Here is a 288,358-nt window from a genome sequence, read left to right on the forward strand (position 1 = left end):
GGAAGTGACGTAATGGGGAACGGGGAGGGGAGCAAACTGAAGCAAAAGGTGCCACAGTTATGGATTTTATTGAAAATCTGTATAAATATATAAATATATACATATATACAATATATGCATATAAATAATTCTTTTTTAAGGCTTCATTTTTGAACCACTACACCGAAGAAGTTTTCTGAAGGGTACTGAGGACAATTGGAGCGGCGGTGAGGCATGCAAATCAACACAGACAGACTGGCCGCCACTTATAGTTGTAAAAGATTAGTTCTGCATAATTGGGGGGCTAATATGACCGTTAGCAGGCACATTGTAGCTGTTTGACTTTTTCCTGGTTAAAAGTTTAAGGCAGCATTTTTAATATGGATTGACCTCAGAAGTCCCCTTCAGTAACCAAAAGGCTGACGTCACTCAGGCTTCATCCAATACTTTCTCTAGTCACTGGTATTTTGGCTTCAGTTCTGTACAATGGAAGGAGAAAAAGAAGCTCTATTCTAAACTACAGTCGGTGGTCTGTTTCTTTCTTTTTCCTGACCTTTAAATGTTCATTATCTCGATTTTTGTCAGTGGAAAAGCAGTTTAATACATGAGCTGATGAGTCATTGGGATTCAAACAAAAACATGGTAGAAAATAATCACAATTTTCACTTTGAGTTGTGTTTTGTCTTCTCCACTCAGGGACTATCGTGTCCATTTAAAAAAATGAATAAATTAAAGTTATACTTGCTTTTTAATGTAGGACTTACACATAAATCATTGATGCTCATTTAAGGGTAAATTAGATTTTTGTTGATCTTTAATTCAGCAGGTCAACCTCAGCATAAACACCCCCGTCTGATCTTTTTCTGCCGGCTGGATGCTCGGGGGGATTATGTTTTTTAACGAGCTTCTCCTCACAGGAGGTAGATCATCCCTAATCAATATTTCAACGCATATATTAACATTATCCAAATTGATTTAGTGCCTCTGCATCCTTAAAAGTTGTTTATCAAAGGAAAGGTCACCTGATGTATTTGGGCTGTCCTACAGGGTATCTTCCTGAGGACTCCATAGGAAGACATGGTGTAATATTGATCAATGGTTTAGCTTAGCTTAGATTTATCATGGCTGATGAATTGTAAGTAAATGTTTACACATCCCATCAGGAGGGAAAAAAGAGAAACATCAGTGTGTGTTTGACAAATAAGAAATCTTAGTAGCAATAACACAGAAATGACATGAAATTTAATCTGATATGATTTGTGGTTCACCTGTGCAGATTTGTTTTTATGGCTAAAGACTTAAACCAAATGCTTTAAAAGGCTCCCCTTGATTACCACAGGTCCATTTCTGTTGATTTTTGCTACAGGGGCACCCACAGCCTCAGTTTCAGAGCTCTTCTCACCACTGCTTACTGTTGCAAGGTTACTAAAGATGTCTTGTATCACTTGATTTTAACCAAAACAAATAACGACCGCAGACCTGTCGCCAAATTTAGGCGAAAAATTAACTACTTTTGAAACGACTCAAACTTGACTAAAAAGTCATGACTGCTGACATGTCACCAAATTTGGGGGAAAAAACTAGAATTTTTGAAACAACTTAAATTTGTCCAAAAAGTCATGACTGCAGACCTGTTGCCAAATTTGAGTAAATAATCCACCTTTTTAGTTTTAAGATTTATTTTTGCGCTTTTTATGCCTTTGGTGATAGCAGAGGACAGTGGATAGAACCGGAAACAGGGACAGGACAACTGGGGAGGGACAGGCCGGATTCGAACCCGGGCCAACAGCGTACATGGGCAAGCTTTAAACCACGAGGCCACCTGCATGCACCCCAAAATCGTCATTGTTCCATTTTTTAACTTTAAATAAATCAAATTTAAACAGTCATTCTAGTTTTTTCTCATCAGGCGAGTGCAGAATGTCAGGGTATTGACTAGCCACTCCATGACGCAGTACTTCTCTTATATCAAAGTTATCTCTCTTTCCACATAACTCACAAAGTATTTTTGAATCAACTGATCTCAGAGGCCAGAGGAAGAATACCAGAGCTTTACTGTGCGATCGAGGATATTTGGCTTCTAGATAATCAAGACGTAACTTATAATTCAGGGATAGATTTCTGTTCACGTCCCTTTGTGTGTGCTCTGTAACCTGACATGCCAGATGGACTTGTTTTACACATCCATCTGGAAAACCTCCAATAGACACTGTTGGGAAAGGGTAGAGCCTTTGAAAAAAAAACTCGGAAGGTGATTGGATGAACGTTCTGTCTGTCATATCTTTACAGGCCAATCAGAGCAACAAAACACATGACATAGTCGCTACGGAGGAGTTGTCCATAGAGAATTGCGTAACTCGAACCATGGCAACTGTAGACATCTCAGTACATGACTTTTGGTGTTTTTGAAAAGAAAACAGCTCAGTGCTGTTGTTTGTTCTTCTTTTAATGAAGAAATGTTGTCAAGTTCTGATCAAACTTACGCTTTAGCAGCATCCACACTAATGTCTTCGGCCATAATTGCACAGGTCTCTTTTTACTGCTTGCTTTCATCACAACTCCGCCATGCCCGAAAGTACTGCCCCTCATCGCTGATTGGTCCTGTCACTTTCTAACCAGGCCCAAACGGTTCAGACGGGAGCTTTGCAAGATGGATTCGCCAGTGAGAAACACGGAAACGGGCATATCCACCTGCTTTGCAAGGTTATGTGCTCTGTGGATCAGACGCAATCACTTTTTGCCATTTTAACAACTAAAAACACACAAAAAGCTGTGCTATTTATTGCTCTCATGCCGCCATGTTTAAACTGCTCTTGCCTGGCTACGCTCTGCCGCTCTCTCTGCAACCCACTTTTGCAAACCTCCTCCACCCCAGCTCCTCCTTCATTCTGCTTCTGACTTAATCAGTGTCATTCTGCTGTCACTAATGCCCACTCTGCTCTGGGTTTTTGACGCTTCTCTCCCTAACTTATACCTCCTTATTGTTATAGGAAGAGAAGGAACGTGTGCTGCTCCTGCGTAATGCTTTCCACATAGGCTAGTAGAAGGCCTGGGGGATCCCAGAACAGCGACACTGCCAAACATAAGCAAGAGTGCTAATTAATAATCTCAAAGAAATTTTTGTAGCTGTAGATCATGTGTGTTCTTGAGAAAGTGGTCCTGACTGAAACCTAATTTTTTGATGCACTGAATATACAAATATGCCAATTTGATGAAGGGAGCAGAGAAGAAGAGTTTTATCCTACAATAAATACAAACACTCATATTTTCCTGCACGTCTTTTACTCTAAGACTCCTGGCTGATGTGAGTTCTTTCGGTGAGACTGACTGACTCCAGCTGATATAACATTTGATTCAATTTAAGAACAGAGCACTAAATTATTAATGCTGGCAGGCAGAGCATTTTTTAATGAACACAGTGGTGCATGATGCCTGTCTAATGCTCCATTTGGCACGTAGGAGGAGGTAAGATGATGTTACAAGGTGAAATACAGGCATTAAAGATTTCTTATTCTTTTATAAAGCAGGGGAGAACAGAGGATTCACTTTGAGCTCATCCTTAGTCTTTCTGTCTCTCTGTCAATATCGAATCTAAGAGCCAAAGGTAGACCTTTCTTCTCTGACAGCTTATGTGAGACAATACAACTAAAATATTGTTTTGGGTTGCATAACATGCATGAATCAGCATGATGAGGTGCAATGATTTTGTAGCTAATCTGATGTGCTTCAATGCTGCTTTAGCTTCTTTATCCTTAAATCAAAATCATGGCCTTGGTGCACTATTTTCTGGAAATTCCCATCCTCAGATTCATCTGAGCTTCAAGCCAAGTGAATGAGCACATTTTTGAGAGTTCCCACAAGCTAGAAAAAGAAAAACCATCCAGCAGTATGGTTTACCAAGGACTTTGACTCTTACAATGACTTTTAAAGTGTGATTGAAGTATCATCAGAGCACTGAAACACTCTGCTCCATCTGCGTAGGCTGTGTCAGCTGGTATGTGTTGATAAATACTTCTCTTGTTTTGATATCCTGTAGCATTGAAGCATTCAGTTTCATCACCTACTGTTCTCTGCAGTAAGATAGAAATAATGCATCCACCTCTCAGCCTCAAGACCAAATTAGCATTAGCATTACCTGATCAATAAGAAGTGCATGGACTAAACCTTTCATGGCCCTTTAAAGGAACCCTGCATGATCAGACAAGTTCATCTTGTTTGAGGGATTTTTGTATTTCTTGTTTGTATATTGAACTAAAAAACTCACTAGATATCTATTTGACTAATTTGAGTTTATAAACTCACCAGAAGGCCGCCATGATGGCGGTGTGACGCCACAGTTCCACAGCGCTCCTCACATTCCTATGCAGTAACCCTGTTTCAGATTTGCAGCCAGTGTTAGGGCTGCATCTCAGAGAGGCTGCATGTCTCACACATGGAGGATTTTAAAATTTGAGGTCTCTTCTATTTTTTATTTTCACCATGAGTGGTTATCTGTCCATCTAGACAGGAAAATGATAAGTACAGAGCCATTTTTACCTTCTTGTAGCAAATATTAATGTCCACATCGGTGGAATATGTTTGAAATCTGTTGCATGATGAACCTGATGAAGGCCACAAGCTAAAATGCGTCTGTTTAATAAAGTTGTTCCCCAAACATCTACTCTTTACGAAGCTTTCTGTTTCCACACGGTTCAGGAAAAGGTAAACAGTATGAAAGCACTTCCACTTTAATTTCGAAAATCTCCCGGCAAGCTTCCATTGTACACTGAATCCAGTCACTTGTAGGGAGTTTTATTGAGGTAAAATGCTGGAGGATTGACAGAGCTTTGACAGAAGGGAGACAAAACCAACACGCAGCAAACTCGTGTCTGGTATGAAAGCTGTCATGGCAGCAACCACTGCAAGCAGCAAAGCCGTCTGAGAAACTGTTACTGCATAGGAACAGCCAGGAGCGCTCATAGGGAGCGCTGCGGCACTGTGACTAACACTACAAGCGCAGACCAAAATATAGCGGCCTCCTGGTGAGTTTATAAGCTCAAATTGCAGATATCTAGTGAGTTTTTTAGTTCAATATACATTTGAGAGGTACAAATATCTATCCAACAAGATGAACTTGTCTGATCATGCAGCGTTCCTTTTAAATAAACTCAGTTATGCCCACTGATACTTTAGGGAACTAAACGCACAAAAGCAGGGTGCCAGTTTAGTTCAGTGGGTAGAGCAGGTGTTCATATGCTGAGGCTGTAGTCCTGGTCGTGGGACTAATTCCATGGATTCCATATATTTCCTGTCTCTCCTAGACTGTCCTATCCACTATGCAAAATGTTAATGTATTGTACTGTTTTAAACTTTACCATAATACACCACACTGTTCTATACCCACTAAAGGGAGCGGTAAACACTCCACTGTACTTTTGCATAAGCTATATTTTACTGTGCTGTACTGTATAACAGAATACCGATCTATATTATACATTAAAAACCTTGATTTAACAAGAAAAGCACTCGGAGAGCACAGACCTCCACCATTAGCCCTATCTCACAATAGTAAAGAGTCCTTTAAAAAATTCCTGGATCCAGACGATGATCCAGATCACTCCCAAAATTCAATAAGTTCTTCCTTATGCCATTTCTTACATTTCCTAAAAAGTTAATCCAAATCCGTCCAAACCTTTATGAGTTATGTTGCTAGCAAACAAACTAACTAAGTAACAAATCCGGGCAATCACATAACCTCCTTGGTGGAGGTAAAAATATCTTCCTAAATGGCAAATTATACTGTACCACGTCATCTTTTATAATCCACTACATTGTGCTATACTAAACTAAACTATGATATAGAATACTATTCTATACTATAATGCACTACATAGCATTGTCCTATATATTATACCATACTACACCATACCGTGCTATGCTATGCTATGCTATACTATACTATACTATAGCATGTAAACCTATTCTATGCTATACTATACCATGTTAAACTATACTAAACTATACTATACTATACTATACTATACTATACTATGCTACGCTATTCTATACCATGTCAAACTATACCATACTATACCAAACTAAACTATACTATACTATACTATACTATACTATACTATACTATACTATACTTCACTTCACTATACTATACTATGCTATACTATACTATACTATACTATACTATACTGTACTATACTATACCAATGTCAACTATACTATACGATACTATGTTAAACTAGACTATACTATACTATACCATGTTAACCTATACCATTCTATACTATACTATACTATACTCTACTATACTAAACTATACTTTTCTTTACTATACTATACTATATTATACCATGTTAAACTAGACTATACTATACTATACTGTACTATACCATACTTTACTATACTATACGATACTATACTATACTATACTGTACTATACTATGCTATACTATACTATACTGTACTATACTATGCTATACTATACTATACTATACTATACTGTACTGTACTGTACTATACTATACTGTACTATACTATACTATACCATACTATACCATACCATGTTAAACTACACAATAATATACTATGCTATACTATACTTTACTATACTATACTATGTTAAACTAGACTATACTATACAATACCATACTATACTATTCTATGCTATACTATACTATACTATACTTCACTTCACTATACTATACTATGCTATACTATACTATACTATACTATACTGTACTATACTATACCAATGTCAACTATACTATACGATACTATGTTAAACTAGACTATACTATACTATACCATGTTAACCTATACCATTCTATACTATACTATACTATACTCTACTATACTAAACTATACTTTTCTTTACTATACTATACTATATTATACCATGTTAAACTAGACTATACTATACTATACTATACTGTACTATACCATACTTTACTATACTATACGATACTATACTATACTATACTGTACTATACTATGCTATACTATGCTATACTATACTATACTGTACTATACTATGCTATACTATACTATACTATACTATACTATACTGTACTGTACTGTACTATACTATACTGTACTATACTATACTATACCATACTATACTATACCATGTTAAACTACACAATAATATACTATGCTATACTATACTTTACTATACTATACTATGTTAAACTAGACTATACTATACAATACCATACTATACTATTCTATACTATACTATACTATACTATACTATACTATACTATGTTAAACTATACTTTACTATACTATGCTATACTATGCTATACTATACTATACTATGTTAAACTATACTTTACTATACTATGCTATACTATGCTATACTATGCTATACCTGATGCTGCTTTACAATTAACAACTCTGGAAGATCAAGCAGAAAACTTTGGAACTGTATGACATACTTTACTTATTAAAGTAACATTTAGACAAGAACAAAAGTATTTCCTGTATCAAACATTTCACTTGGATATATTTATAGTAATGCTCAAAGGAATTGAATAATTTTTTCAAAATATACGAAGTTGTAATTATAAACAAAAACAAAAAACATCTGAGCTCATTATCAGATTCATAGCCAGTGGAGAAAAAAACTGTGTCACAGTCCCATTCATCTTAAAATCCTACACTCCCTGTGTTCACTGACATAAACAAGCCTTTGGTTTTCAGCTCATTCATGAATCTACGTCTTTGGAGTTCCTGCTAGAAAGTGTAAGTCTACCAGCTCTGACTCAAAGCCAAGGGGACGCCCTTTTTTTTTCTCTTTTCTCTTTCCCAGCTTTGCAACCATTCATGCCCTGTGGAGTGTACGCTCCACCCAAACACTATCTCCATGGTGACACACATACTGTATATAGACCAACCTTAAAGGTGTGCGTCTCTGTCTCTTTTTTTCTTTTACGTCCAACCCTAAGCGGCCTTTGAACCGTGACAACGGTTGAATGACAACGTCAGCAGATAAGGGGTTTCCCTCTGTAGGGCTGGTTGCCTAGGCAACATTCCTGACAAACATCGGCCCAGACTTCAGCCTGCATACCAGAGGATCTCCCAGGAAGTCCAAAAGGCTTTCCTGCCGCGTTGTTATTGTTGTTGCTATAGTAGTGGCTGGCAGCCAGCGAGTATGCAGGTGGAAACAGGTACACCTACTGTAGCGTCTTCTACCTGTTGGCTTCTATTAAAACTTTGGATAGAAATAGAACAAAGTCAGAGGAGGACACACCTGAAAGACGTCACAACTGTTTAACTACCAGGGCTCTCCTAGACTTTAAATATTACAACTTGGCATGTTTGTATTGGAAATATTTACTTTGCAACAACTTTTTTATGCATTGTTTTGTAGTTAATTCAAAAAAGACAACAGAAAAATACATTAATATTTCCAACAGCTTAGGGCTATAAGAGAAAATTTTGCAGCATTGAAGCAGAACGTATGAAAGTTAAGGAGGATTTTTCTGACCTGACCCTTGTAAAGTCAGCGTATGTGGTCTTGAATGTGTTTGTGTGTGTGCACATGGTTTGTCATGGTCACCAGGGAGGTGAGAGGCTTGCAGCCGTTTAGTGCAAACACAAACCAGGGCCATCTGCAAGCCTGGATCCCCTCCAACAGCAACACTAGAAAACACACTCACACACACACATGCATGCACTCATGCACAAACTCATCCCGAACACTTTACATGATATCATGCAGTGGGTGTCAGCGGCTGTAGCACCTCATCTTTCGACGTATATGTATACGGTGTGGGGCCAAGGCAGATGTTCTGCATGTTGTGATGACCTAAAGGAGACTCTTGCGTTTCAAAACTTGAACAATTAACTTTGCAAATTAGAAGTTCCAATTAATGATGAGCTTCTTGAGTGTTTAAAATCACACATGTTGCATGTAATATGATTTGCCGTAGGTCCTGGTTTCACTGTTGCTGGGTAATGTTAAGAAAACAAGTGAAGCATGCTGTTATGAAACAGTGACTGATGCTGTGTAGCAGCAGGCCAAAGTGAAAATGCCTCCTTCCCTGCCAGAGATTTGTATTGGAAACCACAGATTCATGGCGCTCGACCATGCAGGCCTTCCTCGAGCACTACACACATCCAACTACACAGGAAAATATGCGTTCTTGTGTCTGTGTGGGAGTGCTGGTCAGCCCAACATGCATTTTAAAAGGTTTCATTTGGTTTCCATCCTAACTGTAACCGAGTGTCTTGTCAATTTCACAGCAAGAAATCAAAGACGGATCAACGATGTGCAACAGGTTGCTGCGGTGGTTGGCGAGCATCTGATGAATGCACTGTCATGTTGAAGTTTGAGCGCTGGCCTCGTGCAGCGCTTGGCAGCCAATCAAAAACTCCAGGTGAGGGTAATTCAATTGGTCAACCTCTGGTAAAAGTTGGCAGCTCACTCCATCTTCACATGCTTCACAAATTTCAAGACATTTTCTAGGAATCTGTAACTTGAACTTGATATCTCCTTTCACAATCTTCCTCTTCTCTTTCTATGTCCTCTTAATGTAAATGTTTTGAAGAAGACATCCTTAACTAATTAAGTCCTTGAGGCTCTCCTCTTGATCCAAGTCGCCGGGCTGCGCTGAACAACAGCAGCTGTATATACTGTACAGTCAACCATCCATCAAGCTGGTCCCCTTCCCTCTGAAACTCCAAGACTTCCCTTTGAACATATCCTGGTGGCAGAGAAAAGAAAAACATATTTGATAGCCATGGAGTGCGAGTGAATTATCGTCACAGCTCAGGACAGTCTGTGTCCTGTTATCAGCAGGCAGACGGCTAATACACGTGGATTATTCATCAGTGAGTGCCCAGATTGTGCCGGAGTCTCTTGAGCTTAAGCACAGACTGTTATTAAGAGGAGGATTATATTTCCCAAAGACTTAGTGAGGAAAAGTTGGATTTTAATTTAGGAGTATTGGCAAATAGAAACATTTGTTGATCACTAAAACCAAAAGCATTTCATGAGTGAAATTGTGAGTATTTTGTTCTAATTCCAATTCAGTGGTCTCATTTAAGTACGGCCTTGCAATTAGTTTAAATGCAATGGTGGTATCAGCTACATTCTTAATATTTGTTCCAACTAGAAATGCACCGATTGTTAAAATCAGGGCAGATGCAGATACCAGTGTTAAACCTCATATCATCACTTCTGACAGTTTTATTTTTTTCGTAAATCAGTGCTATTGGTAACCTTTTATATCTGTCCATGAGAATTTCACAAGTTTCAAACCAATAAAAAGTTCCAAAAAGATGCTGACTGTGACCAGTCAGTGTTTCATTATTTGCAAAAATATAGCTTGACTTTTTATTCCCTAAAAATTGGTAGTTTTGGAGATAGGAGATTTTGGCCCAACACCAGGGATATTTGCTATTTTGATGTATGCAGTTGCACTATCATTGACAGAATAAATAGAGTGACAATGATGGCAAAAACTTGCCAATTATACACGTCTAGCTTTCATGACACACCCAATGTTGTCATGATATCACTTAAAAGGTTGATACAGCTAACACCCTAGCACAAGCCTGCTAATTTACATGTCTAGTTTACATAACACATTCTCATTATTTTAAATGATCAGTGCAGCTGTCATGTTGGCAAAACTTGCCATTTATGTAACTAAAGTGATCACTTAAGAAGTTGACATGGCTAGTATGTTAGCAATATTTGCTAATTACATATGTAGCTAGCACAGTAGACTGACACTTTATCACTTAAAATGTTCATGTGAGTATTTTATAGGCAAAAAAACTCCCAAAGTTACACAACTATCTAACCTGACGCATCTAATATTGTCATATTATCCCTAAAAGTTTAAGACAGCTAACAAGTTAGCAAAAACCTGCACACTCTCAATTAAGCTAACATGACACATATTAGCACTTAAGAGGTTAATATGGTTGATTTGCAAGTAGGCTATAACTTGACTATTACCAGGGGTGGACAAAGTACTAAACTTCACTGTTTAGTCAAAGTATAGATACTCCTTCAGTGTATTGATTACCTGAGTTAAAGTACTGGCGTATTTGCTTTAAAAATTCTTAAGTGTTCGAATACACTTTGAAAAAATCTCCAGATGTATTTTGAGATTGCCTAAGTGCAGTCAGAGATCACATTACAGTAAATTTTCATATATTAAGGTTTATTTCTTGTAGAAAACATTAACAATTTTTAAACCAATGCTGGTTTAGCAATGAAGTGGACCTCATACAGGTGGCAGCATAACCTGATAAAAGAAGTACAAAATCATCCTCATTAAGTCAACATGTCTTCACTAAAACTGTTCAGCGGAAAAGTACAAAATCCTTTCATCCCATGAATAGTGCAACTTCAACTTAATTATCTAATTATTTAAAAGGCTGAAAGATAAAAACATTCTAAATAGTGCCAATAATGCAAAAGAGGACACTGTTGCATAAATCGAACGACTGATGGCGAATTTTTGTAAGCTCTGCTAAGGTTTGTGCGTGACAAACAGAGAGAACATTTAAAATATTATGAATCATTTTTTGATATCAAAAACCTCAAACATGGGCTTGAGATAAAGTCCAAATTTACATATTGTTCTAATCTGGGACATCTAACATTGTCATATAAACACTGAAAGGTTAATATAGCTAACATGTTAGCATAAACCTGCCAACTTACTCACTAAGCTACCATGGCACATGGTCATAGTGTCACTTAAGAGGTGAATATGGCTAATGTGTATACATTAGCCTACATGTAGCTTGCATTTCCCATCGTCATTTTGTCACTTAAAAATTAATGTAAGTAATTATTATTTTTATATAATTATTATTAATAATTATTATTACTATTATAATCATTGAAGATTAATGCAGCTAACATGTTAGCAAAAACATGCAAATTTGCTCTTCTATACCTGACATTGTCATTTTATCCCTTACAAGGTTATTTGGCTTTCATGCCAAAAATGTGCTAGTTTACACATGTCAGTGGGACATATCTCCTTTTTTCGGTAGCTGTGATTCTTTACAGTGATTAATGTTATCTCAGTTTTGATAGCCCTGTTTTTTGGTGTTCTTTGAGGAAAATAACTGGCACTTTAACCACTAAAAGCTACGTTATTTTGACAAGCTACTTATCCTCTTTGTCAATGGGCCTGTATCTGTTAGTGCTGAGAGATGTACGGTAATTATCAGAGCTTCTTTTTCTGCTGATAAAACTTAGTGTTTCAGCTTTTACTGACATGGATTCGATGAAAGTCATACCATGCAGGTCGCCTAACCAAAGGTAGTGTTGTTAAAGGAATTTAAGACTCCAGTAAGACCAGAGTTATTGCCAAAGTCAGTAGCTTGCAACACAACTGGCTGCTTATGTCTGACATCAGTAATCTAACAGGGTTTTTTTTTTTTAAGTATATTTCAGTTTGGGCCAAAGAGGTGGATAACCAGCTAATACTATATCAAGCACATGTCCTAAGCACTGCTGTTGATCAGTGCAGCCTTTACATAAAAGGTAAGATCACATCAGAGGAGAAAAATGCAGAATTACAGACCATCAGATATTTCACCCTTTCATGTTGAGAATGACAGAACGCAGATTAGATTAAAATTGACCGAGAGTTAGAGATATCATTTCAATCTGACCTTCAGCAGTCTCTGTTTTTCCAGGTGGGTTTTCAGATGAGTCATCCAGACATTTTGCAGGTTTCTCTAGTTTCTGTTTGCATTTCAACAGATGCACTAAATTGCTACCAGCATGTGGCATATATCTGATACAACCCCTGAAAGAGAAATATCAGATGAACAGTGACAGTCCTTATTGAGAAAGGATGAAAACAAAGTCGGTTATGGGCCAAAGCTTGATCATAAAATCATAATCTCACTTTTTACACTTATATAACCATCGCCTCAGCTGACATGATTATGCTGATAAAAGTAGAGTAAGTAACAAACAAGTAGCATCAATAGCAGTTCACACTTAGTTATTCAGACATAGACATTTGTACTTACAGATTTGCACAACAAAGGGCTGGTCTTTGCTATACCAGTGCCTTCTCTGGTGTCAAACTACAGGTAAAGAAGAGCTGGAGGAATTTATTTGATTTGATAATTTGTTAATCATATCTGGTACTGTTTTCATGACTTTCTGTGAAAATGGTGGTATTGCCACTACCACCTGGTAGGAATATCTGGTAACATTGTCGTTTCTGCTTTCATACAGTCATGTGCATACGTTTTAAGCATGTAAGGCTGTTAAGGATTCATCACAGGACCTGATGTGCCACAAGCCAAGGAAGAGGGAAGAGCAGCCAGAGTGAAGCTCGACACATGTCGACACATGTACGTGTTTCTCGGCTACCAAGGTCAAACTCGACAGCATCTCTCTTGTCATCCCTGGTAATATGCCCACAGAAAGCTGGCAGTTTTCAGGCCTTTGGGACATCCTCAGAACTACCAGGGGCTCGTGGCAACCGTACTACCCAGCAGGATAGTACCCTAGGCCGTGCTTACTCACCACATCCACCCCTTACTCCACCCTAAAGGTGTGCACTTTATTTTTTCAACAATGTATTACTTAAAATTCAAAGGTTAACAAGGTTGCAAATTTACAAGAAAATATATAGATTTTTTTTTTCATTCAGTCATAAATGTGAGCCAAAGCGTTAGATTTTAGAGATTATGAAGTTGAAAATCCAACCACAGTTTTCAGTTTGGTTTCCAATAAATGTAAAAACTTTATAATAACAACATTTGCAACTAGTTGAACTCTGGAATTCTGAGTTGTTGATTTTTATTTATTTATTTATTTATTTTTGTAAAAACTAGACTTTATAATCTCAAGTATTTTGACTTTTTTCTCAAAAATTAAAAGCCTGTTTTTTTTTTTTTGTTTTTTTTTTTTAGTCTTTTAGGTGGCCCTTGTACAGTGTTGTGTTTCTAATTGAGATTTTTGATAAAAAAAAATACATGTGCACTTCTGATTTTTACAACATCAGAGCAGACAGGACCCAGCAGACAGACCTAGGGATGCCTGGACCCCAGCATTGGAGCCAATGAGATGGACCACAGTCGGTGATTACAGCACCTGATTATGTGTGCCGTATTTATAACTCAGCTTTTAGGTTCTCCAGTGAGGTCTTTAAATAGTACATTCAAATTAATCATAGGTTTATCTGTGCTGAGACTGAATCGTATCACTACATAATTACGACTATTTTACTGAATCATATCACTACATATTTATCACTATCATTTACAGAAAACACTTAAGGCAAATCAATATCTTTAGGAATTTGCAGTAAGAATGTAACATTGTTCTGTAGTTGGATCTGTAGATGATTCTGTCCATGTCTGCTCTTCATAGTAAGTGCCAGATCATTTCAGTGAGCGCACATGAAACTGTCTGCAGTTCTGGTGTCTTATGACGCCATCTAGTGGCAGTTTCTCAGTGTCAACTGATAAATGTAATGAATGTCAAACATCTATGAGAGGCTTGCATGCTTCATTTTGATCTTAAAGTGGAAAGTGGGTCAAAGTCATAAAAAACAGAATCCTTGAAGTCTAGATTAGTGGTTTTCAATAGGTGGGTCGGGACCCAAAAGTGGGTCGCTGAGCTGAGAACCACAGGTCCAGCAAACAACCAACGATGTAACTGGTAGAGACATTTTATTCTGAATTAACAAGGTAAAATTTTCACCACTGAAACCAGCACATGTAAAACTTCTGTTGGGTGGGAGTGGAAAAATATGATTTGAAGAAACATTGTGTAAGTGAAGGGTTGACCTGTGAAGTGTCATCAGCATAATTAACTTAGTCATAGTCTCCAGCATCACTCCCTAAAAACAATCAAATAATGGGTCTGTTTCACAGTGTGTGACTCACAGGAAATGTAAACAATGACGCTTAAGTTCGTTAACCCAGTTTAAAGATTCAAGTCAAGGCAGGTTCACTTTACCGATTCATTGTGTAAAAGTTATAGCATTATCAATGCAAGTATTTATTACATATACATACCAACAAAAGACATGCTTATCAAGATTAAACATATTGCTTCCAAACTCATTCATTGCCATAGAGAAACCAAACTCCTTGGAAAAATGAAAACCTGGCTCTTACACATTTATATTGCCTTTGAAAGTATTCACCCCCTTGCATGTTTTACCATTTTATTGATTTCATAAATCAGTCATGGTCGATATAATTGAGCTTTTATGATAACAAATGTGTCTTCAGTAATTGTAGTATAAAGACACCTGTGTCTGGAAGGTCCAGTCATTGGTTAATCAGTATTCATGGCTACCATTACACCATGAAGACAAAAGAACACTCCAAGCAACTCAGAGAAAATCTTGACAAGAGTTGGCCAAAGGGCATGTGGGAGACTCCATGGTCAAGGAGGTCATTTACGGCAGACACCAAGCACTTCACATCATCACAAACACGCCATCCCCACTGTGAAGCACGGGGGTGGCAGCATCATGATGTGGGGATTCTTCTTAGCAGCCAGCCCTGGAAGGATTGTAAAGGTGGAGGGTAAAACAGCAAAATTTAGGAAAATCCTGAAGGATAACCTTATTCAGTCTGTAAGAGAACTACAGCTTGGGAGAAGATGTATTTTCCTGAAGCATACAGCCAAAAATACACAATTGACATTACAGTTTTATATAGTTGGCATTACTTTTGTAGAAACCGGTTTTCTCTTTGACATTGAAGATGTTTCTTTTTTTTTTTTTTAAAGCCAAATTATGTTGACTGATTTCTAAAAATCAATTAAAGGGTAAACATCCAATACTTTCTATAGGCACTTTTCAACAATAAAGGATACCGACTATCTTTTTGGCACTTTCTATTTAAAAACCCTTAATTCTTATGAAGAATGCCTCAAACTCAACATAATCCTGCTCATATTTTAGATCAAAATTTGACTCCTGAGCTTTGTTGTGACTTTGAAATAAAATAACTGAATATGATATCTGTAAAAATGTCAAATATTCAAGAAAAGAAGCTTTCAGGCTGTAGAATCAATAAACTGATAACACATTCAAGTGCGACAGAGGGAGCTACAGGAATGTGGCTGTCCTTTAGTATTCTTGTCAGAAGTCAGTGTTTGCATTTTTCTCTGCCATGCATTTAAACATGAATGACATAAAGCAATAAAGGATAAGAGCACAGAGGCAATGCAGACGATCACCTCTTCACCTCTTACAGCTGCACCCATTTTTACACCCACTAATGATGCCAAAGGAGTGACTGTGATGAACAGTCATGCCTTCCTTTTTGGTCTGCACAATGTCTGATGATTCAAAGTGTGGATGGCGTCCAGACACATGCAGTGAGAGCAAGAGTCTGCAAGGCATTATTTGAAAGATGGGCCACAACAAGGAATATGTGTTGAGATCTTAAAAAACAAAGGAAGCAAGCCTAAAATGTTTTCAGTTAAATTAATGTTAAATTAAATTAATTCAGTTAAACCCATGAAATGAAGCTTAATATTTGATTAATATAAATAGAAATATGCATGTTTTAATAGTGTGCAAATCTTTTAGTGCTTAGTTTGTAACTTATAAACTGGAAGCCTTAACTGAAACTCTGATGGTTGTTGGGTTTTGCAGGAGGTAAGAAGTTGCAGATTCGACTGACAACTTGACAATGACAACAACATACTTGAAAAAACACGAAGGGGGTCTGAGCACTCTCTGAATATGCGGAATATCAAATCTTTTATCTTCTGGTATGTGGCCCTCAGTGAAAAGTTTGGACACCCCTGCCTCATGTCCTTCTACTTACCTAAACCAGCACCTCCTTGAACACAGCTTTCTTTGTCCAACACCCTGCAGCAGTCGTCTTTTAACAATGTAAAGGCTTCTTTAATCTCTCTGAGACCATCATAAATCAGATAAAGAGATAATGATAATGTGATTTCTCAGGTAATTCAAACACAGATCATTATGTGTCTGAGTGATTGATACCCTCTCTGTTGTCCAGGTCAGTGGGTTCAGTCGGCTATAGCATAAATCTTCCAGTAGGTGGCACAACAGAAACACTTTTCAATGCTTGAACATGCACATGTAAAAACGTTATTAATAATCATGTTATTTTTGTTATTCATGACTTAGAATGTGCAGTTATCACTGGTATTATAAGGGTAGCAGCCTAGAGTGGTTTCATTATTCTCCTTTTATTTTAAAGTAATATTTTTATGTTTTTATTCTATTAAATGTATAATATCTCAACTTTGCTCCCTTAGTTTCTTTGAAACATTAGATCTCAGTTGGTCCATCTTTAATGAGGCCGGACTGGAGAGAAAAATCAAAGTTTTGCTGTGAACTCTTTTTGGATTTCCATGCACACTCTTACACGCATAGATCCATGCACACATAAACACGAATAAGAAAAAGAAAAAAGAAGATGAGCTGGCACACCAGATATGTGGTCGGTGGAGACAGTAGGGCAAAGGTGTACAATTATAATAAGGTTCTGGTGTGTCCCTATCCATAGAAGCTTCACTGGGCTCTGTGCAGCTCCACACGGTGTCTCACTCTCATCATACACACCTTAAAATGTCCTGATTGAAGTATCCCGAGTTCAGCGGTGATGGGAAATATTAAGACTATCTTCATCTGAAAGTCTTCAGATGACAGCAGTGCTTTTCTAGAGACAAGAAGTCAATTTCTGGAGAAAACTGTAAAAAAAAAAAAAAAAAAGTAAATCACTATCATTAAAAAGCAACCTGTGAGTACATTAACATACACACCTAAAACCTGTCATTATCTGACTTCTAGAGTCATAGATCAGACAAACACAGCTTTTCCATTAATCCACTTAGCAAATGCATGTTCATTTTGGTTTTCATTATGCTACCATGTCTGTGCATGAAGTAAGTTCACCAGTACAAGTGAAAGAAGAAGAAAGAAAACATGGCAAGTAGCAACAGGAGCATCGGGAGGCAGCACGGTCTTATCAGACCAAAGAACTCTCTTCCACTTGACCACTTGAGTCTCCTACATGCCTTTTGGTGAACTCTAGTCGAGATTTAATGAGTTTTCTTCAACAGTGGCCTTCTCTGTGCCACTCTCCCATAAAGCTTTGACTTGTGAAGAACTAACGCAACAGTTTTTGTAAGCAGGGTCTCTCCCATCTCAGCTGCTGAAGCTTGCAACTCCTTCAGAGTAGTCATAGGTGTCTTGGTGTCCTCTCTCACTCGTCTCCTTCTTGCATGGTGACTCGGTTTGTGAGGACGACCTGACGTAGCCAGATTTACACATGTGCCATATTCCTTCCATTTCTTGATGATGGATTTAATTTAACTCTGGGGGATGTTCAGTGTCTTGTAATTATTTTTGTATCCATCCCCTGACTTATACTTTTCATTAACCTTTTCTCTGAGTTGCTTGGAGTGTTCTGTTGTCTTCATGGTGTAATGGTAGCTAGGAATACTGATTAACCAGTGACTGGGCCTTCTGGACACAGGTGTCTTTTTACTACAATTACTGAAGACACATTTGTTATCATAAAAGCCAAATCATATTGACTATGACTGTTTATGAAATCAGGAAAATGGTAAAACATGCAAGGGCATGAATACTTTTTACAGGCACTGTATGTGTTCATAACGTATAAGAAATTCTGACCGATCAGAGGGCATTTTTCTCACACATAACACATTTCCACTTGTACATATCCCTGTGTGAAGACAGGCAAAAGCTGGCATCAGGATGCCACAATGTAATAAATTGGTTTGTACTTCAAACTTGATCAACTGCACTAGAAGTATGAAACACTCATATACTATCTTACAAAGTTAAGAGACAAAATGAGTGGGTCTGATCCAGAGACACGCATACTTTGATGCTCTGTGGGGTCGCAGATTTTTGTCAACCACCAATTACAGTGGCATAGATGTAGGCTTTAATGATAAGCTCATTCCTAGATGAGTGATCGATGACGTTACCTTGTCCCTGTCATCACCAGCCTGAGGAATCCAACTATCGACTGAACCATGCAACCAAATCAGATTATTACCATGACCTGATGATTCATCCTTAATGGATATACGATCATGTGCACTGACTTTTTGTTATTCCAAGATAATAAGACTATCTTGAGAAAACATTACCCAGAACAGCGGTGAAATAAAATGCATGGATGCATGTCCTCTTAGGGCTTCTGTAGAAAGCTGTGTGACAATTGGAAACAATACCATCAGCCTGCAATTACTGGTTGTCATTTAGGGGAAAATTTTAACAAAATAAATTTACATTGAAAATGATGAAAATTGTTATACGAAACTTCAAGTATTTTCTTTTGAATTATCAGCATGCTATTGCAGATAGCACAGAATTGACTGATTTTGTCTGTTAAGACAACCTTTCTGTCCCAGTAAGATCTACTACTTTTGGCGATCTTCATCCACTTTCTAAAGATGACAGTGCCAAATCAATCATTTTTCATCATCAAGATGATTTATGGCGTTGGAGCATGTTGGAGAAAATGATCCTAACATAATGATCTGTAGGAATCCAGCTGACAGATAAATGAGATTTATGATACTGCTATATACTGGCATCCATGCCCTTTCTCAGCTATAAATGGAAAAAACATGCCAGAATGAGCAAGAAATGCACCTGATTATTGTTTGTGAGCCAATCTAAGGTCTTTATAAAAGAACGTAGGGTTAGATGGTTAATGTTTTGTGAGTTCATCTGCAGAAATCATTTTTGCCAACAGCTGGCCCAGTATGGGATCTATGGAGTCTGTCAGAAATAATCTATATCCCAGAGTTTAAGACACAAAGCAGTGTGAGGGCAGAGTGAGTGAGTTATTAGAGTATAACCCGTCATTATAAATACACTTTATAATCCTAGCTCTGTGGTATGCATAAATTTACCCTTAAGTTAAAATCTGAAGGTCTTTACCTTGAATGCAAATAGCAGAAATGACTGGCTCAAAGTAATTGTTTTATGATTTAAACTGTGGATAAAAAAAGACCATTTAGAGAGGTCTGGTTGCAGCCTGTTTATATCTGATGCCCACTCTCACAGACCGTTCATCTGAGACATCGTATATGTCAGAAAGGTAATGGGGTTATTTCCCAGTAAAAAGTAGTTCCAGTTATAGATTTAAAAAAATTTTCAACTTCATTCATGAACAAAGTCTAGAAGTTACATTCACAAAAAAAACACTTTGCAAACATCAAAGACAGAGAAACATTTCTTAAATAAAACAGAATAAAGGTCAAAGGTCTAATCTGGGATTAAATTATGCATAGATTAAGCAGTTACTGGAACGGTGGCTCGCTCTCGCTCCGATAGCTTTTGCTAAAGCTAACATAGCTATGTAGTTAACTTTATTACATAAGCCAATGTAGCTAAGTTAGCTTTAGCAACACAAGCTGTAAAAACATAGCTGGCGTTCACTACGTTAGCTACATAGCTGTGTCAGCTACGTTAGCTGCATAGCTATGTTAGCTACATAGCTACATTATCTACAGAGGAGTTAGCTCTAGCAACGTGAGCTTTAGCAACATGAGCTTTAGGAAACGTAGCTGAAGCTAATGTAGCTATGTTGATAACATGCTTATGTAACTTACATAGCTGTTTTGTGAGCTTAGCTTTAGCTACATTAGCTATGTAGCAATGTTAGTTCCATAGCCTGACATCTATAGATGAGTTAGTTTTAGCAATGTGAGCTTTAGCATTTTAAGCTTTAGCAAATGTCGCTAAAGTTAACTTAGCTACACAGACAATATAGATACATATCTTCTTGGTGAGCTTAGCTTTAGCACCGGTTTCTGTGTAGCTTGTGTAAATCATTAGCTTAAAGTAATTCATATTGTTTAATTTTTAGCTCAAACAACATAAAAATGGTTTGACTTCTTAGCAAAACGAACAGATGATTACTTTTGATGCTAGCTTAAAGTTATGGACATAACTAAGGTTTCAAATTTAACTTTAAAGTTAACTGTTACAAGTTGCAGCTTACTGGATAAAAGGTTACAAAAATAAGTTTAGCTAAAATAGATATTCTAAACTTAGAATTTATTGTAATTAAAGGATGGCTTAATTAACCAAAATGCCTTTCTGTTGCTGTACCTCATTCATGTTGCTTAATTGTGATGGACCATAATTAATCTGTTCTCATTGGCTGTGCAGTCTGTCAGCCAAAGTGGTCCCTGTAACATGTTAGTCCATCCCTCTGACCCTGTAATGTTGCTTTAGGCATTTCTTAGTCAAGCAGAAATGCATGGTGAGCAATCCCAGAATGCTTTGTGAGTAGCTGGCACCACAAATCAGGAGGGAAACTTTTATCAGCGTTTCTCTCTTATTATATCAAAGTAAAGTCCTGAATGCAGCGGATGTTTGCTGAGCTGAGCCACCTCTACTTGCCATCTTTTGCTACTGTTTTGTCTTAGAGCCCCCTGGTGGTGATTTTGCATGCTGTGTATTTAAAGACAGGCAGAAAACAGGAACGATTAAATTTTCTCTGAGTCTCTTCTGCACCACTTTAAACAAGATCAGCAACAGACTGAATTGTATCCTCTAGTACTGGAAATAACAACAGGATTAAACACAAGAAAAGAGGTCATTAATCTGAGGAGAAGACACTGTTATATCGCTATTAGTGTGGTATCCATCAGGTCCTTTAATAGAGCCTGTGGGCTGCTGTTCTGTGCTGCATCTCACCGTGCCTGCGGCCAGCACAGACAGTAATGAGCCCGCCCTGTCCCCTGTAGCTGCTGAAAAATGACATGAGGCTGTAATGGCTCAGCTCTGTAGCTACTGACTGACAGCAAGGCGAAGCACGACTCTGCACTGTGATACTGTGTGTGTACAAGTCAGATACGTTGCTCAGACAACTGTAGGAGGGTATTTAAAGGCAGGGAGGCTGTGAAGCATCCCTCTGCTCTTGTTCTCCTTGTAATGTAGTCTACTGTCCATGTACTGTAACTGATTAGGGATTATCCCTCTAAGGATAAATTATTATTGACTCGATTTTTAACACTGTGGGTGATTTGTACAAGTCAGTATTTGAATATTTTCTGAGTTGATATCCAACACATTTGAACTGTAGCATGTAAAAAACACAGCAATACTCTGAGCTACTGATGATAAATCAATAAACGCTCTGCATACTTAAACTTGCCCTACTTATAAGTGAATCATGGCTCATGTACAGTACTCCTACAATCTAGAGTGTGGCGACTTTTTGAACTTTTAATTTAACCTCTGCATTCAGGATTATATAACTAAAACTTTCTTATTCCTCTCCAATCTTGAACTTCTCTTTAAAAAAGTGACCATGTTGTCATGTTAAAAGTACAAAAACTAGATAATCACCTCTATATTGTGCATTATAAATCAGATTTTACTGCAGTGTTGTAGTTAAGGCTGGCATAAATTGCCACATTTATATTTTAAGAACATAAAATCGAGCGTTAGTTCAAGCAGGCAACAAAGTCTATTTGAGTTCAGCTTATCTCATGCAAGCCCTCATCAGCTGACGGCCAGCTGATTCCCTCTGTGCATGCTATTGGTTAACGGCACAGATTTACACAGCTCCAGCCTGGATATGCTTTGCAGCTCCCTCTGCAAGCAGCATTTTGTAACCCTCCTCCATCCCAGCTCCTCCTCTATGCTATATCTTAATTAATCAATGCCATTCTGTTGTCACTGATACCTACTCTGCTCTGGGGTCATTACTGCTTCTCTCCCTGACTGAGGCTTCCCTTATAGGCATGGACAGGAATGTGTGCTGTTCCTGCTTGATGCTTTCCACATTGGCTTGCAGAATGGCAGGGGGATCCAAGAACAGTCACATCACCAAATATAACTAAGAGCAATGAGACCAACTTAATAACCGCTAATAAAGAGGAAAACTGTAAATCATGTGTGCTTCTTTACAAAGTGGTCCTGGCTGAACTGTGTATAAATATGAACGGCACACCCTAGCCTCCTCCTATTGAACAATGATGAGGCCAAAATACCCCTGCAATGTGTGCTGATATATTGGGACTTTGGAGCCAAATTTAGGCTTGTTTAAAAAGCAATTGTATAAATGTCACAACACTTCCTCTATAAAAATACAGATTTTGACACAACCTTCAAATAAAATATTAAAGATCCCTCAGGTCAGTATAGCCCACAGAAGAACATTCTTTTGTCAGTGTGAAAACATTCACGGTAAGGAAAATTCAGTAATCCTTAAAGGGATATTTTGGTGTTTTTGAAGTTAGGTCATGTGAGGTACTTGGAAACAGTAGTGGCATTAGCCTCCAGGGATTTCAGGGAGTGTTTCCCCTTTAAGAAGACATTGGTTGTTCCAGTAGGGAAGATGGCTATACAGCTTAGTAGATGGGTTCACTTTCCCTTTGAATTTTAGCAAGTTTTAGGTAAAAATAGGCCAAAAAACTATGTTGGCTCAAATGTACACACGCTCAAAAATTTAGCAATGCAAGCTCCAGCTACATGCTCTTTCGCCTCAGCATATCATCATCTCCTGGTCAGCTGTTTTTGTCTGCGCCATTGCCATAGACAACAGCCAACTAAGCCAAAACAAAACTAAAAATTAGCTATTTAGACTTGAGTAACGATGATGTTGTGTTTACAGTAGATATGAGGGAATTCTTTTATGAATCAGAGTACACAGAGGAACAACTTCTACATATGGATACTCAGAGGAAAGAAAGAGGAGAGAAACAGAGAGCAAGCTGCCTGGTGGTGTAGATTTGGGAACTGAGTCCATGCCAAGGATCATCGAGAGCTATTGCTGTCAAAAGTAGGCTTTTACAAAACTTCTTCAGGACATTTCTGTTCAGAGGATAGCAGTTCACATTGCCTGCAGCCTGCATCACTCCCCATCAAGAGTTCCCTGCCTTACTAAACTCTGGTGTTTTACCAACCTTCCTCAATTTTCCAACGATAACTTGGAGAAAAGGGCTGAATGAACATTTGTCATCCAGATAAGTTCACTTGAATGGCTGTCACTTTATTCTTCTAATTGCTGATAATTAAACAAGCTACAGTTGGCACAGTATGTTTACTTTATGATAATGTGTCAGCTGTTGAAGTGGAAAACTGAGCTAAAATAACTAGTTTTAGTTTATTTTGTTGTTGTTTTCTCTGTTGAAGCCACAGACCAAAACAACTGATCAGATATGCTGAGGTGGAAGAGTACACAGCTGAAGCTTTCATCGCAACCATGGCATCTCAGTTTCCTACAAATACATAACAAAGCAGAATTGCTATGAAGATTTCAGTGGATACTCCATGTGGGATGATGATTAGGACTGGATGATAGGGACTGGGGCTCTGTGTGGGGAGACGACATAGAAACTTACAGAACAGAGTGGAGGGGAAGTGTTGAGGCCATCTGGTTTCTGTAGAGAAAGATGCCAGCTCTGGCTCTTAGTTCAATGTGTAAAATGCAATAAGTATCCATTGATTTAATTTAGAATCTCCACTGACATATACTATAAAAGAGTTGAACATTATTTTCTGTTTCAGATATACAGTATTTTGTTCCAGCATTTTTGAGCATTCTGTGGGCAGTATTTGGTTCCCCCTCCCTAACATTTAAAATTAATTTTGGATTGGTTACAATCTGCGTGTCTCAGCATCTTTCAGCACACCTACTTGGTTTCACAATAATGATGTTTGTTACAAAAATATACTGTCAGGATTTAACAGTGTTAAATCAAGCCATATCAATGACTCCAGCATTAACCAGAGTAATGGATCATCACAGAGTATTTCACCTACAAAATACAAGGAGGAGGAGCCCCAGTAACCCTCCTAATAATTAATACAGGCTGTGTCTCAATTCAGGGGTAGCAGCCTTTGAATGATTCAGCCTACAATAGACCCAACCTTTTTAGCCTGTACAGACTGCTCAGACCAATCTGCTGTTCTCACCCTTAACCTTTTCAATATCAATTGTTGCCCCTGTTGATTAGCAACCTTGAAAGATGCACTAAAAATGACACATGACTGTTTTACTTGAAGTGAAATGAATTTTTAAGGCCTTTTTCATTTTTTTAAATTAAAAGCTGCTACTTGATTGAGTTGACAAGCTAAAATATTCAAAATGGGACAGCATAACAAACGTAATCAATCTTAAAATTGCAGCCCCTGAAGTATGGAACCTCTGAATTGGGACACAACTGCTAAAGCGCTGCTTCTTGTTTATTCCAAGTCCACAAATAATTCAACAAATTTACAAATCAGTCATTTTCGAGTTGGCAAGCTCAACTTTCTAAACGGGACAGCATAGTCGACACAACACTTGAAATGTGCCCTCTGAGGTTTTCAGCTCCTGATTTGGGACATAACTGTATAATGCAAAATCTCTGCTTTTTGTTCATTCCCAGTGTCCAAATACTTCCCCAAAATTACAAATCAGTCATTTTTGAGTTGTCAAGATTGAGCTTTCAAATTGGGATATCATAACTGACAGAATCTTGAAATGCACCCTCTGAAGTATGCAGCTTCTGACTTGGGGCACAGCTCCTGCAAAATCTGTTTTTTGTTCATTCCCAGGCCCAAATAAGTCACCAGATTTACACAGCAGTCATTTTCCTTTGGGACCCCTCAGAAGATGGAAAGCTACCCCACTATTTCATCAAATGCAGGCCCTGAGGTATGGAACTCCTGAATTGGGACACAACTGCTAAAGCTCTGCTTCTTGTTCATTCCTATCCCCAAATAATTCAACAAATTTACAAAGCAATCATTTTTAAGTTGTCAAGCTTGAACTGTCAAAATGGAACAAAATAAGCCACATAATCAGTCTTAAATGCATACTCTGAAGCATGCAGCTCGTGAATAGAGACATAACTGTATATTGCAAAAGCTCTGCTCCTTGTTCATTCCCAGTGAGAAAATAGTTCACCATATTTAAACAGCAGTCATTTTTAATTTGTCAAGCTTGAACTTTCAAAATGGGAAAAAATAAGCCACAAAATCAGTCTTAAAATACACACTCTGCAGTGTGCAGCTCCTGAATTGGGACACAACTGTATAATGCAAAATCTCTGCTTTTTGTTCATTCCCAGTGCTCAAACTCAAGCTCAACTTTCAAAACAGGACAGCATAATCGACACAAATCTTGAAATGCACCCTCTGAAGTTTTCAGCTCCTGAATTGGGACACAACTGTATAATGCAAAAATCTCTCATAAATTAAATTTCTTTCTCACTTTTTTCTGATTCATTTTCAGCAACAGCAGTGAGGTTGAGACTGCTCTATGCTTTTGAAAACTGTGAATTGGCAACAGTGAAACAGCGAAACTGACACCTGTGGCACCACCCAGAATTTGAATGAAGTGACACACCACCCAAGCAGGTTAAGGTATGAATGAACCTTGAAAATCATGAATGTCTAGTGCCTGCTGTACTACGCACCACGTGTTGGGAATCACTTTTATTTTGGAGAATTTACTGCCTCATGATTTCCAAAATGGGCCATGCTAAATGCCAGTACACTGAGTGATGTACCTTTTGGCTAGACCTGTATATGCAGCTTAAGTTGGCCTTGTTACCTGATCTGAAGAATTATTTTACCAGCTATGAACAATCTGAGGTATTGTGGGACTAATTGGACAAAAAATCAGTGAAAAGATGTTCCCATTTGACAGCCCCAGTAATATCCTGGATTTTACTGCCCACCGCTCTACATAGTTGGGTTGGGTAACATCGACATTTTCACTACCAGGAGCTTGCATCTCATGTATCTTTCAAATGAAAGCAACCTTGCAGACCTCAGTATAAGTGTTGCAGTCTTTCTTGATGGCAGTGAGGCCAAGGTTGTGATTATGTTACATACAGCCTGTGTTATATACACTCAAGCACTTTGTACTGTTTTTCTAATTGTATTTGGTGTATCTGTATCCCAGTAAAGCATGTGTCTGTTTTCTTCTGTTTCACATCTCTCCTAGCTTTCTGTTGGAAATCTTATCTTTTGTTTTCTGTGCAATCATGTGGGGTTTTCATGATGTCCTTGCATGTTCTTCATATTATAAGATTCAGAGCCATGTATTCAAGAAGTGATCTTTATGGTTGACTTTTGTAGAGGTAATTAACATTTGAAGAAAGATTTTTTTTCTCTCAGGGAATGTTTCTTTTTCTTGGAAGTAATGTCTGTGTTACAGTACACTAATGTTGAAAATGCATGTTTTCTCAGCTGCATGCTTTATATAAATCATGCAAAGCATGCTGAATGAGTATTTAAATCTTTATACAAAAACATTTAAATTGCCCGTGTGTTCCCTCATCAACTGTTTGTAGATTGTCACAAATGTGTTCCAAACAGCTGACAACCAAATAATCTCAAATAGGCCGTTATGATATGAAATAGAAGTTTATCATGAGTAATACTCTAAAAAGACACCCAAAATTCTGTTTTCACCTTGTCCCTACGGGGTACTGAGTGTAGACGAATGAGAATAAAAATGAATTTAAATGACTTAAAGAGTGTTATTATAAGTACATATATATACAATGTTATAATGCATTATAGAGTATTGCTTCATAGAAAGTGTTATGAAAGGTTTTTTTAAATCACATCACCCCTTATTGGTGAAAAAAGTTCCCTTTGTTGTTTTTCTGCCTACAATTCCAATTTCAGTTGATCAAATCTCACTCATTTAGTCAGATACATCCCAAGACTTTCATTATGCACCACTATAGAAGACATGACATCATCCAGTGTTTCTGCCATGACAATTTTTTTTCGCCACTAAACAGGAAGTAGCTTTGTTAAAGACTCGGAACGCTCTTACAGCCACAGAACTTTGCAAAAAAATGCCCACTGGCAAAAAAGAAATGATTCAAACTGGTTTTGTAGGTGGGTTTGGCCAAATGGCTACATAGCCCCCTACAATATTTTAAATAATCAGCCCCTGCAGCACGTGTAACCCAAGGTTTTGTAATTTGGCAAGCTTATTCAGGATGCAAGGACCTACAAAAAAGCCGCTTGGACCGATATTGACAAATCAACAGGAAGCCCGCCACATTCATTTAAAAAATGGGATAAAGTAGCAATTCAAAGGCATCTGTCTGGGATTTTCTGTGCTGAAGGCATCCATCAAGTTAATGTACTTTTTGGTGGAAAGTTAGAATAGCCCTTTATGATGGAAAGTTCCCCAAATGTTGTACAAAACTTCAAGGGTGTGGCCATGCCGGCTCCTCAAAATTTGGTGTCTCAAAATGGCACGCATTGACATTTCAAATAAAACAAATAAAAGACCCTGAAAAGTTACCCAAATTCAAGGCTCACTTAAAAAAAACTGGTGCACAAACTATGAAAACATGGATAGTGTCATCAGAACTGCACAACAGCAGACTGTAAGACAAGCTACAATTTATGGTTCAAAAATTATTTAACTTTTTGTAACATATCACTCTCAGAGGGTTAAAAATTGAAATCATCTATGTATAGTATGAACTGTTAAATAAATAAGCTATAGAGACTAAATTTATTTTTGGAACCAGACTGTAAACATTCCAATTTCTGCTTTAAATTGGGCATTTTAACATGGGCGCTGTGGGGGATTTCTTACTTTTGGAGCGAGTCCCAAGTGGACACTCCAGGAACTGCAGTTTTTTTCTTACTCTGTGGTACGCTTTCTGGTCTGTCATTTAAAATATCCTATCAAGTCTAACAACAAGACTTTGAATTATAAAATCTACAATTGTAATAAGTTGTCAAATAGATTAATTTTATCTGCATCTATCTGGAGCCTTTTTCAAGAAATTAGTGATTACTAGAGAGGACTTTTAAATGTATGACAACTCAAAAGGGCTTCTAATTGCTGTCTTAAAACTTACTATATGTTTTGTGAGCATTTTTGCATCCAGTGTGGATTAAGTGGTGCACCAAACTCTCTGTAGGTCATAAAGAGTCCTAAATATTGATTTAAATTTGAGTCATAACAAGTAAGAAAGTCTTCATAGGACCTTTAGAAGCACAGTATCTAAATTACCACCTCAGGGGAAACCAATGACAAAAGGTGACAAATAGGGGTGTGGTGCTCAGCTCCACCCACCTCTAATGCTTTCTACTTGTTTTGAATTGAGGGGTCTTTTCAAAACTAAACTGCACTCAGTATGGTGTATTTACTAAACTAAAGACCACCATTTTCCTTACATGGATGAATTTCACAGATTGAGATAGAAAAGCCATGAAAAGTGGCTTCACATAAAGCATTTTAGGGTCCCTCACAGTGTCAACCAGGAGAGACACTTTTGACAGCTTTTCTACCTCTTGTGAAAATCTATTCACGAAACAAAAACAATAGTTTACTGCATTGTAAATGAACCTCATGGAGAGCAGTTTTTGATGAAAAGACTTCTCAGTTCAGAACGATAATAAGTCGTCATAGGTGTCTTGGTGGCCTCTCACACTAGTCTCTTTCTTGCACGGGCTCTCAGTTTATAAGGATGGCATCATATAAGCAGATTTATACATGTGCCTTCGCCCTTCCAGAGTGTTCTTTTGACTTCATGGTGTAATGGTAGCCATGAATACTGATTAGCCAGTGACTGGACCTTTCAGACACAGGTGTCTTTATACAATCACTCAAGACTTAAGAATTACTCTGGCCTTGAAACCTTTATATAACCTATATATAACATATGAGTTATTATTTATTAATATAGGCATTTCAGTGCAAAAGTCAACACTGACCCCTTGACTTGTCCTGCATTTTTTCAATAAAATGAAGTCACTTTGGATTCTTTCTGGCCTTTCATTTAAGCAGAAAAAAGCATGGAGTAGTCACACACAGCTTTGGTTAACATCTTACTCACATGTGTGGACATTGCATGGAACAGTAGTGTTATTTTGCATGATTATAAAGGCGCTAATTGGCAGCTTGACAGATGATGCATTCACTGACTGATGGTTTTTTAAAAGCCTGCTGCACCTACACGCTGTGGACTCACCACGTCCGCAGAAAGAGCTACGTAATCTGTGTGTATGCGTGATTTTGCGCGTATATGTGTGTCACAGACGGACAGACAGCAGAGCTTCTCCTCTCTTCTCGCATCAGCATCAGGAAGGTTTAATCTCTCTCTCTCTCTCTCCATCACCGAAACGTAGGCGGCGACTGGCAAACCTGTGGAGCCTGTCCGTCCTTTCAGCTCCCTCTCTCCCTGTCTGTCTGGTCTTAAGATCACCACACACCCCGCTTGTGGAGTAGTTGTAGTTTGGAAACAATAAAACCGGTTTTGCGTGCTCTTATTTGTAAGGAAATCTCAGCTGTCATCCCGGAAGACTCATCTTATTGTCGCCTTGAGGAGAGTTGAAGCGAACAGGTGGGGACACATTATTTCATTTCTTCTTCTTCTGCTCTTTTTATTAAGTATTTCAGATTATATGATGTTGAATTACTCTATTTTTCCAACGTGTTACAATATATTCCATGCGCTCACGTTTTATTTGATAGTAAATCCATTCATGATTTTTCTGTGGGGTTGAACCCAAAAATCCTACAGGTGGGATTTTCAGCAGCTTTAAGACCAGCTTTGATTGAAGAAACAACCCAAATTGGTTGTTTTAGTCACCGTTATTAGCTTGTCCAACATGCCAGAGAGAAAAGTAGGGCGGTGGCATGTTTTTTTGGTCTGTAATGTCCAAACACCGAGCGCCTCTCATAGATTTATATTGACGTCCCCACAGCTGTGCGCGCGTGTCATTTGGGAGCCAATCAAGCAGCCATGGAGTCGATACGAAAGGGTTTCTCAATGGCCAAGGAAGGGGTCGCGGCAGCGGCGGAGAAAACCAAGCAGGGAGTGACTGGAGCTGCTGAGAAGACGAAAGATGGGGTTATGTTTGTCGGTGGGTGCTGGGAATTCAATTTGTTTACACCATAACATTACAAACAGAGAAATAAAATCTTTCAAACGCGTAAAATTGGTATAAAAATGATTTTTCTTTAGTTTTTCACTCATATTAGCCTGAATGAGATAAGCATATTTATGCTAGCTTGACTAATTGAGCTTTACCTGCGTTTCCTTTCAGGTACTAAAACAAAGGATGGAGTCACAACAGGTAATACATTCGACCTATCTGACCTGAAGTTAGACCACGGAAGCCCTGAAAGGACATTTTACTTAGTGTTCCTTGGAGTAGCCTAAATTTTGGTTGTTTTCTCTAGAGTGAAATATGAGCTAGCACTTAGCAGAGCTGGGCAAACGTTGTGCTATATACATACATACATACATATATTTATATGTATATATATAGTTTTTTTTGTTGTTGTTGTTTTTACAAGAATGTTAATTTAAAAAACATTAAAAATCTTGTTAGCACTTTATTTTAGTGGACCCTAAATACCTTGTAGTTTTTTTCGTAATAAGTCGTAATTTCCTAGTAATTTCTCAACAATAAGGTACTAGTACTTGGTAAGGAAGTATTTACCTAGTAATAAGATCATAATTAAGCAATTCCTCATAATACCTTTAAACTTTGACCCTAACTCCTTATTTTGTGGCAGTTCTCTGGTCAGTAAGTGGTATTTTACCCTAACCTTTTAACCCCAGCCCACATTATACTGTGGCAATTCTGGGTTAATAAGGTGGTGTTTGACCCTAACCCTAACCCTCGAACTCTGACCCAAAAAATTACTTGAAAACTAGGACAGTCAAGAATGATCCCTGAAACAGGACAAAAACACCTAATTTTGGGCAAATTTATTCAAAATGGCGGATTTCTTGTTGTAGTGAGGTTTGCTCAAGGAGACTTTTTTTTGTAGAGCTCCCTGAGCCGAAGCTACACACCAAAATTCATAACCCTAGGTCAAAGTCCCTTTTGGGACTGTTCCATAGAAGCACGAGGGGTGGCACTATTGAGGCCATTCCTGAGAATCATCTGTGAAACCAATATATGTATGCCGATTTTCTTTTGTTTTTGAGGATGATAAGGGGCCCAAAAAGGCTCGGAGCGCATAAAAATAAAAAAAAAGAATGACAGACCCTTTCAGCTTCAATAGGGCTCTGGCACCCTCGGTGCTCGGGCCCTAATTATCCAGGAAGGGCTTACTTTAATTCAGTGGGTGGGAATTAAATAATTACTTGGGAATTATCAAGCAACTTCTATAGAAAATTATCATCTTATTTCTAAGAAATGATTTGGTAAAATACCACCTAATCAACAAAGAATTGCCACATTATTACAAAGGTAAGGGTTAGAGTTGGGATCAAATAACACCCAATTACCATAGAATTTCCATATTATTACTGGGGTTAGGATCAGAGTGAGAGGGATAAGGTAGAATACCATCCAGTTACCAGAGAACTGCCACAGTATTATGAGAGTTAGGATTAGGGTTAGGGTCTAATACCACCTTATTATTAGAGAATTACCACAATATTACGAGGGTTTGGATCAGAGTAAGAGGGATAAGGTAGAATACCATCCAGTTACCAGAGAATTGCCACAATATTACAAGGGTTAGGGTTATTTGGTTAGAATTAGGGGTTAGGGTAGAGCTGGGATTAGGGTAAAATATTACCTAACTACCAGAGAATTGCCACAGTATTACAAGGAATAACTTAAAGACTTTCTTAAAATTAACATGCATCTGTTTGTTACTTGATAAAATGCAAACTTATTACAAGGTAATTGCACCTTTTTCTTGGGAAATAACTAAATAATTTCTACTTATTAGCCTAAAATGACTAGGTTACTAGGATCCACGAAAATAAAGTGTTACCAAATTCTGTTATTTCAGAAAATACAGTTGTTATTCATGTCATTTTTGTTACTTGAACACACTAGATATAGTGTGTGTAATGTATAGTACTAGTCAACGAGGGGAGAGAAAGAAAGTCTGTAAAGGATGTTAAAACTTCTTGCCCCTATGTGGCGCCAGTGTGCCACTGATGAGCAGTAGGTGAAACAACAATCCTCACATACTGAGTGTACCTGAAGTCCATTTATCTGAGAAAGAAGAAGGATCTCATCCCTGTTCATACATGGTTAAATGGTTTTCTAACTAGCTGAGCAAGAGCATACCACCTCATGTATGCTTGAGAGGTTATTGAGTAATGAGCCAAACACCTATTGCTGCCCTGGACGCTTTTATTGTGAAATGCTGCTCCACCTGAAGTTATGTACTTCCTGCGCACCACTAGAGTGAAGACAGCAACTATATACCAAAAAAGCTTTCATTAATTTCAGATTTTCAAGAAAGACGTGTTTAATGCGTTCCCCATGGCTTCTTAAGAAATCATTTAATTACCCAAGTTACATGTGTTTTGTACATTTACAGCCCTTTGTTACAGAGGCCCAAAGATGATATTAGCTCACTATTTAGGAAAACCAGTGCTGTTATCACAGGTTTTACAGATAAACAAGACAAGAGCGAGAGAAAACAACCAAAAGTGCTAGCACATAAAAACTGGGTGAAATAATACGTATGGATCTATGTCTGCTTATGATCTTTGTGTTTAATTCTGTCCCCCCAAAACTGTAAAGTGTATATTTACAGCCCGTCATACCAGCAGTAGAGGAATATTTTTAGAGGAATATATATGACATAAAAAAGGGGTTATCTCACTGCATCCTCAGGTGATCAATAAAAGGGAATAATGTATTTTCCTCCAGGTGAGCAAGTCTCATATTTCACAGCCGTACCCAACACAACCTGCCCTGGTCCCCACAGACCTGGTCTTGGCATTTCTCGTACATAACAAGCAAAGAAGCCAAGGGAGACTTCCTGTTATAGGCACCAAGGGAAATGTCTATATTGTTGTAGATTCAGCTCCAAGTAGAGTCAGTGTTTGGTTGTGGTGTGGGATTACAACAGAAATATATGACGATATGATGTTTTTATTAAAATCTGACAAGACACATTTTCTCTGCAGGACAAAGCAGCCAATAGCAATAAATATAATTCACTTCCTTTAAGTCCAAATATGCAGGAGTAGAAACCTTAAGGCAGCTTAATTGTGATTAATTAAGGTAAAGCAATTAGTTTACAAATGTTTTGCTTTTTTTCCTTTGAACATGTGCATGCTGATCCTGCAGGAATTGAAGCACTATAGAGTGACACACCCTCCTCAAATGCCCTCCTTCACTCTTCTTCTTCTTTTGTCCCTATAGTTGCTGGTAAAACTGTCACTGGAGTAGCTCAGGTGGGCGAAGCTATGGTTACCAGTGTAACCAGTGTGGCCCAGAAAACAGTGGAGAGTGCAGGCAACATTGCTGCTGCAACTGGATTGGTCAAGAAGGATCCGGCTAAACAAGTAAGAAAGACTACACATTTATAGATGAAAGGATTTTTATTTTCAAGGTTTTATTTGGGAGAACTGTAGGTAATGCAATGAAGGAATCTAGTTTTTAGCAATTAATTTTCCAACTAAAGCAGCACACACCCCTTCCAGTATCACCATAATGAAGAATTTGAGTTACACCAGAAATGTTATTTTACATACATTTGATATATACATTTGCACAAGTTCCAAAAATGCTTTAGATTTACACAGCTTTGGGTTTGAGTGTAAGGTAAAGTAAAATACACAGCTAAATTGCCATTGTTAAATTCATACAGAGTTAAAATTTACTATTTAGAAGTGTCTATTAGTCCACACTACATCAAGTTTAACCACACTCTTGAAAGAAATAATACGATACAACAGTGCTTCAGTTTCTCTTGAAAATCTGCTGCAAGCCGGAGATCCCCTGGCAGGACTAAAGCAGTCAGCCTCATAGTAAGCATAGCATGCATACTGTAAAGAAAAGTCACTATGCATTCCTTAGTGACACCCAAAGTCACAGGTGGAAACTCGAACTCTGTGGATAACTTCATTCATGGCACAAATGTGTCTGGCATCACAAATAATAACAATCTACCAGTAACATGACCAACAAAATCCCAGCAGTCTCCAACTGCTTTGGGATTCCTGACTAGGGATCATTTTCATCACTAATATTATAGTAAAGACTATACCCTATTATAATAAAGACTAGTGTTAATCACCATGAGCACAGCACTAACTGTACTTAGCCCCGTTACGGTGACGTAAAACCTTCCCTAGAGGAGAGGGACATGAGAAACAACAATGCAAGATGAATGAAAGACAAATTTATGGCAGTCTTGGTCATTAACTTATCCCTATTTTGTAGGAAATTGCTATAACTTTATTGATGATGGTTACAGTATGTGAAGAATTAGCAGTAACAGCTATGATTGACAAAAACAGACGTGATAGAGAACAGAAATATAGAATTAGCATAAGCAGCTAGGATGGTAATGAAATAGAGAGAACTATTAATGGTACGGTATTATATTAGTCATTACAATAACATATAATATGGTACTGTATAACATGAACGATACATTACAGTCATACATTACAGCAATGGGTTATGATACGATCAGTACGATATGATACAGTATGATATAGTACAGTATGGTTTGGTGCAGTACAGAACATTGTAATATGATAAGATATAATACAATATTCTTTGATATATCATACAATTAGATTTATATTTTACCATAGGATTATACAATTCAATAGAGTGTTGTACAAGATTGCAGTAAGATATGAAATGGTACAACATGAAACAATACAGATGTACAGTACAGGGTAAAAATGAATGATATGACATGATAAAATTAGATACACAATGATATGATCAATACCGTACAATAAAATGTGATACAATACAGTACAACAGGATATGTTAAGATACAACACAATGAAATACAATACAATGTGATAAAATACAATATATTACAAGACAATACTGAAAATGTGTTTGACCCAACATAACAATACATCATTATGTATCTCCATAAAATGATAAAAATAACAATTAAAAATCAACATTTTTAATTGTCCATGTGGGGATTGATCATGTGGGGGTCTTTGTTATTTCTAATAAAAATATTGATCTGGTAATTCACTGATTCATATTAATGGGCTTTTGTGTAATAAAGATTTTAACCACTGTTTAAATTCAGTTGTTTTAGTATATATTAGACTGAAGTAATGGGCACTTCCTTGTGTGCTGTGAGCACTACAAATGTGTGTTATTGACTCAGTACTTTTCTCCGTCTTGTGACTCAAATCACAGAATAACTGAAGGGTAAGAGAAGTACCCCTTAGTCATTTGTCATCAGTACAAACAGACCTACAAAAAGAGACAGATATTATTGGTGTCTCATTGATGGATATTCCCTTCTACAAAAAGGAGAATAATTTAGGATGTCAGACCACCCTCGCTGAACGGGTCTATACATTTACACTGATATAACAGTGTTTAACACACCTGTAGAGATTGCAGCGAAGCAGATCCCTCCATTTCATGTCAGTGGCTTCCAGCTAGAACTCGTCATTGTGTCAAAATGGCCTTCCGACCTTGAGTCATCCATCTTCACTTCTCGTGTCTGCCGTATTGTTCTGGGCTGAAAATGAAAGACGTTACACGTTGTTAGCTCTCCTGTGTTGTTCATCAGTCAGTCTGGCCATGGATTGTCAGAGGGAGGAGGTAGTTTACTGGAGTATTGCTGCAGCACCAATCTGATGTGAAAAATGTATTCTTTATTTCAACAGATTTTTTTAATCCATCTATCTTTTCCAATAATTTAACCTCCTCCTTTTACCTCTTTTAGAATTTAATTCTCAACCAACAAAAGGTGCTGTATCATGACGGGAGGATGGGACAAGGCCAAATTTAGAAAAGAAAATGCACATCATAGTACACTTCAGTCAAAGAAGGGATGTTGATAGGCATATGATTTTCCATCCTATTATGGAATGCATTTAGCTGACCATTCTAGTTAGAAGATTACCTTCTGTAAACCAACTTCACACTACAACGGAAACACAATGTCACATCGTAAAGATGCAACGCTGGTTTTGCAGAATGTGGCTAACGTTAGCAGGGCTAGCGCTGCTGGCCTTCTATCCTTTCTACAGGTTAACGTCCGCATATCTGAGCTGAATCTCATCACTCAGGGCTTCAGTTTAACCTTAGACAGCCTACTGACAACTTAATGCCCTTTTTCTAGCTCAAAATAGTGCTAAACCACGCTGTTCCTACAAGATGCTATTAGTGCTAAAGCAGTTAGCAGTTGTGTGTATTACACTGTAAAACAGAACAAGTTGAAACTGCTCCAAATTTTTGCTGAAACTGATTACTTGGTGGTCGTAGTGGAAATAGATTTTTGAATGATCATTACTCATTTATGTTAGGGTAACTTGGCTTTTTTAAGTTAAACACTCTTGTAAATTACCTATACTTAACCATTCTGTTTAAATCAATCTAAAAAAACATATTTAAGTTTTTTTCATATACTTCAATCTTGAGCATTAATGCTACCCAAGGTGGTCAAATTTAAGTGACCATGAAAAGTGCACAAAGAACTAGGAAGTCCTCCTCTAACTGAGTCAGTAACTTCACTCATGGAGCAAAAGTGTCTAATTGTGGGTCTGAACTGATCCAAAAAAAGCTTAATAGTTCATTTAACCAACTTGTAATTCAGATTCAGATTGAACAGGTTTGCCAGCTATTTGTGCACATCCCCAGAGCAAAGCATGGGCAAATGATGTCCAGAAAAACGTTAGGCTAATGCGTCTACGACAGACAATATATCAACATGCATTCGCCATGGCTTTGGGGGGGATTAGAGTTCTGAGTTCCTGGGTTGAGCTTAGGAAACTGAACTTGCAACTAATGGCAGGGAAAAATTATGGTCCACCACAAGTAAGCAGCACAAAACTTGAATGTGATGTGGCTACATAATGGCAGCCTCCAGTTGCAGTCCTCTCTGCATTATGCAGCAGTCTTTTTCAGTCATTTCACGGCAATAATAAACAAGTCATGTCTGTGACATGACAGCCAACTTAACAAGACGTTCTGTAACAATTACTTAAACAAAGAGTTCATATTTTATGTGATTTAAGGACTCAACTAAGAGTATAATTAACACAGGAGTAGTCATTTTGATGACAATTGACATTTCATTGCTAAATCTCTACATGTTTCATCTTTAAATGTTGCTTTTATGAGTGTTTTGTGACAAAAAAAACTCATCAAATTCAAATATTGCTTTTTAATAAATTTTAACATAGACTGTCGGTCACAGCATCATAATTAGGAAACAGCGTGCGAAATCTCACATTACATTTTCAATTATTTACACCAGCTTCTATTAGCACAGAAACTGTTTGTTGAAACAGCCCAATCTTTACCAGAAGAACAGATGGTCCTCTTGTTTACACTGAGACACAATGCTCTCACTGTTCTTTTGTTGTCAAAGCAGTTACACTTCCCTGTGGTTGATATCTGGATTAATAAGTGTTAAAATTCAAGTCTGGAGGGAGGACTCCATATTCCTTCAATAACTCTTCCTTCCCGTAACATCGCCGTGAGTGTCACAGTTATAAGTCATTGAAATATTTCCTTGCCAGGCTTGTTGAATGTTTGTTGTGCAGCGTGAGCTCCCTTCCTGTTAATTAGTGGGGTAACACAGGGGAATCGATAGCATTAATTAAGACACGAAGATGTAACAGTACACATATATGCACGCGCCTTTCCTCAGCTCAGAGGAATTGAGGATATAGAGAAGTAGGAAATGCCCTGCAAACTTCCAGTCAAATTCTTGCGTCCTTCTTCAGTTATGATATTAAAGCAGCTCGACAGCTAATAGTGACATCCACCCCAAGGGATAAGACACGGATGGAGCTCCACCTGGAATGCGATCAGGCTCATTATGACGAAACCCCGACGAGCCAAACTGGCAGAAGGCAGCTTAGACAAACAGATGGATACACAGACACAGAGTGGACCGAGTGATGGAGGGAAAAAAAAAATTATAAACCTTAATATTCTGAGCCTGAGATTGACATGCAGACAGTGGCGGATCATCCTCATTTATCCCTCATTCCCAGGCGGCACCGCCATTAAATGTCATTAATATTGATTTCATCTAAAAAATTGATGCCAGGTTGAGAGAAGCCCCTTCAAAGAAGGTCTCCTGCGTCATGCTGTCAAACAGAGGGTGGTGGGAGTCTGATTAATCTCCTCATCTACTTGTTTCACCAATTCATCAGCAAGTGGTGACTCATATGGTGAGACACAAAAGCCAGAAAGGTAAAAGGAGAGGGAAATGACAATGAAGATGAGTGGTTTGGGGGGGGGGGGGGGGTGTGAAGAAGAGGCAGAGGGATGACAGGACATAGAGAATGGTCTGAAAAATCGCATCTTACTTCTCAGATCAGATGATGGAAGCTGCTGAAGTTTTAGCAAAGTGATTTTTGCCAACAAAACCTTGACTGAAACAACGATTATAGGCTTCAATTTATATCTGAAGACAATGTTTAAATTCCAGGTTTTACTTGTCTCTAAAAGTAATAAATCTTTGACTTGTTTAGAGTTTAATCCATCAAGGCTTTGTCTTTTTGCTCTGTATGTGTTTGTGTAGTATGTGTTTAGATTAGAGCGCGTCTCTGGCTCAGCTGGGTAAACAGATGGCGCCTTGATGGGTGGTGTTAATGCAACAGCAGGAGGAGATGGAGCAATAACTAGTTTAAGGTTATGTCAGCCGCTGGTTAGGACGTCACACCTACACATCCTACAAGTGTGTTTGTGTATGCGTGTTAGCACATCAGCCCATTGTGACCGCTCCTCATTAAGGAAGGTCGGCTCAATGACACAGTGTAATCAAGGCCCCCCTTTCTTTTTCTCAGCTGGAAAGGAGACACGTCACCACCCACCACCTTCGTCAGTATCATTTTATGACTCATTTAAATACTAAATTTACTTTTAAAATCTTCTGTTAAAAACTGTAATGATTCAAAGAATAGATTTAGACTATTCTGTGATTCAAGGATTTGTTTAGTTTAGCCTCAAAATAACTGTAGTTAAGGAGAGGTAACTATTTTACCTGAGTCTGTAGTTAAGATTATAAACATGAGGTTATTAAAGGTTATGCTCAAGATTTTAGGAAACCAACACAACCTGTTTTGTTAGGAGAAAGGGAACTTTCAATACATTATTTAATACTGCATGTTCTTTGTGTGGATAATAATTCAGTTCAGTGTACCTCTGTTGTTAAAGACAGTGACTTCATTCCCATTTTGCCTCCCATTAAATGTTTTTCTCTCATATGATACAATGTGATATGATACAATAGGATCAATAGAATGCAATAAAGTACGGTAAAATAGGACACATTACAATACCTCAAGACACCCTGTATTAAAATACATACAATAGAATACAAAATGGTGATATACCTCTAAATACTTTAAGCTCTTTGCAGATGACGGCACACAGCAGTGGAGAATCCCCTGATAGGGGGCAAGTAGTGACTTCTGCAGAGAGCAACGCTACCAAAAGGTCATGTTTTGAGCTGTTTATAACTATGCAGTGTTCAAAGTTTAGAAATATAAACATTCTTAATTCTTCAGCTACTTTTGTGTCCTGAAAGTATTGAAATATCCAGGCCAAATTAAGGTTAAAAAAAAAATCACAGAAAAACGGCAGCAGACAGGAATTTTAAAAAGTCTCTGTCTAAAGGCTGGATGAGCAGTGTCAACAATGCCGGAGTATAGTCTGTTTCCACAACGTGGTCTGGTTTGGTTTAGTGCAGTTTTTCACGTTTAAGAACAATAATCTCTGATCTTACCCGTGTTTCCTCTGCTGACTTCTTCTCAGTCTCGCACATTTTGAAGGGAAGTCCATCTCTTTAAAGAGATCCGGATTATTTGGGTCAGCTCAGTAGAGCTGGTTGTTTGGCTCTTCATTTGGTTTCAGTTTGGCTTTTTGTGGATTAAATGACGACAAGTGATGGAGGAAAGGATACTGGCACTCTAACTGGAGCTAGCTACTGCTACAAAAAAAAGAGCCATTTCGTAGCACAAGCTCATTTGTTAAAGGCACATTATCTCTTGGTTGCTCATTCCTCACTGGTCATAGCTATGGCGAACGTAAGAGATAGACTGTCTTTATTTAGAGCCGGCTGTTATCATCGGGCAGTCACACAAAGCTGTTTGACTAAACATACATCAACATTCCTCAGCAGCATCCCAGTCATCAAAGTTGTCGTATTCACCAAATACACTTCATGAAACTCTGAATTTGCTCATTATTGTATTTAATTTGCCATTTTATGTCCTCAGAGTGTAAGACTGCTTTACGTTGCTATGGTTACTCAAATCATTTAACAGCTGAGGCGCATTAATTTGGAACAGTGTAAAGATTTTTCAACTGGAATGACTCGACTTTCGACTTGGAAAATATGGTATGATATGAAGCAATACAATACCTGACAATATGATACAATGATGTTACAGGGCAGTATTTTACAATATGATACGATATATTATGAAAACATATGATATGGCATGGCTTAATCTAGTAATTTAGTAATATACACAATGATACAAATAAAGAGAACAGATGGTCATGGTCAGAAAAGGCTCTTATGTTGTGGAGCTGCTCTTGAGGAATTAAAAATTCTACATTTGGAAAACAAGTTTTAACAAAGAAAAAATTAAACATCAAATAAATCAAGCAGCAGTTGAATCAGGATACTGTTTGCCTATCAAATCATGTTCGAATGGGAAGTCCTTTCAGAACAGCTCCTCAGATGGGGAGACTTAAGAATTTAATAAGCTCAATATTTGCACAGTAGCTGAGCAGAGAAGCTGACAGCCCATGTTAGTATTTGTTTTCTTTGTTCCATTTAGAACAGGCATCTGTGCACAAATTTTGCATATTGAAATTTCTTGTCTTCTGAATCAAATGTCTGTCCTCTCTTCGTTTACTGGAGAGTTTAATAAAATGTGGTTTTAAGTAAAGTTTTGTCCCTTTTCCAGGGCGAGGACCCAGCCGCAGCACAGAACCTGGCAGAGTCACCTGTTTGCACCGATCCTGCTGAGAGTGCAGAGGTGAGAGACCGTTCAACATAAAAGCCTTTGAACCTTTGCTCTATTATATCATATTATGATAATATTTAAAGGTGATGCTTGGTGGAAGCTTATTCACCTTAAGAATCAAAAAATATGCTATTGAGGTGGACGAAAAAGGCAAGGTGTATGCATAAATGGATTTCTTTGTTCTCTGAACAGCATGGAACTATTTAGTTCAATATTGAAAGAGGCTAAGGGGCAACATCCATTCTTTAAAATATAAAAATGCATTAATTCAAGGTTTGTTTAACATTTACATTTGGCAAAATTGTTTCATACTAATAGGGCCCATTGAAGTCTAAGCAGATAAAATGCAGCATCAAATATTGGCAAATATCACAGCTCATTGAACTAATTTAACATAATTTGTCCCAAAAATATCAGCTTTTCTTTTGTTTTATATAATCAGCCTGTACAGCAAAAAATATACAGTAATTTGGCTTTTTTTTTTCAAAAAAACAAAACCCAAAAAACAAAAACAGTCTTTAATATCGAAGTTAAAACATATTTCTACAAAGTAATGTCAATTAAATAAAAGTATGTTATGTAAGTTAAGTGACTGCATAAATATTCACCCCTTTCAGGTCAGTATTTAGTAAAAGCACCTTTGGCTGCAATCACAGCACTGAGTTGTATGGACAGGTCTCAATCCAGCTTGCACAACTGGAATTTTACTCCATTCCTCTTTGCAGAACTGCTCAAGCTTTGCCGATTGTACTGGAAGTGGGCATGAAGAGTCCTTTTCAAGTCCAGCCACAAATTCTTTATTGGATTGAGGTTGGGCTTTGACTCTGCCACTCATTTCTGTGTAGCTTTCGCTGTATGCTTCAAGTCATCGTGTTGCTGGAAAATAAAATTTTCACAAGCTGTAGTTCTCTTGTAGACTGAATAAGATTGTCCTCCAGGATTTTCTAATATTTTGCCGCATTCATTTTACCCTCTACCTTTACAAGCCTTCCAGAGCTGGCTGCTGAGAAGCATCCCCACAGTATGATTCTGCCACCAGCGTGAAGTCTCTCCCATCTCAGCCACTGAAGCTTGTAACTCCCTCAGAGTAGTCATAGGTGTCTTGGTGGGCTCTCTTACTAGTCTCCCTATTGCATGGTCACTCAGTTTGAGAGGACGGCCTGATCTTGGTAGATATTACTTTCATTTCTTAATGGCAGATTTTACTGAACTCTGGGGGATGTTCGGTGCCTTGGAAATACTTTTGTACCCATCCCCTGACTTATACTTTTCAATAACCTTTTCTGAGTTGCTTGGGGTGTTCTTTTGTCTTTGTGGTGTAATGGTAGCAAGGAATACTGATTAACCAGTGACTGGACCTTCCAGACACAGGTGTCTTTATACTATAATCAGTCGAGACACATTCACTGCATTCAGGTGGTACTCATTTCACTAATTTTGGGGCTACAAGCACCAACTGGCTGGACCTCTGTTGACTTATATCAGTCACTTTAAAGGTGGTGAATATTTATGAAATCACTTATTATCATTACATTTTTCTGTTTAATTGACATTAGATAGTTTTCTGCTATTTTATCCTCAAAAAAGACAGATTATATTGACCATGAATGATTTATAAAATCAATAAAAGGGTAAAACATCCAAGGGGTGAATACTTTTTATAGGCACTGTATAATGCATTGCTACCACTGTTCTCTAATCTACCAACATTCATTCTTAGGTGTTTGATCACTTCACAGAGCAAGAAGTGACACTGAACTAACCTTATTAATATCACCCAGGCAGGCTTGATGCCTTTCTGAATATCATCACAGCCTGATTTTCAGGTGATATTCGGTACATCTCAACATGCAGTGTGGAAACCATGGATCAGCTACCACAGACTTTGCAGAATGAACATTTAGGCTACCTAGACATTGTTTTTATAAAGAAAACAGTAAAATTAGAGTGTTGTGTTTAATTCTGAGGAATGGGATTGATAAATTAAGAAAAACAGTCATACGTAAATGTGAATAAAAGGTATTTAGAGCTCCTGGCTGTGAAACTTTTAGAGAAAAGTTGCTCCTCTATATTGCCAGTCATGGATCTGTCTTCAGAATTCAGGGTGGAGTCTATTATATAAAATGAAATGTCGCTGAGTTATTTAAGGCTGTTTGTAAACACAGGATGGTAAACTCACAGCCCATCTCTCATCCCTCTTCTTCTCAGGACTCTGATAACGGCCTGAACTGAACGGACCGAGGGCTTCACAATCACCAACAGACACATTCCACGTTGCCCTGCCAAGTCCCGTTGTGCCTCGTTATCGTCCTTTTATGGAGTCCGTGCCCCACATATGTGTGTGTGTATTGTTATGTAAGTTCAGCAGTGTGTGTAAATGTAAATAAAGATGACTCTCTCTAGTGTGTTTGTGTGTGTGTGACTCATCGACATCAGCCCTAAAGGGGATGTCAGGTGTGTGTCATCTGTGACCAGCTGTCATTTACAGTGTTTCCCTTCCACTGAGAATGCCTCCTGGTCACTGTGAGGATGTGTGTGAGTGTTTCTCAGTCTAAACGTGTGGCTATGTCAAAAACTCAAACATGGAAATACACTTTACCACTTCAAACACCTAAGTGTCTCTATATCAATGAACAGTGATGTCTGAAATGGAAGCATAATGATAGTCTCTATTTTTGTCTGTACAGTGTCACTGTTTTTGCGATGGATTTTAAAGTTGCTGAGCTTTTTGTGCATTCATATTGTATTTTTTAGGTTGTCGATGCTATTAAAGATATAAAACATACTGAATGGACTTTTAATCCAAGAGCATGTAAAGCAATGCAGGTTCCCTGCTGTGATATGGATTTATTTGGAGTTACGTGTTCAATAAAGTGTACTGAAGGTGTCTTATTGCTTGAGTTCTGTTATCATTTGGGATGGATGATGTTTGAATCCTAATAAAAACAAGAAGTCTAAAGCACAAAGCAGAAATAAAGCAGAAATTGGGTGTGATATTGTACATTTTGGGTGAGTTACATAGTTTCAGGATGTGCCAAGAAAAGGCAGGATGAATTTGCCTCAACAGCTCATTTCTGAAAATACAGTAGGCTCTCAAAAGTCTACACACCCTGGATAAGGATTTACAACAGGATTCAGAACTAGACTCTGACTGGGCCAGTTCAAAACTTTTATCTCCCTCAGGTGAAGTCATTGTTTTTTAGATTTGCACAGCAAAATGAAATTGACCATGGCTGAGTTATAATATCAATAAAAGCCTAAAACATCTAAGGGTTTGAATACTTTTATAGGCACTGCACCTGAGGGTTTTATATCAGTATTACCAGGTATTTGGAACTTTTTATAATTCCTGCCACTGCAACTAAAAACCCAGTTCCAGTTGAAGAAAAAGTGCTCCAAAGCATGATGTATAATCCACCATGCTTTGTTGAGTATACAGGTACATTTAAAAAAATTTGAATATCGTGAAAAAGTTCATTTTTTGTCACTCATTTCAGAAAGTGAAACGTATTATATGGACTCATTACATATAGTGAAATATTCAAGTCTTTATTTCTTGAAATGTTGATTATGGCCTACAGATAATGAAAACCCAAAATCCAGTGTCTCAGAAAATTAGAATATTGTGAAAAAGTTCAATATTGGAAAGTCATGGCGTCACACCCCAATCAGCTAATGAACTCCAAACACCTGTAAAGGTTTCCTGAGCCTTTAAATGGTCTCTCAGTCTGGGTCAGTGGGCTACACAATCTTGGGGAAGACTGCAGACTCCACAGATGTCCAGAAGACAGACACCAAAAAAGGTCATTACTAAAGACGGTTGTTCACAGAGTGCTGTATCCAAGCACATTCATAGAAAGTTGAGTGGTAGGAAAAGATGCACCAGCATAAGGGAGAACAGCAGCCTTGAGAGGATTGTCAAGCAAAATCCATTCAAGAATTTGAGGGAGCTTTACAAGGAGCGGACTGAGGCTGGAGTCAGCGCATCAGAGCCACTACGCACAGATCAATCCTAGACATGGGCTACAAATGTGGCATTCCTCATGTCAATCCACTCCTGAACCAGAGACAACGTCAGAAGCATCTTACCTGGGCTGTGTAGGAAAAGAACTGGACCGTTGCTCAGTGGTCCAAAGCCCTTTTTTCAGATGACAGTAAATATTGCATGTTGCTTGAAGTCCAGTGTGAAGTTTCCACAGTCAGTGATGATGTGGGCTGCCATGACATCTGCTGGTGTTGGTCCACTGTGTTTCCTTAAGTCCACAGTCAACGCAGCCATCTACCAGGACATTTTAGAGCACTTCATGCTTGCTTCTGCTGACAAGCTTTATGGAGATGCTGATTTCATTTTCCAGCAGGACTTAGCACCTACTCACACTGCCAAAGGTACCAAAAGCTGGTTCAATGATCATGGTGTTACTGTGCTTGACTGGTCAGCAAACTGGCCTGACCTGAACCCCACAGAGAATCTATGGGGTATTGTCAAGAGGAAAATGAGAGACACCAGACCCAACAATGCAGATGACCTGAAGGCCGCTATCAAAGCAACCTGAGCAGTGCCACAGGCTGATCGCCTCCATGCTACACCGCATTGATGCAGTAATTCATGCAAAAGGAGGCCCAACCAGGTGTTGAGTGCACAGAAATCAACATACCTTCCAGAAGCCTGACATTTCTGTTTAAAAAATCCTTTTTTTTAATTGATCTTATGTAATATTCTAATTTTCTGAGACATTGAATTTTGGGTTTTCATTATCTGGAAGCTGTAATCATCAACATTTCAAGAAATAAAGGCTTGAAATATTTCACTTTATGTGTAATGAGTCTAGATAATATGGGTTTCACTTTCTGAAATGAGTGACAAAACATGTTGAATTTTTTCATGATATTCACATTTTTTGATATGTACCTGCATGAGGCTCTTTTCCTATTTCCAGTGCTGTTTTCATGTTAAACATACCTTTAAAAGGAAAGTCAAAATGTTCAACTTTGGGTCCATCAGACCATAAAACCTTTTCCCACATGCTTTTGGGAGACTTCATGTATGTTTTTGCTAAATTTATCTGACTTCAATGTTTTTCTTCACAGGAAAAGGCTTCCATCTTATCACCTAACTTCATATGAGAATACAAGAAAATTTTGAAATTTTGAATTGGGAGTCAAAGTAAACTTCGTTTTGGATTTTCTGATGTACTTTCTTTAAAGAGAAATGTCTTTTATGATTGTGTTAACAGGCAGACTGACCCTGGCTGTAGCCACTGAACCACTTTTTGTTATAACGATAAAGCAACTCGTCCTTGTGCTGTGCCTGGCCATCCAGCAGCATTCTTTATTGACTGTGTTCAGAGAGAATTAAGAAACTCAAGGAAACCCTAACTTTGATTTGTCCTTGCAGAAACTCCTCCAAAGTCATCCTCTGACACACAGTTCTGCTCCATTAACAGCGAGACCACTGCCTGCATCAACGGCTTTTTGCTCAGAAAGGTTACATTTTGTAATATGGCGTGCTCCAACCTGTTCTGTGGTCTATTTTTCTCACCACACGTGTATACAACTATAAGAAAAATCTTTGTATACTATTAAGTTAACTAAGAATCTGGGATATTGACATTTATTTTGTCATTTGTAATGTGCAACACTTTTCTAGAGTAGGCCTGAGAGTACATGCACCTCTCTGTTTCTGGGAAATGTTAGGGAGCATGTGAACATTCTAAGTTGGTATGTAAGGACCAACATCCAATACAAACCAATCATGAACAATACCAGGATCAGAGCAGCAGACCCCTGAAGAGCATCAGATTTGGACCAAGGAGAAATGGAAGAAATTGTCTGGGAGAACCACAGTATAGTAAAGGAAAATGAAAGACAAGGAGCATTTCTTATTGATGTTTAAAGCACACTTTAGTGGTGGATTCTGGTGGAAAAGGAAACCAAATATTCACTGCAGTGTTGACGGACACTTTGAATAACAGCATCCAATCTTCACATCAAACGCCTACATCAGAGTATTTGGCTGCTTGGTTAAAATTCCTGACAGCTATTCCTCAAACAGCATCAGTGGGTTTGAGGGATAGAGAAGTTCAACAAATCCTTGTTTGCAATATAGAGTAAAAAAACAGTTCTGGGTTTCACTGATTGCAGCCTTGTAAAGGTTGTGATCAGGAGGGGAGGTGTCCATCTGAGGACTAAGATTCGGTTTTCACATCTTCTTCTTCTTCCTCTTCAGCGCTTTCCACTCGCCCTCCTGTGTCGCCAAACTGCCAAAGAGTTCTTTCACTTTCCTCTTTCTCTCGGCATCTCTGAAACACAAAATGTAAAAAGTTAGAGGCTTTTACCAACTAAAGCATCTCTAAGATATACTGGTGTATATCCACACCTGTTCATGACCTCGTTGAGTTTCTCTCTGGCCAGGAAGCGTGAGTCCTTCCTGATCTCCCTCAGAGCGCCCTTGAACTCCTTCTTGTACTTGTGTTTGAGCCGCTCCTTCTCCCTCTCCTCTCTGGTGCTGCCACGCTTCTTTCCATAATCCAACCTGACAAATGTTTAGAAGAAAAACATTTAAAACTCAGAAACTGTCACAGGCCACATTAAAAAATGGGCATCAACATATCTTATGTCGATTATCTGGTGCTGTAACACCAGTTTTTGAGTTTGGGATCAGTTCAGTGAGCTTTAACGTCTGCTCTTTGATTCATTCTAACGTCACTGAAACACCTTTTGTATAATTATGTTTAAAACTTACACTTCAACAATCTTGGGTGTGAGCAGCTTCAGAGGAATGGGCTTCTTCTTGTCTAAAACCAGCGGGTTGTGAGTCACAGGAGCACTGCTGATGATCTCCAGGATCTCACCGTGAAGTCCCTGAAACACAACAACAAACTTCACATCAAAGAAAACATCATATGTAAGACACGAAAAAAAGGGAAACCTTGGGACCTTTTGTACCGACCTGTAGGAGCTCTGGTAATGTCTGTGCTGAAAGATGTTTACACAGCAGCGTTCTGATTGGCTGGAAGATGTGGCTGAAGCACAGAAGGTCTTTGTAGAGCAGGCAGCAGCGTTTTACCAGGTCAAGGCAAGTCGACAGACACGTCAGCCTGACAGAAAATATTGATAAATGTCAGCCTAACTAGACCAGACTGAATCAGGAAGACAAGGCTCGGGTATTTCAGAATGACAAGCAGATTGGCTACCAGGGCTGTGGAAAGCCTTAGCCTGAGTCATAATGTTAGGCTGACGATTTTAGCATCAGCCAATGAACTTCAGCATGAACGGCATATGATGAGAGATTAAGGAAGTTCTGTCCGGTACGTGTAAAAACTGAGCTGAGAACAACAAACCCGGGAAGAGTCTGTCTTCACTTTCTTTTTAGGAAGGCATTAGCCTACAGTTCATGCACACATTATAATTGATTTTGCAATACAACTAATTTATTAAAAATAAATAGGTATCACACTGACATTCAGTCCCTTTACTCAGTACTTAGTTGAAGCACCTTCTGCTGCAATTGCAACCTCCAGTCTTTCTGAATATAAAGCATCAATCTTTACACACTTGGATAGTTGGATTTTCTGCCATTTTTTTGTAAATCATCTGAAGCTCAAGATCACATTGGAAGAGAAACATTGGTGGGCAGCCATTTTAAGGTCTCTCCAGAGACATTCAATAGGGTTCAAGTCATGTCTCTGTCTAGGATATTAACAGAGTTGACCCTAAACCACTCCTGTGTTGTCTTGGCTGTGTGTTCAGAGTCACTGACATGTTGAAAGGTGAACCTTCGGCCCAGTCTGAGGTCCTGCTCCATCTAGCTTTCCCTCAACCCTGGCCAGTCTACCTGCCCCTGCTGCTAAGACCACCCCCACAAAATGATACTGCCACCACCATGCTTCAGTTTGGATGGTATTAGGCAGGTGATGAGCTGTGCCTGGTTTCCTCCGGACATGGCGTTTTGAATAGAAGTCAAACAGTTCAATCTTGGTTTCATCAGACCAGACAATCTTGTTTTTTTTTCACATTTCAGAGTCCTTCAGGTGCTTTTTGGAAACTCCAAGTGGGCTTTCGTGTGTTTTTCACTGAGGTGAGGCTTCTGTTTAGTCATTCTGACATAAACCCAGACCAGTAGAAGGCTGTAGTGATGGTTGTCCTTCTGGAACTTTATCTCACCTCCACACAGGATCTCTGGAGCTCAGTCAGACTGACCATCAGATGCTTGGTCATCTCTCCTAATAAGGCCCTTCACCAATCGCTCAGTTTGTCTGGACAACCAGCTCTTGGAAGAGTCCTTGAGCCAAACTTCTTCCATTGAGAATTATGGAGGCCACTGTGCTTTTGAGAACCTTCAATGCAACAGAAAATTTTTGTAGGCTTCCCCAGATCTGTGCCTTGCAACAATCCTGTCTCTGAGCTCTGCAGGCACTTTCTTTACATTGCCAGCTGTGTGGCCTTCTATAGCAAGGTGTGCGCCTTTCCAAATCATGTCCAATTAATTTAATTTACTACAGGTGAACTCCAATCAAGGTGTAGAAACATCTCTGTGGAAATTGAGAAAAATGGGAGCAACCTGAGCTAAATTTCAAGTGTTGATGCAAAGGGTCTGAATACCTACAACCAGAACTCTGCAGCATGCCTCCTCCCCTGCACCTTTATTGCTGTAAACCCCTTTGCCTGACACCTACCCCATGAAGTGATTCCAAATATTATAACTTACAATGCAGTCAATCCTTAATTCTGTTACTGATGACCTTGCTGGCTTCTGCAGTTAAAAAAGAGGCATCAGTGTTAATTTAAGTCTGACTCATTATCAGCTAGGATTGCTCACAAGAGCTTAAAATAAACTGTAAAATGAGGTTTCTCTAATATTCTTGACTCACAGGTTTACTAACTTTTCTTTCATAGATAAAAACCAAATAAAATAGAAATGGTTTTCTCAGATGACAACATTTCATACAATTCATGGCATGTAATGACTATTCATTTTCTTTGAGATAAAAATGTATATTCTCTCAAAGTGTCCATGATCACGGTCGGCTGAAGCCTGCTTGCAAGCTTTGCTGCATGCCCACACACCAGCTGCTGTGTGAAACCACACTGAGACTATTCACAACCACACGAGAACATGTATTAGCTCTGAGCCATACAGTCTGGACAGGTAAATACAGTATGATGGCTAAGATTACATCTTTATGTACATGCTGTGGTGGCTATTATAGCAAAGACTGCCTCTATATTAGTGCAACCCTCCTTAGCTTCTATGATAACACTTAAAATATTGAAAAGTCACTACTGGAAGGACTGGTTTCTATCAGTGCATGCTCTCTTGCTTCAACTTTGTACATATTTGTACATTAAACTTTTTTAAAGATGATAATAAGGAGTCTGATTTCATCTTTTCATATTTGGTGGTCTTGTCCACACTAATCACAAGAGGCAGCGTGAAAAGGTTTTCTCACACTTTATCTCCCTCCTTCTCTTCCTACTGTCTCTATATTTATCTCCAGGCCTGTGTTCTCTGCTGTAATTGTGTTGCATTGTCACAGACTTGACTTTAAATGGCCAATTAAGGTTTTGTGAGATCTGTGGTTCTGAATGCCACATCTCTGGAGGTCGGCTGTATAAAGAGCGGGGTATAAACAAGACGTCTGCTGATACTAGTGGATTGTTTTGGCTTGGCATATAAAACTACTCTGAAACAGTGGAAAGGTAAATGAGGGGAAGTTATTACAGGGAAAAATTATGACAATATAATTAGCTGTTTTCCAGTTGAAGGGAACAGAGCAAAGTTTAATTTTAGCTAAAATCAAGCTTGTCTGAACTTCATCAGATTCTAAGTAACAAAATTATCCCTATTTGTGCCACCTCACTGTCATTCTCTCTGAGCTTCAGTGGAGATTTAATACATACTTAAATATAAGAATTTATTTACAAAACGGGAGTCTCTTGTGCTTCAGCCCCTGCACAGGTGGAGGTCAGTGCTTGCAGAAAACACAATCACTGACCTTTTAAAAACTAAGGCAAAGGATCCTTTCATTCATGTAAAATCCAAAGAAAAACCCAAGCACAAGGTAAAGTAATTTACACACGTGGACACAATTGTTGGTACCCCTCTGTTAATGAAAGAAAAACCCACAATGGTCACCAAGACAATAAAAATCAATTTTCAATCACCATAACAAAGTTGAACAGTTAAAGAACATTCTCTCATTAATTTCAGTTTTCTTTTTCACAAATTTGACAGATAAAAACAAGGTGTCTGAAACTCAAAATGCAAAAATCTCAAATCTTAAATTTTTTCAGGTAACTTCTTATAGAAAATAAGTCCTATTTATTAAAAAGCAACTGGCAAGTCCTGAACTATTCTAAATATCTGAAAATTAGATGATTATCTAGACTTGCCAGGTGAAAGAGGCCTAAAATAATTGTTCAGAGGTATTTCTGACTAGAAATAAGATGGATTGATGTCCTTGTTGTTTCAGCAAGCACTTATCCTTATTATCACACTGATGAAGTCTAAGAATAGCAGATCAGTGCTGGTCTCAACCGGTCTTGATGGAGAATCCCGAGTCCAGCCAGTCTGAGACCGAGACAAAACAGAGTAAAAAAGCTCTCGAGTCCAAGACAAGACAAAGACATTTAAAATGTGTTCTTGAGACCGGTCTCAAGACCAAGACCATTCTTGAGTACTTCAACACCAGTTCAAGGACTAACGTTTTGATGGTCACTGCATCTTCATCAGAGTCAAACTTGACTCAAGGACTAGACTTGTCAGGGATTGCTCTGTTGAAGCTGCATTACAAGCCAAAATGTTAGTCCTTTGTATCTTAATAATTGCATAAAATGACTCGTGTGCAAATTTTTCTTTGATTTTTATCTAGAAAGGAAGGGATGCATTGCAACAAGGATAAGATTTTATTTATAACTCTTTGGCATAATAAAATTAAAACTGACGAGTTTCTTGTAAGAGGAGGAAAATTCAATCCCACATAATTGGAGCCAATAAAAGAACGGGAATAAAAATGTTTATCTTAGCTGTAAAAAAGGTCATTTTAATATGAGGCTTCATGTGGATGCCTTGATTTTTGTAGTCAGCCTCTTGTGGACATTTAAAGAACTGCAGTTTTTTGCATTTAGCACTCCACATTTTGAGCATAGGAGTTTGCCGCCTGGATAAAGCATGCAAATTTTTAAGATTTGCAGATCCTCTCTGGTTTTATTTGTAAATATATAATTGTTACTTGCTTTCTCTTATTATCTAGCATGATGCAAAGACCAAAGTCAACACTGTCGGTACTTTATGGCTTCCTCAGTCTGTCTGTGGCAGCAAAAATATGAAACTATAAATCAAAAAGGGTATTTAAACATGCTACAATTATGTAGAAATCTTTTTCCTTTAACACCTGAGTGATCATGTTTTTTATAGCAAAGTTAGCTGAAGATTTGACTTTGTTGTTGACTTTTAGTAGTTTATTTTCAGTTATGTTAAGTTAAACATCTGTTATTTTAGCTGCATATTTAAGAGATGGATATGAGACATCATCTTGTCAAAGAGCAAGACTGCAAATTAAAATCTTTTAAAGAATGTTAAATATTTTCCATTAAACTCATGTTAGGAACTTCTGGTTTGTGCTGATTTACTCTACATGAAGCATTACTAAGATTTCAGTCAGTCTCATAAACAGCTAAAAACCCATGCAGGCTTTAAATAAATCACATCCCACCAAGGGGAAAAAAATCTAAATCTTTGCACCTCTTTTCGAACCTAAAACCAACTTATCTTCTTCAGGTGCACCTCCCTCCTCTCTCCTACCTGTGGTGATCTCTGTCCAAGTCTGTTTTCAGATCCAGGTACTGGGTTGCAGATAATGGAAGGCTCTTCTTGCTCCAGCTCTTGTTCGACTCTGAATCTGACAGAACCAGCAGATCACTGGACTTCCCCGAAGGCCTAAAAGGCGGCACCACAGTGTAACCTGCAACACAAAGTCCAACACTGTCGGCTCTGTTTCATCTTATGAAATGTTGTGCATCAAAGACTTGTAGAAATAAATTTTCATTTGCAGCTACCTAAAGACGTCTTGTCCTGTACAGCCAGGTGTAGCGTTCCTGCCAGGAAGTTAATGAGCTCTGGAAAGAAGCGCTTTGAAAAAGAGACGTACTCCACAGCCAGGCAGCACAGCACCAAACCCGTAGTTACATCCTGTAATGACCTCACAGGACACTAACGACGGAGAAAAAGAGGGAAAAGGCCAACAGGTATGACTTAAGGGATAGGACAATACTTCAGATCGAAGCAACATTTATGTATTCCAGCTGCACCTCTGTAGGGAAACATCATTATACTGCTGTTGTTTCTGAAGTTTCAGAAAAGTTTCTGAAGTTAACTTGGAATTGCTAATCTACAGAAAATACACAAAAACTAAATGACTAAGTGAAGCTGTGAGGCACATTAAAACAAAATGTGGGCTGGTGAAGACCAACTTAAGATCACAATAATGCACCAACAGACTAACATATTCACAAAAACACTCATAACAAACAGAGAAGACAAAAAAAATCCTCAAGGGCTATGGGTACCTTTGTGAGAGCCTGGCTGATGTAGAGCAGGGCTGGAGTGGTTACAGGATGTCGAAAGTCTGAGGTGGGAAACAGCAGGGCTGTCACCTTCAGGTAAACAAGCTTCAGAGACATAAACAATCTGTTAAAAACAATCTGTGCAACTAATTAACATGTAGTGCATTAATGTAAATAATCAGACATGCAGAGGAGGGAGAAAAATGACAAATATTCTTAAGTCTTAAATATTGTGACTTTTTTGTCGTGCATTTTGCCTTTCAGGCTACATACAGGTTACCCTCTTGTGCAAGCAGAGGTTTTTGGGTTCAGTGCACGCATAAGAGGACTAAAAAGCCATTTGCAGGTAAATATTAAGGGCATGTTATTAATAGCTGGGACCAGAATGAATATTATGATGTGAACTGACTGATAAACTGACAGTAAACACTGTCCAACCCTCACAATGTCTTACAGCAGGAAACTCATACCATGTCTAGCGTTGGGGAACCAGCATGTCCTTTAACTTCAAGCATCTCCTCCATGCTATGGGCAGCGTCTCCCAGGATGCTCTGCATGGCCTTACAGGCTGCATCCGGAAACATCTGACACAAAGCATACAGCTCTCTATAAAGGGAAGGAAAGAGAGGGAATGAACATGTCACTTTAACTAAACACTAAGAGATCATCTGCTGGATGTTTTTAACTCACGGTATAAGCTTGTCTATGGTGGTGAGTTCAGGTGGACTCCTGGTGGCCACTTCTCCAATGTACTCCAACAGAAAGCCAAACAGTTTCTGCAACAAAGGGATATCTATAAGTTCACAAAGCAATGAAATTAACCTAAAAAAGGCAAATATACAATGATAGAACACCTTATCCATATTGTACCTGCAGTTTGAGCTTATTGCCAACAGCCAGACTGGGATGGTTGCATTTCTGAGTCCTGGCCAAAATGATGCGCTGGTTGTCAGGGGTGTGACCATGGAGCAAGTCTTTCAGGTCGCTGTAGCTCTCTGGAGCTGCAACGTTGAGAAACAAACAATTTAAGTAAAAACAGAAAGTATAAGGGTCAAATTTAAACTGAAATAATCATGTTAAAGTGGGGCATCGGGACCCACCACCTCCTTATTAGAACTTGCAACCCAAGTTTTATGACACTTTCAACTGCTCAAATATATTTAATGATAAAGGTTAGTTTGGACCTTAGATGGAACAAAACATGACTGAACAACAACATGGAAGAACAAACAAACATATTTTAAAAGCACATTGTTACTGAGTTAGAAATTCTGTTAATTTCTCAAGAAATTTCCTTGTTATCTGTAGAAAACCAGCTTTGTTATCCAGAGAATTATGGCAAATTATGCTCAATTATGGCAAAACTGACTATTAAACATGACTACTCATTGAAAAACAAGCAATAAATGTATATCAATGACTGAAAAACAACAGAAACAGTCATGTGTATAAGTTTTAGGCATATAGGGCACTAAGGATTCACCATGGAGCCCAATGTGCCACAATCAGGGGCTGGAGAGACGGCAGCTAGAGTCAAGCTTGATATATATTGACGTGTGTCACTGCAGCCAAGGTCAAGCTCGACAGCATCTCTTCTGCCAGGCCTTTTCATCCCTGGTAATATGCCTGGAGACAACCAGTGGTTTTCCAGCCTTTCTCAACATCCACAGCAAAACTAGGGACCCCTAGTTCAGCAGATTATTTTCCCAAGCTTCTGGAAGTATGCAAGGACAACCAGTGTCAATCCTCTTTCAAGCCTGATGGTGACCTCAGACATGTTACTCGCCACATCTACATCTCACACTTGCTTTAATTTTTGGCCAAAACATGCCTTAAAGTTCTGCACAGTACTGTATGTAAAACAATGGCCAAAATACCAAACCAAACACTGACATATTTACCAAATGACAAAGCAACCTACTATCAAAACAAGTGCAATATGGCATGTGGCACGGTAAATGCTTAAATCACAATTGTAATGTTTTCATGATCATGGGAAGCCAAAATTTAAACAGAAATTTAAACTTGGTTAATTGCCCAGCAATCGTCCACAGATGCCTTTTTTGCACTGACAGAGCTCATTTGCAAAACAAAAACAATGTAGTTCAGCGCAAAAGCACCCTTGGTGTCAGCAGTTCTTTATCATCCAAATCATAGCATTCTCAGTTGGAACAGCATCAGCAAGCATCAGAAGCGTTATTCACACATAACCTGAAAATTTCAGGAAATATTCTGGGTAACCTTCCCTGACAATCTACCAACTTGCTTGTTTAGTCTTGTCTCAGCTAAAAGTCTTCCTGCTGTTTGCATAGACCAACTCATACTTACACAAAACTGCACAAAAATTCCTGACTGTACTTCGGTTAGCTGCATGTGTGAAAGCAAACAGCTACCCTGAAATTTGTGCAAGTGTGAATAAGGATAATGCCAAGTCTCCCTCTCTGACCAATCAAACTTAAGAAGGGGCGGGACTTCTGTAGTCAGCTTTGTTTACAACAATGGCAGAGGACATACTAGTCTGTCTCATCTTATCTAGGCTGTAATTTCCAGGTCTACAGCTGCTGTAAATGCCAGGGCATGATTCTTTTATGTTGTTTTCACAGTTTCCTAGTTTTCCTTGTGAAAAGAAAAAAAGACTCACAGATACTACCATGGAAAGCAGAGGCCAATTTTGTATATTAGCAACAATGAACACTGGTAAGAAGATAAAGAAAATGAGGTTACGGTCTTTGGACACAGGCCCTGACTTGGCTTTGTTTTTAATGGACATGGGGCTTTGAGTTGACTTGTAAGTTTCCTATCTGTATGATTACCTGTAAACGTGTATGGCAGCTCTGCTTTAGCTGCCTCCTGCTGGGCCTTCAGCTCCTCCTTGCTCAGAGCTGGTTTGGTGCTAGTGTCTTCATCCTTCTTTCCCTCCTCGTCCTCACTTTCTTGCTCAGATTCCAGGTCAGAATGGCCATCTTCTTCTTCTTCTTCTTCTTCACCACTGCCCTCCTCATCTGCATCCTCTTCTTCATCATCATCTTCCTCCTCCTCCTCTTCCCCTGATTCCCCCTCCTCTTCCTCTCCATTTTCTTCTTCTGACTCCTCTCCAATGTTCCACTTTCCATCCTGGACACACAAAACACATGATAAAAGTCTACATTGGTATGTGCATAAACCTGAGGAATATTCCAGAAATAAACGATCTTTCTTACCTGATAAGTCAGAGTCTTTTTATCTTCTTTATCCAGGATGAATCCGTCGTTCAGGTCATCAGCAGAGATGTGGGTCTGATTCTGAGTGCTGCTGCTAACATCCTCTCCCATCATCCTTCTCAGACGGTCAGCCTAGAAACAAGACATTTATCTCAAAGGGTCTTACAATTTAAAAAACTGTTGAAAAGATGCTCTTTGCATTGAAATACACATGTACACAAGCCTCTCTGCTTTCTTTAAACACACCTCTAGTTTCTGCAGCTTCTCCCTCTCCTCCCGGGCGAGCTCCTCAGGAGTTTTCATCTTCTCCGAGGGCTGAGCCTTCATCTCAAAGCCGAGCTCTCTCACCATCATGTCGTACTCCTCTGGCTGGAAAACACAAAGGAAACAGAGACGGTCAACAAAGGCATTTGTTGCGGCAGAATAATATTTGCTGACATATTTCCATTGACCTACCTTTGGCTTCTCCTCTGGTTTGTCTGCACTTTCACCTTTGGGTGTCTTTTTCACCATCAGAGCCTGGATGCTTTTCCACTCTTTGTCCAGCTTCTCCGTCAGCTCCTGCGCCTCCTCTTTCTGCACCTGTCGTTCACGCTTAAAAGACAGAGCAGAGGCAGGCTGTCAAAATCTGCAATACTTACACTTTACACGGAACAATAGGTGTTTTTTCAGCAGAAAGATAAAAACAAAAGCGTGCATGAAAACTGTAGCTCAAATAGCATACATATAGCATAAATGCAGGGCTTGAAAGTACCCCACAAAAATCAGATCTTCAGTCATATTTTTAACTAAAAGCAGCAACAAGCAAAAGAAACAGATGACTCGGAATTGCACAAATAAGTTGGAATGTTTCTGTATGTTGTTCTCTTGCAGACTGAATAAGATTGACCTCCAGGATTTTCCTATGCTTTGCCACATTCATTTTACCTTCTACCTTTACAAGCCTCCAGGGCTGAGAAGTATCCCCACAGCATGATGCTGCCACCCAGAGGTTGCGCTGGACTTTTTTGTTATCTCTTTGACATCATGGAGGTTTATTTTATTTTGTTGTCCAAAAAGCCTTATCATATTGACCATAAATTATTTATAAAATCAATCAATCGACTGAAGTGTAAAAACATCATTTTACAGACACTGTAATTATTATCTTTGCAACTATGTAAAAATAAATAAATAAATAAATAAATAAATAATAACGTGAAAATGAAGAAGCTTCATGAAAGTAAAACTACTGATGGATTTTAAGAGATTTCACAGGTGGCCCTAATATGATGGCTGATGGATGTATGCAATAAAGAGTACACCGACGGTTCAAACTAAGAGATTGCATTGTTTTTTTTTCTTAAATCACCTTCTCCTGCTTGGATTTCTGGATGAGCTCCTCGATGAGCTCCTGTCTGGTTTTTGCTCTCTGGCTTCCTTCCTCCTCCTTCTGATCTCCTGGTGTCTTCTTTCTGAGGAGGCCTCCTCCTCCTCCAAAGTGTGAGGCAGTCAGCTCAGCTAGATGAGGAATAAAAGAACCATTACTACAAGTTCAGTCACCTATAACATGACTCATCAAATCTAGCTGATGGTTGAACGCCTGGGTTTGCTTTTTGGTATCATGAATTTGTAAAATCAAGAATTTTCATGTCTTTCTTTTTTGTGAAATTTCAGATTTTTTGAAAAAGATTATTTCTAAATCATTCTAAGTCTTAATGAGGGAAGACGAATTGCATGGTAACATCTGAATATTCAGAAGCTGAATCAAAGACTTCAGAAGTTCAAGGATTAGAATTAAATCAGGAATGTAAAAAACAGATGTTTCCCCCACCTGACAAAAGACCCTTCTCCTCTGATTCATCATCGCTGTTCACAATGTCATTGAATTTCTCCATTTCTGCCAGGGACTGTCCGTAGTGAGTCAGCTCTTCCTCCTCGTTCAGGTTGTACACATCCTTCTTATCATGGACACGCTGAAAGATGAAGCAATATTTGACAGGAGTTTACTTGACATTAAGAAGGTGTTATGCTGTAGAAAAAAGAGAGTGTAAGCTGCACCCAACTCTTGTTAAGGCTATTATTGCGTTCTTATGAGTAAAGATGCCTGGATAAGTTGCACCATGGAGGATAATGCTTACAAAACAAAATATAGACCTGATGAACTTCAGCCTCATTAAAGTTCTGTGTTGCAAATCATTTAAGTAAAAAAAAAAATGCAGGCCAAAGATACAGTCAAATGTATCATTTAGACCTGCATGAAGTCCAGATTTGCCTTTAAGGTGATGATTTCTTCACTGACCTGTCTCTCCATTGCAAACCTCTTCAGGATTTTCTCCTCTGGTGCCATCTTGGTGTCGTACTCTCCAAAGCGTCTATCAATCAGCTTGTTGGACTTGTTCTTCAGTTTGTATTCCTTCAAGAGGGTTTCCTTTCTCTGAAGGTCAAAAAATCACGTTATTTCTTTTTTCTTCTTTTCACCAAACTCTAGCATGACAGAGGAAAGCTGATTCTTTGTTAGAGAGTCATACACATGTACATACAAAATCATAAAGTCAGGAGAACTGCAGACTATAATTCTGTCCTCAGTTTAACTTTCAGTTTTTTGTCCTTAACAATCCTCCAGAGAAAATCCCTCCTGCAGTGTGATACTGCGGACACCAAGCTTCACAGCACAGACAGTGTTATATGGATGATGAGCTGTGACCCATTACTGCCAGATATGCTGCTATAGTAGACTTTATCTCGCTCCAGGAGGCGGCCCATTCTTTTGTATTATTCCGTTACTTTAATTCATTCTACTGTTTTACATTAATGCTACACTGACATCTACACTTTTAAGTCTTTTAGAGTTGTTAAGAGCTCTCCTTTTGGCTTACAATGCTTCAACAATTCAAGCCAAGAAAATTCTCAGCAGCTGCTGCTGCTAATGAACTGCAGCTTCAGCCTCATTAAGAACAGGCAGCTGATTGAAAGCCTAAACCAAAAGTCCATCAGCTCATCAACAGATCCAAACAACACAGCAACACTGGAGATAACGGTGAGTTCAGCATTTTTTTGCAGATGCAGTTTTTCTTTTTAAGCACTGATTAAATTCATGCATAAACATTTTCACAAGCTTCAAAGGGCAGCTTTACCTTTCCTTTTCTTGTAATATTTCATATTTTTTAGGGAGCAAATGTAACATCAGGCAAAGGACTCCTGATGGAAACCAGCTTCTTTGCCAATTCTGGCAAATTTACAGAAATATTGATTAATATGCACTGTCCCTGCAAATAAGTCAAATAAAATAAAATAAAATACACAAATAGACAAGATCTGTAGTCTGCATGTGGGCTGTAAATCACAGATTTATTACATTTTAGGATGTTTTCATGTTTTAGATAAAAGATTCAAATCTTATTCTGGCTTACGCTGACTTTGTAACAACTTACAAGGATGACATATTTAAAGGCTCGGGGTAACATCATGGTTTTACTTCTTACTTTATTAATTGCTTTGGATCGAGACACACCAGGCAGGCCCACATCGTGCTTTGACCTTCTCCCAAGGATGTCAAACTTCTTCCTGTTGATTTTGACTTCAAAAGGGTTGTTTTTGATTTCTGCTGAGGTCTTGGTTTTGCGGACCTTGTCAGCAACGCTCCTCTTCTTTGGTGCCTTCCCCATCTGGAACAGAGAAGTAGACACATGAGTATAGCTGTCACAACAGAAGGATTTGATAGTAAAAATCAAGCAATATTACCTGTTCAAATACTATGAGAAATACAACAACAAAAAACAAGTCCTAAGCATACTCAATTTAGTAATTTCTTGATTGCAATAATCAACATTGCAGGCAAACTCCTGCACAAATTTGCACAGATACTTAGACAACGAAATATGTGTGTAATTTAGTAATGACTGATTAACATCACATTTTTCTATACTTGCCTTTGTTTACTTTAATGTATTGTGTATTCATTTTTTATTTCACCGTCGTACATTTTGAGACAGGAATATGCTAGAGGTACCGGTGTTATCGTTTAAGCAGTGACCGTGCTAACAGGTGACTTGTAACCTTTCGTGGTTTTCGATCAACAACAGAACTTTAAGAGTAGTCTGTATGCCTTTTATGGCGTGTTTACATCTTCGTTAAAATGCATAACCATAATCATACTTTGAAATTATGGTTAAAAAAAAAAAAAAAAAACTCCCCAAATAGGCACTCACGAGGACTCCTAAATCATTAGGGTATCCACTCGGCTAATAGTCACCAGTTAACATGGTCGCTAGTTGAACCATCACACCTCCTCTTCTTACCACAATTTCCTATCACTTACATCAGTTATGATACTCTTGAATGCGTGTCTAGCAAAGTTTCCACTCATAATAACTACTCATAACAACAAAAGAAAAACTATATTATGAAATAAGACACATATCAGGGCTACCTTTTGGAAAGCACAGCTAGCTTCAGCATTAGCCGTGAGCAGACTGTAAACAAACAAACATTATGCGAACAAAAACAGCGTTTACCTTTTAGCCGCGTTGAGGCGTCGAGTTATTAAACCCACACAGTACGAGACATGGGGTACAAACACCCTGACGACAAAGAATTAAAGAAATAAAACGTTATTTTTTTAGTATCCACGTTGCTTCAGTGAGATGCCATATCCAGCGTGTTGAAACCTGGGGTCAAAGTTGAGGAAAGAAACGTCATTACTTTCCCTACAGCGCCTCTAGCGACGGGAACTTGAAGTATATCCTTTATAGATGGCACCAAAATAACTTATCTTAATGTTTTACTATATATATATATATATATATATATATATATATTTATATCAGTGTGTGGAGTCATTGGGAAATATCTGGTGTGCTGTGTTTGACTTGTTGTCTTCATATGGATCAACAGAATCCATGAGAGTCCGTTAGGTGTTATTTAATAAATCTGCTCCTCTTTTGGGTTAACAATTAAGGGTCAGGCAGGTTTGGATGGCTTTTTCCCCTTGATAAATGAAATTTAAAACTACATTTTGAATTAACTTTGGTTATCTTTCTCTAACATTAAAATTTGTTTGATGGTCTGAAACATTTAGGAGTGATGAATATTCAAAAAATATGAAACCAGGAAGGGTCAAATTCTATTCATGGCATGATAAACTAATTTTATCAATTAAAATTAACCCCACCACCCTTTGCCACTTTATAGATTAAATTCATACATGCAGAAAATGACATGCATTATCTGCTATAGTAAATACCTTTGTCACCATGACTTATAGTATATTCCAACATTTTTATCACAAATATGATATATAAATGACTACAATGACACAACAGTGACTTTCATGGTAGTGTTTGTTTATTCATGGTTGTAAAAGAGGCAGAACCATGAGAAAAGAGGTGGGAGTATTAAGTCTGTAGATGGTATAATAATGATGAGACACATTAAACTGGAATTAGTTCAGACAGATCGTACAAATCAGCATAGAGAGATGTGAGATTGTGAAACAACCTATGGCTGAATGAAAAGAAACCATGACTACAAGGACTGTAGTATTGTTATCTACACGCTTAGGCTAGAACAAAACAAAAGGGGTGATTACAGTTATTGAAAGGGAGATTACACGCTCTAAGCTCTCGACACATGCAGTCCTTCATCAGGCTGACATTCTGTGCATGTATGTAGCCTTCACATATGGGAAGAAAGGCCAGATAAAGAGTTTTCTGTAACATTTGCCTTAAATGTGTTCTTATAGCAAACAGAATGTATAAACACAAGCTGGAAAGCAACATATGGATATGGCCTTTGTATTAATGCCCTGCAGCCTTTAGCACAGCTTATTTCATACCATTGATTACACATCAGTGCCATAAAAAAAAGCTTCTCCAGTGTACATCGTTATTTTTTCTGCAACTGGAAACACAGATACTCAGTAATAGAGTCCATTTGGTCAGATTAGGGTTAAACAGGATGATTCTGAAATATGAGTGATCATGCAGCTCCATGATAGTGATAGTCAGTACGTTTACATGCACTATGGTTATAGCTCAATAAGGTCAATTAACTGGATCACCACCTTTGTATCAATATATTGATGGTATTATGTTCAACTCCTTAAGAATAGGTGGCGATATGCCCTATTCTTCCTTCCATTATCTCTAAAGCTTATCATGTTCAGGGTTAAAGGGGGTTGGAACTTATTTCAGCTGTCGCTGCAGCTCACAATCACACCTACGGGCAATTTAGAGTCACCAATTAACCTAATGAGCATGTCTGTGGACTATGGGAGGAAGCCAGAAGACCCAGAGGGAACTCATGCATGCTTGGGGAGAACATGCAAACACAAAAAGGCCCTGTCAACCGGGATTCAAACCAGGAACCTTCTTCCTATGAGGATGCAGCAACCTATTGTGGGACATTCTATGGCTGACCTTTGCTAAGAAGTAAGCAGGTAATTAAATGGCTGTATGTCAAAAACATGGACAGCTTTACAGCTAGTACATACTCCATGGCTTATTTTGGTACAGATGTGATATATGCTATCCTAGCTTGTGACATCTGAAGGCACAAGGCAGACAACGTAGGGTCTGCATTTATGCTGTTGGACTTCCGGGTCAAAGCAAATATGCAGGAGTAAACTGATCCCTAATTGCATCACATAGGACTTTGAGTCAAGGTGTGCAATGGGAATTTGCACAGACATACAATATTACTACAGCTATACATCGACTCAAGATACCCTAACATACTAAAGAGGCGATTTTGCATGGATATGAATGTGGCGTGCCTCGAGGTTGTGGCTTGATCTTAGGTGCAACTTGAAGAAAAAAAAAAAACATTTGAAAACCACTGATCAAGGTGCTAAACCCATCTAGACCTGATGCAATGTCAGTGGATTTTCTTTTCATCTGACCACAGAACAGTTTTCCATTTTGCTTCAGTTCATTTTATACTATTAAGACCAAAACCCGCATAAAACACCTTCTAAAATCTAAGTATCATTTAAAAACGACCCCCACAAACCCTCAGGTTTTTGAAAAACTGCAATCTTTACTTTTTAGCCTCAATTGCAGATAGACAAAAATCTAAACATTTGGAGGCTTAGACCCTTGGTTTAACTGATAATAACTGCTTTTACCCTAAAGTTTGTTGAGTCAATCATTACAATTCTACTCTTACAAACTTGTCCTGCATTGACTGAGCTTTGGCTATCGTTCCCACATTCACATCATGATCTGGGTCTTCACTATTTCAGCCCTCTAAAATACCACTGTAGCTATTGTCTTTGTCTCAACTTAACTATAAAAACCTTATCATCCAGCCTTTCTTCATGGTGGATAAAGAGGCTAAGACCAAAATATTTTTTAACCCCTTCCAGCATGCATTTTACTGAACTGTGTTGCAGTTCATCAGTCACGTCTTAAAAACAAAAAGATAATCCAAAATGTAAAAAGACTGCAATACATCAGGTATAAATGAGTTAGGTCAAACTTTGAAATTTAACATGGTATGATTTCATCCAGACTAAAATGTTTACATGCATTTTAAAAGACGTATTTTAGTCAGACTAACAATAAATCAACCTTCTCCAACTGCATGTAAACATACTGAGTAGCATTCTGTACCTAGATTCATAATGATAGACTGTAAAAGTTCGAGTTCACAGACAGTGGTTTGAAAAGTAGAATTCACAGTGCTCTCTCACAGCAGACGATCTACATTGTGAGGAAAAGCTAGGGTAAAAAAAAATAAAGAAAAACAGCACACGTTAGAGACAAAATTAAACACACAATATGTAGCATATTTGCTCGTTTCTGACTTTCACAGGGACAGAGGGAAATCAAGGGGCAAATACAAAACAAAGCCAGGCTCATATATTTTATATAAATGAGTAAAACACAAACCAAGAACTTGTTTTTACACATTCCTTCATAATAAAGTCTGTAATAATCAGAGGCAGAGATTTTTGCCCTTTGGAATAACAATGCAGACAAACGGTGAAACCTCTCAGGATGACTCAGATTTTGTTGTGAAAGACTCATCAGTGCATCCTAACAATGCAGGCTGGATCTATCTAAAAAGGAAAATATAATGAGCTGTGAAGCACTTGAACCTTTTGTTAAAGGCTGTGCCAAATGCTTGTTGGTGGTGTATTCTAGTAAAAAAAACAAACAAAAATACAACCAGATTTGATTTAGCTGGTATGATTTAATCAGAAATTATGAGACATTTCTTGAGACATTTATATGACTGCATTTCCCAGCTTTTCGACTGCTTGCTTACAGGATTAAATAGTTGTAATTTGTAGTTTTCATGGTAAGAATTTCCCACCAGTTCAAAGACTAGCTTCTGCTCCTGCATTCACTGTTTTTAAAAGACACTTGGACATATTTTTGATACAATCCCAATACATTCTAGTGGTTACAACAGTTTAGTAATACTCATCTTTAAAAAAAACAAGGGCAATAAAACCCAAAAACCCCCACAATAAAACCCTAAAACCCCACATCAGCCATGTAGGCCTAGTATTAGACATGCAAGAAAGGCCAGATGGAGTGGACAAGACCGAATGCGTCACCCTCTCACAACTAAAAGCCTCTAATAATTAAAAACCTTTATGCAATCAATCATTTTTACACTGTATACAAAATTGGCACACACTAAACGAGGAAAATCAGGTTAATAAGCCAGCAACAAATGATATCAAAATGACAAGAAGCATATCTGAGTGAAGCAGTGGTTCGCTTGAAGGGTGCAATGAAAGCAGACAAAAATGAGAAGAGGCAGAGGCGAGCCGTGAGGACCGATCAAACATTCTCCATCTAGGGCTCAGTCTTTTTTTTGTTCTTCTTTAGGAACGAGGGAGTGCGGAACTTCTTTTTCTTTTTGGAGGGGGATTTGCTGGGAGACTCTTCGCCCTCCTGGTCGCCGGCGTCGGCAGCATCCTCCCCCTCGGCTGCTCCTTCAGCTGCTGCTGTTTCAACCGCTGTTTCTTCAGCCACTGCTGCAGCTGCAGCTGCAGCTGCGTCTGCGTTTGCATCTGCGTCCGCAACTGCAGTGGCGAGTGGAGAGGCGGAGTCTTCGGCAGGGAGCGCTGGAGCATCAGAGGGGTCGTCGGGGGTTAAATCTGGAAGGGTCTGTCTCAGGGTGGCTGCATCACTCTCATCCTTAAAGGTCTGTTCGGGTAAGGACTCTGTAGGAGGAGAAAGGAGAGAGTTATTGATCACAGAGGACAAATTGATGGATCTGCGGTGGAGTTCGCAGACAACAAATCAAACAGTGGATAAACTTCTAAAGCTGCACGATTTTCTACTCAAACAAGCATCTACTTGTCACCTCAAGGGATCAAACACCTTGGCGTCTGTGGTCCAGTCTTCATCTAGGTCTAAAAGCCTTACAGCTGATATTTCCACTAGGAGAATTTCACAAACACACTCATATAAATAAGACACATCACACTTAAAACCAAAGCAAAAACACAACGCACTTGAATCTTACATTCCCTAACAAAAAATATCTTCCAAGAACTCACCATCTTCTCTTTAGGAAGGATAACTGACTAAAAACAGCCACAAAGCTCCTTTAAATCTTGCTTACTAAAATATATTAAGTGTCTTTTAAGTATATTATTTTGGCAGGTCCATGCTGACACACAGCCTTTTGTTTTACCTTCATTTAAAGAGGGAAAACTTAACGATCGCAGTTCTCTTGCTCATTTGCAGCCTGTGTAAAACAAACAAAAATGCAGGTCTACAACACAAAAAATACTTTGTTTCCATATGCTTTAACCACATAACCACACAAGTGAGGTTATGGAAGAGGTGAGGAAAATATCCGGTGCATTAATTAAATAGTGGTGCAGCTTCAAAGGTAAGCAAGTTGCCTTGAGTTAACAACCTGACCTAAAGGTTAGTGCAGTATTACATTTGATACCAATTTAAACCACTTGCTGGGAGTTTAGTAAATACAGAGATTTTACTTCTGGCCCTAATAAGATGCATTTGAAAAGCATCTCCATCACTTTTTTTCCTGATTCAATTTTACAAAATACAATAAAGTGCCTTGGGAGAAAAAAACAACCTTCTACTGCTGCTCTAGTTTTAAAATGTTTGAGGTTTTCTAGGAATACAAGCACTGAAAACTTGATCAGATATCTAGTCCCTTTTTAGATAATATGCCAGCCATATTCCTTATTCAACATAAGCTACAATTTGGCAACCAGAGTGGCTGATTCAGTCACTGGAAATAGTACGTACAGAGCCTATAAAAAGTGTTCTCCCCCTTTTATTCATTTTATAAATCAATCATTATTAAGATATTTTATTCAGAAAAAAATTACAAAAATAACTCTTAAATGACAAGGGGTAAATTAGATTTCTACATTTCTGTATTTGTTACATTATGACTAAAATATGGAACTTATTTTTAGACAAAAAATCAGGTTGAAAGGATTGTTTTCACTAATTCACAATAGCAAGCTGGCTAGCCAGCTGAACATTTCAATTAGCAGAAGACAACAGCTGCCAGCTGAAAATGAGACTACTGTTTTCTCAGTCTAAATAAACACTTATTTTAATTTTCTGAAACTAAAATGATTATTTTTAAATTTTGCCAGTCAAACTACAGCGCAAACAGTACTGAATGGGAGAGCTTAAAAGGTGTGGTTTAGCAAACTGGAAACTTAAGCTGGATTTACATCAGAAAATAAGTATCTTTCAAATGTTTCCAGACTAGAGACACTGGTGACATGTTTTGGTGTATTATACAAAGGTATTAAATTGCCTTTAAGGATGTTTAAAAATACTCCCAGCAATACAGTTAGGAAGCAGCAAGTGCTGGAGCTCACAGTGGCTCAGGTAATGCTCACACACAGTGCAGTCAGGTGCAAAACAAATAAAGCTTCTTACGGTTCTAAAGTGGCTAACACGCCAATGACTAGCATGAAAACCAAGACCTGAAAACAACACTACACATCAGTCTTCAGATTACTCTCTCATGTCTGTCCAAACAGAGCAAAGGCCAAACCATAGACTGCATATTTAGATGGACAAAGGAACAGCTGTCTTGGAGTGAAATCAAAATAACTGGCACTCCCCCTGCTAGTATAAGTCATCGGACCTACCTCTTCAATTTTAACAGATGGGACACAGTCTGAACAATACAGTTAAAACACAAAAAACAAATGTTTTATCAATCATAATAGTTATTCATTCTCTTATTAGCGGCAGGTGTCCGATGTATCAGCCTGAGGGATCCTGGCACTTTATAATTTGCCAAACGTGTTGGAAGAGGGGAGCAAGCTCTGATCTCTGCATTTACTCGCTTGAAATAGCATTAACTGTGCAATATGCCAGCACCAACTATGAGGGTATTTTGGCTTCAATTTTGTTCAACAGAAGGAGATGTGTTGTCCATATGAATATACAGTCAATGTGCCAAACACACATAAAATGGAGACAAACCAAAAAACCACACAGCAAAGCAGTGGAAGTCAACCATCTTGGAAGCTAAACTATCAGCAAAGCCATCAGCAGCTAGTTGAGTTTGAAAGCCACACTCAAAAAAAAGCACTCATGTACCTGGTAAAAGACTCGTCTGTAAGGCAAACAACATTTGAATTACCTGATTTTTCTCCATGAAACAAAACTCAGTGTCAAATACATATATAATGTGTGTTTCAGTGCCAGAGAGGTTCGTTATTTAGAAAGTGAGACGTTAACGGGAAGAAAAAAAGAGGTTATCTAACTTAAAAAGGATTGGAGAGTTGAGGTTTACTTCAGGAACGTCCTCCACTTTATAATTCTGTTTGACAAGGCTGATGTGGAATAACACTTTGAGGAAAATGTCTTATTTCTGTATCTACTTGTTTCTTTTTTTAGTCATTTGATTTTTAAGTTGGAAACAGAAGAGAATGAGGAGCTCTGAAATAACCCCCATCAACCCCAAGAAAGAGATTCAAAGGATTTAAGAGATTTAAAACTGACTCAACAGTCTCAAATCCCAGAAAGAAAAAGGGTTAGTTCAGACCACGGAAGAGCTCTACTAGTGAAGCCATGCAAAGAAAAAAAAACAGGGGTAAATGATCAAACACAGGCATGGAGGGTGGCGGGTAATTAGGAGTTGGAACAGTACATACTTACTATGGCAACAGGTACTCTTTTGTATTTCCATCTCCTGATTGTAATCGCAGGCACAAAGAAGAAAAAGCACAAGTAGAAACAAATGTCTATGCAGATCAAACCACAAGCACTGTGTTAAATTAAAAAATTAAAGAAACAAAAATGTGAAATAAAGAGAAAACAAACACCAGAGAGGAATTTTAAAAAGAATGGTTGGGAACCATTCTTAGAAGACCCCAAAAAGATGGCGAATGGAAGTGAAGGGGCAGAGGAGATACCGTACATAGAGACATATGTTAAACAACAACATTTCAGGTATTAGATTACACCTGGGATCAAAGCCATGTATTACTCCCTCACTCTGATGATACCGTCAAACTTCAAATAAAAGCCCAAGCATTTTTGTTTCAGTGTGCCTTGATTTGGGACAAGCTTTTGTATGAGGAAGGCTATTAATTACCCCCAAAATCTGCAGGATTGGAAAGTTACCAATTATATTTACTGAAATTATTGTAATTGAGAAGTGTTTTTGGGTACTTGTACTTTTTTGGTACTTTTATTTCAAGTTAGGTCAGTTTTAACCAGCAACTTTACTAAATTGAGTACACTGATCTAAGTTCTCCACCATGCCCTTGGGCAGAGTGTTTATCTGTGGGATCCCTGCTGGGGCTCATGTTTGCAGTAGACTGTTGTTTTTGATGTGAAACACATTTGCACCATGGGTGAAGCTGTCCACTGAGTTAGAGTTCCTGCCAGTGACTTAAGGTGTTCCTAAAGGATGCATAGAGCATATTCATCAGTACGCACTGCCTTGCTGTGAGGTTGACTCTCTGCTTTCTTCTTGCCATAGGAGATCCACCATTGCACAGATTTTCAAGAGCTATTGCAGCTCTATCATACTGACTGGAGACCCCCCACAACAGGTAAAACATCTGCTCTAAAACCTATGCAGTGCTGTATTTTCTGCAGGAGATTTGTGGATATTATTTGTGGTAAAAACTAATTTCCAAATCAAGGCTCAGCTTTCAAATTTATAAGGTCCTTTAAATCCCAGATAAGAGGTGAAACTAAGAATTCATTCCAAGAAAAGCTCAGGTCTCAGGGGATTAAACTTCAATATCGCAGATATGACATAAATACTTTCTAAATTCAATTCTTAAGGATGACTTTCTAAGTCAAGCTCCCTCTGGGTTTGTTGTTTTCAGCTCAGTGTTTACACTGCACAGGGATGGTGCTTCCTTCAGCTTGTTAATGCTTCACTTAAAGGCTCAGACATGTTTTATACATTAGTTCCTCTAAACCCCAATTAACCCTGCCACCATATGGGGAGACAGCCCCGTCCACAAAAGAGACTCCATAGAGAAGCAGAGTAACATGAGATGTGTAGAGTTCAAAGAGAACCTACCCATTGTTGATGGGTAGTTGGTTCAAAAATCAAATCCACTATCTCAAACAACAAATTAAGGTGTTGTAAAGCACCTTACTCAGAGTTTAACTTGCTTTGTGATTTATCCCTCTGCTGTTTTGAGTAGGATGTCTGTAATTTTGAAGCATGGCATTAAAGCTGGAACAAAATGGTGCATCACTGGTCAAACAACCAAAAAACAGTAAACCTGTGCAAGCTATTAGGAACAGTCGTTCATTTGTAAAAACCTGGAGCAGCAACCGGCATACACAGGACTTAGTGTTTAATAGAAATTGGCTTTCATTTGAAGTTTTACAGAAATCCAACGGTTTGCTGACTGTACCTCTTAAATGTATGATTGAAATTAGACATCTAACTATTGAAATCAACATTATAAATAGCTACTTGTGTCATCATGGATGATACAGTTCACATAGGTGTAATCCAATAGTAATAAAGACCAAGAGGGAAAAAAATTAACATTAGAGAACAAAATCAAATCGTGATTTTAGCCTTAAATAAAAAAAATACAGAAACAAAATCGTATATATATTTTGTATCTGCTTGTTAACAGACTCTCACTCTTAACTATTCCCTGGCAGAAGACTAAAGCTTCGCCTGCACCTCTAACCTCTACTGAATTGATCAAAACCTCTTGGCCTGTTATTACACACAACAAAGCACAACACCTGTAGTAGTATTATTAAAGGCCACAACACACACAGGCAGGTGGACGAGCTACAGCCTCTGCATTCTCCCTGCAGACCCTAAAAAAGCTCTTAATCCCAGCCCGGGGACTGACAGCACCCATGCCGAACCAGGCAAGCCAGGTCTGTCGACTACTTCAGGCCAACCTACCTTCTTCTGCTCTGACCGGGGTGCTGGGCGGCGTGGTGGTGGGCTTCTGGCCTTTGGGCTCCTCGTCAGGCTCTGCTAGCTGCTCAGGGTCTGAATAAAAAAATATCAGCAATGAGAAACAGTGAGAATTTCTTTATTACATATAAACAGGGAATTTTAAAAAAGGGAAATTACTACATAAATTATTTGCAGGCTTAGATTTTGATTGTAAGCAAAATCCCATTTAAAAGAATCTTAAGAAAACACAAAAAGGAGGAAAACAAAAGGAACCAATCCAGGGAAGAAGTAATCAAGAAAGAAGAGCAAAAGCGTTTTAAAAAAATCCCAATAAAATCAACCTTAAAGCTCCTGTGGGTCTCTTTTCAGCTGTTAAGATACAGACGTAATGCTATAGAATTGCCTTTGAGTGACCTGAAAAAGCAGACGATATCATTTACAGAATTTTTGTATATAGTCATTTTTAATTATGTAAGCGACTTCTGTGTGGTAGGTGTCTGAATTACAACATGCTCTGGATAAAGTCTTTGTTTGCATTTTCCATTCTGAAAATCTTTTTTTCCAGCAAGTGTATTTTCCCAGTTTACGGACAAAAATATTTTATCTTTTAAAGCCATATTCACCTGATAAAGTCTGGAAACTTTTTTAGAATAGATTTTAAGATTCGTTTATTGTTTTTTAAAGTTCTGAATGTTTCGCCCCTTATTAATTTGATTTGCAGAGGTGGAAAAAGTACACGACTTCTGTACTCAAGTTAAAGTGCAGTTACTGTGGTTAAAAACCACTGAAGTAGAAATAAAAGTACTGATTTCAACATGTATTTAAAAAAGTACAAGTGCCCCCAAAACTGCTCAATTACAGTATTGAGGGTAAATTGAATAAGTTGCTTTCCACCCCTGCTGATTTGCTTTTACCTTATGAGCCAAGTAGAGCCCCCAGGTCTCTACTTGGGCCTGACCTGTTAACAGCTGGAAAGTTAGAACTTGGGATGCGTGTGGTTAAATTTGTTAATCAAATTAGCCTGCGCAAGATTTCATGAGTAGGCTGAACCTAAAATTTTTTTATAAACACAGGCTTGAAATCCCAGTCTATAATGATCTTTTAAACTGCAATGAACTTCCGGCCACTAGAGGCCGCTGTAGCCTCAGTGAATGGCTGCTGCCTTCCTGTCTGAGCTTTCTCATGGCACTTCCCAGCTGCAAATATGAGAAGCTTAGCAGTTAGCGTGTAGTAGGAACAGTGCTGTAGGACAGTTTTTCAAAGTAATAAATGGAAATAAAGTGGTATGTAGGCTGTGGAGGGTTGAACTTGCGTATTTTTACTCAATGGAAGAGAAGAGTCCACATATCACAGCATGATATTAATCTGCAAAGACAACGAAGGCTAGCGGAGGTAGCTGCTAATGTTAGCTATGCTCTACACAGAATATCAGGCTCACATCACACAACGACCCTGTGATGACTTTGACTGTATTTGAAGTATTTTCTTCTCTTTAGACTAGCCGTTTTAACAGAATTTAACTCGGCATTTAGCCAAATGGGGAAATACACGCCTAGGACGGCCCTAGTCAGAACCAAACTTGCCTTATCTTTTAATGTTTTTATTCCCATTTTAGCACCTTTTTATTTGATTTATGTCATTTTTATTTATTGAATTTTATTTTATGATATTTCATAATAATAATTACAATTCCTCACAGGAGCTTTAAATTATCCCCAAGAGCCAAACAAAACCAAATCTTATCATTGATTATTGGAAATCAGTCAGAGGCAAAGGAAGGAGAGTGGACACCATTGACTGATTAGCAGGAAAAGAAAAAGGAGAGAACCGTTATTCAAATCCACACACAGGAAGCTCTGATTGGATGACTGAGCTCAGAATCAGCGTCCTTGAGGGTTAGCACAGCACTCCACTGCAAAAAGACTTGAGGAGAGAGCACCCAAAAGAGGAGGGGTGGTTTAAAATCTTAACATTAGCGTCCTCAGATCCTCTCTACTCAGATCCTCGTCCAATCAAACTGTAGAAAATTAACTGATCTGCTTAAACTCGGATGCCTTTTGTGCAAGACATCAGAGACAGAGAGAGACGAGGGGATGACGAGGGAAAACAAAAAAATCAAGCAAGGCTTTGAAGACTGAATTGTGGGTAGGAGGGTAAAACAATGGCGGCAGACTCCAAACCCTGAGGAGCATGAGAGGACACAGCAGGCAGGGGTTCCCCCACTCCCAGTGCAGAGCCTGAGCAGAAGGGGGAGGGAAGCGTAGGGCCAGATTTTAGGGGCAACTCCACTTCGTGTCGAGTACCTGGAGCCTGATCTGCGCCTACCACCGGTTCCTTGCTGAGGGCTCGCAGCACTGCACAGTGGAACTCCTTCTGTGGGGAATCTGGAGCTGAAAGGATCTCTTTAGCGGACGTTAAAACTTCATCAACGACCGCCTCTGCAGAACGCTTGATGCTCTGTAATGGGTCCTCTTCACCGGAGAGGTCAACAGGGGGGGAGGCCGGCTCAGGAGCTGCTGTCGGTGGGGGCTTCTCTAAGCTGGGTGGGTCAGATGTAGACTGTGGAGGTTTGGAGTCGGAGGCTTGCCTGCTTGGTTGCTTTTCAGGCTCAGGACAGGGAGCAGTGGAGGCTGATGCCTGCTTACTATCATCTCTTCCCTGCACTGTGAATTCATGTGTGTGGAGAGATAACATCACAGTTTGGCCTGGAGAAGGTCAGTACTTTTTATACGAAGCTGTGAGCCATTTTTTTAGACATTTAATATTTTCTATAAATTATTCTCACTCTAATGCAGTTCAGAAAAATAAAGAAACCACTGAAAAATAGGATCTCTTTGGTTCTTCTGTTTACAGTATTAGCATTTGAATAAAATTAGCAGGTTATTCTTTTCTTTATACAACAGTATACGTCGCAACTTTCAAATATTCTCATTTATGTCTTATTTCCTGAAAATGACAGCTGGTTAAAATACATTTTTAAGACTAACAATGCAGCATAAACAGTTTCATATTGTTTGACACAGCAGAATAAATCTGTTAAAGGAACTTGAAATGGTGGCTAAGCTAGCAGCAGAAACAATCTAAAAATTGATTAAAAATGGATAAAAAGTTGTTCAGTATCAGAGTTGCTGGTGTGGATTTAATCTTTAAAGACCCTGGAAAGTCAAGGGGATGATTCCAATATTTTAGGTGCATATTTCTGGGCTGACTTTTTGAACTTCACTCAGTTTGATGTGAATATGATGTGTCCTGACGGGAGAAAAACACATGCAGGAAACTGGTGTTTTGTTTTGATTCTCTGGCAGTAAAAAGCACTTTAAAAGCACCTAAACTGCTGAGCTGGTGCAGCAAATGGACTAATTTTTATGTGTTTATCAAACCCTCTTAATTGCCAATAATGTCTGATCAGTGGATTTCAGTGAAACTGATCAAACATTAAGCCAATCGGAAAAAAATACTTTAAATCTGAATCATTTTTAGGGTTACTTTAGAAGCTGTAGGGGTGTTTTTAAAAGGAAAAGAAACAAATCCCAAAATACAACAACATATTTTGCCCCCTGCATAATTTCTTAATCTAATCATCAACTGGGCAGTGGTTCTCAACCTTTTTTCCTTTGAGCCCCCCTACTTATAACTAAGAAAACTTGAGCAACCCCAGGACTGATCCAAAAAATTAGTGATACTTTGTGGCCAAAATTAACATCACTTTTGATGATTTTTTTGTATAAATCCAAACAAAAAAGCCCTAAAACAAAATAGCCCTAAAAACAAATTCGTCTACCCAAAATCATTGTATGAGTTATTTATAAGTGTAATACCATGATTCTTGTTAATATGTGCGCTTTCGTAAGGGGGTTCCTGACCCCAGGTTGGGAACCAAGGTTCTATGGGCTGTATGGGTAGCTGATGGGGGCTGATGTGGACCCAGTCTGCCAGTTGATGATCACTGGTGTCATCAACTTGAGTCACAATCTAACTAGTTTTAATGCTTACAGCAGAACTTAAGACATGAATTGTTTATAGCTGGTGCAAAAGGCCACAGGCTTATTTCAGCAAACGATGATTTTGAACACCTCCTCAATTAAAACATCTGGTGTTTAAAACTTTATTTTTCTTAACCAGCTGTCTTTCTCTGTAAACAAAAGACCAAAATGAAAATGTTCTACTTGAAAGTTTGGAGAAATGCTGAATATCATAAACAAATGTGTTTTTTTTTTTTTCAAACACAAATCTGCAAACAGTAGACAAGAGGAAAAAATGTTTCTCTCAAGTTTTCTTCTCCTTACTTTTACAGGAGCTTAACAATTAGAATATTTGCAAAATCTGAACAGGATATCTGGAGAATAAAGATCAAAATTAGGCAGCATTAACACATAACAGGTCAAACTGTTTATCCTCCCTGCATTGGACTCATATCTTTAGAATAATTATATCTTAGGTGTAATATGCATTGCCTTGAAGAGGGTCAAAGAAGAGCGATTACAGAAGGAGGAAGCAATGAGTCACACATTACAAATGCTTCATGTATTCAGAGTAAATTACCCTGAGAAATGTGTTAAAACTGCAGAGACATAGCACTCATCCACGGTGATAAAACGCTGCCTACACCAGTTATCATGTACATTATTATCACATCAAAATGCAATTAAAAAAACAATCTGTGTTGGAGAAAAAGCTGAATAAATCGGTCTTTCTGGTATGGGTGCCATCTTCATTTTACCTTCAGGCCCTTTCTGTTTCTGCTCCACCTCCTTGCGGTATTCTTCCAGCTCCTGGTCGGTGAGTTTGGTGAACGGGTTCGGACCCTGCTTGGTGACGATGACCTTCGTCTGGTACTCCTTCTCAATGATGGCCTTGGAGGCGGTCACTAGCTCCCCCTACAGGGCACAAAGAAGACAGACAAGGAACAGTGAGACACTGAAGTTGAAAACACACGTTACTGCAGTCAATAAATGAAGGAATTATTTAATTTAGAGAGAAATAGGTGCTCTTTTGTTTGTGCAAGGGTAAAAAGATTCGACAAATGTTAACAGCATTATCAGATTTAGTTAGGCTGAAAGTGACATGGCTCCAGCATATGATCTGAAGATACAGCTATTAAGCTAGAAAATACAAGAAAACTTTTATAAAATATATATAGTTATCTATTTGGCATAAGCCGTTATTACTTCTACTGAAAAGCCAAACACAGACGGATCTGAGCCAACAGTGCAATGTCAGGCAAGAGCAGAGCTAGAGCCATGTTTATGATCATACACCTACAAAAGCAGAGGCTTATTAAAATAACGCTTTATCCACCTTATTCCTCCTACTGTAGATATGATTATGGGTGGAGTTTCTGGCGATATAGCTTAGGTAAAAGATTATTTAAGTGTAAAGTCTGTGTCCCACCTCCTTTGACAAAATCAGCCTTTTAACTATGAATATACTGATACAGCTCAAAGCTTTAGAGTTTGATAATAGCTTGGTCTTTTGCAGCAGCAGAGCTTATAAAGTCAGCTAAATATGCTTAAGTACATTATCTGAGGCATTTCTTCATATTGTTCCCCTCCTTGGATATCGAGTTCTCCGACAGTTAGGATTACTGTCTGTTGATATAGAAAATGCTGGTTCTGCATTCACTGACAGGAAGCACAGGAAGTCACGCATTAAGCAAGGCATAAGGTGGACACTAAGGCTGCCTCAACAGGAATTTAAACTTTTACATGATGAAAGTTAAAATCAAACATTGTTGATACCTGTTCTGTACCATGGCAACACAATGAAGTCTTAGGCACCCAATACCTGATCATTTCTTGTGTTTAATTACTTAATAATGCAGTCAAATTCCTGCAAACTGCACATATAATTTGGCTGCGTACATATTTGTACAACTTGGACAGTGCTCTCCCTTTCTGGCAACTTTTGGTGGAAACATGGTTGAACATCTTTATGCTCTTTATGCATTTTATTTATTTTATTCCACCACTTATTGTTAAAATAGCACAAATGCACCCTTTTTTAATTCCATGGTATCAACATTTATCAAAATATTGAAAATTTAGATAGGACATGCAGCAAAAATCACCACCACTAGATCTACTGCCTTTCCTTTTTACTACCCATAGTAAAATGAAAACATACAGGTGCATCTCAAAAAATAAGAAAAATATCATTTAAAAAGATTTTGTTTTGCTGTGATTTATTTAAAGAAGTTAAACTTCCATTTATTCTAGATTCATCTCACACAAAGTAAAATACTTCAAGATTTTATTAGTTTTAATTTTGATGATTATAGCTTACAACTCTCAAACAATCATTATCTTAAAATATTAGACCAGCGGCTCTCAAACTTGCGCCTGGGGACCCCTGGGGGTCCGCGAGCCACAGCTTGGGGGTCTGCGAAATAATTTGAAATAAATTATCAAAGTAATGCCAAGTTATTAAAAAGCAAATAAATGCATATAGGGACCACAACACCATAAAACAACCACACTAAACCAGTGACTCCCACATAAGTCAGCTTTGGGTCAGTGAAAACTCAGATATGATTGTGAGATATCACATAAATCTATCACTCGTCACACATCAGTCTTTTTGCTCAGGATGCATTTGGTCTGCAGGTCCAGCTAGCAACAATGGATAAATATTTAAGCATGTCCACTTCATCAAGTGATGCCAGACCCAAACCAGGTAAACTGAGAAAATATGATGACAGCTATCTAGAGTTTGGTTTAATTGAGAACGGTGACGGAAGACCAGAATATGTTGAGTGTCTTCATGTAAAGCCATGAAGCCCACCAAGCTAAAGTTCTATTTGATAACAAGGCATGCAGCGTTGAAGGACAAAAAGATTTTTCCGACAAAAGGGTTAGGAATACATGCGCCAGAAAACACGAATGTGAACCTGACCACAACCCAGAAAAAACACAGAGGGCTTCTCATTTGGCTGCTCAAAGGATCGCAAAAAGTGAGAAACCACACTCAATTGGACAAGAGCTTATATTTAGGTTGAAGAGTTTAAAATCTAGGAGTACAAATGGCAGTTAACATATGTTTAATCAGTGCGAGGGTTATGTGGGGGTCCTTGGAAAATTTTTCGCCTTGTATGGGGTCCCAAGCCCCAAAAAGTTTGAGAACCCCTGTATTAGACTATTGTGGAAATGCCCAATTTTCAAAGGTTTTCTAAGCCCTTATTGTTTCACTCTGGTTCAGTACACACAACTGCGATCACTGAGAACACCGCTGACTTGATAAAAGTCCAGAATACAGTCTTTGGCATCCTGCACAAGGAGAGTAAGCCACAGAAGGTCCTTAATAAAAGGGCAGGCTATTCTCAGAGGCTGTATAGAGCACATTTATGGAAAGTTGACTGTCAGGGAAAAGTGTGGCAAGAAAGGTGCACAAGCAACAGAGTTGAGCTCAGCCTTCAGGCGACTGACAAACAAAGCAGATTCAAGAACTTAGGGGAGCTTAACAAGGACTGGACCGAGGCTGCAAGAGCCACCAGACATAGATGGATCCACGAAATGGACTATAAATGTTGTGTTCCTATTGTCGAGGGACTCTTGAACCACAGAGATCATCAGCTTCTCACTTGGGCTAAGGAGAAAAAGAACTAGACCGTTGCTCAGTGGTTCAAAGTCCTGTTCTCAGAGAAGTCAATTTTGCATTTTATTTGGAAATCAAGGCACAGAATCCAAGGTGCTTGAAGTCCAGTGTCAAGTTCATCATATAATAAATCCTGTTTTTTGATTAGTGTTTGGTCATATTGTAATTTTTTGGAGATAGTGTTATTTTTTTACTTTATTGTTAGCTGTAAGCCATAATTGTTAAGATTTTAAAATGTCTGGCATGTTCATTTTTAATGAAATAAATGTAGAAAATATGCAGGTTTCATATCTTGAATTAAATCATAAAAAACAGACATTCAAATTTTTGAGATATACAAGTAATATTGAAACCAAAAATCTCCTTGCTCTAAAACAACAAGATCCAAACATCAATCAGGGATGTGATTTGTTGAGGAAGAAAAAGATGCAGAAATATTGCTTACAAGTTTAATTTATCAAAACAGACATTTGTCTTCGGCAACAACCTCTTTAGGTCAAGTTTAACTAAAAACTGTAGTAATGTTTGCTTAGATAATCTAAACATTACAACAAAAGAGTCCAGAATCCAGACCTTCCCAATCCCATCAGTCTGTCTCTTTCTGCCATGTATCTGCTTCAGTTTATTAGCAGTTCATTCTGTCCAAACAGCACATCCTCTATTTTCAAAAGGTTTCATACAAAATTTGGCTACAACAGGTGAGCTGTGAGGATGGAGCAAAAATAAGAGTGTGGATATGTGTTAGCAGCAATCAGCTGCACAGAACAATGAAGCAATGGCATTAACTTGTGACAAACATGAGACGTTGCACTGCAATCAATGCATTAAGAAAGGCAAAACAGTGGGCATTTCTCTCTTTATTTCTGATCACCTATTAAGCATGTGTCACAGATGCATGGCATTATTGAGAGGGATCACATGGAGAAAATGCTAAAGTTACTGTAAACACACCAGGGTAACCATAAGCATACCTGGCTGGCTATGAAGGATGACACTTTTATGGGTAAAGTCTCATGGGTAAACATTTCAGGCTGGAAAATCACATCCCTGATCAACCTTTCGCTTCAAAGATCTGTCTAAACTTCTCAGACTCCAGACTGCAGAAACAGTAGCGCTGGTTGCATGACCATACTAAGAGGAAATGGCTTAAATCTTTTCATACAGGCCTATCAGCAAGCTCGGTGCAGTGACTGGAGGATGATGTGAACGACAGGTGAAAAGTATTGGTGACTGGAGCAGTAAGTACCTTTCTAATTGAGCTAGCAGGACTATAGGACCCCTCGGACACATCGAGGCCGTCAATAGTGTCTGTACAGTCAGACAGAGGGGCGTCCTGCAATAGTAAACCCAGTGAGGGGGGGGCACAAGCCATCTTTTGAAACACTAGCACATTTTGAATCAGCAGTCTGTCAGGCAGGCGTGAATGTGTGCAGACATTCAGGAAGAAAGCAGCTTAAAGGTACAAAGGTGGAAAGAGAACTACAAAAACCATTGGAGGAAAATTAATATAACTGAGTATAACTTTTTCTTTAATGATCTTATCTGTGAGTAAAAGCACATTTATATACTGAGCACATAATTTAAGAGATTTCACTGCAGAAAAAAGGCACAGATGGTCCTTTTGTCTTCTTTGCTTGGTTAAAAACTACAGCAGTATTTTATTTCTTTGGATTGTAAAAAGAAGGGTGAGTCAGCTTTAAGTTACAGCGTGTGTTACTTTCCACCTCTGCAAACAGACATAGCGTACAAACACTGAAGTGCATGCAAAGTGAGACGGATTTCAGAAATGATGGTGAGGCTCTAAAAAAGCAAAGCAGTGAGAGAAGCATGCTCTATAAAGGTGAACCATCCACATGCAATAGCTTTATCTAAACACCAATACACATGATCGACTGCTTTGGTCTTACTGCTGACATGCTAGGTGAAGTCTGACCCAAAACTTTTCTTTATTAACAACAATTAGCTCACTTTTTATTTCGTCCTGCCCCATATGGTGTTTTGTGTAAATGCTCAGGAAGTTATTTCCTCCCAAACAAAGACAAAGAGTGCATGCACAGAATACATCTGAAAAATGACCATCATCTTCTCTGAATAAAAACCTCAAAGAAATGAGAGAAAATAAACGATGTATGACTGTGGACATAACTGGAGCTGGCAGGTTTGGAGAGCAGAGTGAGGTTACCTCTCTCACAACACTACTCACCTGCCAGATTGAATATCTCTGTGGTTGAAAAAATAATGTGACAGTTACAGCGTCACCCCATTCTCTGATAAAACAACATGGAGGACATCTTTTGTTCCTTGCTGCCCTTTTTACATTTTACATTGACTTGCATTTTGGGCATTCAGATACCAAATTGACTACAATAACAATATTTCTCCAGCGACAACTTGCAATCAGTGTTAACTTGCCTGCCTCATATGCAAATAACAGCCAATAATATATCATCACACCACTAGAAAAACATATTGTGGGGAATTATCCCCAAACTCCACATAATAAGTAGGAATGCGTGCAGTTAAACGGTTGGAAATTTTGACAAAAAAGTCATGACGGTTGACACCGGTCGCCAAATCTGAGCAAAAAAACAACCGTGGCGTAAAGGACTTAAAATTTGACCAGAAAGTCCTGACTATGGACTGATCACAAAATTTAAAATGCAAACTCAACCAGAGCAGAAACAACTCAAAATTTGATTCAAATGTCATGACCATGGACCTAGCACTAAATTTGATGCAAAAAAATTTACCACAGTGGAAAGGACTCAAAATGACTGTGGACCCGTCGCCAAATTTGAGAGGAAAATCATCACGTAAATGACTCGTAATTTGACCAAATGTCACGACTACACCGTCCCAAAATTGAGAGGAAAACTGATGAACGCCGAAACAAATCTGAATTTGACCAAAAAGTCATGACCGTGCATCTGTCCCCAAATTTGAGTGCAAAAATTATACCACCACCAAAATATGATCCTGTCGCTAAATTTGAACAAAGAATTGTGGCCTTAAATACTCAAAACCTGACAAAAAATTTGAAAAGTCAAAAACCATCAAAAAATGGTCTTAAAAAATGGTTGTATACCTTAAATCTAATAAACTTTGTGGCGTACTGGTTAGATTGAAATGTTTACTCAATATAAGATGACAAGTTGTGAAGTTAGTTTACGGACGTAAATAAACCACACTTTTTGTTACTGGCACCACGAGTTCATGAGTCTTAAATGCATGCCAGTATGCATTACAATGTCATTTAGCAAACACTTTTGTCCAAAGCGATTTAGATCTGAGAGAAAGACAGGCGTTAAGGACCTTGCTCAGGGGCCCACACTGGGTACTGATCATACCCTGACCACAACTGGAACCCCCAGTCTCCAACATAAACCACTGAGCTATCCCTGCATCTACACTAGCAAACCAGTCAGAATGGAGACATACTAGACCACCTCTGTTTGCAGTCTGTGCTATCAGATATCAAACCGTAGTCAGTATGCACTGAGGTGCATCCACACCTAGCATTAAGGATTACCATATGGTATTTGAATGCCCAGATGTTAACCTGTGTTAAAGGGAGGTCAAAAGGGGTTTAAGTGAAATAGAAACTGATGTCAGACCAGATTATAATAAACAGGTCTTGATTACAACCAAATTCTTCCTTAAAAAGCTCAAATGTCCAGGAAAACTTCACACAAAATTAACAATTTGAAGCATTTTTAATTTGAAGGGGACTCCAGACCTGGACAGAATTCTGTTTGTGATATAATTATTGATTTTAAACTGAATGAAAGACATTTTTTATCAGTATGAGACTTGTATTCATCTCCAGGTCAGGATAGCTGTAGCAGCGAGGGGTTTTAATGCATAAGAGTTCACAGACTGACCTGATTCAAGGAGCGCTCCACAACAGGACCAGCGGCACACAGAACCTGAGACTGGGGCCCTGCTGTCTTTATGTCCTGCAGATTCTGCTCCCGGATCTAAAATCACAAAAACATACTCATAAAAAAGGTAGACTCCATTTTTTGGAACTTTACACGGTCTGTGTTTAACAAAATAAAAGGAGTAAAAAAAATTAAAAATCGATACCTTATTCCTCATCTCCAGCACTTCTTTAGGATTGGTGTTCAGTGGGATGAACTGATTGGCTACGGCAGCCTGGCGGAGTCCGTCTTCCTTTGTCCACTGTAAACACCACATGAAATGTTAAAAAAAACAACTGAAATCAGATGTGATGAATGACATTAAAACCCAGGCACAAAAAATAGATTGAGACAAAATACTATGCAGGCTTCACAATACAAGAGTCATGCTGAACTGAAATGGAAAACGTTGGATGGCTGTAAAAACGGTTTGAATGTAGAACGTGACCAATGATGATGAGGCACATTTAATAAACAATTAATTCACATTTACAAAAAATAAATTAAGAGGAGCTTATCAACATTTTTACAACAAAACTAAGTCTAGCTTTTTTTTATTTGAGCCTGGTTTATACTTCCCTGTCAAATCTAGCACGAGCATACACCCCAGGTTCATGTTACCCAGAACCTATGCAGAAGCTTGCAAAGGAAGCCTGAACTGCACCACTTGAAATGAATCAACACAGGCTGCAAGCCCTGTGATTGGTCCTGTAGGTAGTACTGAGTGATTGTCAGTCAACAGACATGTTGTGTTTCATCATCCATGTCACCAATAGGGTTGGGTATCATTTGGATTTTTCCTGATACCAGTGCTAAATCGATACTTTTTAAAGGGTGACTGCCTAAATGGTGCCTAATTCAATACTTTTGAGAAAAGTGTTTTAAAAGTCGCCTTTGTGTCTTTCCTTTGGAGTGATGTGAATCAGGTTGGGGTGGCAATGAACCAAAATGAAGCACCGGAATCTGTCTTGTAATTCAGTATGGTAGGTATCAGATGTCTTGGTACCGGTACTATGTTGGTACTGGATTTCGATACTCAACCCTAGTCTCCAAGTGGCAAAACAAGCTAAAAAAACTCCTCTGTCCTCTGCCTAAGATGATTGAGTGGCCATTTATTCCATTTCCTACTATGCCCTATCTCTTTGGTTCCAACCTGGGGTCTGGGACCCCCCTGGGGGGTGCCAAAGATCTTAGGGGGGGTGTGTGGCTTTGTCTAGTCTGGTGCTGCCAAAATTAGATTTGCAGATATTTACTAAAACCATGATAAAGCAGTTACTAAGTAGTTTATACAAAGGTCTTTTGATAAGAAAAGCATACATAGGCCTTTTTTTAAGGTTTTATCAGTGAAACAATTAAAATCTGTGTTGATTTTTGGCGTCAGTGTGCCACGTTTTTTCTCTCTTGAGTCCTAGGGGTGCTCCGCTTTTCTTAGGTGCATGTAGGGGGGGAGGGGCTCCAAGAAAAAAATGGTTGGGAAACACTACCCTATCTCTTTTCTGTTTTGCAATTTCTGCAGAATAATCAACTGCTGCTTGAAGTTATTAATTCTAACCCTGACGCAACACCCTCGGTTCAGCTGCTATCATTTCCTTTACACAAACAGGCAGAGAACGAGGCAGGACTGGAATTGAAATTACACTGACGACTAGCGCTATGTACCTGTAGTGCTCACAACAGTGTAGGTCACAATAGCAAAGCTGCAGGGTCGATTCAACGCAGTAGTATAAACCAGGCTTAAGGCAGTGTGTTTCTAAGTGAGACATGAAATAAATGATCTAAAGAAAGCTCATCAGAGCCTACCCAATAATTCAAAGACCACATTTTTCCAAGATAGTGCCGAGATGTGCCTAAAACTTCAATATTTAAAAATAAGGCAAAACTCAGACAATGCATGGTCTAATGACTAATTCAATTTAAAAAACTACTTTTGTTTAGGCCTTATAGATCTCATTTTTCACAAAACATCTATTTCTGTTGATCCCTTTGCAGATTTATGAAAGTTATAGGGGAAACCTAGGTGCCTGAAATCTTATTTGTATTTTTTTCCAGCAGTAAGTAAACTTTTTAATACAAAAAATAAATGCTTCGTGATTTTTTATCTGCCCAGTAGAAAAGCTTACATGACGTTGTGACAGCGTGAAAGAACTTGATTAATTTCTCTGCTCTTTGAGCAGTGTTGAAGCTTTATCTCCACATATGCGGGATGTCTTTTTCATATTTGCACAAAATTTGTGAAAATTTTCTCCAAATGTAAGGCATCAGCTGCATGTGTGAACATAAACACCTGGGCATTTCCCGTCAGCCCCCTAAGTAAAATTTCAAAGTGGATTTGGAGTAAGTCCACCTGTGATTGCAGCACAAGATAGTTCAGGAAAATTCACTGCAAGCAAGCAGTTTTTCCTGAAAATCATCAGCTGTGTTTACACCTCAACTAACAGTTCACATAGAAATTTTATGAGGGTGCTGCAAAAAAAATTATCTGTTTGCACTCACACAGGCAGCTGATCCTGACAATTTGAGGACATCTCTAGTAGTTCTGAGCCTTTTTGCTAAACAGGTTGAAACTGACAAAAAATACATGAAGCCTGACAACTAAGGTGTAGGAAGAAGCAGCTTAAGCTTGACGGTGTACTTAAACTGCTGAAATCCACTTGTCATCATCATTGATATTCTATTCAAAATAAAAACAAAAAAAGCACATTGAAGACCAACTGAAAACACCACAGAATGACAAAAAGGGGGAGTTAGGGGAGGGAGGAGTGAGGGGTGGGTGGTGGCAGGAGACGAGGGAGGGTGAGGTGAGGGATGGCTGTGTGAGGTGACTGAGATGAGTCTGGCTTACGAAGCGAGAGTGGCAGTGAGGGGTGAGCTGGCATCACCAAAGTCATTTCCCAGGCTGATACACGACAACAAAGACGACAGAGATAAGAGAGAAACACACCGAGAACACTCGCCCACGTTGGGACAAATAAAGCCATTGTCTCAACGCGACAATCTAAAACAAGAGGGCATCTTTCCTGCACAGACGAAACCTTTCATAAGATCAGACATTTTCCTCTAATACCCCACTTACTTTCAGTCTTTTTATAAACCTGGTAATGCTCAGCATGACTGAAGGAGAAAAGAAAGTCTGGACCAATTTCCAAATGAGCAGCGGGTGAATAAACAAATCAAATCTTCAGCTTTCATGCAGAATATTTTGTTGAACCTTTTCAAACTAGGCATGTAATTTGCAGTGGAAAGCAGAAGCTCATGACTTCATTCCTGCGTTTTATTTTCAGCTTGGCTTATTAGCTTTCCAAACAAGGGGCCGATGAGGAGGAGGGTTTCTGGATGGAAGTAGCCGGGTTGGGGTTGGTTTGAGTATGAGATGAACATGTAAACACGATATACTCACTGAGAAAGAGTCTCACAACACAATATTTCCTACTTTCCCAACAGGAGATAATTGATTCAAAGGTCAGGTCAAATTCCACAGTTTTTTTTTTTTGGTTTTTCTTTTTTCAAACAATTCCACTCATGCAAGCCTTAACTTTGTAAATATTTTCTTATAATAAACTGAAACCAGAAATCAGAGCGAGTACAGAAGAAAGAGGTAACAAGCATAGAAACTGAAGCTCTTTGAGAAAAAGGAAACAAATACAGCCTTCACAACTATTTTTGCAAATTTCTAGGGGTGTAAAAATTAACCAATCCGGTTTGGGAACTAATCTTCACATCAAAATTCTGAGTGCATAATTTGCAGAGAACCTTGATCATTTTTCAGTTTTGGAGGAGTTTTTAAGTTGACCCCTCTCCTTCTCGAAAGAGTCAGCATTTGAAAAAGAAGGCTTGCTATGAGTAAGTTGTGAGTGAGTTTCTAAAATCACAAATGTGATTAACAGTTCACCTGAGAATCAAGTCATAGTCATGTGGACTGAACGTCTGCCTGTACAAGGGTAGCAAGCTAATTCTCACCTGTTGAAACAGCAAGTTCCGTTAAGATGCTCGCCATAAACTGTATATTAAGATGGACCTAGCAACTGCTGCCTCAGAGTGAAGCCTGAATATTCAGAGCTCCCCCTGCTGACTGACTGCAGGGAAAACCATAAACCCAGTCCCTCCTTCTCCATGTTTACAGATGGGACTAGGGTAAAACTTCAATTAAAATACACACCAAAGAGATTTTCTTTCAGATCAAGTTTGATCAGGGCTGCCAAGATAAATCATTTTAATCAATAATAATTAAGGTCCACAATTAGTGCACAATTTTTTCAAATCACAAATGATAAAATGATTTATTGCCCCTTCCAATAATTTTGGTTAAACCAGCTACAGTGACGTAAAACAAGTCCACCACTGCTCCTCATTTAATCTAAAAAAAAATAACATAAAATCTCAGACAACTCAGTGGATAAGTCAGGAGTCATCTAGACTTTTTGATTTCAAAAATGTACCTTTAAAGTGTTCCCTTAATTCCTTTTCATTCCATGACAAGTTCCTTTTTCCATGGTTAAGTTGAAGAGCGTAAAAAAATCAAAAACGACAAAAAGAAATGTCCTGAATCCAACTTGACTCGACAAGCTGAACCGCAAGTGACTGCATCAGATGGCTTGATTCAAGCTGCAATGGCTCGGTTCAGACTGCTAACAACATTGCCAGCGGCTTTCTAAAGCCAAAAATCTTTGGTCTGAACTTGGCTTTATGTCTCATGGGAAATATTTCAGGGCTTGTTGCAGGGATATTGCACCATCTTAGTTTATCCAGTAAAACTGAGGGACATGATACTAAACCAACAGCATTTCATTTAGCTGGATATCAATTTTAGATGAAGATGCTAGAACTGTTTACAGGAGCGAGTGGCAATCTTGAACGTCGCTCAGACTGTCACTGTGTTTTCCTTCTCTCTGTTTCATATTAACACGTTAGCTTTAATAGGGCCTTCTGGGGGACTTAAATGTTTTATTTCAGTGTATGCAGGAATTGCTTTTTGTATTGAAACCAATAGTCAATCACATCCTCTTGTAAAGGAGATTCACACCCCTACAAATTTTCTTTGCACTGAAACCATTATCTCTTATTTTAATTTCTACATCTGTTTATGTCATTAAATATCTTCAGACAGAGACATGCCACCTCCATCTTTTAGCAGGCAGAGTAAATAAATAAACAAAAATACTTCCAGAGCAGCCCACGAAGCAAACTCAAACCCAACCGCTTTTTTGCTTTTTTACACCCTTTTATCCGAATCGTGTTTGAGCGACTCAGTTAACAAAACTAACTCCAAGATGCAAAGATAAAGAGGGTGTGTATTACAGGTACAGGTGAGCGACACCGTGTCTTCCTGCATCCACCTGCCCACTTGAAGACTCATGCCACACCCCTGCTGCTCGCTCCTCTGGGAAAAACATCAACACCAACAATGCATTTCACTACTACACATGCAGTGGGGCATGCTGGGAGGCAGCTGGCCCGGCATCGTGAAGCAGTAGGAGACCAGAGAGAGAATAAGAGCAAAGTGAGTCAGCAGAATAATTACAGCTGTGAAAGAATGTAATTAACAGGAGGGTGAGGGAGAAAGGAGGGTGAATGAGGCAGCTTAAATCACAGAAAGAAGCCTTAAAGTTTCCTAAAAGTAGGATTAAACTCCCTCCTTCTTTAGCAAAGCAGTTCATCTAAGAATGATTGGGCTATTCTTTTAGTGTCCCCAGAGCCTCAGGATGCCGACCAGCCACCCGTTTACACCAACAAGGTAGCTGTAAAATCTATACTAGAACAGTAAGGTAGGCACAGACCAAGCAGTTGGTTATACAGCTTGGCACGCAGACACCAGACGAGAGAGACTGCAGCAAGGGTTTGACGTGATCGTGTGTTATGTTCGTCCACACCTTAGGCTTCGACTTGGGGCTGCTGCCGTCGGGCCCGTCCTCGTAGGGCTCGTCGGGCCGGCCGCCGGCATTGAGCAGGCGGGTCTTGTCGCGCTGGCCGCGCTGGAAGCTGTGTTTCAGCGGGGAGCGAGCACCTGAGTCGCTGTCCTCGCCGTATGAGTAACCACCGTGGGCGGAGGAAGCGATCTCTGCGTCACTGTACTTTTTACCTTTGTCTCGCAATGCCGGGCAGCGGTAAGGGTAGCCCGTTCTGTAGCCCTGGGAAACATAGAGACAAACAACAACAGCAGTAAGCAAAGGGTTAATACAGAAACAGATATATTTTTAAGTGGAAACTTTGGTAGTATGACATTTTAAAGAAAAAAAAAACAACTTAAATTACAGTATTGTAGAATGTATCTGTATTTTTCTTTTATGCATATTTATTACACTTAAATGTTTCAAATCAAATAACTTTTACTATTAGGCAATGATAACCAGAGTAAACACTACGTGCTGGTTTGATTTCATTTATTGAGGGGAAAAAGCCATCCAAACCTACCTGGCCCTATGTGAAAAGGTAATTGCCCCCTATACCTAATACCACCCTTGGATGGCAAAAACTGCAACCAAGCGTTTGTGATAATGGGCAATAAGTCTGTCATATCACTGTAGAGGAATTTTGGCCAACTCTTCTTTGGAATGGTTTTAATTCAGCCACGTTGGAGGGTTTTCAAGCATGAACAGCCTGTTTACAGGCATCTCAATCAGATTTAAGTTCAGACTTTGACTTGGCCACTCCAAACCCTACATACTGTCTTTTTTAAGAAATTCAGAGGTGGACTTGCTGGTATGTTTCTGGATCATTGTCCTTCTTTATCACCAAAGTGCACCTGAGCTTGAGGTCACAAACTAATGGCCAGACATTCTGCTTCAGTATTTTCACTTAGAGAGGAGAACTCATGGTTCCATCAATCACAACAAGTCGTCCAGGCCTTAAAGCAGCAAAGCAGCTCCAGACTCCAGATGTAACAGGATGCACACCTTCCAAAAAGTTCAACTTTTGTCTTGTCAGTCCACAATTTGGCAATATTTTGCCAAAAGTCGTGGTGATCATCAAGATGTTTTTGGTAAATGTGAGGTGAGCCTTTCTGTTCGTTCTGGTCAACAGTGGTTTTGGCCTCGGAACTATTGATGCAATTTTTGCCTAGTCTCTTTCTTATTGCTGATTCATGAACACTGACCTTAACTGAGACATGAGAGACCTGCAGGTCTTTAGATGATGTTCTGGGTTCTTTTGGGACTTCCTGGATGAGTCATCGATGCACTCTTGAATTAATTTTGGTAGTCTGGCCACTCCTGGAAAGGCTCACCACTGTCCTAAGTTTCCCCCTTTGTGGATAATGGCTCTCACTGTGGTTTGCTGGAGTCCCAAAGTCTTAGAAATGGCTTTGTAACCCTTTCCAGGCCGACAGATGTCAATGACTTTGTTTCTCATCTGTTCTTGAATTTCTTTAGATGACAGCATGCTGCGCTGATTTTTGAGATCTTTTAGCCAACTTCTCTTTGTCTGACAAGTTCTATTTAGGGGATTTCTGGATTAAGCAGGTCTGGCAGTAATCAGGGCTGGATGTGGTTAGAGAACTGAACTCATCATTCAATGATTTATTTCACTGATTTAACAAGGGAGGTGTTACTTTTCCACATAGGGCCATGTAGGTTTGGGTGCTTTTTCCCATAACAAATTTAATCTTTTAAATATCATTCAAATATAACGTTTATTTGTACTTGGGTTATATTTGTATAATATTAAAATTTGTTTGACAAATATGCAAAAAATAAGAAACTTACCAAGGGAGGAAATACTTTTTCACAACACTGTAGACAGTAAAAAAAACTCCATTTTCTTATTTCTGATATGTAGGAATACTTCAAATTTTTTTTTGTTCACCCGCTTTCCAAAACAATGTAAAACACAGCAGCCAAAAGCACTAGGGATCATTATTTCAATTATTTTAAAAGGGCTTTTAATGTTGATGCATTAATGAATGTGATGAATCCAGACAACATAGCTTGTTGGTTATTTTTGGAAAAAAATCAACCATATGACTTTAACATGGATACACAAATTTAAAAAATTCTAGAAAAGTTCCAACGTAGTTGTCTCAGTGGTCCGTGTTTACATCTGTAAAGTTGTAAAATAGGCACACATGGACGTGGAGTGGAAAGCAGCCTGCTTAATGCTTTATTTGCACTTCTATGTGGCATATTTTAAGTATTTAAAATCATGGTAGAGTCTGATTAACCACAGTATCTAATGTGTTTGATATTAACATTTTAATACATTTACTTTAACCAGCATTTTAGTTATTAAACACAAACTTTGACTTGCACACTATCTAGTTTTCTTCTTATATTTCAGCTTCTACTTCAAGCTGGGTTTTTTTAATCTTCTTTTGGCTTTAAATGCCTTGTTTTAAACCTTTTAGACGCTCTCTTTTGTGATGATGAGCCTGATGACTCATGAAAACTTTGGCTGTTGAAATGTGCTTCTTAAATAAACTTGCCTTTCTAAAAACAGATTTTTTTCATTTCTAATGTCGTCCCACTCCCTAGCAAAAGCATCAGTTAATTTTCCCTCATATCTTTCTTCTCACCAGGTTGTCAAGCATTCTCATGAGAGCCTCAAACTCCTGCTCCCCGACTTGCCACTTTGGATGTGTGGCTGAGCCGTCCCCAGCCGGCTCTGGCACCCGCGGGCGCGCCTTGTATTTCCCCGGGTCCAGCATCACCAGATTGTCGGGCCCTCCAGCGCTGGCCAGTGTTCGCACCTGGAAGAAATTTTGGGGGGTAGGCAGAGACAGACAAAGCACAGACAGGATCCAGGATACAGAAAAGAAACAGAAAATGTGGACATGAAGACATTCACACGCAGCAAACATCCAACATAACACAGAGACCCACACATTAACATGAAGAAAGATGAACAGATATAAAAATGTGGAGACACAAGAAGACAAGGACATTAGTTATGAGAAATGCAGACAAACGTATGGGGCCAAAAACAGCCAAAAATAAAAAAGTGTGATTCAGTACGGGGTTAAAGTTAGAGTGATAGTTCTTAAGCTTTTTGATTTAATTGATTTAAATTGTCTTGGCATGAAATTTCAGTTGAAAACATTTTTCACCTACCTGGATTTCACAGGCAGTAACAAGATTGTGGATGTAATAAAAAGCTTCTTCCACTGTTTCTCCAACAGACACCAAACCGTGGTTTCTGAGGATGAGCACCTAGAAAAGACAAAGCAATAACACAACTGTTCATACAATCGTAAAAACCACTTGTAACTTTTTTGAAACTTTTAATATCTTCCTATTTTTGAGACATCTCAGACTGTCAGATCATCTTTTTTTAAATGAAACCTTTTTGAATTGACTGCAGTGACAATCTGCTTTCCTTTAAAGCACACATTACGTCTGCCGTTGATAAAGTTGATTTCAGTTGATTATCGCTCCATCAACTGTTTCACATTTCAGAAGAGAAAGATACATTTGTTTTATTTCTACTGCCAATTCCTCTCTATGTGATTTACAGAAAGCCTCACCAGATTTTTACCAAGATGTTCCGATCAAACTTATCAGTGCTCTATGTAGGGCTGAAATGCTACACAAAAATTTGGGTTTGGTGCAAGTCATGATTCAGCATAATCTCAGTACAGAGAGAAACAACACATTCATTAAATTTCTGTTTTGTGTTGGAGCCCCTTGAAAATGAAATGATTCATCTTAAGTGGCAATTCAACATTAAGTCACTAATTTTGTTATTGTCAATTAAAAAAAACTCACCATACCACTGTGGCATGGAGAGTTGCAGGTTTAAAAATGTTAATATCTAGGTAAATAAAAATAATTTCTTTTGCCTTTATTCAACAAATCCATCTTACTCACACACTGTTGTCTATGTTCTGATCTCATAAGTAGCAAAAACCATACACCTTTCCCACTTCCAGCTCATCTAGGTACATTTCACCTAAGTGCACAACTACTGACTATCAAAATAAAAGCATGAATAACTACTCAAATAACCAAGAATAGCACAAACATCATCAAACTTTGTCCTCTAGTTTTCCTCAAGCAAAATAACTACAAAAAATGGCTTGATGTTAAATGATGAAATCACACAGTAAAATGTGAATCATTCCAGAATTGAAATCCTGAAGCAACGCTTCTTTCGTCTATTAAAGATGGGGTGTTCTTACCTTGCTGTTTGCCCCGAGGTTCTTCTGTATGAGCGTTCTTTCTTCATTATCCACCAGAATACCGTGATAGTCGTGATAGGAGACCTCCCCAAGCGACAGAGCCTCAGGGGAGATCGGCAACAGGCCGCATTTCATGGCCGACACCTGCGGCCAAACAAACACAGACCACATGGCATGTGACACAAGACTGGGACTAGTCCGTGTTTGTATTTGTTTACACCTTTGAGTCTCTTACCGCAGCCCCTGCAGGTGTGTGTATATGTACAATACATTTCACGTCAGGCCGTGCGGCGTAGATGGCTGAGTGCAGAGTGAAGCCGGCCTGGTTGACTCCAAGATTAGTGCTGCCCCGGTCCACAATCTCACCCTGAAGGTTGATCTTCACCTAGAGAGCCGGGAAGACGACAAAGGTTTAATTAAACACAAGAACTTGTAAATAAAAATGAAATGTTTTCCCTCTCTGACTGAAAGCAGCTGCAGTTTTGATAGGCACAAGCACAGATTCTCACCAGGCTGGAAGCAGTGACTTCACTGTACAGGAGCCCAAAGGGGACAATTAAGAAGCGCTCCTCGTCTGAGTTCACCCTGACCTAAAACAAAAACAAGAAGACAGTTTCATTACTTAACAGTGTCACATGACAATCAGCTCCAACGGAGTCATACCAATAAATAATATATCTCTGACGGGTTCAAAATTGTTTCTCTATAGTTCAACTTATTTGAAAACACTTTCACAAAAATACTGCTGGCATTCTTAAACAAATTTACTACTCACAAAGCAATGCAAACATTTAATTTTGTAGCTCGCACAGCCCTCTGAGCTGTTTGGTTTGAGTTTTTGGAGACTTGCTCTGTTTGAGTGCAGGGATTCTTACAGGCTGACACGGTCAGATCACCCTGAGGACAAAGCAGAGAAAACTTTGCCCCAACAAAACCCTCCCAGGCTTTGTCTGAGACACTCCACTGTATGCTGCTGCATGGCTGAGCTCCTTTTGTTAGCTCATTATGTTTACATTTTGGTTCAGTGGCCCAATTAAGAGGAAGCCAAATGAACTATTAGCAGTTCCTGTTTGCAGTTCACCCAAGGATGCACGGATAATTATGTAAATGCTTAAGAAAAATAAAAAATGTGATGGATCTCTATAAAGTTTTGTACTTCCTGAGGCCATTGTTTTTCACCTCTATGGAGCAAAGAAGGGGCGCTTTGGATGCCATGCAAACAAAAAATCCTCTCCTGATCACACAAACTAATAAGACATACTAGCTCCAAACAAGACCTAGGTGATAAATCACCATTGTCAATTCACTGTATTTATGGAAAATACAGATTTTGAGAAATTTAAATGTAGATTTTCTCTTAAATTTCCTCTGCCTCTCCCTTTGGGCTTTGTCCAGTTGATTTCAAGCAAACTAGATGGAAACATCATCAGAATGGAAAACTTAAGGATCATTTGAGCACCTCTCTCTTTTTCTTACACACATTAACAGACATGTGAATTTGAGGGGGTGTGCAGCAAAGAGCAGAGATGATTCTCTGACATTTCCTTCACAGGTTTAACTGGGCAGCATACATAGTATATCTGCTTAACATTTAAACATTTTTCATTTCTATCCACATGAGATTGCCTCCTGCAAATAATATAACATTGGAAAATATCTGTTTTTGTCTCTACTCCTCATGTAAGTGTTGTATAATTAAGCAGGAGGAAAAATCACTTGAAATCGTAAATTGTGCTGAGAGAGAGATATTCTTCTGTATGGTGCTTGCTCTGTTGATCAACCACCGCAGCTTTCTCTCATTCTCTCCCCTAAGGGTCAAAAATATGACTTTATACTTGTTTTTCTTTCACAATTAGGTACTTTTCAATACAACAATGCACCCATCTCATTCAGCTTTGCTTATTGTCTTTCCTCATTGCCCAAATTCTTCTTTCCAACTTTGACAGAATGTCTTTAAGACTTAAACTTACCAATCAAATGATGGGTATATAAAAAGTCACAGTGAAGCTTCTATCTTTCATGAATAGCTTAAAGACAAACTGAGTTCACGAGGTGGGTTGAAACATGACGGAGGAAGCCTGTCTTACTGTGAGGTGGTTGTAGATGAGCTCAGACCAGCCAAACAGGTCAGCAAGCCGATAAAAGGCAGCCAGCTTGCAGCGGAGCAGCTTCTCGCCCTTGTCGTAGGAAATTGAGTCTGAACCACGCAGATCATTCACAGGAGTCACCATACCCAAACCTGAGAGAGAAGGAGTGAGTCAGACAGATGAGAGTATAAGAAACATTGTAAAAACTTGTAATAAAATACTGACAGGAAGAAAAAGATACTTGCAGGGTAATAATTATGAGACATAGTGCTTCATTTTTAGAAAAAGCTTCCCTGTTCACTGAAGTAAAAACACATATTGATGTATTCAGCCCATAAAAATCATAATGGCCTCTCTGTCAGGAGTTAACAACCACAGATGCTGCATTACTCATCGTGAGCGCAGACATATCACAGACGGGGTCAAAAAGTCACAATCACTTGTTCTGCTTACTCATGTTGAGCGCTGCCATGCCACCTTGTGGAGCAGCCGGGTACATGGAAGGCATGCTGGTGGTCATGAAGTCTGCGATCTGCTGCAGGGCCAGCAGGCTGGTAGGCGTCTTCCCCTTCTTCAGCTGATCCTGGATCATTGTCTCAAGCTCATCGCAGAACGCCTGCAGGTCAAATCAAGCAGATGCAAAGACAGTGTAAGGACATCCTTCCTGGACAGTTCACCTTTTTACCCACAACACATCTACAGGACTTTTATACTACTGTGTTCTGAAATGTAGAGCATAAATGAGCCTTAACAAACTGGATCCATCATGTGATGCTACGAGGCCTGCTGTATTCACACAAAAGTAAGGCCCATTCACATGTTTAACAGCTGGTCATTATACTGTGCATTCATCTACAGTAAATGTGATGTTTGCTGCTGGATCTGATGACATAAATGAACTTATTCAGTGTGTCTATAGCACTGACAGGGCTCTGTAGTATCATGGAGACCCTCTTCCTCTGCTCCATCATGTTGAAGTCCTGCCGCAGGTCTGGGGCCATGTTTCTCTCCCTCTGATACTCTGGGCTGCTCTCATCCACCCGGTCAAAGTACCGCTCCTTGTGGGGGGCTGTGGTGGGAGGGGGGGCCGTCACCACTCCGGCACCTGACTCGCCGTTCATGCTGGCTTGGGCTCCTGCAGAAAGAAGAACATAGAGATGATAGCCCACATTTCAATCATTTCAATTTGACTTCACTTACATTGCTGCCCCACATACATATGACTGACATGTTTTTGTAGGACTTATCTTTAAGTGGTAGGGTTTTCTGTGTTTGGTTGTTTTTGTCCACTATTTATAAGGAGCAAATATAGAGCACCTATCCAGCTCTATGTATGTCCTATGTACAGAGATCGTAGCCCTCAAGGCATGCCACGTCATCCCTAACCTCTCATCCTGTTTCTGACTCCATCAGCTGCCCTCTTATTCTAATTAGGGCATGAAAAAGCCCACAATTATCCTTAAATTTAGATAAAATAACGTAACCCTCATTTTTCCTAAACATGTAGAAGTCCAAATATTGAAGAAATCAACAAAACAATTGTCTAAAGTCAAACAATTAAGCTCCTGCTGACAAAGGAAAAGAAAGAAAGGGGAAATGGACATCGCCAGTCATTGAACTAAACAGCAGCCAATCACACGAACACATTCTCCTCTATTTCCTGTCCAGATGACGTGACCACTCTTCCAAGCTTGGAGCGGTTTTCATTGATTTTCACAATGTGTTTCCTGGAATCACAACACCACTCAGCTGTCAAGGCTGTGCTGAATAAAGTAAAGAGAAAAAATCTGTTCCTACAAGAGCCAAAAGAAAATACCACTGGAGATTGTAAGTTGTAAAATATTGGCTATAATTTCCTAAATTTTCCATACAGTGTTAAAAATGATTTATATTTTTTAACACTATAACGTAAAGTAAGCCTTAAATGGTACATCTCTTCCACAACACAGATGTGTAAGAGAGAGGAATGAAATGTTTTAGAACCTCATCATTGCCAATGTTTTTGTGCAATTCAGACAGTGTGTAGAACAAAAATGCATGCCTAGGACTTATATTTCTGTTGCTATGCAATTAAAAAAGGCATCGACTGTTTGACTTTTAAACTCCTAGAAATGTTTTTTGTAAGTCTGGGACATACATTGCTCTATATACGATGGTGCGGGCTCAGTAGGTAGAGTCGGTCATCTCACAGTCAGAGGGTTGGGGGTTTGATCCCAAGCTCCCACAGTCACATGTCAGTGTGTCCTTGGGCAAAACCCATTACACTCCCGTGTAAATGGGTACAGAATGGATGCATTTGAATAGGATTAAATACAGCACTTTGAGTAGTCAGAAGACTAGAAAAGTGCTATACAAGATCAAGTCCATTTACCAAGTCATATAGGATGCATGGAGATTTTTGCTGATATCTGATATCAAAAATTTCACAAACTTGTTATAGTCATATTACTGATCAGGGCTGGAAAAATATCAGTTCTTCATGGCCAATGCCTATTATTAGCAATTCATAAGACCAGTAGTTGATATCTTGAACTGACATGCATTTATGTACTTAATATTGTAAAAGTAAAATAATGATCACAAACTATTAAAAAATAATGAAGGAAAATAAACAATTTAGCCCCAGCATGAGCAGCAGCAGGAAAAGAGGAAGTGATTTTATACGTTCACTGGGTCAGTGGCCTACACTGAAGCGCTGGTTGGCTGGTGCTCGTGACATTTAGCCAATCAGATTGTGTTGTATGCAGGATATTTGGTAAGACTGTTGGCAAAGCCAGAGGGGAAGACACACCTTGCAGTGTCGCCAAAGCAGAGCACCTTTTGATTAATCAGTTTTATTGCTTATCTGTAAAATAAAATGATGAAACCGATGATCAGCCAAATCCCAAATATCAGCATCAACAATCTGCCAGGCCAATAAATGGTCGACCCTAATACTGATACATACAAAGTGCTGCCTAAAACTCCACAAACGTTAAGCTCACCTCATAAGGTGGCACAGGACATGCAATGTTTTACAAATACTCAGTCATTGTTTCTCAAAAAAATAAAAATGGGACTTTAATCTTATTTAAAAACTATATTTTATCATTACTTTAACCGGGCCTGGTTTGAATTAGACAACTACTGCAAGAAAATAATAAAACAGCAGCAATACCCTGTGATACTACTGAAAAAAGAAACTAATTTCACTCATTTTTACTTGGGAAACAATCGTACTTTGCTCACTTTTGTTATAAATGTCCACGTAAGCAACCTATTTAACTTAGTACTCTTAAGTAAAATTGTTTCTTAAGTTGAAACTAGCATGTATCAATGCTGAATCTGTTAGCCTGTTAGAGGCAATTTCCATTATGTGTTTGCATCAAGCTAAGAATACTCATATTTTTCTTCTGACTTTCTAATAGTAATTGTCTTTGCTCTTTCTCTGCCAATATTTATGGCTGAAATTCTGGCTGCAATTCAGGGCACAACTTTTCATATCCACCTGTCCAAATAATTAACTCTTCAAGCTGTTACCTGCAGATCTAAATGTTATTTCAATAATATCATGCATCCCTGAGTTATATTGTTTAATTTCACCTGAATAACTAACACAGCTCTGACTTCATAATGCATTAGAGATTAGAGACTTTGGGGGACTACAGACAGATTTCCTATAGATCCATCCAGCTGGCTGGCTCTATGCGAGCATAAATAGCCTCTGCCTGTCTGTCACAGCGCCGATTTCTTAGGCCCCTGACTCTGTAGGACACACACCCACTTCTGAGCAGAGGGAAATGTCTGTGCATGCAACCATGCATGGGTAATAGGGAGGGAGGGGAACTCTGGCAGAAAGTGATGCAGACCATTAGTCCACATCAATACAAATGTTCAGCCAAAACCACCATGACAACTGCAGAGCAAACCGAAAGCATCCAGTATCACACTGAGCGCTGACAGTCTCTCTCTGTCTCTGGTTGCCTTTATTCGGCTCCTGGAGGTTTTCCAAACATCAAACTAGATATTTTTCACAGATGTCAGGTCACCTGCTTTAATCAAGGTTAATGTGTTGAGTTCATGCAGTTTGACTATTTCTAGTCTAACAATGTTTGGTCCATTTCACCCTAGATGAAAGAAAGAGTAATGATCACTGCATGGCAACGTTTCAAAGGGAGAGCTGGAAAAAAACCCAAAGGTTAAAGTATTCAAGCTCACTGGTTAAACTTTGTAAATATTACCTTTCATGTGTTTAAACAACAACACCACAGAGAATCTTAAAAAGCCCTTTTACCTTTGTAAAAATAAAAACATGAACTGAAAGTGTTTTATTAATGTTAATGTTGATGTTATCGAATGTTGGATGCCGAACTTGATGAAACATCAGCCACTGGTTCAGTGTGTTGCTAACAGCCATTGTTAGATATGGTAGCTTATACCATGGTCTTGGTGAATACTCAATTCTTATTGGCTCTAACAATTCCAGTGGTGTCCATGAACTTCTGATATAGGGACACCGTTCGAACTTCACAAGTAGTTCTGGTAAAAAAAATCATTACACAGTTAAAAATTAATTTGCAGCTGCTGTTAGACGATAGGAATAACCATAGCAACCTGACGCTGTCATATTTTCTGAGCAGGGAGTACAGCGCCACCAGCCTAAGGAGCCTACGGACCGGCATCAACCGTCACTTAACTGACGTAAATATAATGACAGACTCCAGGTTTAAGACCAGTAACATAAAACGGTCTTAGCTCCTATATCCCACGTACACCTTGTTTCTAGGCTCACCTCAACTCTGAGAGGTGTCACAAAAAAAAAACTCACTTCCCTCCTGTTCTAACTTATACAAATTATTTTAAGATAACATAACATAAAACAAAAAAACACTGTGCGCCTCCATGTCGTCTATAAATCCCTGATAATCTGGCACCTCGTCAGGTATTAACCATACTTAACTTCGCCTACTTTAGGCGGAATTGTAACTTAATTCGTCATAAAAAAAAAAACACTATTTTTCAGCAGGTACTTCTTGATTTTTTAAGGTAATCTGTTACCTATAATAAACTGAGTTCTACAAACATATCAGGGTTTACATTGCACAAAAAAAAATACTGAATTAGAGGTATTGCACACTCAAAATAGATTATTTTGCTCAAGTACAGCAAACTCAAATCAACATTTAAATCTCTAAAATTTGACATAATAAATAAAGTATGTCAAATAATTTCCAACTAGTATGGCACACTTAAAATAATTACATTAGCATCAGCATTTATTACACAGAAATACTAAGTTACTCTAACTGCTGCTCATCTAAAATAAACAGGTTATTTGAAAGTCAAGTGTAGTTTACTTTTTATTTTTGACGCAACGAGTTTCCACATCTTTTCTGGGTAAGTTCAACTCAGTTTATTTTACTGTGTAATACACAGCAAATTAGAAAACTGGACCCTAAAAATCCAAATTTATGTAACTGAGTTTAGAAATGAATTAAATTCAATACTAGAGTTTGGTTTTTGAAGGCTGATGTGTGTTAGTAAGAGACAAAACAAGATTTCAGTGCTGAATGATTTAAAGCCACAGCCACAAACTAGATGTCCTAGGCTCCCAATATTGCATACATTTTTGCATTTCATTACCAAAAATTGCTAAACAATTGCACCAAAACACTTGCACTGTTTTGATGCTGATACAGATGTCACTTCCTCTGCTGTCTGCCTGTAAGAGGCAAAAAGTAACTGTTGTATCTTTGTAAAAGAGTTATGAAAGGACACTATATGCCGATCTGTGAAGTTGAAGGGATCACAACCTCCCTCTCACTTGCAGCACCTTTTGGTTAAAATATTACTGAATCTTTTGAGCTATTTTAAAAGATTTGGTACCATTTACTTCCAATCAATTAAGCGACAGATATTGTGTCATTTATTGTAGCATTAAAGAGTAGAGTAGTGGAAATGTGGGGAACCTTGACATGAGAGTAAAATGAAAAGTAAGCTTTAATAATCCTTACGCCTTTTGTATCCAAAGAAACTCCAAATAATGTCCAAAGAGGAGGCAGTAGAAACAGGTGTCTTTGTATCCCCATCCTGACCTGCCTTCCTTAAACTAAATCCCCACTGCTGTTTTCCTTTAATCATTGAAATGGTTTTTAATTTCAGTTACATAAGAGAGAAGATGAGAAAAACAAGCTGCTGTCTGCCTCTGCTCACCCTTCAGAAGAACTCTCTAACTGATTACAGCAGGACTTCAGTTATTGACAGAAGAAAAAAGGGCATCAGCTATTAGCTCTGGTGCCAAATGCTCTCATTAAAGACACAGAGAGCCCCAGTCCCCCGCCTGTTATTGATACAGCTTTATTTCAGTACGCTGCATTCAAAAACGCACACAGACTAGTTAGATAATGGAAAGTCAACAAGTAAACACGACCCTTCCACATAAATGCTTCAAAATAAACTTTGAAAGTAACATCAGTTTGTTTGTGATGCTACAGAAAATGATACAGTCCAAACTACAGCCCATGGGCAAATTGTGGCCAAGGTAATTTGCCATTGGCCGCAAAAAAAAAAACATTAAAATATTGCCTGCTTTAGAACATGAACTTGTACCTTACTCTACTTTACTTCTTAGTTCATTATCACACCTGATAGTCCGAGGGACTCGGTCCGTTTTGGAATGGAAATCGCAACTTTGTTGCACTTTCCTATGGTTTGGTTCGCACTCACATTACCTTTGGTCAAACAAACCAAACCATAGGACTGTGGTGCTGTTGTTCCAAACAAAGAGTAGCGAAGAAGAAAAGGAGACGTAGAAAAAGACCAAACCATAAATCTATCTCCTTCTGCCAGTCCTTTTTTCCACATAAACAATGAAAAAACACAGAATTTATGATGGGATTTCTGCTTTTGTTTTGGGGCATTATGAGCAGTCAGTGAAGCATCGAGCTGTCCAGCATCTCGTTCTTAAAATGAGACAAATCGGTACAAAAGAAAAAGGTGAGTGAGCGTGTGAGCGAGAGACTATGATGTGTTGCTATGGCTACACAGACGTCAAGCGAGGTACTGACATGTATTTAAGTGCATGAAATCACATATATAAATCCGTAAATTATTACGATTTGTGCCACCTTATGCCTTTGGTTCACAAGTTGGTCCGCTTTGCTTTCACAACTCAAGCGAACCGCACCAGAGTTCCTTTTGAAGCGAACTGAGACCCCCTGTTTTCAAGCTGACCAGAGTCCGCTTGTTTGGTCCACACCAGAGTTCGCGTGAGCTTTCACACCACTCCAAATGAACCAGACTATTCAGGAAAACGGACCAAACAGCTCTGGTGTGAATGCACCCTCAGTTTCTACACTGTACTTCTGTAAACAAACATTTTGACAACCAAGAAAAAAGGATTACAGTAGGAAAAGAACAGCACAAATTAAGCATTTTTGCCTTAGTACTTGCTTTGTCTCAAGGTCCGATATTTAAAGCATACTACCCTGATAATCTTAAACTTGATGCAGTATGCCACTCTATATTCTTGACAATGGCTCGCTACATATTTGCCTTGTGAGCTGTTAACGGAAGCTGCAATGTAGGCTAATCTCTTCCTCCATAACTGCACCAGCTCTTGCTGCTGCTTGTTTACGTCAGGACTCTGCTGCACCTGAAAGTACTGGCCCTTGTCGCTGATTGGTCCTGTCACTTTCTAACCAGGCCCAAATGGTTAAGATGGGAGCTTTGCAAGATGGATTTGCCAGTGAAAAAACAAGGAAACAGGAGTATCCATCTGCTTTGCAAGGTTAGAACAATTCCCCCCTGAAAATGAAAACATAATGAACATCTTTAAGATGTATACACCCAGTTCTGCGATAATTTCAGAGACAACTGTGGGCTTATCTATGCTACAGATCTTTTTGCATCTTGGGTGCAGTTAATGGGTGCAGTCCAGCTATGGATTGATTTTGTATTGAAGCGGCAACAGCCTTTGCTACATCCTCACACAGGATGTTGCAAAGGAAAAAATCTGGCAAAGGCTCTCGTGCCGAGCTATCACTACTCCTTTTCCACTCCAATCCAAAATGCTGACAATTTCTTGGACTTTAACTGCAATAATATCGTTGAATCTGAGGAGACTTCAATAAACCTTTCCTCTTCTACAGATCGGAAGTCACCAGCTGGTGCTGCTTAGCCTGGCCTTGCTGCACCCCCCGTTATGACCCTGCATCCCCCTGGGGGGGCCCACAGCCCACTTTGGGAACCACTGGATTAGTTTAACTAACACTAATAAACTAAAGGTGACATATTTAAAGCAGATCTGTCATTCTTGTATTTTCCTGTATATGGCCCACAGTGATAAAGGTTTGGACACCCCTGAGTTGGTGTGTCTCACAGAAGGCTGTCATCTCTGCAGCTCATGTCAGTGTGATTTACAGACTGGTGTTCTTAATGCCTCTGGACTGTTAGTCTGATCTTATTCACTTCACTCTGACTTGGTCATACTACATTTGCAGGCAGTTGTTGATCATGCTGCTAGTGGCTACATGTCTGCTGATGATGACACAACGAAATTTAAGAGACAAATCCCTGAAGGAGAAAACATTCATGCTGTTCTTGAGACTCAGTAAGAAGACAATAAAATCTGTCTGAGAGAAAGAACTGGAGTGGCTTTTTCATGAATGTGGGTTTTATTTTTCTTGCAATAAACAGCAGAAGGCTAAAGGAATATTTTCTGCTAACATGACACTGAAAAAATACGTGATTTGGGAGAAAATGTGCACAAAATCTTAATCTTGTTAAGAATCTTCTAATGTAAGCCAGGCTTAGGCAGGTCAGACACTAAAAACCCAGAGCCGCTTTGTATCTTTTATGTTTTTTTTTCTCCAAAAATATCTCGTCTCCATCGGGGGTGCTTGGCTTAAAAAGCATTTCAAAGGGAATACATTAACCAAAAAGGTTTGGGAACCACTGCACTAAAGCACTGCAGGAAAATTTGTAATCTGATCCTTAGGAGGATCTCAACGCTGCCATCAGTCTCCTCCTGCACTGCAGTGAACATGACCAAAAAATCTGTTCACACCTGGATATACAGGGTGACTGAACCAAGGGTATTTTTTTAAACTAGAAGAGAAAAGGCGAGCAGCAAAAGAAAGGAGATATGCAGAAATAGCTTCAGTAGCTTTAAATATTATCTGTTATTTTCAAACTATGTAATCATCTTAATGTCAGAGTACTCTTTATGTTGCAATGTGCATTAAAAATAATACTAGTAATGCTACAGTAAATCAAGTAAATTGCGCTGCTTTCTTAAGAAGCATTTGTTTAAGCATCAAATTGCCTGCTGCACTCTGCCCGACCACAAACATCAGCTGAACTACTCCGGCTGTGCAGTAACAGACACCATCCCCAGAGCTGTTTATCTCTATTAGACAGTGAAGCAACGAGACAAAGCTGTCGATGCAGGAAGTGTCTCCATCCATGCACAATGTTGTCATGTCACAACCACGAGCTCCCTCCCTCCCCATCTGAACTTCTTATCTCTCCTCAGATATGGAGGTGCAGGGGTTCGGCTATAGCCTCCACTCCTGTTGAGAGTGCAATCGCCATGGAAACCAAGCACATTACCATGGAAACACAGGACAGCCTTTCACAGATCGGTGTTATGTAAGAGCAGCTGTAGGCCTACATCACGCTGCAAGGGAGTCCATGTCACAGGACACACACCCTCAAAGTCATTTTACATCAGAATGAAAACATTCAGAGGAGCAGAGACAAGTCTGCATGGATTTATCATTTTTTAAAATCTGCTTCTATATTTCTGGACCAACCAATAATATGCAGGGGTGGGCAGACTTGGCCTACATTGTAAAAGGATTTGCTTGGTACCTCTGGAAATGTCATAGTGCATCAGTAAAGGTATGAGTCATCGCTACAGAACATCAGGACAAACAGCCAAAGAGTGCTGCTTTTTTCATGACGAAGTTCTGCAAGAGAGACAAAATAATCTCATCATCAAGTTATTTTATAAATGGAAACTCTGACAACTTCTCTCCCTAAAGGCTAACCCCAAGAATCACCCTGGCTTTACTGCTGCACATATTAAGTTAACTAAATAATGTTTATTGGAAAGTAGTTTGTCTAAATTAACTAGGACTATGGGTGTGCCTTAAGCTGGAACTCGTGTAACACCCTGGAAATATTTGGGAATTTTTAACACTGACTATCAGAATCTGGTTCATCTTTCATCAGGCTTTATGAAAGGCAATGGAAAATACTGCCCGCCTTTAACCCTTTTAGGGCCTTTTAAATGTATTTTTTGCTCTCATTTTGGCAGTTATTGCACTGAGATGAGGATATTTGACAAAGATGTTCATTTTTTAATGAATTTTGGAATTTCAGCATCCACTCTCTGTTGGCAAAATTTCCCACTGTGTAGATGAAAAAAGCAGTCATTTTTTAAAGTGATAATCTATCAAAATCAGTGATCTGGACTGATTGTCCCTGCAAAAAAAAATCCAGTTTGCATTTATCAAATAGAAAATAAATAATTTTTGTATTAAAAAAGAAGTGGCATTATGTAATTAAACTGGCATTTAGAGGGTTAAAAGCGTGAAAATCAATTTAGTAGCGCAGCTTAACATTATCCCATACCAATTGTTCATTTTGTGATACAAGCATGAAATTTGGTACAGTTATAGCCAAAGGCATTCCCAAAAGATGTGGATATGGAGGCATCTCGAACTTTCAACATGGCGCCCATGGCAGCCATTTTTCAAAATGGCCACCAATGATAACTGTTTTCTTATCAATTTTCTTATCAGGAATGGATATTTACTGATATTAAGGACCTTATTAATTTAATTTGTCTGCCATACTATTGGAGAGGGTGGAGGTTAGGGAAGAAACTGGTGGGGCTTAGATCAGCAATGGGTGTAGCTTAAAAAGGGGTTGTTTTATTTTTGCAATTTGCAATGTATAACTTATAAATTAAGTCAAATTGAACTGAATTAAATCAGTTAATTTGTTATTCTAAACATTGGTATCAGCATGGGCCCTGATTTTATCATTGGTGCATCTTTACAACACACCATAGAGAATGTAGAGGCTGACAAACAGGTCTGTGTGCCACATATTGGTATTTTATAGTTGTATTTAGCAAGAACTCCAGCACTCCTTCATCATGTTGTGAGCATACTTGAATAATAAGACTACTGAAAAGAACACTCAAAGTCACTCTTAGAAACATTTGACAGTAAAAGTATTAATTGTGCCTTTTATCAGCACTCAAATATCAAATTAAGAAGCAAAATAACATGATTTTCAGTTGTATAAACTTAAATTTTTATCAATTCCGCACTTTTATATTACTAAATAACAAATGCAATGCAAGACCTTCATATTGTCAGATTTTTATTTGACCATGCAATGTTTGATCTGAACTGAAAAATGTACAATTCTGAATATAAACTTGGCATGTTAGTAGGATTTTTTTTAATGATGATTTAGCTTATTTAAAACAATGAAAACCTACCTTCACGCACATGTATTTAAATAAATTTCATCATTCAACAGCATCAGTTATTAGACTAATTTAGGTTTCCACCAAATGTGATTTCTTGTTCTGATGATAGCACTGTTTGAACAGGTGATATATGTCTGTAACATATTTAAAGGCACTCACATAGGTGTAAATGATAGAAAGAGGAATTTCTCTGTGCTGATTAGTTTGCATGTGCACAAGCTTTCAGCTTATGAGTGCATGGCTATTATCCTTCTAAGAACATGAGAACAATTTAGCGGTTTCTCCTGGCAACTTTCTGAGAACAAATTTAAGAAAAATCATGATGGTATATTGATGAATGAGGCCTATTTGTCATCAGTGTTGTAGATATTTTACTCAAAACTTACTTTAATATGCGCTTCAGTACTTTTTAATACCATTTTTGAAATGATAAATCTACTTTATTGTAATTATTAGCAGGATCAAACAGTACTTGAGCTTTAAAAAGAAAACATACTGTATTAGTCACACTATTACTTGTACAACTGCTTTTCATATATTTGACAAAATTCTGCCACCAAAGTAGCAAACAATGTGCAACACTTGGTCACAAATCATTCAGCCTAAATGATGACATATGCAGAAGTTTATTAAAGACAATATTTCAGCTAATATTGGGGTCCCAGGACTTCTGTTTTTGCTGCATACTCTCCAAATCAGTGTGTTTTATTATTTGTATTTCACTATTACATTGGAGTTTAAAGTACTGCTAATGTGACAACACCATTGACATACCTCCTTTAAAAATCTTGACTTTAAACTTAAATGTTTCAGATCAAACAAACACTGTTTTTTGAATAATTATTTCATCTATAAAGGGAAAGAGGCCATCAAAGCCTACCTAAATACATATTGCTATATTTATTTGTACTGCTATTGACATCTCAGAAGCTCGAACCGATTTTGATTAATTTTTATCTTTTTTTATTTTTTTTTTTTTTCCATTAAATGGAAGGGCAAACCGGAGCACCCGGGGAAAACCCTCAAGGAGTTGGAGTTTAGGGGGTGGCTCAGGAGGTATCAGAAGGCGAAGAAGAAGACTTAGGCTCCTCCTTTTTCTTCCAACCGTCTCGTGTCCCCTGTCCGATGGTGTGTCCAAACATTCTGAAGCATGAAGACCAGCTGGAGCCTGCTGGTCTGCATTGTCCAAGCATTTTGAAGCATGCAGACCAGCTGGAGCCTGCTGGGTCTTCAGCAACTTCCTGGATCTGTTGTGCAGTTCCATGGGGGACAGACCTTTCCAGCTGGGTTGGCTCAGTCTCTTGCAGCTCCATGTGTTTCTCTCTCTCAACCTTGAGTGCTGTGGAGAGCTCAAGATTGATAGAGGACTGGAGTGTGAGCTGAGCTTTAAGTTCCTCGATGGTTTTGGAGTAGGTCTCCTCCTGCAGGATCTTTCCCTTCAAGAAGTCCATGTCCTCCGCCATCTTTCTAAAGGAAGCCTGCTGTTCCACCACCAGGGCCACGGCTGCTTTCCGCTCTTCATCAGCCTGAACTTTCTCCTCAAGTTGTTTTCGGAGAATGCTCATCTCATGTCGGGCAGCTGCAACCTCTTCATCATACTTTCGGCCCAGTTCTTCATTCATCATGATGATCCTGCCCTGTTCCTCCAGGAGAAGCTTGTTCTGGTCTTTTTCCTGCTGGAGATCAGCAGCAAACTTCTCCTGGCTGATTCTTTGCTCCTCTCTTAGCTCCTCTATCTCTTTGAGGAGAAGGCTTTGGCCACTAACCTGATTTTTTAGTGCCTCCACCTCTTTGAGAAGATGATTCTCTTTCTTCTCTGATCTTTCTCTCAGGGTGTCCATCTCATCAACCATCTTTTCCTGATCAGCCTTCAATTTCATGATCACTTTCTGGTCCTCCGTTGCCCTGTCCTCATAAGTCTCGATAATCCTCCTCACATCAGTGAGATGGATATCGGCCTGATGTTGGACAGCGGCAACATCTGTTTCATACTTCTGACTGAGTTCTTGGTATGAAACTTGGAGGTTCCCCTGATCCTTTTGAAAACAGCTGGTTTTCTCTCTTTCCTGCGCTAGATCAGCAGCAAACTTCTCCTGTTCATGTCGGAGTTGCTGGTTCTGCTCCCTTTCCAGCGCTAGATCAGCAGCAAACCTCTCCCGTTCACGTCGGAGTTGCTGGTTCTGCTCCCTTTCCTGCGCTAGATCAGCAGCAAACCTCTCCCGTTCACGTCGGAGTTGCTGGTTCTGCTCCCTTTCCAGCGTTAGATCAGCAGCAGACTTCTCCCGTTCATGTTGGAGTCGCTGGTTCTGCTCCCTTTCCTGCTTGAGATCAGCAGCCAACTGGTCTCGCTCTCTCTGAAGAAGCTGGTTCATCTCTTGCTCCAGCATGAGATCCGTTAAAAACACCTCCCTTTCCCGCTGGAGAAGGTTGTTCTTTTCTCGTTCCAGCTTCTTCTGATCCTCCTTATGAAGACGGTCCTGGAGGCTGAGCCGACTCTTCAGCTCTTTCACCTGACTCAAACGTTTCCGCTCCCTACCTGCTAAATTTCGCTTCAGGGTGCGGATCTTTTTGGTCATGTTTTTACGGAGAGCTGTCTGCTTTGCCCTCAAGGCTTTGATGACTCTCTGACCGTCCATCGTCCTGTCCTGGGTATTCTGGACTTCCTTTTCCAGTTGCCACTGAAGGTTGAAGGTTGACCTTTGGTCGACTTCATCCAATGAAACCTGAAGGCTGTCCTTTTCTTCCTGGAGAAGCTGATTCTTCTCCCGTTCAAGCTCGAGGTCAGCAGCCAGCGTCTCCTGCTCCTTGTTCTGATGTGGAGCCATTATTACATGGAGGTCGTCGTTTAATGCTGGGGCTGAGATCTCATCCTCCAACACCCTGTCTTCTCCAGACTTAACCTCCATTTTCTGGGCCTTCTTCTTCTTTTTCTTCTTATTTCCCTTCTTATTGGTGGCCATCAAAATCTTCTCCTCCTCCTCCACGCTGAGCCAGACTTGTGGTTTGGTCTTCTGGCCCTCACTCATCTCTTCATCGGAGACTTCGTCCACAATGACAAAGTCCCGTTGGCGTGTGCCTCTCATCTCAAAATTTTGCATCTCAAATGTAAATGTTATCTAAATGATGAAAAATGGGTAAATTCTGATAATCTGGTTTAGAGATTGTATCAGAATAAATTGTGAACAGCTGACTTGCTTATTTCAAAGCTCTGTCTGAGTGAAATCACCTCTGACTCTGAAATTATCACAATGAATATCCAGTGGAATGTTCGTTGGTGTTATAACATTACATGGCATTGATCTGTGACATCAAAGCCACGGAATGTCATAACATTCCATGTGACATCACACCAACTGACCAATCAGCGGTGGCCTAGAGGAAGTCCCGCTTCCTGATTCTTTCAGAACTGGAAAAATACAGTAATAGGTCTTTTTTTGGTCCCAAACAAAAGGCCCTGAAATCAAAACTAACCTGTGCCATGAAATAAAGCTTTGCTTTAATTAACAGTCCAATGATCAAACATTTTCTCTCTGTTTTTTTTCTCAGACTCACTTAGAAAAGTAGATATAATAAGTAAACAGTCATGGGCTGCAAATCATGTATTTTAATCTTGTAAAAAAAAGCACTCTAGGTTAATTTTGGGATATTTTGGTCTTCTTTCAGAGTTTTGTTTTGGTAGTAATTATTACTTTCCGAATATACTTTTTTCTTGATCAGTTCAGTTGTTTTAGGGCAGGTTAATTCATCTTTTTCTGTTTTGCTGTTCGCTTTGTTTATTTTTCAGTTTGTTCTATTGCTTGTAAGATATTTTACTGATTAAAAACAGCTTTGAATTGCATGTATGTATAAATGAAAGATAAACAAGAAGAACATTCAGATTTTTTAAATATTTAAAACATATTTAATGTATTCACACCTCAAGCCTAATTTGATTCCTTTGTGAAAAAAACAAACATCCATACCATTAATTAAAGCAATGGGCCTTGGTTTTCTATCATTCCTTTAGTAAAATTTAAGGCAGAACTAAATGTTTGGATGAGGGACTAAGGTTTGCCAAAACATTTGATATGGTACTTTCATTGAAACTTCGTGATACCAAATATGGCTGCACATGATAAGGTAGCTATAAAAGGTTAAATAATGCTGAATTTCCTGTCAACTTAATGAGTCAACTTCCCAAGACTTTGAGAAGATGTCTGAAATTAACTCACTGCCAAATATAATTCAACCTAATTTATGGATGTATGCCATCCTATGGCTCCCACAGCTGTTGGCTTTCATTCATAGGAGAGAAATTAATATTTCAAAAATTAAAGGTAAACTCATGCAAACTGTCCAAATTGTACAGAAACATGTTGGCAACATTTTGATACTGAAACTAGAAATTAGTGGAAATCAATTGCCTAGGACCTCGATTTTTGTTGCTGTGCTTCTCAGCAAGTATCAGGATTAGTTGCTTTTTACTCATTTGATTTCAATTTTTATATTCTGGTATCATTGTACACCTACGAAAGCAGAGTTGTACACTAAAACCACAGATAAAGGCAGGCACCATAATCCTTAAAATTGGATAATCCCTTTTTTCATCACTAAAAGACAACATAAAGTTGACATCAGCCTGCAGAAACAGTGTCACAAACATTTAATGTTGAATGAAGCACAACCAGTGATGAACCAGCTCTGGCTGCAGGACAAGCGTCACGCTTTCATATATTCTCTTTAGTACAGAGGGCCACTGATACATCTGGCAGCTCAGGCCAATATTTCACTGTAGGCATGGAAATCCTTCAATCTGTATGCATCCAAGCGTTTCCAAGCAACTGAATAATGTTGATGATGAATCAGGCAGCCCATTCAAACAGTGCATTATTGTATGTGTGAGGAACTAGAGGGGACATTTGCATTCCTAACTGTGACAGTCAAGTGTTTCAAATCTGCTTCAAAATATTAGTGAGCTAAAGATGGAAACACAGGACCAATTGCAAAAAGGGTTAACTCTGACTATGGTCCCTAAAATGTAATCAGTTCATTGTTGAGTCAGAGTCGACATTTGTGCAAAGTTTGAAGAAAACTTTCTTGAAATACTGCGTTCACAGGAATCTGAAAACATAATGCCTCCTGCTTCTGCTCATAGAAAGGCATAATAAAACTCAAATACAGCCATAAAGTTCTCTGTTATCTCTCGGCGATCAGCAGCACGACACAATGCCTTTACACACCCAGACATTTTAAAGGAGAGATACTCCACTGCATTATTAAAGAACTGCAAAAGTCTACCAGTTTATCTATGGCAATCAATGTACATGGTAGTTAAGTTGCAGGACAGTGAACTTTTAAAGGCAAAGAGCTCTCTTTAATTCAGTCTTGTACTTTTGTGCCAACAGGACAGAGTTCATTCATGCACTAGAAAATGAAAATGCTGATCGGGTTTCGTTTTTGTAACTGACTTCATTAATGTTTAAACTTGCTAGAACATGACTTTAGAGATACATTTTTTAACCCAAAACTTACTTCAGTTTAAGCTTTCTTTAGTGTGAGTGAAGCTTGAACTAAAACCTTCTTAGTCAGCATGACTAAGCTCTACAAAGATCCATTAAGTTTGTTCCAAATTTATGTCAGTCACACTACAGGCAAGGAAAAGACCATTATGGTGTTAAAAAGACAGTGTCAGTATCCTGCTGGTCTTTCTGTTGAAGTTTTCATGTGTGTATGTGTTGGTGTACAGTTCACAGTCACTCAGGAAAGGCCCTCTATATCTGTGAGCTGGATGCCTGTCATTACTGAGGAGCAAGAATCCTCCAACAACTGTTTTTCGTGCATGTAGAGCCTAACTGCTCTGACTGGTGGGAATGCATTAGATGACATTTTAGCACAGTACTCTGTACAGTCCCGTGAACCCGCCAGTAATTGACGAACATAGTGAAGTTGTAGTGTTATTACTAACGTGAGCTGACAGCAGGCTAACTAAAGCGGTGTTTAATAAAATGAAGAGGCGGCAATACAAGAGCTGACCTTACAGCTGAAACCACATCACAGAAATACAGAAGGCAAGAAAAAGCAGATCCTGAAGCTACTTTTTAAGTTATTTATGCCTCAGCTGGCATCATTATCTACCTCAGCAGCACCATCATTCCACAAACATCGGTTTTAACAACATGTGAATATATTCTTTGGTCCATGTGCAACATATTCACACATCAGCGCTTCTTTAACAATAAGGATGCAAATGATGTTAATTCTTTGCTATCAGAGTACCTTTTCTCAGTCCATATATTAATCTGTTTGGTCCATCAATATAACATAAATCAAAATACTGCTCACAACATCTTGAAACCTGAATAAATAGAGATGTGTTGGCATGACTTTGCTGTCAGCAGGCACTATTACACAGCAAAACATGCTGAAAATGTACTTAAAGCCCCTGTATAGTGATTAAAAAAAAAATCCTTATTTTAAGTTTGTTATATGACAGACCACTGTGTTATGAACCAGCAGGACAAATTTCAGTCAAGAAAAACATCTCTAAGTTAATAAAATTAAGCTTCAAAACATGAAAAATGAGGCAGTAGGATCTGCTCTAGGATGGTGTGGGCGTGTCTGCTGAATGAGCGGAGGCCACGCCCACTCACTAGAAATCGGATCCTCTCAAGTTTAAAGAAATGTTTCTGATCAGAGTGCAGCTGCCTGGCTCTGTGCCAGAGTAGAGAGACAGAAGTTTGAGATTAAATTTACTGTTTTCTGGCACAAATCTCACTGGTTTGATACTTTTAATGACCTTTAAGCCGCCGTAGCTGTTAGATTAAGAAATTTAACCTCACAATGTACAAAAACACAGCATGTCACTGGCTGTTAACTTTCAATGAAGGCAGTGATATCAGCTAACAACAGACTGTACTGAGATGAACTTCTCGGGGTTATTCTCCATCAAGACCGGTGATGTCATGGGGTCCTATATTGAAACCGGCCCTGCCTGCAGTAATGTATAGTTATGTACCTGTGACAGTGCTCAAACCTGGTTCTTAATAAAGAGGGCGGCTCATAAACAAACTACTATCAGCAGTCATGTGATCCTGATGTGCATAAATAAGTGTTTTTCCAAAAAGTTAATTGATTCCCTGGCTTGGAGGTGATCAATATCACACATTACCTAGTCCTGCAGACCTTCTATATCACATTGAGCCAGATTAAGGGAGACAAGGGTTCCATCTGAGCTAAGAGGCTCGCTGCGCCCCTTTAACAGCTTTTCTTTGTCCTTTCCCATATCAATACTTTTAATGCAATCTGTGATACATGATTAAGCAAATAAACCTTGAGAGGTGTAGACCAAGTAATGATGTGTTGTTTGCAAACAAGCCAGTCAAGTTAGAGCCGGCTCCTTTCCTCCCTTTTTTGATGTGATTAAATACAGATTAAAAAAAAGCCAACTGGTACCAAATAAAGAGCCATTTAGGAACCAAAAACCCAGTTCTAATTACACCAAATAACTGGATCTTTAACCAGTCAAATTATGATGAAGGATATCCCATCACAAAAAGCAAGGCTGGACCATGGTTAAACAAAATCTTTCAGCCCATGTTTAATCTATCTAAATATTAAGTTGGTTATGATATGGAATTATTTATTGCTTGTGTTCGATGTAAAATACATAAAATGAGGCACTTATAAACATAATTGATCCCATATTTAATCCCAATTGCAAAATAGAAAAAAATAATTGCAGTGTCATTATTTTCCCAAATCATTCAGCCCTAGAATGGGCAGACATAGACTGTAAAGACAAAGGAAAGATCAGGGTTTACAAAGCCACACCATGACGAACTGTACTGAACCAAACTGGACCACTTGGTGGAAACAGACCATATGAGCGTTGTCTGACTGTGCCCCTCCAGATTTCAGACAGAGGCCTTTAATCCATGTCTGCCCCAATTTCTCTGTGAGCTTTTAAAACTTTTTGCCTTAATGTGTGTCAACTTTCAGGACTCAAAAGTAGATCAAGATTTTCCTCAGTTTGAACAGTTGCTACAGCTGTAAAAGCACAAAACTCTGGTATTTTTAGAGCTTTATGAAAACAGAACTTTAAAAATGCCTTTTCCCCCCAGTACTACAAATATGTAATGCTTTGAGAGACTTAGAGTTGCTCACTGTTGCACATGTAGCTGAACAAAAAAAGAACTGCGTGTACACTAATATAGCATATTCTTTAAAAAAGCAAGCCATTTATTTGAGAGAAAGCTTTTTGATTATGAACAGTCATATCAAACCAAAATCCATGCACAGTCAACACAGAAAATGTCTATTTTTATTCTAGTTCTAAATCTACAAAGTCTACAAACAAGCCTACACTGTATTAAGCCATCATTTTACTAATGGTACCCCCTCCAAAAAGGATGCTCTTATCAGTCTAGTATTGCATACAAAAACAAACAAAGCTCTTTGTTTTGTCTGGTCAGTATTCTTACATAAATATTGCCCTGAAGAATGGCTCCAGTTGAGGTTTGTTTTTGTGTTGAAGGGAGGTGGACTGACTTTGACCTGCAGGATTATAGCCACGAGGACATCACATTATTATCCCTTTTCTCTAGATTACATTTACTTTTTATCCATTTTTATCAGATGCTGCTGTTTCCAGACACACAGCAAGAGGGAGACCATGACCAAACAAAATTAAATAAAAGCTGGGGTTTTTTGTCTCCAAAAGCAATTTCTCTAAGGGTGCCATGGCTAAGATCAGAGTGTGCTTGAGTACAAAGTCAAATTCACTTAATCAGTGTGAATACAAAAGCAAGATAGTCGGGCAACAGGCCCAAGTCTGCTTGAAGAGGTGGTCCCGAGTACAATTCAAGGGGATCCTAGCGCTGCACGATTTGGTAATAATGTCATATTGTGATTATGCTTCCCAATTTCACAGTTCTTTAAAAGCTCTCTTTACACTACCTGTTCGGCTTTACACAACATACAGACGAGTCAGCAGTTGCAAGTTACAGCAAGCCGGTAGTGAATTCAATAGTTTGATAGTAATACAACTCCCTCCAAAGTTGGTGGAGACCAAAAACAAAGCGAATTTTAGACTCTCGGTTATCAAAGGTTCATTAAATCAAACATGATTAAATTGGTTAGGGGGAAATTTCAGTTGCAAGTTTCATTAAAGAGATATGAAAAACAGCTCTCTTGGCAAATAAGCCAACAGTTTGAGTTTGGTATCAGAGGGAATATAGGCATGGGAAAATAGTTTATCTTCTGTTTACTGCCAAGGCCAGGTCAGACGCCGTGTTATGTCAGCCTGTGTGTACTGTACCTCTCTATTTATCTGTCTGCTGCACATTGTATGGGACAGACAAGTAGAGGATCCAAAACAACACAGCCCACCCTGTACAGCTTCCTAATCTCACACTCTGGTCTGTCCTATCATGTGTACATCTGTGCAGCATTCTGCCGGCTAAATTTTTGACCCAAACATAGATATAAATACTGACCTGATCTTGGGTGACCTCTACGGTGTGACTGAAAGTTCAAAAACGCCTGTTTTCACATCTTTAACTGAAATAAAACCCCTGCTAAGTGACCACATATGGGGAGGAAGGAAGGAAAGAGTGAAATTGAGAATGGACTTGAAATGAGGAACACATTTTCAGCTGCAGTGCAGTCAAGGGTGTGGGAGTGGGGAGTGGGAGTAAAACAAACACTGAGCTCAGTATATCCAGAGAGTGTGTGTGTAGAAGTGTGCAGAGCTTGTGGAGGGTGGCAACATGAAGCCAGACTGTCAAAGCTAAGCTCCTTCCTAGGGGAATTTCACTCATTCTAACAGAATTACCAAATCCAGGGAGTTACCGTCTCTTAACACACTCACAGACAATTTATCCTGGCAGTTTGGCTTTGCTAATCCTTCTACAGTATGGAGGGGGAAGGGGCTTCAAGACAGACTAGAGAGTAGCAACAACTCAATGGTTATGTTCTCAGATATATAAACTTGCGTGGTATTAGCACTTCATTTCTCTGAGTTAGAACTACAACCTACATACATTTTCTTAATTAACATCTATTAGAAGTTTTTTGATTAACTACCATAAATAACCCTCACACTTTAATGATACAAAGTGCAAGAAAATAGTGAGAAATCACATTATCAAATTGCATTTTTATGTGGCTAGAAGAAGTGAGGCTATCCATCACGCCAGAAACAGTTTTATACAGCCATTGCATAGGATACATTTTAAATTCATCTGGAAAATCTCCCTAACGAAGTGTCTGGGAAGGGCAGGACTTCAAAAAATTCTCTGAAGGTGACTGGACGAACACTCTGTGTGTCACTTTCATTATGGGCCAATCAAAATGACTAGACAAAAAGAGGAAGTATGCATGCACAGCTCAGGTATTAACTCGGCAGACCGCCACTGTTGCAGGTTAGAGATGATAGAGCTTGCAGTTGGAAAAAAATGCCCAGGCCGCTGGTTAGAATACATCTTCTCTGCCAAGTAAAGCTTTCAGTGTGTCTCTTGGTTATGTTTTAATAAACAAATGTAACTCCGTTCAGATAAAATTGCTGCTGTACTAGAGCTATGTCCAAGCTAATTGGTACTGTCAGCAGCCATTATGCCAGCTTACAGCCCAGTCAAACCCAACCCGTAAGTATTAAATACTCATGCTAAAGCAGGTCAGGGGAGAGTAAAAACATCTCTTCCGTCATGAAAAGCTTTCAGTGTTGTTCTTTGCTTTTTTATTCAATAAAGAAATGTGGTTCAGCTCTGATAAAACTGCACCCACTGGCAGCAGCCATCACAATCAGCTTCCAGTACAGCTCCTCAAACAATGCTCATTGGCTAGAACCGTTTTTGGACGTGGCACAAACATTTCCGATTGGAGTTTTGCAAGGTTAGCAGCAAGGTGCAAGACCTGCATTGTATCAACGCCAGCTGAAAATTGCTTTAAAGTTCATAATCTGTATGCTAAAGCTAATGCTACAGATATGAAAAGTCTGCCGGTATCTACAGTCAATATGTCATTCTTAGAGTAACAGCCGCACTGAGTCTGTCTACCCAGGTGAGCCAACAGAGCTTTGTGCTCCGCCCACCTCTGTTGCCCATTATCTTTTTTGAATTGAGGTGTCTTCTCATGTAAAACTAACATTATATGTGGTAAGTGCAGCAAACTGTTGTTTCATTTTCTCCTGGATGGATTTTACGTATTAAAGGAGAAAATTTGTTTTAAATTGCTTCGGTCTTCCAGCTTTGTGCTGCATCTGGTTCCCAAAATGCTGTGCGTCGCTCGTGTGTGCAAGAAGCACAAGCAAGAACTTTTAAAAAAGCTTTTCTCTCTCTCTCACTACATCAAATTTATCCACAAAAATTTTGCAGTGGTTTACTGTTTAGTACCTGCATTAAATGCAGTCAGTTTTTAATGAAAGACGCCTAAATTACAAAAAGACAGTGTGCAATGGCAGTAGGCAGAACAGGAAACTCCGTCAGGTCTTTGCTTGGACAGATTCAGTGAGGGGATACCGGGGAGGTAAATTCTAGCGCAAGAGACTGAGAGACATGGTGTTCTTTACAATAAAAATGTGTCTTTATTGTACCTAATCAGCTAAAATTAGTCTGGAAATATCAGCATATCTGACATAGGCAAAAATCCACCATCATGGACCCCTGGCCAAATTTTGATGTGAAATAGAAAAGTATCTAAATCTTAAAACAGAGTGACTGGACACAGTGGTATTGTTATCTTCTCTTGACAACTGATCCTAAAACTCAGAATGAAACATTCTGTACAAACTGTATTTCCACTACATTACGTCATAAAAATGATCACATAGTTTGTTAGATTTTTGCACTACAGCTGACATTAAAAATACAATTTAATGTAAACTTACAGTTTAAGTCTCATGTAAGTAAACTACGTAAAGGGATCTTGTCCTGGCATTAGCAGCCACTGTAGACCTGAAACGTAAGACGAGTCAGATCAGTCACTCTTCCACCACTGCTGTTGACAAAGCTGGTATTAAGCCCCGCCCCCTCTTGATTTTGATTGCTCAGTGAAGGTGACGTGACATTAACGAGCACAGCGCTGTTCCAGAGGGTGAGCTGATTTCAGCTGAGAGCGCTGTGACAAAAACAGGTGATGCCAAAACACTGGAATACATTGGTTTTGTATTGAAAGTGAGTACTGCTCTACACTTACACCCTGGACACAAATGTTTAAAATCCTCCTCCCTGGTAGGCGTTACAAGGCAATTTACGCTAAAACAAACAGTCACAGAAGCAGTTTCCTCCCCCAGGCTGTCACTCTGATGAACACTTTACAGTCACAAGTTGTCTGAGACAACTTCACAAGCACTTTAGCCCTGTTTAATGTAAAATGCCCTGCACTGTCTCTTTACTATAACTTAAATACTGTAAGAAAGCTCAGCATGGTAAAATGAATACAAGGGCTAGCTTTCCCTTGATGGATGCCTTGGGGGACGGACTTTGAAATTGACTAAAATAACTGACATTTTGTTCTCAATAAAATGTCAAATAATATACAGTTGCTCTCAAATGTATACCATTTGTGGCCTCTAAAAGTGAGATCAGTTCCTATCCCACAGCCACAAGGGGGCGATTGAGATATTTTTGCTGAATATTTCTGGGGCTGTTACATTCTCCATCGCTCAGTTTGATGCTAATATGGTGAGTCCTGATTGGTGAAAGATCCATGCAAGAAACAGGTCTTTAGTTTTTAATATCAGAAAGGAAAACCACACAGTTTTTAATCAAGACTGCATTGAAAAGTATGTTTTTAACATGCCTCATGCTAATATCCTCATCTTGCTAATAATGGCTGACAGGTAGATTTCTGTAATTCTGACTATTCAGCAGTCTTGCACCCTTTGCAACCATACCATCAATGCACATGGACCTGTATATAGCAGTAAAATACATAACTAGAGCACTGCTTGACATGAAAACAATTTAGCACTTTCAGGTGACTTTGTCATCTGTTTTGAGAGACTGTGATAGAAAATTATTAGAATCTTTAAATTTTTTTCCATGATATTTTTTAATTTTCCGTGTCTAAATTTGTTCAACTGTCTTCCAGGTTTTCCATGACGTGTAGGAACCCTGAAAGTCGTACTGTTTTGAACACAATGTGTCCTGTTGTTTTCTCTTAATCGTCTAATGGGAACACAGTGTCACTAAAAAACAGTGTGCAGTTGTTATCATGCAGGACATGGTGCTATCTGTCCAACAGGAAACTGCTCCATCACCATACCACTGACTACATCTCTATTTCCTCTGCTTCACAACACGCCCAGACAAGGAACAGCCTAACTCAGTGCAAAAAGGCTACACTAGGAAAAATAAATCGTCCTGAGCAGCATTAAATCCCTGTCATACAACTGAAGTTAACTTGGCGCGTTTGAAGTGCAAAATAATGCAAGCACAGGCCTGCTCCCTGGGCAGTAAGCTAGCGATACTGGGGGCACTAGACACCGGGCTCCAGTGTGTAACCCTCGGCTGCTGTTGTTGTCCAACATGGGAAACGTCTGAGCGGAGATACACCTCATTTACTTGAAGTAAAACGCAAAAATAGTCGTTTACAGACAGAAGGCAAACGTGCAACGCCTCCACTGTGCAGACTCCGCAGACCAACATATTAGCAAAATAGCGTGAGGTCGCCATACAGCAACACACCGAAACACTACAGAACAAACAGTGAATAAACCACACATGGACCGCGCTGTACCCTACAAATACAGCCGATAAGTGCGCAATATGTAGATTATTTTAGCACTTACCCTCTTTTTGATTAAATGATGAATTATAAACAACGCTGGGTGAAAGCGGGACGGCGGGTTTTCACTATTTTTATCCACGACCCTGGTGATTTCAGAGTGGGCTTATTTCCCTGCGCTTGTCCCTCCGTCGCTCCGCCCCTCCACCATCATCCACCTTGGGTGCGGCAAACAGGATAATCTGCGGCTCTCTATTGGCTGACGTAAGAAACGTGACAACAATGGGAAGTGTGATTGGACCATTGACTGTTAGTCCCGCCCCCCAAAACAGGCTCTAAATACATCATGCTTTTTAATATTTTGCTAAAGCTTAGGCCATGAGGGCGTTAAGAACACATTCTTGCACTGGTTTGGCATGCAGAAATGATAATACTCCGGATTAAAATAACCTGTTCTGCTGTGTAACAGTGCTGTTTACATATTTAAAGGGAGCCTTTTATATTAAGACATATTTTCAACCATACCGAATTACATGTTTGTACAGAAAACAGTTTTGTGAAAGGACCCAAAATCGATTACATAGATAGAATACAACTGAGAAAGTTTTTAATGATTTCTTATTTTTTTTTATAATAAGTAGCATTGTGAAGCCTTATTTATTGCCCTTTCTGAGGCATCAACACAGTGGGCAATTCACGGTGGACAACTGTCTACACAAACAATAAACTGGTTCAACAACTACCTTACAGACACAACAGTATGTCAAAGCAGATGGTTGCACTTCTTCCACCACTTTAACCAAAGGAGTGCCTCAGGGGTCAGTTTTAGGACCACCCTTGTTCAATCTCTATATGAACAGTATTGTTCAAGTTATTAAAGAAATTCTTTCTTTTTTATGCTGATGACACTGTCACATCAGCACCCAGCTCAGACCAAGCGAAAATTCAGCAACAAGTAGCTTTACACACTGTTCAGCTGATTTTTTATGATTTCAAACTTGTGTTGAATGCTGACAAAACTAAGGTCATGCTTTTTTCCAATGATAAATTTATGCTCTTAAACCTACCTCCAACCCCCACTTCTCAGAGTTCACAGCTTTTGTTTGTTTCAAGCTATAGATGTCTTGGTATTTTGATCGATAAATCTCTGCCTTTAACTTGAGACATTCAGCAGCTAAAGGCCAAAGCTGAAACTGGGTTGTTATTTTAGAATCAATCAAATCTTGCCTATCTTCTGAGTCTAATAAGGGACTGGTTGCTGCCACTTACATGTCTGTGCTGGACTATGGTGATGGTTTGGTAGCCAATATGTAAATCTATTTTTTAAATATTTTCTCAATGTGAAATTATCATGTGTTTCTTAGTACAACATAAAAACAAAAATCACTCACTTAATCTGACGAGGTTAAGCTCTAAAAGAAACCCAGTGTTTATTTAAAGAGCTCTGGCTGTGAATATTTTGTGTTTCATTTTTATTCTAGTAAGATCCACAGATTATGGTATCAGTCAAGAAGCACATGGCTTACACTGTAATCTTTATATATTTGCCCCTGTGAAGACATGTCAGATTATTTGTTTTATTTCTTATGTAACTTAATATTGTTTAACCTTACTGGAACCTGCTACCAAATTCCAATAAGATTTATGTAAATTTAAGTTAATACTTCAGCCATCTCCAGAGAATTTGGTTGTTGAAGCAACACAGACATACAAAAATAGCAAGCTGGATATTACAATAAGAACAATAATAAAGATAAATGAGAGAAATAGGGTCAAAACGACATGAGGTAAATCCTAATGACAAAGCATTTGACAGGACATGTAAAGATATTATATACAGCAAATGACAAGTTAAAGTGACAAGTGATAATAAAGAAGTGTGGTATCACGGAATAAAAAATAATCATAAACAGAACACTTAAGATTTAAAAACAAGAATTTTAGATGCAGTAATGTACTTTTATATATTGAATAAGTAGTTGTGACAGTAATATCCACCTTATTCTTGGAGCATTACAATAGAATTTATTATTGGTGATCATAATAAGCTATGATTTAGAGCTGGGGTTATGGTAAATAAAGCTAGGATAAGGTGGATGGTAATAATTCCATAATGTTTCATAATAAACCTCTTTAAGAAAGCATAGTATAGGAATGTAAAAAAATGGGCTGAGATAAGCAGTAGGTAAAGAATGAAAGCATGAACAGAGTATTAGGATAGTCGACAAAGATAGATGTTGGTGGTATGGTACAGGTTAGGTAAGTTTCTCTAAAACCATGGAAATGCCCCTCTGGAGTCGAAAATTTCACATCTATAAGGCAAATTACAATCATTGCAGTGATGGCAACAACGGTAACAACTAGAAAGGACCACTAGGGGGTGCAATTATGCAATTAATTAGTTCTGAAGATGCGAGGCGAAATTTCCGGTACTCTCAACTGAATGTCCGCTTTAGCCATAGGCTTTAGCGCGTTTTAATAAAATCAGTGGTGTGTTAGGCACACATTTGAGAGTCGTCGACAACAACATACAATTTTCAGGTCAAAAATGAAGCAGAGACAATAAGGGGGAAACTTGTAGAGTCCGTGCACGCGCAAAATACAGCCGTATGCGCGCGAAAGGTTGACGGGTTCGACAACGGCCGCTAGATGGTGCTGCTTTTTCACACTGGGGTAAGTCAACCTGGTATTTCAAGAGGGTCAATAAGATCAAGACTGAGTGGTTTGTGTTTTAAACTACACTGACTTAGGAAAACATATCTGCAAATAATTAAACTAGGTTAAGTAGGAAAAATGTCACTCATGTCTTTGTTGTCACAGAACAAGGAATTATGATGAGGACATCTCAAAGACAAGAGAGGAGCAAAGGAAAGTTACAACAGAATAAAGCAATGTTATTAACCACTTTAAACGACATTTTCTGACACACTTTGTTTAAAAAAAAATAAGACTGATAAGTTGCATTTTTTAATGTGTGACTTGAACTACTAATATTTAATAAAGTTCAAGATGGCTGCTCAACAACAGCAGCAGATAACGTGAACAACCAGGCTTCTCTTGAGTGAATATCTGTCTTTTACCTAGTTGTGGTGTCACTACTTATTTAATTCACTTCACCTTTTGAAAACAAAGAGGTTTTTTTATGGATACATGGATATTACGGCTTCCCTGTCCGGCTTCCCGGTTTTCTCCTTCAGGAGAAAGGTGGAGAGTGCCCCATTTGCCATTGAATATTTTAAAAAGTAAGGACACTTCAAAGTCATTCTGCTACCTCATGATGCACATGTCACTTTATTCCTCACAAACTAATGACTTTCTTTACTGCATCTCTGTTGGGTCTATCTTATATAGCTTTAATTTGACTTCATTATGTACAGTGCCTATAAAAAGTATTTACCCCTTGGATGTCTTAGCCTTTTTTGATTTTAAAAATCAATCATGGTCAATATAATTAGGCTTTTTTTTTTTTTTTTTTTTTTAAACCAAAAATTTTCTGTCAAAATGATAACTGATTTCTGCAAAAGACACCTGTGTCTGAAAGTTACAGTCACTGGTTAGTCAGCATTCTTGGCTACCATTACACCATAAAGACAAAAGAACACTCCAAGCAACTCAGAGAAAAGGTTAGAAGTCAGAAGTCCCTATTTAACTCTTTTGTATAGCAGAAAGATATCATTTCTTTGGAGTCGCTGAATTTATCCCTTCAAATCTGAGCCAGGAAAGTTTCTGTGTATGAAAAAATCTAACTCAGCGGACTTTTAAGTTTAAAAGGGGCTCATTTGTATTGAAAACTTCAGGCATTCACTGCACTTACTTTAGACATGACTTGCCCTGATCTCTGGCTCCTGTGCTGTAAATCCTGTCCTCGTACCAGCTGACACATACGCACTCCTCTCTTGACTGATCTCAGACCAGCTCTGGCCCTTCCAGTGTTGTGAATAATTGTGGTCTGCCTTGTAGCATGGATACACACAGTGAGGGGCTCTAAATATATCCAACTGCTGTGTCTGAAGAGCTCAGGCATGAAGATCATATATACTTACACAGTAACTCTATTACTTTGTCATCTATTGTGAGTGTATGTGAGACTCTCTGTCCCTCAAATTTACATTTAAGGCTTTTATCTGACATATTTATCAGGGCCAGCATTTAAATAAGCTCTTCTGAGTTGAGTCCCTGTGTCTCTATGTCCTTTCTCTTATTATTTTAGCATATTAGGCATTCAAATATCATTTTTTATGCAGGTTGTGTCACCACAGAAAGATTAAGTGGGAAAAATGGGCACACATGACTAGATAAAGCAACAAAAAAAGGCAGAAATGTATCATAAAGATGACAAATAAGTGCATTAAATGTATCTTTTAAAATGCAGATCTTCCTAAGTGGCTACAAATCATTTGAGCTCCAGTATTACGTTTGGGTTTCAGCGCACATTCCTTGGTCACCTGTTTTCTCTTAGCAGCACATGTCAAAGAGTGAGTGAAGATAAACCCAGCTGCTTTTCGTATTCATTTCAGGCAGCACTTAGCGTCCCCTTTTAACTCCAGCCAGCCTTCAACTTTAAGCTCTCAGATCACCACAGGCCGATATGAAAATAAACAATTTGTAGTATAGCTGATGACGCCTGGAAGCATTGGCATATTTAAGAATGCCGCATAAATCTTCCCTAATGGAGCAAAAGGAAATTATAGACTTATTGCAGCTCAAGTGGGCAGGTAATTTCTCAACAGTTGTTATTCAGCAATCCCACAGAGCAGCCACAGACGTAGACTGCAACACTATTCTATTTTCCACCAGCAGCAATCTGTCTTTCACTCAAAGATGGTATTGTATTCATCCCGCAGTGCCGTGGAAAGCCCCTCTCCCTCCTCCTCCTCCGGCCTGCACAATGAGACAAGGGTCAGCCTGTCTTTCCTCCACTGTGTTTTTGATTCACTTCTCCTTTAGGAAAATGTTGTGTAAACTCTGACCTCCAGCAGTGACCTTTTAAACCCACCAGCACCACCTACATGAGAGCTCTTAGCCAGCATTAGAGGTAACTCATTTACAACAGGGCTAACATAGAGGACATCAGGGTCATAACCTCATTTATATTTCTGACAGTTTATGGGTTGACAAGAAATTGGCATTGCACTTGTGTGCAACTGATATTTTGTTAAAGTAATGCAAATCAAAAGGTGTTCATTTTTCAACAAATTATTACATTAATTAAATCTGATGTATTTCCTATTACAGTTATATCAAAGTCATAAAGAGGGTTTATAAACGGACAACTACATGCTGAGTAGATATTAAAGCCATATTTTGACACTTGTCTAGCATCATTTTGTAGTGGAAGAATTTTTCGGTTTCTTTCCATGCATTTCAGAAGGATACGTGTTATTTCATTTATGCCATAACTGTTCAGTATACCCCTGGGTGGTTTAACCTACAAATATGCATCACAAATAAGCCTTTTTCTGAGTGTTTGTTTCAATTGTACCTTCTTCAGAGTAAAAATCGTCTTTAATTTTCTACATTTCTCCCAGAAATGTAGCAACATAACATGTAACATAATGACCAGTTGTCACACACGTACTAGTCAATATTTGTGTAGGGTCACCCAGGTATATTTACAGCCACCTAAGGGTATTTTCTAATCATTTTTCTGTTATTTTTTTCATTCAAATGCAAAAGAGACATCCACCAATGGGGTGTGATGTCTCATGTAAAAAAAAAAAATCTAATATTTCAACATTTTTCTGCAGCTTCTTGCTGCCAGTATTATCATTTGAGTGTTTTTTTTTTTATAAAATATACATTTGATTAATACTTTTAAAACAGAAGAAAAGTCAAAAATTAAGCAAGCATTTAAGTGATGCACTATTTTTTGTTTTTATGCCAATATTTAGAGATTAGTTTTAGCTGATACTGATATTCAAATATGTAAAACTGAAGTCCTTTGAACACACTTTAACATATAAGGAAGAACAAAGAAAAAGACTTTAACTAGTGTAGGTGTGATGATCCAGCCTAAAACTTGACAAACTTCCAAATGGCAAAAACTGACAGTAATCTGCTGATATTCACAGCCAAAAATATTGTTTGCAGATATCAGCATAATATCTGCCAGTACTGATATCAGGCCAAAATTATCTGTGGGAAACAGTGAATAAAAAATACACATTTTTAGATATATATAATAAGATATTTGGGCCTTTTAGGGATAGACAACAACCAAGTATGCATGTATTAATGTAGGCACTTGGGTTTTACTGAAAGATTTTTTTCATAATTTACATCTCTTGTATTTCAAAGTCTAATATTTGCTCCTCTTGCAGCAGAGTAATAAGCTAACTTTAAAAGCTACTCCAAAGATTATAATAATAAAAAGGATTTACACTATGATGAAGGACTGTGATTATCATTTACAGCTGTAATATGACATTACACATGTTTTTGGCCCTCCCTGTATCTTTCATGACCATCCCAGTTTTTAAGTGATCAATGCTTTAATATTTTTATGTTCCATGCAGGCCCTGCCAAAAAACTGACTCCCCCCCTAACAGATACAGTTCATGGTTCCTCCTTAAATCTCATTTTATTAATATTAATGTATGTAACTAAACTCTCATGTTGACTTTACACTTAAAAGAACGTGGTCTTCAAATGCAACATGTAAAATCATGTTGTAAGGTCATGCAGGAAAGACATGCCGTTCATGTGGTAACTGTATGGCAACAGCAACATGGAGCCCAAAAGAGACTGTTGAGAATATAATCACGTTACATCTCCATGACCAAAGAAAGGCTGTTGCAGCATGGCTTTTACAGGTTGCAGTATGGTCAACTTTTTATTAAACATTTTATAAAATTAAGAAAAAGTGCTAAATGTAAGTATATCAACTTACCATCCACTTGGGCCGTTGGCTGTCTATTCTGAAAACATCAAACAACTCTTGAACAATATTAGAACATGTTCTTAGGCCAGGAATAAGTTATGAGAATATGAATATACAATCATGTGCTAAGTTTTATGGATTTAGAGTGCTAAGGATTCAGAGGTGTCGACACATGTTGACAGATACGTCACAAAGCAGCCGAGGTCAGGCTTAACAGCATTTCTTTTGTCCAGGCTTTTTCAGCCCCCGTGATAGGCCCAGAAACCGTGGGTAGTTTTCAGGCCCTTGGAACATCCACGACGGGGCTCTTGGCAACCCTACAAGCCGCCCAGACAGTACCTTAGGCCATGCTTACTCCCCACATCCACTCCTTATCTTTCACCTGCATGCTTGTCTAGTCTTATTAAGATCCCATGCCCTGCATTTATTTGCGAGGACATCCAGAGCACGACTGGGGTTGTGTCAATCCTTCTTCCTGCTTGTTGGTGCCCTCAGGCGGGCTTACTCGCCATTACACACTTTTTTTTTTTTTTTAAGCTCCGGTTTTTGGCCAAAACATGTCTAAAAGTTCTGCACTGTACTGTATATGCTTGGTATTGGTGCAATATCTGTTCTTCTGCCTCAAATGATATATTTTTCAATTTATGCATACCATTTTTACCACTATTGAACCACTACTTTTGTACCAATTTATGCCACTTTTAACCCATTTTTGCAGTTCTAAAATTATTTATCCCTTAAAGTTGTTTCAGTCCTGATTACTTAATTCTCTGGCACTGATGTTTGTATACATCATGGCTTTTCTACTATGTCTGACATTTCTTTCCAAATCGTTGCATAAATACGCCTATCCACAATTGTTAACATTAGCAAAAAGTGCAATTCTGATTCAGGAAAAGGGGTTTCATTTTGAAAAGGGCTATGTTGCACTACAGCGTAAATATATTAACAAATATATACTTTACTTTACCATCACTATGATTTCCCTCATCTCTACTGGCCCCTCATTTGGCTGGGCCCCAGAAAACGCTCCCCTTTATCCCTCTTATAGGCAGCTTTGAATCTAGACCAGTGATACTCAACGTGTGGCTCTTGACCCACATGTGGCTCTTTTGTGATGATTTGTGGCTCTTATATGTTATAATTTAAATATTATTCTTTTAAACTTTGACCTCATAAATTGTCAATGGCAAGTCACATTAATCAGGTTGTTTCCCACATGCATACAGTAGGTTTTAATGGTCAAACTTAATTGTCAACATTTATTTTTTTTTCTGTGTATTTCCATTGCTCTTATTTGCAATTTTTGTCAAATTTTTTTTTTTACATTTTTTTGCCACTTTTAATCCATTTCTGCTGTTTTTAGCCCATTTTTACCACTTCTTTTATGCACTTTTTGAACATTTCTGCCAGTTTTATCCCATTTTTACTCTTTTCATGAGTTTTAGCCACTTTTATCCTGCTGCTTTGCAATTTTTCACCCATTTATATTCTGCCTTTTGCATTACATGCCACTTTTACCCCATTTTGCCTCTTTGTGACAACCTGTAACTGAATTTTTTGTGACTTTGCACCCATTTTGCAACTTTTCATCTAGTTTTCTCCATTGTATACCTATTATGCCCCTTTCCTCTCCATTTTTTGCCACTTTTAATCGATTTCTGTTGCTTGTAGCATATTTTACCACCTCTTGTTGCCACTTTTGCCCTAATTCATAAGCTTTCGCCACTTTAATCCTGCTTCTTTGCAATTTTTCGCCCATTTAAACTGCCTTTTTGCCATTTAATGCCAATTTCACCCCATTTTCCCACCTTTTACCCATTTCAGTCAGTTTTCACCATTTAGATTGTGGCTCTTGCGATCTTGCGATGGCATTTTTCAACAATTTTGCTCTTTGGTTGAGTAACACTGACCTAGACTATGGCTACCGCATAATTGATGCACACCTTTAATGACTTAAATGACCTGTTTAGGCTCCTTGAAGCACGAGACCACAATTGCCTACCTTTGCCTAATGGTGAACGCCTTCGACTGTGTGCGTCTTCCAACATTTTGTCGTTAATGACCTATTTCTGTGGTTTTTAACGTACCATCATTTTTTAAAGCTTTACTTTTACGTGTAAAATATATGGGGGAAAAAACCTTTTCATTGCAATATTGTCTCTTTAAAAGAAGTTAAAGCTCTGGGTTCTTCTTCCACCTCTTGGTCTCTCACCACCTCCACCGCCTCCCCCTGCAGGCTGTACCTCCCCCTGTCTGTTGATAACACAGCCCGGAGAGGTTTGAATCCAGTCTCTGGCCCCAGCCGCCATGCTGAGCTGAGAGAGAGCCACTAACCAAACTTTGTCACGCTGCTGCTCCTGCAACGACGCCCGCTCATCTCCGTACGCGCCGGGACAAAGAGGAAAGCGTCCCCACGGTGAGTACGCCGCACTCTTTAGCTGTGGCGCAGAATGAAATTAGCGCTAGCTTAATTTTGAACGAAACGTGGAGAGTTTCTGCGGAGTTATTTGTGTCCCTGCTGCTCGTATTCATGCGTGCTGTCGCGGACTTCAAGCTCAGCTGCACTTGTTGCTCCGAAGCTCAAACCCTCACTGAGCCAAGAAAGAAAGACAAATGCTTGACTTTTATTTTCAACTTATTTCAAAGGACTACAATATTTGGTAATACTTTCCCGCGTTTTGAACGTTTAATCACTTTCGCGCGACGTTTTCAAACCGAAAAGTTGACAGATAAGATGTTAACCGGACGGCCGAAAGTTCAAGCAGTCCCTGTCTGTCCTTGAAGCGCTAAATAACTCGTGTATATAATATTACTCTACCACCAGCCGTGCTCACACCAATCTTTTTAAAGATTAAACTCCCCTTGCACTTTCAAAATGCCATTCTGGCACCCAGAGGTCATTCAGGGGTTTCTACCCTTGGCATGCATAAATCAAGGGTGCTCTTTCACTACAACAACAAAAGCTTTTTATTGACACGTAACCACAGTTTATATGAAGGCTGGCTGGAGCATCCAGACCTGCAGCATGGCTCTCAGACTGTGTTTTGTGCAGAGTGACCTGGCTGTGCCTGTACAGGAGGAGGGCAATGCAGTGCAGCTGGGGCTCATCAGAGGATGCTCATAAACCTTTCACCTGCACGCTTGTCTGGTCTTAGTTTGTCTTATGTGGACTGGAGGGTGTAATAAGAAGTTATGGAGCTGCTTTCTGTCTCATCATTTGCCCTCTGGCCTGGCCAAGTGAACTCTTGTCCCTCTGTGTGACTTTCTTGGCTCTGTGCAGTATAATTCAAACCACACTATCATCACTGCAGTCGCTTGGCCTTCCTTAAGCTTAAAGTGACGTGTAGGTTCAAGGACTGTCTGTGTCTGCTTACATGGCAAAATTTGTGTGCAACTAGTTTTTGTTTTAAACTGTTGATGAACTTATAAAGAGAGTTTTATGGTACATTTTTTTACTTTTCATTGCCCAAACAGTTCAAAATACAAAGACTTTATTATTGGTCCGGCTAATTTTCTTGCAAAGCTTCAAAAGTTTGATGTTTGGTTGGCATTTATTGCCAACTCTTGACTAGTCTGTCAATTGTTTTGCATGTAAAGTATCAGGATATGTAGAAAAAAAATCCAACTTCGAGTGTCATTATTATTAAAACTCAATGTTTTCTTGTTTCATTTAACTCAAGACTCAATACCAGAGGAATTTAACATTTTCTTCAGTGTCAGACAGAAGACGTAACACATCACTATGGCAATAAGAGTGTAAAGGTTCACAAGTATCACAGTTTGGTTCATGTTTTTAGGTCACATGTAGGGTTGGGTATTGTTTTTTTTTTCTGATACTGGTGCTTAATTGATACTTTCTATATGGTGCTGGTGCTTGACTCAAGGCTTTTGAGAGAAAAAAGATTGTCAACACAGAGATTAAAAGCTGTCTGGGTGTCATACATTATTTGTAGAAATGTCTTTGACGGTGTCAGTCGAACATGGGATCAGAAAAGGAACCCTGTGTAACTTAACACAGAAATCAAACTAATTCCATAACGCATCTCTTACATTAGGTGGCAGGGTATCGAATTTAAGTATTGATATCTGTGTTGTAATTCAGTCTGGTAGGTATCGGCTGTGTTGGTGCCGGTACTATGCCAGTACCGGTTTTCGATACTTATCCCTGGGCACAGGACGTACAGGTTCGGTTCATCTGTAAAAAAGCACAAAGTTCCAGTTTTATAATTTTTGGCTTCCCTCATTTATCAAAATAGCCTAGAAAAGATGTTAAAAATTGTAGATAAAGTTGTGTTTTAGGGCGATCTATGGTTTATGAAGTGTCATGACACCGTGACACAGTTCTAAGTAGCCGGTGCAGCAGTTACTCATGAAAAATCAGTTAAGGACCCCAGGCCAGTTGTTGTAAACACAGGATGGGACGTGAGCTTGAACAGAGCACCACTTGTAGCTGTAGTTCTCTGCTTCGTCGTATCAGCGCGTAGTGGCAATGCCGTTAATGTCTTAGACGCGCTCTGTTTTCACATCAAGGAGAAGCCGGCAGGTCTCGCTCCTCTGCTGCTGCTTTTGCTGTCCAGCTTTTCTTCTTTGTAATTTTTGTTCTGCCTGCTTCTTCCTTTTCTTGCTGGTTGTTTAATGACAGTTGGCAAACACAAGCATTGCAGCCCCCTAGATTGGCGGATAAACACTGTCATAAGTCAATGCATTTTTCACTCCTTCTTGAAGTATTTGTCATGTGACTACATGCACCAAACCAACACAGTTGGGACAAATACAGATACCATTACACTCCTAATGGCAAGTTAAGTTGTTACTAGGGCTGTCATCTTTAATGCATTAATGGTGGCACAATTAAGGTCCATAATTACTGCACTGACTTTTTTTAAACTTCATTTATTGCATTCTGTATTGTCCCTTTTAGCACACATCAGTTAAACCACTTCAGCGTCTCCTTGCAGCCAAAATAAATCCAACACTGCTTCTTAATGAACAAGTCAGAGGTCATCTGCACCTTCTGATATCAGTCTTTTACTTTTATATTGATCCTGTCTCTCCTTTTCAATCCATAACAAAATTCTTTTTTCCATGGTTGTGATGATGCCATCGTCTTTGATCAGAAGAAGTTCCTTACTTTCTGTCAAAATAAAAAGTCAGGTCTGTAATGAAACAGGAAGTCAGCTACCCTTGGTGAAAAAAATCCAAAATGAAACAAAACGGTTTTGGATGGGAAATAAGCAGAAGTTTGAAAATTGGACCACAAAAAAAGGAGAGACTTAATGCAGTTTTTAAAGAAATACAGTGCCTCACAAATTTATTAGACCACCTGTCATATTTGTCTCAAAAACCATCCAGCATCATGAAGTGCTTTAATGCGGACTCTTTCATTTTCAGTGAGCTCTCCACGTTTTACCATTTTGAACAGGAATGAGGAATTTCAAACTGAATTCACCCAAATTTGAGCCGGCTCACTGGCCTTCTCTGAGAAGTCAGAAATTAATCAAGCATAACATTCAAGCACTAAAAATCATTTTCCCATTCAGGGATGCAAGTAAATAACTATAATTTGACATATTAATCAAGAAATAATAATGTGCTTTACTTTTTTTTCAGTTTTTTTGTAAATCATTAAATTTGAAAATTCATGGATAACAATAATGATTATATTTTAGCATTAAAAATATCATTTGGGTTAAAGAGCTTCTTCATATTGGTGTATTAACCATTGCAGAAACATAAAATATGATTTTGGTACTTACCAATGCTGTTAATTGAGGGCAGCTGTGGCATAAACCTTACTTTGGTTAGGGTTAGGATGGTCTAATAAATTTGCTAAGCACTGTATATTTTTGACTGGTCTAGTTTTATCGTCATATCATTGTTGTTGGGTTATGATTTTGCATGTTCATGAAATACGAATATTGCAGTGAATATCAAACAATAACATTGTTACTGCATATTGTAGAAGTAAATGGGTAAATGAATAAGTGCAGATTAGAAGGAGGCACAACAGTGAGGGTGAACTGGTTGAAAGTTTCAGTGTATGCTGTTCCCTTGAAATGTCCAATGACATTAAATTGGTGTGTAAATAAATCCAAAGATAAAAGCCTAAACATGTGACTTATTTATCCATGAAATAATTTACGACTAGTAGGCTATGAAAGTCATAATTTTCCCTGAGCAAACTAAAGAAGTGCAGCACTCCCTTTTCCCCAGCTGCTCTTAAACATGTCACATAGGCTGGTGAATTAATCGATCAATGATATAAGTGCAAACGCCCCTCACATTACATACATACAGGCGTAGTTTACATTGCATGAGCACTGTGGAATTTCTGAACATGCCACTCATTTGGTTTGTCCTTAAACACAGCTGTTGTGTTTTCTAAATCTGTTTTCCACAGCTTCATTAGTGACATTAACCGGGCCTGCCTCTCCCTCCGCTTCGCTCAGTGCTCCACCAAAATGCCCGGCCTGTGACATCCCTTTCCCCAGCGGCCTCAATAAGTCATTCTTCTGCCTCATCGAGTTTGATTCCACAGGTCCTTGCCTGGGTCACATTAGGCATGGGGGGTGCAGCAGCTCTGCTCTTGTCAATATGGCGAGCTGGCTGGCGCTTCGGTGTCACCCGGGCAGGCCAGAATCATGTCAGTCAGACCCTCAGGGGGGACCCGGAGAACTGGCCAGGACAGGATATTGCTGTGTGATCATTCACCAGCTGCAGACAAATCATTAAACCACAGGCTGCGTGCTGCAGAGCTGCTGACTTTTCCCTGGGTTTTAGAGGTGATGTTTTGTAAGGTGGTCATTTCTTCATGTTGGCTCTGGTCTTGCTTTTGGATGTATGTTTAAATATTGGAAATGCATCGTTCTGTTGTTAAGTAGGCCGATTTCGAACTTTTCCTTTGTGTTGTGGAATTTTTCTCCACTACCTGCTTTTTATTGGAAGAGATCTATGAACACATGAAGCTTCTAGGGGCTTTCCATTTTTAGAAGGCTAATTAGTCTATTTATACCACATATGTGTCTGTATTTAGTTTGTTTGAATGTTATCAGTGGGGTTCTGCCTTCAAGTCTCTCTTTGTCTCTCTCCCACATTCATTGGAAGCACAAGATTCACATGTGCTAAATGAAATTAAACTGAACGCTCTCGCTTGTTAAAGATAACCAATCATAAGCACGCAAGCTCTTCTTTGGAGTCCTTTTTGTCCTTATCAGTAATCAGTTTTAAATTGGTGGGAAATAGAAAATCAGTCTAGAACCGCATGTCTGAAAGAGAGCTTTGTTTTAAACCTGAACTTTGTGCAGAAATGGCGCTTGTTCTGGATGTCAGGGGTTATTTACTTGGATGCCTTGTTTGGGTTTCAGAATAAGCCTGGGCTGTTTGTCAAATTTGTCTCTTGTAAAATGTTAGAGTGGTGAAATTGGTTCTAACTGGAGGGCAGCCAGTGCTGCATACACCCTGGGTCTTTTAAATCCAAATGCAATCATTTGCCCACCTTTAAGGAGACCCCTTTTTGGAGGACTTCACGTTTCTTTACATGCCTGCAGTAAGAGACTGTCAGGTAATTGAATAAAACCTTCAATGGATTCCAAGGTGACCATTCATGAGCCATCAGAGGCTTTCTTCTTATTCCCCCTCCGCTGGGTTTGGTCGTCAGTCTGTTCCTCTGGTAGAAAAAAGCTGAATTACCTGCAAATTGTCTTGGCTGTGGTGCTTTACCTCATGCTGTGAGGTCACTCTAAAAGGTGCCACTTCTTCAACAGGGACACAACGCATCCTTATTGTTCCCTGCTGCTCTATACCAATCTAATCATCAGGAATCTCCTGACAGTCGAGTCAGCAAACAAGACTCACACTTCAATTCAAAATCAAATCCAGCACTGGGGAAAACAATCCATCATGCTGCATGCAGAAGGCAGAAAGTAGAAAAATGGCAACAAGATGTGATGCACAAGGGATGTTAATGTGACGCAGAAATGCGCAAGTTTTTGTAAGCATACGAACAGAAACAAACAGATTTTAATGGGTAAAAGTGGTTCCTGACAAGAAACTAAAGAATTTGAAAGCATCTTGGGAAATGTTTAGGATTTTGAGGCATTGAGCATATGCATTTCTTTATGTTTTTAGTTGAACTGAATGTTTGTAACTCATGAATGAGAACATGACTTTTACTGAAAGGTGTCAAGCTCTGTTTCACAACAGTTGGAGTCTGATTTAATACATCCAGCATGGCTAATGCTGCAAACAATTCAGAAAGTGCAATGCAGATTTTTATGGAAAAAATAATGCAACTTAATAGAGGTGGGACATGATGTTCAAATATTCAAATAGTCATTGATATATAAAAATTCAAAGAGTCATGCAGCTTTAATCTCATCTTAAAATAGATATGGGCTCAGCAAGGCTAAATAAAATCCTGCACTGTTAGAAAAGCATGGCAGATTTTGTCAGGCTACTTCTGGGCACATTTTTGTCGTGCAGTGACTCCACACCAGACATGACAACTAATAAAACAGAGACAGGAAAATATGATGAGTCATACCTTGCCCTTGCTTCCTCTGTGCAATGATGGGTGATAAAGAGAGACCCAAGCGCCATCCTTTTGTAGAACATTGGTTCCCAACCTGGGGTCTGGGACCCCATTAGGGGGGCGACTGTGATTTCAAGGGGGATGCGAGGCTCTGTCTGCTCTGAGGTTGCCAACATTAGATCCACTCGCACTAACTAAAATCATGATTAAACACTCACGAATAGTTCATGCAAAGGTCCCTTGATAAGAAAACCTTTTGTGGGGATGTTTTATAGAGATTTGAACAATGAAACCTTTAGAATTTGATGTTAATTTTTGACATCCATGTATCACCTTTGGCTTGTATGGGTCCTTAGGGTCTTCAGCTCCTCTACAACACAAGTAAGGGGGGCTCATAGGAAAAAAGGTTGGGAACCACTGGTGTAGAATACGTTGGAGAGGGGTCAGGCGAGAAAGTATTTTCATCTACATAAGAAGGGGGACTGGCACCACTCTATTTAACTAAGAAACAGTCAATTTTACTTAACAGTGTTCATTAAACAATCCCTTTTACTTGACATTCTTGAGCACAATGGAGCTTTTCTTCAGTTAAAAGTAGCTTCAGCTTAATGTTTTTGCCAGTTACATTTTCATTCCAGTTCTTTCTTCTGTGACAGTATTAAGCTAATGAACCTAGACATACATCCAGGTCCATGGTCTATAGCACTGATTGTCACCTGGAGGGGTGACACCCAAAAGTGGGTCACGAAGCCATTTTCAGTGGGTTGCAGATGTGTGCCTGGTAGAAATTTGAGGCAAAAAAGTCGATGATGTGCTTTTATTTTGAAGGATATGTCTCTTCCCTTTCTTTCTATACATCTTTTGTTCCATCTCTAATCCAAATGGCACCATTTTTCATTGAAAACACTTCGGTGTGATTGTGAAATGTAAGAACTTGGGGTCAGGATTTGCTGTCAAAGAGATGGTGGTGGGTCCCGGTTGAGAATCCACTGGTCTATAGCATCAACTGTTGGCCCGGGGGCTATGTCAGGCCCCTTAAGCTTCCCCTCCATCTCCCAAAAGATTATTAAATTCATAAAATGTGAAAGGAAAAAAGATGTTGTGGTTTTAGGTTATCTTTCATCTTTGAATCCCTGCAGCTAAATCACCCCCAAAAAATGATCAATACTGAAACAGACTTATCAGGAACGTTTTCTGTTTTTACTGAAATCCACCTGTCAGCCATTGCTAGTGAATATTATTGTGGGATAAACGCATAAATTAAATCTGAAGTTTTCTGTGTTACCTTTCCACTTCGGGCTCTTTGAGAGTGCAGTTTTCCCTGATGGAGAATCTACAGACCTGTTTCCTGCACATTTTGCACCAATCATGACACATGACAGTCCCAGAAATATGAATCTAAAAAATCTGAATCACACCCTTGTGGCTGGCTGCAGTATAGGTGACAGGTTCTGATCTCACAATTAAAACCCAAAAATTAAAATCCAATAATTTTAATGAAAGCTTTAATTTCCTTTTATTATATTTGAAAATTCATCCTCTACAGCATCTGTCTAGACAAAATCTGCTCCTTATGTAAATGTAGTTGATGACCCCTAGTCTATCGTAATTCAGCACAGTATGGATGCTGTCTTTTAACATAAATCTGTGTTAATAATGTGAGTTGTTTTGTCTGTTTTTATCATCACTTTAGTCTTTAGTCACCGGGGTTGTCTACCAGGTTTAGGTGTATATTGTAGTTGAATGAGGCTTCAGATTTGTCTATAAAGCCAGAAGGGTGAGGTTTTTGTTATTTGAATTTTGATGAAGTAATCATAAAATTGTTTGTGATGCTTGATTGATCAACTTTGCTTGAAATGGCCTTGCCTACAAATTTTGGCCACGAGGTTTCCGAAAGCAAGACCAAACATCAGCCACATTAGCACAAATAGAAATGACTGGCCTTGCTCAGAAAAGAAAAGAGTAGCTCAGTGCAGCAGAAGAAGAATAAATGAATGGGAAGTCGTTCATTGTTTGGACTGTGATCTTTAGTCTTTGAAACTATGAACTACGACCATGGGCTAGTTCATTTTAATCTGCTTGAACTGAACTTTGAGCCAGCACTTCAAGCAATTAACTCTTTCTAAGTTTACATAATGATCTTAAAGTAATTCAGGCACATATTTACAGCTCTTAACTCTGGCGTTTCAGCTGGATCATTACCTTAAGAAATACAAGCTGCAGAGGAAAGAAACAAATAGACTGACAATATCAGATTCTTTCTTAAATATTTTTTCCCTCTGTTAGAAATGAAGTGCTAATGTTTCATGGTTTTGGCTTGTTTAAATGTCCGTTTCCTTCTTGTGGGTGTGGTTTAGAGCATGGCTAATGTGCTCCATCTCTATTGGTTGTCATGTTTTTAGGAAACAAGGTAAGCGAGAGTGATGTACGACTTGCAGCCTGCTCATTGTTTTGGCCCTGCAGGAGTGAAAGGGCAGCGGTCAGAGGTCAGCCTGCTCTGCTCTGATGTTGAGGTGTGCTGCATAGGCTCTAAGAAACGGACATCTGGGGCCACAACCCCCACCTCTGTCTGAAACGCACAACCCAGACCTCCCCCTGCCACACCCCAGTGGTACCCCAACACCCTCAGGCTGGAATAATTTCCTACCAGCAAAGACGGGAGCAGCATCTGGCCATGTCGCAGCAGCAGACAGTGGCATGTGTAGGCACTTTATGCCTTACTGGCCATGCATAATGCATCGCTGCATTCCAGAGATGTCTCAGCAAAATTGTCTCATGATTGAATGGTGGTTTGAAATCAGAAAACACTGGATGTTAAGCTTGGTTTCCTGTTTTTCTTTGTTTCATGTGTTCGGTAACCATAAAGGTAAAGAAAGCCCACACCCTGTAAAGCTATACTCCTCTTAGGTTATGAGAGTGATCAAAAGGAGGCTCTGGTGTAAGCATGCCATTGTTTTGAAGTGCTGGCAATAACTGCTGTTATGAAAACTGTACAGGAAATCCATCAAGATTCCCAAGATGCTGCACCCATTTTCTATTCTTCACAGAGAGTGCAGGAAGCTTACTGATGCGCCGCTGCAGCGCTGCTATCGACAGCTTACTTGATGTTTTGAAAAGGTTCCCAGTGTTGTGCGGCTGCAAGCACGGAGCTGGAAGGGAATGGAGAGTGGAGCGAGACTACATACAGTACATTCTGTTACTGTGCAGAGATATCACTGTGTGACACAGCTCAACACAGAACGTGCTCTCTGTGTTTGTGCAACTTTTGACTATAATTTAGCATGTTAGTGGTCAAACGATACCAGTGGATGGTTTTGCATATCAGGACGTTGGATAACTGGAGCTTTATTTGTATTCAGTAGATTTTTATCAGCTTTCTTTCATCTGCTCGCTGTTGGATGGCTCGCTGTTTGCATAGTGAGAAATAAGATCCAACACCATGATCCATTGCCTGAGGCCGTAAACTGTCTTAGCAGTTAAACGCGCGTTTGTGTGCTGATAATTTAAAGGTGCAGCTGGGGGAATGAAAATTCTTCCTTCACGGAGGCTTTAATGAACGTTTTGTTGGAATTCTTAGAAGGAAATTTTTCATACAGTATCACAGATTTACTGTTATTGTTCTCATCATTTATACTGCCTTACAGGTCTAAATGAGATAAACATCAGCTGATGTTATTGGTAGCTATCAGCCTATCACAGATTTGTAATATATATGTTTTGCAATACTTGCTGATATGCTGATACTTCTTTGAGGGACATATAAGGCAGTAAACACAAATTAAACAGAGCATTTCCTGATTGTTTGCATACACAGTGAAGTCAAGCTACAGTGACGGTTCAGTTAGACCATTTAATAGGACTGCTGTACTCTTCCCCATATGCAAACATCAGGGAGAATAAGTTTGCAAGTATGACAGACTTTTCTACAGTAGGCATTGATGAGCCCCTTTTCAGCTTCTTAATATTTGACCTTCTAGTTTGCATGTAAGTTAATGTAAAGAACCAACAGACAAGTAAGAAGGCAGAAAACTAGTTGCATGTGTAGCAGTGAATGCTCACCATTAGGCCTGGGCAATATGGCCTAAAAATCATATCACGGTATTTTTCTTGCCTTTGACAATAACAGTATTATATCACAGTATTACAAAATTAAAAAGAGATAATGCTTATTAATCCAAATTCAAGTGTTATTAACCCTTTACTCCCCTTAAAACAAGCCTTTGATGGCATACTTAATTTATCTCTAAGTATAGGAACACAGAAAGCATGTTTTATGTGTTTTTTAAGTCTCTCTAGGTTTACTTCTAACTTCACTCCAAGTTTAACATTTCATCTCTAACATGATGAGGTGTGTTAAGCTGCTAATGACCTGAACACATTTCCTAGTGAAGGCGTTCACAATAAAAGCGTTTCAGAAAAATAACAGCCGCAGACTTTTATTTTGGAGAGCTTGACGGAAGTATTGTGTTTAGCATTGAGTTAGCTTAGCTTATCGGAGAATACGGCTAGTTTAAAGGAGCTTTTCTGACCTCGTTTAACATCGCAGCCTGGATCTTTGACTCACTGTGGACTTAGAAAAGAAAGTCATAAGTTAAAATAGACTTTTAAACGGTTGTTGATGCCGTTGTAAGAGGAAGAGCTGCAGCACTGGGCTCTGACCTGCCAAAGCAGAACTTAGCTTGTGTTACGGCCCCAGGCAGGATGACAGAAACGGCAGCTGACTTTGTTGCGGGACAGCCGTCAAACTTTGAGAGGAAGAAACACGTGTTTTAGCCTGCTAACTGTGCCTAGTTACAGCGGCAAGAGTCCTTCACATTCGGTTAGTTACCTAGCTACACGTAATGCTGGAGCTTAACGTGCTATTGAGTAGACTCAGCTGTGCTGTGTGTCACAAATCACTCTATCCGCCAGCTGTGGGAGCGCATATGCCTGGTGCGTGCATCACAGCACAACATAGGCATTTAAAGCGGTGATGACGGTGTTGCAGAAATCCATTCTGTGGCAAAAAATTTACTGGTTCACCGCCCACCTCTACTCACCATGCTTATACCTTCATCTTGTTTTCTTCTCTGCTTCCTTCTACATATAAATGCTGAGGGAGTTTAGGTCAAAGCTTCTGCTTAAATACCATCATGAAGGTGGTGCTGTGTAATGAGAACACTTTTATAATGAATGTCTTGAGAGTATATGCCCATTGCCACCAGAAGCACCACTGCCTGTGTGTGAAGATGCTTTAAAAGTAATTTCACTAACAAAGACCACACTAGTCAGATATTAGTTTGAATAGTTTAATATTGAAATGATGAAATGGTAAAGTAATGGAGGGGTGTAGTGATGAGGGTTGAGGGATGAGGGGAGCAAAGGTTACATTTATAAGTAACTGAGCTGATGATGTCGAGATGATGTGGGCTTTCTTGAGCTCCGAGTTTGTATTGGGTGATTTTTGAACACTTGGCAGTAATATTCCAATAAAGTTTGAAATGCACTTGGTGGCACAGCATTGTGCAGCATGCTGTCAGGATTCTGCTAAATGATTCAGTGTGATCAGGCTGATTTTGTCATTGATGCTTGCATCAGAACTTTTTTTTAATTAACCTTTAACAAAACAAAAAAGTTCCTTAAGATTTATTATTGGGATTGACAGCTGTGATGTCAATGTTGATCAAAGCAATGTGCAGCCCTACTCTTTGTACCGTCCATATCAGATGTAGCAACAGTCTGAACGATTTACAGCCTAAAAATAATCATTTAGAAATCCAAACACCTGTTAGTTTGTTCAAATTAAAACCCAGATTTATTAACTATACTCTGAATGGATTTATTGTAAACTTTTCACATTGTTTTAAGCAAAGTGTATCTAAAATAATGCCAAATGAGGGTGCATCACACAGTAGTAAATACAGTGCTGAGCAGCTGGACCTGCAGCCCCCTCTCACTTGAAACCGAGGGGGGAAATCAACCCTGTGACAATAGACACACTCCCACAGACCCACATGCACAGTACCCTAACCTCAACCCCCTTCCCCCTCTTCCCTCGACTCACCCACCACCCTAAATTCTCCCTCCCCCTCCTCAGCAATTGTGTGCATTGACGCTTTCCAGAGGCGCGATCCCTGCGCTGTCGCTCTCCACCGGCTAGCAGCGATTGACTGCGGTGGCAGTGAGGGAAAGGCTGGCTGTTTTGTTTAACGGTCATACGGAGGCAGACTGCTGCTGTCATGCGTTAAAGTAACCCAGACCTCTGATGCAAGCACTGTCTCTGCAGCCTCTTGTGCTCATCTTTTCTAGTGTTTATCGAGCATAGAAGGAGAGAGAGGGAGACTGTGAGAAAGAAGGAGCATGACCGGGGGAGCAGAGAGGGAGGAGATGACAGACTAGTCGCACTGGATGATCATATTTATTTTTTTCTATCTGTCATGCAAACCTGTGGTGACTCTCAGTAATAACAGAGTGGCTGAGCTGGATTCTTCTCTCCCAACCTGCAGGATCTCCCCTCTCATATTATGGTAAGATTTACCTTGCAGACAGCCTGTGTGCGGACAGCGTGCTGACTGCTGGCATCTCGCAATGTCAACACCTCTCTCCTCTGCTGTAGCGATCAGATCTGTTTTGATGTTTACTCAGTGCAGTGGATATACAGACTCCGGTACTGGGCATGCTATTTTTACCTGAATTGCTACTGGGAGGTGAATTATTCAGTGTTTTCATGATGCATTGAGTGGGACTCTGCTGTGCTGTATTTGAGTTCATCCCACACTGTTCACTTAGGTGAGCTTTGCTTTGGATTTATAAGCTTTTATTTGAATTTTAAGGAGAAAGGGGCAATATTTATGCTGTTTATTGTGTTTTCTGCTGCTCTGTCTTACCTGTGATGGAACTATTAAGAATCAGGAATTATCAAAGATGGTTAAACTGTTTTATTTCCCTGAATTTAGCCTTATATACTGCATGTTTTAGAGGGCGATGACAACTGAATAGCCTCCCCATTGATCTGTTTTGCAATAGATTGACCTGATTCTTGAAGTTCTTGGAAATTCATGTTAATTTCTCCTAAATGTAGCTGTTCTGTTGCTGATTGTGCTCATGCTGAGAGATTTGTTCCAGCTTGTTCTTATTCCATTTGCCTATTATTCTAAGGAGTAGTCTTTCATGCTGTTGTCTTGACACTGCAGTGCTAAAAAACTGAACTTTACTGCAGCACAGAAGGATCGTTTTATCTGCTTCTCCCACTCAAGTTTCCTGTGCTCTTCATTCTCCTCCCATAATTACATAAAGCAACCCATGCTTTATCTCTTTCTGTCTTTATAGAGTATGTAGCCGCCTTGTTTTGACAAACTTCATTGGAATTCCCACCAGACGCATCCAGCAGGGGCTCCTGTAAATTTTCCTGTTCTGTTAGCACAGAGATTAATGGTTCTAGCTTCGCAGTGTAATTGAGTTGGAAATGTACAGTGTGATTTAAATCTACATTCAAGATCAAACGATTTGCAGTGTCAGTCCAGCTTTAGATGTGGAAAAGTTTGTCCTCCCCTGGCTGGCTGTTGTCAGGACTTCATAAATCTCTCCTGAGAGGGGAAGGAGTGGCGTTGCTCTCCAAGCTTTTACATTTCACATTTTCCTAGAGCGTGCACAAGTTTACTCTCCTTAACTCGGTACTGAGACATTTGTTATGTGAGGAAGGTTGTTTTGTGTCAAAGCTTGCTTTTTTCAAGAGCTAATGTACCACTTTAAAGAACATGCTTCCTCTGGCCCTGAGTGGGTCCCTATCTCTGCTGTGCCCTCGTAGAAAACTGTTGCAAATGTCTTCTGTGCATTCAGTTTTTTGTTGTTGGTCTGTCAGGAAACCAGACTTTTAAACAATGATAACATTCTAGTTTAAATGAAACAATAGAGAGAGACCTGTTTGAATCTGAGAGCAACAAATTCTGCTGCAATACACTAGAGATGCACCGGTTGCAGAAAAACAGGACTGATACTGATATAATATTTATGAAACACTGATGCCAGTGTTCTTTTCAGTGCCTCTTTTAGTGTAAAACCCAAACAATGCCAGCATTTTCTCTCATGTTCGCCAGTGAAAACACTTTAATCCCATAGATCAGTAACACATCTCTTCTCTAAATCAGCTGTTAGGTGTGCTAAATGTTAGCATTGATTTGATACCTCACAACAGATAACCCTCTGCTGCAGTCATCGGTTCATGCCCACATCATTTGCATTATATGCTGATAGCCATTGCTTGTCAATGGGCTGATATTTGCTGAAACCATTGTTAAACTGATGCGTCCGATTGTCCACCTAGCATTCTGTACATGTTAGTCTGACTAAAACTGGACATTTAAATTCTTGAAGTTGGATTCACACACCTTTATAACATAGCTGGAGTTTGATTTACTTTACTAGGGAAGCACAGATGCATTGGCAAATAATGTGGTATGGACAGATATAACCAGCATTTATCAGTTGTGTCCAATCAGTTTAATGCATGCATCTTGTATCTAGCACACCCAACTGCTGAATTTTATTTTATTTTATTTATTTATTTATTTTTTCAGAATTACTGACCTGTTGATCAAACTCTCATTTGTTTTTTTGCCCTGACACAAAATGTTATAAAAGTGGAACTCCTACACCAGAAAAAAGTAAGGATAAAACATTGGTATTTGCATCAACCATCGGCTTAATTATTATTTGAACATCTGCATCAGTACATGCCTTAAAGCCCCTGTAAAGTGAAATCCAGCTTTGTGTCTAAGGTTGCTGTAAACTTGTGAAAACACAGAGATTTATATGTGACTGAATACTTAGAAAGTTGTTCACTTCTTTCCTGGCTTGGTTTTATTTGAGCAGGACAAATATATGAGCTGAAGACATCACCAGTCTTGATGGGGAATTATCCCACCCCCTAATGCTGCAGTGATATATAGCTGTTAAGCTCAGTACAGTCTGTTTTTAGCTGATGTCACTGCCTTCATTGACAGTTTATGGCCAGGTACATGCTGTGTTTTTGTTCATAGAGAGGTGAATTTCTCAAATCTATCAGTCACAGTCACACAAAATATCTTAATAGGGAGATCTATGCCACCAAGCAGTAAATTTAATCCCCAACCCAGGTAGCTGCACATTTTTCACAAGTGGGCGTGGCTTCAGCTCATTCAACCGACACACCCACACTGTCCTAGAGCAGATTTTACTGCCTCATTTTTCATGATTTTGAAGCTTAAATTTATAAACCTGTTAGCAACTTAGCAAGGTTAACAGGAAAGGGAGCTTTTGACTGTCTACCATAGTGGACATGCTCCCATTAACAAGTAAATTTTCCTGTTGTGCATGAATACTTGGACAAGAACAGTAGTCTAATTAAATGTGCTAATAATTCTTTAACCATAGCTCAATTTAACTGTGCATGTAAACATACTTAGTGGATAATGTCTTGTTTTTAATTGCCAGAAATTGCCAGTAAACTCCTGCACATGTGTGCATTTAGACAGTGCTCTCTCTGTGCTTGCCTCAGCCTTGGGTTCAAAACGTGATGGGCTTTGGCATTTATAGATACTTCTGATTATTGAAATAAAGGAGATTGTATCAAAATTTTGTCAACCCTTTTTATGGTAAACAAAAGCATTGCATGCTTTAAAAGTGCAGGATTTGCATTTTAGGTTCAGGGTAAAAAATGCTCCTTGCTTTGCAGGAAACCCCTTCATAAATCATCATGGCAGACGGTTCCATGTTTGCTTTATAGCTCTCATACTTTGGTGGATTGCCATATTATTTGCACAGCACAGACTGTTTCATATTTTGCCAATTTCAGTAAAGTATTGAGATGACATTTGGAGTTTGACTTGTTCAGCTCCTTTAGGCATTGCTGGTGCATTTCATCCATTACATTCTTATGTACAGCAGTGCTTTTGTTTTACCCCAACAAAGAAAAATATCCGGACAACCCCTCGTGACCCAGTCACGCTATAATGTATCATTTGAATTGATTCAAGTGTGTCTGAAGGTAGCTGTCATGTTGGAGTTTTTCTTCCTTCTTCTATTTGAATTAATTTTCACAAACACAAAGGCTGAAAGGCCTGCGGAAATGGAACTAAAGTGATTACCGGAGATTACTTGGGTGCATTCGGCTAATGCATGTTTCTGTGTTTTAGACAGGCACATAAACAAGCTCAATTACCTGCTATTAGGAGGGAAATGGAAGAAACAGGTGAACAATAAAGAGAGAGCAACAGAAAAGATGGTTTTGTTGGCAGAAAGTTAAGAATTCAGGGTTGATGTCTGGAAAAGGTGAGAGGAAAGCAGGAAAAAAGGAGGCACATCAAGAGACAGACTGTCGCCCTTTGCCTCTGAGGCCGGTGGCTGCTGTCTGTCTGCATTTGATGCTGATAGGATTGGGTGGAGCTGAGAGCCCTCCTTCACCCCTGTGGCTCCCTTCAGCTGAGTCTGACAGCTATAAAACTATTAAGTCGTCTTTAGTTAATCAGTTTCGGATTATTAACTTGACATGATTCAGAGGTAAAACATATGATTTTGCTGCTTTCTCTTTCCTGCTTCAGGTCCATTATGTGTACTTGACGTTCCATGAAATGCTGTCTAACCTTTATCTGCTTATAGAGCTTTAAATCCTACTCTGGAAAGTCAGATTCATGCGTTGCCAGTGTGTTAACACATTAGAGGGTATAATCTAGGAAAGTAATGTGCTGCTTTGGTAATCGTTTAAAGGCAGATAATCTGAAGGGTTTGGGAGATTGGTCGTCACCCAGCGGGGTGCAGGATGTGACTTGTCTCGGCTCCTCATTAAAAATTAAAAAAATCAGGATGCTGACAGTGAACATCTGCTGATTTATGTGCACCCCCAAATAGGGGTGCCACAAAACCAAAATTTCATCTTACATGTCATGCTGGTAGGAATCAGATGATATTCATACTGCAACCAAAATAAAAGTCCCAACCAACAAAAATTGGGGAATTTCTTGTGCAAAATCCCCCCAAATACCCCAGTTTCCCTTGTAAGACATGCATTTCTTTTGCTATGTTGCAAAACAGGTTTGGATTTAGGCAAACTCCTTTAAACTGTCTAAAAACATGTTTGCATGGTTATAAGTAATAAAACATATCAAGCACATTAGAGACAGTGCTGCCTCTTCAGCTCACACCAGCATTTTGTTAAAATTTTACTTAACATCTTTATTCTTCAACAAACTATTCCCCAAACATGCCTCATTAGCAAGGATGAGTTCATAGAATTCTCAAATTTGCTGCATTGGTTAAGTCTGTATTCTGTTTTGAATGATAAACCGCTGCACTGATCCAAAACTGTCATGATTGCTCCTTAATCACAAGCATTGCATTCTTAATCTGTGCTTTGAATTCACACAATCTCCTCACTACCCAGAGGATTTCTCGGTGCACTCCTATTTATGCTAGCTGACTGGCTGGCTGGTTGGCTGCCTTGGTAACCATGGTAACAGTATCCCCCAGAAAGTTGAAGGAGACCTGGGCCTTGCTTGGCTAATTGTGAGCAAGTGAAGCATGTCTGCAAAGTTCACTGCAGTGCCAGTATGGACCTAGTCCTGTTTGCTGCTTCATTTTGGGGGGGGGGGGCATCTTTGCTGATGTGCAGTTTCAGTCACAATAGAAGTGATTAAGTCTCATCTTTTGTTTCTCATCAGAGAGGAGTGAACTGTCTATTTGTCTGACCTACATACATGTTAAACAAAAGAATGTGCCTATAGATAGAAAAGCAGTTAAAATTGGGACCCAGGACTCAGTCAAGGCCTCCTCAATGATCTAGACCACAAAAATAGCACTGGCTTTATCAGTATTTATCAATTTGTTGCATTTATTAGTGGCTAGGAATGTGCAACTGTAAGTGCAAATCGTTATGACACAGAATCGTTTTTTTTTTTTTCTTGGCTTTATTGACATTAAAATTGATGGTTGAGAGACAGTGTTTGGTTTCAGATTGTTTCCTGATTATTATGAGCACTGAATGTGTAGCCTCAGGCTATGCTAATTATTTTTTTTACTCACAAATCGATTAAAACAGACAAAATTTACTGTTTGCAACTTTACATTATGGCAGTGTTCCTAGAGGACTGATCTTGAATTATTAAATGAAAGTTTTATTCAGATTAGTCCTCTAGTTGAAAGGAAAGAAAAACATCAGAGCAGTCACAATTTGTTTGACACGACTAAGCATGAGATCACATCATCTGTAGGCAAACAATGTCAGATAGACACATTAGCAGCGGTAGTACCACCAGCATTTCCCCTTTGAGAGACTCCTAAAACAAACATGGGGGCAACTTATATTCTAGAGTTTCCTGTAAATGTTCAGTCTGCTTATAGGTCCAGCAGTCTGCTTCAGTTTGGTACGGCATAGCACCACTTTTTTTTTTTGCATTGCTGTAGATCAAAAGCTGAAATGGATCCCAAAAAACAACCCGCACCACCCCACTTTTTTGCAGAGATGGAAAACGTACCAGACTATTGTACTACAGTAAAAGTAAAAAGTAAGTCATGTAAAGTATTGAGTACCGAGTAGCTACTCGTGATCCCAAAGGGGCCTCTAAGGTGAAATGTGATCTTTCCTTACATGCAGTATTAACAAGAGGAAATAGATCTCCAACAAGGTTGTTTATTATAACGTGTGACTTAATCTAAAGTGAAACGCAACAGGATGAAATGTGGAATCGTTCACTGACTGCCATGTGTTGTGAAATTCAAACTTGTAAGCATTTTCTTGCTGTTGGCAGAAAGCTTAGACCTCCTTCTTTTGGCTTTTATTGTTGTTTTTTTTTTTTTTTTTTTACTCAGTACTCAGTGCTTTTTGAAATGTAACTAAGTACAGTACTTCCCCCAAAATATGCTAATGTAAAAGTAAAAGTAGGGATTGTACAAAAATACTCGGAAAAAGTACAAGTACACAAAAAATTACTCAATTTCAGTAATTTAAGTAAATGTCATTAGTTACTTTCCATCTCTGCTTCTTTGGCACTCCTCCATCAGGATACCAGTCTTACCAACCGTCCCAAAAGGATAGAGCTAAATTCACAACAGTAGGGGTTTGCACCGACATCACTTTCAACACGCGACACGTCTGCTCAGCCAGACTGCAGAACACCCAGGTCTGCTCTGTGAGGAGCGGGTGAAAACAGGAGAAAAACAGACTAATATGCTTATATTAGGGATATTTGGACTCGACAGAGATCCATACTGTTTCCTTGTCTGTGGATGTCAGGTGGCCACAAATCAAGTTTCATGACATCAATCTGGTCCTGATTTTAAGTACAAAATCAGTAGTACAATGCTCACATCTGCATGGTTTGTGATGAAGTTTTGTGAAACTGAAGAAGTGCTGAAGTTTTGTGAATATGACGCTTCAGATCAGTTGATTCTCTGTATTGTAGCTAGTTATTAATCTGCTTCTTACTTTAGGTAACCTGTGAAAAGATTGCTCTGTGGTTGTGGAACCTGTTTGTTAAACTTCAGGCTGCAGCCTATTTTAAAAGTAGATCAACACACCCAGGATTTCTGACTTTATCTAGTTTGTTTTTAACACCAGTTAAACTTTTATTTTATTTTTAATGTAACAAATTGTCATGGTACAGATCACAACCATATTTTGTTGTATAAACTACTGTAGACTAGAAGTATTCTCATATTAACATACTAGTACGACACAAAACGTTTCAGTACACATCAGCTGAGGATCTGTACTGACAGCAGTTAATGTGGCTGAGATGTAGTTATTAAAGAAACAGCACTTTCAGCTGAAATAAAGCTGTTTACTGCTTATTCCCTACATTTCTGTCACTCATCCTTTCTACTCAGCGGCTGGAACAGCAGACTTGCGCTACATGTGACATCACACGCATAGCCTCGACAGTCTAGCCACCAAGTGAGGGTACAGATGTCTGTGGTTTCCACTATTTAGGGGTTTAGCACACCGAACCATACCAAACCATACTCAATCAAACCAGACCACCTGATGGAAACACGGCTTTAGTTACAATTGAATGAAAGCCATTTAATTTTAGATGATGATATGATGTATTATCTTGCCCTAGTGTGAATGACTCACTCCAAACTTAACCTGATTTTTCCTTCTCTCACAGACTGGTGTTGTGCCTCTTTCTTTGGGTCTCTGCCTCAACCGATTCCCACTGTGTGAAGAAAAGTGAAAAAGCAGTTTTAATGAATCAGTATTCGCTAGCCGACGCCATGACAGACAAGTAAGTGATTGATCTTTCTCTGAAGTGTGCATTTGTTTGATTTTGTGTGAAGAGCCCTGTGTACTTAGGCCTTTTGTTTAGTGTGAAATAAGAAGATGATGTTATTACTTTCCTCCTGCTCTGAACAAGATTGTCTCCTGGAAGTGTTTGTGTTTCAGTGGGGGAGAAAAGTGGGGGTTTCTGATTGCACAGAGAGAAGTGTGTTGTGTTGGGGGCGGTGGGAGAGGTTGGTATAAAGACAGTCTGTTTTGCCCCCTGAAGACGTATAACATTTGCATCAGGGCTGATTTGCATTCGTGTTCACTGTGCTGGTATGTTGCTGCTGCTGGTAGCTGCTCTTCATTTCCCTGACAAAACACAGTCATTTAAAGGGGTTTCAGCCTTTGCAGTAAACCCTTTCCTTCTTTTTTTTTCCTCTATTTTGGTTCCTCCTTCATTTCTCCCTTCCCCCTTTTCATTTCTCCGTGCACCCTATCTCTTTTTGTTTCTTTTGTCAGCATCACCATTGTCTCTTGGCGCTGTGTTTCTTTTGGATTTAATCTATAGAAGATGGAGAATTTGGGTGCAGTTAGCAAAATAATCTGCCATCAGCATTCATAAGAAGCGGAATAAGCGGGTGCAGGCCGGTCAGCTGAAATGGATAGGTGCAAATACAGTCAAGTTTGGAGCTTTTATGAGTTTGAGTTGCAGGGAAAAAAGTTTGGCCCACAACAAAACAGAAGAAACAGGTTGTTTTCAGACTACAGTGCTGAATCACAGAGGTTCATACGCTTTTTGTGAAGGTTCCTGGGTAGAGGAAATGAGGTGGATGTGATTCAGTGTTAGTCAACCTACGTCATCTCTCCTCTTATTGCTAATGCACCTGTCCACCATTGTGAGAGCCAGAGAAAAGGGGTAAAAGGCTGGAGATCTGGTGAGTCATTCACTCTTTCTATGAATCAGGCCTCAGGGTAGCTCTCCAAGCTAACATTAGCACTCTATAATGCCAGCATAAAGTATCGTGCAGAGCTGGATAATGCTATATTTGTCCAGAGGGGAATTTCTCTTGCAAATTAGAAGGTTGCACAACTTCGGCCATTCCCTTAAAGGATGCATTACAATTTCTGCAGTGCCAGACATTAAATCTTGGACGTTTTTTTTAAGTGTTTTGGATGCAGCATAAAAAGAAAACAAGCAAAAATGTTCTCTTGAGACTTTAATTTAAGGAGAGAAGCTGCAGTATTTTTTAATAAGCCTCTGCTGCACCAAATCAAAGAGAGAGAGAGTGAAGAGAAAGTTTCTAAGTAAGTGATGATGTTGTTGACAAGCTGTCCATTGGATGAAAGGTATCCCGGCAACCTAGAAAGAGGGGGGCCAGAGGGAGGGTAGGGCGGTACTTTATTGTGCGTCTGATGCTAGTCCATGTTGTAGAATGATTGTTCACTGGAGAAGAATGATAAATGTTATGCCAAAAGGGGAAGTGAGGGGAAAAGTTGGAGGACGTGCCCCCCGACGGTGACAGCAAACAAAGCCTCCCTCGACATGGGACTACTTAAGATTCATACAAAGGCAGAAGAAGACGGCCTCTTATTTTCTCGCTTACACACTCACACAAATTCCCCCCTTATTTTCCCTCGCTCAGTCATGAGCAAACATTTACACATAGCAGGATATCAGTGGACATTCCTGTAGATTCATGCATTCCAATTGGCATTCCCAGAAATACGCTAGTCTGCAGAAACATTCAACCAACTACAAGCTTTAAGGGCAAATCTGGCTTGGAACCTTTCCTCAGAGCATCCTGGTACAAAGAGAGGCTGAACCTGAAATCCTGTCTAAAAAACATGTTTATTTTGGGGGGATGAAGGAGCACATGGAAGTTGATGACGTCAATCTATTTTAGGACACAAATGTGAAAATTCTGCACTGGACAGTCACATGGATTTTAGTTGAAAATTTCAGAAAAAAACAAAAGCTTCCTTCTTGTTCTACAGTCCCAACTCCAAAAAGCTAAAGCATTGTGCAAAAAAATGTAAATATAATATAATCATATGGAATTAAATGATGGAAATGAAGAGTTTTTATCTCATTTTGAATTTGTTGGCAGCATAACATCTCAAAAATGTCAGGACACGGCCATGTTTACCATTCTGTAGCATCCCCTCTCTGTAAACGTTGTTGAAGTTTTTGGAGAGGAATGTTGTCCCATTCTTGTCTGATGTAGGATTCTAGCTGCTCAACAATCCTGGGTCTTCTTTGCTGGATTTTTCCTTTATGATGCTCCAGATGTTTGCTATTGGTAAAAGGTCCGGGCTGCAGACAGAACAGTTGAGCTCCTGGACTCTTCTACTGTGAAACCATGCTATTCTGATGGATGTGGTACAAAGTTAAGTGTTGTCTTCAGGAAATATGAAAGGCCAGCCTTGAAAATGACCATACCAGATACTTTTCAGCATTGATAGGACCTTTCCAGAAGCTGCCCACACCATAGGCACTTACCCCATACCATCAGAGATGCAGGCTTTTGAGCTGTGCGCTTATACCAGATGGATGCTCCCTCTACAGAACAGTTTTCCATTTTGCCCCTGTCCATTTTAAATGAACTTTGGCCCAGAGAAGGCACCAGTGTTTCTGGATGGTGTTCACACATGGCTTCTCTTTTGCACGATACAGCTTTTTTTGTAAGGCTTGGCAAACTGTGTTGATAGATAGTGTTTTCTGGAAGTGTTCCTGAGTCCATGCAGTTACGTCCAGTACAATTTCATGTATGTTTTTCAGCCACCCAGGGCCCAAAGATCACCAGCATCATATACTGAGTTCCAGCCTTTTTTTCTTACACATAGAGATTTCTACAGATTCTCAGATTCTCTGAATCTTTTGATGATATTATGCACTGTAGATGGTGGATATTCAAAGTCTTTAAAGTTTTGCTGAGATTGTTCTATATTTTTTTATAGTTTTTCTCAAATTGGTGAAACTTACTTTTGAGAGACTCAACCTCTATAAAATGCTCCTTTTATACCCAGTCATGTGTAGGGATGGGTACAGAATTCTGTACTTTTTTAGGCACCGACCGAATTCTGTCAGTACTACCGAGTACCTTCATGTAAAATCAAACGGTACCATGTTTCGGTACCTAAACGCATCCTTGTGACTGCAAGAGAGTGGAAGAGGAGTCAATTTTCCATGCCAGACACAAACACAGCATTGCATGCACGTGAGTAATGACGTCAGTAGCAAGCTAACTGAATCAACAAAACAAGCATGGCTGAAAGAAGATGTGCAGTACATGTAGTTCATGGTAGAGGAAGTAGTTTGTTTACCTTCATTTGTAATACTTTAATCAGTAAAATTTTATACCATTTATTTATTTAGTTAGTTAGTTATTTTGACTCCATACTCTATTGTTCATTTGTTTTAAACTTATTCTCCCTCCATGGACCCCAACACATATTTTCCAAGAGGGGAAATTAGAGGAATAGGAGGTAGTGGGCTGGATTTTAATTTGTGCAACATAAAGAACAAACACTGGGTAGTTAAAGTAGTTTAGGTTTTCCATGTTGGAATAATTTTTTAAAAACACTTTTTTTAAAACACTAATATTTGATAGTGTTTTGCTGTTGAAAATTCAGAAGTTATGAGGTTATATAACATTTATTATTGTATATTATTCACACTCAAAAGTACCAAAAAAATTGGTACCATTGTGTACCAGTATCGGTTCACAGGTACCAGGAATCAGTACCGTACTGCTTCAAATGCGAAAAGTACCCATCCCTAGTCATGTGACTGATCTGTGCCAGTTAAAGAAATTGGTTCCAAAATGCTCTTCCAGCTGTTTTTCAATAGCCTTCATCCAGCCTTTTGTTGGCCTGTCCATACTTTTTTGAGATGTGTTGCTGCCATCAAATTCAAAATGAGCTTACGTTTTGGTGAGTTGATAAAATTTCTTATCTGATATGTTGTTTATGTTCTATTGTGAAAATTTGTGAGATTTGCAAATCCCTGCATTCTGTTTTAAGTCACATTTTGCACAGTGCCAACCTTTTTGGAGTTGTAGAACAAGAAGGACGCTTTTGTTTTTCCTGACACTTTCAACTAAAATCCATGTGACCATCCGGTTCACAATTATCACCTTTGCTTCCTAAAATAGTTGTGCATCATCAGTTTCCATGTGCTCCTGCATCCTCCAAAAATAAACATGTTTTTTTGACAGGATTTCAGGTTGAACCTCCCTTTGTACCAGGATGCTCTGAGGAAAGTTTCCAAAGCCAGATTTGCTCTTTAGAGCTTGTAGTTGGGGATTTCTCTCTGTTCAAATTCAATCCTGCATAATCCTTTTGAATACTCTGCTTTACGTGTATGTGTGTGCAAAGTACAGAGCGCATGCATCCATATTGGATTTAAATGAGCAGGAATTTCACCCAGTTATGTTTTTTATTCTTACCAAAATGATTTGCACAAGGGTTCCCTGTATTGCATCATGTAGGAAAGTAGGACATCCAGACAAAGCGCAAATGCTTAGAGAGAATTAAATCGCGTGAAAATATGCCTCATGACAAAAAAAATTGCATCTCATGTTGCCTAAAACAATCTAAACTCTTGACTGTGTGACTGTTCTCTTTTGTGAGAGGCATAAAACAAAAGCAAGATGGAAAGTATAACATTCAATGAGCCCTCAAACCAAACGTTCCTTATTCTTTATGCAGCCGTTGCCTTCTTGTTTTCCACAAGGAGAATCCTCCTCCCACTCCTTCCTCCTCGCTCCTCTTTTGTCCTCTCTCTTCTCTCTGTTCTAGCACTGTATGAATCCACACGCTCAAATATCCTCTCTCATAGCAAGCCTTGTTTTCTTTCTTTTCCTCTGTCCCTCTCGTTTTTCTTCCCTCCCCCACCTGTGGTGCCGCACGCTGACAGGACTGTCAGAGACTCGGGATGTTTGTAGACAGACAGTAAGGGTGGCTGCACAGATGAGTGAGTGTGTACTATAAGGTGGGGTCGGGGGGCTTTTGCTGGAACGATCACTCTGTCATAAGGATGAGGCCTTTTCCCAGTCCTCTGTAGATTTGTTTGCTTTGTGTATGTGCATCAGTCAAGGTCGCTCATGTGTCTGTATTCATGTCAGTCTCAGGGGAGCGAGGGTTTAAAAACCATTATCAGAGGCTGGTTAAGAGCTTTGTAAACGTCACTTACACAAAATCTAACACGCACTGCAGTTAAAGATCTTCTCAACTCCCAGATGGTTTGCCAGAATCACAACCCTCCAGAGAACAGACATTTAAAGAGTGAATGGATGGATTAGTTGGACGTGCTTGTTAGATAAACAGCTCTTTGTTGTGTGGTTTAATCAGAAAACTGATGTCTGTTTGTAGATTAATTATCGCATTTTCCTTCTCTTTACTGATCACCAGCATTCAACAGTTTTTGAAATGCTCTCATTAGCTACATCAAAATACAACCATACCTGAGCATAAAATTAAGAAGTGTTCATTTGGTTGTAATTTCTGAAACTGCACCTTTTTTGGTCCAGATTTAAATCGCCAAAGATCTGAAATGGATCAGCTCAAAAATGTCCTGCCAGGGAATGACTAAAACTGACAATAGTGATTCCTTAGCTTTCCTACTAAAGTGATGCTCTTTCTGCCAAAGCAGGTTAAATCCTTAGTTTGTGAAAGGCCCTATTTTGTGACTCTATTACAGTGTACATTTTGGGACATCCTCAGGTCTTGGAGTGAGGTGTCAGGTGCCATATGAAAAGCATCAGTTATCAGGAAAAAAGGTGTCAGGTCTAAGAAACAAAGGCATCAGGAACAAAGGCGTCAGGAACAAAGGCGTCAGGTCTCAGGAAAAAAAGCCATTAGGCAAAAAGGCATCACGTTTTAGGAAAAAAGAGTATCAGGAAAAAAGGCATCAGGTCTAAGGAAAAAAGCCACAAGGCAAAAAGGCGTCAGGAAAAAGGCATAAAGTCTCAAGAAAAAAGGCATCAGTAAATTAGTACTAAGTCTCAGTAAGAAAGAGGTCAGGAAAAAAGGCGTTAGGTCTCAGGAAAAAAAGGTGTTAGGAAGAAAGGCAGCAGGTATCAGGAAAAAAGCCATCAGGCAAAAAAGGGCAGGAAAAAAGGCATCAAGTCTCAGGAAAAAAGGCAACAGGAAAAATGGTGCAAGGTCTCAGGAAGGAGAGGTCAGGAAAAAGGTGTCAGAAAAAAGGGAAAAGGAAGAAAGGTTTCAGGAAAAAAGCCGACAGGACTTGGAAACTGAGGCCTGACGCCTTTTTTCCTGACACCCTTTTTCTGTGACCTGATGCCTTTTTTTCCTGACTCCTTTCCTTCTGATGTCTATTGCTCTGAGACCTGAGAATGTCCTCAAATGTTCACCCTATGCAATACATGCAAAGCAAATGATGAACCTGCTGGCATGAGCTGTACTTTTGATACTTGCACCATTTGACCAGTTTAGCACATAGACTCAAAAGAATCTGATGGATTCATGGTAAAAATGTTAACGTTGCCAAGGTTATCTAGAAATTAGAGGGTTTTTTTTAAATGAGAATCTGAAATATTCACCAGTCATGTAAGCGACAGGGTACTATTGAGAAGTGGAGTTGTGTTGGTCATTAGATCCTATAAAAGCCCAGCTCAAACCTTTTTATCAGCTCAGGGGAAAATCAGGTGTCACAGTGGAGAGAGCTCAATAGCCGATCCTGTCAGAATGTTTACCAAAGGCCTGGTTTCTGAAGTAGGTCTATTAATAAATTTGTTCTGGCTTTAAGAGCCTTCAAAAGGCCAGCTTTGCCCAGTCCTCATTCAAGTCCACTCATCAATTAAAAAAAACCCAGACCCGTGACGTCCCACTTCCTCTTCGTCCCCTCTCCAGACCACGGTGTCACCAAGGGCATAGTTTGGGGGCACGGCTGGGCTCGACTCCCACTCAGGAAGTCCTGTATTGAGATGTGAAGGCTTGGTGTCACTGGTGTCACTGGGATTCGTGGGTGCATAGTAAAAAGTTTGTATCAGCTGTCACTGGGTTTTGTGGGAGCCGAAGGAAGCCGAGTCAGAGCGTTTCCTAAGGATGTCGAGGGGGATGAACCCTTTGGCCTCGGGCTCATCAATCTTTGGTGACTGTCATCTTCTCCCAGTGGTCCATTGATGCCGTCAAAGGAGGGCGGCAGGCAGGACTTGTTGTGTCGCGTATTTGTGCTCGCTTGCATACGTGATTTTTTTTCTTTGGGTGTTTGAGCAAGACTATGGGAGAATATGGAAAAACATAGAGAATCATTGGGGGGATGCAATATTATCTGCATCAGATATAAGCTAGAAAGTGTATTATTTGCATCCGCAACTATGAAAATATACTTGGATGGATACCAATATGTCAGCTTTGAATATTAGCCTTTATCGGATGTAAATATCAACGTTTATACAGATACTTTTGTGAAGTTTAAGGCAAGACCAACACACTTGCATCAGCACTGTCATACAGTCTCTGAAATCTACTGCTGATATGTTTTTGTACTCTCAGCTTATTCTGGACAAAAACATTGCAGAGGGGAGGAGTTTTGCCAGATTCCCAAAGGACTTGGTGGACTTGCAACTGACTCCATAGCCGTGCATAAGCAGAAACAAGGGGTAATGGACAGTTGCATACTGTTGATGCTGGTGCTCGTCCACAGTGTTTTAGTCTTAAGATCATCGGTTGTACGTGAACTGCCAGTGTTACTAGTTGGTAGTGTATCATCTCTGCTTAACATAATCTGATTATTCTTTTATACAGTAGCGCAGGGGGCCTGCATTACAGTAGCTTACCCCCACCAAAGCAAATGCTAATGAATCTGAATATTTAGGTTGATTTTGGTGACCTCAATTCGGGTGTCTGGGAGATTTGTCTCCTTGTCCTGGGACAGTATTTGATGCTATTTCAGCATAATTAAATGAGTAATCTTAAGAAGCTCTTATGACTAGTTTTTGAACACCCAAGTTCATTCACTGTTGGAAATTGACCATGAGCCACAATCTGAACTGTAGTCCATGCAGAATAAATATGTAAGCCCATGTTTTCCACTCAAACAGAGTTGGACTGTAGAGGAATGTGGGAATAAAGCGTGTGTACTTGTGCAGGGAGAATGTATTCAGCCTTGTTGTAAAGGGAGGCAGTCTAAGGGAACAGACTGGAAAGTGTTGTGAATGGAGACCCAACCATCTGTCACATTGGCCATAAGAAGATTTCTACTTTCCTTTAGACTTACTCACTCTCGTTTCCATGAACCAGAAAGAAAGCTAAAGAATCTTTCCAGCTGACTGTTCTGCTGCTCCTGCTGATGCAGATTATTCACAAAGTCTTTGTTCTCGCATCGATTCATTAGTGATGCATAATTCACGTGCTGACACGGCACAAAATGTTACAGGCCCTGACACACATTTGCTTTAAAACCTACTTGTTTTTGTGAGAGGTTTGATCTTCCATGAAATAAGTGAAATTTTCTCTTTTTTTAATCTATGCCTCCTTTTAGCAGAATATAAACCAACTCCTGTTGCAGCTGTGTGGCTGTTTAATTTAATGGAATCAATTGAAGTTTTCCCCTGGTAATTGATAATAATTTAGGATCTTTTTCATGCTAGTTTTAAAGCTGCAGCAATGTTAATGTCAAACCATAAGCTGGTTGGATTTGGTGATCCTTCTGACATTTCATGTAGATTTACCAACAGATTAAAGTTCTTGCTTATCCAGTGAAACATCCAAACATTGACTACATGGACAGGCACACATTTTGGCTTTGATATTAATGTTCCCCTAAAAATAAAAAAAAAAATAAAAAATAAAAAATCCCAGTTATTTTGGTTGTCAGGCAAACTTTCCTCCTGCTCCACTACAAGCTTAAAATGTGTGGTTTGAGGTAAAATATTTCTGGTTAGCTAATAGGTATAATTGGTCCATGTTGATGTTTGCCTGGGGGTGAATTGTAACAGCTTTAAAGAGATCTAGTGTCAACATCAGGTCAAGATTTTTAGAGCCACAATGGGCATCCAAATTAGTGGATAAACAGCGAAGGAATCCACAACTATTTGTGTTGGAGCCATGCTATCTTAAAGGAACATTTCGGTGTATAGTCTAGGAAGATTTAAGGCTTTTCTTTGTCATGATTGATTTTTAAGGGCATTAAATCTCTGGAATTTTTACTGTTATTACTCAGCTTTTTAATTGAACAGCATTAAATGATCAATGGAAACGTGATATTGATATCATCTAAATCAGTGGTTTTTAACTGGTGGGTTGGGACCCAAAAGTTGGTTGTGAAGCTCTTTCCAGTAGGTCACGAATGCATGCAAGGAAGAAAGCATGTTGCACAAAGCTTTGGTTTTTCAATGAGGACAAGTAAATGTCAGTATTTGTCTTGACATTTTTACTCATTTGTCTCCCTGTCTTTGGATTGTACAGCTGGTTTTTCCAAGAAAACAAGGAAATTACTTGAGAGATTACCAAACTTCCGTGTTGTCTCAGGAAAATGGGTTGAAATAAGATATAAAACCTTAAAATATGACTTAAGCAGTTATGCTATGAGGCTAATGATTTGTCCAGTTCCGTGTCTGTTTTTAATAGGTTTTTTTTAATTCATTTTGGGTTTAAACTGCAAATTTTTTCAATCAAAGGTTAACACTTTTCAAAATTGAGGTCGTGATTTCTCTTATGGAGGTGGTGGTGGGTCCTGATGTCTAACCAGTTGAGAACCACTGATCTAAAATAACACATTGGTTTTTAATCAGCCTATTTAACAGGAACTGTCATCATGGCATGGCAGTTGATCAGGGCATTTGGTGTTCTGTTTCAAAATGGTCAGGTTGTAAAGACACGAGAAATGTAGAATTGATTAAATGCTAGTAGAAATAAATGGAATTGCTACTTTTCTAGATGTATTTATGGGCGTTTTATAAGATAAGATAGGTTGATACTTGATTGATACCCAGAGGGGAAATTTTGGCATCACGGCAACACAACAAAGGAGAAAAGTTTCAAAATACAATTGAACAGAATAAGAATAAGCAACATAAATAAAAACTGAATAAAACAGTAGGTATATATAATTAGCATTCTATGCAGTCAGTAGTAGTTAAAGTGACACATGTTTGTATAAAGTGACATAGAATGCTTTATGTGCCTTATTAATGAGCAAGATTAATAGATTATACAGAAATGCCCATATAACAGGGCAGTTTGGTATTGTAGTATGAATATTATTATAACTTATAAATATTTTTGGAATAATAGAAGAAGCATGTGTGAGTTAAGGTGCAAAATATAATATAACTAATGTCTTTGTTATGTTGATAGGACAGTTAATAGTCAGAAACAGGGATGAGAGAGTGAATGACATGCAGGAAAGAAGCCACAGGCAGAACTTGAACCCAGGCAACCTGCGTATGGGGCACCACTGAAGCACTAGGCACCTGCACCCCATTGATACCAGTTTTGATACCACAGCAACAAAAAGGAAGGTCATAAGCTGCCAAAATGTTGTACTTTCCAGTTGTCTCTTATCAAAAACTGCAAGAAAGCCTCTGCAGGTGGTCTAGATTGCAAGAAAAGTGACATTTTGAGCAGTGAATCTCAACTGGTCTAGTCTCAGCACCCACCACTTCTTTCTTAATGAGAATTTTCAACCACTTGAATCAGTGTTGTACACTTTTTCCTGTAATGGCATGTAAATGTTGGTATGTTTTCATAGTATCATGTAAAAATCAGCTTTGTTATCCTAAGATAATGAGGGGGAAAAAGGCTAGAAATCAACCAAAGTGTACTCATTATCAGGGCAAAATGGCATAAAATAAAACAAATGGATGCATGTCAACTCAGGGCTTCCCTACACAGACTTTTGCTACAATTCTTTTTTTAGGCACATCCATGAGCCACTGAGAGCAGCTCTGTGACCCCCTTACAAGCCCTGGCCCACCAGTTGAGAACCACTGATTTAGATGGTGTGTAGGAGTTAGCTTGCAATTTTTCGGTGGATTTATTCCTCCCCCACACATCCATTTTTCAAAGTAGATGCAGTGCTAAAAGCTTCAATGCTTTCAATTGATTTTGATCAATAAAATAAGAGCCATGACAACCTTTACCCATTTGTCATTTTTTCTGTTTGCATTTTTAGTCATAACTTGTTTTGCAGAAATATGAGTCAAGGGAATGCATTTTGTGCAGAAGTTCTCATTCTTTGCTTTGACAGGAAGTCGGGGTTTTCCAAAAAGCATGTTTCATTTGCATGAGAAAAGTGTTTATTAAAACTCACTTGGCATAATCTGAAAGCTGCATATGAGAAAAAGCTGAATTTTAGCCATATTTCTCTAAATTTCTCCATGAAGTTTCTCATTGTATAAACCGTGCGACTTGTTCTTAGAATAAAAGTTGGGCAGATTTAAGGATTGGCTGCAGCCGGCCTCCCTGGGGATTAACCCACTTAGATCAAGGCTGGGGGGAGCGGGGCTTTCTCTGTATTTACATCTGGTTGATCCACAGACACGGCCGCTCGCGGTCTTAAATTTGTGCTCCAATATCTCAGACAAACTTTAATACAGGCAGACCTCTGTAGTAGAGAAAAAAAGGTAGAAGAGGAAATGAAAACAGCAGCAGAGATCTCAGGTTCCTCACACAAGATAATGTTTATCATATGGCTGCTCTCACTTCATGTGTCCTTGGTTATAAAAAGTTAGCACAGTACCCTTACAGACTTCATATGATATCATTGGCTTAGTTGACTGTGGATATTTAAATCTGTGTAATTGTTTTGTCCTTCCCAGAATGCATTTCTCTCTTATTTTTTTGTGTGTGTGCGTAAGGATGGGTAACAAAAGATGCTTATGTTTTTGTACATGCTCTTTAATGGCTGATTTATTGTATTTTCATTGATTCATCATGCTATCTGTCTAACCAGGGGCTAGACAGCTTAACACACGACACATGTTCACTCAAACACGCACATACAGCTTCCTCCCTCCTGCAGGCAAACACACACTCTACATAACTGTCTTGTCTGATCTTTCTGTCTTCTTCCCCCTCCCTAGCTTGAGGATTTTATAATTCTCTCCGGAGGAAGAGCGTCGCATCTTGTAAGGAGCCACAGGTCAGAAACTCTACTCCTCTCCCCTCCCAATCCCTCTCCTGTTTTTTGTTGGCTGTGCAGACTGATACTGAGCTGCTCAGCGGCCCTGCATGCTTCAACACGAATGCTGCATGCCTCTACAACCCCTTCTGTAACCACCTCAGGGCTTTGATCCTTTTATTTTTACTCTCCCCTGCATGACCACACCTGGGCAATCCAACTCTGATTTCAATCTGCTTGGCTTTGGTGCTTCTGGTGCAAATTTTGAGTTTTCTTTAAATTATTCTCGCTTTTTACCCAATCATTTTGTTAATTTTACATGATTTTTCTTCAGGTTTTGATTCTTTGGTTTGAAATCTGCTTGGAAGCAATCTGATGATCAATGTTGTAGCATCTGCATCTTATGACAAATATATTCTGAACACGTGCACAGCTGCTTGCTTCTAGTGGCCTTTTGGACATCCAGCTTTGCTTTGTGCCCTTCCTCTACAGTCGACTGCTTCTTGAGCTCCTCCTCCAAAGAGTGAATGTCCACTTGAAGCTTAGCAACTGTAACGACACACAACAGTGTCTTGCCAAACTTGAAATCTCTTCCAAACTCTAGAAGTGTGATAGGGACTCTTTTTTTTTCAGAATATCTGAGGGTGCTCCTTCTCTTTGCCTCTAAACCAGACTCTAAACTAAACCAGAAAAGGAACAGTTAATGTAATGTTGATGTTTGAATTACCTTCAATATCAGTCAGTCTGTTTGCATCAATGAATGTGAATGTTTGTAGTGAGTGTTGTCTCAAACATTTTACAAATAAGCAGATTTAGGTCATACTCTTAAGTTTATTATTTACAAAGACCTGACATTAATCCACCATGAGCACAGCACTTTGTAACATTAAGCAAGTCACAGTGGCGAGTAAAAACGTCCTTATTACAGGACGAAACTTCGAGCAAAACCACACTCATCTGCCACGACAGAGTTGGTCATACAGGGACTGGAGGAGACGAACAAATGAAAAAACAACAATAGGGACAGAACCAGGAAAACAACAACACAGATGAATAAAGCAGGTTTATGGTTATAATGGCAATATTAATGTTTAGGTATTTTATGCATTAGTGATAACATGAAGGTTTAATAATAGACTAGCTATTCTGATATAAACATTAACAACTATAATGGCTATTGAATTGCATTTTTACATGAAGTAGTTTAGGTTGAGCAGCTCTTAGATATACATCAACATCTATTATGATCATAATACACATACTAATGACACAGACTAATAGTTTGAGCAGTTAGAGCAAAGTGAGTCCACAGCCGTCTGCAGCAACAAAACATTAAAAAAGAAAGGACCTCAATTTGACTTGCAGATTGCCAGTCAAGTAGCTGTACTTTATTTTTAAGCTAATCGAAAATGATTAAGATGCACCTTAAAGGTAAAACCTGAGATTCATGTAGGCTGCAGTGCAAACCTTAAAAAATATGCAACAGATTCATTTAATGGGATACACTAATTCCCTGGTTTAGCATTGGTACTGACTTGCATCATCCCCATTCACAGTTGCCAATCTGCAAATAATGTGTCGTGAACAGATAACAGTAGCCAGTTTTTATCCATTGTGTCATATCAGTTTAATGCTAGCATCTAGTAGGGGTGTAATGATCCGCCCCAGCAGCACCCTCAACAAGCTAGCTGTAGCAGCAGTTGCTTAAAGTTTACATCTGAGGGAAAGAGGATATCTTCTCCTCTCTTGGCTTTGTGAACATATTTCGGACATAGACTACACCAGGACAGGACTGGAGCCTTAATTTGCCAACTGCATCAATATTTTTATTGGTAAACAACCGAGTATGGAATTGTTCACGGATAAAAACCACACTTGTCTCATTACAGCTGAAGTAGAGCAAGTGCTGTCTGATACAGACTCTACAGATAAACACTGATTGTAGCCTGCCATCTTGCATTGGATTTATAATAAAAATACAAGCTGTCTGATCTAGATTTGCAAGCCGGACTGCTGAGCCAAAGATCTCGGGGGGGCAGGGCCCTGTCTGCTCTGACGTTGTCAAAATTAAATGTACATATATGTGTATATTTTGTAAATCATGATTTGAAACATTATGTACAATGGCGTATAAGGGTCAACCTAAAAGATTGAAAAATTAAGAAAATCTGTTCATTTCTAATCAAAAATGAAAAAATTCCGGTGGTAAAAAAAATCCAAAGTTTTTAGATTATGAAATTGTATATTAACAGTAATTTCAAAAAAAGTTTTTTCAGTGGTTGGATTTTGACTTTTGGGCTTTACAATCTAAAAAATTCTAAGTTAGGGTCCATGCACATTTACAACTTTTAAAGTCAGAAATTTCACTTTTTTTTATGAATCAACTTTTAAACTTGTGGGTCTTTGATTTTTTTTTTTCTTTAAAATAAATAGACCCTCTTTATTATTTTTTTCTAAAGTGGCCCATATACCACAGTGAAATTAGGAGATTTGACGGTGTTAAAAATGAATTCTGCCCAATCCTAAACTATAGCTCACTAAAATTGTCTTTTGGGTGTCATAGATACAGTGATAACATTTAAAAAGCATTGTTCTGTCTACTCAATCACAGCTTAAGCACTAAAATGTCACTATAATAAGACTAGAGACTAGCTGAGAGTTAGCTAATGACACTAAAATAATACACTGAGCCAACAACCGTCACAAGAAGCCTGCCTTGGTTAATTTCAGAGTGAAATTAAGGATCTATTGTTTCAAAAATAATTTGAATTTTAAGCATTTAATCCATCGTGTTATTGTAGGCTGCATATGTGCTGTGCGGGAATGCTTGGCATGCATAGCAACCGTAACCAAGGAAGACAGGCTTAGGAAATGGTTGGCTGAAGACAACACCTGTTTCCCAGAACTAGGTGTTTTTTTAAGTCCTACACATTCTCTGTTGTAACATAGATGGGGTTTTTTTTCTGAGTTATTTTGCTTATTCAGCGTGTTGATTTTCACCTGATTTTCCCTGAAGTGTGCCCTGAATCTTTCGGCCACATCACAAGATGTCCATGCGATAGCTGTTCAAAGTTTAAGGCAAGCCTTTGTGTAGTTTACCCCTCTCTCTGCAGTGTGAAGGAAACGGTGAAATTGGTGTTTTATCTCCTGGAATGCCAAGTTCACGAGGACACACTGTTAGTGTTGTGGCAGCCTGTGGGTGATGGGCTGAGTTTTCACACAGCGCTCCAAAGGAGGTTTTTGTCTCTGCCGGACCAAAATTACCACCATGAAATCAGTGCCTGCTGAAGACTGCGCTGTGAGAAAAGCAGAGGAGAAAGGACTTCTTCTTAAAGGAGGAAAGGGGAGGGTAAAATATAGGAAGGTTTTAGCGATATTTACAGACCCTTTAAATGCACCCTGACTGGTGGGAAGGTCTAGCAACTGTAATTTGATTAACATATCTCATTGTTTTATTTCATCAGTGCACCAAAAGACCTGTATCCTGAGCAGGCATATTCAGATATTTCTGTTCACTCAAAATGCAGACCTACAGGTCTACTCCATTCTGGGAGCTGAAGTCACCTGCACTTGGCTGTACGGCTGTTTTTAAAAGCCCTTACCAATGGGACTACCATTCACCGGCTTGTGACCGCGAGGCCTTCTGCTGGGAACCACAAGACCTTCTGCTGGGCTTTCGCAGCTTCCAAAAATAGTCCCACATTATACGCCCCAAGGCCTCCCTGGCATCACAGCACCCTCGAAAAAACTGCATCAAGTGAAAGGTTTATTACTTTGCTGTGAGTGGTGGTTTTTATATGACCCCAGACCGTATGGTCTACAAGCATTCACTCCAAGATCAGTGGAGTAAAGGAGGGCTTTTAATCACCCATTAGAGCAGTATGCACTGTACATTAGAGCAGATCAGTTCAGCTTGAAAAGTTTGTTGTCTTCCTGCAGGAGAAATCTGGTTTTTTGTCCTAACTGGGGAAAAACAAGGCATGATTCTTAAGAGAACAAAACAAGCATTTGTCAGTTGGATTTCAGTGTCATGGGGAAAATGCTAATTGACTTCGGGGTGAAAAGGGCTGCAGTATTGTTTTGGCAGCTATTTAAAGTTTAGTCCTAGTCTTTAGATTAAAATGACTGTCAATTCTTGTCACATTTTGGTTTTTTTTTTTAACCTTTATAGTTGAAATCTCAACAAAACTCAAAACTTTTAGTCACATTTATTCCCTTAGAACTGGTTTAATATTGATATTACATAAAACACTCATACTGATGCATTATACTTACTTTATTGATTTAAAATACACTAATGGAAAGGGGGGGGCTAGATGGTCAACCTCAAGTAAAATCAAAGTTGCTTTGGTTAAAGTCTGCTTTAGTAAAAGTAAAAGTACTGGCCTATAAATCAACTCTTGTAAAAGTAAAATGTAGGTCGTTCAGAGTTTACTAAGTAGCTACTTTTGATGCCCAAGAAACTTTTTCAGTAAAATGATATTTTCTTAATGTGTAGTAAGAACTAGAGAATATAGATCTCAAACTAGTTTTTTTCTAATAAAGTGAGCCTTAACCTAACCTAGAGATGAAACATGGAATTGTTCTCTCGCTACATATGTACTACCGATCATGTGTTGTCAAGTAAAGTAAAATCCAAAATGTCTGTCTTAATGCACTAGATTTGTTGGAATATGGTTGCTGTAAACACGTAAAAAGACTAAGATCATCTTGTGACTGAGTTTTTCATTTAGACTGTTAGAAAGTTTTTGACTTCTTTTCTGGCTGGGTTTAATTTGGGCGGGGCAAATATGTGGCCTGGTGATGTCACCAGCACACAGTGAGGAATGACCCCACCCCTCTAACACTATGATATAAAAATCACAGAGCAGTTCATGTCAGTACAGTCTGTTGTTGGCTGATGTCACTGCCTTTACTGAAAGTTAACTGTGAGTTAAATGCCGTTTTTGCTCATTGTGAGGTAAATTTGCCAAATCTATGAACCAAAGTGTTCTATGGATCATTTAAAGCACCATAAGAGAGATCCGAACCAGAAAACAGACTTCCTCTCTTCTCTAGCACAGAGCCAGACAGCTGCAGTTTGATTATCAGGCCAAAGTTAGGTCAAGGGACAGGCCAATAGCATGAGTTCTTTCCTCCATTCAGATTGTAGCTTTTTTTTTTTTTTTTTTTTAATTTGAGAGGATCGTATTTCCTGGCTTCATTCAACAGACACCCCACACCATCCTGGAGCAGAATACTCCTCATTTTTCACAATTTAAAAGCTTAATTTTTAAAACCTAGAGATGTTTTATTTGACTGAAATTTGACCTGGGGGTTCATAACACAGTGACCAGTCATACAACAAACCTAAATACAGATTAATTTTCACTTTACAGGGTTTTTAAGTACTTAATTTCATACTTAGTACTTGATGCTCTTTAAAATTTAGTGAATTGCAACATTTGCCCTAAAATTTGCTCAAGTGAAAGAAAAAATGTAGATTTTTAAAAGTACTCAGAAAGTGAAAGTAAACACAAAAACATTTCAGTTACAATACAAAAGGGCTTGTAGAAAGGCCTTTGTAGAAGTACCTTTATTTTCCACAAATGGATTTTTTTTTTTAAACAGCATTGTCAAAACTTCATGTTTTGTTTTTCATATGCTACTTTTCATTTGTAATTCTCAACTGAAAAATTTTCACACTTTAATTTTTTGCTTATTTCCTACCTACCTAGTATACCTAAGCAAGTAAAATCATTAAAAACCATTATGTATGATATTTTAATGTAATCACAATGTTGTCCAGTATATTTTCGATTGCACATTATCAACAAATCATGCAGTTGCTCTACTGTTGTACCACAATGCACTGGTTGTCACTCAACCTATTTTTGATGGAAAAGGTTTTTTTTTTTGCATTTTCTCTGTGAAATAGCCGATCAAACTGCTTATTTTTCTTAAGAGTGCCCCTGTTTTATTTCCCCACCAAAAGCACTGTAGTCACCATTTCTTTTTAGGGGCTTTTTGCCTTTATTTAGATAAAACAGCTAAAGAGAGACAGGAAATATGGAGAGTGCACCAAACAGCGCCTGGAAGGGGAATTTACCCTGCGACCACTGTCTTGAGGACTATGTCCTCTGTATATGGGCACCTGCTCTACAAACTAAGCTAAACCAACGGTGAATAAGACCGCTGGTTTAGCTTAGTTTGTATATGGGCACCTGCTCTACAAACTAAGCTAAACCAGCGGTCTTATTCACCATTTCTAAAAAATAAATTATTGGTAATAATTGCATTTAACAGGTCCGTGTTCTGTAAGTTCTTGTGTTGGGTCCCGGGGGGTTGATACTGACAGAGGGAAAGGCCTTTTTGTGCAGAAGTAATGGCTGCTTTTGTAGTAGCATACTGTTTATATTGCTGTTTGAAAATGGTATCCTTGTGAGGATGACGACATAGAATCGTGCAGAAGTAGCTGCTTTTACAGTGATCCTCAAAACTAGAGTCCCTGCATTGTTATTTTAGCTTTTGCAGATGTCAATAGTAAAACTCCTCCACTTATTTTCTCCTTTCAATTAGAAGAAAAAGCGCCTGGTGATTATGTTTTCATGTTAAACTACAGAGGCATATTTAGGAGCAGGACAGGGAACACCACACAGCACTCCTTGTTCCTCTAGTTAGCAAACTCCGCTGGTCTGAATGTTTATGGGGAAGTTTTTTCAAATCTTGCAGAGCCACGTGACTCGGGGAAAAGGGTGTGTTGTTTTTAAAAAGCTTGCCATCGACAGACTAAATATACCCTTTACTGGACCTGACCCTTCATTTGCCTTTGCTGTGGCCACTTTAGGTCGACATGCTAGCTCAGCAGGGGCCCTACAACCCGTAATTATATAGGAGGGTTTCCATTTAACATCCCGTGTATAGTGTTGGCTTCACACAAGCTCTTTTCCTCAATTTAGACATTTAGGTTGTCACTGATGGATTACCTACATTCAGATTCTAACTAATTGATTTTCTGTACCAATTTCCAGCCTGTTAAACATCAGACTTAGAGTGCTGCATGTTTTGATTCATCCGTAAATGTAGCTTTTTTTGAATTAATATGGTGAATGCAGCAGATCACACTGTTAATCCCGGATCTGGCTTTTTGTGAAGTTCAACTTTTCCTCCCATCTGTCATCCAGGGCAGCTCACCGGGGATAATGCGTGCTGACTGCTGCATCATCTGTAGCAGTTTTTGAACATGATTTTCTCCATATGACCAACAGTCAGCTGTGCAGAGGAGGTCGTGCAGCTGTTCACTGGATTTCAGTTGTCTTGATGTTAACATGATGTGGCTTTGACACGGTGGCTTTGCACTTCACAGCTGAAGCCTGATGTCTGTTTTCACTAAATTCCACGGGGGACGGGAGCACTCGAGAGCTGTTTTATCCAGACAATTTGAGAAATGGACTGACTGGTTATGATAGCAGGATGGGCCTGATTTTACACATTGATGCCTGGTGGCAGGCCTCGGAGAGAGCCAGTATGGCTTATTTAGAGTGGAAACAAGCACGAGAGAACTCTGACGCATTACCACTGATTGTTCAGTGTGTCTTATAATCAGATATTTAGAAAATACTAATATTGATCAACTCTTTTCATGGTTTTATTTTTATTATTTTAACATATTATTTTCTCCAATCAGATGTTCAGTAGCACAGGCACATGCCCTCTTTCCAGTCAACTCTTTTCCATGTCAAAAGGATTTTTTAGCATTGATATTATGCTTTAGTTATACAACTCTTACTTGTCTGAAAAATGATACACTGCCTGGCCAAAAAAAAAGTCGCCAACCAAAAAAAAGGTCACACACTCTAATATTTCGTCAGACCACCTTTAGCTTTGATTACAGCACGCATTCGCTATGGCATTGTTTTGATAAGCTTCTGCAATGTCACAAGATTTATTTCCATCCAGTGTTGCATTAATTTTAATATTGATAATGGGAGAGTCTGACCACTGTGCAAAGCCTTCTCCAGCACATCCCAAAGATTCTCAATGGGGTTAAGGTCAGAACTCTGTGGTGGTCAATCCATGTGTGAAAATGATGTCTCATGCTCCCTGAACCACTATTTCACAATTTGAGCCTGATGAATCCTGGCATTTTCATCTTGGAATATGCCTGTGCCATTAGGGAAGAAAAAATCCATTGTTTAAGAAATGAGAAGTTACTCATTGCATCAGCTGGGGTTAAATAACTTGTTGCCAGCTGAAAGATAATCGCCCATGCAGTAATTATCCAATAGGAGACTCGTACCCATTTGCTTAGTTAAATCCAGGTGGCGACTTTTTTTTTGGCCAGGCAGTGTATATTAACACTGATCATGCTTTAATGCTCAAGTCAGACATAAGTCAGTCTAACATGGCATGCTAAACTATGACAAACAGTTTGTAATCTGACAAAGTGAAAAAGGTCCTGCGCAAGCAAAGTCACTTTAAACTCTTTTAAAACTACCGAAAAAGTTCACAAGTCATTTATCAATCACAGGTACTAAATACCTGTACAGGTACTAATAAAGGTCTGCTTGGGTCAACAACTGAGGCTGAAGACATGTGTTTCATGGTAAGTAAGCCCACCTGAGGGCTGCAAAAGAGGACTGACACAACCCCATCATGTTCTGGATGTCTTTGCACATTACCAGGGGTATTGGAAAATAATCTGTTGAAAAAATGACTAAGTCCATTCCTTTAGGGTGGAGTAAAGGGTGGATGTGGTGAGCAAGCACGATCCAGGGTTGCCACGAGCCCGTGGTCGTGCTGTGGATGTCCCAAGAGCTCAAAAACCGTTGGCAGTCTCCGGGCGTATTACTAGGGGTGAAAAGGTCCAGACAAAAGACGTGCCGTCGAGCTTGACCTTGGCTGCTGAGTGACAAATGTGTGTAAGCTTGACTCTGACCACTTCCTCCCCTTGGTTGTGGCACATCAGGCCCTACAATGTGCCGTACATGCCTAAAACTTATCCACATATTTGCTCCTATGAATACTGCATATTTGAAAAACCTTGCATTAGCCATCTTTGACTCTAGAGCTTACTGCCAGCCAGGAGTCTGATGATTTGCCTAAAGTGATGCCACTTGAGTCTGTATTAGTTGGATTTAAAGCCTTCAAGGTTGAAAATTAGGACCTACTGGTGTCGAGACTCCTGATTTGACCTGACTTCATCTCTGATTGAAGCTAGAATACCATGGTTACATGTGGAGCTAATTCTACATGCATAAATTGCTGAGAGATTTTTAAATAGTTGACAGCTTGGTGCATAATGCCAAAATGGGTTGGTACCCTGACTGGCATAAAAACTGGAGACGGATGAAGCCTTGATCATGAGATGGAAATGCAGTCGTCAGCTGGAGTTGTAGCCAAAACTTTGAGATCGTAAAGCCTTGGTTGTCCACACTTGAAATGTCACAAACGGTCCATCAGCCTGTGGGGGAAACGCAACCCAAAACTCTGATGCAGCTGGCGGTCTTCTCAGATGAGCTCTCAGTCTCTGTCATTTCTTTTAAGAGGGATTTGATGCCCACAGTTGGCATTATCATGTACACATGTGAGCGTGCTCCAGTCTGTGCCACATCTAACACTAAACTGCATTAATCTGCATTTGACATTGGAGCTGACATCTGTCCCCATCAGTGTGTCATCCTCTGTGGTCGCAGTATTCTGTTTCCAGTTAAGGCGCTCTCGCTCCGGTGATTTCTCTGACAGGCTTGGCTCTAAATAACCCAGAATACCTCTGGAGAATATGGGAGCAAGGCTTAGCGCTGTTTGAGAAAGAAGTACACAAGCTTTCTGTTCTGAAGCATTGTTTTTAATAATGCAGAACAGACCTTTAGATGCACTTTAAAGGAAAGTTTGCTCTTATTATTTCTGTCCATCTGGGTTATCTAAACACTGATGTCAGTGTCATAAATGCAGATTCAGTACTTAATTTGTTATCAGCAGGAACTTGTATGTAAAGAAGACAATTGGACTGTCATGACTACAGTATATTGACTGGTAATTTTTAATCAATTACTTTTTGTTCAGATGGATATCAGTTAATAAGAACTAAGTGTTTGTCAGTGGATTGTATAAAGCATGGACAGAGTCTCAGCGCTTACAGAGCGACATTTGAAGGCGGAATACATGCCTCCCTGTTATTCTTTGCCTGCTGCGCCCAGTGAACGGAGGGGGAAAGTCATCCCACCAGCCCCTGCATCCATCATTTGAAGTCGTCAGAGATGTAAACTGGTGGAAAAGGCTGGCAATTTGTAACATCAGAGCTGCTAAGGTGGAACATTTTTGCATGCATGTCTGAGTGTTTGTGAAATTTTCTTGCATGCTGAGCCTCTCACACTTCTGCATCAACGATGTGAATTCACATACTGGGACACCAGTATTGTGCTGTTAGAGGTGCAATGTGTGAACACAAAGGCAAACAACACGTCTGCTGTCAGTCAAAGCAGAAACACCTCTAATTGTGCAAATTTATGAACTAGTCTTAGCATTATGAATTTTAATATTTTTACCAATGAAGGAATGCAGTATAGTGTAAGAGTAGGCATTAATGCAGTAGAGTACAGCCCTGTGCTGTGGTCTCTCCTGAAGTCGGTCTGTAATGTACAGTGTTTGTTGTTAACCTGCCAAGCCAGATGGACTTGTTTCACACATTCATCTGGAAAACCTTCAATACTAAGCGTTTGGGAAAGGATTGGATGAATGTTCTGTCACATCTTTACAGGCCAATCAGAGCAACAAAATATGTGACAAAGCTGCTATCAAGGTGCACGTGCGCCACTACTGAGGAATAACGTGAAACGTGGCAACTATATACATGTCAGTACACGACTTTTGTCGTTTTGAAAACAACTCCCTTCCGGTTTTTTGTTCTTCTTTTAAAGAAGAAATGTAGTTGAGTTCTGATAAAACTGGCGCTTTAGCAGCATCCACACTAAGCACCGGCCTCTTGTTGCTGCTTGCTTATGCCGCGCCCGAAAGTACTGCCCCTCATCACCGATTTGTCCTGTCACTTTCTAACCGGGCCCAAACGGTTCAGATGGGAGCTTTGCAAGATGGATTCGGCAGTGAAAAATAAGGAAATGGGCGTATCCATCTGCTTTGCAAGGTTAGTTTGTTGTAGGATCTCTGACAAAGTACAGTGTAAGAACTTCATTTCTGAAGGTAAAGCAGCGATGAGAAATGAAAGGCTCTAAAGGTCAACAAACAGCAGGATGGGGCTCACCATCAGTGCACATACATTGAGCTGTCTCATAGGTCTTGAACAAATAAACCTGAAATGTCTGATCACGTTTCTGCTGAAGAACACACAGATATGAATACAAACGCATTAGACACAGCTCAGTGTTCGCTGTGACTGAATGTAGCCACTGTTATCAAGCAGTTGACTAAGTCCAGACATTCTTTATCCTGATTAAAGCATATGGAACATTCCTTAATTTTAATCATTCATTTTGATAAATAGCTTCTATGGAAAAGACGTGCGCTATTGCGCAAGGAGGGAGAGGGAGAAGGCTTGGTAAAAGTCTTAGAAATTGGATACTGCTCAGTCCTGCTATAGAGACAAACTTGTCTTTAGTGCCAGACTGCAACATGTTTGTTTCTGCTGTCAGTGCAGTTTTTTAAAGGTGTTAATGGGGAATCCTTGGCTTTAGCAGCCAGCTTCAAGTGGACACTTAGAGCACTGCAGATTTATTTGCATTTCCTGCAATTGATAAATTTTTAACATCTGAGGTTGCTGTTTGTGCTCATGCGGTTTTCACTGACCATGGTGATTTTCAAAATTGTTTTCTTTTGCCACACATGTCTTATGGACATATATAGCATGCTAATAAAAGGGCTTTTAATAAAATTTGAATTTTATTTACTTTCATGATAGCAGACAAGTATGAAATAAAAACATAAAATACTAACGAAACAGGCAGGAAACACAACAGACTGTGGAAAGTGTACAGTAAATTAGATATAATAATGCAGAACTTTCTCATTATGCACCATCTTCATCATAGTAATTAAAGCAATACCGTGGCTATTTCTTTAATACCCCGGATACAGTATTACCGTATTACTGCCCATTTCTACAGTCCATCAACATCCCCTTTTCCCTTCCATAATATGACAGATAAAACTGACCTATTCCTGCTTAGAGAAGTCATTCTTTTGGTTACGTTTTCCAGTTGCCTTTTCACAACTATATGCAACTATTACCAGAATGCCCTCTTTCCACATTTTCAGTGTCAGAATTTTTGTCTCTCTTTAAAATTGTAGGATTAATCGAGCATTTTATCAAACCAGTTACTTTAAATGCATATTTGCTTAAATTAGAACAACTGTTTTAACTTCGAAGAGGCTTAACTGTAGTGATCTGGGTGGCTAATAAGAAGACTTAACTTATGATGATGAATCTAGTTAAGGGAGCATTGTCATTTCATAAATGAGCCCTGAATGAATTTTTAAGAATTTTAAGTCCTCTACCTCTTGGGAGAACCCAGAAACAGACTGCTGCTTGTATACCATGGCGATTTATTCTGAATTTTAAATGGTGAATGAATGGTGTCCAGGAGGTGCTGTGGTGTCAACATGTTATGCAATTTTTTTATTTATTTTTTTTATTTTTATTTATCAAATTAGAAAATGTTATCTTGACAACTCTGTTTGTTTATACTGTAATACCAGTCAACAGCTGCATGATTATTTAATCTGCTACAATTTCTGATGTCTTACTAAGGGTTTGAAATATCACTTGACCAGTATGATCTTGCTTAGTGGAAACTGTCTGCTCTGTTATCAGCTCCTTTACAGCCGGGTGGGTGCTGTACAGATGGTCAGATTAGGTCAGCAGTCATACAGCCAAGAAAATGGGTTGCATGCACTCAGCTGAATTTTATGAGGTACAATTCAATGGAAGTAATGCTGCCTAATACCGTATGTTCTAATCTATTCATGGTCATGATTTCAAACTGGAGAGAGGCATTGTTTTGATGATCATTTTGTGAACAAAACTTGCAGGGCCTCTATACACCATGTGCATTGCCTCTAGCACTACATGGCAGCACCTGTGTCTGATTAAACTTGAAGCACTTTGTGGCGCCTAGTGATGTTGTTTTCTCTGGTCTAAATCTTTGCTTGTGTTGTACTTTGTCTCAGATGAAGGTAGTTTTGGCTAAATTTCTTCTAAATGACATTTAAACTGTACTGTACAGAGAAATTTTTAACCTTAACTTGCCTGCCCTGAGTACCTCAAAAACATTATTTCTTTATTTTTGTTGCGGCTGATAACTAAGTCTGTATGGATATGATAGGATTTCCAAAATTCTTGTGTTTCACCTTTCTCTTAACCTTGAAAACATAAAGACAGAGGTAGAACTTAAAGCAGCACTGATGTATTCGTAATAATTAAGTTGCAACATGTTTTAGTGGATACTAAGAGGAAGATGAACACTATTCAGCAAAGTTGGTGAGCAGAACAGCTTAAAAATGTCACACTGAACTGCCAGGAGAGATGATCTTTCCACTAAATTAACCATTAAAGCTGTATTTCCCACTGCAGTTTGTTTTTGCGTGGTTAGGCCCCTTGCTAAAATAGCAACAGACGGACTAGGGGGGAAAAAATGAGAAGCAGCAGCCTCTTGGCGTGCTGCGGCAAAAAGGAAGAAGAGCATCTCTGTGCATTGATGCTGATGATGAGTGAATACATGGAAAAGAGAGCCAGTGAGGGGAGAGGAGTGAGGGGTTGGAGTTGTTGGCAGGCACTGAATGTCCAAATCCCTCACATCACCCTTCATCACCCTCTGTATCCTCACCATCCTCTCTGCTCGCAGGATGTGGAGCTGCTTTTCCTGCACTCTCTGCATTTGAAATGAAGTGGCAAGCGTTGGAGCCATGATGGGGTCTTATGTGACAAGTCATCCTCCCAGTTCATCAGGGAAGATAATGAGGACTGAGTCAGAAACTATAACTAGTAGTAGTTTTTTTGGATCAGTCTCCATAGACTTTCTCTTTACTACAATGTTTTTAAAATGAAAGCTTAAAAAAATTAATCTTCATTCACATTTAGCCTATAACCAGAAACTGCTACAAAGATGGAAAGAAAAATTGCGCAAACGTGTTTTTTATATTTTGATGCCAAAATGTTTCCTACATAATCGAGCATTTGACACAGTTTGCAGGAGTTTGCCTGCTTTTTTATGATTTAAAATCAAGACATGGCCCAATGTTGAAGGTCTAGGACTTTGGCTTTTCAGTGTCCATGGTATCAGGTCATGGTTTTGTTTGGACAACAGAACAGTCTTATTTGTAATTCTATTTTATATGTCTTAAGATGCACTATATGGACAAAATAATTCAGCTGCCTGACCATTACACCAACAGGGACTGTAGTGGCATGGATTCAAACACAAGATTTTGGAGTGTTTCTGTGGGAATTTCTGCCCATTCATTCTGTAGAGCATTTAAGAGGTCAGGCACTGATGTTGGACAAGCAGGCCTTGCTCACGATCTCTGTTCCAGTTCATCCCACAGGTGCTTGATGGGGTTGAGGTCAGTGCTCTGTGCAGGCCAGTCAAGTTCTTCCTCACTGAACTCATCAAACTATGTCTTTATAGTTCTCTACTTTGTTACTTTGTTGGAATAGAAAAGGGCCTTCCCCAACCTGTTGCCACGAAGTTAGAAGCAAAGCATCGTCCAAACGTCTTGGTAGGCTGAAGCATTAAGATTGACCTCCACTGGAGAATAGGGGCCCAGCCCAAATCCTAATAACAGCCCCAAGATTTCAAGAGCTAGAAGCTTTCTGAAGCCAAATTTCAGCCATGTTTCCACTGCTCCACAGTCCAGTGGTGTGCTTTATACCACTCCATCCAATACTTGGCAGTGGACTTGGTGATGTGAGCCTTGCATGCAGCTGCTCATCCATGGAAACCCATTCCATGAAGCCTCAGCTGCAGTGGAAGTTCAGAACTCTTCAGCTTATGAATCGGCACAGCATTGACAACTTTCACGCACCATGTGCCTAAGCTGTTGATGGCCCCCCTTTTTGATTTTACATGGTCTGCCTTGTTGCTGAGCTGCTGTTGTTCCTAAATGCTTCCATTTTTATTGCAAAGGTGGCGTCTGTCACACTACCACACTTGAGCTCACTGATCTCTTTAGAACGACTCATTTTGTATCTCAAATGCTTGCAAATGTAGACTGCATGGCTAGGTGCTTGATTTTTCACAACTGTGGCAACACGTCTGAATGAAACACCTGAATTCAGTGGTTAACAAGTGTGGCCAAATACCTCTGTCCATTTAGTGAAGATGTCATTTCTCAATTTGGTTCCTGGGTCTCTGGGTATACTGAGAAAAATAAAAATGTATGGGGAAAGACCTCTCAACAAAGACATCCTCAGTGTTTTACATTATACCACTGCCCGAACCAGATGTCCCAAAAAGTAGCTGTTACCCCAAGAGGCTGTAGACTTGAGGCATAAGATTTACTTCATCTTAACCTTAAGTTATGTTTTTGGACTTTTTTAGACACACCATGAAACTCCAGATAAAGGATTACTGTATGGAGCTAGTATTATTGCCAAGTTATTTGCAAATGCATTATCATAACCACAAATGCATAGAGTGATCGTGCAAGCATGATGTGATAGTACTTCATTTATGACTGAAAAGTTAAAGTATATTTACTCTGAACAAAATTATCTGTTTTTCCTCAATAATGGCTCCATATGGCTGTGTCAAGACTTTTCTTTGTGCTTTTAATACTGTAAGGTCTTTTAGCATCCACCAAACAACAATGAATTTCTTTGTTTTCCCATTTATTCACAGCCTATTGATCTGGTTTAAATGCCAGATACTGTGAAGATAAGACTCTGTATGTCTTGTCTTTTACCTTTTACAAAGGCACTTCTCTCCCAGTAGTTAAGAAATGAATAGAAACTTTCCTTTTAGGTTGCAAGATTCATGATATTTAGCCTAAATTTTTTTTGATGGCATAGTGCATGCTAGTCTATAATGCACAGTATTGGTTATGTGCAGTTAGAAAACAGTGTATGCAGAGGAGGAAAATTATGCTCATTTTATGACTACAACCCTCCACCCCTCCCAGTTAAATCTGGTTAAACAGTGATTTATTATAGCAACCCCATTCAAACAAATGAACAACTTGTTACTGTGACATAAGCACACAAAAGCACTTCCTAGATAAAGCTGATTTATTTCCCTCTTTGATTCTCACTAACAGATCCAAAGTGCTCATACACAGATAGGCCAAGCTCCAGTTTCCCCCGTCTCTGTCCCCTGCCCTCAGTGGGCAGCTTGCCAGTGTCTGTGCCCAGTTACCGGCTCAGCTCTGGGAACCCCAAGGCCCCGAGCAGGTGTCAACCACCCTGCCCAGCCAATGGAGCCGTGAGGGGAGCACAAAGGTTTCAAAGAGACCTGCCAGCATGGTAACCGTCTTAAATATCCCCGGCTTGTATGGCCACTCCTCTAAATCTCTCAGCAGCAGAGGGTCGCTGCCAGCCTGTTCTTTCTGCTACTGTAGCACTAAGTCACAGGGGTTTGAAGCTTTTTTCAAGCTTTGTTTGCAGTAAATGGGGCTCAGAATGGTTATAGTGATAGAGGACGTCAGGAGTGCAGGGACAGAGGGATAAGTCCAGTTTGAGGGTTTTATTTATGCAGCCTGCCACAAGAGGGTTTTTCAGGGAAATTTTGTCTGTCTGTGCTTTTCATCCTGGATTTAGTTTTATCTCATCCTTGCAGACGTCACTCCCTTTATGCCCCTCGGTGTCTGCTCTACAGATTCTGCTGCTGTCAGACATTTTAATGCTCTTTTTCACACAGTGATTATTTTTGCTGTGTCACTCTGATGTTATTTGTTTAACTGTTGTGTTATAGGTTGTATTCATGTAAATCTGGAATTTCTGACAAATGATTATTTCACTGCTTCTTGATTAATCAGCAACTGAGAAGACAATTGGCAGGGAACATCTGGAAGGAAAATCTGCATTTATTTGAAAGGAAACTATTCCACAAGTAATATGCTACCTGTTGACAGCAGCTATAGTCAGTATCCAGCAGATGTGCAAAAATCTGCAGTTCCTTGAGTGTCCACTAGAGGCTGGCCCTAAATGCCATGTCATCCCATGAACACCCATGATAAAATGTAAATTTTTAACACCAGAAATAAACATCACCCATTAAAGTATGCTAATGCTACTAGTTAGGCTAATAGTGATATTTGCGTAGTAAAGTGCTGTTTTGGCCTGTCACTAGTGCTGCCAAAATTTTTGGATTTATTTCTATTAATTAATCACAGGGATAAAAAATGCGATTAAAGAATATATGCTGCCTTATCGCACACTGATGTCATCAAACAACCGGCCAAAGGAGCTTTGTAACTTGTTTTGAACATGTAAAAATTCTCTGTGCTCTTGATTTTTATTTTTATATAAAATACCCATTCTTCAGATTAACATCATCCTAGATTGACTAGTAAATGGGAGATCCGTCCTTGGTTTCAACTTCTTCTGTTTCAAAAGCTTTTAAAAGTTCCTAATGTCGGTAATTATGTTCACTATCCTATAGCTAAATGCTAGCATTGGCTGTCATAATGGTAGCTACCTAATTGTTAGAAATGTTATCATTTGAATACAGCCTGAGCTACTGTCTTACTTTTGCTTTCTTGTGTCTTTTCTGCTGCTAATAGATTGTAAGTTGGGAAACAGGATCTCCTTATTGTTTCAGAGCTACTGCCACTCATCTAAGTATAGCTAATGTGTTATCAAATCTGTTGTTTTAACTTTGAATGTGGCCAGGATGTCTTTTTGCATTTTCATTGCATGTTTTTTTCTGTTGTGAGAAGCAAAGAAGACACAAAAAAGCCTCAAAGCCCTTTTTTTTCAGAAACCCCACTTTCACATGACTTACAACCTTGAACCCAGTGGTGCGCCATTCTAACATCATTTGAACTTCCCATTCTAAGACCAGTGTCAGTGAATAAGGTGAGCATCTCTACTGGGGGCCTCCACATCCAGGTCTCACAGGCTTGTGTGATCTTTAAAAAAGCTGGCTTAAACTCGGGGTTAAGCTGTCCTGGCATTTAGATTGGCAAGACTGTAAAAGAAACTGGATGAGAAGAAGAAGAGATGCTTTTCTCTCCCTCCTAGTCCTCTCTCCTCCCTTCTCTCTCTCTCTCTCTCTGTTCATTGTTGAGCACTCTGCAGTGATGATGTGGATGTGATGGGGGTGGAGTGGAGTGGAGGCTACCCTCATCTTCAGTAAACAATAGGTCCTTGTGTATTTGACCCCCTCTTTAGCCGAGTGGAGTCCATGGCTTGGGCTGAAGCCGGGATGGAATTCCATCTTTGCCAGATTTAGTCTGTGGAAACCCTCACACGAAGACGGGAAAAAAAAAAATAACCCCAATGTTAGGCGGGTCATTCCTCTGGGGCAGTTTGTTCTAACTTACAACCACATCAATAATCAATTATCAGTCTCTCTTTTTTTTTCAAACTGTGGTGTCCCTTATTGATTGTCTGTACATGCTCTGCCACATGATATATCTTCTCTCGACTGGATGACTGATTACTAACCTATATCCCAGCCATAATGGTGCTACTAGGTCATTAGAAAGTGCTTGGCAAGGATTTATTTGTCCTTTTGTTCTGTGATTTTGGTTATAAGAATGAAATTAGAACAAATTGCCCAATAAAATGGCTAAAATTGGGGCTGGGACAATATACCCTTGTGCTGATATGATTTTATCATGGTTCTTGAATGCTGCCCCATCTACTATATCAAGTGTTTGCCGAGAGCAGCAATGTTCAGGACCTTGCTGAACAAAATAGGCTGTGATTTTGCACTGTTGGCACCCAGTGCAGCTAAATAAACACTCTGAATGTTCAAATAAAAGATCCTGGGTGAAGCAGTTCCCCTCTCTGCTTTGAACAGCTGTGCAAGAAATCAACTTGCATAGAGTGTGTGCAAAGCATAGCTAATGATAGTCGGCTAACATTAATCAATGATACCTACAGCAGCTCTCTGCTACCAACATATTCACTGACCTGGAACAAAAACCCTTGCTTTAAAACACCTGATAACTTTCTGTGAATGGAAACTGATGCTTTGCAGTTTTTCCTTCAAAGTGTTCATGATCTGAGTTTATTAGCTAATTAGCTTACTCGAAATAAATTGCGCTATTTCAGTTATGTCTTGTTGTATGGCATGTTCTGTGTCCACAGAATGATGCTGTACTTGAGTGGTTGGGATAGTTGCCCCATGCTGCCTCTTTTCTGTATGTTTAATTTTTTTGTTTCTGCTCTTTCACTGTATTCATCAGCAGTATGTTGTATAAAGGTGCTCAAATAACATTCCTCGCCTTTTGAAGTGTTTCACGGTTTCCGTAGTTAAAGCAGGTGAGCTGCTAGTGAAAGCTATTGTTGATAAGGCAGCAAAACACAACCATCATCCTAGAGAGCACAGGATGTCAGCAGCAAGAAGCTGCAGAACAATGTTGAAAACAGCAGATAATGCTTAATTTTAACATCAAACAGCACCTCAATCAGTGCATTTATATGAGGGAAGTACAAGTGAATGTCCCTTACATGTGTAGATGGTGATAATTTATGAATTTTAAACCTATAGTATGAAAAAGTTGGCCACTGGGGGCTCTACCAAAACAATAATGCAGTATAGCAAGATAGACCATCTCTGCCCAGCTCCACCCAGCTAATTCTTGTTTTGAATTGAGGACTATGTCGTGTTATATTATAACGTGTATTTACTAAGCAGAAAAACCAATGTGAGCCAGAGTGCGCATGTGCGCACATGCGTATTCTGGCTGCTTCCTGGTGGATCAGAATAGTCTATTTCCATGCAGTTCTCCCTCATTCTGTGAAATTGATACATGAAAACAGAACGTTGGTTTTCTGCTTAGTAGATATGCCTTATGATGAACAGTTTTTGTAGAACAGAGTCCTCAATTCAAAACAAGAAGTAGTAATGAGAGGGAAACCAATATGGGACCCTTATAGGTCGTTTTCCACCAAACGGTCCGGCTCAGTTCGGTGCAGAACGGCACGCTTTTTTTGCGTTTCCATAGAGCAGAAGTTGGAAAGAGCCCCAAAAAACCGACCCATACCGTCCCACTTTTCTGCACCCTTCCATAGGGGTGCCAGCCTTACCTACCCATACCAAAAAAGTGGAGCCACACACACAACAATAGGGGCTGCACTGACGTCACGTCAGCACGCGACTCAGTTGCTCGCCTCCAAGCTTCAAAACACGGAAGTCTGCGCTGTAAGAAGCGGGCGAAAACGGGAGAAAAGCGGACTAATATCTGCCTAAATGGGAAATATTTGGACTTCACGGAGATCCAAACTGTTTCCTAGTCTGTGGATATTGATTGGGGTCACAAATCAAGTTTCCTGACTTTTATCTGGACCTGATTTTAAGTGCACAAAGCAGAGCCCAAAGGCTCATATCAGCCTGATCCATCTGCGATGGATGAGAAACTAAATTAATGCTGAAGTTTGTGAATACGAAGCCTTAGAACAGTTCATTCTCTTCTGTAACTAGTTATTAATCGACTTCTTATGTTAGGTAACCTGTGAAAACATCGCTCTGTGGTTGTTGAAAGTGTTTGTAAAACTTCAGGCTGCAGACTATTTTACAGCAAGGTCAGCGCACCCCGGATTTCTGACTTAATCTACCTTGATTTTAACACCAGCTGAACTTTTCCTTTATTTTTAATGTGACTAATTCTCACAGTAGAGCTGTAAACTTTCATATTTTGTCGTATAAACTGTTCTAGACTAGATATACTCACATATAAATGTAGCGTTACAAGTCAAACCGTCTCTGTACACGTATTCCATCAGCTGTGGAGCTGTACTGACAACGGTTAACATCATTAAAATGTAGTTATTTTTTAAAAAAAGCACTTTCAGCTGAAATAAAGCTGTTCACTGCTTATTCCCTACTGATTTCTGTCACTCATCCTTTCTATAACTTTCTATAACTACAACCCTAACTATTCTTTTGGCACGATCGTCCTTGCTCACTTGCTGTTCTTGTTGCTTGTAGAGGTGAGACAGCTGTATAAAACTGAACGCAAGAAAACTACTTGCTATGGGTTATCCTTCACCAGTTAGGATGGGACAATATTTAAATTAGCCAGTACTGAAAGGGATGACAGAGTGTTATAACTTCATTAGTTATCTTGGAATAACTCAGAGCCCTTGAAAAACCAAGGTATCTGTTGTCAGCTCTCAGTTGCATTTCTCAGTTGTTTTTCTGGTAATGGATTTGACTTCATGATTATTGATCCAAGGAAAAGGATGCATTTTTTAAACTGGCCTCTGTAAATCCCGGTACTTAAGAGAACTGATCTGACCCCCCCAACCTCCCCCCCACCCCTTGCTAAACCACATCTGTATTCTCTTGTGGGACAGTCCGTTATTGTCCTTTTCATTCATTTAGCCCCTTAACTTTTACTTGGATTCTAAAGGTGTCTTTTCAGTAGCTTGAATGCTAATTAAATCCCTTTTTGACATGGTGAGGCTGCTTCTTGGTTCCTGTGAGAGGGAACTTGCTTTATCTGAATCCTCGTCTTACAAGACATCTGATAACCTCTTTATCCCCTCCTTCGCGTGACCCACCCAGCCTTTTTTGCGGAGGTGTGCTGCGGGTATTTCACCTTCTTTTCATGCCCGCTGAGGGAAAACCTGAATAACCTGCTTTTGAACCAGATCACATTACCTTCTCAGAGAAGTTACCTGACCTGCCCGACCCACCTGCCTCCTGCTTATTAAAACAACATCGGCCCTCAGTGAGCACATACACAGACTCCACCACCAACCCCACGGTCATCTGTAATAATGTAAAAGCCGACTTTATGTGTGTTGAAGGAGAGAAAAGCCAGAGCACAAAGCCAGAGTTGTGCTGACACCGACCACACTGCTCCTCTCACATGATTGGATCAAGAAAAGGAAGCACTTTAGGCTTATTATTGAATTATGTCAGTAATCACTTTGAGGGTTAATACCATTTCAGTGTTGATGATGTCTACAGAGTAATGATGTTTAAAGAGTAGAGAAGGTCATCAATCTTGGCCATGTCAGATGAATTTTGTCAACATTCATTTAAAAAGGGGACCAAGATTATACTGAAGCTCTCATAGTGCAGTTAATTTGGCAACAAACGTTGCATGTATTACAAGCAGGATTGAGAACAGATTTAGAGATTTATTTTAATATTTAACTTAAGCTTTAAAGCATGAGCTCCCCCCCCCCACTTTTCTGCTGACCTACAACAGGCGACTTGGAATATGGTTTGTTTTAGCAGAGATTATTAACGTTTTAGACACGCATAGATTGCAACAAAATGATTGAATGTTCGTTGTTTGTTTTAAAAATGAAGATTATCTGAGACTGATTCTTTCTGAAATTAAACAGAAATAATTCAGTATAAACAGTGTACAGTTTAGAAGTTTTATCATTAGGACAGCTGCTTTGTCTCTGTGATACATGTAATAAAGAAGGCTGTTCATAACCATGGATAATGAGTACATAGGGCTGTCACTACCAGAATTGCAAGTAAATTCAAACTGCTGATGGAGGATGCATAATGATATGTGACAATAAAAGTAGGAGTCCTAGGTATTCAAAGTTGGCCAAGTTCTTCTTTTAAAGTCTCTGTAAAGGGAAATCCAAAGTCTGTGTCTTACCCACTAGATATGTTGGAATAAGGTTGCTGTAAACCTGTGAAAACACTGAGATGTACATGTGACTGAATTTTTGATTTAGACCTCTAGAAAGTTGTTCACCTCTTTCCTGGCCGGGTTTAATTTGAGCAGCAAATTTAGGAACCCATGACATCACAAGTCTTGACACCCCCCCCCCCAACGCTACAACAGTATAAAATCAAAGAGCAGTTCTTCTCAGTACAATCTGTTGTGAGCTAATGCTGCTGCCTTCATTGAAAGTTAACAGCCTGCTTCATGCTGGGTTTTTGTTCACTGAGAGGTAAATTCCCCAAATCTGTCAGCCAGGGTGCCCTGGGTCATTAAAATTATCATACGAGAGAGATTTGTGCCAGAAAACAGTAAATTTAATCCCCATCTTCCTCATTTTTTTTAATCATTTTGAAGCTTAATTTTATAAACTTAGAGATGTTTTTCATGACTGAAATTTGTCCTGGTGGTTCATAACACAGTGGTCTGTCATATAACAAACCCAGAACACAGATTTTTTTGTATCACCTTCCAGGGGAGTTTAATAATAAAATTGGCAAGTAAACTACTGCATCCTGTCCAAATTACATATATGTTTGCAAAGTTTGACTATGGAACATTTCCATTAATTTGTGAAGTTAAGGGCTTTTTTTCACCTAATCTGGTCTAATTCATGGTCCAGGTTTTTACATTGCAGCATAATTGCTTCAAGTTTTGTCTGTGTTCACAGAGATATTTACAAAGACCTAAATGTGTACTATGCGAGGAAAAACCCAGAAATCTTTCTGGGTTATTCTGGGTAATCCTTCTGAGTCTAATCATAAATATTGATATAAACATTGCTTTAGGATCAAACTGTGTGTTAAATACATTATGTCAGATCTTAATTAATGTGCTAATGTTATCAAATTACATTGTCTTTAACCAGCTGCATATACTAAACAACACTAGAAGACTTAATCTTGGGAAATCCAAAGACACTGGGTTTGTTTTAAAAGGAGTGAAGTAATAACTGTGTGTCACATCAACGTGTTTGTGTGTCACTCATAGTTAGGGGCACAGTGAGCAAAGATTGTTGTTTGATTAATTGATTTTTTTCTTAAATGAATAAACTGACAATTCATAGTCTTTGTGTGGGAAAGCTTAATGTTCATTACCTTTGTTAAATTTCTCATTCAGACTACAGTCTGATGAGAGAGAAAATAAAAGACCATTGTGTACCTATTTTTGATCCTCCTTCAGGTCTGCCTGTGGTTTTTAACACGTATGTATCTGGCTACGGTAGCTGGTTTAATACAAAAAGGCCCAGTGCTTCTGCATTGCATTTGCAATTGCAATTTCAGGCTGTGCAGGTACATAATTGCATAAAGGCTGCAATTATGTTTGTATTAAGTAGTTCTGGAAATGTTCTCAGAAGTGCCTCCAGAAAGGCCTTTAAGTTTGTAATAGTGCACTTGTAGAAGTAGTTTTATTTTCAGAAAAGGAAAAACTATTTTATTTTCTGAAAATAAGTTATTTAGAAAGCAGTACTGTAGAAAACTTGAGGTAATGTATTTTTTATGCTGTTTAATATTTGTGTTTTGAGTTGAGAAATACTCACTTCAGAACTGTCATTATTCTCTGCATTTTTCTTGTTAACCAAGCAAGTAGATTCATGACAATATATATGTATTAAATCATAATCACAGATTGCAGTATTGTCAAGCATAATGTCACTTCTGCTGTTCTCTGTTCATCATAGAAACGAACACAGCTTTTTCATCTCCATAAGAAAAAAGGGAGATTACTAATGCCCTCCAATAAACAAAGAAAAAATTTAAATTGTTCCTACCAGAGTATTTGTAGAAATATATAACATGAGTTTGACTTGAAACAAAACCATCTAATGGGTGACATTTGTTTTGAAATAATGTTTATTTTTTTTAAATCCTTAAAATGTAATTTGCAGAGTGATGATGTAGGGCTCTGCTGCTCTTTAAAGACAAACACCATCATCACCTGTGCTTTATCACATTTAAATGCTACCGTTTATATGAAGATTACTGAATCGTGCTTCAGCCTTTCTTACAACAAATGACTACATTAAATAGTCATATGGTTTCTAGGCTGTTGTATTTTCTTGTGTCATCCTCTAGAGACCCCTTCAAGGGAAGTGGGGATCCCCAGTCTCTGGCTCTGTTATTTTGGAGGTCTCAGGCTAGAAAGTTTGTAAACCCCTGTTGTAAACCACATATCGTGATCCTAGTTTTGACCAGCCTCCAGGATATGCAGTAACTTTCACTTTTAAGCAGAGCACTAAAGAGGAAATCCAGGACTTGATTATACCTTGAGGTTTTATTGAATATGACAACACAAACATCCTGAGGTGGGTCTGGATCTTTTAGACACATACACAATGGCCCAGAGCAGCATAATGGAGTCCTTATCAGGCCCATCCTGCTCCAGGAGGGAGCTGTGAACAGGCTGAAAGATCACAATGCTGCACAAATTGGCAATGTAAAACAACACCCATATCTGATAAAGACTGATGGATACCAGTAATGCTGTCGTCATCATCACCATCATGATCATCATCATTGTCGTCATGATCCAGGCAAACAGAAACACAAATTGCTGTCTTAACAACCAAGCATGTTAGAATCCTAAGTTTCAGTAAAAGGGGGATTTACTTAAGCCTGCAGTGTTACATAATGCACATACCAACAAAAAACTGAAGAGTCACACAGCGGTCATAAGATGCACAACAGTTCAAACTCATTTAAATGCACATCTGAAGGACAGGGGAACTGTGTATGAGTGGTTTACCGCTCATTACAGCCAAAGTGTGTTTCCAGCCACTGTGGGTCATGTTAGTTCAAGACCTCGTCATATGCTGCATCCCCTCTCTGCCTCTGCTGTCTGATGCCTCATTCAGATGGAGCTCCACATCCATCTGCTCATTTCTGAAATGGTTCATGGTTGATTCACAGGCTTGAGGATTGGAGGTCATTTGGGTTAACGTGAGCTAAATGCAAATGTCAGAGCTGTTTTTGATCTCTCACTGTTTCCTTCCTTTGTTTATAGAACAATATGTGTACTGACTTAAAAAGAAGAAAGTGAGAGGACATGAGAACCAGTAATTCCTCATGCGAATGTCAGCTTTTCAGTTAATCTGACTAATATGCACACCTGAACTACTTAATAAGTAAATAGATTCAAAACAAAGATCTCACAAAATTCTGTTGGATGAAAAAAATCTAACAGATTTTCTGTAAAGAGAATTTTCTTCCTCTTTTTTTAAATTATTGGTACTTTAACATCTCCTATGAACAGAAAAGAAGAGGATTAGAGCCAGGGGTGAAGGAAACAATAATGCTGTTCACTGTGAGAATAAGGTTTAAATGACAAAAAAGTCAAATTTGGAGAACAAAGTCAAATCCTTTAGGCTGTAACAGCAGATCTTGTTTTAATCTAATCAGGTTTGACTTTAATCTCAAAATTCTTACATTTTTCTCCAAATTGTATTTTAACTTAATGTTTAGATTTGACTTCAATCTCAAAATTGACTTTAGATTTTTAAAATTTAATTCTCAAAATTTAAACTTCATTCTCACGATTTTGACTTTTTTTTTGACATTATGACTAAAATCTTGAAAATGTATTTTATGTATGACCTTGGAATTTTGACTTCATTCTTAAAATTTTGACTTTATTCTTGACATTTCGTCTTTCTTTACATTTCAGCTAGGGATGGGAACAATTAATCGATGATCAATTAATTGGTCGTTAAGAATTTCGTCAATCACGGGGAATTTAGTCGATCTGTTGTTGGCATTTAATAACGAGCCTAAACACGGCGCGCCGGTAGTCGAGTGGTTAAGGCGCGCGCCATATTCGCAGGCGACCTGGGTTCGATCCGGTCGTGGCACTATTTTCTGCATGTCTCTCCCCGCTCTCCTCCCTGTTTCCGACTCTATCCACTGTCCTATCAAATAATAAAGGCAAAAATAAATCTTAAAAAAAAAAAAAAAACGAGCCTAAACACGTCTTACTCTGCGCTGCACTGACATTGTGAGTGAGACCATGCCATTTTATACATACATAACAATTATTAATGAATTGATCGTTAACATTTCAGATGCTTGAGTTGTCAGGTTTCTTTCAAACGCCCATCCCTAATTTCAGCTTAAGTCTTGAAAATGTATGGCATCTCTGTTCTCAAAATGTGTACTTTATTCTCACCATTTTGTCTTTCTTTGACATTGAGACTTAAATCATGAAAATGTTTTTCATCTCTATTTATGAAATTTTGACTTTATCCCCAACATTTCATCTTTACTCCCAACATTTTGACTTTTTCTTGACATTTAGATTTATCTTGATATTGTATTTCATCTCTTTCCTCGAAATTTCCACTTAATTTTCAAAATTTTGACCTTTTTTCATGTCATTTTGATGATAATCTTGAAATTACCTTGACTCCTTTTGAAATTTTTACTTTTGAAAATTTTAACTTTATTCTCAAATTGTACTTTATCCTTGAAATTTTGACTTTCCTCAAAACTTTTACTTTTTCTTGGCATTTAGACTTTCATCTTAATAATGTATTTCATCTCTATTCTCAAAATTTATTATTGATTATTTAATTATTTATTATCAACATATTGTCTTCTTTTCTTGACATTAAAAACTTAAGTCATTAAAATATATTTGCTCTATTCTATTCTTGGAATTTCTTTTTTTTTTTTTTAGATTTATTTTTGGGCCTTTTCATGCCTTTATTTGATAGAGGAAGGACAGCGGATAGATTAGGAAACAGGGAAGAGAGTGGGGAGAGACATGCGGTAAAGGGCCACAGGCCGGATTCGAACTCGGGCCCCCCGCATACACGGGTAGCACCTTAAACCACTCAACCATCTGCGCTCCCATTCTTGGAAATTTTGACTTTACTCCCAACATTTTGACGTTTTAATTGAAAATGTTTTTCATCTCTTTCCTCGAAATTTCCTCTTAATTCTCCAAATTTTGACTTTTTTCTTGTCATTTCGATGCTAATCTTGAAACTTTTTCTTGAAATTTAAACTTTTTTCTTTGCGTTAAGACTTTAAATACTTAATGTTTTTCATCTGCGTTTTGAAAATTTCTACCTTATTCTCAAAATTTTGACTTTTTTTGTTGTTGTATTTTTGACTTTATTCTTGAATTGCACAGCATTATTTTTCCCTCACCTGTGGTCCTAATCCTCTTCTGTACCAATAAGGCTCCAAGAAGCTGTAATTGATAAGAGCGTATAGATCATATTTTGCATTGTTTAGTTTCTGTTCAGTCTGAATCTGTTTAAGAAATGTCCATAACAATTTACCAGGGCAATCGGGGATATCCTCAAATTGCTTGTTTTGCATGACTAAAACCAAAACCCTTACAACAAGGTCTATAACTGTGCATACATAATCGGATGCTTTTTTGTACTTTTTAGCAAACTTAGGCTAAACCAGTGCAACTCCCATCAGCCTCAGTGATGTAAAAAAAAACAAAACTGCTCTTTAAAGTCTTATTTCTCTTCAAAAAAAAAACAAAAACTCAGACAGCTCAGTGGATGAGAGAAAAGCCATCTGCAGTTTATGAAAAAATACTTTTATTATTTTATATTTCTTTATGGTTACTTTATTTGTTATTATTATATTCTTATTTTCTTTTGAAATCCAAATCCATAAGAAGTTCATTATGTCCATGGTTCAGTTTGTCATAATCTTCTGTCTACCCAATATTCCTTTCTTTTTTCTTTTTTACCCCCAAAAAAATAAAAGCATCTCTGGTATAAAAAAAAAAAAAAAATTCAAAATAAAGTCAAAAACTTGGATGCAAAATTGAAGAATTTCAAAATGTGAAAAAGGAAGGTTCATCATTACTAATGAGAGAAATTTTGACATTGTGATTTTTTTTTTAAGTTGTTGTTGACAACCGTAAAAGTTACATGTATTAGCTATGTCAGGATACCAGAATATCACATTTCAGTTTGACCCTGGCCAAACTCAAACAATATTGTTTCATATTTTCAAACCATGGCAGTGAGATTAACAGTCTTAAGAACCCAAAGTTTGATCAATTCTTATTTTATTTATCACCAAAATTCCAAGCAAACTCCTGCAAACCTTTTTGTTCAAATATGTAGGTAAAATTTTAGTAACCACATGGATTGATGGATTAATTCTTCACATGAGTAACTGTCTCATTAAACAGATGTTATTTAAAGCTTTGGCTCTTTACTGTCAGCCATTAAAATAACAGATTATATGGATTACAAACACAGTATGACAAACCTTACTATGTAAAAGCTCAAACCAGACTGTAGTCAACATTCTTGAATGGATGAAGATTTTAGTATCTCTAAACTGATCAGACAGTAGTTTCAGTCAGTGTTCCTGCTCTTGTCATGTGGTTTGGATGTTTTTTTATTCTTGTTTTAGTCATTTTAGCCAGACAGAAGTTTTCAGTCCATGTGTAGAAACATAATCCTCACATATGTTTCTGTGATAAGAGGGGTGTCTTTCATTGATTTCATTCAAATGCCTGTGACGTAGCCCACTGACCTCCTAAGCGACACTAAAGAGGATGAATCAGCTCTGCCAGCTCTCAGTATGAGGGAAGTGGATTTGATGCCTGTCCCATTTTAGTGTCTGTGCTGCATGATAAGATCAGTCTGTGTGAGGAACTCATTCATCACCTCACTCTTGTAAGACACTTCTTTTTTTTTTTGCTTCATTAGGTTTAAGTGTGTTGCTTCTCTTTTGTCGTCTCACAGAGGAAACTTCACAGTCCCGAAGTTAGCGGAGTCTAACATGGGGTTCGGTGTGCTGGGAGTGTTTCTGGGGCTGCTCCTGGAGGTGTCCACCCACGGACCCCATGCTGTGCCTCGGACATCCTGGAGACACCAAGGTAAGGTCTAATTTGTACTTTTTTTTTCAAATAATAATAGTAGTATTTTAGACTTGACTTGGTGTTTTGAGATTGATTTAAACAGTTTTGTTTAACATTTATTTAAGTAATTGCTTATAGCAGTGTAAAGAATGTGGCCCAGTTTACCTTTATTACTGATATGTTAAATTGTTCCTTTCTTTCTAAACTTTTCCTCTAACCTCATTAAGTATGTATCATAGTTTGCTACATCTTTTACTTTACTTTCTCCATCTTTAGAGACATTGAGTCATTTCTTGTACAGTGAATGTTTCGAAACCTCTGCTGATTTAAATTGAAACTAAACTCACACCAGAGAGAAACTAAGACACTCTTTTTGGGAAGTTAGACTTTTTACCAAATGTGGGTATCTATTTTCATGACTCTGTGGTAAACTTCCTACTTGACCATTCTGTAATTTGTAATTTAGACATACAACAGATCCTAAAACTAGTTCACTTTTAAAACCACCAAGTTAAGGATAGAATGGGGAAAACCTGCTTGTAGTGTTGCTGCTTAAGTTGTCAAAATGTTCAATTCCTTGTTATTTTTTGATAACTGAAAGTTTTTTAAAAATATATCTCTGAGATATATTTTTATTAGGGTCTGACTACATCTCCCTGCAGCTACAGTAATATACAATAAGTCCACCAATGCTTCTTAATGTCTCATTTCACATTAAAAAACTCACAGGCAGCTCAGCAGACAATTATTTCTTTTTAGTCCATAACAAGTTCCTTTTTCTGTGGTTAGGTGCATGTAAAAATCTTTAGTCTACCTATAAAGCAGGTCTGTATTCAAACTGGAAAACTTTTACCCTAGGTAGAAAAATCCAAAATTACACGTATCAGTTTGAACACAAATAAAGGAAATTTTAAGTGCAATAAATAGGGTGTGATTAATCGCGATCAACTACAAAATCCTGAGATTAATCTTGATTATGAATTTTAATCTTTTTACAGCCCTAATCTGCAGTCATCAGCACCTTGTGGTATCAAATATTTCACTTTTTTGTTCTGTATTTTGTTTTCAATCCATTACGAATTCATTTTTCTGTGGCTAAGTTAATATCATAATCTTTTTTTCACACAGGTTTCTTATTTTCTTTCCAAATAAAAGCATGTTTGATCCAAACAGGAAGTGAATTATCCTTAGTTGAAGACAGTACAAAAATCCAAAATGAAACTAAAATGTTTTAATTGCAAAATAATGGGATTTTACAGTGCAACAGAAAGAGAGATAAATTGCAGTTAACTACAGAAAGTCTTAGATTAATTTAAATGTCTGACAGCCTAATTTTTTAACAAAAAGCTGCTGGAAACAAAAGATAAAGATGGCTGTCTGAATAGTAGAAACATGTTACCATCATTTTAGAGATGAAATAATGTGAAAGTAGGCCACTAAGACAGAGTTAAGAACTTCACCCAATTTTAATGCTAAGGACTTTTGTTTTTTGCTGCCATGATATATAAAACAATATTAGTACCATCTGGTTTTAATTGGTATTGTATCAAAGTTTAAAAATCAGGCAATATGACGATCTTTATTGCTGCTCATTATTTGTAATAATTTCAAATGACAGCCAGGCTGCCTTCTCTGGCGTTTTAAGGCCTTTTATAAGAGCAAGTGAATGATCTACAAGGGAAAGTAACTACAGCCCTTTTGAAATGTAAAACTACTTTTAACAATGTGGATTAGCAAGTATAAATATGTCCTCATGACTGCCTGTTTTCACCATGTTTATTGTCTTAATCAGTCATGTTTTGTGTGTAATGCAGTATGGCAACCTCTATATATATCTAATATATCTAAACTCCTTTAATATGAGCTTCACAGTAGCTCCATGACACCTGTTTCTTCATCGTATGGGAAAGGACTGTCACAGTCTCACCACAGGCTCTCAAGTTAGAGCACTTCCTGTCAGGCGGAAGTTCTGTTCGCATACTGCCATTTACATAAATAGCTCCAGTAACCGAGTCGCTCTTTGAAACCAGTACAGCTCACCCTGTAATAAAGTCAAGTATCTCCACTCGCTGGCACCACCACTGTTTCAGTCAGTCAGTGAGAGTGTTTGCTTTCATCATTGTGGCGTTTACGTCCAGACACCTGCAACCTGAACCCCAAGGAACCAGGCACAGCTATCACCAGCCAGACACAAATTCAACACTAGGTTTGTCAATAGCACAACAAATGGTACAAGAGATACACAATACAAAACTAATGTGACTTTGTTGGATGCACTGAAATGTGTGATTTTCTCAGGTTCAGCATCTTATCAAAGTAGGCTTTGGGGAGTATTATTGAAGCCTGATAGATACATCATACTGCTGATATTATTGAGTTTATACTGGCCTGTTGCATAAATAATGGCATAATTCTTGTTTTCATGTATTCACCCATTTCTTCTTTTAACTGAACATATAATACAAAATACAAAACTCATTCATCTAGGTTATCCAGAGAAGGTTGGCAGTACATAGAGCAGAGCATCAAAACTTAATGGATTTTAACCGTGAAAGCATAATTTTGAATACATTCTGAATTAAAAGGCTTTCAGTGTTGGAATTATTTGAGTGTTGACCCATTCAGTGTCAGTGCAACTTCATAGAGGGTCAATTAATCTAAGTTTCACCCACTGCCATTGCAAATCTGGGAGGGGTGGGCATAGTTTTCCCATCATGCCCTTGGGCAGAGTTTATATGTTTAGATGTAATAAAATGTTGCCTGTTGCACAGCAATCTCTTCTGGGATTCCTTTTCTCCTGTTTTTGGTGGATTATTTTTGTGATGTTAAACATTTATGCACCATGAATGAAGCTATCCACCAAGGGTAGTCCCTTCCCACCTTTGGCAGGGGACGGTCTATAGTAAAGGGTGGAGGGCTGGCTTTTAGCTCAGGGTGTATTCTAGCCCTGCATCTGACTTCATCTCCCATCTTGCTCCATCCTTGCAATAAGACACCTGACTTTGTGACAGGTGTGTAATGTGAAGTGGCAATCCCTAATAAGTGTGAAAAGTGCACTGCACTGTGTCAATACCTCAAGCAGTTGGCTCCACCAACTACAGAGAAAAATCTTTACATCATGTTTACCAACTTGTCCCTTGCAATTTCATTCTGCTGTTTGGTTGTAAATAGGTTAACCCTCAGAGACCAACGTTGTCATAAACAACACAAAGGGATTGTTTATGACAATGCCCTAACAGTTGCTGTTCTAGCAAGCCTGGAACTTGAGTGACTTTCTGGGGTCCTTAAAGATTAAAACCCCACTAGTAACTCAGAAACTAAACGTCTTTTTATCCACTTTTTAATGCATTTTCAATCATTTCCTCCTCTAGCTTGGTATTAGCCACCATGTAGCATTCCCAAAACAGTTCTCACATGGGCTGTGACAAGCAATGGCAGGCTGTTCTGTCATCATGTCATGGTTTGCAAACAGAGCATGTGCAAACGCTTAGTAACTAGAGAAGAGTGCCTGAGTGGCTCAAAATGGAGAGAAAAACAGAAAGACAGCCTGAGATGTGGCCCTCTGTGTCAATGCAGACAGGAACTGCTTTGAGTAAGGGTTCATGATCAGCCAATATAAAAAAGTGCATAGACTTTTTTTTGTAAATATGTGAATATTTAGTAGAGGTTTTGTCACAGATTTTTTTTTTTCACTTTTTGGTCCCTAATAGATGGGAGACCAAGTTTGTGTAATAAAGTCTAAGTCATTATTGTTTATTGTGTTTAATATAAAAACATTTTTGAGTGTTTATTTCTGTTTAGTTTTTTGTTTTTTATAGTCCTATAACTTTTTAAAATTCAAGCGACATCACTGCAGCAAAAATACTCTTGAAGCCCAGATTGTCATGAAAATAGGGATGTTAAGAGCTTGACTGTGCACCACAGGGCTGATACTTTATAAGCTTTTTAAGATAATTAGTCCAGGCAAGACAAAATGGATTAAAAATAGCTCAGGGCTCAGAGGGTTAAATGACTAAAGTAACACAACGTAATGTTTTTTTGTATTCAGATTTGGATCTGATGGAGTTTTCTGAACCTGGGATCTTCAACTACTCCACGTTGCTGCTGAATGAGAAAAAAGATGCGCTGTTTGTGGGAGCCAGGGAGGCCATCTTTGAGCTCAGCAAGAGGAATGTGACAGTCAAAACAAACAAGGTGAAGAAATTTGGACTAGAAATTTGTGAATATTGAAGAAAAATACCTTACTTCAAACACTCATATTTATTTTGTTTTTTGTTCAATTTTCAGGTTCAGTGGAAAGTTGCCGAAAACCCAATGATGATGTGCACTCTGAAAGGAAAATCCAAAGAGGTTAGCTTAACTGTTGACATGCTGTTATGCCCATCATTTCATTGAACTAAGGCTTCTAAATCCCCAGTCTTCAGTAAAGATTTTTATTCTTTTTAATGACTTTATGGTATTTTGATTTCAGCGAGATTGCCTAAACTACATCCGAGTGCTTCAAGTTGTGGACAGCGAGCGACTGTATGTCTGCGGCACTCACGCCTTTCAACCTCAATGTGACTACTTGGTAGGTTTTTATATCTCACTTCACTAATAAAAATGATTTTATAATCACTGAAATCTTTAGAGAAAAGTTTAACCATTCTCTTTTCTTCTAGCACCTTTCTAACTTTTCCCTGGATGGTCGACCTGAAGACGGCAGGGGGAAGTGCTCATTTGACCCCTCACAAAGCTTCACCACCGTCATGGTTGGTGAGTCGATGCCAGTTTTATCTGAAGAGCTCCTTTGGTGCCGAGCCCTGGGGCAAAATGCAAAATAATCCCCAATAATCTCTGGTTTTTGGGAGGTCATAAAGTGCTGTTTTTTTCTGCTTCCCTGTCAGATGGAGAGCTGTACTCGGGGACAGCTTATAACTTCTTAGGCAGTGAACCGATTATCTCCAGATACTCTCCATCACAGTCCCTGCTGAGGACAGAGTACTCCACTTCATGGCTTAATGGTGGGTTATTACAATTTATCAAGTGACATATTGTTACAATCTAAACATTGTCATGAGAGGGTCTAAATCTCATAATACACTACAATGAGGCTTTTATAACAGCAGTCCAATCATTCTTCCTTTTTCCTTGCAGAGCCCAGTTTTGTTTTTGCTGATGTGATCAAAGAGGGCAGAAATCGAGTGGATGGGGAGGACGATAAAATCTACTATTTCTTCACTGAGGTGTCGGTGGAGTACGAATTCTTTGGCAAGCTGCTCATCCCCAGGGTGGCGCGTGTCTGTAAGGTCAGTACACGTCAGGAACCATCTGCACATCTCAGCAGTCTCCCTCTTTGTGTTCCTGTTGTCTGTGTGAGCGCAGGTCTTCCTGTGAGTCAGCTCCTTTCTCCTTTGTCTTGCGTGGCTCTTTTCCTGACCTAGCTTCTCACATGGTTCACATTTACCACCGTTTGTTAGTTATGGTAGCAATGGTGTCTTAAAGATGGAAGTCCACAGTTGTAGAGTAGAAGAAAAAAAGCAAAACTGATGACACATGTCACCTTTTTTATTGTGACATTCACAAAATCTCACCAAAAATAACGGGGTTAATAATTGAAAGATGGAAGTTGAAGATCTTCATGTATTACAGTAAAATTTTTCTTTTAATTTGTATGGAGCAATGCTAGCAAGCTAGCCCAGGCAAACAATTTGAGCTGATTTCATACCTGATAATCAATCATCCGGCAAACATCCTCCTAATTGGCAGTCCATTAAAGCTGCAAGATTTCCAGTCTCTCCTCTGCTCTCCATCCGTACTGTGCTTTGCTTTAATCTTCACCACCACCCCAGTATGCACCTTCAGGCTTCAACACAGTGCTAAGTCATCATTCCTCAAATTCTGCATGCAAAATGAAACTGCAAGGAATGAAAAGGTTAGAGTCTTAGACTATATTTTGCTGCTGCAGTAAGCATTTCAACTCTGACATACAATGTCTGACTAAGCTGACATTGGAGGATTCCCTTTGCTCTCAAGAGGTTACTCAGTAACAGGAATGCACAATTAATCAGTTTCATTGCAAAAATCGGAATTTATTGCAGTGAAAGTTAACTTAATGCTTTCTCAGAAACAATGTTCACTGTTTACCCATTGATTGGGGTCTGGGTGTAATGGACATGCTAAGTCAGATGTAGCTCATGCTAGCTATCAGCTACTCTCACATTATTTTCTGCACATTAAAACAACTCTTTTTAAAATTTATTTTTAATGTAGTTAAATTTAGATTGGACAGATTCCATGTCTGAACTCTGAACAAGGCTGTAGTTATGGGTGTGGTTTAATTGGCTGCAAGCTGGTAAACAATGGCTGCCACTTGTGAAGCAATTAGCTCAGATGTAGCTATAGCAGCAGTTTTATCCTCATCAGCCCACATTTCTTTATTAAAAGAGAAAAGAACCACACTGAAAGATTTTGTTGGTGGAAAATTGTATTTTGTCTCTCTCCTCCCAACCAACTTTTGCATGAGTGTGCTTCACCAACTGGCTTCACTGATAGATAATGTTAGTGGCTACTTGTTGAGCTCATGCTATCTAGTTAAGTCACTGAGGCTTCACATTCCCAATCTGTCAAAAATTGAGAGATGTAGCTAATATGCCCTCTTTCGTATTTATTTATGGCCCATTATATATATCTTTATTGAACTGTGATAAAATGTTGCATTTTTCCCATTGTGCAGGCCGTTTACAAAGTCAGAAATGCTGAAATAGCTTTGTCAGTAACTATAATGAAAATTATGTTCTTAAAAAGCCATGAGCCCACTGCTCTACAGGACTGAATTCCTCAAAAATGTTGTAAAAAAGCTTTGAACTCACTGAATTGTTACTGCAATAATCCCTAGATGCAGTCAGTTTACTTTTTTCTGCCTTAAACTTTCCAAATCTAGAAAGAAAATATAAATTGTAAACATGCCCATAAAGAAATTAAGTTGTAGTGTTTGCAGCTATTGCTTTCAGCCTTGGCGACACAACAATAAGACAGAGCAGGCAGTATGCAGCATTAGAGACAAAAATCAGGACATAGAAGCATCCAGAAAGCATTGTACAACCACTCCCTGCTGCTTGTTGGGTTTATTGCTTTGAGAGATTCTTAACAACTGGAGACTTCTTAGACAGCTGTTTTTATTAACAGTACTTTATAATCCAAACTTTTTTATAGAGATAGAAAGAAAATAATGCCTAGACAGACTGAAACAATAATCTTATATGTCCTTCTTCATCCCCAGTAGAAATTACATACATTCACGCTCTGCTGATGCCTCTTCTATCCTCACATCTTCTTCCTTCTGCCTCTCCTCCCATCAACTAACCTGCTGATGTGTGATTTTCCCACAGGGTGACCTGGGAGGTCAGCGCACTCTGCAGAAGAAATGGACATCTTTCCTGAAAGCCAAGCTGGTCTGCTCCATGCCTGAGCTTAACTTTGTCTTCAACGTTGTACATGATGTCTTCATTCTGAAGGGGGCAGACGTGAAAGACACGGTCATCTACGGCGTCTTTACCTCCCAGTGGTCAGTGATGTGACTGGATCTTCAATAGGGGCTCACTAGGGGTCAGAAAAATAGAACTGGGCATTTTGAGGCTCTCCATTGACTTCTCTCCCCTCCCCCTCCTCTGTCCCGTCTCAATTATCATTCCTGTTCCCCAGGGGTAATGTGGGTCTGTCAGCAGTGTGTGCGTACAACATGACAGCTGTGGAGGAGGTCTTCTCCAAGGGCAAGTACATGCAGAAAGCCACAGTGGAGCAGTCCCACACCAAGTGGGTTCGATATAACGGCATCACTCCGTCACCACGCCCTGGAGCAGTGAGTACATTTGTATCTCGGTCAATTTTGTGCAGATTTTTGTGCAACTTGTTGTTTTTTAGTTGAAGTGATTTAAATAATGAATTGGAAGAAGTCCATTCAACATTAGATGACACCAGACACACAGAGGATTTAAACTCTTAAATAAAATATGCTGCTTTTGTCTGTCCTTCCCCGTCACCAGTGTATAAACAATCAGATGCGACAGCAGAACATCAGCACCTCTCTCCACCTGCCAGACAAAACCCTTCAGTTTGTAAAAGACCACCCACTGCTGGAGGATCCCGTCTTGCCCATCGGGAATGGGCCTCGCCTCATCACCAAAGATGTCAACTACACTCAGATCGTCGTGGAGAGGGTCCGTGCTCTCGATAAGAACATTTATGATGTCATCTTCACTGGAACAGGTAGGGCAACACAGGAAAGGATGTCCTCATCCTGTTTATTAGTCTCTGATGTTAACAAAAGTGCCTGAATATTTAAATATGTTCAGCTTTGGAAACATTTAAGAGACAACTGCAAAAATAATATTTGCAGTTGTACTAATCACAGCTTTGTGTATGGTTTCTCCCAACTCTATGACGTCCAATTAAAATAGTCTTTTCTAGTGCTTTTATTTGCAGAAAAAAAACTATGATTAAAAAAACTGAACTACAGTCTGATGGTGATTTGTGACAATAGATGCTGTGGCAGCCTCTGTGGTTGACAATTTCCTAGAAATCCTTAAAGAAGATATAAAACATCAAGCCCAATGACCTTAACCTTTGACCTTCAAAATCTAATCTGTTCATCCTCAAACTAGAGTAGGCATTTGTGCAAAGTTGGAGTTGGAGTTTTGCCAATATTACAAAATAATTTTAGCATGTAAGGAATGATGATGAATAAAGAAAAAGACTTCAGCTGAATCAAGTCTGTTGGTCCAGCCTAGAACTCCACTATTTAAGTTGTACAGCCAATATTTTAAGTTGATATAGGCAGATTTTTATTACCAAATAGCAGTTGAAATTTTCTCATCTGCCAATGCTGATAATTAACTTTTTAAAACTAATATCTGCCAATGCCAATATCATACCAACAATAATGTGAATGTCTTGCACAAAGTCTAAAGAAAATCCCCCAAAGTTTCCGTGGCATAGCGCTTTCACAAGCAAGAGATGATCATGTGGCCTTGGCATTTGAACTATGACCTCTTATCAGTTCATCTTTTAGAGTGGACATTTGTGCAAAGTTTGAAGAAAATCCCTCAAGTTGATCTTGAGATAGGACTTTAACAAGAATGATCTAGGTAGACGATCCGAAAACATAATGCCTCTGACCTCAGCTATCACAGATGCAGAGGCATTAAAGGGAACATATTATGCAAAATATACTTTTTCAGGCTTTTTTAGAAAAAATATGTGCCCCTGGCCTGTCTACAGTCCCCTCAAGTACCAGAAAAAATTCATTCCCTTCCCCCCCTCTTACTCCACCTTTCAGAAAATGCGTGCTAAAACAAGCCATTCTCAGAATTTCCCTTCATGACTCATGTGGGGAGTTAGCACCACCGCCAGGTTTGGTTGTCCCTCCCCGGTTGGAAGAAAGTTCCACCCTTCTTTCCTGATCTTCCTCTCAGCTGCCAGCTGAGATGCTGGATAGCTCAGTGGGTCACCCTGCTGACTTTGGCCTGTGAGATTGATGGTTCCAATTCCAGTCAGGTCCTTAACTTTGGATAAAAATGTCTGTAACATTGTAACATCAGGAGTGCCACATCCATTTCCTTAGAGGGGTGTGGTCAGGGGTGGGGTCAGACAGCTAATTACCATTTAAAGCCACAGACACAGAAACAGCTTATTCTGAGAAGGGCAGAAACAGAGTGCTCTTTAGACATGCAAAAATCTAAGTTTAATTTTTAACATTGATGACTAATTGGCATGCTTTCCTCTTCAGATAAGGGGCTCCTCCACAAGTCTGTGGCCATTGACGGAGAGGTGCATATTGTGGAGGAAATTCAGCTCCTGAAGAACTCAGAGTCTATAAAGAACCTGCTGCTGTCCTCTAAGGTCAGTGACTTCTCTTTAACTGTATGCAAGAGGCATAAATGTGATACCAGTCAGCCAACATACACTTTTACTGGCAGCTTGTTTATGTGTTTGTTTACTACAATAAACTGAGAGAAAATGCCTCACCTAAGCAAAACTAACAATATTAACACTTGCTTGGGCTAATTTTACCTAAATTTGCAAGTGTGTTTGAACTTTTTTGCACTTAATTCTGACATGCAAACTTTTCTGTGATAAGGTTCACAGAGGGAAGTTGCCAAAAAGATCTGTGACAGTTTAAAGCCAAACCAGCAGTTTTTAAAATCAGATGAGACTGCAAGTTTATCTTTCCTGTGGTGTGTTAGTGGTCGTCTGGAGAAAGCAGTGTTGCTGATTTTATGTTTTTGGTTTTTTTTGGGGTTTTTTTTTTTTACAGGGTTTGTTTTTGTGACATTTGAACCTCTTTAATTCCACATTGTTCCCTAAATTACAGCTCAAAAAGGTGAACTCTGTGCACTCTTCACATAAACACCCTTCTTGCTTCCACAGACACGCTCCCTGTACGCTGGGTCAGACTCAGGTGTGGTCCAGTCCCCCACAGCCTTCTGCAGCAGGTATCTGTTCTGTGATGACTGTATCCTGGCTCGAGACCCATACTGTGCCTGGGACCCTCACAGCGCTGCCTGTGTCAACATCTTTGAGGTTCCCAGCCAAAGGCTTCGGTAAATTATCTTTAAGCCAGAGTGACAGCACTTACCCTCGCTATCACCCCACTATCTTTTTTTTTTTTTGTGCCAGTACTCTGCTCATGCATTTTCAAACACGAAAGCACCACGAAGAGACACCTCCACAAGTACTCAATCCAGTCTGACCTGCTTTACAGTCCAGAAAGATTTCCTCGTTCAGTGTTTTATATAATTACTCTTGTTTCTTTTTCTTAGGAGGTTAATCCAGAGCCTGAATGGTGATGCAGACAGGTGTCCTTCAGGTAAGCAGCAACATGCTCATATCTGGCCTGATAAAGATGTTTGATAACATGTAGAGAGAGGAAAACTGGGTTATCTTTTACGTTTTTTACAATATTGCGCTGTGATAAAGCAGACAGCTGGAGCCGGACTGATGTCAGAGGTTGACTAAAGTTCAGTCAGCTTTTTCAAAACCATCACAAACTAGGACCATTGCTTTTAACCCTGACAGTGACATGAAGTCATAAATTCGCTTTCCAAATGATAAAAAGGAAATGAGCCGATGCAAAAGAATTAATTGATCCCTTTTTGGCTTATTTTGCTGTTTTTATTGTGTGTAAGTCTCCCTTGACTCTTTGGGGATATTCTTTTATTTTAAGGTTGGTTTAGGGCGTTGATGCAGTAGCAATAAAATGACAAGATGATGCTGTAGCAGTCGATCTTGCCTCTGGGTAATAATGTGCAGTTTTGAAGCATGGGCTACTTTTTTGTTTTAAACTAACAGGCTTGAGCAGACAGTAAATTGTGCAAAAACCTTGCCTGAATCTTTAGATTGTGCAACCAGGCCAACAGGCAGGTTATGATGTCTTGCCCTGCAATTAAAGAGGGGAAAACTTACAAACTGATGGTCAATAGGGATTGTTTTCAATAAGAGGTTTGCAGAGGGTGCAGGGAAGGCAGACTGAATTATTAAAAATGAAAAATAACATTTAACAACATTTACATTGCTGTTTAGCAGGGCTACATTTGCCTCTGACTGTGCTGAGGGTGTACTTACCAGAGCGCCCTCTGCTTGACAAACTTGATAATGACACAGTTTCTATCTCACCTCAAGAAATGCTTCTGGCTTTAATTGTAACAGAGAAGATATTGAAACGCCAACACCGTTAACCTCCAACTCAGTCCAGATTTATTAATAAAGCACATGTTTACTATGAAAAATAAAAATCATAGAAGCACAATAAAACACAAGGCTAGTATAAAAGCAATTGGACATAAGAAATTTTAAATAAATACTTTAGAAAAAGACAGTTTTTAACATGTGTAGGCAGAGCCTTAGGTCACCCCTGAGCTTCAACTTTGACCTCAGGACCATCAGTAGCAATTCGCGACTGATCGAAGGATTAGAGTGTCAGTGATAAAATACGAGGTTTTAGGTTATCATGTCAGTACTTAAAATTTTTTCTTCAATCCTAAAAAAATACTCAAGCAAAAAGAGGCTGAAAAGAGGGAAATGTGCTCATTTTTGCATTAACCAGTTAAAAGATGAGTCATCATTCTGAATAAGATGTAAACAATTTAGAAAAGCTTGGCTAGCAGCAAAATAAAGTGCATTACGATGATAAAGATGTGTGATTTTAAAAGTATGTATAATTTGTCATAATTATCATTACTTCATTACTTTTTGATACCATGTGTTACTTCATGATTCAGTTGCTGTTTTAATAATGTATAATAATGAACAGTTTGATATGACAGAGCAGTTTGATTGGACAGGAGCAGTCCATTATTGAGCTAAATTACAATTTCACTGCAACATTGATGGTGAGTATCATGTCGTGGTTTAAATGCAGTTTATTTAAATTACAGGTAATTATGTTTAATGTAACTGGATGACTTGAAAGAGTTTGGCTGCAGCCTTGTGCATATGATAGCATTACAGCAGTGCTAATATTCAGGACAGAATCACTCCCTTCTGTGTGATTTTACTTGAGTATGATGTATTCTGATACATATCACCCTGGATTTTACAGATTTCGGTTTTCATCCCCAAAGGCTGCATATAAAATCTTGTTTTTGTCCGTTTCCAGTGACTGCCTTCTTCCTGACAGTGATTTTAAGCATGATACACTTGACCCCTGATGATACATGAATTTAGCTGCTCTTAGTAATGATCGTCTCTCTGTTTTGCCCTCTAGTGTCTGGTCGATCTCTGAAGGACTACCAGAGTGTGGCAGTGAAACCCGGGAGCTCTGCCGAGTTGCCATGCCTCGTTCATTCCAACCTTGCCCAGGTGATCTGGAAATTCAACAGCTCTGTTCTCACCGAGGCGTCCCGCTTCCACTTCATCGGAGAAAACAGCCTCCTTATTTACAGCGTGGCTCCTGAGGATCAAGGTCACTACGAGTGCTGGTCAGTGGAATGGGCTCCTGCCGCTGGGAAAAACTTCACCCGCCTCCTGGCTGCATACGTCCTCAGTCTGGACCTCCCACCCAGACCCCCTCTCCAGGCAGGTCATGTGACTACCACCCTCGGCAGTGAGGAGTCATCGAGCACACATGCAGCTGAAGGTAATGGTCAAACAGACAGAGCCCCACTAACGTCAGCCCTCGCCCCTCCCAGCTTCACATCCCCAGTCCAACTCACCTCCCCTCCCCAGACTGACTCATCACTAACCCCGCCCCCCAGCAGCACAATCAAGCTCCAGCCAAAGCAGCACCTTCCCCACAGCTCCAATGCCCCCCGCCCGGACAGCTTGGACCCAGCCGCTGAATATCTAGAGCACAACAACAGCACGGCCCTCCTCCTTCTCTTCCTCCTCTTCTTTCTCCTCTTCCTGGCTGCTCTGGCGTACAACTGCTACATGCAGTACCTCCCAGCGCCCTGCCTGCGCTTTCGGGCTGCCCTGCTGGGCAGCCACAAGAACGCTCATCAGCCCGAGTACCTCTCCTGTGAGGCGGGGCTTATGGAGGCTTCTGCAACCGACAAAATAAACATGACTGAGCAGCCCACGCAGAACGGCAGCCAGACTTCACAAAATCTGCGGGCGCTACGTGACACTGGGTACGAGACGGAGCCAGAGTGCGGCAACGGTCAAATCCCATCTCACAGCTTTGGAGGAGACAGCACATCTCAGGAGAAACCCTTCGATGTGGACTGTGAATCTCAGCCAATTCAGTTTGCAGATGCAGATGAACCTTACTGCTAGCCTCATGTCTGTTCCTCTTAGCACACAGACTGTTTGAACGGGGGCACAGTTTCGCTGCACCTTCACACAACTTATTACTTAAAGGTTTCCTCTATGTAAAAGCATGTTTAGTGAAGTTAATTCCTGCTGTCTGGTTTAGAGCTGACATAAGAGAACAAAATCTGTTTGACAGAAGCTGCAACCTCTTAGCCGAGTCCAGCGAGAAAAGCTATTTCTTAAATTCCAAATTGGAAACATTGTTTACCAAATTGGTAAGTTACCCTGATGTTTTCCAAATTGGAGTCATTTTTTTGTACAGCATGAGTGACAAAAATAAGCTTTTGCTTTTTCTTTTTTTTTTTCTTTTTTTTTTAAGCAATGTGTTGGCTTTTGGACTTGAGTAAATGCTTCAACATTATTTTCTCAGGGAAGATTTGCTCACATTAGCCTGGCTTTGTTGTGCAGTTTCTCCAATCTGAAGCATCTGATATGTGGGTCTTAAAGCAACAGTATGTAACTTCTACATCGACATAGAAGCTTTGAAGTGAATCTACCAATATGGCGGTAGTATGTTACCTGGAAGTGGGCTACAGATCTCTAGCAAAAATTTCACAGCTTTGCAGGACTAGTTCAAATCTATTTCAACTATCATTTAATAATGTTGGCACATATCCACAGCCTACAAACATCCTAACAACAGTTGAATACACATAAACACACTCCACATGCATACAGTTTGTATACAACGGGCTGTAGACTCTAGCAGAGTCGTATTTGCACAAAGTCTAATGTATTATTACTGTTCATGGACATGCTTCTTTGGCTTCTTAAACTACTTTTGCTGGCTTAGCACCCTCTGTCAGCAAAGGCACATTATCTTAAGCAGAGGATATATTTGCTATTAAATACATGAACCTGGGAACATCATCACTTCCATGCATCCTCAGTTTTAGTTTGATGCACCGGCTGTACAGGTCCTCAAAAATGGGACTAGGATACAATATAAAATATGCACATGTAAGATAAATGCAGTGAAGAGGCCGAGCAGCAGAGACAAAAATGGGGGTCCGTCTGCAGTCCATACATTTTTGATGGCCACTCTAGCAGACTCTTCATCTGAGACCGTTTGCTGTATGACAGATTTCCAGTTTAATTCAACTTTATCCATAAGCAAAGTCTGGCAGGTGATAAAAAAAGAAAAAAAGGTAAGAGGTCTAATCTGGGATTAGATTATGCAAAAATCAGTTTTAGAAGTAGTTAAACCAACAGTGACTCGATTTAGCTAATGTGAGCTTTAGCAAACATAGCTGAAGTTAACATAGCTAACATACCAACACAGCTTACATAGATGCTTTGCAAGCTTAGCTTTAGCTAAATTGCTACATTAGCAATGTAGCCCTGTTATCTATATCTAAATTAGCCTTTGCAATTTTGAGCCTTAGCAGATGTAGACAGTTAACTTAGCCACAAAGATAGCATTGATACATAGCTTAGCTGCTCTGTGAGCTTAGCTTTAACTCTGTCAGCTATGTTACGTAGCTTACGCAGCTAGCGGAGCTCTGTAAGCTACACTGGCTGTGTTGGTATCCTAACCCTTACCTTAACCCTGACCCCAAACCATAAATGGAAATTTAATCTGATTTTATTTTGAAAGTTTTAGCATGTATTTCCATTCTGAGATATTCGGGCGTCTCAGATGAACGGGTGTAAGAGTGGCCATCAGTAACGATGCAGCCTGACAGATAAAATAAGGGTATATCACAAAGGTATTTCTGTCTTTTGTAACATCCATATCTACAAAAAGTCGACTGAAAGACACCAGATAAAATGGTTATTAATTAAACCAATACACCAGGAGCGGTACATCCATGCACTGGTGAAAACAAAGAGCAAACATTCTGACCACCAGCTATCAGTCTGAGTGGATCTGATGTTAATTTTACTGATTTTAGTGTCAGTTCTGATGTCAGAATTATATTAACCTCCTTCAGTGTCACCATTTTTGCAGTTTACATCCCACACATCAGGTAGTTGTATAAAACATCAACTCTGTTGTGCCCTCTAGTGGTATTCTCCAGTAACACGCAACTGTATGTTCAAGAATGTCCATGATGCAGCCAGATCCAACATTTATCTCCAACCAAAAGGGGAGGCCTAGAAGCACTGTTTTATAACAGTGCAGTTACTCAGAGACCTATGGTGCACCAAACGGAGTCACTACATATTGTTGCTTTAATCTCAGCCAGTGAGAATGAGGCAGATCTGAAGGTCAGAAAAAGACGAGGACAAGTTTGCATAGAAGAGTAAAGCTGGAATAAATCAACCACTGTCTTGTATAGAGCTGTCTGTATTCTATGTTTCCTGACATGTTTGATTCTCCTATCTATTAACCCTTTACTAGCCCCCCTCCCATCTGTGGTCTTGAATAGTATGACATGATGCTTGACTTTATCAGTCATCTCTAAGGCAGCCCTGAAACAATCTGAAGTTATTCCTATTTGTAAAGAAGTGTTAGGACCATATTATTTAAAGATGAGTCACAGCTGTGGTAATATCTTTTTGTCTATGGTGTAAGTAGCTCTTCATTCTTTTATTTTATTGTATTTATTGCAGCAGATTCAGGCTTCATTCATTAGTCTCCACTCTTTCTGTACTGCATGTCTTCTCTGGTGTCTTTCTTCCCTCAACACTCTCTTTTTTCCATCACTCCCTCCCTCACAGCCTCCTCTCCTGTCGACACTTCACCTTCCCTGCCCTCCTCTTCTGGAAGTAGCACCCCCTCTGACCTCCCTTCCTCCACTTCTTCTTCTTCTTCTTCCACCTCTACTTCCTCCTCCGCTAAGCACCACAATGTGGAGGCTCGGGAGGCAGAGGTGAGGCTGTTGCCCCCCCTGCTGAAGGACCAGGCCTGGGGGGTTCACGCCCAGGAGGCCTTCCTGCTCTTCTGCCTGGCCCTGGGTGAGTGGTGCCTGTGACACTGACTCAACGCCATCTTTTTCTCATGCTCGATTTGGAACCCTTTTTTTTAACCCTTTCCTTCCTTCTGTGCCACCCATTCCCTCATGTTTTTCCACCTTGCATGTTCTCAACAAACTAACCAGGGTACTGTGTTTTTGGTTTTCTTTCAAACAAGCCTGCTCTGACTTGTGGAGATTGGTCTGTCTCCATGTTTTGGTGTGTCAGTGTTTGGTGAGTCAATGTTTTTAAAACTGAGATTAAACTGTTGAACTCTGTCTCAATGATCTGGTTCTCAATCCAGACCTATATAGTGTAAATTAAAGGTACAGTTCTGTGTATTATATTGTACAGCAGCACCCTGACTTGAAAATGTACATTTAGAGATGGATCCTTTCCTCCAAAAAAATTATACAACCCTCAAATGTCTCACAACTCGGTACTTTATCTGGTTATTTTTTGTGCCTGTAAACAAGTGTAAATATATTTGTACATATGAAAATACAGCTGAAAGATGTACATAATTCTAGGGAACATTTTGAGACTGTTATTATTGGTAGGGAGGCTAAATAAATCTTGTCAAATGTTTTCAACACTGGCTTCTTTTCTTCAATATTTTTCTCATCTTTGTGTAAAAATACAGAAGAAAAATCTGCATGAAAAAAAGCTTTTTTAGCTGCAGATTGTATCGATTCTCTGTAAATGACACATCAGTGATGGATTTACTGGAAGGCAAGTATTCCCATTCTTCCTCCTGTAGGTCTCAGTGGAGTGTGAGTGACAGGAAACTTAACAGGTCAAACATGAGGTCCGATTCTGTCCCCCAGGTCCCAGTGACGTCCACATTCACTGGTTAATAAACGGCCACACTCCAGACACGCCCATCATGGAGTACCGCCGCCCGCTGAGTCAGAGAGAGGTGCTAGTGAGCAGCTGGCTCCAGGAGGGTCCGCTGATCAAGGACGCTCGTTACCACTGTGTCGCCGAGGCCAGCACAGGAAATGACATGTCTGAGGTGGACCTCCACCTTACTATTGGAGGTATCTGCACCTGGCAGTGTGTGGATTATGGTGTGGAAAAATGTACTTTGTCGTTATAATGCGTTTCTTTTTTTTTTTAAAAAAACATGGTTCCAAAAGGCACACTTGTGTATGGACTCACAGGAATGCAAAAATAAAAAAAAAATGTTAAAAGTTGAAATAAATTGAATAAAAAGAGATTAAGTCTATTTGGGGAAGAATTGGGGAATGGTTAAAAAAAAATCCAGTAAGTTATTTTTTTTTTAAGTGACATTTTGAGGAAAAGAGAAATTTATGAATCCACAAGGAAATTCTAGAGATAAATTTTAAAGTGTTTTTAAATAATAATAAATTTTTATGTGAACCTGTTTATAAATATTTCAATTAATTTGATTTACAGTTATACAGTAAACATGATTTACTGTCTATACTATCTTTTGTAATAGTTATAACTATATATAAGCTATTTATTTTTTGATGAGTATTTACTTTTTCTTACAGTTTTTTTTTTAAATATTTTCTTAAGAACCTAGCAGTCAGCCAAATATTTTTGTAATATTTGTTTCTTTTATCATGAATCTTCTTTTGTTGTAATTTAATTCTAACTCTAATGACAATTTACTTAATTATTTTTGCACTATTATAAATTTTTTTGCACTCCTATTACTCACCTTTGAAATTTCTTGTTTCTCCTTATATTTTCATATTTGTATTTATAACTAATGATTTGACTATTTTCATGATTTTAATCTTTATTTTTCATTTTTGTATTTAATGTTTATTTTTACACTTTGTTTTTCATTTTTTTGCACTTAAATGACTCCATATTTAAGAACAGTCCCCATAAAAAGTATTTTTTTCACCTTAGAGTTTTAACTCACTTATTTAGTTATAAATCAATCGTGGTCTAAATAATTTGGCTTTTTTGACAAAAAAAAAATGCAAAAACCCTCTTTAATGTCACAGTGAAAACAGACTTCTTCAAAGTAACCTCAATTTGAAAAATCAAACATATAAATGAAAAATAAAATTCATGACTGGGAAGATATTCAGTCATCTGGACACTGCCATTTTTCTCAGTTCTTCTTTCCAAAACTGTTCAAGCTTTATCAGGTTGAACAGGGATCGGACATGAACAGACCTTTTTATGTTGAGCCACAAATTCTCTACTGGATGCAGGTCTGGGCTTTGAGTCGACCACTCCAGAACATTCACCTTGTTGCTGAGCCATTTTTTTGAAGCTTTCATTGTATGCTTCAAGTCATGGTTTTGCTGGAAAATAAATCTTTTCCTGAGCTGTAGTTCTCTTGCAGACTGAATAAGATTGTTCTCCAGGATTTTTTTGTGTTTTGCTGCTTATTTTACCTTCTATCTTTACAAGCCTTCTAGGGCCATCTGCCGAGAAGCACCCCTGCAGCATGATGCTACCACCCCTGTGCTTCACAGTGGGGATGGTGTGTTTGTGGTGATGTGCAGCGTTTGGTGTCTGCCAAACAACGCTTCTTGTCTGATGGCAAAAAAGCACCATTTTGATCTCATCAAACCAAAGAACTTTCTTCCTCTTGACCATGGAGTCTCCCACATTCCTTTTGTTGAGATTGAAAATGCGTTTTCTTCAGCAGTGGCTTTCTCTTGGCCACTCTCCCATTAAAGCTTTGACTGGTGAAGAACCTAGTCATAGGTGTCTCGTTGGCTTCTCTCTCTAGTCTCCTTCTTGCACAGCCACTCAGTTTGAGAGGATGGCCTGATGAAGAGATTAACATGTGCCATACTCCTTCATTTCTTGATGATGGATTTAACTGAACTCTGGGAGATGTTCAGCACCTTTGAAATGTTTTTATATCCATCCCCTGACTTATACTTTTCGAAACCTTTTCTCTGAGATGCTTGGAGTGTTCTTTTGTCTTCATGGTGTAATGGTAGCCAGGAATATAGACTAACTAATCAGTGACTGGACCTTCCAGATGCAGGTGTCTTTATACTACAGTTACTTGAGACAGATTCACTGCACTCAGGGGATCCCTGTTTCACTAATTGTGAGACTATTAGCAGCAACTGGCTGGACCTCTGTTAAATTAGGTCAGTCATTTTTTTTTAAAGTAGCATTACTTTGTAGAAATCTATTTTCACTTTGATATTTACTGGAAGAGGTTTTGGGGTATTTTTCCTTTCTTAATGCCAAATTATGTAGACCATAATTAATTTCTAAAAAATCAATATAAGGGTAAAACATCCAATGGGGTGAATACTTTCATATACATTGAAGCGTATATCTTTTTAATAGTTGTGCATAAACATGTTCCCTTTTTTGTTGCAGCATTTTATTCATTTTTAATTCATATTAAATAGTTACCTTTTTATGCAGACTTTCCTTTCTTTTTGCACTCTCATGACTCCATACTTGTGACAGCTGATCTCCATAAAAGATGTTGTTATCCAACAGATGAGGAGAGTATTCCATCCAGGGATTTGAACCAGTGGAGAAATGCGCTCACAGAGCATGAGCAGCTACTAAAGAGATGGGAAAGAGCCTGGGTACGTCGACGTTTTTGCATATGCATTTGTCCTGACCTTGTTGAAGTTGCTGTGCTGTGTGCTGCCTGGGTTTACTTATTCTGCATGTTTGACTGGCTGATTTAAGTATTTTTTTCTCAGAAGCACAAAAGGAAGCGCTTAACCAGGTGTCAGTGAATAGTTCAAGGATACTGAGCAGATTTTCTGCTTGGGGAAATAATCTTACAGGTACTGTTTATTTTAGTGCTTTTCACAGTCTGAAGTGCTGTATTTAATTGAATCTCCACCGTTTTCTGCTTCTTTTATGTTAACCACCTTAGCCTTCTCACTTAACAGCATTACAGTTAACTAAATTTTCTGTTTCACATGATCTATTAACCACACTCATGTAATTTGCACGTAACAAACATGTATGCAACTTTACAAGGGTTTCCAGAGGACTCTTAAAATACATGCACAATTCTAGATGTAGTGTCTCATTGAAGGAAAGCCAAACAAAAACATTCAGATTCTGTTTTTGTTGAATTTAAAGCTTTCTTTTGAACATTAAAGCTCCTGTGGGGAGTTTTTAGCTGGTCATGAAACAGGCTAAAATTACAACTGATGGCTCTATGTGACCTGGAAAAGTAATCAAGACTATCAGGGACATGATTGATTATTGCTTTGTGGTGAATCTGATTGCCTATAATTTGTGCCGGGAGGTAGATGTCAGTCAAAGTGAGTTATGCTGCAGAAATTGACATATTTTCCACAGCTTAGTCTCACTGTGAGTGATACAATTTGCTTTATAAAATAAAGAAGGAGGGATTAGTATCATAGAGCTTTACTCATAGTCATAGACAACAGTATTGGCACCCCTGGAATTTTTCCAGAAAATACACCATTTCTCACAGAAATTGTTGCAGTTACAAATGATTTTGGTATACATGTGTTTATTGCCTTTATGTGTAGGTGCTGGCAATCTAGAAATCACACCTGAAGCCAGTTAGAATGTCTAAAAGTTGACTCAGCCTTTTTGTTGTATGCCTGTGTGTGTCACAGCAAGCATGGAGAAGAGAAAGAAGAGTCCAGAATTCTCTGAGGACTTAGGAAGCAAAATTGTGGAAAAATATGAACATTCTCAAGGTTTCAAGACCATCTCCAGAGATCCTGAAATTCCTTTGTCCACTGTGTGTAATATAATCAAGAAGTTTACAACCATGGAACTGTGGCTAATCTCCCTGGACGTGGACAAAAGAGAACAACCGACAAAATAATGCAACGCAGGATAGTTGGAATGGTGGATAAACATCCTCAGTCAACTTCCACACAAATTCAGGCTGTCCTGCAGACTCAGGGTGCAAAAGTGTCAGCTCGGACCATACATGGTCACCTGAATGAGATAAAGCGCTATGGCAGGAGACTGAGGAGAACCCCACTGCTGACAAAGAGACATAAAAAAGCCAGACTGGAGTTTGCAAAAATGTACCTGAGTAAGCTTCAATCATTCTGGGAGAACATTTTGTGGACAGATGAGACTAAGGTAGAGCTTTTTGGAAAAGCATGTCATTCTACTGTTTACAGAAAACAGAATGAGGCCTACAAAGAAAAGAACACAGTACCTACAGTCAAACATGGTGGAGGTTTAAGGATGTTTTTGGGTTATTTTGCTGCCTCTGGCACTGGGTGCCTTGACTGTCTGCAAGGAATCATGAAATCTGGAGACTATCAAAAAATTTTGGGCCAAAATGTAGGGCCTAGTGTCAGAAAGCTGGGTCTGCGTCAGAGGTCATGAGTGTTCCAGCAGGACAATGACCCCAAAAATAAAAAAAGCACCAAGAAATGGTTGGAGACAAAGAGCTGGAGAGTTCTGAAGTGGCCTGCAATGAGTCCAGATCTAAACACCATTTGAACACCTATGAAGAGATCTCAAAACTGCTGTTGCAAGAAGCACCCTTCAAATCTGAGAGATGTGGAGCAGTTTGCAAAAGAAGAGTGGTCCAGAATTCCAGTTGAGAGGTGTGAGAAGCTTGTTGGTGGTTATAGGAAGTGATTGGTTTCTGTTATTTTTTTCTGAGGTTGTGCAACCAAATATTAAGTTGAGGGTGCCAGTAATTTTGTCTGGCCCATTTTTTGAGTTTTGTGTAAAATTATGTCAATTTTGTCTTTTTTCTTCTTTTTTTTTTGTGTTGCTCCAATGCACATACAGGCAATAAACACATGTATACCAAAAACATTTGTAATTGCAACAATTTCTGGGAGACATGGTGTATTTTCTGGAAAAATTCCAGGGGTGCCAATACTTTCGTCCATGACTGTACATACAAAACACTATCAGCAAAGAGATAAGAGGCACTACTGTGACCAAAGGGGGCGCCAAAGTTGACAGAAACTAAAAGTTTACAGGAGCTTTAAGTTGACCTGTAAAACTTAGAAGTTTCCACTAGACTCAGTTTCAACCTTTTGGTCCATTTTATTTAAAGTAATGAGAAATTGAAAGTTTTGGCAGCCATTTTTCAACAGATTCTCCTCCATGTCTACAGTCCATCTCTGCATTTCCCTTCACAGGAAAGCTGTGATGGCCACTGAGCTCGTGAAGGCATCATGAGTTCCTCAAGTGTGCTGAATCGGGTTTGATCCTCGGCCCAGGTGGACCTCACCTTTGACACATTAACTGATAATATATGATGTCACAGTGTCACCTTTTACTTGAGACCTTAATGGACTGCGCAGCTACACATTTCGTCTGCAGGAGCTCACCTGGTCGTGATGATGATGATGATGATGGGACTCCTAAAACTTGAGGAGAGAAAGCTCATCTCTTGCCTCATTCTGAGGGCCCGTGGGTTGCTTTTCTACTGAATGTGCTTTTGTTTTTATTTATCTTGATGTAAATAAACATCCTGAAAGCAGTGTTTGTATGGAACAATAAGTTGCATTGTATTTTAAAAGCACCAATCTGTGATTGTAGGTGGCGCAGTATCTGCTAAACCTCAGATATATTTATTTTCCAGATGGTTCTTAGTAAAGGAAGTTGGGCCCTAAAGTTGAGATACTCCTACACGAGGTAGAACAAAGCACAACCAGATTTTTTCCTAACTTTCAAGTCTTGCCTATGAAATTATGGTTGTATAAAACATATTTTGCTGCCAATTTACTTTTCTGTGTTTTTTTTTATTTATCTTAAATAAATAGATAAATGTGTAAAATGAGTGCTACTGCCATATTGTCTGTATCAATGGAAATCCAGCTCAAATGACCTTATTAGTTTTGACTGGATTAGTTATTGGTAATACGATTTAATCAATACAGTTCTCTTGTTTAACACACTTAAACACACATAAAATGTTGGCAAACATTAAAAATTGAGGCAAAAATTCAATTTACCCTTTTATTTATTTTATAAATCAGTCATGGTCTTTATAATTTGGCTTTTTTTTTTGACAAAAAAGGGCAAAAAAAAAAAAAAAGCCTTAATGTGAAAGTGAAAATAGATTTATACAAAGTAATATACAAATATGTAGAATATGTGATTGCATAAATATTCACCCCTTTTAAAGTAACTGTCCTAATTCATCAGAGGTCCAGCCTGTTGGTGCTAGTAGTCTCATAATGAGTAAAATGGGGATCACCTGAGTGCAGTGAATGTGTTTCATTGTGATTGTAGTATAAATAGACACCTGTGAAGGCCCAGTCACTTGTTAATCAGTATTCATGACTACCATTACACCATGAAGACAAAAGAACACTCAAAGCAACTCAGAGAAAAGGTTTTGAAAAGTATAAGTCAGGGGATGGATATAAAAACATTTCAAAGGTGCTGAACATCTCCCAGAGTTCAGATAAATCCATCATCAAGACCGAGTGGCCCTAAAAGGAGACTGGTGAGAGAGGCCACTGAGACACCTATGGCTACTCTGAAGGAGTTACAAGCTTCAGCAGCTGAGATGGGAGAGACTCTGCATACAACAACTATTGCCCAGGCTCTTCACCAGTCGAAGCTTTATGGAAGAGTGGCAAAGAGAAAGCCACTGTTGAAGAAAACTCTCATTAAATCTGGACTAGAGTTTACCAAAAGGCATGTGGGAGACTCCATGGTCAAGTGGAAGAAAGTTCTTTGGTCTGATGAGACCACAATGGTGCTTTCTGGCCATCAGACAAGACTTCAAACACTGCACATCACCACAAACATACCATCCCCACTGTGAAACACAGTGGTGGCAGCATCATGCTGTAGGGATGCTTCTAGGCAGCTGGCCCTGGAAGGCTTATAAAGGTAGATGGTAAAATGGTTAAGTATAGGACCATCCTGGAAGACAATCTTATTCAGTCTGCAGGAGAACTACATGTTGGGAAAAAATCCAGTTAGACAATGACCTGAAGGATACAGTAAAAGCTACACAGAAATGGTTTAAAGACAACAAGGTGGCCAAGTCAAAGCCTAGACCTCAGTCCAGCAGAGAGTTTGTGGCTCAACTTAATAGGGGCTGTTCACGCCTGAACCCTTGAGCTGACAGTTTTGCAACAATGAATGGAATAAAATTGCAACTTGGAATTCCAACATCGCCCCACTGGAAAAATATCCAAGGGGGTGAATACTTCTTATAGGAACTACAGTCTATGTTCAATAGCAAACCGTAACTTTTCAGTTGACATTAGCTATTTAAAGATGGCTTTTGGCTAGTATTCATCTCCTCCTTTAAAGCTTGCTTTGTTACTTAAGAGTGATGGCCTGATAATCTTTGCTCCAACGTGAGTAGAATAAAATTATCTTTAAAGATACTATCCTGTTTTTGCATTTTCCCCTGAGATGACACAGCACCTTTAATCTTTATTTTCCATACAGTCGAAGACCAGGTGTTTTTCTGAGACATGATTGCGCCTGTAGATATTATGGGAGGATGTATTTTTTTTAAACATCAATAATCTTCTCATGTTTGACATTCAGCTTGATTAGATCACTAAAAATTACATTTACTATGTAACCTGTTTGTGTGTATAAAGATGGAACAGGCTGAGTAATATAAGTGTAAGGTTGATTCCACGTTGAATCAGGACTACATCAGGGTTTATGAGTCCTTGTTACGTATTTAATTGGTTCTTAATTCTGCAGCATCAAACTAAAGTGACAAAAACACACGTCAGCCTTTTTAACAGGAATATTTCCTCTGAATTATTAACCAGCCTCCACTGCTCTGAGGGTGCAGTAATGTTATTAATGCAAGACTTCTCTTACTGTAAACATTGTGGTAAAATCCTGGGACACCATGTGTCACAGATTTTTTGGATTATTGGTCAAAACAAAACATAATAACCTGGATAAAAGAGCATATTCAGCCCGAGATGTGTTATGTATATTAGACAGGGTTCTACGGCTCAACATTGCTCTGCAAAGCCATTATGTATTAACCTGAACCAAATATTATAACTGGAGCAACAGCTCCCTCTGGTGGCGATGTTAAGTAATGCAAGCTAAATGAAAAACACCGATGTGGCAAATTTAATGCAAGTCAAATCATATTTATAAGGTCCACAGTGCAGCCTGATGCTACAGTAGAAAAAAACTTTTATTCTTATTAATTTACACTCAGTACACTAGACATTTTTTTTTAATTTATGGAAATAAAAAACCCAAAATATCACACTGACACAAGTTTTCAGGCCCTCTGCAAAACCTCTTGAAATTTAGCTCAGGTTCCGATCATTTCTCTTGGTCTTTGCTGACATTTTTCTACACCTTGACTGGAGTCCACCTGTGGTAAATTTAATTGATTGGATATGATTTGAAAAGGCACTCGACTCTCAATAGAAGGCAATGACAATGCAAGGGGAGGTAGTTTGGCCCGAAGGCCACTCTGACTGAACTCCAGAGATCTCGTGTGGAGATGGGACAAAGTTGTAGATCAACATGAGATGTAAACTGGATTTTAATCTTTAAAAAAAATGGTTTCCATATATAATATTCGAAAAAAGGCAAAGCAAAATCTGCTAGAATTACATTGAAAAACTTTGATAGACTATCAAGTTAATTTTGATAATTTAATTTTGAAAATAAAAATATTTCAGTGGATTCCTATGCTACATGCCCTTGCCTTATAAATGTTGAGACGGCGTTACTGAATACTTTCTGAGAAAATTAGTGATTAATTTGGCGCACATTGAATTTTATTTTGAACGATTTTTGAACAACTACCGTAATTTCCTGTGTAGACGAGCAACAATTTTCAAACACCGCTTGGTTCGGCGGGGTTCTGCTGTGATGGTTCACGGCAATCTTCAGGTGCAGTGCACAGGTGACATCTAAATTAGCTAAATTTTCAAAAATGTGAACATGAAACTTTACTCATTTATATCGGCTACGAAAAATACCTTAAATTATGCTGTAGCCCCTATCACTCACAAGCTAAAGTTGTGTGAAAGTATAACATAGACTCGATAAAACGTACAGTGTGTAGCTAGTGTCTCTTTTTAAAATATTATTATTTATGCAAACTCAGACCAAAATGAATCCTGTGATAGTGAGAGGGCTTTGGCGTCTACATGTCAAACCAAGGAGTTAGCCAAATAAAACCTTTTGCAGCAGTTGCTAATTTGGGGGTTTTCTAGAATCTTCCGCTCCGTTAGTCATCCTGAATTTCATATTACTAGATATTCAAACAGCATTTTTCATACTGCCTATTCATAATTTTAGTCATTTATTTCAATTAAACATTAGCTAGCTGGCATGCTTAACTGGTTCTTACGGAGCCCGGGAGGTGACATGAATGTGTTTATTTTTTTGATATGCGCGCGATTTAGTATCTCGCGCCCGCGTTGTATTAGTATCTTGTGAGCGCCATTTCTCTGTGTCTCGCATGCGCGTTTTACGTATATAGTATACTATGTAAACACGTTCATGTCACCTCCCGGGCTCCGTAGGTTCTCCCTTGGTTTTTAAAGTTTTTTTCTCAGTTTTTTCTCTTTACTCCATTTTTTTTTTGTTTCCCTCCAAGCCATGCCCTGCCTCATCTCTGTTACTTTTTTAAATGTCCTGTAAAAAACACTGCTCGAAAACACTAATGTTTTATGCCTTCTTCAGTGCTGACTGACCTTTTAACGTTATACTTTCAACTGGACTGGTGTTTTTCTGTTATTTCTTGTTATACCAGATGGAGCTGGCTGCTAGTCTTCTGCATGCATGGACAACACAGGTGGCTAAGGTAGGTTGCATTACATCTGAAGATTAAGATTTTTAATTGTGATTAATCTCGGAATTTCAGTAGTTAATCACAATTTATTGCACCCTTTTATCATGTTTTAAAATTCCACTATTTTGTAATTAAACCATTTGTGACCTGGCTTAACCAAAGTGTCTTAAAGAGAAAATAAAAATGCGATTAATTGCAATTTAAAAAGTTAGTGCATTAATAGTGGACCTTGATGTATTGCTATTGACTTGATCAATCTTGATAGTCCTAATGCAACCACTTAAGTTTTTGTAATGGCATTATTTTAAACTCAACTAACAACTTGTCCAACTTTGGCCCCTGGTCACGGCCCTGTCCATTGGCCAAAACTTATGGTCCACACATCGTAAAGTCTCCGTCTTGTCTAGAATGAGCAAGAAAAGTCTGGTGTCAATCGAATGAAATCCCTCAAATTCATAGTGAATCAACAAAAAAACACCAAAATTTGACCAGAGGCTAATTGTAGTGTACTTCTTACATCCTGTACATCATCCAGTCCCTTGGCTGATTTCTGGGGCCCCTGGGAAAAATTTTGCCACTTTTTTGCCACTTTTTGCCATTTTTTCCTCTTCAACTAATTTTGACAGGTTTTAACACCTTTTTAACCACGTATTTCTTCCTGTTTTCAAACAATTTTCTCCACTTTTTCCTTCTCATTCTTGCCTCTTTTTGCCCCTTCTGCCTCTTTTTTTACCTCTTTTGCCACAATTCTTTTATCCTTTTTTCTTTTAAATGGTCTCAGTTTCTTCTACTTCATTTTCTGGCACCAAAAACAACCCTCAGCAGATAAATGGCTACCCTAACCTTTTCCAGTCATCACGACTTTTTGGTTGCAGATTATAAGATGGCTATATGAGTTTGTTAATTAATGTGTTGCCATGGTAATTAGCCGTTGTTTATGGGTTACTGTTGTAGTTTGTTGGCATTAGCAGTGAGTGAGTTTGGAGTGGAAAGTGTGACACAAACTATTGTGTGGATCATGAAAACTGGCCTCCACTCATTTTAAATAACATTCACCACCCAGCAAATTACTGCATGAATTTTGACTTCCAATGGGAGAGTATGTTCATGTTGGACAAGTACAAAAAACACATGCATCACAAAAGGAAGGACAAGGCAAGATATGAAAAAAACAGAATGAAAAACATAAAAAAACTAGAAAAAGCTGCAAAAAAGAATGAATTTGTGAAATATTCCATTCAGTACATTATGCAATTATTTAAGAATGACAAAATAATAAATGGATAAAGCAAGTTACTGCTGTTACACAAGCAAATGCATGCTCCCCTACGTCGGCCGTCACTTCCGCTGCTTTTTTAATGAACCATTCACTGAAGGCTCAAATGATGCCCCAGATATGATTATGAAAACTGAACTCTCGAGGCTGTGCATGTTTTTGTCCACACAGGAAATTCTTACATCACTCTGCTCTCTCTTCAAGTAAACTATCAACATTGTTTCCCTTTGACATTTATTTCATTGTGTTTCATTTATCTTTAAAAGAAAACACACTTTTAGAAGAAACATACTTAGACACACAACCTCTTACACATGCACACACTTGTTGCACAACAACAGGCGGTAATGAGACTGAAACATGGCAGCAGACAGGCTCATTAGGTCATGACATCAGCCTACAGAAGTGTGACGTCCCTGATATACAACCTCAATACCAAAAAAGTAGGGACACTGTGTAAAATGTACATAAAAACAGAATGCAACAATTTGCAAGTTTTATAAACCATGTTTACAATAAAACATAAAGGCATATCAGATGATGAAACCTAGGAATTTTAAAGTGTTAATATTGGTTAATATTGGATAAGCATGACCTTCAGGCTCTCAGTTGGCACTGCGTTAGAAACAGGCATGATTCTATCCTGATAATCCCTGTATGGGCTTAACAACACTTCCAGAAATCACAAACAGTGCACTGTGCCATCCACAAATGCAAGTTAAAGCTATATTATGTAAAGAAGAAGCCATATATGAACATTATCCAGAAACACTGATTTCTTCTCTGGCCCAACGTTCATTAAAATGGATTGCTGCACAAATAGGAAAACTGTTCTGTGGTCAAATCAATCAAAATCTGAAATTCTTTTTGTAAACCACACCATGTCCTGTGGAGTGCATGTACAAAATGACTCACTGACAACCAACAATCATGGATTAATGGGACGGCATTTACACTTTTAGGCCTTCTACTTTATTTGCTTTTTCTGTGTGAGTCACACAGTTAAGTTTAACAGTCAAAATAAGAGAATTTCTCAAGGAACCGCTGTACTTTTACTTTGAAAATCCTTTCCTGTCTAGCTAGTTGTAATTTATTTCTCATTTGGATAACAACCCAACCTTGCAAAGCAGATGGATTCACCTGTTTCCGTGTTTCTCACTGGCGAATCCATCTTGCAAAGGTCCTGTCTGAACCGTTTGGGCCCGGTTAGAAAGTGACAGGACCAATCAGTGTCAAGGGGCAGTACTTTCGGGCGCGGCAGAGTCGTGGCATAACCAAGCAGTGACAAGAGGTTGGTGCAATTATGGCCGAAGAGAACAAACTTTAACATCCCACGGGATGAGAAATCTGTCTTGGGCACTTCACCCATGCTGCAGCCATGGATAACAATCAACATACAAATTACACATGAAAACCCACTATGACATAAGACAATACAGTGGCTGAAAACAAACGTCGTTTAAATAACACGCCCCTTTATATTCATGGTTCAGCCGGCCTCTACCGCCGGAGTTTACAACATGGAGGTAGATGACACAGCAAAGAAACCAGCTCCCCTTATCAGGGTGTTGATTTCTGGGTAAGAGAAGTAACAGAAATTCAATATTAACTGTTTTTCAGCCTGAAAAAGAAACACTGCTGGTGGAAGGAAATCACTGTTGTGGTTAACAGGGATGCTGTGGACACCTTATATTAGAATATTTAATTTATACATCCGTTGTCATACTCCATGACTTGTATATGGTATTACGATAATTCTTTACATTCAGATTACAATCTAAACAAAAAAGTTCTCATTTGGCTTCACAAAATGTGGCCGTAAAAGCAGATTTTGGCTATTAAAAGAAGCAGTGCATTAGGAGGCCAGCCTGAAACTGTCCCAGACTGAAAAGAGAGTGGCTGTGATACCTCACTTTGCACTATTATTATTATTATTATTAGGCTAATTATAAGAAAGACAGATATGTCAGTTCACGGCAGAGATACTTTAAAAGAAAGCCTGAAATGACTGATAGCTTTTTTTGTTATTTTGTTAAAGCTATTTTTTGTTAAAATCATAATAATTTCTATTCCTAATTGGAATAACTTTGGCTGTGGATCAAGAGAGGAGATCCGTGGGCTTGATCACCCTCAGCTGGGTGGCCTGGATGAGAATGTTTGATGTTTGAAAGACCTGAACCACTCAAGGACCCTGGGTGACATCAGTGACGATGTGTCCAGGTTGCATCACTAGTGGATGTATGTTAACAAGCCTATCAGTTGTAATTCTGATTTTAGAGTGCTGAATGAGGTCCTGGCTCTCCAGATATATCCAGATATGCCTATTGATTATGATGTAATGTATATATAAATAAATAAAATATATAATTATATTCTTATATTAAAACATTTTCTAGTTAAAAGGGCTAAACATTTAATTTCTTACCCCTCAAGTTTCCTCTTTTTCTCTGCTGAATATTCATGGTTTTGTTCTGCTTAAATCTCCCTGATATTCTAGAGATGTGACGGTGCACACCTGAACTTTAATAAGGGCTGAAAATGGACTATTTTATTTAAAAAAATTAATGGATAAAGTAATGATTGTTCATCAAAGATAACAGATAAAAAGGAAATCATCTGGAGGCCCATGCTGTTCGACATCATTTAAAAAGCAATATTGCTAACATGGATTGTCAGAGGTTTGGTTTATGTTAAATACATTTTTAAAAGTCAAATCAAATCCAACACCCACAAACTCACTCTGCACAGCTTTTCCACACAGACTTTTAAACATATGTACACAAGTTCAGTTGATAAATGACGATCCGTGCGCGGAAATGATCAGATAGCTGGCATATGTGTGTTTGATAAATGAGGGCCAAGGTGTGAAAGAATAACTTCAGTGTAGTCTATAAACCTGAGTAGTAGAAGGAGCAGTAGTAGAGTGTCAGAAACCAAAGGTCTGATCTCTGTGTTGCCAAATCTGACTTCATTGCTCAAGGGAATAATTTATTTTTAACTATAATTTTGTACCAAAAATAGTCACAGTTTACCAGTTAGCCCGTGTCCACCCTCTCTGTAATACTGGTTAGTTTGCCTGTAGCTAATCTGAAAATACAGTATCTCTCACTTTTTTAATGTTTTTGGTAACCTGGCAACAGTAGTCATGTGGAGAAGTGTCTGCTGCTTTCTATGCCTAAGGATGCTCTTTTCCTCAGTGTCCCCCCTCTTATGCATCCTAATGAATGCTGGGAAAAATGAGATAAGTAATTTAAATCCCATGCCCAATCCTCATTAGATTCACATATTTCTACACATCTGTGGTTAGCTATGAACTTTAGATGTTTGTTGTTGTCTTTTGCAAATTCAATATTTCATAGAAACTGCTGACTGCACACTTGCACCAAACATCATTATTAGTTTAACTGGCTTTTAAATTTGTAGTCGACTAAAAAGCGCGCCGGTTTAAACCGTTTTAACGACTAGTCTCACGCATCCATAATTATTTTAGCTACATATTTCTTGATAAGCCATGTTGTCCACCTCTAGTTTTGATACAAATATGCTGCTTCCTGATTGGTGAAATACAAATAGAGGAAAGAGGTTTATTGTTTTCATTCTCAGGCAAGAAAACCACACTCTTCAAGAGCCTGAAGTAAAAAGGTGGCACAGAAAACTGCAGATTTATTCATGACTTGACTGATAAGTACGAGTTTATCATGGATCATATAAACTTTTAACAGCTGGCTGGTGGATTAAATAGATCAAATATTGAGTCATTCCTGATAAAACTTTTGCAATCTTGATCTTGATTTAAAGGTTAGGGTTAAAGACAAAAGATACCTGAAAGACCACACATTGCTGTTGGATTTACTAATTCAAATTCAGAATTTTCACATAAAGATTTCCATTTTTCTGTAAATAAATATCATTTCAAATATTGGTTATTGGTTTTATGAGCAACTAATAGCTAATCAGTATCAGTCGCTATAAAAACAATATTAGTCTGGCCCTAGTAATTACCACCTTATTTCTGAGAAATTATTAGAAAATTACACATTTTACTAAAAATGACTAGCTTATTAGGGCCAACTTAAAATAAAATGTTAGCATTATTACTTGATTTTGTTTTATTATTGATATTCTTGATCTTCCAAAAAGCTTATTACAAAAACATCCGTTATTTTTGCTCAAGGCCAGTTTGTGGAACATAGTTATGATAATAACAGATATAGCTGCAATAATATGCCATATATCTGAAAAATGATGTTTTTCAGTCCTTTGTTCTGTTTCAAACCTTTCCAACAGAAGACAAAGTGAAGTCTTTTTCAAATTTATGTTTTATTAGGTGTTTTAGCAAGGTAGGATTAGCAGAGTAACAAGTACAGGACAGAACCTTTTCTTGAGCAGTAGCTTTTAATTATTAGCTCAAAGGATCTCCTTCTTAGAGGGCAAAAAGCTGCAAAAATGTAGTGAAATATGAAATAGTGACTAAAATGTAATAATAATTAGTGACAAAATTAAAAAAACATACTTCTATGTGTGCAAAATCTTGTAATAGGAAATTCAAAAAGGATGTTACTGATGTGTTTTTGAAAGGCAAATCTGTGTATATTTTTGTCTGTCAACAGAAAGTAAGCGTGTTCTTCCAGAGCAAATGCACCGTCTGCTGTCATCTATATAAACAGTAAATTAAATGTGTAGGTGTTTAGTGTTCACATGAATGTGGGGGAAAAAGACTAATAATGGAGACAATCAAAATCACGGGGGTGGCTTTTCTATTTTTAGCTTTTTTACTGGATGTATTTCTTGTTCTTTTATTTTCTAAACAGATCGTTGTGTTGATAAATGATGCAAACATGTTGTTTTTGATGGTATACGTTTTATTTTTAAAGGGTTGTGGGGAGAAAACAAAATGTACACCTGCGCCTGGAATGGTCTCTTCCACTATTCTGCAAGCCTCCCCTGAATGAGTCATCCAGCCGGCTCCTCATTGGATAAGACCATGCCATCCCAAGGGATTGCCTTGCAGAGGCAGAAAGGCCTTGCTTCCATTCACAGAAACATTGGTATGCCTGCCTGCTATTTCATTCACATAAAAGACTAAATATTGCATGCTTTTTTGTCCTCTGCTCCTTTTCTCCTTAGTGTTTCTGCCTCTTCTTTTGTTAAGCGGGAGCCGGCCGCTCCTTCCCTGCTTTTGTGTTTGCCTTTTTTTCACAGGAGAGAAGGCAGACGTGCTGTTTTTTTTTTCTATATTTGCCAGGCAGGAAAGAGAGATGTTGGGAGGGACTGCAGTGCGAAATCTGCGGCAGAGTGAGAGCGGAAGCTGCTTATGAATGAGTGTCAGTCTTTTTGGCTTTGCTAGATGCTCCTGAGGACATTTTCACTTGAATGGTGTCTGGCTGTTTGCTTTTCCGCTACCAGGGAGACAAAGATGCTTCATTGCTGCTGGTTTTAAGGAGACTCATGGGCTTTTTTTTTTTTTCCTGTTATCCTTATGGTTGACTCATCCGCCTGAGCAGCATGTCATTCATGTTGGGTTTGTTTGAGTTGTAACGTCTTTTAGTTGAAGCTGGACTTAAAGCTGGATATCTTAGACAAGATTTGCATTGTGTTTCCTTGTTGTTGGCTCAATTTTTATTCCTTTGTTATGTAATACTGCCATGGAATTAATGCTTCTGTTAGAGAAATAGTCTCTATGGTAAAATGGCTTTATTTAATGTTTGCATTCATGCGTGATTATAGGAATTATTGTGCAGAAACAAAGTATTAACCAGTCTGTATAAATGTCATATTCTGCACTTATTACTGAAGTATTTATGATGTTGCATCTTTCCTATTATGCAAAGATGCTATTGCATTGCTGCATTATGAGTAATAGAGATTTATTTTAAATCGTTAAAGGGAAATGACACCTTTACAGTAAATTAAATCGAAGATGTATATTTCAAAAAAGGAAGATTTTGGTAGAAGCTTATAAATCAGTGCTGGTTCTCATTATTTATCATCACCTTCATGATCAGTTTATAGCATGTGTCATCCATTTAGTGCAAGTTTTACCACCTCAGCTGCTCTCTAACATGAATTCAAGGAAATTATTCTGAATGATTTTGTTATCGAGTTAAATTGTCAAGCTTCCTCTCTTTGCTCTTCATTTCCTTCTCTCGGAAAAAAACAAATGAGACTTCATGGAGAATAAATATCAGACTAGGGAATTTAAAAATTGATTGATCCTAGTGTGCTGTAAGTGGGAGTTTTTTTTTCTCTCCCTCCGACAGGAAGTGATTTGCAGTGTTCAGCAAGCCTTTTGTTGAGAAGGTTTTCTCAGATCAGTGAGTCATGCTTTAGCTCGGAGCCGGCAGGCAGGCAGGCAGCAGTCAGCAGAGAGTGTTTGCTCTTCCCTCGCTGTAACCTTGTTTATCGACAACATAGAGCGTCTTTATCTTCTTTTACTTCTTGGGGTTTTGAGGCTTAAAATCAGCGGCAGCAGCATCACCAACCGCTGGAAACCAAACAAGCCGCAGCACCCTTTTAGAGACCTCTCTCTCTCTCTCTCTCCGTCCTCGTCCTCTGCCTCTGCTGTGTTACCATGGATTGTGTCTGTATGTTTCCCTCTGACGGATTGGATTGCAGCTCTGGATTTCATTGACAGCACATTGGACTTTGGTGACAGCAGCAGCAGCGGCGGCAGCGGCAGCAGCTCAACACAACCACCGCTGTAACCTCAATAGAGAAAATAACAGTCAGGTGGCCTGTGATTTGCTGAAAGGCGTTTGCTGCCTGTACCGCCGCTGCTATGTTACAGGAGAGGGTAATGAGCACGGCTCAGCCACGTCTGCCAGCACGCCTGTGAACGAGGCAGGCTGCGCGTGTCGCTCGGTGGAGAGAGGGGGTAGAGAGCAAAAGAGAGGGGAAGGGTATGCTTCACCGTACCAAATACAACCGCTTCAGGAATGAGTCAGTGACATCCGTCGATGAGCTTCTCCACGGCCTGTCCATGAACCCCAAGGTCTCGGCCAACCCCCAGTCTGCAGCCGAGACATCCTACACACCCCCGACTGAGGTCCAGCCCTCCTCCGCCGCCACCACCACCGCTTCTTCCAGCACCGCTGCCGCTGACCACCTGGAAGATGGAGGTACCACCCTCTGTACCCTCATCAACAAGGTGTCCAACCTGAAATTCAGCAACTCGGGCAGCTTGCTGGGCATCAAAGGTTTGCCCTCAGCTGTCAAGGACCTGGCTGTGTCGAAGCTGCAGGTGGGTGGGGGTTCGGGCTCAAGCGGCTCCAGTGGCCCGAGCCCCAACACAGTAGCAGCAGCAGCAGCCTCTGGTGTGGGCGGCTCTCTGTGCAGCTCCCATTCAACCCCCTGCTCACAGCTGGAGCCGGCCGTCAGCATGAGCAAAAAGAGCAGGCTGGATGAGCACCAGCCTGGTAGAGAGGACTGGAACCCGGGTGGAGGTGGAGGTGGTGGACTGGTGAGCAAACCCTCCAGAGGATGGCTACACTCCAGTGAGAAGATCTCTGGACCTGGAGTGACATATGTTGTAAAGGTTGGTGCTCTTTCTCCCATTCTTTCCTTTCCTCTCTTTTTTTTTTTCAATGACTCAAGCTTAGCTACCTGCATGGAGGGAGATAATGTAGTTTCATTGGTACATCACAACATGCCCTTGAGTGGGTGGATGTAGGTTGGAAGGCTGAGTGAAGGAGCAGCGACCAGAAAACACACATTGAATAATTCAGGAAATAAAGAAGGTCAACATTAGGAGGGAAAAACCAGTGATGTAAACATTTCTATATCCCTGTCTGTGTTGTGTATGTTGATCTGCTGCGTTATGCTTTTGTAACCATGGTGATGTGTTATATCTGTACATTGTGCATCTCTATGAGCTCACATAGTGAAATGGTGGAAAAAAGAAGCCGCACAGCGCTTCGATGTTTGTCTCGTCACATCTCACGTTCATGCTGCTCGGCCGTCATACATCATTTAAAGCAGCACAAGTTGGCGCACAACTACGAGAGCTGTGAATGTCATCATGCCGGCAATGAGTCACTCGCATGAGGAGTGATGATGCTGAGCCCTGGCTCTTCAAGGTGTAAAATGAATGGAAAAAAATGGAAGAAACCATTCTCAGTAAAGCTGAAATGTGGAAGAAAAAGAATGAGGAGATCTTTTTCTTCTTCTGTTTGCTCATTCAGCACAGAATCAAGAAAACACCACTTTGAATGCAATGACTGCTGGTTAAACTCTTATATTCCATACTAAGTTACATCATTTGATTGCCATCATATGACACCCACTTCAACTTGCTCAAACAAAGCCCTACAGTATCTGTGACCAGCGTGACTCTCCATTAACTGCATTAAGGACGGGAGCGCTTATTTGTCTAGTCGATGCTGCTGAAAGCTTCCACACTGTGGGGGGGGGGGTCCAACCCCCCCTCTCTTTGCCTTTCCTGTGGTTTGAATCCTGTGTGTATTGAGTTCATCGTGGTGTTATGCTCACAGCACTTTTAATTAGCATCATGTGGTCACTCCCTGCACATCACGCACCATTACTCTGAGGGGACGTTGATTGACAGTGACGGTGTTTACACTCACTCTTTTAGCCCATGCAAACTGTGTTCAGTCCAGACTTTGTCCTACAAAAAAAAGCTGAAATTATCTACAACTTTGACGCTCCATGGAGCTGGAAGAATCAGTAGATACAGTTAATCAATGGTTCATCACTAAGAGCGACTGACCTTTTGCAGATATTCATGTTGAAAGTTTTGATAAGAAACTAAAATCTTCCTTTTGCATTAGTTCATGTAGTGTAATCACTGAAGTTTGTGTTACAACCTGAACGTCATCCTTGATGAACAAGTTTATTATAAATGAAGAAGGAGTCTCTTGCACTTCGGTCTCTCCACGGGTGGAGGTTTGGGTGCACAGAAAGCCCAGTAAAATACAAAAAGATGATTCAGTGGATACTTTCTCCCTAGCATACCCCAAGAAGAAACTAGAGCACATGAGTCACTTTTTGCAATTAAATCAGGTGCAGAGGACTAACGTTTCGACGCACAGAGTTGAACGATGAAGACGGTTTGACTTTGAGAAATTGTCCATTGAAACATCTTTCTGTGAGTGTATTTTTAGTTTTATAAAAAAAAAATCTAGATACAATAATTATTCTTAGGGTCGACATGATACTAGAAACTAAAACTAAGTTTAGTATAGAATAGTATTAGACAATATGGATTGCTGTCCTGGGCTTGGTGATATGGACCAAAAATCATATTTTAGTGTTGTTTTCTAGCTATATAGCAACCAATGTTGGCTAGTTTTACTTCAAAAGTATCTGGCCATGTTACTGCCTTACCTTCTGAAAGACAGAAACATACTAGAACGCTACTGGACATTTGCTCTAGATAGCCATGTGACCAATTACCTGCATTTAAAGTAATGAAACATATACAAATTGAAACAATGTGATGCCGTTTCAAGTCTGCACTACTGGGGACACCGTTTTCTTTCCAAACCTGACCCAAGACCATGACAGTAGAAGTCAAGCCGACAGTAAACCTGAGTTCTTGTTGCCCTGTTATTACAGCCTGCTTGACACAGATTACACATGATCAGACCTTGGAACCTTGGACTCTGACATTCTTTTGTCTAACATACGGAAATTTGCGAGCTTTTCTTTGCACATATGTAGTCAGTTAAACAACATATGCCCACTGTGTAACACATAAATGACAGCAGCACTCAGCTTTGCACTAACACTGTTATCTCTAAGTTAGCACATTAGCTGCTATCACAACTTAGCAGCTTACAACAGCCAAATGACATCCTCCACTGAGAACACCAACAAATTGTCCAAACAAATAACTAACCAGTGCGCCGTTAACTAGACACCATGTTAAAAAGAACTAAGTTCTACCATCAATTGTCCATTATAGTCCACATATACTGGTGATCTCAACTGTAACCTCCGCTAAAACTGTAAATACAACCATCGTTTTTATTTAGAGCTCTCCTGAAGAAAGACAACAGTGTCCACTGCAGATAGTGTAGTACAGGCCTAACTTATCCATGACATAGTACACTGCTGATTAGCCAGGACATCCTATGAACACTCAGCAATGGGGAAGTGAGATGGAGCTCTCGCCATTGGTCCTACTGATCCAAGCCTTTCTACATGGCATGATTCTGTGTTGAATACAGTTCCACCTCATCTGAGAATTTTCCATAGGTAGATTTACCCCAAAGTTCACTACAACTCTCTGCATGGTGTAGGCCCATCCTCGTCCCAGCTGCTGCATCTGTGTTTATACTGCTCTGCTATATGCAGTTCCCTTTGTTTCAGCATATGTGCAGCGATGGCTAATTCAAAATCATTCTATACTGTCGATTTCCCTCCATAGTTTTCAGTAGCTCTAAACTTCCCTGGACGTGTGACATCATCAACATTGATCACATGAATATTCACTAAATCAGCCATGTGGTGTGTTACATATATTGACAATCCCAGTCCCGCACAGGAAGTACATTGTAGTAAAATAACTTTGAGCTCGTATTAATTTGAGTTTATATTTAAGGATTCTTGAACCATGTTTTTTATATAACACAATATATAACATGTAATTATCACTATAGGCATATTTTTCAGGCGGACATTTGGGCCGTTGATCTTCTTATATGCAGGACATCCCTCTGTGAAACTGGCCAAAAATTAAACCCATTTAATCAGGCCTAATAGCTGAATGCGTCAATTGTAAAAACAGCATGTAGCTTACTGTACATCTGCCTTCCTCAACATTAGTTTACAGCCCATAATCTCTTATTTTGTAGCCTAGTGACAGAGTAACAGGTTAAGGTTTACAGCTCTTAAACATGCTCATAATCTGACCATAAACTATGCAGAGGCTTTCGGTATCACACGTAGACTGTGCATCATATGCACTGGCTGTGCGTAATACTGCATGCCACACTGAAACAAACAGATGCTTACATTTCACATTATACTTAGGTTTCAGGAAGATTTTGTTGTCCCTTTTGTCCAAAAGTTCTGTGTAATGGGGGGATATTTCCACAGCGTAAAGCCGTCCTCTGCAATCTCACCAGCTTTATGTGTTAGCTAAATGCAGATTAATGGTACCACTGCGTTTCGCTGGCATGCAGCTACATGCCAACAGGTAGGTGAAAAACAGAAAGAGTGTAGATGCTTCAGATATTTCCTAATTTCATTGTTGTGATGAAAGGGAAAGGGACACAGGCCAGGTTTTCAACCTGTAACTTCTATGTAAAAATAACTAATAAAGCATTACTTAAGCTTCAAAACTAACATCATGGGACTCATTATGACCAAAAAGTAATCTGCGTACTGTAACAGATTCCTACAAAATGTATTACCACCAACACTGATGACAATACACAATATACAGTCATATGCATAAGTGTTAGGCATGAAGAGCGCTAACGATTCATAGTGGGGTCCGACGTACTACGACCAGGGGCTGGAGAGGTGGTGAGGGCACCCTGAGTCATGCTCAACACATATCTACACTCACATGTGTTGCTTAGAAGCCAAGGTCAAGCTCGACAGCATCTCTTTTGTCTGCATGTTTTTACCCATGGCAGTGCGCATGTAGAGCGGCAACTATTTTCAGGCCCTTGGGACATGCACAGCACCTCCTGACAACAGATTATTTTCCCATGCCCCTGGTTATGTGCAAGGACTTCCAGAGACAAGCAGGGTTGTGTCAGTCCTCTTTCCTGCCCTCAGGTGGGCTTACTTGCCACATCTACACTTTACTTCATCCAAATTTTTGGTCCAAACATGCCTTAAACTTCAGCATAGTACTGTATATCTTGATTTATTTTTCTTTTTACATGTTACTGTAAGTGGCTCTTACTTTAAACAATCTCACTACATTTCTCTTTGTATTTTTATAATTTCAAAACAATTCATTCAATTTTATGCTCACCAATGGCATATTAAACTAAATTGGTAATGCATGTCTTCAAAACTTAATGAAATTCCCAGACTTGCTAGGCATCCAGTTTTTTATAATCAAAAATGGCAAAAAAAGAGAATAATAATAATGATAATTTAAAAAAATTTTAAAGATTTTTTTCATCATCAAAGTATAGGTGAGTGCATGATGATCTAATAATGATAAACGTAAGCTTGTTCACTTCACTCAATGGAGCAATTAACCTGCAATGACAGCCTTTTTCTATGTTTTCAGACAGAGTGTATTCATGGTGAATGTAATGACAGGCTATGGTTTTTAGTTGGAAAACATCACTTATATATACAGTAGAAATCAAAACAAAGATTTTTAAAGAACCTTTTTGTACACAGGGGTTGCAAAAGTCAATACAAAGCCAAAATTCCTCACAGGAGCTTTAAAGGTGCATATTTAACACCTTGAAATCCCTGGCTTTACATGCCTAACAAAAGGAATGAAAATAGTAAAAGCCAATGGTAATTCATTTTTTTCTTTTATTAAATCTAAATAAGTCTGAACAAGAAGTTTTGTTCTGTACCTTAATCATTTGATGTTTCTTCAGAGCTGATCACCCATTGATTTTCTTAATTAATCTGAAGCTCCATTCAACAGTGTGGATTTTGTGCTTGTTTGTTGTACAGCATGAGAAAGAATTGCACTCACATTGTGCCCAGAATAGCTCCTCACCAATTTTAGGACTGTTTGAAATATTTTTTGCCTGCCTGAATTGCACACGTCAAATTCACTGTTAAAAATAGAAAACATTAAAAACCTGCGAACGTCACGTTGAAAAAGTAGTATTTATTCAGTAGTACTTGTGAAACGCTCCCTGGAGTGATGGAGGCCCGTAAAATGAAAGTTACTGTTCTGATAACTTCTTTGTTCTCAGAGGAGAGGTGGAAATAGAAACATAAAGTATGTTTTGTTTTCAGACAGATTATGAATGTGATTCTAATAATGAAAGGAACTACTCAGTACAAAATGTTCTCCGTCTGTCTGTATGATATTAATCAGAAGAGATGTTGTAATGTGAGTAGGTGGCTATTAGTGGAGTTGGTCTTTATGGGAAAGAAGGACCTCACGTTTTATAGTAATAGGATTTTATGGTATAGGAGGATGTTGTGTATTATAGTAACAACGTTTCTATAATAAAGAAGGACTTCATATATTATAGTTGGAGGTTTTATGTAAAGGGGGAAGTCGTGTTATAGTAAAAAGTATTTATAGGAGTATGTCATATGTTGTATTTACACTGGATTTTATGGTATAAGAGGACATCATGTGTTATAGTGGGAAGTTTTGATTACACTGAGAAAGGTTTTTTATGGTTTAGAAGGACATCATATGTTATATTTACAGGGTTTATTGTATAGGAGGAATTGTGTTATAGTAAGAAGTCTTTATGGGAGGTTTTTATGGTATAGAACAGGGGTCATCAATTAGAATTTTCCTTGGTCTGGTTTAACAAAATTTCCTTGAGTGAAGGTTACAGAATATAATTTAAACTAATCTGTAATATAATTCATTCCTGTTCATAAAAAAAACCCCTGAAACCATCATTTTTATGAACTGAAGATAAAAATACATTAATATGAAAAATAAATACAAATAAAATATCATAATAAATTAGTTTTAGTTGTAAAAGCAGCTTTTGTGGGTTAATTGAATATAAAATAGTATACCTAACAGCTCTTGTGAAGAGCCTAGTAGTATAAAAAGGTTTAATTTTAGAAAAATGAAATTAAGGTGAAGTTTTTGTTCCTCGCTTTCTTGTCAAATAACATCATTTTTTAAAGCCATTTTTTTAATTAAAAAAAAACACTCAACATGTTGAATATTAAACAGCTTAACATGTACTTTCCTCTGTTTCTCCCTCTTCCTGTCCCATTAAAAGTTTAAATCTTAGCTGAATCAGTCCTATTTCAGTCAATCCTGGAGTCATGTAATGATATGATGACTTAAAATCGAAATAACTTTAAAAGAACTTTGTTGGTCAGAGAATGATCATGTCACTGATCATATCAAGCTTTAATTTAATATTTTTTCAGAGGCCAGTGTGGTTGTTCAAAGACATGTGCTTCGACTCGTCGCAATGTTTGAGACTAGCGCATATAACAATCGCGAGTGTGTTTAAACATACTGGATTGGTTTTAATTTGCTCATTGGAAGAAGAGACAAACAACAGCCCATCAGTTTTTAAATGAAAAATCTCTTTTTCGTCGCCATCTTTTCTTATTTCAGACCTAACCATCTTCACCCACATATTCCCTGGGATTTGAAATCGCTTGGACAGGCCTTAGATCAGCTAACTCTCCACAGAGTTGAGAGGGGACATATTATGCAAAAATCACTTTTTCAGGCTTTTCTAACAAAAATATGTGTTCCTGGCCTGTCCACAATCCCCTCAAATACCAGAAAAATCCATTCCCTTCCACTCTCTCTTTCCCCACCTTTCAGAAAATGTGTGCTGAAACAAGCCGTTCTCAGATTTTCCCCTCATGATGTCATGTGGGGAGTTAGCACCACCTCCAGGTTTGGTTGGCCCTCCCCCGCTTGGAGGAAAGTTCCACCCTCCTCTCCTGATCTTCCTCTCAGCTGCCAGCTGAGATGCTGGATAGCTCAGTGGGTTACCCTGCTTACTTAGGTCTGGGAAATTGATGGTTCGAATCTCAGCCAGGTCCTTATCTTTGGATAAAAGTGTAACATTGTACCATCAAGAGTGCCACATCCATTTCCTGAGAGGGGTGTGGTCAGGGAGAGAGTCAGACAGCTCAAAAAAAAAAACCAAACACTTAATGCCACAGAAATGGCTCATTCTGAGAAGGGCTGAAACGGAGGGCTTTTTTAGACATGCAAAAATCCTATACTAGAGGGTTTTTGCAGCAACAAACTTCACAGGCATGTTTTGTGGACCTCTGAAAAATTATAAACTTGTCTTAAAGGGGTAAAATATGTGACCTTTGAACTAACACTGATGAATCAAAACTGTGAAAAAACTCTTACACTTAAGACCATTTCACTCAAAGGGGAGTTAAAATTACAATTAGGGAGTTAAGATCAACTTTGAAATGTTTCACCCAGAGAGATCAACTCTACAGTTTTTGCTGTGTCCAACAGCTGTTTTGGGATGCAATGTGGAATCATTCTCTCTCACTACTGTGTAGTCAACAGAGGGGAAAAAAAGTACAAGAGTGTTGTACTGAAATAAATGGGCAGTTACTCTGGCTAAAACTTACTTAATTAGAAGTAAAAGTACCGATTTAAAAATGTACTCAAAAAAGTACAAATACCCAAAAAACTACTCAATTACAGTACTTTGAGTAAATGCATTTTGTTACTTTCTACCCCTACCGCAAATGTAGAAACACTGCACAGGTTGTGACAGGAGTGCTCGTCAAGAAGGAGACAACAGGAATGCTTGGGTCCAGTTAGGACGGCACTTGGCCCAGATCCAGACCACGGTCCACTGATTTGTGATCTTTTGTATAGAAGGACATCTGATTGTAGTTATTATCAGCATGTTATCGGTATCAGCAGATATGAAAATTTCTGCTGATATGTGAAACAGATATTTTGGGTATTGAAATCTTCTATAACAGCTGTAAATATTGGCCATATGAACAAATTAGTTAGTGGAGTAGGAGACCTACTTCAGCTGAAGTCTTTTTCTTTATTCATCATCATTCTTTTAACTTAAAAGTGTTTCAGTGTTAATTTGTTCATCCTCAAACTTTAAACTGTATGTTGTCAGAATAGGCAGATGCTAGCTTAAAAATTTAATTATTGGTATTGGCAGCTATGAAAATGTCTACGGACGTATACAATCGATACATCAGCTACTAATACCAGCCTATATCAGCCATAAATATCAGCAAAATTTATGATTAATTTTATTGGTTCTAGGCAGGACCAACAGACCTATGTCAGCTGAAGTTGTTGTGTTTGTATCTTCATTTCTTCAATTTATAGTGTGTTTCTTTGTTCATCCTTTAACTTTATAATGTGTTTTAGGGACTGAAGTTTTAGGTCTGAGCAACACTTCAAAAACCCAATTTCATTCATCCCTACTTTTTGTTAGGAATAGGACAAATCCCTTTGGTAAAGTAACTTCCTTGTGCCCTAATGAAAAGGATAAACAGTCAGTAGTGGAACCTCTTGACCATGTTATCTTCTTTTTACTGGCCCCCACAACTCAACCATGTACACAGAAATCCCAGGAGTTGTCATATGGGACCATCCCTTCACTGGTGTGTCATCCAAGTGGTTCCACGGCACCCTAGGAAGGATGGATGCCGGTGAGCTCCAGCATCCCAGAGCCACCTACTACCTATACTAGCTCTCAGGATACGCCCGCTGTGGTCACATCTTTTAGTGAGATAGGAATATTGCTGTCAATATTTTAACCTTCCCTATACCATTTAACAGAAACCCTCCAACTGCTTTTACGAACTATGAGTGAACCTGTTTTTAAAGATGAAGAAATGCTGTTTTTTTTTTTTTTAGATATTGGGGTTCTTAAAAGTTTTTTTTCACCTATGAAGATGGTTAGTTATGAAGACCTGAATGTTACCTTTAACACTCAATAGATATGTATATCACTCTGTTTTTGCTTTCCAGTATCTGGGCTGTATAGAAGTCCTCCGGTCCATGAGATCCCTGGATTTCACCACAAGGTCACAAATTACAAGGTATGTGCAAAAAGATTAGTTAGGATTACTCTTCATCTTGACTGGAAGATGGATGATAAACCCTATTCAAATGTGATTGTTTTTATTTATATGCAGATGTGTCGTGTAGAGTCAATCACAACACATGTCCACACAAGTGTGTTGCTCGGTAGCCAAGGTCAGGCTCAACAGCAGCTCTTTTGTCCTGATGATTACCTGATGATATGCCTGGGGACTGCAGGTTTTTCATGCCCTCATCATGGCCCTCGCCACATCAACCCCTTAAGGCTTAGAAATGCTCTTCGTTTGAAACACATATGGATGCATATGGACCTTTCTGTCCATACTCTGCATTGTTCATTTTGTCTATTTCGTGTCTGTTATCTCAAAGCTTACTGTATTGGACCAAACTTAGCAATACCACCGCCAGTTGTGGGATCAGTGTTGAGCAAGCCAACAGTTCAACCCAGAGTAACAAAACAAAACCAAGAAGAACCATTGGAAAAAGGGGGAAACTTAAGTTTTCTGAGGAAACATTGCAGAATATTTGTGGAGCTATTATTGTTGCAAGTATTTGCAAATGCGTACAAAGATCTGTGCACAAATCCACAAATGCGTGTACAGATCTGACTGTTTTGTGTGAACTGTAATAGACGCATTTGTGGATTTGTACACAGATCTTTGTACGCGTTTGCAAATACTTTTGCAACAATAATAGCTCCATAGATATTGAGTGAGTCAGAAAATACAAACATATCAATGATGAGCCAGACACAGTTGGGCAGAAGGTTATTTTACTATGCCTTAATAATATTAAAGGACTTCCAGAGCATGACTGGGGTTGTGTCAGTCCTCCCAGCTCAATGCTGCCTCAGTTTTGGCCCAAACATGCCCGAAAGTTTTGCACAGCATTATATGTCAGACGACATATGGGATGCAAGTTATCAGGAGTTGTTTTCAGGGAAATTTCTGACTCCATGTGCATCTTTGAAATCATTGATCTATGTGCAGTGAGCCAAATGCCAACAGTAAATCGGTTTGTGTCATGTCCACTTTAATGCTTGACTTCCTGAAGTCAGTTCAGAATAACATGAGCTTGCAAGGCCACACGGCGGTATGCTCTCATGTGTGTTTTTATTGCCATCCTAATAAAAAGAGGGGTGGACAAACAGAGAGAAAGCTATGGTTCATACTTGTGCTATTATTAGGTTTCAACCTCTGCATGATTTATCAAAGGAGAGGAAATAAAAGAGGTTCATACTTTCTAACAAGGGGATATTTGAATTTTGTGCATCATGGCAGCTCTATTTTTATGTGCTTATTTATGGAAATATGGTCCCTTACTTCAAAATGACTGTCAAAAAAACGTTAGTTGAAGACTTGAAGACATTATATGAAGATATTATTAGAGTGGCTGAGGTGTAGTGCATTTGCTATATTCCCCAAGGCAACACAACATTGAATTTATCATTGAATTTCTTTCAGGATCAATAAAGTATCTATCTGTCTATCTATCTATCTATCATCTATCTATCTATCTATCTATCTATCTGTCTGTCTGTCTGTCTGTCTGCCTGTCTGTCTGTCTGTCTGTCTATCTATCTATCTATCTATCTGTCTGTCTGTCTGTCTGTCTGTCTGTCTGTCTGTCTGTCTGTCTATCTGTCTGTCTGTCTGTCTGTCTGTCTGTCTGTCTGTCTGTCTGTCTGTCTGTCTATCTATCTATCTATCTATCTAACATCAAACAATCTACAGTGATAGAAAGAACATATAAGGCATATTTATATTGCAATCTTTCTATTTTAGTTGCCATTTTGAGTTGTACCAGCTTGTCAATCATAAGGGGATAGGTTAATGAATAGCCTAATTTCTTTCACTCTGAATGGAAGTTTTATTTTAGAGCGATCCTCCTCTTTTTGAAAAATGAATTTAGGGGCATTGGTTGGCCTAGTGGGTAGGTCTTGCGTCCAATTGTTAAAGGCTGTTGTCCTCGAACCAGGGTACAAAAATTACCCAAAAATTAAAAGTCAAAAACCTGACCTGCAAAATTTCAATGAAGTCAAATTAACAGGCTTCTTACAGGATAAAAACTCCATGAAAACACACTAATGCAGCTAACACAGGTCAGGATAAAGCCAACAAAGTTACATTAGCTGCATAGCTGACATAGCTTATGAAGCTAAAGCTAATACATCTACAATAGCTACATAATCTACATTAGTTTTGTAAGATATGTAGGCACGGTAGCTATGTAGCTAAATCAGAAGCTATATTACCAATGTTAGCTACATTAGCCAGATAAGTAACATAGCTATGGTACCAACAAAGCTAATGCCAAACTTAACAATGCTATGTTAGTGATGTACGTAATGTAGCTAACATAGATAAATCTAAAGCTAATGAAGCTACGTTAGCTACATTAACTATGTTAGCTATGTAGGGTTTTTCTTCTTTCCTCATAAAGATCCCTCATTAGCACTAGCAAAAGCATTTGCTGTTCTTCCTGGGGTCTTTCACAGACATAACTACATAGCTAGCAAAGCTATGTTAGCTTTAGCTAAAGCTAACATAGCTAAAGCAGGCCACTGTTCACCTATCTACTTTTTAATCCTGGATTTGACCTCTGAACTTTTATTTATCAAATTTTGCTCAGTCTGTTATGTTTACAGTGAGATTTTATGTAAGTGGTAGGCTTTGTTTCTAAAAAAAAAAAGTTAAATAAAAAGAAAACTTCTAAATTGTTGCACTGACAAACAGCAGCCCTTTCCGTTCTGACAGACATGACTTTTCACAGTAGTGAGGGGCCATCGTAGATACACAGTCTGCAGCCAGACCCCTCTCATAATCTCAGTGAAAAAAAGGAAGGAAAAAAAATCAATAAATTGAGAAGTATAGACATTTTCTTCTTTTGTTTTAGACAGTCTGGTGGAGTCTCCACCTGCTGGCATCAGAAATAGTATAAATTCAAAGCTCATCGACTCTGGCTTCACTTTAATACCCTTCACTTCTTGTTAAGATGTTTGTTATTGTTATGATTGATAGCATAAGAAGTTATTACAATTTTTAAAAACTACATCTTTTTCATAATACAGTTTTGTAAAATAATACTAAATCCATCTCCATCAACATTTTCTCCTGTATCAACATTGCACAACAAGGCAACTTTTTTGTTATCTGAATGCTGCCAGCGCTTCTGTGTAATTTGAACAGTGTGCAGGAGTTTGCATGCAATTTTGGTAATCGAAAACTAGAACTGAGACAAGTCTAGATATCTAAGACTTCTATATTTGTTAACCTGTGCTATCAAAACAGGTCTAGATATTTGAATCTAACTAGAATTGTGTCAAAGTTTGAAATTCTGGTTTGTGATTTGCCCATTTCTTCTTATAACCAGTGCAGTTATTACCCATTCTAAACATAACAATATTTCTTTTGCTCTGCTCTGTACTCACCATGTGAAAAGCATGCCAAGGTTTGCATTTAGCTTAAAGTTCTACTGAGCGTTACAAATCCATTCCCACTGTTATGCACCCTTAGAATAATCCCATGTTCAGTGCATTTAAAAAAAGCTTATACCTGTCGACAGTCTGACTTAAAGCCAAAATGACAGGGATTTTTTGTTTGTCTGTTGTCATCTTGGCCTCATCTTTCTCTCCCTCCCTTCAGGGAAGCCATCAGCCTGGTGTGTGAGGCTGTTCCAGGGACCAAAGGAGGACTGCGGAAGAGAAAGGTACACGAATGGACTGAGAGGGAGGGTGATGGTGTGATCACGTGAGCAGTGATGCCCACACAGAGAGAGCTGAGAAAATAACTGTTTATGAACAGTACAGTTGAGATAGAGAGGCAACGGCCCTGGGTATTCATTTACCTTTCAATCTTCTCTATGTGTATAGCATCTCTCCTCCTTCCTCCATATAATAAGAAAATTAAAAAGAGAGAAGGAAACGATGAGAAATGAAGGGGAGAGAGGAGAAATGAAGAGGTATGGGACTGTATGTACGTGGGCGTAGCTACAGCCCACGATGCATTGCACACAGCGCACAGTGCTTAGTGACTCATGTAGTGCACAATATCTGTGATCAGGAGGCTGAGCTAGTGTGTGTGTGCTCTTGTGCATGTTTTTGTGAGTGCCAGTGTGTTTTTTGTGTGTGCATGGATATGATGTGTGTCGAAAGAGTATGAGGAAACGGTTTCTGAATGTTGGGTGTGAAATGAAGCATCATTCTGCCCTCTAGGGCTTGTTCAAATGTCAGAGAAAAGTATAGAACACAAAAAATGCATCAACTAAATTCTATCTGATTACACTGGCAAGATATAGAACGATTTTATGTGACTGTGAAACACAAGCACATCGGTACTAGCAGTTTTTTTATTGAGAATTTCAAACTGTTATAGCTGACTCTATGTAGTCTCTTTGCCTCTTACCATATTTAATATCACTACCTATGCTTTTAGCCTAACACTCCAGCACCCTTGTTCTTAAAAGACTTTTTTTTTACAGTATAATGAAACATACATTAAAAATGTGCTTTTACTCTGTATCAACCTACCAGAGATGAAATAAAACACCAATCCATGTGTGAATTTAGTTTATGTATGAGTAAATGTAAAGGGGTGGCAGCAATCGCCTCAGGGTGTCGGGTTAGGACAGTATTTTCAACACAGGTAGCTGACATTTCAAACTGTTCATATATACTTCAGTCAGCTATGGGAATATGCTGCCTTTTCTTTGTCGATAAAGACAAGTGTTTGCTTGTATATGTAAGAGTGTTAGGGTCTATAACACAATCCCTTAGCCCAGTGGCTCCCAACCTTTTTTTCCATTGAGCCCCCTTCACATATCTAACAAGAGCCACTTCCCCCAGGACCAACACAGAAAAAATCAACATATTTCTGTCAAAAATAGACACAAATTTGAATTGTTTTCATCATTTAAAGCCAAACACAGCAGCCCAAACCACAGGTGTTATTACCATTTGTATGTAACCTAATTTAACAACCTCAGAGCAGACAGGCCAATACGTCCCCCCTGAAATCTCTGGCGCCCCTCCAAGGGGGTCCCATACCCCAGGTTGGAGTTAGCCAAGTTGTGATTTGACATCTGTAAAAATAATGGTTGATCCTGTGATTTATATTTTCTGTGTTCTCTCATCCTGTCAGCCACCATCCAAAGCTCTGTCCAGTATCCTGGGAAAGAGTAACCTGCAGTTTGCTGGCATGTCCATAAACCTAAATATCTCCACCAGTAGCCTCAACCTGATGACCCCTGATGGCAAACAGGTCAGTGTGCATTCATGCTATCTTTTTATTTGAAAGGACATTTGAATTCTGCAGAGGTTTACCTTTTCCCTTTCCACATTAGTCAGCTGTCAAACTGCTCCATGCTGTAAAAAAACATCTAGGTTTAACTTGAAAAATTAAAGTTTCAAACCAGTTTAAAATGTAAGAACTATGCTTAAAGTGTTGACACATCAGTGGGTGAAATTATGGCTAGAAGAATTTCCATTTATGCATGTGTAGAAAAAAAAAAAGTAAAGTTTTTTTTGTTTTTGGTTTTTTTTTTTTGAATATATATGGGGATAGTACTTATGATGGAGGTGGTGTGGAAAACATCATTTTGCATTGCCAAAGCAGATTACAAATTTATAATGATGATAAAAATAATGGAAAATACGTATTGTAACATTTTGGGTTTAACTTCTATATTTTGGTTAAAAAATAAATAAATTCTACTATAATTTCTTTCAAATACAAATTTATATAGGCAGTCCTTGTCTGAAGTCTTGGGGTCTTTTTGGTTAAAACAGCTCATGTAATGTGCTGAAGACATTCACACTTCACCCAGCAGATGCAGAAGCTTCTTTTTGTTGTTTATACTTGTCTCTGTTGTCCTTGTGTAAAGGACAGGTAGTTAGAAACTGCAGCTTTGTTTTCCAACTCATGTTGGCTGCAGTTGCTGCACAGTCTTCTTGTACCCCTTCGTGTAGTGAAAGCAAGTTTTACAGTGCACTGGACTGAAATAAAGACTTTAAAACTGTCTTTATACATTTATTTTCTTGCAAGAAAAGTCCAGCAGTCATACAAAGTGCAAGTAGTCTGCAAATGTGACAACACAGAAACAGGGCGGTAAATATTTATAGGAAAATGAGGGAGACGTGTAAAACAACGAAACTGTCTACCTCTGCAGCTGTTAGTTTCAGTTGTGCTTAAATGTCATATGTCTGGTTCAAGTCTGTAGTTCATTTAATGAAAGAAGAATTAACGTAGGGCCATATTAGGAGCAGAAACTAGCGGTATTTTTTCTGTCTTACACTTTAAGGAAGTAGTTGTAAAAGCATCAGAGCAAGACGATCAATATATTTTCTATTACACTGTCAGAATTCTGTCTTTATCTCCAGATTCTAGTAGAGCAACAATAAGGTGAATTCTTCCCTACATCACCATGTCACATGGTACAAATTCAATCTTCAGAAATTATATTGTCATAAAAACTACAAATGATATACATATGGTATGCTTCTTTAAAACAGCTTCAAAAAGTATGAAGGGCTCAAACAGAGCAGAAACATGATAGCTACCAAAGTCCATATATGTGAATGTGTTCAAAAGAAATTTCGAAACAAGAAAATGTGGACACAAGACTAGATAGTGATTCTAAGATGGTACAGTAAGGCAACAATGGGTGCTTTAGAACTGATCAGAAGGCAGAAAGAGACTGTTTGATGCTAAAAAATAAACATGTAGGGCCTTAAAAACAGAGGCTTTTACAGTTATATGATAAAGAAAATCATTTGCATTTACACACCAACATTTAAACTTTAAAGATGGTTAAGACTGTGTTTTTAATATAAAATAGTTTTTTTCAGCAATGAACCGTCAAAGCATTGAAATGTATTTTTTCCCCTTAGGTGTAATATAACTGACTCTGTAAAATGGGTAGAAGACATCTCTAAAAAATCTACGGCACCTAAATTGATTTAAATTGAAATTATATTGTGGGTTATCTTAATATATTGATGTCCTAAGACAAAATATTATATTGTAGCTTAATAAAATGTGTGAGTCACACCCGTTTACCAAAGTGTTGTTCTTGATGTGGCCTGCAGATGGAGACAGAGTAAAAATAACCCTATGATCACACAGTTTGTGTGTATTTATATATTACTGAGTATTTAAGGACAGATTTTCTCACTCATGTTTTCCGTATCTTTGATCTTGATAGATCATAGCCAACCATCACATGCAGTCCATTTCCTTTGCATCAGGTGGAGACCCTGTAAGTACCTCAATGGATTTTTTTTTTATTAACTGTGGTATCATAACTATATCAAACAAAAATGTTAACCATATAGTTAAATATGTCTAATTGAGTGTATATTTGTTGTATTTATTATTTATATAAATTAATTTTAAATTTGAATTTTTCTGTATTAGAAAGCATTCATTTGATTCTTTGATCAGCATGCTCAAAGCCTGATTTTTTTTAAGAATAATGTTAATACAACTGTTTAAAATGTATTTTTTCCTTCTCTTTTTTTTATAGGAAACTACTGATTATGTTGCCTATGTAGCAAAGGACCCTGTAAACAGAAGAGGTATTTCACTTATTCTACACAGTGTCTAATATTCCATTTGCAGTACATTTGTTAAGATCTATCGTTCTGGCTCTTGTCAGCATGCCACATCCTGGAGTGCTCTGATGGTCTGGCCCAGGATGTCATCAGCACTATCGGCCAGGCCTTTGACCTTCGCTTCCAGCAGTACCTGCAGTGTCCCTCAAGCAAAATGTCCTCCGCACATGACAGGTGAGGCCATCAAGACACTCAGAAAAAGGACATATTGCTTAATACTGCATTTCTCAACCCTTTTTCTGTTGAGGCACCCTTAAAAATCTCAAGTCACCCCGAACAAATGTGCTGGTAGAAAACTAACATTATGATGACAGCCAGGAGATTCATTTAGAAATAGAATGTACAAGACAAATCTCTTAAACGATCTCTTAAAACAACTTAGATGCCTACATTTTTACAGAATGGTGGTGTATACCTTATAAATAAATTTTGGCACACCAGACAAACTGGTGTAAGCCTTTTATGTTAGCTGACCTGAATGCTGATGTGATTTCTGGAAAAGGGAATATCAGACACTTTTGTTTAATTACCCTCAGAAACTGAATTATCTGCACAGTCATGGCAATTCTTGGTTGATTTAAAGCATTTAAAGGCCCTCTGGATAATGCCACCCCAAGGAGCCTTGGCACCCTGGTTGAGAATAGCTGGCTTAATATGCCTTACACAAATGCTAAAAATAATAATTTTTCTTTTAATTTAACCTTTATTTAACCAGGAGAAAACCTCATTGAGATTAAAAATCTCTTTTTCAAAGGTGGCCTGGCCAGCCATGAGCAGAATTCCAGACAGACAAAAAAAACAGTCATGCACAAACAACATAATACAAGATATGTAAGTACATAGGCAGATTAATCAGAGAACAGCTGGGAAGGATTGTGCCCTTGAATTTGTACCTCCAAAATGTATTCAGTTTGTCCTTGACACAAAAATGTCCAGAGTGGACATTTGTGCAGAATTTGAAGAAAATCCATTAAAGGGTACTGTGGACAGAGTGGATCTTTGTGCAAAGTTAGAGGAAAGTCCCTAAAAGCATACTTGAGATTTTGCATTCTCAATCAAGGAATGAACATAAAGGCCTTATGACCTTCATCTTTGACTTAACACCTTCAGACTCAACTGTCCACCACGAGGCCCAGTGATCTTTACCTTTGGACTTTGGTGCAAAGTTTGAATAAAATCATTTAAAAGATACTTCAGATATGGCTTTCACAAGCAAGGGTTGAATATGAGACCCAATTGCCTAAACTTTACAACCTACAACCTTAAAAATGTATTCATGTTCTGTATTCTTTTCTCTTAACCTTTTATGACCTATTACAGAAGGCAGAAATGAAGATAAAAATGAAATTGTGCTCAATTTGCAAAAAGACAGCATGTGTATAAGAAGTAAACTATTCACATATGTGCAATCAAGTCTCTAAGTGTGACTCATGACCTGCAAGAAAACAGCGCGATAGGTTTCATGCAGACAAAACGTCATCATATGTCATCACGTACATGTTTGGATCATATTATAATAAATTTTTTTTATGTTTGCACTTTTTGCTACATTTCTGCAAAAGAAGGAAGTATATTTCTGGAAGGAAGCAGTACTCTGGGACTCACTGAAGGTGTGATATGTCCACTCTTCCGGTTTTATATGCAAAAAGAATTATTGCTCTATCTCATTTGGTTGCAATTCTACCCATGGTTAAGGATAGAAATGCATTGGGAGCGCCTGTGCTCCTGTAGGTCTCAGAGGGCTACAGGGCACTTGAGATACTTTGTTCGCAAGCAAGGTGTGAACATGAGGCCCATAGACCTTGATCTTTGACTAAAAACCTTCAAAATCTAATAGATTCACCCTTTAGTCAGAGTGTGTGTAAAGTTTTATTTTTTTAATCCCTCAAACAATTTTGAAATATTGAGTTCACAAGTCAGGTATGATCATGAGGCCCAGTGATATTTACCATTGGACTTTAGTGCAAAGTTTGAAGAAAATTCCTGAAAGTGTACTTGAGATACTGCTTTCTCAGTTAAAGAAAAACATGAGGCCCAATTATCATGATCTTAGACCTAGGGCTCTGAATTGTCATCAATAAATCATGTGGACAGAGTGGACTTTTGTGAAATTTAAAGAAATTCCCTTTAAGGGCACTTGAGATATTGCTTTCTCAAGAGAGGTTTGAACATGAGGCCCAATTACCTTGATCTTAAAACTAACACCTCCAAAATCTAGTCAATGAATCCTTTAGTTAGTGTGGACTTTTCTGCAAAGTTTGAAGAAAATCTCTTCTTATCTTGAGATATGGCTTACACAAGCAAGGGTTGAACATGAGGCTCAGTGGCCTTGATCTTAGACTTATAAGCTCTTAAATTTAAATTCTGTAGAGTGGAGTTTTGCGCAAAGTTTGAAGAAATTCTCTCAAAACATTCTTGAAATATTGAGTTCACAAGCAAGGTATGACATTTAGATGCAGTGATCCTTTGGCCTAACCTGACACGCTTCAATAAGAAACGTTTGAGAAAAGGCAGAGGATTTGAAAAAAACTTGGAGTATGATTGGGTGAACGTTCTGTCTGTCACATCTCTACGGGCCAATAAGAGCAACAGAACACGTGACGTAGCTGCTATTGAGCTGCGCACGCGCAGCTACTGGGAAATAACATGAAACATGGCGACTATAGACATGTAAGTACTCGACTTTTGTCGTTTTTGAAAAGAAAACAACTCACTGCTGTTCTTTGTTCTTTTAATGAAGAATTGTTGTCAAGTTCTGATAAACCTGGCGCTTTAGCAGCATCCATGCTAAGCTCTTCCTCCATAACTGCACTCGCTCTTGCTGCTGCTTGGTTACGTCACGACTCTGCTGCGCCTGAAAGTACTGCCCCTCGTTGCTGATTGGTCCTGTCATTTTCTAATCGGGCCCAAACGGTTCAGATGGGAGCTTTGCAAGATGGATTCGCCAGTGAAAAACAAGGAAACGGGTGTATCCATCTGCTTTGCAAGGTTACCCTTGGCCTACAACCACCAAAATGTATTCAGTTTATCCTGGAGTCAGAGTGGACTTTTGTGCAAACTTTGAAGAAAATCTCTAGCCGGCCCTGGCTATCACTGATATGAAGGAATAAAAACCACAGAGACAGTGCTGGTTTTGACGTTATTTATGTTTTTCCTCAGGGTATTAAACATGGAGGAGTTACCATGGACAGAGGAAGAGGAGGAATCAGCTGATCATCCCTACTATAACAACATCCCTGGTAAGATGCCACCACCTGGAGGCTTCATCGACGCACGGCTGACTAATCAGAATGCAGCACCAGATGGATGCCAGGTACAGAACTTAGGAACTTAAACAAATAAACTTTTCTTTTTTTTTTTAACTATCAACTCATGCCTTATTTTTGTAGTTAAATTTAACTTGAAACTGTGTCCCTCTGTGATCAGATGGGTCCAGGCTCAGTAGATCAGACGTACTACCAGGGGCGGCACTGCGGAGAAAACTGGGGTGATGAAAGAAAGCCCATATTTATACAACAAGGTAAAGTAGCACATGACTTTGACTATTTGAATAAAGAAAGACACATTGTGCTGAAATATGATCATTTCTCTAAAATTTCTACTGCAGGTTCATTTGATATAAGCACTCTACCTGAGAGCAAAGGCCAGACGCCAAAATCAGGAGAGATGCCCGCGTATGTAAACACTCAGCAGATAGATGCCCAGGTGCTCGCAGCACTCCAGGCAGAGGCTGAAAATGTGACAAAGGGGATGGCAGCTGCAGCCAAAGAGAGCCCACAGAAGGACCTGTTTGACATGAGTAAGTACTGGGTGATGTGTGGTACAGTTTCATAACTCATTTGATTTGAATGGACTCACATGTTGAAGCATCAGTGTATCATGATCTTTGCTTTCAGCTTCACATGGTAGAATAACTTTCTAACATGAGTTCTTAATTATAGAGATATCCTGGCTCTTGCTCCTCTGTAACCTGAGTGTGACATTATAATAACACAGTATCAATATGAGGACAAAGGAAGCTAGTGCTAATATCAGTGTACAGCGTATATTATTTCCTTCTTTCAAGTTCAAGCCCAGCTGTGCTATTATTACACATGAAAGATCATGAGCAACTCTGCATGAAGAACCCATGGCATAAATTATATGTGAGCAATGAGAAAACAGTTCTTTTCTTGGTTCTCTTTTTCCACCTCAAGTTGTTATTTTACTGTAAGAGCCACCTGCTGCACCACGGGGCATTTCCAGTTTAGGTTCAATACAGTTTGGTACACTTTGGTAGAGTAAACCCTGATCTTTCTTGCATTTTCACAGCTAATGTTGGCCCAGCCTCGACTGCAGTAATGGCAATTTTGACTCTCATTAGAGATCTGGATCACTTGGCTGAGCAGGAGGAATAAAGCAGGTCTTTCAGCTTCTAAATGGCCCTCCATTTGGTACCATTTTATCTTTTTGGCTGACCGCTGAGGTCAGCCCTACACATGGGTCTGTATGTGTCTTGCTGGCTGAGTGCCTGAGTGAGTGATGATATTTTCAGAGCCATACATACAGTGTTGTGCTATGGGCGGGGTTTAGTTGTACTGAAAGCTGTAATAGCTGCATCCAATGCAGTAAATACCACGGATATAGCTTTAGCATCGTGTCCTTTTTACTAGAAGTGGACCGCGTTTCTGTAGCCACAGCAGCACTTTTGTCAGACTGGGACAGGATTAACAAAAAGCGCAGAGAGCAACCTGAAAGCTTTGCGTGACAGAAGAAGTGTTTTCGCTCTTCTGCCTACCTGCTTCAGCATGACTGTGAGCGTCGGGAGAAAAAGGGTTAGTTGTTGTGAGTGGTTATACACAAGCCTGCTAGTGGAGTGATTAGCTCTGACTTAGCCACACCGGCACTTTTGTCAGAGTTGCACAGCGCATCTTTATCAAAAAAAGGGCAGAGAGCAACACTGAAAGCTTTCTGTGACATAAAAACATGTTTTTGCTCTTCTCTTTGGTTGGGATTGTTACGGGTGGGGTTTTCTGATGTAACCATGGACCGCTGCCACGGTAGCTGTTAGCTCAGATGTAGCTGTAGGAAAGCAGCAATTTAATCAGAATTGGACTACATTTCGTTTTAAACGAGCAAAGAACCACACTGAAAGCTTGACAGAGAAGATGTTTTTGCACGTCCCCTTAAATGGTGTGACATCAATTTCAGATGAAGCTCTGCCATTAACAATCTAAGGCAGCAGTGGCCTGGTCCTGCACAAGAGTAGCACATATGCATTGTGTGTCATTTTTCGCTCCGATTGGCCCATGACAGACAGAACATTCCTCTAATCGCCTTCTGAAGATTTTCTGAAACGTCCTGCCCTTCCAAGAAGGGAACAACAATAGCAGATAGCTTGTTTACGTTGTTTACTCCCCAGAGCTGCACATGCCTGCTACATCATGCCTTTTGTTGCTCTGACTGGCCTATAATGAAAGTTACAGAGTCCATCTGTTGCCCAGATGGATGTGAAATACATCCCATGCAATGGATCTGTAAAACAACATATCTGGCATGTCAGGTTATAGGTAAACAGTGCTATGTGCTCTTTTTCACCAAGATGCTAGTCAGCCACTGGGAGCAGTGAGGTGGTCAAATCCTTATCAACATTTTGGTAGATAAGCGTATCAAATGTACAATGCCACTCACAGATATCATTGGTAGCAAACTTGTGAAACAGCTTATGAATAAGCGAGGCTTGCAATGCTCTGCCAGTGTTACAGTCCGATGTGTGCCCATGTTAACTGATGTTTAATGGCGTTCTTTGTGAGCATTTTATCGTTGAGTTTTCATTGATGCCATATCTGATAATGTAGTTTTTATGTAATAACAAAAAAACAAAGGTATTCAGGGCCCCATATAGGGGATCACCTTAAACCGTAATACCTGTTTGTATCAGAGGAGCCATGCTCTAAAGCAGTGTTTCCCAAACTTTTTTTCTAGTGACAAACTTTCTTATAAAGTACAAGCTGTCGTGACCCAACAACTTTTTGTTTCACACATTGTTGCTTATCAAGTCTGCCTTCTGCACTGTTCTCGGCTGGATGGTTGAGCTGATGGCTGGTGCTAGTTTAGATAAAATTAATTCTGGACTCAATCTGGTCCTGACCTTGCACTATGTTTTACAAGCCTGGAAAGCTTCCGTCACATGGCCTTTTTTGCATGATCCGCCCCTTGGGACTTCATTAGCTGTCTGGGCTGGAAAAATGCATTTCATTTCTATTAGCCAAGCATCGGTGACTTTAATTTGTATGTCCAGTGGCTTGTAGAGATTTGTTTATGTTGTATTATGGTGGAGAGGGTACTTGTTATTGCCCCCTCCCCATATGGCTATAATGTGTACTGCAGACATAAATGTCACATTAAATACAGTTGCAAAGGTTCTGAAAACTCATCTGTCGACCCCAAAAACATCCCCCGTGGCCCAACCGTGAGTCCCAACCCAGACTTCCTGAATGAGTACCACTGCTTCAGGGCATGGTCACCTGCTGCTTAAGTAGCTAGCATGCTGAAAAAAGGATAGCAAGATGACAGAGTGGTTCCAACCTGTTGTCCCAGTGAGGTCACCTGAGAAAAACAAGATAGCAACCTCAACAGTAAAAACCTAAAGACTTTAAAGGGGAATTCAATGATGTGATGTCCATCACAATCAATGTGTTTTAATAATAGACATAAAAAGCAACACAGTGATTCAGGAGCAAGGAATCGGGGAAACTACTTTCCAGCTAAAGAACTGTTGATCCTTTGCTTCCAACATTTTAAGTTCTTTATACAATTACAGCATCAATTTTTTTTATCACCAAAGTTTTGCTCTTGTAGAGTGTCAAGTTAGAAATTGTGCTTTAACAATCCTTCCCTTTCTAATCCATCTCCTTGACAACACCCTCACCTACACCAGAGCCCTTTGAGGATGCCATTCAGTCGCAGTCCCACCCGCCGTCCCAGGGACAGGTCCAGTCACAGGTTTCAGGTCTTCACAAGGCAGCATCTGTGGACAACTCCAGCCCACTTCTTGTGCGCTCCCTGGCCTTCCGGGCGCAGGAGGAGCTGGAGGGACAGACATGGTACCACGGCAAAATGAGCCGCCGGGACGCTGAAAAACTCCTGACAGAGGATGGGGACTTCCTGGTTCGTAAGAGCACTACAAACCCAGGGTCTTATGTACTGACGGGCATGCACAATGGACTCGCCAAACACCTGCTGCTGGTGGACCCTGAGGGCACGGTGAGAAGGGGTTAAAGAGGGACAGCGTATCTTAGAAGAACAATTAAACTTGACTTTGCTAATGCTAAAATTCTTCTCTTTTCTCTTTTCAAAGGTACGGACAAAAGACCATATATTTGACAGCATTAGCCATCTTATTGGCCATCACCGTGACAACAATCTGCCCATTGTGTCTGCAGGGAGTGAACTGTGTCTCCTACAGCCTGTTGCAAGAAAACAGTGATGCTTGCAACACCTGTTGGGAAATAGGAAGCTCTGGACAGTCATTCCTACCATCCTGAAACTTGAAGATGAAACATGGCGATTCGATGCTAAAAGGCTCAATGCACTGACGGTGTTTTTGGAAAAACAAGCCCGTGGTTACTTTGCTGGAGGCACTGGAAGATGCAAGATTTGTTTAAGAAAAAATATTTATAGAACTGTTATTATTTTGTTGTGATGACTGAAATGCTATATTTTTGAGAAGACATAGGTGTATTTGGACATAATATCTTGATTTGGTGTTTTAAAAGATTAAAAAAAGACAATTGTTCTTGTAGTTTAGATGAAGTGCAAATCAAACCTCAGAGAGGTGTTAACAAGAGTATTTTAGAATAAAAACCTGAAATTTTAGTTTTGTCTGTCAAGCACAACCACATTTCTACAGAAAGTGATGGCTTAGAGGTGGAGAAAACAAAAACAAACGCTGTTTATAATGAAATACTTTAGGAAAAATGTCCTTTAATCTCACCACTAGCGTGACAGCTCACTCAATTAGTCTCTATATGAAACCTGCTTTTATCGGGGATTAGATCTGAATGTGTTTTGCTTTGCAGTAGTCACAAAGTGTCTGGGTGCAAACAGACATCCTCCATAGTGCTGTCAATGGCTTTAATGATTTTTTATGAAGTATTTTCTCGTGTCACTGCGGTCGCATGACTTCAAATCAACTGTTCTCGTGGACATTGTTCGTAGACCTTGATACCCCTTTATTTGAAAGAGGTGCTTGTGTATGCTGACACTGTAAAATATTTATGCTTTTCAACCAGTGATTATTTCTGAATCGGTTTCCTCTTTTCAGTGTGTAGTCGATGATTAGTTCTGGGGGCTTGAGTCATGCAATGGATAGTCACAAATTCTTGTTCGATATATTTTTAGCTTTTGTTGGATGAACTTTAAGAAGTTATTATCATTTAAATCATCACAAATGAGCACAATCAGAGAATTAGATCCATTAGATCACCTGTGTCACAAGATGAAATGCTAATGTGTTGAGAAGTAATTTACAGTTCAAGTGGACAAATGTTGAGTTTACACAGAATGTTAAATATTAGACCACCTTCACTTAATGATGTTACACAACAACTTTTGATTTCTTAAAGGTATAATATGTGACTTTCAGAGCACACGTTCAGTCGATGTTGCACTTAAGCACCAGTCTGTCAAAACAAACAGCACCCTTCTCTCAGAGTTTTGACTTTTCTCCTATCAGATCTGCAGTCCTGGTGCTTGATTCTTGGAAGTATTTTACTCCAAACAAAGGGTGTATTCGAAACTGCCTACTACATACTACTGTTGAGCATTAAATGCAGCATACTAGATGTACTACCCAAGCTCGAGGCAGCCTGATGTGGCCTAAAGCCTGGTTGGGCCAGGATCCCCTGCGCCTCAAATATACCGCAATGTCAAGAAATCCTGACATAGCAGTATATTTATGTTTTACCCTAAATTTTCTATGTTTTTTTCTAGAACTGACCTTGGAATATCTTCCCTCAGTACAGACTCAATGCCTACCTGCTGACGGGCAGCCCTGGTCATGTTTCTTGAAGCTGAAATATTTCTATGGCTTATCTGTTATAATGCAAGTAAGTTTACCAGTGAAGTGAATAGAGAGCAGTGCAGACAGTAGCCACCTGATGTTTCCAAAAGCTCTTTGCATTTAGTGCATAGTGATGTTTGTGCACCTGCTCCTCATCCTCACTGCTCCTATTATCATTAACAATAAATAGGCCAAGTCTGTAATACGTGCAATTGTGTTGGGCACATAAAGATCACATCTGATCAGATTTCTGTCATTAAAAAAACTCAGAATTGTAGTTACAACTTCAATGTAACGGCCAACTTATAAAACAATTGCAGATTTAAATTGTGATTGGGCCATTAAATACAGTTGGTGGAACAGGACAGAACAAGGGCAGTTTAGTCAGGACCACTTTGTCATAAAACACACATTTGTGGTTATAAATATTTCTTTCTTATTAGCAGTTCTTATTTTGCAGAGTAGGCAGGATAGAGCAGCTTAAATGTGGCAGCATGAGTGAGATTAGCCAATAGCGAGCTTAGAGTGAATCAGCTGGGGGGGTCAGATGATCAGGGCTTGCATGAGACCAATTATATGGCAGCATTTGACTTTGAATTGATGCAGTATGCTTGATATTTGGGTGGGGTCTAACTGACATTTCTAGGCCTGACCCAAGCTTTACAGCAAGTGGGTTATTTTGGCCTGGCTTATGTCTCAGGTCTTAAAAAATATATTGTGAAAAAAGGCCAAGTTAACAGCTAACATTGCTACAGTGTGGCATTACTTTATGGTATGAAAAAAGCTTACAAGTGAGCCAAGTTATTTAACATTCACTATCTATGTATCACCTTGAAGAAAGTAAATTTGCTGGCATTTGATTCGCATCAATACACTCCAAATGGATCAGAGTTAATGCTAATGCTAATAGCAATGATGCTGTCGCCATAGATTGTCTGCTACTTTGATCTCTGACTAGTTGGTGCTTTACATTGTAGGAAACAGTAGGCAAAGTAGACTGTTACAGTGTAGTATGGAGATTTTTCCTGAATCAGTACAGCGTCTAGTACTAGTACTGTGGAGCTAGCATTTGTTCATTCACTGCATAATACATGCTGACTATAGCTGTATGTACTTATGGTGTAGTGGGCAGTCTCAAATACAGCCAAAGTCTCTCTCATAGCACAGATCATTGAAATGGACTTTTGTGATGAAACTCTAGCATTGTACCTTCTCTATATCAAGGGTTTTTCTAAACTATCGCCAGGGAGCTAAATGTGGCCTGAAGTCCATTTTTAAATAGACCCACAGCAAATTCTGTAGATTAAATGAAATATGTCCTACATGAAGCATGTGATTGATTATACTGTACTTCTTAGTTTCAGCACAAGGCAGTACTGCAATGTTGATTCTGTAAACAAACATTTTGACAAGAGTGATTTGTTGATGTGTTTTTTTTTTTCATGACTAAATTGAGACAACACTGTAAATGGTAAACATATTGGCAACCAAATTAATATTCATGTTGTGAATTATAACATTTGCCTTGTCAGTCATTAAGTAGCCATTCAAGCCTACCCAATCATGAAGCATATGCCAACCTACATTGGATTGGTTATACTAACTTGTTTATTGTCCTCAAAGTGAGCTACATCCTCACCTTATATATATATCCTCATCCTTATATATTTCTGCACCCTTTCTGCAGGGCACCCCTGCTCCATATACTGCACCCCTGAGTGGGTGGGCCATCTCTTTCTCTCTCTGAATTGGCAGGGCTATTTCTCTTTTCTAATGTGGTGTCAGGGCCAATACTTGGTCAGGGGAGTGTTTGTATTGAAAAAGAGCTTGTTTGAAACAAGTTTGAGCCTCTAAGGTAAACATAAACAAGCTGTTGGAAGCACTATTCTGTAACACAGAGCTGAAAACAACAAACCCACAAGAATTTTGGCTCACTCACTTTTTAGAAAGCTATTACTCAAAGATATATTAACTTAGGATATTTTTGATATGTGCTATATCAGTATTCAAAAAGTCACATATTATACCTTTAATGTGTGAATATCTTGTGGCAGTACCACATTATTGCCGCTAGATGTCTTCATAGAAATACACGTTCACTCTGTCAGACACTTGAATGTCCTTGTGTTAAAAGTAAAGGATCCTGGTTGCCTATTGCTTTACAGTACAGGAGAAAATCCAAATCTACAAAAAGCAAGCTCAAAACCATTTTTGCCAAACCTGCTGAGAGTTAACTTGTACTTCACAGTCCACTGTACCCAATCCAAACATTCTGCTGTGATTAGGTTACACACACTCTTTTTGTAGAATCCAGATTTTAAAATTGCTTCTAGAGATAGTCGTCACACTTAAAAATGCTCTCATCCTTACTATTGTCAGTACTCTGATGGATACCAAATGAATGGGGCATTGTATTTGATATGCACTGGACCACTTCAGTTGAACCAAAATCAGCATGTGTTCAATGAGTTTGATAAGACAGATGCAATGTAATATAACGTGCCTGTATTTTGCTGCAAGAGGGAGTGTACAGTACATGCATCTCGCAACAATACATTTTTAGTAAAAGCAGTATCAGGATCATTTAAAAAAATTATCCACCTTAAGAGTTGTTTTGATTTAAACCTTCCATTGATTCCTTGTGTCCCTTTTGTAGAGCAGAGGGTTTTTCCAACTTTGACACAACACCATTAAGAATCAGACAATATCTATGCCACATTTTGACACAGCAGCAACAAAACTAGAAGTCATAGAAAGCCAGTGTTTGATGAGTTCTTGTTTTTAATAATACAAAATCATGTGGCAAGTTCTGTACACCATGTAAACTGCACAAATACATTTTGATGCTTAAAGTAGCCATCATATTGTGATTTTTACAGTGTGCTGGAAATTTCCTCATTTTTTCTTAATGCATTTATTCACCTGCTATATACCTGTATTATTACACATTTGTCTTTTTTAAGAGAATCCTGCATGTAAGATATTTTGACCTTGGATTAACATTTATATATTTTATATGTATGTCTGACAAAGAAACACAACATTTCTACATGTGGAGACAATTCAACACGCTGGCTGCCTTTACAGTGCAGTGCACTCTGGTTGGTGATTTTTAAATGCTGCACCTTTCTTCTTCCTATGGACTGTTATCCTTAAGGCCTGTGGCTGCAACCACCATATGCTCCAAAGCTGCAAGACAGTCTGGCTGCAGACCGTAGATCTCAGACGCTCCCTCAGTGCTGTAATTTTCCAACTTAATTTCTAATTTTGAATTTTTTTTTAATCTACTTTATTCATAAACAAAGTCTGGCAGTTGCATTCATGAAATTCCTACATTGAAGACATTACTGGACCGAGGCATACAGAATCACACAAACGCTGGTTCAATGAAAACAAAACAGGAGCTTTTAAACGTACGATTCACAATGATGGTGATCTTGTCCCTTTCATCCAAAAATCCAACATAATAGAGATAATTCCACAGTGTAAAGCTGTCCTTTCTGCCATCTTAACTTTCCAATGGCACGCCGCTATGTGCCAACAGGAAAAAAAGACAAACAGAGCAGATGCTTTGAGGGGCACGTTACTTTACAACGAAAAAGTAGCTTGAGTACTCTAACGGATAACTTTTTAACACATTACCCCCAACACTGGTTTGCATTACTACGTAGCTGTGTTAGCTTTAGCAATGTGAGCTTTAGCAAACATAGTTCAAGCTAATGTAGCTATGCAAGCTACATAGATAACGTAGCTACATAGCTAAACTTAGCTTTGTAGATTTGTAATGATATCCATAAGCATCATGAGCTTTAGCTTTTGCAACTTTTGCCATCTTTTTGTGTGGCTTTGCAACTAACGTAGCTATGTAAGCTACGTTTGCTACATGAGAGCGTTTTCATGGATGACAAGCTTTTACCCTGTAAGCATACTGTTTACTCTGCTTTATGAAACTTTTCGTAATTAGGGTCAGGTTTTTAGATTTTGATCGTTGGTATCCTTCCCCTTCCCCTAACATAACTGAGAGTTTAATCTGATTTTATTTTGAAATTTTTTAGCATATCTTTCTGTTCTGATAGTTACTGCATCTCACAGTAATGGTCTGCAAAACGGAAGAGCAATGCATGCATTTGATGTCACTACCCAGAGTGCATTGTGAAATAATGGCAGCCTACATGTGAATCTGATTGAGAAGTCTTCTCAAAATGTACAAATCTAGCATGTTTCTTTGTACAACATACATATAGAAGATACTTGTGTAGGCTTCCCCTTAAAATAAGGCATCAAAATCATAAAAATATGTCAGAGGTGTCTGAAGTATCATCCCTTTTGATAGAAAGATGAGCAAAAAGTGCACAAGGAATCAGTGAGAAGTAATCTGCCATTGAATTTTACTTTGTCTAATTTTCTATGACATAATTTCATCAAATCTAATATCCTGGAAGAGGAAATAATGTGCTAAAGTTTTAAATGAGCTCTTTGCTAATATAAATACTTTTGAGGTTAGAATTTGAAATAATCAAATGTGCAAACTCTGAATGAAGCAAATAGAGAAAAAAACAACTCCATACTTGAATCTCTCAATTAACTGCGTGACATAATGAAATTAGACAACCAAACATGCTGGGACACAAAAAGAACACGGCTTCTTTCCAGATTTCTGTTGATGAAAATGTGCCTTTTATTTGTACAAATGGTCTTTTTTCTTTCTCTCTCTCTTCAAAGTGCAATAGCTGATCTTCAATGGGGCATGCCTGTTCACTAGAGGTCGTGTTTCGCCCTGCTGCGTGTTGCTGCTTGAGACTACTGTTTTCTCTCTCTCTCTCTCTGTCTCCCTCCCTCCCTCCCTCTCTATTCTATATTATAAATGTATCATTTCCAGATTCTTAATATAAATCTTTGCTGGAGGGAAATCTCACAGAATCTCACTATTTTGGAAAAGGAATAGAAAAAGAAAAAGGAAATAAAAACCAAGAAATGAGTCCAAATGATGTTTACAGATTTAATCTTTTGGGTTTTTTCATTATTCTGTATGACTGTTGGCAATAAAACTGTGAATGTGTAGAAGCTTTTCTGTTATCTCTGCTGTAATAGTAATGATAATCATCATTATGAAAGTGGTGTAATTGTTAGGTTGCATGAAAAGGCATGAAAAAGGTATAAAAAGCTCTAAAATATCATCTTTAAAAACGGGTGTGCATTCAGACAACTAATGATTCAGGCCAGTCGTTGGAAGACCTGGAGACCAGGCATATTACCAGGGCCCATGGTAACATCCATGGCACAACCAGGGGCTCGTGGCAACCCTACCCAACCAGACAATACCCTAGATGATACCAGATATGATATGCAAGGATATCCAGAGCACAACCAGGGTTGTGTCAATCCTTCCTGTCTAATGGTGTCCTCTGGTGGCTTACTCCTCATATCCACACCTTAATTCAGCCTCAATTTTTTGCCCTTACATGCTTAAAAGTTGTGCACTGTGTAGCACATGTGGAGGAGTTTTATCACCAAAGCTTTCTTATAAGTGAATTGCTCTTACATAACAACAAAATCCCTCATTTGAGTGCCAGTATGCCAAGATAAAACTATAAATTCTGCACTTATCTGCACTCAGATATGCAAGACTAAGAAATACACTATAACCTACAATCTTTAACGATGACATTTTCATCTATGTAGCATGTTTAATTGGTCAAATAATATGCACCAGTGCTAGCCTAAATATATTCAACTATTAACCTGATTAAGCAATGATTTAATTTAGCTGCAAAATGTCAGATAATGGATATAGAACTTGCTGGTAAAATTATAAAAGCCCATTTTCACACACAGGTACTTAAATATGTATTTAAATTATGTGCCAATATTTAACAGTATCAGTTTTTTGAAAAAAACAAATGTCTGTTTCTATTACGTTGTATTTATTTAAAAATGATTTTTTTGATTTATTTTCATTTGGCCAGTACTGCCATCATGCTACTTCTTTTTGAAATCCCCCGTCTTCTGTGTTTGCACACAGTCCTGCAGTCTCATGCCCTTATATGGGCATAAAAGGGGTGTGTCCCTATACCAAAATATGGACAAGCTTCCAGCTCACGAGCATACAGCATAGATGGATAGAAGTACACAGGTGAGAACAATTTAGCACTTTATGAACATGTCATGAATCTGATGTAGGTTTCTCTTACAAACTTTCTTAAGCAGGAATTAAAGAAAAGCTTTGGAAAATATTGGTGAATGAGGTCTATTGTCAAGTAACTGGGTCAATTTTGGCACCCCCCCTGTGGACAAGTCAAGTTTTAATAGTTTTACAGTAGTGGAAATACTTTTTTGAGTAATACCTGGTAAGTTAATAAAACTTTAAATATTATGTAAACTGATTGCATAAACATTTTAAGTAACTGAATAAAACAGTATATGTTAAGTTGCAGGTACTTCAAAATCAACTCAGTTACTCTTAGCTTTATATTAGGTTGACTTTTTAAAGTCAAACTATACTGTGGAAACATCCCTTTGCTCATAAATTCTGTTCAATCAACTCAAAACAACATCATTAAGTATTTTTGTAAAGCTACATGTTATCCTTCCATGGAACTTTTCCCATTTTTCGATTACATGCTGTAACCTTGAATATCTGTAGAATTCAAGCTAGGCCAATTCAGGAGACAACAGGTGACAATAACTGAAACATGCAGGAAACAGGATGTCCTGCTCCATTATGTTCAGAATATCATCTACAGTGTTTTTTTTTTTTTTTTGTCCCCACAGGTGTGACTTCCCTAACTAAGTAACTTCACTCATGGTGCAAAAGGATTCTGGGACAAATCTGCACATTAAGAGATCAAGTAATTTGTGTATAGCCACAAAAAAATACGAAGAATGGTTGAGTAATTTTAACTTTAAACTAAAAATATGTTCTATCAACTCACTGGCTATTTTTTTCTTTAACATTTTCATGTTTGCTTTTATAGTGTAGGTCAGTAGTGATGGTAAAAGTTTGATAATGTGAGCAACACAAGTGTAAATCCTCGATTCACCTTCAGTTTATTCTGATTTGGATGCTTTGCAGAAGTCTCTTAGACATACATACGAAACCACAAACATAACTCAATTCCCATTATACAAGAAAAAAAAACATTCATTTATTTGCATTGCGGTCAAACCACTAGTTTTCTCATCTAAACAGGAAACAGCATGAGAAATGGCAGAATGGCACTCTCTACTGGAGAAAGAAGGTATTTCAGGTGGGTCATAACAATATCATGTTTTTTCCACCCAAAATGTTTCAAAGCTTACAGCTTGAATCCTATAAATAGCTGCACTGGCATACATGCTCAGTCAACATGCCCCTTTTTTCACGTTTTAAAGCATCATGCCTATAAAATAACTGAAGACAAACTTAGGATCTTGCAGAGTCAACCAGAGTCCTACGGTAAATTTGCTTTAATTTTGGTACTAGGCTAAGGATTAAAAGTATACAAGCAGTATGTCATGTCAATATACCAACAGTAGTCAGAATTGAGAATAATTACTACCAGTATTAACCAGCAGATGGCGCCCTGGTATAATTTTAGTTACTGTATTCCTTGAATCAGATCCTTCATTTGACTATAAACATGATTCTACTTTAATATGACAGAAGTTGCAGGTAAATCTTCATCATTCATCTCATTTACATCACATATATAATTCATAGTGCAGTTTTATATTATATTTACTGCACAGTATAACTGAATAAATTCAAAATTACAGATTACATTGCATAGAATAATAAATAATTTATATTGTTTTTTTAAAACAACACTTTTTGGCTACAATCTTTCATCATTACATTTTTGCAGAAATATAATTGCACTTCATTCATTGCAGGTGATTTTTTTAGCCCTTTATGTCTTTGATAGTCACATGGGTAAACACAGGTAGAGGACCTTTGACATTAAGGTGATTGCTGTCCTGCAGAGTCAACATACAATTAAAATGTCCAAGCTAATATAAAAACAGCCCTTTTTCTACCTCTTCACCATGCAGTTTGTAGATATCTAAACAGGTTTATCTGTTTATATATTAAAAAATGATGTTTAACTTTGTGTTCATATAAAATCTACTTAACAAAGAGGTATCATTCATTGTGTAACTGAACATTTTTGCACTGCATAAACTCAAATCTTAGCAAGTGTTTTTCTCTTATTTCCACTCCCAAATATCTCATTCCACTTGTAAAGCCACATTCATCTGACAAGTCCAGACAAACAAAAGTAAATATATATATATATATATATATATATATATATATATATAATTATATATAAAGGTAAAAATATGTAGAATTTGCAACTACAATGTCTTAATTCATTAAAAAAGACAGCCAACTTTTCCCCAGTTTTAAAAGCCTTACAAAGTCTTAATTCTTTTGCTCCTGATTTGCACTTCTGCATCAAATCCACGTTGTTGCCTCTGACATAGTCCCACACAGCTCTGAACCCTATGCACCATCTCAAAATTAGAGAGAAAAGACTCAGACCACTAGCCCTGTGATTGGTCCACTGAATGTCAGTAGGTGACTGCTAATCTCTGAGTTGTTACATTGCACGTTGGTGTGATTACTTACGGTCATTCGAAGTGCATTTCCTCATCTTTAAGTCTTACAGTGGCCAAAGAAGTGTCAAAACCTCAGCTAACCCAGCAGCTGTAATTTCCATCTCCTGCGAAGTCACCTCTTTTTTTCGTTGCAATAATTGCAGTTTAATAAACTGCTGCTCAATTTTATCAACACCTACTTCAATATAATACATGTGGTGTCAGTTGCCATGGTTTATTGTAAACAAACAAGAAGGAAATGTTGCAGAAAGACTGGAACCTGGCATAGAAATTTAACTGCTGAGTAGCCCTTGACATCAGTACCACAGAGGGACACAGAGACATCAATGCACAAGTATGAAGTGGTGTAGGTCAGTGGATCCCATTTTTTTTTTTTACTTGCAGTCCCCACCATGCACGAAAAAAGTGATACATTACTATCAAAAATCTACTTTGAATTCAGGTGTCAAAATAAGTCTACACAATTTTTTTTTTTTTTTTTTTTTTTACAAATTTGCACGGACAATTTCTTACGTGTTTATCATGATTTTAGCTAATATGTGCAAATCTAATTGCACCCAAAGCCTTGAACCCATTCTAGGATTTTTTGCACCCTCCTAGGAGGTCCCAGACTCCTGATTGGAAACCAATGGCGTAGGTCACTATGGTGTGGCTACAACAAAGGTCTGACGCAGTAGTATAAACCAGATTTTATAGTTGTAATGGTCTCCTCTTGTCAGGGCGGCCAGCACAACAAAGCTGACATGATGGACACAAAATATTGACACGGAAATACTGAATGTAATGACAAAGACTTGCTACATAAGGCATGCTGTTCTGTTGCTGTATCTCTATGTTTTGTGCAGTGTACTTGTGATGGATGGATTATTCTTTGTATTTTATAATGTACAACTACATCCTCCCTTAAGCCCTATAATGTCAAGGCCAGACACCTACAAGTTGATCAGCGACATGATGCCAGTTACTTCTTATTTTGGAGCATTTTACTTAACAGTAAACCATCATTTTGTTTCATGGAAACATTTCACATAATAAGGGAGAAAAGCTGTTAAAAGTGGCCTTCCTGGTTCATGTTGCTATTAATCTTAGAATGCAAACAGCCTCCAGGCCCCTTTTAACAGCTTTTCTCCCTTTTTATGTAAAAGCAACAGAGGTGAGTGGAGATGAGCAGCAAATTTGAACACTTTTTTTTTTTTTTCTTTGAGAGCCCCCTGGGGACAGACTTCACATGCTGTGGTTGCAAAAATAGGACGGACAGTCTGGCTGCAGACTGTATATCTCAGACACCTCCTCTCGCAGACTGTTACTGTGAGAAGTCGTCCCTGCAAGAACAGAAATGCCATAATTTGCCCGGACAACATATTTCCAGTTTAATTTTTTTTTATATTTTGCTTTATCTATAAACAAAGTCTGGCAGTTACACCTATGAAATAACTATATTGCGAACATCACAGACTAAGCAATATTTTGTAAATAATACAGAGGAAAAAGGTCAGGGGTCTAACCTTTGGGTAAAATACGCATAGACCTTTTTTAGACGTAGATAGCTTTAGCTAAAGCTTACATACAGTAGTTATGCTAGCTACACAGTTAATGATTATACGTAAATCAATGCAGTTAAGTTAGCTTTAGCATTGTGAGCTTTAACACAATGCTAAAGCTAAGGCTAACATAGCAACGTTAGCTATGTTTTCTACATAGCTACGTTGCAACATAGCTTATTTAGCTAACGTTAACTTATTTAGTATAGATATTCATGAGCTTTGTGAGCTTTAGCTGTATCTATGTTAGCTACGTAGCTACATTATCTACATAACTTGTGCAACTAATTGAGTTGTGTAAGCTTTGTTTCCTAGAAAATGTCTTCAAGAAGGACAAGCTTTTTTTTCCTTAAAGCAGACTGTTTACTTGTCTATATAAAACATCATGTCCTCATCTTAACCGTAGCCCTCACCGAACCTGAAGTTTAAGTCGATTTTATTTTGTGAGTTTAAGTTCAATGTTTATCTGGACTCGTCACATAAAAGTGGCTACAATCTGTGTAATGACAAATAGTTAAATGGAAATTCTAATAATACACTTGGTATAACTTTAAGTATTTTCTAGCCTACCTCTTACATTACACTAATGAATATTATGGACACTTCTATATGGCTCTGGGTTATGGAGGATGCAATTAAATTAGTATCAAGCATAAAGGAGAAACCACTGATCTGCAGCCCCATTAAGTCAAGCAACACTTTTTTTTTAAGACAGTCACACCTCAGTTTCTGTAAACACTGCAAAGGCCTTTGAGCTTGCACACTAGGACCACCCTCACCTTCCTCCTGCAGATACACCCCTCCCTTCTTTCACTCTCTTCTGTCACTCTCAAGTACAGCCTGAGCAGCCCCTCCTGTCACCACAGCCACCTCTCCATGGGCTACGTCAGCCTCCGCCTGCTTGCAGCTCTGCTGGCTCTGGTTTGGGTTGTTCTGGCTGCTCCATGACTTGCTCCTGCTGCGGCTGGGCTCCAGAGACTGCCTGTTCTCATTTCCAGAAGCCTTCCCCCTGTAGCATACGCCACACACCAGACTCAGGAAGGCTCGTCTCATCTCGCGGCTTGCCAGGGTGTAAATCACGGGGTTCATTGCTGAATTGAGCACGGCCACTGCTATGAACCAGTCCGCCTTGTAGAGGATGGGGCAGCGCTGCTTGCACGCTACGTCCACCAGGAGCAGCACAAAGATAGGCGTCCAGCAGGCGATGAAGACCCCAACTACAATGATGACGGTGCGCAGCAGGGACATGGCATGCTCAGAGTTTCTGCTCTTGTTCACCTTTCTGCTGCTGGACTTAACCAGGATGTAGATTCGTGCATAAAGGACAGACATGGCTAAGAGCAAGAGTATGTAAACTATGATGCAGAAAGCTACATATTTCTTAGTGTAGAGAGGGAGGACTGTGGAGCAATCAGGGAGGTTATCCAGGCAGTTCCAGCCTAGAATAGGCAACGCTCCAAGAGATATTGCAATCAACCAGCAGGTTCCTATGAGGAGAAACACTCTGTAGTTCTTGTTGGCATCATAAGGCCTCATTTTAATCATAGTCAGGTGTCTCTCTATGGCAATAGCCAGGAGACTGAAAATGGAGGCACCAAGTGCTACAAACATGCTCCCCTCTCTGACAAACCAGAGAGCAGGTGAGAGCTGCAAGGTTTTCTCTCCAGATAGAAGTAAGTTGACTATATAGGCAACACCAGCCAGGAGGTCACATAGAGCCAGGTTGCCGATGAAAAAGTACATGCGGTTGTGGAAACGGTGGTTTCTCCATATGGCAACCAGCACAGTGAGGTTCTCTAGGACGATGAAGCTGCAAATGATGAGGAACACGATGGTTTTGGTGTCGATGGTGCCCTTGGTGGTGCCAATGCTGGGCCGGTGGTCTAGCTTGCCTGTGTAGTTGTAGTGGAGTTCAATTTGAGGGTTGGTCATGGCTGCTGACACTGGATGTCAGAAGAGAGCAAGGAGTCCAGTGTCAGCAAATCCACCGAGTTCAACTGCAGAGGAAGATTTAAGCGTTAATACTGACAGCAGGCAATGTATAATCAATATCTATTTTTCTTAATTCAACAACAATTAATTGTTTTGTCTGATGCATTTTTATTGAAGTATCCTATTTTTCTTATTCCAAAGCAAACCGAGACCATTCAGCCTAGCAAAAACACATCATAAACGTCGATTTTTAATGCTATTAAGCAAAAAATAGAGCCTGCACATATAAAAACACCATTTTTTCTGTTTGTTTGTTTACATAGGGAGTCTGGCCGTTGCTCAAAACTGCCAGGAATCCAACTTAAATTAACATTTGTCATTCACAAAGCTTTTAAAACATGAATTAGCTTAATCTGAATTCAGTCACACACATTAGACATAGCAAATAGATCACTCCGCCAGTGGACCTAATTAATGTATTTTCGCTGGGTTAAGCGGACTATTTTTCCTTAATGAGAGCAGTAAAAGTACTTACCGCGGAGTGTTCGCAGGCAGGCTTCAGATAAAAGTTAAACGCACACTGACAGACACACATTTCATCGCTAAGTTGTCGTTTCCTCTCATTTCTTACGTATGAACTTTAATTCCTTCTTCCTCTCTCGATAGCAAAGCGCAGCTCCTCATCTTTCACTGATGTCTCCAAACTCCGCAGCAGTCGACGGTTGGCTGGAAGTCACTCCCCCCGCTCCCCCCTCCTCCAACCCGGGCAGGCAGAGCTGAGAGGCTGGGACGGCTGTACCGGGGTCAGTTAAAGTCACAAAAGCATATCAGAGCCAGGAGGTATGTGGAAACTCATACTGTGTTTAAGTTGTGTTGCAATTATATTGTCTCAGACACGATGAAAAGTTCCTCTGTAATTTATATGTCAGAGTCAGACTTAAGATTAACTGACAAAACAATTCAGCAGGTCTTTATTGAAGAAACAACCAACGTACACTATATTGCCAAAAGTATTCGCTCACCTGCATTGACTGGCATATGAACCTAAGTGACATCCCATTCTTAATCCATAGGGTTTAATATGACGTCAGTCCACCCTTTGTGGCTATAACAGCTTCAGAGTTCCTTTCACTGGAACTAAGGGGCCAAGCCCAGCTCCTGAAAAACAACCCTACACCATAATCCCCCCCTCCACCAAACTTTACACTTGGCACAATGCAGTCAGACAAGTACCGTTCTCCTGGTAACCGCCAAACCCAGACTCATCCATCAGATTGCCAGATGGAGAAGCACGATTCATCACTCCAGAGAACGTGTCTCGACTGCTCTATAGTCCAGTGGCAGCATGCTTTACACCACTGTATCCGACGCTTTGCATTGCACTTGGTGATGTACGGCCATGAAGCTCTCTACGCACTGTTCTTGAGCTAATCTGAAGGCCACATGAAGTTTGGAGGTCTGTAGCGATTGACTCTGCAGAAAGTTGGCGACCTCAGCATTTGCTGATCCCGCTCCGTCATTTTACGTGGCCTACCACTTGGTGGCTGAGTTGCTGTTGTTCCCAGTCGCTTCCACTTTGTTATAATACCACTGACAGTTGACTGTGGAATATTTAGGAGTGAGGAAATTTCATGACTGGACTTGTTGCACAGGTGGCATCCTATCACAGTACCACGCTGAAATTCACTGAGCTCCTGAGAGCGACCCATTCTTTCACAGATGTTTGTAGAAACAGTCTGCATGCCTAGGTGCTTGATTTTATACACCTGTGGCCTTGGAAGTGATTGGAACACCTGATTTCAATTATTTGGATGGGTGAGTGAATACTTTTGGCAATATAGTGTATGTCAAGTGTATTTTCCTTTTTGATAGGTTCCAATGTTTTTATCTCTCAAGAATTTAGCTAGCTTATTCTTCCAAAAATTCCACTGCTTAGCTTTGATATGAGTCAGAAATTAGAAGGCGCAAATGACATTGTTTGAGAGCTTTAAAGACTCTAACTGTGTCTGCTAGTTTATTTGCAATGCTGATGTCTGAAAAGTTGGCTTGTTTGAGTTGCTAGCTCCAACTGTTAGCCACCCTAAATTTTTTTCACAGCTTAATGACTTAGATACTAAGCTAGCTCTGTCAACATAGTTGCAAGCTTAACATGACTAAATACTCTTTGCAAGCAAGCTGCCACCATTTATTAGGTAAATTTTTGCCAAGTTGATAATTTTAATAAGATAACTGTCTAAGAATATTGGCAGGCATAGCTATTTGTTTAGCTACATACAGCTGCTGCGCGGTTTCGCTCCAGCACACACCTACATCTTTTGTCACAAGAAACTAGGCTAAGATTAGCTAAAATAGGTTGTTGTTGAGGAAAACAATTATGAAAATTAATTTAATTTTTCATCAAGGCGACCAAATTAAACTGAAATGTAATTTAGTTTTCTGTGGACATGCAAAATCCATGTTTTGAGAGAGCACAAGCTGTTAGGTAAGATGAATAACTTTTTATGCATTTCAGTAGGGATGCATGGTTATTTGATTTTTGCTGATATCTGATATGCCAACATTTACAGTTTCATTTTAACCGATATTAATACAATATTTAAATATGTTTTACATAACAAAAAAAAATCATTCCTTTCAACATAATTTAAGGTTTGAGGATAATAAAAGAAACAAACATTTTTTCTTAAAACATGCTTTAGCGTATAAAGGATGAGGATGAATAGAGAGAAAGATCTCAACTGACATAGGTCTGTTGGTCCAGCCTAAAACTCCACTAATTTATTAGTATACAAATTTTACAGTCTATATATGCTGATATTCACGGCCAAAATATCAGATGTAAATATTGGCAGAAATTTTGATATCTGCCAATGCTGATATTTGCCTTTTTTAGCTAATACCTGCCAATACCGATATTAAGGCCGGTAATATCATGCATCCCTACCTTTCAGCTGTAAAAAGAAAAAAGTTCTGATAAAAATTGAAGGGCTTTTTATTAACAAAAACTGGATGTTTTCTAGGTTTCATTGACTAAAACTAGACCAAAACTAAAGGCATCTCAATCTGAAGACTAAGAGTTAAGTTAGAATAGTTGTAAAAATCAAAACTTATTATATAGCCTTATTATAAAGTACTTTGTACAAATGAAGGGATTTTCTCCAAGGAAATGCTAAACTGTTCTTTTACTTTGAAAAGCACAAAATGAAAGTATATTTATATTGTTTATCTTGACTCTGACATAATCTACCACTGTGAAAACAAAAAACTTCACCAACAGTTGAAGTTAAGAGAACAACTTTAGAACAACTGAATTCTTGAAACACAGTTAAAATTTAGAGGTAAAGTAATGAACAAATTTCAGTCCTTAAAACACACTTTAAATGTAAGAAATAATGATGAATAAAGAAAAATACTTCAGCTGGCTCCCCTAAACCTCCTCCGTCTTATTTGTTTGTATGGCCAATGCTTACGGATAACATAGGTGGATTTATAGAGTCAAAGTATCAGTTGGCAGCAAGTCTGTCAACACTGATAATTCACTTTTTATCCTAATAACTGATGCCAATATCATGCCGATAATATTGTGCATCCCTTCTAAATATGGCTCTTTACGCTCTATATTTCCTATTTTGGCCTTTGTGCAGCTTGTAGTAAAAAATAGTCAAGCCCTCTAATCTCTAGATTCTGTGCATATCAGGCGCATCACATGTGGTGCTTACTCAAGCAGTCTGAACACCCTGACTTGTTAACAAGCAGATAAAATGAAAATCATGCCGTGCCATCGCCAAGACACACGTCTCATGAGCCCTGTCTGAAGTAGGCCTAATATTTTAAGCAAGCTAGCTGGCTTGATATTGTAAGGCAGTTGTCACAGAGCCTTAACATAACTTGATACTGTATTTTAAGCGAGCTTGCGTAAATTACTTGGAAAGCTTTAGCTGGTCAAATATTTTTACTTAGCTAGCTGTCTTGACTCATTCTTGCCAATTTCAAATTAATTTTAATATCAAAATGTTGATTTACAGATTGGTAATTAGATACTTTAAATAAATCAGGGTATTTTGATTGTCTAAATATGAAATTGTAATATTATTCTCCTTATGTAGCCCAGCCCACTCAGCCCACTAAAGTTGTCTTTTGACTTCTTCTTGTGTCTTTTTCTCCGGTTATCATGACATCCTCTTCTATCAAACATTAATTGACGTAATAAATGATTATCTATATAGAACTAGATTTGAATTAAACACAGTATAATGAATTTTTATATAGAGTCATGTCTAATAACGTCTAACTTACACAGGGACTGAGACCGGTGCCATGGCAGCCACTGAGAGTCAAAAGGAAATATGGGATTATGAGCCCTGTGTTTACATGGATGTGAATAACAGGTAAGAAAATTTGGTAAGTAAACAGAAAATCTTTCTAACCCCATAATAGTACATCTTGAAAGAAATTAAAGTAGAACTTAAATCAGGGCTATGCTCTTAGTTATATTATATACAAGGTTGACTGATTTTCATATGATTTAAGTGCAGAAAAAGATGAACACATTAGAAAATACAGCTGCTGTCATGACAAAAGCCCCCTTATTTCTCTGTAGCTTTCTGTTCCGTGTAATGACACTAAATATAAAGAAGTGAGAGCATACATGCTGTAGGAGTTGAAGCTGGGATTACTGCGGCCCATCCTTTGTTCTGGTCCCTCTGTCATGACCTCATATCCAGGAAGGATGGGCAGGGCTGGCAGTGAGCTAAAGGAGAGTCTGGGAGGTAGACAGACAGATGATGACTCTTTGAAATAGATGTGGTAAAGTGGAATCTATGTTGCTGAGATTTCAAGACTTTCCTGACTAGAAGTAAACAGAAAGCGACTGAAATGTGCCTGAAACAATAAACTTTATCTTCAAACAAAATCCTGAAATTGCACCAAGAAGAACTGAGTCATGAGCATTGCGCCCTAGATTTGTGCACTTTGTTAAAGTGAGTCAAAGGCTAAGAATCTTACTGCTTTACTTTATTCTTTACCACACATGTAGCTGTTTGCAATTTTTCCCCAAACGAAGCACATTATGTTTCATAGACCAAGCCATTAAATAGCAGATCTCTTCCAGTGTCTGTGGTTATTAACCCAGAGGAATGTTTTGTGTGGTTGAATAAACAGCTGTGGTCTGGCATTGGTCCATTAGCATTGTTACAGTCACAATTCTCAGTCATTTCCTGCAGGTCGCGATGTACCAGCAGCAATGGGAAAATCTCAAGGGGGAAAGCCAAATAGTTAGTCTGGACCCGCAGCAAATCTGGGTCCAATCACAGAGTGGGTCTACGTACAGGCAGCTGGATTAACTGACCGAGAACATGGTTGGAAAAACCTTGGGTTTCTCAGCAAACTACAGTGATGTGGGGCTCACATCTGCATTTACATAAACTTTGAGCCAAATATGAAACCATCAGCAAGTACAAACCCATAATATACGGTTAGAGTGAGTCTGTGTGTATTCATAGACTACTGAAGAAGAGCATGGGTGGAGGGTTTTCACTTTTGTAGGACCACCCTCACTAAACTAGGGGCAACCACTGAAGCTGGGTTTTCCTTTTCATTTTTGTCAGCAGGACACTAATTAAAGCTTTCTGTTGCTGCCTTTTTCCAGCGACAAGAGCTATACGTCTTCCGTAAATCATCAATACACCATAAGTGTGATTTCCTGCCACTATAATGCTATATCATTTAAGCATAAACCTACAGGCAACAACCCCCTCATTAGAAAGTAATCTACAGTATAACCCTCCTTACCTCAGAGTAGCTGACCTCACAGCTGCTAAAACCATCCCTCAGGGAAAGTTTCCACTGGACATTTTACTGTATGCAGTTCATGTGTGACAGTTTGATGGCTTGAAGAAATTTTCACATCAGTTATTTGAGGAAAAGTAATAAAACCATGCAGCAGAAGTACTGTATTAGAACTTCAGATTATTAACAGAATATGCCCTGTTCACTGTATTTTAATAGATGCAAAATAAGTAAATAAAAATTGTAACAATAACTCGTATGATTAATACATAAAAGTAATGGGGAATTAATGTAATTAATTAGTTAATGAAAATGTAAGTACATTTTAAAAACATCCAACAGTGCTTTTTGGAGAATTTAAATAGAATAATCAAATTTACCACTAAATTGACCATGATTGCACGTCCATACCGATTGGAAAATATTTTAAAAATTGTGATAAAACTGTATGGTAATCTCAGTATTTTGGTAAGAATCAAATTGTGCACCAGTCACATGATATCAATGTCATCTCTTTCCATACAGGCCTGTCCGCAGATTTGGCTGGGCTGACAAACTCAGAGAATGGGCCCTCCCCAGTTGTGATTTGTTAATGATATCGATGTATATTTGTTGGATCAGTAGCATTGGTGCTAGCTGAAAAGTGTGTCAAACTATTGGGTTCTGTTGTTAAGAATGATTGGTGACATTTTTAACAAATTTTTCCCACCCATTTTTAACATTATTATTTGTCATATTTCATCAATTTTATGAAATTTCACACATTTTTTGTCTCTTTTTACCCATTTTTGCCACTTTACACATTTTTTTGCCACATTTTAACTGCTTTTTGCAACTTTTAAAATCCCATTTTACCAAACTTTCTGCCTATTTTTGCCACTTCCCACTACTGCCTCTTTTGACACATTATTGCCCCTTTTAACCCCTTTTTTATGCCTTTTGCCACCCATTTTTGCCACTTTTAACCCATTTTGACAACTTTTAAAATCCTATTTCAGCCCCTTTTCCACCCATTTCTGTCACTGTCAAGCAATTTTTGCCACTTTTAAATACTTTACACAATTTTACCATCCATTTTTTCCACTTTTAACCCATTCTTGCCTCTTCCCAATTATTATTGCCTTTTTGACACATTATGGCTACTTTTTACCCCAATTTGTCCCAATTTCGCATTTTGCTTCACCAATTTCTTGCCACTTTTTTTTTTTTTTAAGATTTTATTTTTGGCCTTTTTGCCTTTATTTGATGGGACAGTGGATAGAGTTGGAAACAGGGGAGGGAGCGGGGAGAGACATGCAGGAAATAGTGCCACGGGCCGGATTCGAACCCGGGTCGCCTGCGTATATGGCATGCGCCTTAACCACTCGACTACCGTGGTGTCCTGTTCATCAGCACCTTTAATTCCAGCTGTGAGTGAAATAACAAGAGATGATAATGTAAGCTGGGGTTATTAACTGTATGAATATAAAGGAAACATCAACATGGAGCTCTGTAGTGTGAATGAGATGGCCCAAACTTTATTCGGTCATTGGTGCTAACTCCTCCACAGATCAAGACATGCTTCATAAGAAAATGGCTAACAGTAACATCTGAGTCCATGAAAAGATCTGTCCATGAGCCTGTCGCTTTATCAACATGCTGCTCTTTCCTCATGCATCTGTTCCACTCTATTTGCTGTTGCACACTGGGATGGCAGCTTTGACTCCAGTGCGACAAACTCCATTTGCTTGCTGAAACCTTCGTCTCCTCCTAATTAGCAGGCTAATCTTCTCCAGTCTGGCATCATCACGAAATATGCGTGCCAACTGCTGCTAACAGGCTTAATGCTCGTTTGCCTTTTGAATCTTATGTTGCTTGAGAGTCACCGTAGCTGTCATAAAGCAGTTTGTTTTGCTGTAATCTGGCTGGCAAATAAAGCCAAAGCCATGGCTGGAGAGAGTTTACCTCTGTGTGCAGTTTATTTTCCTACTTTTTATTATTTCTTACTGAGCATATTCTGTTAGACAAACCTAGAGAGTTCTAGCACACGTATCTCTAAATCAGTCAAAACATTGCTGCTTTAAAAAGCATGTGCACAACAAATGTTCAGCAATGACAACCATAACAAGGACTCGAATACTCTTACCTATCCCTAACACATTCTTCTCACACAAGACAACTTACTGAAGGTTATGGTTATTAAGAGAGAACAACAGGTTGCATTTGTAAAACTTTTCCATTGATTTTCCTGTTTAACCATAGAGACACTGGTTGGTGGAAGGGTGAGTCGTGGTTTTATTATTAACCTGAAAAATTTTGGGCTTCAGAGTAAACGTTTAGGGTTTAACCCCATGCAGGAAAAAATCTGGGTTATGTCAGGGTTCAAATTTGGTCAGTTAGCTTTCACACATGGTGTGTACCCAAAACTTTCAGAACCAAAAATGAACTTTATAGTCAGTGTTAACATTTAAGCATAATTCTGGCAGTGGATAGTGAAAGTTAGCCACAATACTTGAATGTTTTTTAATTTATTTAAAAGACTTTGTAAAGGAGCTGCTTACTGTATGTAGATATATTGTAGGTATAAAGCATTTAACTAACCGCTTTTGACTCAGGGCATCAACATATTGGGATATCCATTATTAATCGTAATGCAATAGAAAAGAGGTGCACACTCACAAATGCCTACATATATAAAGTATCCTAAGAACATCTATAATTGATTATAATGCTGTTCATTTGACTGGTAACATGATATCCTCTCATTCAAGCAGAGAACTAATGGTTAAGTGAGGATGGCCGGACAGAATAAAGATAAGGGCCCTGTACTTTATAAGCACATTACAGAATCTATTTGGCCGGCACCACTGTGGCCAGTACTTTGCTGGGGTTTGCCTCATTCAGCCTCTCAACCCTTCATTAGAGCGCAGGAGCTGGGGTCAGAGCCATGGGCAGTGGGCACATCTATGTGCAATTACATGACAACCCTGCCTTTAATTTCACCCTCGCCATTTTGAGGCAGAAACACACCCCATGAGTCTTGGCGGACAGTCCCCTCCTGCCCTGTGGCTTTGTGGCTGCAGTATTTCTAGGCACGGCGGCTTCTTGCATGCAATATAACTGAACAAGGCCTCAGAGACGTTTTGGGGCATAATTTCAGCTGTGGCACAGTTTAGTCTACAACCTGCCAGCTTTAGAAGGCCACACAGACAGAAATAGGGCTTTAGTTCTGTCATTTCCTTCCGCTGCATTAAAATTTAGTGCTCTTACCTTTAGTTCTTTTAACATAAAGTGCTCTTGATTCCCCATTTCATTTGCTTTCAGCAGAGAGTTTAATCGCATGGTTTTATTTAGTCTCTACCAATGGACTTCAATAATCCCTCACCGGCTCCTCATCCGACTATCCAGTATCAATCTAGCTGACATCACTAGATGAATGTAAATGTAATGGACTCAAATTACTCAACTCAGAACATGGAAAAAAATCCCCAGAAGCCACAGTTTTTTCTGTAGTGGACATGTTTTCAAGGCTGTGATAATTGCAAGCTTCTCGGCCAAGGTTACTCCTGCATGTGAGGACACATATTTTCACATGAATCAGGCAAGAAATTCTCATAAAATACAGTTTAATTTGCTAAATTTTAAACTGATTCCACCACAAAAAACAAGACATTTAAGTTTCCAATGAGTATTTACACAAGGATGACGAACTATCCTCTGAAAAAAAAGTCCCAATATCTAAAATATTTCTCATTAAAGCTTTTGTGATCCTGGACTTGTGTAATGACAATTCTGGTGAGACAGTCTGTTACTTTTAAATATAAATGTAAATGTTTAAACCAGAAACGTGTACCTGATTTGTTACCCAGAGATTGTAACTGGTAGATATGGTGATTTATTTTGTGCATTTCAAACAGATACAGGTCAGTTTTAAGAAGAAGTTTAGAATAACTGATGACAAACACGAAACAGAACTCAGTTTAACAGCATGAAGAATAATCACCAGTATGAGTCGCTCCGAGCAGAAAAGCCAAGGCACTTGGCAACAGGCATAGCCAACGTGATTGGTTGATTATATACCCGTTTCCTACTGTTCGGTGCATAAAGAAAACCTGAAGAGCAGATAAATGTTCAGAGCGCATAAAGAGTACTGCATTAAAGGATAAGAGCAGTAGTTTCAGAAGTGAGCTGAAGAAAACTGAGGGAGAGGAGGATGGTTTTAAGGATGAGCATGATAAATCCGAGCAAGTGATTAAAGATTTAAGTGCAAGCAGATATTCTGGGCACAACAAAGAAAATTTAAGCCAAGGGAGGCAGTTTTCAGCACAAAGGAAGGTTTTAAGGATTTTTTTCCAAATCTGGATATCAGGCCAGCAAAATGTGGCTTTGTTTATGTTCTGGCCCTCTGAGCTATCAGTGCATTCATAAAGCTCCAATGTGTGCATGTAAATACTAGGCAAATGCAAGTTTTCTGAGAAGTGATAAGAGCAGAAATTGTTTGAGTTGAGACAATACTTGGGGACGATACTTGTTATCATTTTAAAGGATTTTGCAGATAAAAAGCAGCTTTTGCCTAGTGCAATACTAGCACAGATCCCGTTAATGTTAGCACTGCTAGCATCTCAAAGAAAGCTTTATTTGGATTTATACTAGAATAACAAATACTATCTGTGTTTGCTCGATGATGCTGTCATGTTTTTGTCTTACAATCTGCACAAAACATGCACATAACTGTCACCAGTGTAACTGCTTAGAAATTAAAGATGCAATAAGGATCTTAAAATATATTGAGAGACTCTTGAAAAGGTCTTAAAAAGTATTAAATGCTATTGTACGCTGTCATGGGATTTTTCCTTCATTTTGATAGGACAGTTGAAGAGAGATGGGAAATATGGGGAGGGAGAGCAGGGCAAGACGTGCACCAAACAACCCTGAAACTGGCAATCAATCCCACAACCTGAGGACAGTACTCGCTGTATTTGTGTGCCTGCTTGATCAAGTGAGCTAAACTGGCGCCCAGGCCTCTACTGTTTGACATCAGTTGCTGAAGTGGTAGCATTTATCAATGTTAATCTTTATAACGAAAAAATATGCACTTTTGAATTGGTAAAAATAAAACCTTAAAGTAAACTTAAAGTTGTTTATTGTCAGATAATTCAAATAAAACAATCACTTATTCAGAAATTGGCTGAAATATCATGTCTTTGTTGATACGGAAAAATAGAAAAAACATACTGTAGTATTTTTTCAGCTCCTGTATTTATTTGAACACAGTCCTACCTTTATTTTGACCCCTAACAAGAATACAGTCAAGCATCTTTACTACACTACTACTGCATTAGCTGGTGAGCTGTTTCCTTTCCTTCTTCTTGAGTGCAGTTGAACCGGCCCTCCAGACTGTTAATGTGTGTGTGTACAGCCATCGCTATTCATCACAAGGTCAGCAATGCTTTTCTCTTTCAGGCCCATTAGGCCTTCACTACTCAAAGCCTGTTGCATTGATGTATAGCAGTCATTGGTCATTGCTTGACTCACTGCTGAATGGATGGCCATTACATTGTCGTTAAGCACAGGGTTGTCTGGAGTCTGAGGCAAAGGGAAACAGCCATGAAAAACCCCCAAAATCACTTTTTAAAAAAACGTGAATTCCACTGAACTCTCTCTGTTTGCTTTCTTATTACATCATGTAAAAACAGTCAGAAGTCAACATGTAAAACATGCTTTGATAGATGTTAAGGAAGTCTTTCTTTAATTTCTTGGCAGCAATCAAGCAGATCTGTTGTAGTAATCTACATTTGTGCTTTAAAGGATGCCAAAGCTCTGAACATTTTTAGGCAAAGCACATTTGTTTTATCCCAAATATAATAAAATAATAATAAAAAATAGTAAAGTAAATGTTGTTAAAAATAACATGTAAAACATGCTTTGATAGATGTTAAGGAAGTCTTTCTTTAATTTCTTGGCAGCAATCAAGCAGATCTGTTGTAATAATCTACATTTGTGCTTTAAAGGATGCCAAAGCTCTTAACATTTTTAGGCAAAGCACATTTGTTTTATCCCAAATATAATAAAATGATAATAAAAAATAGTAAAGTAAATGTTATTAAAAATAACTTAAGGCAGACCTTCTAAATGGTTGCAGAGATATGAGAAAGGTGCATGCTATTTTTTTTTAGCTGTGTGCAGCTAATTTTAGCTGTTTTATATAAAACTAGGTTAAAGAATTTCCATGTGGAATACTTTTTGTGCCATTTTCTGCATATTAGCAATACTGTGATCAATGCTGATGCTGCAGTCTTTCATGCAGCAGAAAACTATTATCTCCACACAAAAACTCATTTTTTGTCTGTTAATGACATAACAGACTTTAAGTGCCAACTTTATTTGTTATGGTAATAAAAGTTACTTCTTTTGTGAAGAAGCTTTTAAAACTTTATGAAGCTGAAACCAATATCTCAAGAGTCTGAGTCCCACATTAAAGGTGAGCCAGTACAGTGCAGAAATTGTAAGCCTTAGCCTTAAAATGCATCACAATCAATGTTTCTGTCATCACCGCTGATCATTTCTCAATCCTGTCTTAGTGCTTTAACCATAAGATCCTATTTAAAACCTGTTATGTCTAAAATATGCCAACTAAAGTCTCGGCTAGCATGCTCAAATTGCCTATTTGCAAAAGTCAGACAACATTAGTTTTGTTTAATGAGATTATCTGAAGTAGATGCTCTGTGGGATCAATGTCTTGTGTCTCCATTTTCATCGACTTGCCATTAAAGTGTTACAACAGCAGTAGGTGTTACTGCACAATGTAAAGAAAAATCCTGACCCATTTTGTCCTTTATGGAATTAAACATTTTCAATATGGAATCAAACACGCGGCCATGAGATAAAGAATCTGTTTTTGCCTGCTTGCTTTCTATTAAAGAAATCAATAAACAGCTCTCTAGCCAGCAGGGAGATTATTGCACTGCATAAGTGTTCAGGAAACCATTAAAGCTGATTTATTAAATGTAGGTGTGGGTGCACATTAAGCTTTTCTACAATCTCCTGCTGTGCATCAAGGTGGTGAAGTTATTCCAGCAGATATATCTTATATAACAGGTATCAAATTGGTTCATTTGAGCTTTGGTGGCTTTATGTCACTTATGACAAAGAAATTCCCACCTAAATGTCTGCTAAATCTTAAATACTATGCAGAGAACTCTTGGATTGTAAAATGAGACCGATTTGCAAGTACCAAAAAACGCAGTTCCTTCAGTGGCTGCTTGAAGCTGAGGAGAATATATCTGTTTGAGGTGCACTTTTAAACCCACTTAACACCTAACCTAACATATCTTCAGGCAGGTAAGAAAATAATTTTGGGATCTGTCTTCATAGCTTATTTCTTCATTCATGTATTTCTTTAAAGTGTCCACAGTTAAATTATGTTAAAGTTGAAGTTATTCTAATTTTTTGACCTGTTGTTATATTTCATGTCCCCATAGCTAACACCAATAACTGAACTTAATATTTAGATGTTTTTTTAAAAATAATTTGTGACTTTTGGAGAATAAGGTATACAAATGAAATAAATGTACTACTATATGTTACCACATAGCCACTATGCTATAAGATACACTTTTAATACCTATTTTTCACCTAGAAAGTGAGCTGATTTCTATGCTGCCAGTATAAAATGCTGAGGCATACACTGTCATTACTGCACGTGCAGACACCACAATGACACAGTGAAAGTAACTTCATGTTAGTCACAATCAGTCCCATTCATTGTGTATTTCAGAGGACTTCTTAACTGCTCAAAATGTGCAGGGATACACAGCAACAAAGACCTGGCTGGCAGCGCCACTTCTTAACAGCTTTTCTCCTGCATTAGGACATAGTTCTACATTCAAAGAAAACGTTGCCATACTTTTAAGTGAAAAAAGCCTTGTGGAGCACTCGTTTGATTAAAATGACTCCTCAATAAACCCTTCAAGCCCTTAGCTATTTTTCAACCATTTTGTCTCACCTGGATTTATTGTCTCAAAAAGCTTGTAAAACATCAACCCTGGGGTGCACAGTCAACCTCCAGACATCCTTGTTTTTTCAGAACAACCTAGTTTAAGAATATATGTGCTGCAGTAATGTCACTGAAAAAGAAGTTACAGGACTAAAGAGACAAAAGAAAAAACTAAAAGGGAAATTAAAATGCAGATAATTTTAAGTGACAAACAGTAAACAATAATGAAAAAGACTTTTTTGCACAAACCTGTTCTCCCATCTCTTGGGGACCAAAAAAAAACATTCTGTGACACAAAATAAACAAAATATTTACATATTACAAAAAAAGTCCTTCCGCTTTTTTTGTATTGGCTCTCTTTGCAGCAGTTCCTGTCTGCAGTGACACAAAAAAACCTCTGTCTTTCTTTCTCTCCATTATGAGTTATTCAGGCCATCTCTTGCATGATCTTAGTATTAAGAAGTGCAATTTGACAAAGCATAGCGAAATGACAGAACAGATTGTCATTGTCAAAAAGCACTGTTAGATATAAAATGCAGTTTAGTATTAGCTGCTAGTGGCAAAAATATTGAAAATGGATAAAAAAATGGTAAAAAGACTTTCAGTATCAAATTTGCTGGTGTTGGTTTAATCTTTTAAGACCAAGGAAATTCACCCAAGCTCCAGGCTAGCTAGAAAAGCTTCCAAAAGGAATTTGAAGACATGGATAAGTCACTGGAGCAGCATTGTTGGCTTGCTTTCAGGGGGGAAAAAAGTAAGAGACTACAATTTATGCTTCGAAAGGTATTTGTTTTTCTCAACTGCGTTACTGCTTGTCAATAAATGTGGGTTGTCTGATTGGCAGGCTTTGGGTCTGTACTATTAGCTAGCAGAACTGCAAACTCCTAATAGTGAAAACAGATGGTACTATAAAAGCTGCACAGGATTTGCATGTTTTGTACTTCTGAATGCAATGGAAATAATTGCGCACAAAGACCTTTAAAACCTTTATTTGGTGCCTTTTTAGCTCAGCTGGTAAAGCAGGCAGCCATATACTGAGGCTGTAGTCCTCAGTGCACTGGTCACTGGATTGATTCGAGGTCTTGGCGCAGTACTTGTAATGTATGCTGAATTTTCTCTGAGGCCTTTCACTTCATTGTAGCAGTTGTACATGCTGTACGTTATTGTACAGAAGGTGGCGTGCCATGGGAGGAATTAAATGTTCTTCTGTTTACCTTTGAAAATCTAAGTTAAGTCATGCCATAAAATAAGGCCCTGAAAAGGAACAATACCTCACACAGTATCATCAGTTGTTGTGATTCCATGGATTGACTGTTGTGAATAAACTATAAAGCAGAATCAGCCCTCATGGAGACATTAAATAATAGTCTACCTATTGTATTATAGAAAATGTCCTTTGGGATTTCTAAGGATAAAGATGACCATGTTTAATCAGGACTTGACCTTACAGGTGAAATGCTTTTGACAGTAAAACCTTCCAGCTGTTCATTGTTTCCCCAAACTGTATACATATTTTATTAGAGGCTTATGACTGGTGCCTCCCTGACCCTAGCCCACTCTCATACACTTTAGTTATTTAGCTCAGACAGCAGTGTCGTCTCCGGGTTTAGAATTATCGTCTGGTGCCGACGAGCTGAAGACTGAGCAGGACGCTGACAAACTGTCTACAACTGAGAGAGTTTCAGTACCCATAGTGAGCGTGTTAACAAAGGTAGAGGTTGCATGCACATTCGTAGTCTGTAATGTTTATTGATAGAAACAGTGATGGTGCAGTGGTTTAAAGAAATAACCCAAAAAACAGGAAGTGTTGACACAGTTCTCCATTTCTAAGAACTCATCTTCTGCCTGTTGCAAATGGTTCCATAATGCATTAGCTGATACTGAAGTAGTTTTAGTGTATTTATTCATGGTAAATGTCTAAACACAAACTCAGTTTGATTGAAAAAAAATATGTGCAAAACAACATACACTGATTCTAGTAATAAACAAGAGCATGAAAAGTGAGTGGATCATTTAAAATGAGTCCAGACATTAAACTTTGATGATTAAACATTCATTCATCATTTCCTTAAGTTCCTTTTCTTGGTTACTCATAAAAATTCAGAATTTACAAGTAACGATTATGATCTCACCAAACCGAGAACAAAGATATGTTTCTAATCATTAAATCTTTGAACTGCATAAAGAAACAATACTTACCAATGTTCTCTTTAATCAATATTCTACAGTGGTATTGGTTAACTTTCATCAATGTAATTTTTAAGCACAGCAGGCAGAAATGTTCACCTTGCTCAGCTACAGGATCGATATAGTGAGAAACTAGCTGCTGAACAGGTAGCGCTTTTAGCAGGTAACAAATGCAGACTACAAAAATGTTATATAGACTCCTAAAGGTGAGCAGAGACGTGACTTAAAATTAATAATAACATTTCTTATCTGTTAAATGTTTGAATAAGTAGCTATTCAGAGAAATGACCCATTTGCTAAAAAGACTTTCAAATAAATTAAGTATTCTTATATCAGCCCAGAGATAGCTTACTTTGATGAGATTTTGTAGGTAAAATAAATAAGGACTATGTGTGTAATATACATTAAATGGACAAAAGTATTCAGCTGCCATGATGTTGGATGAGAAGATCTGGCTTGCAATCTCCATTCTTGTTCATCCCAGAGGTGCCCAAACCATATCTTTATAGCACGTACTTTGTGTAGCAGTCATGTTGGAATAGAAAAGGGCCTTTCCCAAACTTTTGCCACAAAGTTGGAAACAAAGCATCATCCAAAATGTCTTGGTATGCTGGAGATAAGGGGCCTATCCCAAACCCTGAAAAACTGCCCAATACCATTATTCCTCTTCCACCAAACATTCTCCCAGAATCTGCCATACCAAGACTCACCCATCTGGCTGCCAAGCAGAGAAATGGGATTTGTCATTCCACAGTCCAGGGCAGGTGTGGTTTACACCACTCCATCCTAAACTTGGCATTGGACTTGTTGATCTGAGCTGCTCCTCTGTGAAAACCCATTCCATAAATCTTCCACTGCACAGTTTTTGTGCTTACATTAATGCCAGTGGAAGTTTGGAACCCTTCGGCTATTGAATCAGCTATGGGGATGCCTAAGCAGACTTTGACCTTGCTCTGTGTTTCACATGGCCTTCCACTTTGTCGCTGAGTTGCTGCTGTTCCTAAACACTTCCACTTCCTTATAATATCACTTACAGTTGACTGTGGAATATCCAGCTGGGATGAAAATTCATGAACTGTCCTATTGTAAAGGAATAAGAAGTCACTGAGCTAGGAGCTTAATTGCTGGGCAAAACAGACCACTATTGCTTGGCTGGTGACCATTGGTTACTACTTTTTCTGATGCATTGTGGGATATAATGAGTGAAATATATAGTGAGTAACTGCTAAATCAGAAGTCAGACCACTCAAATTGGGGTTTTCTCTAAAAAGTAAATAGGGAGTGATTTCTGGCACAGCCATAGACATACTCAGAAGGCCAATTCAACATATTTACTCACAGATAATGTGGGGTTATGGTTATGGTGAGACGACAGCTCATCATGACAATGGCTGCACAAAATATAGTGTTTTTAACATGTAGAGTAGTGCACTGGTCTGAATTAAATCTTGCATTTAATAGACATCCAAGGTTAGTCTATTACTGCACATTGCAGACTTCTTCTTTTAGGTGCATTAGTGTTTAACAGCTAGTTTCAATGAGGAAGTACGTCACCAGTTGTCATGTCAGGGCCTGATCTAATCTATTATAGTTAAATCAGTATTTTACATATTAAATGTACTGCACATTTTTTGCACTGAGGCAACTCAATGAGCTTCACATAAGTAAAATTAACCCTTAAACAGATGATAAAAAGCATCTATTAAAATGCACATTCGCAGTCAATACCTGGATATATGTGGCAAAAATTGAACAGCACAGATGTATTTTTGTCAGTGAACAACTTTCTAACTGTGTCACACAAACTGTATTGTTCCTCCTTTGAGAACAAACTGTTGCTGTTTCAAGGCCCTTTGTTTCGAATGTGTTTCCTCGTTGGCCCCTCAGAAGCCCCACAGAGAACATCAGACTGTTACCTCCAGCAGTCCCTGTGCTCAAACTCATAGCTGAATTATGTAGCTGCATTGTCACACAACTTCCTCAGAGGATGTTCCATTAGAAATTCTTTGTGTGTGTGTGCAGGCACGACACATGACGGAGGAAGGCTGTGTGTACCTTTACATGCATTGAAGGGTGATTCTAAGTCAAGGCAGAGAAGGGCCCACGGTTGAACACAGGTTAATGAGGAAGTCACACCTCAGGAGGGCCAGGGTTCAGGAAGTCATGTACGCAGCGACACAGACACAAACTCAGTCTTGTACATTTACAGGAAACCACTGCAAGCTTATTTGTGATGAACTAACGGTTTGGCAAGCTGAAATTCATTTTTTCGACAGCAAGGTGTCAGAACAGGCAAGACATTCTGACAGCAGACTGCTGTAATTAAGCGGTACAATATATTTCCAATTATAGCTTTTTAATTTTTTTAAATTTAACTTTATGCATAAAAAGTCTGGCAGTTAAATTCATAAACTATCGGCATGGCAAAAAATTACAGCCTAAGCAACATTTCAGAAATATGAATCAACCTGTTTTAGAAGCAGTTAAATGAACGGCTGGCTACGTAACTAACATTACTCCAATGTAGCTAAGTTAGCTTTGGCAACATGAGCTTTCGTAGGCATAGCTACATACATGAGGTAGATATGTAGTTTATGTAGCTGCTTTGAGAGCTTAGCTTTTGCTACATTTTCTGTGTAGCTTTGTTTTCTACATAGCTTATGTAGCTAGTCGTGCTATATAAGCTATGCTTGCTGTGTTACTGTGTTTTCACTGAGGATGAGCTTTTTCCCTCTAAGCAGGCTGTCAACTTGGCATTATTAATGTTTCTTAATCAGGTTTTGCATGTTTGGTTTTTAAGTTTTAACTCGCTATCCTATCCATTAGCCGAACTCATACCCTAACCTTAACCGAAGTTTAATCCATTTCAAGTTTTAGCTTGTATTTCAGTTCTGAAAATACATTTTTTTTTTTTTTTTTAGTTTTTTTTTTTTTAGTTTTTAACTTGATATTCTTCTGGAGTTTGATGATAAAATTTCAAAATCATGACAAGCCTTATGGAAGAGAAAATAAAATATTTTTAAACTTGTGACTCGTCAAGTAATTGTGGATACATTGTTGCATATTAATTGGAAATATTTTGTAATTTAAAGTTGAAATGGTGATGTGACATAACCTTGCAAAGCAGACAGATTCCACGTCTGTCATCAGGAAAATTCATCTTGCAAAGCCCCAGTGGGAAACGATTGTGCCAGTTCTGAAAATGAACCTGACCAATCAACGTTATTTGAGGAGAATGAGGTAGTAGCTATGGGCCGGGTTTAGTTGTTGATGCCACTGATTAGCATTTAGCTCAGATTTTGCTCTACTATAAGCAGCAGTTTTATCAGAAAATTCTCACATCTCTTTATTAGATAAATTGCATTAATAATATCATTCTTGCTCTTCTCCCAACCTGCTTCAGCATAAGTTTGTTATAGTTAAGGGAGGGCTTTAGTGGTGCTGTAAGCAGGTATATACAATGGCTAGTGTAGCAGTTATCTCAGATGTTACCATCGTATACTAGCAGTTTTATCAGAATTGTGCCACATTTCCTTAATAAAACAAGAGCAAAGGGCCACACTGAAAGCTTCTCTTGGCAGAGAAGATGTTTATGCCAGCTTTGGCAAACAAATGTGAAATAGATCCTATGCAATGAATATATGACATTATAATATTACCATTCTATCTGGTGTGTCAGGTTAGATATGAGTCTCCACAGCAGACTACATGACTGATCAAATCTAAAGGTTTTGAAGAGATGGTGAACAGTTCTTGCTTTAAATTGAACAATAGTGCAGATATGGCTTCTTAATTCTGTACAAACCCAACAATATGTGGGTTTAGCATGCAAAAACTGTAATTTTTCTGTGACAGTCACCTTTTGCGTGTCAACATTTTTTAAGACTGAGTTATACTTCGAGTCTTGTAATAATTTCAGTGACTACTGTGAGCTTGTTTTGTGCTACAGATCTTCTAGTGTCCTGGGTGCAGTTGTGAGACAGCCACTCTCTGTTTATTGTCAGTGTCTAGCTTTTATCTGTCTTTTGTCTTGGTTGACATAACAGCAGAAAAACACATCTCACACTGGTAGGATGTTGCAAAAGGGAAGAGTTTGGCCAGGGCTCTCCTGCCTAAAGGTGGGTACTCTTTTTCCAATCTAATCAAAAATGCAGACAATGTCTTGGACTTGAGTTGCAACCGCATTGTTGAATCTGAGGTGATGTTAAAGGGATACTTCAACATTTTGGCAAATTCGCCCATTGCCATAATTCCTATAGTCTTAGTAATAGATTCGTTTCCTTTAGTTGTTGGTGCAAGCTGTTTCTAGATCTGGGGGATTGATATACCAGCTGCACAGCTAACGCTATGTAAGCAGACCGTATTTTTTGCTTTCCCTTATCAAACTCATCAAATACACAATCCAACAACTCCAAAATGCTCTTGTGGACAAGTTGTGTCCTGCACATTCACCATGCTATGAAATAATCATGGAACATTACGAGACGGAGATGTTTTAAAGTTAAATGAAAAGCCGGAACTACACTCCAGACATGGCTGCTGCACTGTGTCACTACGCCCAGTGGTTTACTCAAGAAATAGTTCAGAGTATTTTTGCTTCATGTGTCGTTATGTTAAATAATTATACGTTATTATTTCATAGCATGGTGAATGTACAGGTCACAACTTGTCCATGAGAGCGTTTTGGAGTTAATGGAATGTGTGTTTGATGAGTTTGATGAGGGAAAGCAAAACATTATGGACATTATGGGCATTATGGACATTTCTCTACAACAGGCCATGGATCCACGAATGTCTTTTCCTGTTTCATGCTGAGTTTTGTATTCTTGTAAAGATTCAGCAACTGCTGAGGTTAAAGCACATGTTAAGAATCCTATATAAAACAGATTAAATGACCTTTTCTGTTGCAGCACTTTTTTTTCCTTTTACCAAAAACTAAAAACTGCTAAAGATACTTGAAATATCATCAAATATCATATCACACAAATGCCTTTGGAGCAGAGCTCCTGACTTGGAATAGTTCCTGCTTTCCTAAAATGTTTTGAAAGCATCATCTTCCCACATGACCCCACAACTGATCTTTTCTCTTATCTTTTCTCTGAAATAAATCCTGTTAGTTTGAACTGATCCACTAAAAACACAGATAAATGTACTGTGACTTTTCATTCAGCTATTGCTTCCTGTGACATTTCATGAGTCACTGCTGCTCACTCTGTTATTGTCGGTGCAGAGTTTATCACAACGGCCATTCATCACATCTAAACCGAGGCAAAAGAAATAAGAGAAAACCATGAGGAAGCAGCTGCTGCAGACTGTCTTGACCCCACATGAAAGGATGTGGTTTGTTCTCTATGTTTGTCCTATAAAAACTTCTACCACATTCACTTTTATTTAGCGTCTTCTTCTGCAGCTGCTGTTGCTTTTATTTACCAGATACTTTTAATAAGAGAAGAAAAAAGAAGCACATTATCCACTGCTGAACATATTTAGTGACTCACTTTTGGTGCTGGTTAAATAGTAGTGGTGGTTACTTACCCTTTAGATGACCTGCAGATTCACCATTATTCACTGTATGGGTTTAAATATGACAGGTTTTTGACTTTCCATGCTGTAGAAAGCAAATTTAAGTCTTTAGTGCCCCCTAGAGGGACAGAGACAGATCAGAGTTTAAGAGACTTTTAAAACAGCCAATCAGATTTAGTTTCTTTGACGAGCAGCTTAGTGGTTAAAACCTGAAGATCCATGGTTTCAATGTCCTTATCTTATATTTAGATATGAATTTGATTCATTCCATTATCAACGTGAGACATTTACTCTGTTTCTTTAATTGAACCTGTTTTTATAAGACCAGTTTATACCTTGACATCGTGCCATCAGGGTTTTTAAGGTGCAGTACCAGAGATTTTCCACTAGAGGTCAGGGCAGAGAAACAGACGAGTGCTGCTCTGTACTGTCAGAGACAAGGCAAATGAGATTAACACTACAAGTCAGTCAAAAGGCCTCTGCGAGAAAGCAAGTCGAGTGCTGTAAGCAAATGCAGGGATTAAAAAATCTTCTGCTTTTTTTAAATCAAACATTTTAGAGAATAATGCACTCTCAACCAATTACACTACTGTATCATAAGGTACATGGAGGATTT

The 288,358-nt window shown here is 38.8% G+C and overlaps 6 protein-coding genes across 18 annotated transcripts; 3 read left to right on the forward strand and 3 right to left on the reverse strand.

The window, feature by feature from the left end:
- Window positions 1-30,032: 30,032 nt before the first annotated feature.
- On the forward strand, window positions 30,033-44,744 carry LOC121525503 (alpha-synuclein-like). Its single transcript, XM_041811537.1, has 6 exons — window positions 30,033-30,286; window positions 30,651-30,809; window positions 30,993-31,022; window positions 34,077-34,219; window positions 41,807-41,878; window positions 44,075-44,744. Exons 2-6 carry the CDS (start codon window positions 30,689-30,691, stop codon window positions 44,096-44,098), a joined length of 390 nt encoding a protein of 129 aa, XP_041667471.1. The 5' UTR covers window positions 30,033-30,286; window positions 30,651-30,688; the 3' UTR covers window positions 44,099-44,744.
- A 3,003-nt stretch (window positions 44,745-47,747) lies between these two features.
- On the reverse strand, window positions 47,748-62,300 carry nop14 (NOP14 nucleolar protein homolog (yeast)). Its single transcript, XM_041811544.1, has 19 exons — window positions 62,127-62,300; window positions 61,095-61,277; window positions 59,912-60,046; window positions 59,444-59,585; window positions 58,982-59,130; window positions 58,087-58,224; window positions 57,877-57,999; window positions 57,631-57,762; window positions 57,244-57,544; window positions 55,301-55,431; window positions 55,121-55,206; window positions 54,901-55,036; window positions 54,434-54,535; window positions 53,924-54,077; window positions 53,670-53,829; window positions 48,816-48,963; window positions 48,609-48,727; window positions 48,243-48,398; window positions 47,748-48,165 (listed from the first exon to the last, which is right to left on the reverse strand). The coding sequence occupies exons 2-19, from the start codon at window positions 61,275-61,277 to the stop codon at window positions 48,066-48,068; spliced, it is 2,595 nt and encodes an 864-aa protein (XP_041667478.1). The 5' UTR covers window positions 62,127-62,300; the 3' UTR covers window positions 47,748-48,065.
- A 633-nt stretch (window positions 62,301-62,933) lies between these two features.
- add1 (adducin 1 (alpha)) lies at window positions 62,934-121,065 on the reverse strand. 10 transcript variants are annotated; one of them, XR_005993195.1, is made up of 19 exons: window positions 120,935-121,065; window positions 96,605-96,813; window positions 96,132-96,294; window positions 95,679-95,830; window positions 94,101-94,181; window positions 93,827-93,976; window positions 93,592-93,735; window positions 92,525-92,623; window positions 91,990-92,163; window positions 89,261-89,611; window positions 83,653-83,748; window positions 83,448-83,543; window positions 76,697-76,853; window positions 74,280-74,639; window positions 71,980-72,069; window positions 69,177-69,192; window positions 67,267-67,320; window positions 66,934-67,009; window positions 66,656-66,790 (listed from the first exon to the last, which is right to left on the reverse strand). XR_005993195.1 is itself a non-coding variant. In XM_041810896.1 (18 exons), the coding sequence occupies exons 2-17, from the start codon at window positions 96,797-96,799 to the stop codon at window positions 67,269-67,271; spliced, it is 2,376 nt and encodes a 791-aa protein (XP_041666830.1). In that variant the 5' UTR covers window positions 96,800-96,813; window positions 120,935-121,065; the 3' UTR covers window positions 66,657-66,790; window positions 67,267-67,268. The 10 variants fall into 10 exon arrangements, 9 of the variants coding, with proteins under 9 accessions (XP_041666829.1, XP_041666828.1, XP_041666835.1 ...); XM_041810896.1 differs by lacking the exon at window positions 66,934-67,009 and having other exon boundaries at window positions 66,657-66,790; XM_041810897.1 differs by lacking the exons at window positions 66,934-67,009; window positions 67,267-67,320 and having other exon boundaries at window positions 66,635-66,790.
- An 8,932-nt stretch (window positions 121,066-129,997) lies between these two features.
- On the forward strand, window positions 129,998-215,609 carry sema4d (sema domain, immunoglobulin domain (Ig), transmembrane domain (TM) and short cytoplasmic domain, (semaphorin) 4D). Of its 4 annotated transcripts, XM_041810806.1 has the most exons (21): window positions 129,998-130,169; window positions 150,404-150,520; window positions 162,549-162,607; window positions 192,102-192,235; window positions 196,266-196,411; window positions 196,505-196,567; window positions 196,689-196,787; window positions 196,879-196,972; window positions 197,104-197,220; window positions 197,354-197,505; window positions 199,588-199,763; window positions 199,901-200,057; window positions 200,242-200,464; window positions 201,984-202,096; window positions 202,625-202,797; window positions 203,017-203,063; window positions 204,960-205,331; window positions 208,670-208,906; window positions 209,731-209,943; window positions 212,366-212,457; window positions 214,984-215,609. In XM_041810806.1, the coding sequence occupies exons 4-21, from the start codon at window positions 192,139-192,141 to the stop codon at window positions 215,002-215,004; spliced, it is 2,592 nt and encodes an 863-aa protein (XP_041666740.1). In that variant the 5' UTR covers window positions 129,998-130,169; window positions 150,404-150,520; window positions 162,549-162,607; window positions 192,102-192,138; the 3' UTR covers window positions 215,005-215,609. The 4 variants fall into 4 exon arrangements, with proteins under 4 accessions (XP_041666740.1, XP_041666737.1, XP_041666736.1 ...); XM_041810803.1 differs by lacking the exons at window positions 208,670-208,906; window positions 209,731-209,943; window positions 212,366-212,457; window positions 214,984-215,609 and adding an exon at window positions 178,832-179,036 and having other exon boundaries at window positions 204,960-208,592; XM_041810802.1 differs by lacking the exons at window positions 208,670-208,906; window positions 209,731-209,943; window positions 212,366-212,457; window positions 214,984-215,609 and having other exon boundaries at window positions 204,960-208,592.
- A 12,085-nt stretch (window positions 215,610-227,694) lies between these two features.
- shc3 (SHC (Src homology 2 domain containing) transforming protein 3) lies at window positions 227,695-252,660 on the forward strand. The gene is made up of 12 exons (XM_041811465.1): window positions 227,695-228,412; window positions 237,473-237,543; window positions 241,189-241,252; window positions 242,683-242,802; window positions 244,745-244,798; window positions 245,066-245,117; window positions 245,198-245,327; window positions 248,313-248,466; window positions 248,580-248,673; window positions 248,761-248,952; window positions 252,073-252,398; window positions 252,493-252,660. Exons 1-12 carry the CDS (start codon window positions 227,780-227,782, stop codon window positions 252,619-252,621), a joined length of 2,019 nt encoding a protein of 672 aa, XP_041667399.1. The 5' UTR covers window positions 227,695-227,779; the 3' UTR covers window positions 252,622-252,660.
- An 8,566-nt stretch (window positions 252,661-261,226) lies between these two features.
- LOC121525643 (sphingosine 1-phosphate receptor 3) lies at window positions 261,227-267,007 on the reverse strand. Its single transcript, XM_041811730.1, has 2 exons — window positions 266,806-267,007; window positions 261,227-266,335 (listed from the first exon to the last, which is right to left on the reverse strand). Exon 2 carries the CDS (start codon window positions 266,268-266,270, stop codon window positions 265,149-265,151), a length of 1,122 nt encoding a protein of 373 aa, XP_041667664.1. The 5' UTR covers window positions 266,271-266,335; window positions 266,806-267,007; the 3' UTR covers window positions 261,227-265,148.
- Between the last annotated feature and the right edge of the window lie 21,351 nt (window positions 267,008-288,358).

The sequence above is a fragment of the Cheilinus undulatus genome, linkage group 17 (genome assembly GCF_018320785.1).
Source record: "Cheilinus undulatus linkage group 17, ASM1832078v1, whole genome shotgun sequence".
Lineage (NCBI taxonomy): Eukaryota > Metazoa > Chordata > Actinopteri > Labriformes > Labridae > Cheilinus > Cheilinus undulatus.

Coding starts and splice junctions, on each gene's coding strand:
- shc3 (XM_041811465.1), top strand. CDS start 227,780: ATGCTTCACCGTACCAAATACAACCGCTTCAGGAATGAGTCAGTGACA. Junction 241,253..242,682: donor GAGGACTGCGGAAGAGAAAG/GTACACGAATGG, acceptor TCATCCTGTCAG/CCACCATCCAAAGCTCTGTC. Junction 248,674..248,760: donor GCCCATATTTATACAACAAG/GTAAAGTAGCAC, acceptor TTTCTACTGCAG/GTTCATTTGATATAAGCACT.
- add1 (XM_041810894.1), bottom strand. CDS start 96,799: ATGAACGGCGAGTCAGGTGCCGGAGTGGTGACGGCCCCCCCTCCCACC. Junction 95,831..96,131: donor CATGGCAGCGCTCAACATGA/GTAAGCAGAACA, acceptor CTTCTCTCTCAG/GTTTGGGTATGGTGACTCCT. Junction 83,749..89,260: donor GCTGTATAACCAACTGCTTG/GTCTGTGCCTAC, acceptor TGGTGTTTACAG/TGGACAAAGGAAGACGGACT.
- LOC121525643 (XM_041811730.1), bottom strand. CDS start 266,270: ATGACCAACCCTCAAATTGAACTCCACTACAACTACACAGGCAAGCTA.
- nop14 (XM_041811544.1), bottom strand. CDS start 61,277: ATGGGGAAGGCACCAAAGAAGAGGAGCGTTGCTGACAAGGTCCGCAAA. Junction 58,225..58,981: donor AGAAATCCAAGCAGGAGAAG/GTGATTTAAGAA, acceptor CTGTCTTTTAAG/CGTGAACGACAGGTGCAGAA. Junction 53,830..53,923: donor ACAGGACAAGACGTCTTTAG/GTAGCTGCAAAT, acceptor TTTGTGTTGCAG/GTTACACTGTGGTGCCGCCT.
- sema4d (XM_041810803.1), top strand. CDS start 192,139: ATGGGGTTCGGTGTGCTGGGAGTGTTTCTGGGGCTGCTCCTGGAGGTG. Junction 196,412..196,504: donor TGACAGTCAAAACAAACAAG/GTGAAGAAATTT, acceptor TTCAATTTTCAG/GTTCAGTGGAAAGTTGCCGA. Junction 197,221..197,353: donor CTCCACTTCATGGCTTAATG/GTGGGTTATTAC, acceptor TTTTCCTTGCAG/AGCCCAGTTTTGTTTTTGCT.
- LOC121525503 (XM_041811537.1), top strand. CDS start 30,689: ATGGAGTCGATACGAAAGGGTTTCTCAATGGCCAAGGAAGGGGTCGCG. Junction 30,810..30,992: donor AGATGGGGTTATGTTTGTCG/GTGGGTGCTGGG, acceptor GTTTCCTTTCAG/GTACTAAAACAAAGGATGGA. Junction 41,879..44,074: donor ATCCTGCTGAGAGTGCAGAG/GTGAGAGACCGT, acceptor TCTTCTTCTCAG/GACTCTGATAACGGCCTGAA.